General features: G+C 40.5%; 12 protein-coding genes across 22 annotated transcripts in view; 4 read left to right on the top strand and 8 right to left on the bottom strand.

Annotated features, from left to right (window-relative positions):
- Positions 1 to 91,606, top strand: part of anks1b (ankyrin repeat and sterile alpha motif domain containing 1B) — a 212,451-nt gene extending 120,845 nt beyond the window's left edge. For 2 of the 5 annotated variants that reach the window (XM_079654793.1, XM_079654795.1), the window contains 17 exons: positions 4,776 to 4,912; positions 18,777 to 18,963; positions 37,125 to 37,768; positions 38,428 to 38,550; positions 40,904 to 40,988; positions 42,827 to 42,933; positions 50,761 to 50,859; positions 52,313 to 52,465; positions 74,862 to 74,969; positions 75,941 to 76,144; positions 78,035 to 78,160; positions 80,383 to 80,454; positions 82,911 to 82,997; positions 84,471 to 84,608; positions 84,701 to 84,868; positions 89,255 to 89,346; positions 90,345 to 91,606. In XM_079654793.1, coding sequence (XP_079510919.1) covers positions 4,776 to 4,912; positions 18,777 to 18,963; positions 37,125 to 37,768; positions 38,428 to 38,550; positions 40,904 to 40,988; positions 42,827 to 42,933; positions 50,761 to 50,859; positions 52,313 to 52,465; positions 74,862 to 74,969; positions 75,941 to 76,144; positions 78,035 to 78,160; positions 80,383 to 80,454; positions 82,911 to 82,997; positions 84,471 to 84,608; positions 84,701 to 84,868; positions 89,255 to 89,346; positions 90,345 to 90,393 — 2,579 coding nt within the window. In that variant the 3' untranslated portion in view covers positions 90,394 to 91,606. Of the gene's footprint in view, positions 1 to 4,775; positions 4,913 to 18,776; positions 18,964 to 37,124; positions 37,769 to 38,427; positions 38,551 to 40,903; positions 40,989 to 42,826; positions 42,934 to 50,760; positions 50,860 to 52,312; positions 52,466 to 65,482; positions 65,757 to 74,861; positions 74,970 to 75,940; positions 76,145 to 78,034; positions 78,161 to 80,382; positions 80,455 to 82,910; positions 82,998 to 84,470; positions 84,609 to 84,700; positions 84,869 to 87,434; positions 87,558 to 89,254; positions 89,347 to 90,344 lie in introns of those variants that run through there. The other 3 variants (XM_079654797.1, XM_079654794.1, XM_079654796.1) reach the window with 3 other exon arrangements.
- Positions 91,607 to 110,826: 19,220 nt separating this feature from the next.
- On the bottom strand, positions 110,827 to 166,517 carry apaf1 (apoptotic peptidase activating factor 1). Of its 4 annotated transcripts, none has more exons than XM_079654955.1 (28): positions 166,360 to 166,517; positions 165,185 to 165,358; positions 164,003 to 164,192; positions 163,640 to 163,837; positions 162,597 to 162,786; positions 161,868 to 161,980; positions 161,606 to 161,737; positions 159,795 to 160,033; positions 158,625 to 158,792; positions 158,409 to 158,540; positions 157,787 to 157,900; positions 157,299 to 157,483; positions 156,522 to 156,648; positions 155,692 to 155,817; positions 155,451 to 155,591; positions 154,363 to 154,488; positions 153,701 to 153,847; positions 152,140 to 152,268; positions 151,300 to 151,425; positions 149,886 to 150,005; positions 149,051 to 149,176; positions 146,616 to 146,732; positions 142,886 to 143,011; positions 137,897 to 138,028; positions 137,684 to 137,809; positions 134,754 to 134,879; positions 132,913 to 133,059; positions 110,827 to 112,486 (listed from the first exon to the last, which is right to left on the bottom strand). In XM_079654955.1, exons 2-28 carry the CDS (start codon positions 165,326 to 165,328, stop codon positions 112,340 to 112,342), a joined length of 3,894 nt encoding a protein of 1,297 aa, XP_079511081.1. In that variant the 5' UTR covers positions 165,329 to 165,358; positions 166,360 to 166,517; the 3' UTR covers positions 110,827 to 112,339. The 4 variants fall into 4 exon arrangements, with proteins under 4 accessions (XP_079511081.1, XP_079511080.1, XP_079511082.1 ...); XM_079654954.1 differs by having other exon boundaries at positions 165,185 to 165,367; positions 166,361 to 166,517; XM_079654956.1 differs by lacking the exon at positions 166,360 to 166,517 and adding an exon at positions 166,095 to 166,109.
- Positions 166,518 to 167,575: 1,058 nt separating this feature from the next.
- On the bottom strand, positions 167,576 to 177,925 carry tcp11l2 (t-complex 11, testis-specific-like 2). The gene is made up of 10 exons (XM_079656362.1): positions 177,766 to 177,925; positions 175,019 to 175,181; positions 174,242 to 174,374; positions 173,239 to 173,359; positions 172,788 to 173,011; positions 172,523 to 172,659; positions 172,118 to 172,299; positions 169,175 to 169,356; positions 168,913 to 169,085; positions 167,576 to 168,195 (listed from the first exon to the last, which is right to left on the bottom strand). The coding sequence occupies exons 2-10, from the start codon at positions 175,167 to 175,169 to the stop codon at positions 167,933 to 167,935; spliced, it is 1,566 nt and encodes a 521-aa protein (XP_079512488.1). The 5' UTR covers positions 175,170 to 175,181; positions 177,766 to 177,925; the 3' UTR covers positions 167,576 to 167,932.
- A 5,657-nt stretch (positions 177,926 to 183,582) lies between these two features.
- On the top strand, positions 183,583 to 189,359 carry depdc4 (DEP domain containing 4). The gene is made up of 9 exons (XM_079654514.1): positions 183,583 to 183,714; positions 184,596 to 185,019; positions 185,607 to 185,761; positions 185,875 to 186,070; positions 186,505 to 186,752; positions 186,892 to 187,034; positions 187,169 to 187,294; positions 187,422 to 187,500; positions 187,629 to 189,359. Exons 1-9 carry the CDS (start codon positions 183,639 to 183,641, stop codon positions 187,826 to 187,828), a joined length of 1,647 nt encoding a protein of 548 aa, XP_079510640.1. The 5' UTR covers positions 183,583 to 183,638; the 3' UTR covers positions 187,829 to 189,359.
- A 194-nt stretch (positions 189,360 to 189,553) lies between these two features.
- On the top strand, positions 189,554 to 201,689 carry scyl2 (SCY1 like pseudokinase 2). Its single transcript, XM_079654513.1, has 18 exons — positions 189,554 to 189,713; positions 191,475 to 191,671; positions 191,811 to 191,968; positions 192,346 to 192,490; positions 193,224 to 193,373; positions 193,470 to 193,691; positions 193,846 to 193,962; positions 194,097 to 194,222; positions 194,689 to 194,865; positions 195,269 to 195,391; positions 195,615 to 195,728; positions 195,936 to 196,068; positions 197,548 to 197,666; positions 197,751 to 197,851; positions 198,110 to 198,179; positions 198,313 to 198,390; positions 198,487 to 198,609; positions 199,108 to 201,689. The coding sequence occupies exons 2-18, from the start codon at positions 191,495 to 191,497 to the stop codon at positions 199,729 to 199,731; spliced, it is 2,757 nt and encodes a 918-aa protein (XP_079510639.1). The 5' UTR covers positions 189,554 to 189,713; positions 191,475 to 191,494; the 3' UTR covers positions 199,732 to 201,689.
- A 55-nt stretch (positions 201,690 to 201,744) lies between these two features.
- On the bottom strand, positions 201,745 to 208,018 carry LOC307021961 (uncharacterized protein). Its single transcript, XM_079654515.1, has 11 exons — positions 207,806 to 208,018; positions 207,683 to 207,722; positions 207,216 to 207,345; positions 206,420 to 206,564; positions 205,852 to 205,972; positions 205,684 to 205,762; positions 205,456 to 205,555; positions 204,325 to 204,430; positions 204,122 to 204,203; positions 203,501 to 203,673; positions 201,745 to 203,384 (listed from the first exon to the last, which is right to left on the bottom strand). Exons 1-11 carry the CDS (start codon positions 207,806 to 207,808, stop codon positions 203,323 to 203,325), a joined length of 1,041 nt encoding a protein of 346 aa, XP_079510641.1. The 5' UTR covers positions 207,809 to 208,018; the 3' UTR covers positions 201,745 to 203,322.
- Positions 208,019 to 209,282: 1,264 nt separating this feature from the next.
- On the bottom strand, positions 209,283 to 213,640 carry LOC307021638 (uncharacterized protein). Of its 2 annotated transcripts, none has more exons than XM_079653953.1 (10): positions 213,515 to 213,640; positions 212,490 to 212,602; positions 211,951 to 212,158; positions 211,667 to 211,811; positions 211,453 to 211,585; positions 211,216 to 211,336; positions 210,667 to 210,745; positions 210,484 to 210,586; positions 210,274 to 210,397; positions 209,283 to 210,035 (listed from the first exon to the last, which is right to left on the bottom strand). In XM_079653953.1, exons 1-10 carry the CDS (start codon positions 213,528 to 213,530, stop codon positions 209,974 to 209,976), a joined length of 1,104 nt encoding a protein of 367 aa, XP_079510079.1. In that variant the 5' UTR covers positions 213,531 to 213,640; the 3' UTR covers positions 209,283 to 209,973. The 2 variants fall into 2 exon arrangements, with proteins under 2 accessions (XP_079510079.1, XP_079510080.1); XM_079653954.1 differs by having other exon boundaries at positions 210,274 to 210,394.
- A 216-nt stretch (positions 213,641 to 213,856) lies between these two features.
- On the top strand, positions 213,857 to 216,383 carry LOC307021639 (uncharacterized protein). The gene is made up of 4 exons (XM_079653955.1): positions 213,857 to 214,058; positions 214,588 to 214,681; positions 214,869 to 214,956; positions 215,035 to 216,383. The coding sequence occupies exons 1-4, from the start codon at positions 213,986 to 213,988 to the stop codon at positions 215,704 to 215,706; spliced, it is 927 nt and encodes a 308-aa protein (XP_079510081.1). The 5' UTR covers positions 213,857 to 213,985; the 3' UTR covers positions 215,707 to 216,383.
- epyc (epiphycan) lies at positions 215,760 to 230,186 on the bottom strand. Of its 2 annotated transcripts, XM_079653951.1 has the most exons (10): positions 230,015 to 230,186; positions 226,797 to 227,000; positions 221,847 to 222,012; positions 221,050 to 221,520; positions 220,552 to 220,746; positions 219,496 to 219,612; positions 219,145 to 219,303; positions 218,857 to 219,059; positions 218,187 to 218,282; positions 215,760 to 216,961 (listed from the first exon to the last, which is right to left on the bottom strand). In XM_079653951.1, exons 2-10 carry the CDS (start codon positions 226,986 to 226,988, stop codon positions 216,791 to 216,793), a joined length of 1,770 nt encoding a protein of 589 aa, XP_079510077.1. In that variant the 5' UTR covers positions 226,989 to 227,000; positions 230,015 to 230,186; the 3' UTR covers positions 215,760 to 216,790. The 2 variants fall into 2 exon arrangements, with proteins under 2 accessions (XP_079510077.1, XP_079510078.1); XM_079653952.1 differs by lacking the exons at positions 226,797 to 227,000; positions 230,015 to 230,186 and adding an exon at positions 224,764 to 224,874.
- An 827-nt stretch (positions 230,187 to 231,013) lies between these two features.
- Positions 231,014 to 238,154, bottom strand: kera (keratocan). 2 transcript variants are annotated; one of them, XM_079655758.1, is made up of 3 exons: positions 237,956 to 238,154; positions 232,770 to 233,644; positions 231,014 to 232,617 (listed from the first exon to the last, which is right to left on the bottom strand). In XM_079655758.1, the coding sequence occupies exons 1-3, from the start codon at positions 237,985 to 237,987 to the stop codon at positions 232,448 to 232,450; spliced, it is 1,077 nt and encodes a 358-aa protein (XP_079511884.1). In that variant the 5' UTR covers positions 237,988 to 238,154; the 3' UTR covers positions 231,014 to 232,447. The 2 variants fall into 2 exon arrangements, with proteins under 2 accessions (XP_079511884.1, XP_079511885.1); XM_079655759.1 differs by lacking the exon at positions 237,956 to 238,154 and adding an exon at positions 234,710 to 234,793.
- A 3,071-nt stretch (positions 238,155 to 241,225) lies between these two features.
- On the bottom strand, positions 241,226 to 244,934 carry lum (lumican). Its single transcript, XM_079655456.1, has 3 exons — positions 244,851 to 244,934; positions 243,043 to 243,921; positions 241,226 to 242,692 (listed from the first exon to the last, which is right to left on the bottom strand). The coding sequence occupies exons 2-3, from the start codon at positions 243,914 to 243,916 to the stop codon at positions 242,538 to 242,540; spliced, it is 1,029 nt and encodes a 342-aa protein (XP_079511582.1). The 5' UTR covers positions 243,917 to 243,921; positions 244,851 to 244,934; the 3' UTR covers positions 241,226 to 242,537.
- Positions 244,935 to 260,484: 15,550 nt separating this feature from the next.
- Positions 260,485 to 279,318, bottom strand: dcn (decorin). Its single transcript, XM_079654343.1, has 8 exons — positions 279,185 to 279,318; positions 271,870 to 272,114; positions 268,280 to 268,392; positions 266,958 to 267,171; positions 265,844 to 265,957; positions 265,390 to 265,483; positions 262,655 to 262,793; positions 260,485 to 261,324 (listed from the first exon to the last, which is right to left on the bottom strand). Exons 2-8 carry the CDS (start codon positions 272,093 to 272,095, stop codon positions 261,124 to 261,126), a joined length of 1,101 nt encoding a protein of 366 aa, XP_079510469.1. The 5' UTR covers positions 272,096 to 272,114; positions 279,185 to 279,318; the 3' UTR covers positions 260,485 to 261,123.
- Positions 279,319 to 288,358: the final 9,040 nt, after the last annotated feature.

Below are 288,358 nucleotides of genomic sequence, written 5' to 3'. Positions count from 1 at the left end.
GCGTTTTAGGGTGAGGAACACCGCTAAAAGCTCCAGATAATTTATGTGTGACCGTTGGAGGTCTCTGCTCCAGAGACCCCTCACAGGTCGACCTTCGTATATACCCCCCCAGCCCGTCAGACATGCGTCTGTGGTGACCACCTTCCGCGATAGGACAGCACCCATAGGCACGTCCCGTACTAGAAAAGTCGGGTGTAGCCAGTGGCACAGTGCCATTACGCATTTCATAGTGACTATCACTCTCCGCGCGCCATGACGCGCGGGGTCCAGTCTGAGGGCAGCTACCCAGCGCTGAACTCCCTCATGTGTAAGCGTCCCAGTCGTACCACCAGGATGGCTGACGCCATGAGCCCCAGTAACCATGGACATGATCTGAAGAGAACATATTTGCGTAGCCGGAAATGAGCGAGTCAAGCTCTGAAGGCTTTCACTCTTTCTGCTGACAGGCAGGCTGTAAAGGGCACCGAATTCAGGTGTAGGCCCAGGAAGAGTACAGTCTGGGCTGGGGACAACATGCTCTTTTCTGTGTTTATTACGAAACCCAGGTCGAGTAGGTGTTTTACGAGGACATTCGTCTGCGTAATAACCTCTTGCTCCGACTGTGCGAGAAGCAGCCAGTCGTCCAGATAAGTTGCCAGGCGAATACCCTGTTGTCTTAACGGGGCTATTGCGGCTTCCGTACACCGTACAAACACTCGCGGGCTGAGAGACAGACCGAAGGGAAGGACTCTGTACTCGTAACAGACACCCTGAAAGGCGAACCTCAGATATTTCCTGTGTGGGTAATATACTGGGATGTGGAAATACGCATCTTTCAGGTCGACTGATGTGAACCAGTCGTTTTGGCGCACGAGACGCAACAGAGATGTGTGAGTGAGCATTCTGAATTTGTATCTTTTGAGATATTTGTTCAGAGCTCTCAAATCTAGGCCGAATTACGTTCCCTCCCCGTTTGGGAACGAGGAAATACTTAAAAGCCGCTCTGACTATCGATATAGCCTTCTTTTCTAGTAGCGAGAAAATCTCTTGCTCTAGAATATGGGCCGACTCTCCCCGAGCTTGTGAATACAGAATGCCCGAGAAGCGAGAGGGGGTGACAGCGAATTGGAGCCTGTATCCCCGTGTTACTGTCTTGAAAACCCAAGCAGAATCTGTGAGCATCTTCCATTTTTCACTTCTCAAAGCGAGCGGAGATGTCACATCTCTGTCGTCTGCCCTCTGTGTCTTTATTTGTTGTGTTATGGGGCCCTCTAGTGTCTGAACACGGTGGTACCCCAGGTTGACAACCCCGGCCGACACTGCGCATGCGCGTGGCGGTGGTTCCTTCACAATCCCGTCTAATGTCCGCCTTTTGAGAGAGGCCGTAGCCGCTCTCAAAAGAGGGGTAGACAACAGACTGTTTATTGTTTTTATTGTTTTACTTTTCATTTTTATTGACTGCGCCCTTGGTTTCAAGCCTGGAAACGACAGTGGAAAATGATTTATTAGGAAACAATAATGATGACATGTGTTTGTGTGACTTAAACAGGCAGTGGAACTTGTTGTCTTTGATGTTAAGTCCAATTCCCTTATAGCACGAACTTGAGGATGACGTTCTGGCATCACTCGAGGCGGCGGGAAGATGGGGGCATGGTGGCACCCCGAAAACACATGAGCATCTAACACTGGAACGTGTTCTGGAGCTGGGGAACAGGGAACTTCCAGCTCCAGGAGAGGAGAGGAGAGGAGGCTGTCAGGCTGCCCGCTTCTTCTTCCTCGCCTGGTGGCTGAAAACCTGGGTCGGCTGTGCCTGAGCGGCAGCTACCGGAACCGGAGATTTTCGTGGCCAGCTCATCCTCGCCTCGTGCCTGGGCTTGGGACCCGGGACGGGCTGTGGTCTCTGCTGCTTCGGTATCTTGAACCGGGCAGGACGTGAGGCAGCTTGAGTGAAGGCCTGCCGCGGGACCGTTGAAGGTGGCGGCTGTACCCTTCGGGGGAGACAGAGGTGGAGAGCCTCGTCTTCCTTTTTTTTGATTCGCATCTCAGCTGCATCGAAGCTAGATATTGAGCCCCAGCCTGACACAGCGTGGGACTCAATCTCTGCGGCGGACGCCACCATGTCTTGATTGCCGGCTGGCGAATCAGCGGACATGAGGGGGTCCTGTCCCGACAAGCTAGCTTGGCGTACTAGCCGTCAGCGGAGGCTCTTAATGGTGAAGCGGGCACAATGCCCGCACGAGCCGGGGTTATCGATAGCCTCCTGGGCGTGTTCCAGCCCGAGGCAGGACGAGCAGACCTGGTGTGAGTCTGTGCCTGAGATCTTAAACCCGCAGCTGCATAGCCGAGCCTCCAAGTCCCTGACTCCTCTGGTGTGAGGGAGAGAAGGGTCATTCTTCATTCGCCGGGGTGTCGGCGTGGAGTGGACACGCTAGTAACAGGTACGTTACTGAGAAAAAAATCCAACGATGTCGTTAATCCGAAAGGAAAAAGCGACGGTGCAGATTTGATTCTTTAAAGAATATTAACTGGTGTGTTAATACCTTTTTTGATCTCCGTCTCCTCTGGTGTGAGAGAGAAAAGAGAATGCCTCGCTACCGTGGTGTCGGTGTGGAGGGAAGAAAAGCTAGCAACAGGTATGTTACTAGCTTGAAGAAAAAATCAAACCTTACCGTAATTTCGACAGAAAGAAACGGCGAGGCAGATTACAATATTAACTGGTGTGTTAATATTGTTCAGTCTTCTTGCAAAGCAAAAAAGTGACCGGCTAGCGCCCGTCGACCGAATGTTAGCTTTGGGTTCAGTCTGTGGACCGTTAAGCTAGCCCGGCTACTGATCATTCGAGATGTGCTCTGAAGCGAGAAGAGGTGTTTGAATGACGCTGTGTCGTAGCGCAAGCTACTTATAGGGTGGGTGGATTCCCTGAGGTAGTCGTCAAGATCACCAGCCAATCAGGATTGGCGTAATGAGATTGATGCTTCTGTTTGCATACGCGTTGAGACGCATCCCATAGTGAGACATCGAACGGAGTGTTATGAATGAGAACTGGGATAATGTGGCTTAAGTTGTGCTTTTTTTGGAACTCATAAATAGTTTTCCAGCTTCATTACTTTTTTAGTTTTGTTAAAATGCCTGAAAATAAACTAGAGGCCATCCAACGTCTATCTGATTTGTCCCTCTGCTGTTGTGGAATCCACTTCAAGACACTGGTACTTGCGTACCATGCTGTGAATGGATCTGGCCCTTCCTACATCCAGCACATGGTTAAACTGTACACCCCAACGCGTGCACTCCGCTCTGCATCAGCCAAACAGCTCGCTGCACCCGCACTGCGAAGGGGACCCAAGTTCCCATCAGCAAAAACACATGGATTTGCTATCCTGGCTCCTAAATGGTGGAATGAGCTCCCCATTGACATCAGGACAGCAGAAAGCTTACACATCTTCCGGCGCAGACTGAAAACTCATCTCTTTCGACTCCACTTCGAGCGATAGAATTACTAACAAAGCACTTATATACTAACAATTTTTGAAGCCAGTACTGTCGTAAGCAAGCTAAGTTGACCTCATAGCTGTAGTTACTTTACAGATGTATGTTAATGTTAATAGAAAAATATAAATAACAAGTTAATGATGATGTATTTTTCTTATTTAAGCATATAAAGTTATTTAAATTTGCTCAGCTTTTCTCAGCTTCAACAATTTAGCAGTGAGATGTTTATTTTGAAATGACTCATTACTATACTATGCAGGACTATGATCACCAAATTAAGTGCAATTTTGATGTACTTTTACTTTGCTACTTCGTACTTCTATATCCTATTAAATTTCAGAGGTAAATAGAATCAGAATCAGAAACGGGTTTATTGCCAGGTAGGTTCACCCATACGAATTTGACTTGATGTCATGGTGCATACATAAAATATAAAACAATCTCCATACAAAACAAAAAATCTTTAAGGACACTGTAATAAAATATAGTTAAATAGCAATAAAATTAAGCAGTAATTTACAACGAAATGGAATGCAATGAGTTATAGAATATAGAATATGAAATAAGAATATGTGCAGTAAGCAGTTATTTTACTCCTACATTTTACAGATTTGGATTAATGATGTAAAATATAATCAACACTTAAAGGTAGGTAATTCACTTCAGAAACACTTTTTGTTGTATACCATGGAATGCTCTTAACATCCCGATAGCAATGAATAATCTGAATGCTTTGACAAAAAATATACACAAATATTTCATCTGTGGAAGCCGCAGCGCTGTAAAAAGCAAGACCAATTATCTGCCCCGGCCCGCGGCAGATGATTGGATGGCCTACCTGCCTGTCACACAAACTTATCTCGTGCCCTCATTGGTCATGTGCACGTTCGTGTGTGTTGGAGGAGGGGCCCTGCAAGGAAGTCTAAAGGAAGGGGCAGATTTTTTTCAGTTGTTTACTTTCAAATTCTAGCGCACTGAATCTGGTTTCTCCATTCTTACCTACCCTACCTTTAAGTCAGACTTTAGTTACACCTGGAGTAAATTCACAAGCTACCCTGCAGTATACAAAGTCAATACTTTTGTACTTTTACTTGAATAACATTTTGAATGCAGGACTTTTACTTTTAACAGAGTTAATTCCTACACTCTGGTACTTCTGATTCTGACTTAAGTACTAGATCTGAGTACTTCTCCCACCTCTGCAAATAATACACAATAAAGTGATGACAAAAAGAAAACACATCTCCTCTTCCTCTGTCAACCTGTCCCTCACTCTCTGTTTCTCTCTCTCTCTCTCTCTCTCCAAGGTCACTTGTCCCATGTAACGGTGAGTGAGGGGGAGCACAGTAACCATGGCAACTGCTCGACAGGCCCCACTCCAGACTGCTCCCCCCCCTCCCCCGACACAGCCCTGAAGAACATAGAGAGAGTCATCCGCCCACAGGTGAGTGGAGAGACACACACGCACGCACGCACACACACATCAATAATGGTAAACATCTCAGTCTGTTTCCTTTCATCTGCACTCCTCTCTGTCCATCTGTCACTCACTCTCATGGTAGATTGTAAGTAAACATATACTGTTGACACACAGGTGATCCACTATTTAGAGCCTTACTGTGGAGTGTGTTGCTGCAGATGTAAACAGAAACACTTCCTCATCAATGTCAGGAACACAATTGTTTATCAACTGCACGAACAACCATCCTCAAAAGTGGCGTCGAACCATCTTGGTGTGCACCTGCCACAGCTGTACCCTTATTAAAATATTAAGTTGTTGGGCTATGTAACCACCATGGACTGTATACCACCAAAAGATTCAAGATGAAAGTGTCACGATTCTTGTGTTATGTCACGTTTTTAGTTTTGTATGTCTTGTATTGGGTTTATTTTGCTGTTTGGTTCTCCCTGTCATGTTTTCCTCCTTGTGTATTGTCTGGTCCTTTTCCCTGTGTTTTTCCTCCTTGTCGTTAGTTTCCCTGGTGTGTCTAATTGTCTGATTGTGTTCACCTGTTGCCCTTGTGTTTCTCCTCCCCTGCCCGGCTGTTTCTCGTCTCGTGATTACCCCTCCCTGTATTTAGTCTTGTCTCTTCCTGTGTTCAGTGTTGGTTTGTCTTTTGTTGGTGACTGAGTTCACCGGGGAGTGTTCTGTTTGTCCGAGTATCATTATTATCCTTGAAATAAAGGTAATATCAGTGTTATCTGCATTTGGGTCCTGCTTGCTTCACTCACCGTAACAGAAAGGCTTTATTGTCATGTGCATAGTAGCTACAGCGTAGATATTGCAATGAAAAACTTAAGTAACAGGCCTCTCCAACAGTGCAACATGAATATATACAGGACATAGAAAAAATAAATCAGATAAAATAGTGCAAGAGAACGTTTGGAAAAGCATGTGTTCCTATTCCATCCACCGCAAATTCAGCACTAACCAGAATGCTAAATAATTTAGAGGAAAGTAGAGTAAAAGAAAAAGTGAAATGTAGCCAAGATCTAACAAAGAGACAACCTTTTTCCACTTTGGATGTCTTTCACTTGTTTGTGCGCTGTACATTTGTACAGTAGTTTTAGAGCAAGTGCAACTGATAAAAGGACAGAGTATGATGGCCATTATCTTGACTTTATGCTTGTTTGTAAATATTATTTTAAGTTCATATGGGCTGATTCGCCTAACTGTTAGCAGCCAGTTTTATCTTGCATCATGGTGGATTAAAATACACTGCTCTAAGGTGTAGCATATTAAGGAGACTGAATACAGTTATTGTATTTGGTGGTGTGATTCAGGATCCTATAAGCTAACAGTCTTGGTTCTAACATGAATATAGTCTTCCTCCCAACCCGACCACCATCTGAACTCTACTCTATATATTATCTAAGTGGATCCAATTTGAGAAGCCAGATCCAGCAGTCTGTTGAAATTCACTGTCCAGTTAGCTGAAGCTAAGGTGGGTTTATCATCTGCTGCTGAAAGGAGGATGCAGATATGACTCATACATATTTGTTTGAATTCTCATAAAAATGCTGCATTAGGATTATTTCAGGGGAAGGACCTCCCGGGCAACTAGCGCAATGAATATGGAATAATATACTACAGCATCATCATATAGGAAGGAGGAATTCTGAAGCCTGTTGTAATGAGAATATAAATATTTATTTTATCCTGGGGGAATTGGGTTTGGTGATACCTGCTCCATTTTAAAATAATAATAAAAAATATATAAAAAGTTAAAGTAAGGATGTGCATTAACAAGATCATATCAAATAAACATATCGATATAAAACTGCTGAGGGGGGCTACTGCACCCCCATCTGCGAGGCTCCACTAGTGCTCTCCCTTCTGTCCCAGTGATGACAGTGTCAGACAGAACGTCTTGCACCTTAATGATTAGAGTTTGTTTCTCATTCTGATGCCTGACACAACACAGAGGAAATACATCTCTATGAACTGCATGTTTATCCTAGTGATGAATCATAAAATATAGGTTTAACCAAAGAATAAGCAAATGGTCTGACAGAGCAGCTAGATGATGATGGTGTTAAACGATACTTTTTTAAGGATGTGTGTAATAGCCTCCATTGGACTCTTTTATTTACTTCTGCTACATAGTGACCTCTCTATGTAACACTTGCGCTTCTATTGGCTAGCGTTCCAACACATTGTACGTGATAGGCTAAGGGTCGGGACATCTCTAAGCGGTTGACCAATCACAACAGAGCTGGCCAGCTAACCAATCAGAGCACACTGGGCTCTGTTTTCAGACAGAGGGTGAACAGAGGTGCTGCAGCAAAGGCAGTATGAGAAAAATAAAGAGCCTTTTGAACATTAAAGCATGGACACATGTCACAGTAGAGGAACGGAATACAAATATTCACTTTAAAATAACCTTTAGCTATCTGAATGTCCCTCCTGTGTCTTTCCTTCCTTGTTTCCTTACCTCTCCTCCTCTCCCGTCATCCCCCCTCATCATGTGTCTATCTTTGGCATGTTAACTAATCTGCGTAGCGGGATGACGTTCAATTTTAAAAGCGCCTAATTAATTTTCTATAATTCATTTCAATTTATTTTAGTGCTCCCCCTGGCTATTTCATTCACTGTGCGCGGGCACTCAGGCTAACATGCACACATGACTGCTGCGGCATGTATAGAGGAGTCTGGTCTCCACTTTATCACTATGGGAACATTAATGTGAGGCTCTCTGGTTTTCCGACGGGCTATTGAATTTCTCTGTTGTTCAACACTGTGAAACAGTGTAAAGCTGATTCGATCCAATGGTTTACTGACATCTCACAAACAACTATATTAAATTATATCTGGAAATAGAATTATTCCTCAGATAAGTAGATGTGGACCTTACATCTGATGTGGATCTTTTAAGGCGCTGTGGTATTAAAATGTGTGGTATTTATAAAAAATTTAAAAAAGAACTACAGTCAGGGTTCACCACATACAAATGTAATAACTACATTTTACTCTTTTATTTGTATTTTATATTATCCCCTTATCCACAATACACAGAGGTAACAGTGAATTATGTAACATAATCAATGTCACAGCACCTTTAGTTTGTGCTGATCTTATCATCTATATCAGGGGTTCCCAAAGTGTAAGACGGTGTGTAAAACTACACTGCCCAGCCAAAAAAAAGTAACCACTTTGATTTAAATAGGCCAGTAGGTAAGGGTATTCCACTGGATAAAAATACCCCTGCATTATAGTAACAACAACAATAATAATAATAATAATAATAATAATAATAATAGCAATAATAATTGGGAGCGGGGGGGCGCGGCTGTTCTTATGTTCTCTGAGGGGAGGCTCACCTTCCCACACTTTGAAAACCCCTGCTCTAGGGAATACACTTTTTAGTTTCGGGGTGTGTGAGTCTGATAGTGAACATGTGATTGTCTGAGATACCAGCCTTTGTGGGTGCAAACACAGGTTGTATCATGTGTTGACTCCTTTCTAAGAATCTATCGTAAGCAAGAAATTGTTATAACACACACACACACACACACACACACACACACACACACACACACACGCACACACACACACACACACACACACACACACACACACACACACACACACACACACACACACACACACACACACACACACACACACACACACACACACACACACACACACACACACACACACACACACACACACACACACACACACACACAGCAAAGTAGGAGACTGAGCCAGTGGGTATGAAACTGATAACCCATGATGCCCTGCGCCTCTCTGTCCTTCATGCTTTCCGTCTTTCTACTCCTTTTATATTTTATATTATTCTCCTCATTCTTCCTGTGTTTCACATCCCATCTGCACACGAGTGTGATTTGGAGCTTGTGGAGATCTAATATGTCTGGTTTGGACAAGAAGCAAGCGGTGAATAAATAAAAGGCAACCCAATCGTTAAGCCCATGGATTACAGTCAGCATAGCCTGTGTGATCTTGTCACGCTTTCTCAAAGTGATGGCATTCAGGGTTTTTTCAGCGACTGACTTATGGTCGATGCTGCAGCAGCATTAGCAAGCTGAATCACTTCGTTTAAAAGCTGATCTAAAGCACAAAATTACTCAAAAAATATTTTTATTTCCAGCAACAGCTTCTGTGATCCCTTTAAAGGGGAGAGGGAGGTTTACAAAATTGCAAAGTAGGAAGTCACTGCGCCTAGACACCAGTCTTCAAATGATATTTTCAAAGAGAATGATACCATGAGGGCATATACATCTACTTTTCAGTTGTGTTGGGTGTTAAAATCAAGGGTTTAAGGAAGTAAGTTCTACATGCTAATATTTTCACCAAAAACACATCCATAAGTTCCCTGCTTCTCTAGACCTATTGTTTGCTTAGTACATCAGGTCATTTTTCAAAAGTAAGTTAGAAAAAAGCAACAAAAAAAGTGTGAAGTGTAAATTTGACGTTATATAGATCAGGGGTTCCCAAACTTTTCAGCCCGCGACCCCCAAAATAACAGTGACAGAGACTGGCGACCCCCCACTATCACCTGGTGACTGAAACATTTTTAAAAAACGTCTTATTTGACTTTCTCAGGACTTAAAACAGTTTTTTGGGGGCAGACACCGACAAAGAAAAAAAAATATTTACACACGTAAGGTCATCATCTTAACAGTTTTTTATGCTCATCGAGTCATCCGTGAGCAGAGCATCAAGTTGGCATGCCTATAACAGCTGAATGCTGCGATTACCATCTTGTTCAGCAAAACGCCTCACAAACTTATTAAGATCTACAGCTTTAGTGCGTTTTGATTCAATGCCGAGTACAGCCAAACTTGACACAGTCTCTTCTCTGTCATTGTAGACCGCAAATACCTCATTCCTTCCGTCTACTTGGGTCCGAATGCGCCGTCCTATTCAAATGAAATCGCCGCCAATCACATTTCCTCACTCGCGCCAGGGCCGGGGCAGGGGTCACAAGGCTTGCGTCTTGTGCTGCATTCACTTGCACTCAGAAATTAGGGATTTTCTCTCATAAATGTCAGATGAGCCACAACTTTTACTTCAAAACAAAGATGCCAATGGGGTGGCAGCTGGGGAGGCAAGGCTATTTTTAGGGTGGCAGTTGTCACCCCATGCCACCCCGGTAGATCCGCCCCTACTTGACCGGTACTTGCTTTTGATCAAAGTCAATGCGGAAAACCCGCACTCACACAGGTAGGCGGAGGTGAAGGGAATGAGCACTTTTACAGCCTTTTTGGCGAGGTGGGGGAACTCTGTCTCCACAGACAGCCAAAAGTGTGCAAGTGACGTTTTCTGCCAGACGCTGTCTCCTCTTTAACTTTAGGTAACTTCACAAAAAATCGATCTATGTTTCCGCTCACATAAAGTTAGCTGAAGTTAACTAGCTAGATTTCACTGTTTCTCGTAATTTTTTCTCACACTGCGCCTCCCCTGAAGCTCTCTGGCACCCCCCAGGGGAGGCGTGCCTCACACTTTGAAAACTGCTGCAATAGAACATAGAGCTTATCACTAGACTAGTGGTAGAATATAAAATAGCACATTTACTCATAATGAATGAATTAATAATGAAAAACTTAACCAACAGTATCGATGTTAGATCGACATAATTACATTAGTATTTTGATGTGTTTCCATGAGACGAATATATAAAAAACCTGCTTTCCTGACGCCAGAATTCCAGGTTTCGTAATAAAGCACACGTACACAGACACATCACTAATTATGTTGGCAGTTCAAGCTCATTAATCAGGTCACTGTTGGGGTTGTGTTTGTGCTGAATACACACACCGTCTCCTGATGATCCCTTGCTGACAGTGTTGCTTCAGTCACATAATCTCCCAGCAAATACCCATGTAATTACACACGAGTGCACTGTACGGTCCTTAAAATACGACTGCAGAGGTGTGATTTGGAAATATGACCTGATGTACTAAGCCAGCACTAGATCTGGACTTGAGAAGAAGGGAACTTGTATATGTGTTTGGGGTACAAAATAGTTGCATTCAGACTAATTTGAAAGATTCCCTTTATACTCTTTAATCTATTGCAAAATAAGAAAAAACCCTTGATTTCATTACCCAACGAAACTGAAAAGTAGAAGTACTGTATGCCCTCATCGTATCATTCTCTTTAAAGATATATACAAAATATAATTTGAAGACAGCTAAATATGAAGCAAAAATAGGCTGCCGAAATGTGTACAAATACAGACAAGCACATAATAAACATTTTAGTAGTCATTGCAGCTGTTTAAAGAGGGATGGCTAGAATGGAGAAAAATATGCTTTCCACTCTTGGCCATTTAGGGTAATCCACATCAAGGTTGCTGTGACAACTAGAAGACCTTTTTGTGTGTGAGTGTGCTTGCTTCCCAATCTGGCAGGTTGCCCTAGAGGAGAGAGGCGGGTCATTCACAGCTAATTGAATGGACTCGTGCTAATGCTAAAAGCTCTCCAGCGGGAGTTGCACATCTGAGCTGTTTCCTGGTATTTGCCACCTGTATTAAAAGGGATTAGTATGTAGCATTTTGATGATCTCCATAGCTCATGCAGTTCATTCACCTCATTAGTTGTGAGCTGAGGAGACGGCCAGCTCGTATTGCCCTCTGCGCTCCGTTGTAAATTGTGTCTCACTATAGATTTGCTGCATCCCTACTTTACATCACATAACAGACAGATAGTAAATTACCTGGAGTTCATTTTGTGCTACAGTAGGGCTTCTAGCATTTTTTTGTGCATGGACAAATGGGAAGACTGTTTCATCGGACTGATATGAGAAGAAAAACCTGAGTGCAGTGATCGAAGATACCCAGAGGGAAGACAAGTACAGTAGTAGAAATATTTATGTGTGATCGTAATAGCCAAAAACAACAAAATCTTCAACGATATTGAATTGAATTTAGCACAGCACACAGAAGCCAGTCCTTAATCAGGGTGTCCGCGGGGTCTTAAAAAGTATTAAAAGTTGATAAATCAATTTAGCGAAAATTAAGGCTTTTAAAAAGTATTAAAAAGTATTAAACTGCATTTTCCAAGGTATTAAGAAGTCCCACAGCAACGACAACATGAAACACCCTTTAATTTACTGAAACGAAATGTCGGGAAACCCCCTCAAGGCGGCCCCCATAGCGCGCCGTAAAATGCTGCTTCTTATTTTAAGTTTCGTTGCCTTGCTCCGCTCTGTGGGGGGGGGGGTCCCAAGGTGGGTAGACCGGCATACGCAACGCTCTGGGGGTCCAACGGCTCCGTGTGTAAGCCCTACTGTATATATGATCATTTTCTGATTACGATGAAATAGCCCGCCTCCCTCTCCCAACGTCTCCTGCTGCTGCTGGGCTGTCAGAAGAGGGGGAGGAAAAGAGAGGCAGGCGCCGTTTATTAAATATTCTTATATTATTATACAGAGAACAGAGTAGTTATCAATTTGTTTTAAAGCTCAATAAATAACAAAGAAGACCTCTGATCGGCACTTTTCTAATTTTGTACGGAAGATTTAAACTTTAACGGACATGTTGACCGGCGGAACAATTTTTTTTACGGAAACTCTGCCGCACGGTTCCCTCGTCCCTTGGAAGAGGCGGAGAGGTGGGTGTTTTTCATCTGCTGGTGGACTACCTGAGAGATATACAGCAGGAGAACACGTCGTCCACCGCGGAGAATAAACAGAAGGGCAACCATGCTCCGGGGTCTTCTTCGCTGCTTTTGGTGTATTTTGTGGCGGCAGCAGCGCCACTTACAGGCCTGGCATATGTATTACAGCGTTTCCAGCATTTGCAGTGGTCTAGTGTGAACGGACACGTTAATGAATCGAATGCGTGTGAACGGAAGCCTTTTTTGCGCTTGCGTATGCGTTTTACCGTATGCGTCCTTGTGGGGCTGGGGTCTAAGCCAAACTATATCCGGTCACAGAGATCTGCTATTTTAAAGTAAAGTCAACACATATAGACCCTAAATATAGTCTATATTAAGAACGAGAAAAGTCTTAACATATATATCTTTTTTTGTAAACATATGACAAATGTGTGAGGGTGATGAAGTCAGAGCATCGTCCTCTGTGCCAGGGCTTAGCCCCGGACAGCCCCAGCCCAATTTAACCCCTGGGTATTTGTGAGGGAGCTCCTATGGCATTACCCCGCTGAAGCTCACCAAAGTTTTATATAATTCATAGTTCAAAGTTTTGTCAATTGTTTTGTTTATTGGTCAAATACTGGTTTCTAATGGTTTCTGAGGAGTTCTACTGGAATGAAAGAGCACAGAGTACAGAAGCAACAAAGCAGCATACTGCATTAAACCTGACCTTCACAGAGAGGTTGAAGTTCATGTGGAGAGAAGGCTTCAGTAGTCTGTCTGCACTCTGTTTAGTTTTGCTATCTTACAATCAATATAGTAAATGTGAGGTAAAGTGTGTCGCCAATGTAACCGGTTAGAACTCAAAGTTGCGATGAGGTCTTAAAATGTATGGAAAGGGTCTTAAAAAAGGTCTTAAAAGGTATTAAATTTGACCCCAGGATTTCTGCATATACCCTGTTAATGTGTGTAAAGTCTAAATCTACCAAACCTCATAATTCCCACGTTTAGTTTTTTAAATAGTGCTGGATTTCTGCTACGTAACAGTCTATTTCTCATCAAAATTCGGTGCAGAAATGGATTTGTATGGGTTCATTTTCCGTGTACACTCACTGTCACTGAAAACTCTATTATATTATTGTAAACGTCTACAAAGACAACTGACATCCCAATACATGGCAAACTCGTTCATCAAACACATATTAAAGCCATGCAGAGCAGATACAGTATTTGACTAAAGCACCATTTGACTTCTACTGTATAACTCCATTCCTAAAGAAAAGGCCACTTGAGCCTTTATGATAATCTTTGCAAAGTGAAGAAAAGTCAGTGTTATTGATTTAGAAAGCTACCTGACCCCTTAATAGATATTAATACAGTATTCCAACAGTAAACTCACTGTTACATGAAACATTCATTAGCCCCAGACTGAGGTAAAGAGACTGAAACCGCTCTAAAAAGACGGTCTTTAAACCGGAATGTCAGCCTTCCGGATGAAAGGAGAGAGATAAGAGAGTAGAAAGTTACTTTGCAGTACTTCAGTGTGTTTGGAAAGGCACACACACTACTGCATGAACCCTGCTTGAGCCTTGAGGGGGGGCACTATATATGTAAATGCCACAAAATTGTCTCAAAATGTGTCAGTACTTGAGAGGCTCTCCAGAGTGAACAGTTCTAAAAATGTTCCTGAGGAGAATATAAAAAAAGAAGATTGATAGTCAAAATAAAGGAGAAAATGTATCAAGAAGAATACAGAATCAAAGGCTAGAATTAGATCTTTTAGATATGCACTTAAAAGTTTGTTTTGGTTAGGTGGTAAAAAGGGGCTTCAATGTGTATTACTTTTATTTGATATTCTTTTGTTCTGCTCTCTACTGCTGTTGTGTCATGTTGTGTCGTTTCACTGTGTTTCAGTGAATGTGTGAAGCTACCAAAGTGAAGACAGAGAGAAGAAAAGGGAAGAATAGAAAATAGATAAAAGCAGTGGCCGTGAAAAGACATTGTTCCGAACCCAGCATTATGAACTCTGCTCACAGAAGTTTCTCCAACAACAGAAAGTAAATATTTAGACCAATTCAATAATTACCTTTTAGTCCCCTGTTCATGGTAAATTCTCAATGAGTCATTCACTGAAGAGATTTAATGGAAATAGTGACATTTTGGAAATAATAACCCTTCACTTCTTTTTTTCAATCAACATACATTATGTTTTTTTAGCATTGCTTTTACACAGAAGATTGTATTAAATAGTGGACACCCCCATATCCCAAACTTGCTTCATCTTATCTATTAATTAATTGTGATCATTTTATGATAATTGATCATCCTGTTATTCATAGTTTAGCACACATTTCCTCAGTAATAAGTAGAAATGAGCACTTTAAAAATGCATGCAAGCGTAGAAACTGCAAAGCAAGTCTCACCTCGCTTTAGGTGAGAAATTACACTCTTTAGCTAATGGGTCTCTCATTTATTAACACCCAAGCACAAACACACACACACACACACACACACACACACACACACACACACACACACACACACACACACACACACACACACACACACACACACACACACACACACACACACACACACACACACACACACACACACACACACAAAAGCACACACTGCTACACATACACATTAGTGAAGTGTGGAATGGCATGTTTGTTCCCCAGGGATACAGTTACAGCGGGAAAAATGTCTCTCGCTGTCATTTAGTCAGGCATGAAAGACCTGCCTGTGTGTGTGTGTGTGTGTGTGTGTGTGTGTGTGTGTGTGTGTGTGTGTGTGTGTGTGTGTGTGTGTGTGTGTGTGTGTGTGTGTGTGTGTGTGTGTGTGTGTGTGTGTGTGTGTGTGTGTGTGTGTGTGTGTGTGTGTGTGTGTGTGTGTGTGTGTGTGTGTGTGTGTGTGTGTGTGTGTGTGTGTGTGTGTGTGTGTGTGTGTGTGTGTGTGTGTGTGTGTGTGTGTGTGTGTGTGTGTGTGTGTGTGTATGCTCATTAATCCTCTTTCAATCGGCCCTGACATGTTCATTAGCTTGCTGCCCATTTGCATTGTTAACGCTAAGCCTCAGCCAGAGCTCCATATGTGTGTATGTTTTGTCACGTGTGTTTGTGTGTATGTCTCTGTGTGTCATGTGTGAGCTCTTAATAAGCACTACTCCAGAGAGCAGAGGCCTTTAGTCGTTAGAAAGAAGCTGAATACACAGTCGATTAGTGCTGAAATAAAGAGATGCTTGAAGAGTGAAGAGAAGTTGAAGATGCCATTAAAGTCATTAGACATTAGCTGGCTCACTAAAGCAGATACACAAACAAACACAGCCTGAACCTCCCGCTCTGAAGCTCCACTGAGCCACATTAGAGCAGCTCCATCATTCTGGGCTGATTGCTGTTTCATCTCATTGATTTTTGGTCCTTTTTTTAACCTTAAGCCTGAAGCAAAGTAAACCCTACAGGTTCTGTTTCCAAGTGTATTACGCAGAGTGGGTTCATATAATGCTAGAATGACTTTGTTTCTTAACTTTTCTATAAAAGTGAGAAAATACATGTTTTTGACAGCAAGCTTATGTAACATTCCCTCTCTTTGTCAAGTCAGGGTGACTTCCTGTTGGGCTCGTTCATCATGGTCTTTTCCCCTGATGCCCGTCTGGGGCTGTTGTGATATTGTTTGCTTGATGCATTGGTCCTTTAAACATCCCTGGTCTCTGCGGAACCATGCTACTATGGTGTTATTCCCCAAAGGCCAACTCTTCATATTAGAAGAACAAAGTGGATCTTTGTGCTGAATTCTGGTCTGTTGAAGCGGCTCTGCTCAGTGCCTCTATACTAGATTTCTCCATATTGGATTTAATACTGCAGAGTCTAGAAACCCTCCCTCTCTCTCTATCTCTCTTTGATTCACTGATACTTAGCTGTTTTAGTGCATCAATGCATTTAGAGGATAAAGTATAGCAGAACCAAGCAGCCTTAGAAGTGATGTACAGTAGCTATAGGCTTAACATTTTCACAGGATTATTTTGTCCAAATGTAGCAAAAATGTACCTAAAGCTCGCTAAGCTAAGCTAGCGATTTCCGTTCTTTGTACTAAGCTAAGGTTGATAATTAATCAGCAGAGAACAGTATAGTATCAATCTTGTCTTCTTACTCTTAACAATACATGTTAATGTACCATTTACATTACCAAATGTAGCAAAAATATACCTAAAGCTCGCTATTATAGGCTAGGTTAGCAGTTTCCGTTCTTTGTGCTAAGCTAAGTTAGCCGTAAAGCGGGATAATAACCGAGGAGCGACTAGTCAATCTTGTCTTCTAAGTCTTTGCAATAACGAAAAAAATATTTTACATTTCTTCCCAAATTGTAATGTATTCCATTACGATCAGCACCATGTCTTGTTGGTGAAGAGTTAAGTAACTTCTATTGCAATGTTTTCACATTTGAAATTGTGCGGTGTTAGCGTCTGTTATTCCTTCCTTCCTTGGATCCTCCTTCCACCCTAAACTCTGCTTCCCCTCTTACTTTCTCCCATTTCTTTCATATAACCATTTCTTTCGTCTGTTCTTTCGTGTTTTTTCTTCCATTTGTTTCTTTCAAGCTTCCCACTCACATTTATTTGATTTCATCCCTGTCCAATTCTGTTATGTCATTCATGACCTTCTCTTGCTCCTTCTATCTCCCTTCCCTAGTTTTGCTTTTGTTTTTCATCACAGTTCAGTCGATCTGAAGACCCTTCATTGCACAATTTGAGTGCAGTGTGTACGGAAAAGAGTGCTCTGTCCTCTCTCTCAAGGTTTGGTTGTTGTGCCTTGAGTGGCATAGAAAACAGAGAAGGTCTCCTGAAGGTTGTCCTGTCATGTGTCTGTCTTTTTTTCTTGTTATTTTGCCTTTAAGGTTAGCTGCTTTTATTCACTTTGCCCGCATCCTCCAAATTGTTCACACACACACACACACACACACACACACACACACACACACACACACACACACACACACACACACACACACACACACACACACACACACACACACACACACACACACAGGCAGAGTTTTGACATGTCTGAGCAGTTGTGAAGCAAAGCAGCAGGTTGTTTGGAGCTGCAAATGCCTCATTATGTAAGATGTGTTTACCAGATGCCAGTCTACAGTTGCGGATGTCCTCTGCCTCGCTTTCTCTCACACTCCTTCACTCACTGTAAGCAAGGAAATAGTTATGGATCTCTAGCTCTCTCTCTCTCTCTCTCTCTCTCTCTCTCTCTCTCTCTCTCTCTCTCTCTCTCTCTCTCTCTCTCTCTCTCTCGTTTTTATAGCCTGCAATCTAATTGATGTAAATTCACTTTAATTGTGATGACGTCACCATATCTAATTACGTCGCTCACACGTTCAGTTGTCAGAATGAAACAGGCTGAATGTCCATCAGAATCAGTTTTTGGTTTACGCCTACAAGATGCTTTGGTGTAAATGATGCATACAAAGACATAGAAAGACGAATACATAAACAAATAATTATATATACAATTTAAAAAATATTGTAACAAAATAAATATAAAAACAGTATTCACACACAACATTTTAAAGTAAAAATAAAATGAAATTTTATATTTTATTCTAAATTCAAAGTGGAGAGCAGTGCAGATTTAAAAAGAAGTAGTTTGGAGCAGAAATGTGCAACATGTTCAAAGAGTCGTGCAGATTACATTTTAGAACTTAATTTATTGAACAAAGGAAATCATTTATCATGACAAAAATGGCATTTAAAAAAAATCAAGAAGGATGAGAACTTTTTTTAAATTTTATTACATTACATGTCACTTCTTTTATCCAAAGCGACTTACATACTCGATACTGTGGGCAATCCCCACAGGAGCAATTTGGGGTGAAGTGTCTCAGGGACACAACGACATGCTGACTGCAGTGGGGTTTGAACCTGTGACCACCTGATCCCAACACCAATGCACTAATCCACTGTGCCAAAGCCTCCCTATCAGGATCAGTAATATAGCTTTTAAGTGGCACCAAGCATGGAGTAGATAGTAACAGCTGGTACCATCAATTCACACAGGAAGACTTAATGGCAGGCGAGAAAACAATTACTTTTAATATGCTGAAATTAGAGTTAGTCACATAAAAGGAAAGCAAAGAAAAAAATGAATAACGCCACAACACAGTTAGTTAGATAATACAGAATATGAGTGTGGTCCTTCTCTCCATAATGTCCCTCTCTTCTTCTGTCTTGTGTCCAGCCCAAGCAGCGCACCTCTTTGTCTTCGTCCTTGGACGTGCAGAGGCCGGTCACCCACAGCTGCGAGCCCAGCGAGGTGAGCTCCTCTCTGGGATACGCCAGCTTCAGCACCAGCCCCCCTGCCAGCCCCCCGCTCAGCCCCAACCAGGAGGACTCGGCCGGCTCCAACGACGACTGCCAGCTCACAGGTCAGACTCATGAAACAGGGAGGATGCTGGGAGAGGGATTTACTGTTTAAGGCTGTCTTTCAGCCACAAGTGAGAGTGAGAGTCAGCACTCAGACACACTCTACTCTGACCCCCCAACTCCCTGTGGAGGAGGATCAGAAGATACACAAATACCTCCTGAAAGGGAATATAAAAATGCCTGTTATCTGGTCTCTTCACATGCAAAGAAATGAAATGAAAGTTGTATTTTCTAGACCAAGGGTCTCCAACACATCGATCGCGAGCTACCGGTAGCTCGCAAGCCCTCAATAAGTAGGTCGCCAAGCAAATCCAAAATATAAAAAATACACAAAATAAAAAATGAAATGTAACTAAAAGAATCTACCCTATGCATAAACGAAACCTCAATCATAGCGAACTCTATCTACTTACTACAAATCTATATCTATCTAACACCCTTCCTCCCCCACCCCCCACAATGAATATCGACCAATCACGTTCTTGCTTTATTTGCGGGACCAGCGTTGCACTCGGGAAGAAAAGCAATGTGGAGCGGCACTTCACCGCTTCATAAGGAGTTTGAGCTTTTCCTTCTGGCATCTACTCAACACATCAGCCCCATTGAACAGCCTAGTCGTGCCAGCCTATACAGCACATGAGGGGCAGAGTTTTACTGTGTGTGTGTGTGTGTTGCAACTAGCATATATATTTATTGCACTTGACACACACATACGCATGGCGTAATTTACACTTTGCAGACATGTCCCCTCCACTTTTCGAAATCCCGTTTGTGTCCCCCCACTTTACAAATATGTTTTTTTTTTTTTTTTTAACGCAAGCCGTCATCGCCACGGAGGAGCACACAGTCTCTGTGAGCGAGCAGGACAGAGACAGAGACAGAGACAGAGACAGAGACAGAGACAGAGAGAGCTAGAGAGCAGGAGAGAGCACACCTTTATCTATTTAATATAGTTGTAAAAAAATCTAAAATCATTCCAATGTGTACTATAGAACAGTAAAAAAAAAAAAAAACAGTTTAAAAGGGGAGTGATTAGTAAAATATGCATAAATAAAAAAAAGGATGCTAACTAGGTAACATAAGATATTGGTTGTGATCATATTCTAAAGATGTTTGGATTATTGAAAAGTATACATCTCCCTTTCATATGAGTGTTGAGAGCTGTATCCATAAATTCCTTTTGTGCTCAGAGTGCACTAGATTGAGGCATTTCACTTCAACATTTAAAAAAAAATCTTCCCGGGGGGTGCGAGGAGTAAAAAAGAGGAGTAAAAGTAGCTCACGACTTGTTTTATTTTTTGAAAGTAGCTCTCATCCTAAAAAGGATTGGAGACCCCTGTTCTAGGTCTTTTGAATATGGTAGGTGTATTGTGTGGTTCAAATGGCCTTTCTCCTTTTGGACTACAGTATGTAAGGGCAGGGAGTAAAATGTAAACATAGAACATCTTTGTAGAATATGTAAAACATCTTAGTTATTATTTATATCAGCCAATTGTAGTGATTGGTTTGGTTATGTATAAGCCCTATTCAGGTATCTCATCAATAATGCACACATTCACTCTGAAGGTCAACATAACGCGAATGCCTTTTTATAATAGCGATTTTTAACCATGCTGCTCAGGTTTCCATTTAATTCCTCCTGTCTTTCTTTCTGTCTTTGTTGCTTCAGTGTTGTTTAAACTCGTTCTGCCTGAAAACCCAATGAAACTCTAACCCTTTTGGCTTGGGTCCCTGGAAATTGAAATCATATTTGTACTCCTGTCATACTTGAGCCAAGAAGCAAACACCTTAGAGGCAGATAACAGATGTTAGAAGAAAAGTCAGTCTGATTATGAAGAAGTAGAGGGGACACGATGAAAGCTGGGACATTTCTGCCCAAGGGGAATGGACGATATGATTCAGATTATGACCAAAAATATACTAGTTACAGAAATAATTAGGATTTACGGTATGTGTCAATTTAGCATACTTCTTTGTGATTTGAGCCTATGCTAGCAACCAATACTTCCACCCAGAGTTTTGACCTTTAGATTAAATCATGTGGTATGCCGCATAACATGACTTATTAATCATATACCTACTGGGGTGTTTGCTAGGTTGTCAGGATGTGAAGATAATTTCAGTGTTGAGTAACGGCCTTGCAACGGACTTGCAAAAATTCCAAAGTTTATATAAATAATGGGGAAGTACATAATGACATATGGTAGTGACTACTTGTTCAGGCTAGTTGTGTTAAATGTTAAATACTACTTTTCTTAATTTGTTTATCGGATGCATTTTAAGGAAGAAATGTGTTTATTCTCAAACATAGGCAAGGCAAGTTTATTTATAAAGCACCTTTCAACACAAGGCAATTCAAAGTGCTTTACAAAAATGAAAGACATTAAGAAAATGGCATTTCAAAACATTCATTAAAGAATAGGCTCCAATTCATCACAACAATGTTGTTCTGTCCATCCTGCTAAAAGGTCCGATGTACATTCAGACTAGATGAAACATTGTTAGCTTTGTCTAATGAAAAATGTGCAATTTTTATTGTAATTGTACACATTTGTTCTCTCTATTGAACATCTAGCCACGGTAAACAATCAATTCTATTGGCTAAATAGAGTGAAGTAATGCTTTTATTGACTCGATTAGAGGCGAGTGACTGTTGGAAAAATAATATCACACCAAGATTAATATAACTTTCATTAGGTCTGGTTCCGCTTCACCAAATTGTTATCCCTGTTATTATTGTTTGCTAAAATTTGATTTCATTTGAAATACATTCCTACTAATATAGTACTGAAAAAAATTGTGTTTATATTTTGCTAAAATTTAGCAGTTTTACACTTCACTGGGATACCGTTGAAGCATTTAAAGGTCCCCTCGAGATTCCAATTCCAGATTTAACAGCAGTTTTTTTCGAACCTTCCTTTATCTTTCTGCAATGTTCTAATCTCTTGCTTCATTCGTTACCATAGTGATGAGATTAGCTGGTGATGTGGTCGAAAGTACTTGCTTCTCTCACCTGGATTTCAGTCCAACGGTCCCTCCCACCTGCTGCTATCAGGCACCGTTAGAGGAGGCAGAGCAGGGGAAGTCGACCAGGGGGGAGGCACTCTCTCTCTCTCTGTGTGTGTGTGTGTGTGTGTGTGTGTGTGTGTGTGTGTGTGTGTGTGTGTGTGTGTGTGTGTGTGTGTGTGTGTGTGTGTGTGTGTGTGTGTGTGTGTGTGTGTGTGTGTGTGTGTGTGTGTGTGTGTGTGTGTGTGTGTGTGTGTGTGTGTGTGTGTGTGTGTGTGTGTGTGTGTGTGTGTGTGTGTGTGTGTGTGTGTGTGTGTGTGTGTGTGTGTGTGTGTGTGTGTGTGTGTGTGTGTGTGCATCTGCGTCATGTGTTTCATCCAGGAGCAAAGCTAGACTTTGATCTGTGTAGGGCTTCCAAAGAAAACACACATTTCACGAATCCACAGGTGCATACACACACACACACACACACACACACACACACACACACACACACACACACACACACACACACAACTGAATGACACATCTTCATCTAGTATTCTCATTGAAGCATTGCGATGGAATTTATGTAAGACGAGTGTGTTATTTCTCTTTGGGCCTGGCACTGATGTCTTCTGAGGGCAAAGATTCAGGAACAGTTATTGATCATAGTGTTTAAAGCGCTCGTTTTTACTTTCAACATGTTTCTGTGTATGAAAGTACGTTTTGGGACTTCTAAAGTTTGCAAACATCAGGATTTCTCGACATAGAAGAAGATTCTGAGAATGGGCATCAGAGCCCATGCCTGAGGGGGGAGAGAGGCTGCACTGACAGAGGCACAGCATGTGATCTGCTCAAAAAATACAAAGCACTTTACAGGACAATTTACCTTATATTGGCTTATTATTACCAGTACTCTACACACGGCAACTGTCAATCACAGGCAATTGTGATCATTTCCTTCTTTGTTTTACAGTTAGTTGGGATACTGGTTAGAGTATTTTAACCTGTGTGCCATTACAATTTAGTAATACAACTCTTATAGGCAAGACATTCTTTAGCCGCTAACATGGATAGCAGGGGCCCAATTAAAATGATATGCCTTGAAATAATGGACTTTAAATATATTTATACAATAAACGTCCTTTAAAAAAAAAATATCACTCTAATTTGTGTTGTTGCCCATAGATCCCATTCTTGCGAACGCTACATCTCAGGAACATCTTGTGGAAATTTCTTAAAATTTGTCTCAAGTGATTATATTTGGTGGTCAAAGGTCAAGGGGACCTCACAGAAACGTTTTGGATTAGATTGTGACATTTTGGGCGGACCTCGATGCAAACTAAATCCTGACAAATTATTGGAGGAAAACAACCGCAAGGTGCTGATTTCAGTCTGGGTTTGGTTTCATTTCAATTCTGCTGTCGTCTTATTTGCAACATTTGAAAAGTGATTGTAATATTGGCTTGAGGAAAATATGACGGTTGACGCAAACCTCCTGCAACTTGAGACATTGGGGGAATATTGTCTCTTCATCTCTCTCTTGGGTTTGAATCTCTGCTGTCGAATAGTTAACAGCAAAAACTGGTAGGAGGTGCATTTACATCAAGAAATTGTAAAGCACTAATAATGATATTTGTACATTTATTTATTTCTCTCTGACTTTCTCTCTGTGTGTGTTTCCTGAAGCTCAAACACCAGGAATATATTGGCACCCGTTTAAGTTTCAATTTAATCATTTCTGTATCCCCCCCTCTTCTTCTTATTCTTCTTCTGCCACTCTGCTCATCACTCCTGCTCTCGCTACTTATTAGCTTTATAAGGCCCATTGTAGGGGGTTGCCATGGTAACATTAGACTTACAGAAAGAAAGAGAGATAGAGACAGAGTATGAAAAAAAAAAGGGAGTATATATATGCATGTGGGTACAGAAGGCAAAGAGTCACAGAATAAAAAGGATGCCAGTGAAGAAGAGAGTGGGAGAGGGAATGAGAGTCTAACGTTGCAGGGGGGAGGGGAGGAGGAGGTTTGTGATGAACGAAAATCAGGAAGAGATTTCAGGGGATTGGATGGAGAAATGAGGACAATAAAGCGAAGGAAACTCGTTTTTATGCCTACACACCATAAAAGGTCTTCCCTGCCTTTTCAACATTTGTCTCCCTTTTTTTTCCATTTTCTTTCTAAAAATCCCGAACCGCTCTCCGAAACAGCTCAACATCACCGCAGTAAATCTTCGGCCCTCCAGCAGAATATGCAGGTGTCAGCCACCCGCGTGGGAAGTTGGATAAAACCAGGCCTATTTATAACCCGGTCCATCACTGCTGCTGCTGTCGATGCTACAGAACTACTGTTTTGCGTAATGTTGGACATTTGCTTGAGAAGATATTCCCTGAGTGCCCTGGGTGCAGAGTGCAGTGCAGTTTTATGCAAAAGCAGGGCAAGTGTAGACGCAGTTTTCCTCCATGAATTATGCAGAGCCCCCTGTGACAAGTCAGAAACAAACAGGCACAAATCTGCAGCTCTGTATTTATTCAACAGGGAGCTTTTAAGTGGCTGGAACACCTCGCCGCTTCTTATTCAAAACATTGAAACACAACACCGGGACTGTTTTTTTCTATCATGCTTTTTGTTCAAGATAACATTCAAAGCTGCCCGAGCCATTAAGCAGTGGGTCAGATGACTGTAATGTGACAGCAGTTGCTTGTAGTGAATAATTATTAACATTACTTTCAAACCTTTTAGGCACTTTGTTGTTGTTTCACAGATTCAAACTCAACTGTTTTGGTTTGTTCTATTTGTATGCCACCTGCTCAGTAGCAAACAGAAAACAAACAAAGTTAGGGATTAGCTAGTAAACAAAGTTTGCATAGATGTGAGGTAATCATAAACACAACTCCAAATACATGCTAATGTGTCTCTGCGTCTGCTCGATGTGTAACTAGCAACTGTGTGCTAATATGCTAGCGACAACTCTAGTTTATTCTCGTGCTACCTGCTGTTTCTCACGCAAAAGCTTCTGTTTAGGTCTGTTGCGACCTTGCTCAGAAGGCCACAACAAAAAGGAGACACAACACATTAACGGGTATACAAAGATGTTTATTTGCACCAACAAGTCACATAAACACTGGGTATGCTCATCAGAGCCGGGTGCTTGCAGGAGAAAAGCAGAGAGCCCACAGATAGGAGCAGAGAGGCTTTAAATAGCTCCAGGACACCAGACCCAGGTGCCCTGAATCACCGCAATCAAGGCAATCACTGGATCCAAGTCAGCACAGACGGAACAGCCACACCCTCTCTACTGATGGACCCACAGGGGCATCACAAGGTCGTACCAAGAACATTCAATGACACATTTCCGAAACCTCTTCATCAGACAAGGTGCGGAATGTTTTATCTGCAGTGTGTATCTCAAGCATGAAACCCCCTCTTTCTCTCTAAAACACTTAATGCCACATAAGCCAATTTCCATACTCCAGACGGTGATTCTGTAGAGTTGTCTTGGTCTTTGTGAATAATGGGCACCTGAAACAACAAGTCTTCATTCTCTCTTCATAATGCAAAGTGCCAAAAATGAGATGAGTGATCGATGATCTCGCACAGTTAATGAGCTGTAAATGCCAAACGGTGTGTGTTTGTGTCAGTGTGTGTTCACTTGAGAGAGTTAAGTTCTTTAAACGTCCAGCCGCTTGATTCAGTCCTTTGTTCCCAAATATCACACGCTCCACTTTGACTTTGACATCAACTCACAACTGCAGGCAAACTTTTCTGCACACATGCACAGTGACAACCTGCTGTGCTTGATCATGAAGTTATACTGAAAGTCAGCAGGGCTTTTGTTTGAAGCATTCATTTGATCCTAATACACACACCTGATTGTCTGGATTTTCTATCTGAGACCTTAGGTCGGTCCTTAACCCTTTGTTATACATCATCATATTTAAAGCTATTTCCTTTGTATGTGTCAGTGCCATCACAGAAGGGAGCTTATTGGAGTAAACCTGCTGTTAGTGGTCACTGATACCCCTCGTTGACATTCACAGAAAACAGGCATGCACATATCCTACAGATTAATTCGCCACATTTAGCTTGGAGCACAAAAGCAGCAGTGCTATTTGTAGATTTGCTCTCCTCTTCCATACAATGAGAGTAATTTCCCCTGCTGTTCTACCCAGGTTGAATGTGTTGAATGTGTGCCCCCCCTCTTGTGTGGCAGAAGGCAAATGTAATGAAATGATAGCACTTCGCTTTGCACTTTGCCCCTCGAGGGCAGAAGGAGTCAAGAAATCAAGTGTCAAATCTAGAAGTGGCATAAAGAGCAAGATAGAAAACTTTAAGCCATTTCTCATATGTGACTTACATTTTCTGTGAGAGAGAGATATGCACTGCCCGTTTAAGCCGCACACCCTAATATCTAGTTGGACCACCTTTAGCTTTGAGTACGGCACACAGTCGCCGTGGCATTGTTTCAGTAATCTTCTGCTGTGTCACAAAATGCATTTCTGTCCAGAGTTGCATTCAATATAATGAGTTTTCTTTGCTTGATGCACCCAAATGATTTGACATCAACATCACTGACAAAGTCTAATATGTTGCATTTCATAAAAGAAAGCGATAAGTTGTTATAAAATAACCCCGACAGAAACAAAATTATTCATCATGCTGCATGCTTCATTTTTTTTTACACATGCAGAATACTCACACATGACATGTCATTTGAGCTGAATCAGGGCTGCGATACTACAAAAACATATGATTGTGCAACACACACACACACACACACACACACACACACACACACACACACACACACACACACACACACACACACACACACACACGCACACACGCAGTTAATCAGTTGCGTCCTCATCACATTTAACTCTCACTACCACTCTCTGTCTCACACACACACACACACACACACACACACACACACACACACACACACACACACACACACACACACACACATAATTTCACTGACGCTAGTGAGAGACTGCCGTCACTCCAGAATTCAGGAGACTTGAAAATAGGTTACTGCTGCAGACGAGCCAGTTGCTGTGGCAATATTCTCTGCATCAGGAATGGCAGTGTGAATTCAATATGTACAGACTGCATGGCCCCCTGCGCCTTAAGGCTGGTTTGGATACATACAGGCTATCAGACATGAAGTAATGCTCTCAGCAGGGGTCCCACCGCTCTCCCAATCCCAAGGGGGGGGGGGAGTTAACACTGACCTGTAAGTGTGCCAGAGCAGCACATTTAGTGTAATGCCAAGTTTTAGCATGAAATCACTCACAAATTGAAAATTACATAAAGATATGGTAATCTGTTTCATCATTTTAATCCTTGAACTTTATCGGCCGGGGACATTTTAAGTCAGCATTACAATAATTAAAATCTTTAATTTATTGTAATGTCAAGTGAAATATCCCTGAGGAGCAGATTCAGGATTATATTTTCACATACTGTAGTAAATGATGAAGAACATGCTACTACTGCAATTGCGTGCCTCTGAAAGCTTTAAATATCTACTAAATGTAAATATGAAATACTGGGGATGATCAGTAATGTTTGCAAGTGCAGGAGTATTGATGTGAACAGCCAATGGGACTGAAAAGGGTTAAACATCACATTTTCAGCACACTTGAAACTCTTATTCCCCAGTGCTTCTTAATGGTGCTTTTATGCCTTCAAATAATGATTGTGACATTTCCAACAGACTTTAAAGGCAGCACTTTTACAGCTTTCAGCTGTAACTCTTTAACTCTTTCTCAAACCAACCTAAAATCATTTGCTCATCATAAATCCAAGCAGCAGCCCATTATAGTCCTTTCAGAACCATCTATGTGTGTTTGTGAGCAAAGCCCTGCACTAACCTAGCTCTAGCTATAAGCGCCTGAGGCTCAGGGAGCTGATAATGATTTATCTGCCACTAAGGAAATAGGTTTCAGCCCTAAATCTGCAGGATGACTGACAGCTCAGATATTACTCTGTAGTTTTTAATAACAGTCAGGGCGGTCTCACGAGAGACGGAGCGATGAACACGGGGCTATCACATGTTTGGATCATCTCCCACTAAAACACACAAAACACACACATAGGAAAGACTCCTATATATGAGAGAAACTGTCAAGTATTTCTGTAGATAATAATAATCCTTATATTTATTATAGCGCTTTATCAATGACTCAAAGCGCTTTACAAATACACATTACATATACAGATCATACATACATGTAATGGTCATCTACTGTGGACAATACCCACAGGAGCAAGTTCAGGTGAAGTGTCCCAAGGACACAACGGCTTTACAGACGCAGCGGCGGCAGGTTTCACCCCCTTGATCAATGCACTGCGCCACACCGCCCATCTTCACACCTCAAAGTCATTGAGGCGCTTTTACAAGTACACATTGATATTATACATGTACTGTGGACAATACCCACAGGAGCAAATTCGGGTGAAGTGTCTTGCCCAAGGACACAACAGCCTGACGCAGTGGGGCGGGAGCGGGTTTCGAACTGGAGTTCCCCAACACCCCCTTGATCTGATGATCAAACGCACAGACCACTGCGCCACCCGTCCCAATAGATGTGTGCGTCTATCTGCATTCACAGGCTCTTTTTTTTACAAAGATATTTATTACAACAAATTAACGATACGAGTTTATGTGTACAACTAGTCAATTTAAATTCCATTAGATCAGACAGACAGTCATTAACAAACTATAAACAAGAAACAGAAGAAATAGGAAACGACAAAAGTAGGATTTAAAAGTTTCAAACACAATAAATAACGAATATAAGCTGAAATAGAATCAAACCAATCAAAACTGGATTAGAAAGTAGTGTGGCTACTGTGAAGTGAAAGATAAGAATAATATGAAGTTTAATTTAAATAAAATCCAGTGGCAAACAGAAACGATTTTGTGCATTCATTTAATGCACAAAACTGCTGTATGCGGCATTTAAGATGAATGTGTTTTGGCCTTAAACCAATCAGCGCGTTATAACCAGCATTAGTAATATTAATTGTAGTAGTAGTATAATTCATTATTTGACACCCTGTGTGGCGTGATCTATGTTTAGTCTTTGGCACATCCAATCATTGATTATTTATGACGGGCAGATTTACCGGTAGTAAATTTTGACTTGAATGGCAGTGACTTGATATAAAGCGGTGTAATCCAGCTCCTTAATCTGTCATTTCTGTATTTTAGATTCTGGAGAGTTAAGAGATTGGAATTTAATTAATTCCACGACCTGAAAACCAATAATGAATGAGGTTTTATCAGATATAACTCTTCAATATAACTAAGGCCTCACTTGTAGGGGACTGCTGCTCTACTGTGTGTATTGAATGTGTTTACTACAACAAATCCAACCCTTTTGACATATAACCTGTAGATCAATATACCCTCTCTTTAATTTATCTCCCTCCTGCCCCCTCTGTCATTTACGTCTCCTGTCTGTTACTCTCTTACTTCTCTAGCCACTTTCCTTCAATCTCTTTCTGCCAGTCCCCTGATATGCTCCCTGCCCGCCCCCCTCACTCTTCCTCTGCCTCGCTGCGTTCCTCAAGTCTTCTTCAGCTTTTCAGTTATGCTGTATGGCTACATTTTGCCTCTCATAACTCCATCACCTCTCAATCTGTGCCTTTCCTCCCATGCTCTGTTGCCCACTCCCTACCTTTTCCCCCATGTTACTCTCCTTCCTCCATCCCTCTATCGTCTTCCTCTTTTTTTTCTGTCCATCCTGAATGCTGCAGCAAGCACATAATTTGCACGCAATTACATCCATTTTAGATTCTCGCAGTGTGAAAGAAGGTAAAGGAAGAGTGGATTCACCTGTGGCCTATCAAGGATATAAATATATAATTTCTCTGCAGATGCTTCCCCCCTCAGCACTGTCTGACTTCAGTTTTCACATCTTCTTCAGCCTTCTTATTACTTCCTTTTTTGGATTTAGACACTGTATGAAGGGCTTCTTTTGGAATTGGGATGACTTATTTGAAATTAAATCTTGCTTCTGCAAAATGGGGGAACTTTTGAGGCCTGTTTACCTTAAAGGCCAATTCCAGCTGTTAGAGACCAAAGCTGTGTCTCAATACAATATAACACTCTAATTCAAAGCCTATTTTACGAATGTATGTGTTCACTGTGGAAAACTGACAAATAAAGTGCTCTCAAAATAGGCAGTATTTGCACAAAAAAGCACTTACAATGCACAATGAAATGGAGCTCCTCGCAGCTGCAAAGCATTAATAACCAAATGATGCAGATGGTGTTGAGATAGCTGGAGGATGAAAACAAACATTAAGAAAGGTATTGAAACTAGGGAACAACATTTCGCTTTTTCTTTGAGAAGTTGAACAGCAGTCCTGTTTGCGTTTCATTTTCTATGTTCAGTATACACATTTGCCATGAAAGTCTGACATGTAGCACAGGTGTGACTAATAACGTGAATTGGGCTGCGTTCCATTTGTGTTATCCTGCTACAAGTTCAAATATCTGCTGAGAAAAAGGTTCATGACATCTTCCCTATTCCTATACACAAAGGTAAAGTACTTTGATTTCTTCTTTATGACTACAAAAACACAATATATATTAGTTCATATTTACAATATGCTAACATATAAAAAGTAATTAATTTAATATATATTTTTAAAAGGAGAGCTTTAAAAAAGGGTGAGATGTGCTTTGTTCTAATGCTATTGTACATAAAAACATGTTGAATTATGCACTATATAACATTTGCCTGTCCTCTAGAACAACACATTCAAGTATTTCTTTTGCCTGTGTCTTTCAAAACTGTTGCAAAGCTATGTTTTTATGTTTGGACAAAGCAATGGTTAGAATTAGTCTAGTTTTTGGCACAGGAAATAATTCTTCCTTTGCTCTTGTCATACTTGGTACAGTCAGCCACTAGAGGCTTTTTTGTCACATGATCGTACACCTTTGCTATTTTGTGGCTGCATCTCACTTCGGTTAAATGGAATCCTTGCGTCCCTCACTTGCGTCGTTTTCTTGCGTCTTAGTCCCTCCCACCAGGGAAGCATGGAGAGACGCAAGGAAACCACGAGAAGGGAGAAGAAGCAGGGAAATGAGTTTTAAGAGCAATGGGACGTCCTTTCCTCCGGAGCGTCACGTGAAGCGACGTCCGTTTGTGATGACGCCACACAGCTGTTCGTCTGACAGCAGCCAGCTCTGTCCCTGTTTTTTTCACAAACATCCCCGCCTCTGTTAGTACACGTTTACTGACATAAACATTTGTATCGTCTGTTCTAGACCCAAATAAATAAAATAAAATAACAACTCATTCTCAAAAAAGATAAACGCCATTCTTAAAATGTATAAACGAAAAAAGCGATCATGAAAATGTTTCCAATAAATGAATACAATTATTGTTGACCACTTTGTTGTTCAGATATATCACATACTGGGACACTACTCAAGATGGCGCAGACAAATCAACTTCCTGTGATACAGAGGAGCCAGGAAATGAAAAATAAGAGAAGTGAGACGCAGCCTGTGTCACATAAACGGCAGATGCTCTTTCTTTTTGGAAAGACAGCGTGGCATCTTCCTAGTGTACTTTCGAATTAGTTAACATTTATTATAAAACAGAAACTTGTGCTGACCTGTGCAAATTGGTTTGAGGTTGAAATTACCACTGCCAATCAAAGAGAGAGGGAGATGTACTTTCAGATGCAATTGTAGGTAATCCTATTTAAGTGCTGAATGTTTGTTCAAAAACTAATATTTTAAACTGTAAATAGTCTCAAATATTCCTGCAGCTTTGTCCAAAGCGGACTGTCTTATACTTTGCAGCTGTGGGCAGCTTATCCATTTTTCTTTGTGCATACATTGTACCATTGCAACAGAACGAGCACAACATCATGCAGATCTGGTTATTATACTGTCTATACTCGCTTTCCCAGTATATACACTATGTAATTGTTAAACCTGCTTAGAATTCATATGTATTGAGGAATTAAGACTCAGCTACTGTATGCATATCAGACCACTTGACAACCCAACAGAGATGCATTTCAAGTACTCCTTTTCTATCAATAGATCAAATGTTTAGATACATTGAATATAAGCTCAAGTCAGATCTCTTTCTCTCCCACTCACTCTGATGGGGGGGTGGTGGGAGGAGGGTTCTTCCTCTCAGTGTTCAACTTGAGGAAGTGATGACGTAACACATACATGCTCCAGTCAGTCAATCAATACTCTGAATAGATTAATCAGTTATCATTTATAATTCAGTAATGATAATGACATAGTTGGATACTGATTGATCCTTTAGAGTAAAATGTGTCATGTGGGTGATATTGAGCCACACTTGTCTTCATTGGTTACACAACAATCCCATACATTATGGTGGCTGGTGCACACTATATCTAAATACCAAGTTTCTGGGCTGAGCTACTGCATGCCACTACTCGTGTGTGTGTGTTTGAATACTACTTACGCAATAAAGGTATGCAGAGTGATGCGGCAGCTGTTTCACAATCGGATTGTTAGACGTTCTTAGATAGGACGGTGATGAGTTACTGTAGACAATATTAAGAGTACTTTCACAATGATTTTACTTAGAGCTTAAAGTTAGTTTGTTTAGTTTGCTTTGGATGCCCAGGTAAGAAATACACACACACACACACACACACACACACACACACACACACACACACACACACACACACACACACACACACACACACACACACACACACACACACACACACACACACACACACACACACATGGAGGACAGTCAGTAGGCAGAGCTGCAGAGTGAGCTACTGTATAGGCTGAGGAATGGAATATACTGTGTAGTAGATGAATGTGAGTAAGGTTATGACAACATAAGGGGACTTGAATCGCGTCATTCATGCCAGGTCATTCACTTTCACTCATTCATAATGGCTTTTCTCTTTGATAAAAAACAAGGTGTTTTGGCCGTTTACAGCACTAAAATTGTGCTGCTGTCACACTTTGTTGTGTTGGAGTACAGAAAGTATCTTCACATTGCGTCCGGTGTGAACGCACCATGATGATTGTTTGGAGGGATGGACAGGGGAATGAGAGCGTTCTGCCTCAGTTGAGCAAAATTCTTCTTCTGCATTGTGATCCTTCAGCATGTCGATATTCACATCAGTTTAATTAATGTTATATTTTCCAGTCTATTCCTGAAATAAGTTGTTTTCAGAAAATCTGGCTTGACACTCTGTTTCCCTAAACCTCTACTTTATCATTTTCCGATATATCATCCCTGCACCTGTAATTTGTTTCTGTCTAGACAAACACACACCTGCCGATTTGATTGCTGTGTTTATCAGCCGCTGCACTTTTCCCTCCTGAAGGCCAAAGACACAAAGGCCTCCCAAAAACACTCCAAGAGATGCTGGCGCTAGGGCTCTCTGTTGCCATAGAGACCAACTAGATCACCTGTTGCCATTTGTCCACCTCTTTTAAAAAGAGGGGAAGCATACAGGATTGCAAAACAAATGCACAGCAGGGTAAAGATAGCACATAAGGGAAATTTATTGAATTTGAAAAATAATGTTGTTGAATTTTGATGCCTTCAGGTGCAGTCAAAATGCAGGAACTGTTTTTGTTAATCCCACCTACCGAATACTACCTTGCTTTGATCATCTTCTCAACTCATGCATAATGATCTCACCCATAAATAAGTGTGTTTTTGATCATGGTTTTCAACAATGCAACTTGCAATATACTTGAGACATAATTATGAAATAAAAATAGTGCAGGTTAATGGAAGTCAAACGCAGAAATAAGTCAACTATATATACATGTAAAACAGAGTTAGATGAAAATGAAAACTAAATGTAAAATTAAATGTTGTACACTGTAATAAATTACACTTATTGTATTATAAAGTATTTAATTCCAATGTACTGTATTTAATTGAACTTTTAGACCATCATTAGCACTGAAGCCAATGATGGTCAAACTGAACCAATCACCAATATTAAAATACAGGAAAAAAGGTTACTACATTTGAGTTTTCACTCCGGTTTATCCTGTAAAATGCTCAGTATTAGTCATAACTACAAAGCTTTTAGCTTTTGTAGGAATGAATAATACATTTCATGTAATGCTGGAAAATGGCCAAAGTCTTTTTAACACAACAGCAGTATAGTGAAGATGCATCAGTAAAATGGAACGTTCCGTATGATATAAAATGACTCGCCACTCGTGGACTCATGTTAATATCGTTCCACTTTATCCCACTTTTATTCCCCCATGAGCGGAGCTCGAGTATGTCCTGTTATTATCATGAATGATTCCAGTTACTCACTTTTGTGGAGTTCTCAGAAAAAGCAGCCGAGTGACTTTTTTGTGAACTCATACTTTCTGTCTAAGCTCACATTATGTAATTGTTTCTTATGGAAATGTGGCTGAATGTGCCGAGGACAGTCATGGAGTGCTAGCTAAAACTGGCTCTGTGTGTGTGTGTGTGTGTGTGTGTGTGTGTGTGTGTGTGTGTGTGTGTGTGTGTGTGTGTGTGTGTGTGTGTGTGTGTGTGTGTGTGTGTGTGTGTGTGTGTGTGTGTGTGTGTGTGTGTGTGTGTGTGTGTGTGTGTGTGTGTGTGTGTGTGTGTGTGTGTGTGTGTGTGTGTGTGTGTGTGTGTGTGTGTGTGTGTGTGTGTGTGTGTGTGTGTGTGGCTGTGTGTGTGGCGAGAGGCGAGAGGCGAGAAGGTGGCATTCGGCAGGACTTTGTGATGAAATGACAAAATTATAAATGAAGTATGTGTGGAGGGCAGTGGGGGTACGTGCAATTATTCAAGTGCCAGTTTTGATTACACATAAAAACGACAGGCACTCTTTTCATTCGTGTGTGTGATATTTATCAGTGTTGATATTGTTTACATGGCCTGGTACACAACAGTAACACACAGTGACAGGGAACAGAGAAAGAGCAGGCTGGACACACACAAAGATTTAGATTTATGAAGAATGCTAAGCGACAGAGTGGAAAATGATGTTGTATAATGGCTTCATAAGCAGATGTCTGGAAAACAAAATCAGATCCTGAAAATCCTTTTGTAGGTTTCAGACGTGTGTTTGTGTTTAAGCAAATCAAGGACATCATTATTACCTGCTGATGGATCACCATGACATTCATTAGCAGCTGTTCTAGCCAATAACAGTAACAGTACTTATTCTATATAATAAGTGCTTTTATTTGTGGTAACCGTGTTTATTTGTTTTATGTATAATAAATAGCTATTATAGTATTCCGTGCATTAATTTGTTTCCATACATTGTTGTTCAGGATGCAAATCTGAGCAGAATTTTGAAAGTAGCTCAAGTTGTGTAGTCCATACAGAGTAACTGTGTATTCATTTGTTGTCAGTTACTCTATATAATAAGAGGTAATTCAGTGCAGACAGCGTTACAATCTCCTTCTTTTTTTCATTACCATGCAATAGAAGAAACAATATCAAATATTTTTGCTAATAATTTACATAAAATGGAAATAGATGGAAAACACTAACTGACTTTAACAGTATACGTGATTTTACATACAATTTGCATTTGTTTATTACGGTTACTCTCTGGACCCCTCTGGGTGCAGTGCAACAATCATACTGAAATCCAGTTAGCAACATTAGCCCCGATTGTAAGTCGTGTTTCTATCCATTTGTTTAGTATAACTCTAATATTTTCCAGCTTAGTCTTTCAGCTCTGTTTTGGTCTCAATAGATACCTTACTCTTTGGCAGCTAGATGCTCCACCATGTTAGCTAAGTAGTTGCTAACGTTGGTATTTTGTAAATGAGTGCTGGAAAGATGCTGATGAGAGCTGTGAGGCTAAAACGGTACCGTACCATAACGGTACGCTGAAAGAGGCTTAAAAGTTTTTTTAATTAAGGGATCCTTTTCTGTGGATTAATACACATAATACCAATATCCCCTATTGGTAATATCAAAAGATGATTAGAGCAGCCATCTATCCTTCAATCCTTCACACTCATTTCATTGCTCTTTGTCTGATTTATCCCGTACAATTTATTCTACTTGCCTACCGGACTTCCATTCACTCATACTAACACCTCTACTAACCATTGTTACTCCTAAAATATGGTGATTTATAGTCTGTTTTAGTCACAGTGTGTTACAGCTTTTATTTGTAATACTATAAATAAATAAGAACAGGGCTGCTCCCTGAGGGGCTAAGTAACAACCTGAATATCACTGAAACATTATGCTATCTCTGTGCCACAGAGTAGTATTGAGCTGGAGATTTATCATTATGAGTTTGAGCGTAGTGGCTTTGCTCTAGTGATGTGTAACAAATGATCAAGGAGGAATAAGAAAAAAATAATTCACCTCTTATGTTGCATCTTGTATCATGAGGAGTTCATCTTTTAAGCATGCATGACAAGGAGTGGGACCTCAGGTGTGATTTGTTTGGGATCTTAAGCAAACATAAAGTGACAACCAGGAAGTCAAGCAGACACACACACACACACACACACACACACACACACACACACACACACACACACACACACACACACACACACACACACACACACACACACACACACACACACACACACACACACACACAGGCATTTTAGTTCACACTAACAATTATACACAGAGAGTCAAAAGAAGCTTTCAGCAGCTTCTCTTTCACCCCACTGCACAAAGACAGCCTCTAAAAGCATCGCCTCAAAAAATAAAACCCATTCAATGATGCATGAACATCCGACCTGTGAGTTCATGCATACATGCACAGGTTCAGACACACAACGTTTTCACCCAGACAGTGAAGGGGCAGAGGTGTAAAATCTAAGTCAGGAGTTCTTTGATTTTTCCTTAAGGGAACAACAGTTGAAGCACAAGATGTATAACACCAATCTTATCTTGCTATTCACAGCTTTGGTTGTTTTGCAGTATTTGTTTTTGTTTTATTTACTGGTAACCACATTGCTTTCCTCTCTTTGTTCTGTTGTGTTCTGAGCATTGTTTTCTGTGGTTTGTTTGTGCAAGGTGTGTAAATGTCTTAATTCTGTCTTCTTTTCTCCAGGAGTAAATGCTATAGTGATCATCATTGTTGTTACAGGACCATTTCATGCAAATCTTGAGGATTTAATCCTTATCAGTCAATGTTTTTGTGTCTTATCCTGTGTGCAGACGACGGGCCGTACCAGCGAGACCCCCCTCCTCCTCCTCTCTGCTCTTCTTCCACACCCAGCGCCCTGTTGGAGGATCGCAGGAAGAGCCACATCCCAGAGGAGTTTGCAGGCCTCCTTCATGGATCCTCCCCGGCATGTGAAACCCCCGAAACGCCTTACCACCTTTACAGCCCCAAACCTCGAAAACATGCCTCCACAGACGTCCAGAGCAACCTGCTGCAGACCCCAGAAATCAACATTGTGATCGAAGGAGGACCCTCACAGATCGTCTCCAGAACGGGGGGCGAATCATCACCTCAGAGTACTGCCGACGACCCCCAGAAGCCTCAGGTGGTGTATCGGACTATCTTCCACACACGGGTCAACCAGGACCAGCCCAGTAACCACGAGCAGGGGAGCCCCTCCTGTGGCTGGTCTACGCTGGGCCACCCACCCTCCTGCTCCTCCGGTCAGAACGGGGACGTTCCAGAGTTACGGGGGACAGGCGCTGCGTCGAAGGGGGGTCCATCGGGTGCTGGATACGAGGAAAGGGCTTGCACCCTGGGGAGAATGAGGTCCATGCCCCGCAGCGTGTTGGACCTGCAGCTCTCCAAGTCTCTGTCCAAGTCTGACTCCAACCTTGTAGCTGTGTCTCCCATACAGGTCAGTGGTCGCTAACAATTCTACTTTTAAATCTTCTTTTGTATTTCTAATCCAGAATTGCAAACCAAGAATTAATGAGAGCTTTATTCATCATATAGAGCCCAGCCTTTATATTGCATTATGAAGCAGAGATTCATTCGTGATGTGCTCTGTGACACATTATGCTATTAGTATAACATACAAGTATCCTTTATTACAAGTTTTAAATATCTCTCTTATCATAAAAGTTTAGTTCATCATTGAGTTTGCAATGAGTGCAAATGAATGTATTGTAAATATTCAGTTGTATAAATTATTTAAATTAAAATCAGCCATGAAGATAGTTTGCATCTTGCTGTATCATGCAGAGTGAGGCTGCACAGAAACCAATGCAACCAATTAGATAACTAATCTGGGCCACAGTCCCCCCTGCTGTGCGGCACATTTTATGAGACTGCTGCTTTAATTCTTTGTAAATAAATGATAAATAAATAGTCTGTTTGATGAAAAATACGTTATTATAGATGAAACTTCGATGAGCACGGAGAGGACTCAGGTCTGTTATCTAACAGCGTTATTGCTCAGCTAGTCAAAATGTTAAGAATATGTGGCCCCCCTGATACTGACTGTGTGTAGTTTGATAATGGTTCAATCGAATGACTGGTTGTTGCCTTGTCTAGGAGGAGCACGGCTGGGGGTCTGGGTCTCGAGGCCAGGGGCCCGGGAGTCCCAGCCCAGGAGAGGGGGCCAGCCCAGGGGGAAGACTGGAGAGGACACCCTCCTTCACGGCTGAGTGGGAAGAGGTAAGATGAGGTTTGATCTTAAACTTGAGATATTTTTATTTTAATCTTATCCCCACTCAAGTGAATCACTTCCTCTCACTGTGGAACTACATGTACTTCTGATGAAAAATGTATGCTTTTTTAAGTGCAGCATCTCTCCAGGGGGCCGTCCAAATCTCTCCAGCCAATTAGGCGCTTTCACACCGGATTACTTTTCCCAGTTTAGTTCTGATAGTCCTTGAAATGTTGCGTTCACACCAAAAAAATCCGGAACTAGAACTTAGTTCATGAGAACCTTTTCACTCCCTTTTCAGTCTCTGCTAGAGAGCAGGTACTTTCATGGGAGAAAAAGGTTCCCATTTCTGATTGGCTGGAAGAATTGCAAACCACACCCCTTAAAACTCAGAAAAGTTGAAGTTGTTTGCAGCCTGCCAGTAAACCCAAAGCAGAAGAAGAAGTGATGTCAGCAGCTTCATTAGACTAATCCTCCCTCAGGGACTTATTCCAGTGTGAACGCGATCTGCTCTTTAGTTCATCAGAACTAAAGAGTTCTGATGAACTAAGTACTGGGAACTAAGTACGGCAAAGTACTTGGTGTGAAAGCGCCTAATGAGCTGTTTCTCTCTTTCCTCTCTTTGAAATCCATTAATGGGTGTCGGACACAGATATGGTCCATTGACACCACTTACTGAATCTCATTGCTTTTGTCAACACTTCGGGTCACAGACACATTACATTCTGCTCACTGGTCCTCATTCACACACACACAATTTTGCAAACTGATGGTTGTTTACACTGAACATAAGAATGTCTTACTATTTTATTGTATAATAATGAGAATGACTTAATCAGTATTCCTGTTTTTAAAATAATGCTAAGTGAGAGAGTGAAAGTACATGTGTGCGCCCCTGCACACATTTGCATTAGCTTTCTCAACATACAGTAACTCACAACTTGCTGATGGGGATGTATTACCATATGGAATTTCCCATAATCCTCAGCAATTAAGGTGACCTTTCTTGTTTAATTGCGTGGTATAGGAGCATGAGATAAGATAGCTTCAGGGAAATTGTGAAGTGATGTATGTAAATTTAACAGGCAAAGTTGCTCTATTTGCGGCACATGCTACTGAAAGAGTTGCCTTATTAGCAGGAGACAAGTCATGAGGGATGTCCATGATCTCAAGATACACATACTCATTAGGGCTACTAGCACATGCTACAAATGAGTGCTACAATCTGGCTTTACCTTGAAATGTGCTGATGGATTGTTTGTGGTGATTTGGATTGTAATTAAAGCCCTTTCTTGAGTTTAATCAAGAAAACCACAGCGGTGGTAAGTCTGTTGAGCTTAACTCCAGTGGATTACTATAATTAACTTATATTTGCGTTTTGCTCACTGGGAACTATTGCTGTACTTGCTTGGTGAGTGCTGTTTGTCTCCTCCGAAACACCACACCATATGTCAGCAAAACGCAAGAGACTCACACCCTGTTTTGAATTTAAATATGTTCTTATGGATTAGATAAATAAACAGTCTCTTACTCTGTTTTCTTTTGGTTAATGGCGTAAGCTGTGTTGAATACTGGTTTATGAGATCGGAGGAAATCTGTGGTACCACCTTGAAAGATGCAGACAGAATAATTGAAATGAAGGTCGAGTTCAAAGGTCGGTCTGTGGACAGATTTCTTCTAACCGTGTAAGATGCAGTCATACAACTTAACAGATCAAAATCAAGGACCACTTTGAAGTTTGGTTTGGTTCAAGCAAGGGTGGAGAAGGGGCCGCTGGACACCAGAATTTACGCCATTGGTCAGATTTGCTTAGTGTGCAGCAACATGAAGAAATTGCTACCTGTATGTCCGGCTGCTAAGATATGGCCACTGTCAGGGTCTGCCAGTGTGTGAAAACAGTTTGAATCTGTCCAAACTGACCCTTAAACACTGGTGTGGGGCCGGTCGCGGCAGGCCAGTTCCTCGGCCCTGTGGTGGGCCGGGGGGGCTGACAGGTGGATGTACAGATAGCACAGTTCAGTGGGTAGCAGCGGGTCCAGGGTCGGGATGACTGGTGGACAGACAGCCAGCAGCCAGACACTAATGAAGCTCCCTCCAATCATTCCTCCTCTTCCTTCATCTCCACTCTGTCTTTATGTTTCCTGCTAACACATCTCACCCCCCGACTCTGCTCCTCCTTTCTTTTCCAATTCACCAGGGGAACGACTGACATTCAATAAGCTGGCTGGCATAATGATCATGTTATGTGACACTTGAATCCAGAAATAGGGGTTAGCCTTATTACTGGGAAGTGACTTTCCTTTGAACATGCCGTACATCTCTCTAACTATGGCTCTCTTTCTCTCTCTCACATTTGTTCAGATCGACAAGATTATGAGCTCTATTGGTGCAGGCATAGGCAGCGGATTGGACATCAAGGAGGACGCCTCAGGTAAAATACACACAAGTATGTCTTTGTGACTCAATCTGAATAGGAGGATAATTCAGATTTATTACAAATAAGATCTTATTACCTCCGCAAAACACGTTATGTATTTGGCCCAGTTTTCAACAATAAAACCTGAAGTATTTAAAATATTAACAGGATAGAAAAGCTGGAAAAAACAAGCTGCATAAAGTTACAATTATTTTGGTCAATCTTCTAATCTTTTGCCTTTAAGAATGACCTGTTCAGGCCTCTGATCATATATTTAACTTTTTTGTATAGCTATTTCTTCCCCCATTAACAGTTGGTAATGGCACGTTGGTAGAATTTGCTTTATTTTAAGGGCTCAAAACATTTTTTTAAACTGTCCCAGTAATCAGTTAGCACTGGTAGCTCTGGGATCTGGAGAAGTGCTATAGATTACATCAGTAATAGATGAACCTGCAAACAGATGGTGTTGAGGTAACTCACTAATAACCAGTGGTGAGGTGGAGCCACGGAGAAATGATGAATGATAATGTCTCCCTACTTAGCATGCACTAAAGTGTTCTTCATTTAAACCAAGAAGAATGGTGGCCAAAACCACAAAACTAAGACCTGAATCGAGATGAATCCGAGTTATCCTTCTTGTCTATATGAGCGTATGGATTATTCTGCCTTGTGACTTTATTGTGCACATCAAATCCCCGTATTTTATTTTCTTACCTTCAATCCTCCAGTCCTCATCTCTATTTACTGCGTTCATCCCCCTCTGCCTGTTTGAACTCCCCCATCCTCCACCTTCTGATCCCCTCCCCTCTTCTTCTCTCTTTTCATCTATGAAAGCAAAGCCTCTTCTAACCATGGTTACCAGCAGGAGGAATCCTGTTTGTGCTAAACAAGACCCCACCACAACAACACACACATAACTGAACCACAACTCAGTGAACGCACACATATAGATGTGGCTGCATACATACACCCAGCATGGTGTGTGTGTGTGTGTGTGTGGGAGGGGGCTCCTTGCAGACAAAGAAGCCGGAGCTGTTGTGATGGCTATTATCAGCAGAGCAAGCCGGATATATGGAGAGCAGCAGGGTGACGATCGACACCGTGAGAGAAGATAGACACAGGAGGTAGACAGAGCAAAAGTGAGGGAGAGAAAGGGAGAGGGAGAGTGTGAGGGAAGGAGGGAGTAAAGCAGTGCTCAGAGAGAGGGAGAGAGAGGAGGCTGCAGAAGCATACAGATGAGAGTGGGAGTACTTGATAAAGAGAAATCTACAGCGCAGGCAGCTCTCGCTCTTTTTCTCTCTCTCTCTGCCTGACACACACACTCGCGTTCACACACACACACACACGCCCGCGCTGAAGGGAGCAGCCAAGCGAGCGCAACAGCTGAAAAAGAAAGCGGTTCTTGCTTTAGGATCTATACCTCCAGTTTTATCCAACACCCATCTCCGGCAGGATTTAACCCCTGGACAGAAGCTTGTTTTCTGGATATAACTTCAGCCTCCCCCCTCTCCTCCCCCCTCGGGCTGGACTCAGAGAAAGCAGCATCTGGACGCCTACCCTTTACCCTCTTGCATCCTTGCATGCTGACCCCCTTCCATCCTCACCATGCCTCTAGCGTAGCCTCCCCCACCTCCTTATCCTCCTCCTTCTTTCTTCACCTTTCCCCACCCCTCTACCTGCCTCCCCTTCACTCTCCCCTTCCTCCTGCTGCCTTGCTGAAAGACTGTAAAGCATGGCGGGCTCCTTCGACAGCCACGTTGCCCGCCATAACATGATGTGGCAGTGCCAGCTGTCTCAGCCGGACTGCCGCTGCTACCGCGTGGACGGCTACTCCTTACTGAAGCGTTTGCCCCTCCACCCTCTCATAGGTCCCCGCTGCCCCATGCAGTCTGTGGGTCAGTGGCTGGACTCCATCGGCCTGGTCCAGTACGAGAACCACCTGCTGGCAAATGGATTCGACAACGTGCAGTTCATGGTGAGTGTGGGCACGAGTGTTTTTGGGGGAGACAACAGAGACCTTTGCTGGGAGTTTAGGATTGGATGTTTATCTTCAACTATTCTCTTCCATTGTTGTTCTCTTCTTCTCTCAGTGATTGCTCTTTTTTGTGCTTTAAAATAAATTTCTACCGGTGTGTCCCACCTCCCTCTGAGCTCTCTGTGTTCCCTGAGGTGTTGCTGCTCATCTCTCATCCTTTTCTTTGCAGCTTGACTAGCCTTTTTTCCTCTTCACACTGATCTCTTTCATGTATTGGATTTCCTCCTCTTTCTAACATCCTCTCTCTCAATCATTGCTGCCTCTCCCCACCGATGCCATGTGAGGTCCTCCTACGCACAGAAGTCCCACGCCTGCATCAAGCTGAAGAAATACATGCACACACCACACTGAAGATGCATGTTAAAAACCGTGTTTGTTTCATGGTTTTTGCACACACACACACACACACACACACACACACACACACACACACACACACACACACACACACACACACACACACACACACACACACACACACACACACACACACACACACACACACACACACACACACACACACACACACACACACACACACACACACACACACACACACACACACACACACACACACACCTGTAGCCTGCAGATCAGGATGCAGCCTGCTTTTATCTGATGGTCCCTTCAGTGACGCAAAAGAGAAGCTTGCTGGGTCATTTCGCATTCCGATATTCTTTTGATGTTGGCGTGTGTCGGTGTGTGTCTTTAAGACTTAAATCCACTGGTAGAGAGGGTAAGAATACAATGAATGTGGAAAAGAGGATTAAGAGGGAAGGCAAAGAGTAGGGATAAAGACGTGTAGAGAGAAATTGCAGCAGAGGCGCAGAGAGGGGTGCTGACTGCAGGACTTTATCTGGAGTTGCAGATTGTCGCTGTTGGGGAAAAGTGGCAACGTTTCAGTAGCAGAGAAATACATGTTTTGGGGTTAATTCCCAGGGTTTTAAAAGCATAGCGCTAATACTATAAGAATGTTTTAGCAACCAGGAGAGAAGAATGTTTTCTTTTTAGATAACGCTGCAAGTGCAATAATGCCACTTCAACCTGTTCTTGTTCTTTCCTTACACGAGCTGAACTATCAAGACATTTGTATGTGTTTATCTGTGTGTGTTCGTTCTGGTCCTCCTCTCGGTGTGACCTGCATCTCTTTTATTTGGTTACCCTGGTAACAGGAAGAAGTCATTAAACCTCTGTGTCTCTCCCTCACGTGGTAACTGTGCATCTTTATTCATTTGGCCTTTGCAAGCATCATGAAGAATTTTATACTGATAGTCACTTTAGGGGTTACACACTCTTGCCCCTTGTTTTTTACTGCTCATCTGCATTTAAAAATGTCAGGGGTCTGCGGTTATAATTTGATATATTATTATTTTGTTTAACTATAAAAGCTTATGTGGGCTAATAACACACACACATAAGACTTCTTCAGCACATTTTTTCAATATTGTATATATATTCAATTAAGCTGTATTGACATAATGTTTCCAGAGTTTATACATAAACAAAGTAAAAGATGAACGAATTCAAAATTGGTAATATTAACAGCAAGTGAAGTCAAACAACTAGATGTTGCAACATGAGTGAAAATAAAAATACAATCTGGAACTAATTGGGAATTCCAAGAAGCTATAAGACCAATAAGCATTTTTGCATTACTGTATAGGGTTTTTCTCAAACCTCCCATCACGCCACATTTAATATAAGTCAAATATTCACTCTCTTTTTTCATCAAACCCGCAAACATATTTTATTCATTAGCTCCTAGTTTGTAATCGCTAAGGGTTTTTGGCAGTACTTCTATGAGACCAACATATTTTCTGCTCTTCTGGCCTCACTCCTCTTGTCTTAAAATGTTTCTCTCAGTCATCTCCTCTGAAATGCCTTTGGACACAATTAATAATAAAAAGAGCTGAAGATGAAACAGTCTTACAAACATCACAGTGACTTTAAAGTTGTCTTTTGTGATTGGGCCTCTCTCAGGGCATGTCTTTGGTGAAGTTTTTCCCGGGCTCCCGATTGGTGTTTTGAACCTCTCTTTGTTGTGTTTGATCAAACAGTAAGGCAGCTAATGTTATCCGACCTTGGGAGAACTTCCACAAATTGATATTAATGCAGTTCAGGCCCGAGCTTCAGGGTTTACATTGGTATTTGCAGCGCTCCTTTTATCGTTGGCTGTGGATTCTCCCGAGGAGAGGTTTGTGTCAAATTCATTTCAGTATCGAAAATTGAAGTAAATGGCAGATTCAAACCGCAACTACTCAAAGTGCATCAGAAATGTAAAGCTTTATTTTTCATTCCAGGGCCATTTCAAGTTCATCCGTAGAATTGATTGGTTTAAAAATGAATTTGACCTAAATTCTGATCAGATTCAGTATATACCTGTAGGATTAAGAAGGCACCATGTACTGTATGGTAATGTAGGAGGACATGCATACATACACTTAAACATGGGCCATTCCAATCTACCTTTACCGTTCACTACTAATGGGGGTCATTAGAGTGGGCGTGTCTGGTCACCTTAACCATCCAGTAGAGGACAAATGCTGCTCCACTGTTATATCAAATGGGTTGAGTGGTTGTTATGGAGACTTTGATAGGAAGGACACTCGATGGACACACTAATCAGACCCTTTTGAAAATGACTGTACATATGTGTAGGGGGATGGGGACACATTAGGCAGTGGAGCTTAACATAAAAAGTGGACTGACTATTGTGTGTATACCAACCAAGGAGACACTGTCTAACAGCAGAATCTAAGCACCAATACAGACACACACTTTGAGCCTCTGCCCACATAAGCTGTTGCTAATGTCAGTCAAGATACACATAAGTGCCTTGTCTTGCATTGTGGTTTGCTTAAAAGGCAAGCAGGGAAAAGTGCAGCTTAATGTCATTTTGCTAGCATGGACAGCTACTTGGGTTAGCTGCAACAAAGAATTTGAGTTGGATAATTTCTGGAGAACAGGTTCATATACATTGACTTATTGACATTGCGCACATGAAGGATACATCAGCATTTGTGTCAGAGGTGTTTCACTTTCTGAAAATACATTTTTTTTATTTAGCTGTTTTGGTCTCAACCGAGTCTTAAGGGTAAAGTATTCGCTTTTTTCTCAAGCTACATGTAACAAAGCCTTTCTGTTTATTAAAGAAAACAGCTGCCCACAGGGTCTTTAATCAAACCTATTGAGAGCAGCGAATTAAACCAAAGTGGTGTAGAGATGACTAATTCTTATTTCACTTGGATTTGTCATTATCAAATCAAATTTTCATTCCAAGGTCTGGCATTATGTGTCCTCCAATGAAATCAAGGGTATCATTTGATTGAAAGCAGCGTGTTCAGTTCATGCATGTTCAGAGCCACTTTACGGTGGATCTTTGGCATCTCTTTGAGACGAGTCATCAGCGAAGACTCAGTTCACCTTGCTCAGTCTTCTGACTGCAGTCACACTGTCCCTGTTAACACTCATCATTACCATCAAACATACACCTCACTAAACAGCGCATGGCAGCGTAGACAGACACTAAGATATGTGACCAGAATATAGAAGTGGAAGGCTGAGGGGGAACGATAGTGGAAATTCAAAGATTTAGCAGGCTTTGTTATCGCTCACTTGAGAGAGATATACTACAGAAAGTCACATAAACTGAGGGTGAGTTTATTGCGGAGGCACTAAGATAAACAAATACTGACATCATTTCATGTAAAGCTCCTTTATCAGGATGCTATGCTTTCAGGCAGAACGATGATTCAAAAACAAACAAAATAGAAGCCAGCTGATGAAGACAAAGGTAGAGAGCGGTTAGCTTAAATATGGAAATACAAAGATAAATAGGCGCAGTACTAGATACATGTCAGAAATGAAGCGATAACACATGAGGTTGTGCTGTGTTTACTAAAGAAACTGCGGCTGATAAAAGCAACTTCATGGCTGGGGAAATTCATTTGACCCAATGTTCCTTAGAGGGAGGAAACGACAATAATATATAAAATGAAATATTGTCAATATCCATGTTTCGTTAGGTGGCAACTCTAATTATCCTTATTACAGAATATATTATTCTGAAAGATACATTTGTATGAATTTCAAACTGGCACCAAGTTAGAGAGACTTAAGTAGCTGTTTCATTAATATAAAGCAAGTATGTAAACAAACTAAATGAATTTGGGTAATGGACTAAAAGTGAAGTGAGGGCAGAGGACAGATGGTGTGAATAGTAAGTAAGAGACTGGAAGCAAAATAATGAGGGAAAGACAAGTTCTTTGTCAGCAGAGCATTTGAGAATAGCAAATGAATTAGAGATGAAAGAGCAAAAGATACAGTAGGCCGAGCATAATTTGTAGTACTCTGCAAAGCCTGTTGGCGCGGATAATGGCCTCCACTACCATGTCTGAATATCAATTTTTACTCCATCTTTAGTCTTGCCTCAACCCCCTGCCTCTGTGCATGCATTTGAATTCCTGCCATCAGAGTGTTTGTGACCCACTGCTGCGATGCGTTTAAGTACTGTGGGATAACCTGCTCACCACAGGCCGTGTCATCTGCCCATCAACACTGAGGAGGATCAACACCTTTCACCAACAATAAAACAGATTGTATCAGATCTGCAAACAAAGTGTTTAGAAATGTCATTATACATTGAATGTTAGATAGAATGAAAGTGTTTGCTTCTAAAATAGAATGAAAAATTAAGGATTTTAATCACAACCACATTCAACCGTCACACAGTCAAATTAGATACAGTAGTTAGATAGATGGATGGATAATACACAATATAAAGAAAATACTGAATACATTTGAATACTAAATCACATTGGTTTCTCATACAGCATCTCTGTATAGTATGTGTATTCACTCTCTGTCCTACACGGCTTGTTGGAGCTCCTGCCTCCCCCTCCCTGTGAGCCCACTGTGCTCTGATTGGTCAGCTCGCCCACTCTGTTCTGACGAGTCCACCACCGTTACAGCGGAACATCAGCGATTATGTGTTACAATGGCGTTACTTAGCAACCAGAAAATGACACCAGTAATGACAAACAGATGAGAATGCTGCGTGGGGTCTGGGTGCCGTGTTGGCGGGACGTTGCGAGGAGCGGACAGTGTGAGCTGGGTTCATTTACTGCTTGCTGCGTGGGGTCTGCGAGACAGCGAGACATCGCGGGAAGGGGGGGTGCTGAGGGGGCTGCAGCACCCCCATCTGCGAGGCTCCACTTGCAGCCTGGATAGCACTGTGGTAATCCAGTGCCCAGGATGTAAACTGGTACCACTCAAAGCACCATTCGACACTGCGAAACACAAACTACGTTAGCAAAAATATATATTTTTTATTTTTCTCGATTAATATGAATGCGTCTGTTTGACTTGTTTCCCCTCATCCAGTAAGTGCACTTGTAAATGGCAGATATGGGACAAACATAAAGTGGAAACAGAACGTGAAAAACGGCAGCGTTGATAAGAAGACAAAAAGAACAGACATTAAAGAATTCTCTCTCTTTCCATCAGCATCCCAACAGGGAGCAATTATTCCAGCCTTTGAGTCTACGCAGTCATTAGTCCGTTGTGAAGTTGTAGCATGGTAACTCCAACGCCGCCTTTGCTCCGGGCTGTATTAATCAGCCTGGGATCTCCTCTATGCACTGCTCTCTTCTCACAGAGGCCCAGGTGTAGGTGAGGAAGGAATAAGGTTACTCAGGATGAGCCCAATAAGAGGCTGCTGCTGCCTGATGTTTGATAGTGCAGACTGGTGGAGCCCTCGGGACAACTAAGTTAAACTGAAATAGCTCAATTTAAGGGCCATTTCTGTCCAAAGTGTTTGGACTTTTTAAACTTTTAAAAGGTAAAGTTTAGAGAACCTCCTGAAATGAAACAAAAACACACATGGCAATAGAATAAGGGCAGGGAATCCTAAACCATGTGTTTGGGTTAGCATTCTGTGCATAAGGATCAATAAAGGTGAGGAAATAATTGTCTTTACTAATTACAGAATAAGTTGGTGGTTAGTTTTAAGGTTCAAATAGTTAGGTATTTAAAGTTTCTTCCCACTAAAAAAACACTGATGAATTTGAACGATGCAATATGCCAGTATGGTGAACATACTACATAACATACATACATAATACTTTAGCCACCTACTGTACATATTTGAACATCAGTTATTGTCATTATGCAACAAAGGGTTGCAAGAAGAAAATGCAGTTCTATCTTATTATTGTACACAGAAACATGACAAAAGGTTCAGTAGTAGCAGTGCAATTCCTTAAGTTTTCTTGAATATGCTGCAGCTGTCTTCATATCCACGCATCTCTTCCCTCCATGCATCAAGCTTTTCCTCTAATGATGTGCCTGCATGAAGACCCTCTCCTTCTCTCCGGGGGGGTGGGGAATGACAATGACTGATAGGTCTCAATGTCTCCCATTAGATTAATTAAAGGTGAAACTGTGGATGCTACCCTGTGTGTGTGTGTGTGTGTGTGTGTGTGTGTGTGTGTGTGTGTGTGTGTGTGTGTGTGTGTGTGTGTGTGTGTGTGTGTGTGTGTGTGTGTGTGTGTGTGTGTGTGTGTGTGTGTGTGTGTGTGTGTGTGTGTGTGTGTGTGTGTGTGTGTGTGTGTGTGTGTGTGTGTGTGTGTGTGTGTAAATGTTTATTTTTAAGCGCGTTAATTCTATTATATTAACTCCTACGAAATCAAATGAGGATTTAGTGTGGACATTTGCCTCTGCAGCACAGGTGTTTTTACCTGTGGGGGTGTTCGTGATATTCAGGCGATCATCAGGAGGGAAACACTTATTTTGAAATGGTTTCTGGGTGCCACACAAAAAGATTAAAACCACACATTTCATTCACTTTAATTTGTATATTCTCCATGAACACATTTCACCAACTTGGTGGTCATGTTTTTTTGTCTTTTTATTCATATTTGAATCACTATGTTCAAGTCTAAGACTAATGCCTACTCATTTCCTGCTGTGGCAGTGAAGTCATTAACCAATGCCATACTTCGAAAACTTGGATAAGACAGGTGAACTTCATTGGTGAAACAAATGCAATAAAGCCAGGACAGCTTTTATGATACAACATATAAGACAGTCCTCTTCTAAAATGTAACAATAATTACAATCTTAAATGTGTGGTTATTTCAATTGAGATGGTACCAGTGTTTAATCACGTTTCTTCTAATACAATACCACAAACACTCACACAAACCAGAACCCTTATAGCCATATTTTTTTGTTTTCATTTCTGTACAAATGTGCATATGTGGTGTAGTTCATCACACATTTTAATCAGTGACATTATTGCAATGAGGTACTGCAGTGCACACTCTCCAAATCAATCTGCATATAAAGTGGATTACCATTGTATGATGATTGAACTTTAAAAAAAAAACATAATGCATGATGGAATTCAGAGTGAGCTTTAAGATGTTGTTCAACTCATATGGAAATACATGGAAAAGAATGACCACTTGAACAATCTGCATTGGTGTGGTTCTTTAGGATGATTAGTTTTTATTAATAAGCCAAATGATTTGCTGATTTCACAAACCATTATAATAAAAATAAAGACTTTAAACATTGAGATGCTACCGGCTGCTGTTGGCATTGTATTCAAGTTAACGGCAAGTACTGCTATTGTATTGTGTTGTTTTTTTTTTGCCTCATCCTATGTGGAGCGATGCTTAACACACAGACAGTGTTTCGTTGTTAACTATGGGTGTAATAATGCTACATGAATCCTATCTTAGCTTCTCTCTTGTTACCCTGCAGGGTAGCAACGTGGTGGAGGACCAGGACCTGCTGGAGATCGGGATCCTCAACTCGGCCCACAGACAGCGCCTCCTGCAGGCCATCCGGCTGCTGCCCAGGGTCAGTGCTGCAGATAATGAAACATGTTGAACAATAACAGTCAGCCAATCTCCTGCTCCATCTGTGTTTTCATGTGATATCACTCTCTGGAGGTGGCTCTGCATGTTCTGAGAAATACTTTCAAAAGAGTTGGGTGATTCAGGAAAAGATGCACTGTATTTTACTGGAGATCACAGGATGCAAACTACATCAGAAACACAACAAATACTTACAGATGTATGGGGAAGCTAGCTGCTGTATGTTAGCAAAGTCAGACACTATGTGTGTGTGTGAGAGAGAGAGATAGTGAGATCAAAGCTGTGGAACCGCAGTGAGAGCAAGGAAAAGTAGTCTTCTTCAGTTTCATACTAACACCCAGAAATCTTTGATCCCCAGTCAGCACTTTCCTCCTCTCATCCCCCCTAAACTTTCCAAAACACGTTGAACTGAAAACCTTTCAACCTTTAACTTTTGTCTACCCTCACACACGGATGGGGGGTGTTTTTTTGGGGCACCATAAACTCACTGAAGCTGTTGTGGCTGTCAAAGGGAAATAAAATGAGCAATAACCCTCTGCTGCTGCAGCTATTTTCTTTTGAATAAACATGGGTCATATAGTTTTGCTCTATGTTGAAAAATGCACTTTAAAGTTCAGTGTGAGTTGCTCCCGCCTCTACGCTTCTGTACTTGGGAAGGTCTTTATAGAGTAAATATTTAATGATCCCCATGTAGAAATGAAGCTGCTGCAGCAGAATGAAGACAGAATACAAAAAAAGTTAAGTCAAGCACAGTCAAAAGTAGTGTAAATATAATTCTAACAGCTGTAAGGTTATATAAGAAATAAGTATGTAGGCTGGAATGTAGATTTCCTTTTGTACAGAGCATACAAGCTGTTCAAGGCTTCAAAGCTCCAGGTCATAGATACCAGATGGGCAGAAAGATAGCAAAACAGTTCTAACATTTCATCACAGTGTCTCCTATATTTCTATGAGAACATGGAAGAAAACACATTTTATGTCCCTAAAGAAGTGAGACTTGAGAGATATCAAGACCTATGCTCAGTTAGGGCTGCTCAATTAATCGTATTTTAATCGCATTTACGATCATGGCTTGCAACGCTTACGAAAACAACGTAATCGAAATAAAACGATTATTTTTTTATAATTATTATTAATTAAAAAAAAAAAATGTTTTAATTGGTTTTTCAGTTGAATTATACTTAACTTTCAGGGTAATCAACTGTTAAAAACATACTGTTCAAAAAAAATGTTCTCCAATAAATTGATGTTTTCAAAGTAAATGGATAATCGTTTTTAATCATCGTGATATCAATTATTGACCCAAATAATCGAGATTATGATTTTTGCCATAATCGAGCAGCCCTATGCTCAGTTATCTGTGCAGTCCTTAAAAGAACTGCTGAAAAGTAATGAAAAGGTTACCTTCAAAGATCCCTTTTCTGTCTGTCCTGAAGGTGCGACCTGTCGGCTACGATGGCAACAACCCCACGTCTGTGGCCGAGTGGCTGGAGTCTCTGGAGCTCGGCGACTACACCAAGTCCTTCCTCATCAACGGCTACACCTCCATGGAGCTGGTGAAGAAGATCTGGGAGATCGAGCTCATCAATGTAAGTCACATGATCACTCTCACATCCTGCTGCTGTGTGTCCTCCTGAAAGGGTTGATTATAAAAGAATGTCAAGTTAAAGGATGGTTATTTTCTTCTTATTGACAACAAATCCCATGTGAAGACCAAAGTCTTGTCTATTTATCCACATCCTGACTGATCTTTTTTGAAAATCAAAAACTCTATCACTTTAACATCTTCATTAGAGAGTGATACGTTTGAAGTTGAGTGCTACAGACAGGGAAGGGAAGGAGTGAGAGACGGACTGACACATTGTTAGTTTTTGCCTTTTCATTGGCTTTGTTCCTGATGACCGTAACACCATCGTCTTCCTTTAAAAGACACATTCTTCCCAACAGAAGGTTTACACTCACGTATTCTATCTTGACACAAGTAATTCCTCTCACTTAAAATAAATCTGTGTGTGTGAAATGTCTCCCTAGTAGACATATGTTAACTCCACCTTTAAACAGTGCACAACATGTCTCAGCTGAAATAATGTGTGCTGATAGAGATCAGGCAGCAGCTGGATGCTTGCTGCTCCTCTGTCCTAATCTCTCACCTAAGTGACAGATTCCATTTGTTTCCCCTGCTCAATCAATTGCTCTGGAGCCCCATATATCATCAGAAGCTCAGGCTTTGTCCTTTGGCTTTTTATCTAAAACAAGTATGGAGTGAATGTGAGAGTTCCTTCTGAGGGAAAGGCTGCAGAGCCGTACTGAGTGTGCAGAATACCCATTTCTCCTCGTTACGGTGCAATGCGTGTTCCGATTGCAAACAGGAAGGAGGTGCATTGTTACTGTTATATCTTCACATTCATTCAAAACGTTCCCTATTTGACCTCTTGTCCTAACAGCTCTTCGTCTTGTAGAAGTTTAACGTTTGCATTAATAAAGAGCAGGCAGAGAGTGTGCTGCAGTTCTCCCTTGATTTCATTCTCTTTTTCTGTTAGTATGAGGTACGTTGGCTGATAATAAGATTTTACGTCTGAGCTCCGATGTTGTCACAAGTAGTGCAGGTTTAATGATTCAATTTTTAGCAACATAAAATCTTCAGAAGAGATGGGATTTGCTTCAGATCTCATCTCTTCTTTGATGCTCTGAGTGTAACGAAATCATACTCGATTGCAGAGGACGCCTGCCTGGCTGATTTCAATAAGAGAGCGAGGGGGGGGGGGGGGGGGTTCTTTCCCAGCGGAGGATAAAGTGATAAAGTGATGAGTGATCAGCTGGAGGAGGTGGAGAGGGAGTTATATAAGCATGTGGGATGCAAGATGTTACCCAGTGCTGGGGTTACCGCCCACATGCTGGTGTGTGTGTGTGTGTGTGTGTGTGTGTGTGTGTGTGTGTGTGTGTGTGTGTGTGTGTGTGTGTGTGTGTGTGTGTGTGTGTGTGTGTGTGTGTGTGTGTGTGTGTGTGTGTGTGTGTGTGTGTGTGTGTGTGTGTGTGTGTGTGTGTGTGTGTGTGTGTGTGTGTGTGTGTGTGTGTGTGTGTGTGTGTGTGTGTGTGTGTGTGTGTTTCTGGATGCATATGTGAGAAAGAGAAAGTGTTAATACATGCTTTTGTTTATGCTTCTGTTTTTAAAATGACCATTATTGATACAAAAGCCAGACTATATATCAATCTTCTTTCTTTTATGGAAAAGCGTGAGTCTCGACAATGTCAAATGAAACATATTTACACTACATACTGCTCAATGTACTTTTATTTAGACCTGTGTGAGCATGTTTGGAAAAACATTGTATAACATAAGATTTCAGTTTATATAAAGAATGCACAGGTTAGTGAAGCTGCAGTACTGAGTGCAGCCACAAGAGGCTGCACAAGTACACATAACGCTCACACACTTACCTGTGGGCAACACATTGGATTTATCTCCACCAACACACAGTTTTAATGCGTCACATTTATTCAGAAGGCTTATTTACATCAGCAGTTCCTGGGCAGTTTAATGTTTAAAAAAAAACATTGAAGATATTCAAAACACGGTCAAAGAATCAGAGTGTGTGTAGTGTATTCACTCAAGTGGATCTTTATCTGTCGTGTGCGTGCGTGCGTGCGTGTGTGTGTGTGTGTGTGTGTGTGTGTGTGTGTGTGTGTGTGTGTGTGTGTGTGTGTGTGTGTGTGTGTGTGTGTGTGTGTGTGTGTGTGTGTGTGTGTGTGTGTGTGTGTGTGTGTGTGTGTGTGTGTGTGTGTGTGTGTGTGTGTGTGTGTGTGTGTGCGTGTGTTCTGCTGCGCCTCTGCAGCGCCTCTGCAGCAGTCACTGAAACAGGCTCTGGGGAACTGGAGAGGTCACTGCTGTACCTGAGCGAGGTGTGTTTGCGTGTGTGAACAGATATATTGTTGCAGGAGAATACAATAGAGTTATGTAAGGATGGACATATAGATGTAAGAGAAATTATGGGATGAAAAGAGGGACAGAAAATAGGTTGATGTGTCTTTTTAAGTAGACATTTATTACATGGAGCGTTTTATTATATAGGGATACAGTGCAGATACAGGCGTGGTTGTGCCCTTTTACTGGGACTTATATCCACACCTTTTAATCCTGCCCGTTGGACAGAGACTTTACACTTTATTCAAATGTGTTGTACACTGCATTCCTTCATGTTTGTGTGATAACTTTATTGCTGGCTTTTGTTTTAACCTCATAATAAGTTTGGCCTTCCTGTAGGTTTGTTTAATACCTGAACCACGGTCCCCAGATCTCAGGACTTGAGTCGCATTGCACAGATTTAATATCAGTGATAGAAATGATGGCTAAAACTTTAATACACTTTTTAATATATCCAAATGATCATTTCACATCTGTTTTATTGCAAAAGGAACTATGCCAACAATAGTTCAATATCCTAGAATAATGTGTACATAATTACATTTAGTCTAAACTTTTACTGATGGGACAGTTTTGACATTTCAGTAAAACGTTTATTTTTGTATTTTAGAGTTGGAATTAAAAGTCTTAAGATCTGAAATGAAAACACATCAAATGAAACATTCTATCTTTAAATTATTCAACTAACATTAAAAAGATTTAAGAAGTCATTATTAGAAATGAATGAGTACTGTAATGTTCACATACTGCTGTAATTGGATTTTTTTAAATGATGCTAACATTAAAACTAATGACAGTCTGCTGGATGTACTTAGCCAAATTGCATTCACCTATATTGCTACCTTTGACAGTGGCAATGGCAATTAATAGTTAGTTAATTTATGCAGTTAACTATGAGAAATGTAGTGGTTACTATTGTACAAATGAGAATCTTCTTGCTTTCCCTCAAATCCGACGACACTAACGAAGTTCTGTTCATGGCAGCAGTTTTGAACGTCTCTGTCTTCAGGGAGCTGCTGTTTGAGCTGCTTTGTGCCCTTAATTTCCCCCTGAACCCAAACCAATTTAGAGGGCTGTGTCAAACTTGAGAATGTATTATTAATAAGACATTAAAAGTCTGTCAAGCTGCTTTTAATATCACGAGTCTCTTGGTAGAATCTGTCAGCTGTCGCAACAATAATGTCCTGCCATAATCTCTACTTCATAAAGCTTCAGGCCTCAAACTCGGCTGAGAGGAGGCTTGTTTGGGAACCTAGCTGGATCTGAATGACTTAAATTACTTTTTGAAATGTCATTGATTGACATGAACATTTAACTCCATTCACACTGGCTCCATTTATACTTTATACAGGCTGCACAGTTAATGAGAACAGTTTACAAAAATGTAATTAAGATTTCCATAAAATTCCTAAAATAAGTTTTCATTAACTTTCCTTTTTCACTAGTAATTTAAAGTCTTTAAAATGATAACAGTTTTAGCCAGACAAAGAACAGAAATCCTTTTATTTGTTCCACAGCAAGGAAATAATTGTTAAAGCAAAGTGAACTAACATATTTAATAAAGAGGTTGGCAAAAATCAAGTAGACATCCAAGGTATACAAATGTGCTGGTTATCCAAAATATTAATAAAACTAGAAAGAAAGTGAAGTAGCAGCCACTATTAAGATGAATGATTTAGAAAAAGTATTGTTATTTGACAACAGTTGTAAGAGCCATTTAGGCACAATTATGGTTTGGTGAGCCAATTGAATATTCTTTAATTTAACTTAAATACGCTGAATAACTATGAATTATTATTATACTGTTTTTGTAATGTTTTATCTTGCTTATGAACAGCTCTAGTTTTATGTTTTGTTATTATTTATAGAAAGCAAACTGTAGTAGCGTGCTCAGGTATAAAGGACGCTACCAGCGTGACACAGCAGGAAGTCTATAGAGAAAGTTGGAAAAAGTTTTTGACCACACATATCCGTACGACTGGGATTTGGTTTGTTTATATGTTTAAATGCCGTGCAAAGGTTGCATGTCGGCATTGGGCCACCAGCTGATCCATTGAACCTCCTAATGAAGCACTTGAATGGAACGAGCAAGGTATTTGGATTTCTTGAACATACGCGAGTCAATACTCCTCCTAGACTAAGTGGCCTTTGAACATTCCTTTGTTGGACAATTGGCCACTAATAACAGTGTTGTTACACTGTTAAGTTGTGAGGGTTGTGAGGGTATATTCAGCAGTAAAGACATGTGCTGCATATTAATGACATTGACATTTACAACAAGGATAGTGAAAGTATACTTAAGTAAATATTATACAGTGGGGCAAAAAAGTATTTAGTCATCCACCAATTGTGCAAGTTCTCCCACTTAAAAAGATGAGAGGCTTGTAATGTTAATCCTAGGAATACCTCAACTATGAGAGACAAAATGAGAAGAAAGAAAATCCAGAAAATCACATTGTCTGATTTTTAAAGAATTTATTTGCAAATTATGGTGGAAAATAAGTATTTGGTCACCTACAAACAAACAATATTTCTGGCTCTCACAGACTTGTAACTTCTTCTTTAAGAGCCTCCTCTGTCCTCCACTTGTTAACTGTATTAATGGCACCTGTTTGAACTCGTTATCAGTATAAAAGACACCTGTCCACAACCTCAAACAGTCACACTCCAAACTCCACTATGGCCAAGACCAAAGAGCTGTCAAAGGACACCAGAAACAACATTGTAGACCTGCACCAGGCTGAGAAGACTGAATCTGCAATAGGTAAGCAGCTTGGTGTGAAGAAATCAACTGTTGGAGCAATTATTAGAAAATGGAAGACATACAAGACCACTGATAATCTCCCTCGATCTGGGGCTCCACGCAAGATCTCACCCCGTGGGGTCAAAATGATCACAAGAACGGTGAGCAAAAATCCCAGAATCACACGGTGGGACCTAGTCAATGACCTGCAGAGAGCTGGGACCAAAGTAACAAAGGCTACCATCAGTAACACACTACGCCGCCAGGGACTCAAATCCTGCAGTGCCAGACGTGTCCCCCTGCTTAAGCCAGTACATGTCCTGGCCCGTCGGAAGTTTGCTAGAGAGCATTTAGATGATCCAGAAGAGGATTGGGAGAATGTCATATGGTCAGATGAAACCAAAATATAACTTTTTGGTAAAAACTCAACTAGACGTGTTTGGAGGAGAAAGAATGCTGAGTTGCATCCAAAGAACACCATACCTACTGTGAAACATGGGGGTGAAAACATCATGCTTTGGGACTGTTTATCTGCAAAGGGACCAGGACGACTGATCCGTGTAAAGGAAGAATGAATGGGGCCATGTATCGTGAGATTTTGAGTGACAACCTCCTTCCATCAGCAAGGGCATTGAAGATGAAACGTGGCTGGGTCTTTCAGCATGACAATGATCCCAAACACACCGCCCGGGCAACGAAGGAGTGGCTTCGTAAGAAACATTTCAAGGTCCTGGAGTGGCCTAGCCAGTCTCCAGATCTCAACCCCATAGAAAATCTTTGGAGGGAGTTGAAAGTCCGTGTTGCCCAGCGACAGCCCCAAAACATAACTGCTCTAGAGGAGATCTGCATGGAGGAATGGGCCAAAATACCAGCAACAGTGTGTGAAAACCTTGTAAAGACTTACAGAAAACATTTGACCTCTGTCATTGCCAACAAAGGGTATAAAACAAAGTATTGAGATGAACTTTTGTTATTGACCAAATACTTATTTTCCACCATAATTTGCAAATAAATTCTTTAAAAATCAGACAATGAGATTTTCTGGATTTTTTTTTTCTCATTTTGTTTCTCATAGCTGAGGTATACATAGGATGAAAATTACAGGCTTCTCTCATCTTTTTAAGTGGGAGAACTTGCACAATTGGGGGCTGACTAAATACTTTTTTGCCCCACTGTAAATAGAAAAAGTAAATACATTAAAGAGGAACATTAAAGGTGGGGTAGGTAATTTTGGAGAAACCAGCTCCAGTGCGCTAGAATTTGAAAATACACAACCGGAAAAAATCTGCCACTTCCTTACAGAGCCCCTCCTCCAACACACACGAACGCACACATGACCGATGAGGGCACGAGATAAGTTTGTGCACAGATGGAAGGCTGACAGGCAGGTAGGCCATCCAGTTACTTTAGCCGGGCCGGCTCAGATGATTGGTCGTGCTTTTTACAGTACCACGGCTTCCACAGATGACATGTTTTTATGGATTTCTTAAGATATTCATTGCTATCGGGATGTGAAGAGCATTCCATGGAATATAACAAAAAGTGTATCTCGAGCCGGTTTCTCAAACTTACCTACCCCACCTTTAACCACCTGATAAGGCTTGTTTTGCCAAAAATACGCTTTTTACATTTGTATTTGTAATAGTTTAGTGGTCTGTTTCTTTAACCAACAGGAGGTAAATGAACTCCTCATATACATATTCCTCCCCCTGCAGTGCGGTGAGCTGCTCACATCACGTATCAGTCCACACGGTGGAGCTGCTGCCTCTCTCTGCAGCCAGACCTCGTTCTGAGGAGCAAAAAGTACAAAACAACTGCGTCAAAGCTGTAAATTGCTCTCATTTCAAGTGAGTCCTCAGAGAGCGCAGAGTGAAGCAATTAGAAATGGATTTCGTTTTGGAAAGCCACGTTGACGGCGGTGGAGTGCAGATCGTTTCTGGTCCTCTAGGATCAATTCCCCTAATGTTCTCCAGATGAGTGGACCCTCATATCACAGAAGAGGGGCCTTCAAATGTGTGTGTGTGTGTGTGTGTGTGTGTGTGTGTGTGTGTGTGTGTGTGTGTGTGTGTGTGTGTGTGTGTGTGTGTGTGTGTGTGTGTGTGTGTGTGTGTGTGTGTGTGTGTGTGTGTGTGTGTGTGTGTGTGTGTGTGTGTGTGTGTGTGTGTGTGTGTGTGTGTGAGAAAATCGTCCTGTGACACTCTTGATTTTGCCATAGTGATTTATGTCAAAGTTAAGATGGTTAATATATAAATGAACCAGATGATTTGGGCTTATAGGGGTCATATCACACAATGTAATGTTCATCGTGTTAAATCCTGCCAGTACAGCGCTGCTGTGAAAAAGTTCTGATAATTCATTTGAAACATTGCCGGCAATAGTCTTATTCAATACTTCACAACCTTATTGTCTAATATCGTGTAAATCACTTTTTACTTGAAACACCTTAACACTTAAACTTTTTATACATAAAAAAGTTTAAGTATTTAAATATCAAATTATTAATAGTTATAATTCATTTAATTTGAATCATCACATTATTAGACCATAATTAAGGACACTTCTATAGCAGTAATATTTATTTACTCATAGTCGGAAGAAGTATTTTGATTATGCTTAAGTGAAAACTCAAGGTCAAGGTTTTACATACCTAGGTAAACTGCAACAAATAGAGTATGACAATTACAGGTATATGTAGTCAAATCTAAAGTGTGTCACCCTGAAATGTAGTGAACTTGGAGTATGAATTATCAAAAATAGAAATACTCAAAGTACAAGGGCCTAAATATTGTACTAGCGTAGTACTTAGTTACTTTTCACCACTGTATTTCCTGTCTTTTCGATCCTTGCGTAACCTTTTCTTTGCTTCTTCATATGTTGCATGTGAAGGCCTGTCAGTGTGTGTGTGTGTGTGTGTGTGTGTGTGTGTGTGTGTGTGTGTGTGTGTGTGTGTGTGTGTGTGTGTGTGTGTGTGTGTGTGTGTGTGTGTGTGTGTGTGTGTGTGTGTGTACGTGTGTGTGATTCACCTGCACGACCTGACTTGTCCTTGCATTCCCCACTATTATAACAACATGTCGGTTTAGGAGGTATTCACACTCAATTCTGGGAATGTGTTCTGAAAACCCAAAAATGACTAACACTGCGTGTGTGTGTGTGTGTGTGTGTGTGTGTGTGTGTGTGTGTGTGTGTGTGTCTGTGCGCGGGTCCAAAATAAATTGAGGACAGTCATGAGAGTTCAGCCTCTCAGCTACTGCTTGTACTCCGTTGCCATGACGGCTACTAGTTACCATAGAGACTAGAGATATGTGCACTTGGTATAAATGAAATGTGTTTATGTGTGTGTACTGGATTGCCTTTTCCAAATACCTTTATTTGTGTGTGGGTGCGTGCATGTGTGTTTTTGTGTGTGTTCCTGTGCTTATCACCTTCTTTGTCACCTCTCCAAATGCACAGATTGTCTCACATCCCAGCACCAGATGGTTCCTGCCTTCGTTAGACACTGCAGGATTAAACTCTATACATCATACCATCAGACCTACACACACACTCATACACACACTTCCCTTAGTTAGTCTACTTGATGCACTGATTAATGTGTTTTCTCACCAAATTAGGCGTTAACATGTGAGAGGTATGCAGGTATCGCAGCTGTAACACAATCCTGTGCTGCACATTTTCAGAGTGTTTCACTGTGCAGAATAGATACAGTACTCGTACAGTACGTGTTAGAAGCAGTGAGTAGTAGTTTTGGTGTGGGAGTATTCGCCTCAGGACTGCAGTGTACTTCACCGTCCTTGCCTGCTGATATCGCTCTACTGAAGCCTTATTTGGCGATTGTACTTCCTGTTGTAGCTCTCTCCGTGCTGGAGATAGTGTGGGAGGTATCGGGAGATAATGTGTGTGACCCCGGAGCACACCTTGAACCTGTGGCCCGGTACTGCTGCACATCATCAAGATCTGTTTCCTGAAGATGGACTGATAATGTTTTGTATTTAAATGTATATGAAATTAGGAGTTTGGCTCATGGTTTACATCAAATATCAGCTTCCTTCTTCGTTTCAGTAATACCGGAACATAATACTTACAGTCACTTAAGCAATAACCTTTACAGATATTATGCAATAGTGGCTTTTGAGGAGGTTAATTAAGATTAACTGGCCTTTAAAAACAAATGTTATGAGTTCAATATATATTGGCTGCCAACGCTCAAGACATTTGAGTGGTTTTCCTTTAAATGTCCCATGTCATGCTTTTCCGGTTATTACCCGTCGCCTTGTGTGTTATGTAGCTTTTATGCATGTAAACGGTCTGCAGAGTCACAAACCCTCATAGTACACCCTGTAGCGAGTAAAACTCTAACACAGAAAAGACCTGTCTATGCTGCCCCAGAACGCCTCGTTGGAGATTTCTTTTTCCATTTTCTTTCCCCTGAGTATAGTGACGTGACCATACCCAGGTCCAAATGGACCAATCCGTGGAGCTCCTCACACACACACACTCACTCAGCCTTATCTTTTCTCAGCCGCGGCTCCATGGATCTCCACTCGCAGTTCGCCAGACACTCACGTGTGTGTGCTCAGGCTGAGTTCCGCGGTGTCTCGCTGACCCCACACAGCAACCAGGAAACGACATCAGTAATACATCTCACACTGTCCGCTCCTCGAGCCTCAAAGGGCGGGGCAGCGAGCCCCGCAGCGTCCCGCCAACAGGGCACCCAGGCCCCACGCAGCATTCTCATCTGTTTGTCATTACTGGTGTCCTTTTCTGGTTGCTAACAAACGTCATTGTAACACATAGCACACATCAGAGCACAGTGGGCTCATAGGGAGGGAGGGCGGGGGGCAAGAGCTCCAACAAGCCGTGTAGGACAGAGAGTGAATACACATACGATACAGAGATGCTGCATGAGAAACCAATGTGAGTTTGGAACATTGAACAATGTAAATCTATTCTAGTAGACCTCAACAATGGAACTATGATCAGTAGAAATGGCAATGGGACCTTTAAATGTTTAAAACGCTGTTTTTAAGGTCAACAATACATTTTGAAGCCTATTCATGACGCCAGCTACTACAATTTCCTGGCAACTGGCTGAAAGTGTGATGTAAATCTTTTGATGTGATCAAACCCTCCTAAAGCAGCTACTAAACAGGCTTTGAGATGTAGAAATTTGAGTGCATTTGTGAATTATTACAAATACCAAAGGTATGAATTAATATCTACATAGTGGTTGAATGCTGTTTCTAGGAGAGGAGGCAGTAAGCATGAGTCATGCACTATCTTTAGGTTTTTTTCTGGATCACATAAGTAGACTTGTAAAAGACAGAAATAGGCAGAATGACGTTGAGTGTTGTGGGTTGGATTTCACGGATGCAAATATATACTCTCATACATAAACATATACACAGTGTGGTCCCATTTGTGTCCTGTTTTCACTTCAATGATCTTTCAACAGCGGCCGTGAGTTGGTCAGGTTTCAAATACGTTTAATTTCTTCCCCTGATTAGGGTGGTTTTGGGGCGAGAATATCCTGCACGTCAGGGCTCGAGCTTAAGGACGTCCCGTCGTCCCGGGGCCGAAAAAAATAGTGTCAGGGAGGATAAAAAATAATTTTGGGACGAATTTGGGACGAGAGTTCAAATAAAGATATCCTGCTAACTCTACTACAAACGCAGATGAAAATGAAATCGACTGCACGTTGTGTGTAGCACACAGTTATTAAACCTCCTTGTCAACATAAACACACAAAACATTTAGCAACCCGCGAAACACACACACACACACACACACACACACACACACACACACACACACACACACACACACACACACACACACACACACACACACACACACACACACACACACACACACAGTACGTAAACTGTGCCCATGGCTGTCAGCCAGCCGCACAGCTGGCTGTGCCCGCGAATTCCTGGTCCGCAAATTCGCGGGTCTATCTACAGTAGGCTATGTACTGAGTGTGTGTATTTCGCGGGTTGAGTGATGTAAAAATGACAATGGTATCCCGTGGAGGAATTCTGAAATGTTTTACCGTTACATCACAAAAACGCACAGCAGAACCAGACCCTGGAGCGCCGGCCTCTTTATTTACTTACTCCTCTTCATAATAAGGCTGAGATGAGAACCCTCCATCGTATTTAGTCCTTAGCAATATGCTGCGCCTCTCCCCATGTATGGATGGGTACCGAGCCCCGGTATTAAATGGGCTCCGCCCGGGCCGGAATTATTAAAGACAGTGGTAACGTTAAGCTCCGACGTTATCTGACTTTTTATCGGTACTGCAGACATTTAAAAAATATATGTCATATGTAGTCTTGCTACATAAACATTATATCGCAGTTTTAGTTTATCCAACTCCGTTTCTAATATGCAATAAGACTACAACATGCGTCTATGATGTATTTTCGAGCTTTCCAATCCAGACGAGATCTCTCTCTCCCGTCTGTGTGCGAGGGGGCGGGGCAGTTTGTAAAGGTCTCCTGACTGTGTTACAGACTGTCCTCCTAGTGGTTACTCTGGGTTCTGTCTTCAGGACAGAGTGTTGGATTTTTTTGTTAATTGGATGGGACTTGATTTGATTCAATATTAGAGTAATTTTCTCGTTTGTGTGTTTGTTTAAATATATTTGGCCTTTGTTCATGTGATTGACTGATTTACTCAAATAAAAAGGTTGATGAATTATCATCTAATGATTTGTATGATGTTTTATTTATGTTAAAGGTCACTTTGAATGATTTTAACTAATGATAAGTAGTAGAAAAACTAATATTTTAAATTCGAGACGGTCCACATTAATTTCGGGACGGCTTAGATTGTATTTCGGGACGGTTCCGGGAGGATGGTGAAAAAAGTTAGTCGAGAGCCCTGCTGCACGTACTGGTGTTACGCAAGCTGCCCCATTGACGATGTTTTCTGAAGAACATGAAGCCTTGAGGAACATTGCAAAAGAGAAATTAGGATCAGATAAAGGGGACTTCCTCTGCTCTGACCTATGTTCTACCAAAAGTCCAAACTTGTCTGCAGCTGTGGTGAAGACAGATTATCAGACCCTGAAATGAAGGAGTTGTTCTTAACGTCAAAAGGGGTCCTGAAACTAAAAGTCCAATTCATTTTCTACAAACACAATGTAAGGTGACTTTCAGTTGGAGCGTTTCCAGGCTTGGATGGGTTTCAAGCTCCATAACTCTCAGTTTAATCATCAATACAAAGGATGAGCAGCTGCGTCAGACAATATGTGGTTCTTTGATAAGATATTACAGGTACAAGCTTGTGTACATAGAAATGTGAGGAGAGGAATCAGCTCTTCCTGAGATCATTCTGAAAGCTGAATCACATTTGGTGATTTGGTCTATTTTGAATTAATTCAATGACTATGGTGATTTGTTTTGTGCCAAATTGCATTGTTTCTCCATAGCAACATCGGCGAACGATGAAATGTGCTTTTTATTTTTCAAGCATTGCGCATACCAATCTGACTCACACTACAAACCCCGCTGACGATCAGTGATGAGGTATTTAAAGAAATAGTTTGACATAGGAAATATGCTCATTTATTTTTTTGAAGGACGAAGCTTAGATTAAAATAAAGATTGAAATCAGCTAGCTGTAAAAAATGTAAATATCTATTTACATTAATGATAAAAAGCCTGTTAATAGTTTACGTTTGGAACTTAATTGTGACTACTTACTGTTTGAAACGTCTCTACTCAATGCTTTACGCAAACAAACACATTTACTCTCCTTGTGAACCAGCATGAGCTTGTCTCCGTATGGGCCCAGCGTCTCCATAGTGACGAGATGGAGAGGAGGAGGGGGGGAGGGGGTAATGTAAACTGGGTAGAGGGAGAGCAGAGGGAGAGCAGAGAGAGAGAGAGAGAGAGAGAGAGAGCTCAGGCAGAGACATGTAGGAGATGTAGTCTGGATGCCGCAAGCTGAAGAAAGAGGAGGAGTTGTTGAGCGCTGGAAATCTGCAGAGTGCGAGTGAGAGGGGGAGACAAAAGCTGGTGGTGAGGAGGCGAGGAGTAAAGCTAGGAGGAAAAACACAAGAGAAGAAGAAGAGAAGGAAACGCACTTGTTTTGGACGGTAACAAATAGCAACAGCAAGAAGAGAAGCGTGTGAGAAAATAAAACAGAAGGACACAGAGGAGCAAACTGAAGAAGACGTTTCATTTGGAATAAGTCCACCTGAAGAGAGGTAGGTGCTGAAACACAGGACAGGAGTGATGAAGAAACAGTGATATTTGTTTAAACTAGGAAGAGAAATGGATACGATGTTAAGCGGAGATTCTCTTGTTCCTCCCTTGCTGTTTTATTCATACATCTTTCATCCTCGGCGATGCTGAGGTGATTACAGCATCTGAATGGCTTTCACGCTGCACAATCTACACCGCTGACTAAGCACATTCACTGGATGTGTGACTGCGTGCGCTCGGGCTAAATGTTTCTGAGTCCTCGAGCCACCTGAGAGAACGGGCTCTGTGTCGATGCAATAAAGCATCAATCGTGCTTTGGAAAAACTTCAGTTATAACAAGAACGCAAGTCATATCTCTCCTTCTGGTCACTGATGATGAATGCTTATACATTCAAATCATCTTACCTTCCTCAGTAGCGTAAGAGTTAATAGACAGGACTTTATTCAACTAAAAGTAAACTAAATCCCTGCCAAAATTCCACCTTGTTCGCTTATTTGTACGTGTCACAAGACTTTCTAGGAGGATATTTAAATCAAGAATGAGGTTTCATTTGTAGATTAATTGTGTACTTCCAAATTGAGTCAAGTGAAGCAAGGGAAAAAAAGCAAAAGCTATTACTACCACAGTTAAACCCACTTAAATCCAATTACCGCCCCATTTTGTGTCTTATCCTATTTGCATGCACTTACATACTCTTAGACAGTGAGAGAAGTGAAATCTGGGACAAGGAAGTGTATAGTGGCTTTACGGAGGGATGTTGTTAGTTTGTCAGTCTGTGCCGTTAACATAAGGACATTTTTGGGTTTAATTCACAATGTATGAGGGAAAGTGTATTACTGAGCACAGGGAGGGTTATCTGCTGTTATATGACCACTGCTTTCAGGTTTAGACCTACTTTTTGTTTAAAATGATATTCATGTTAATATTACTGAAAGAAACAACAGTGCTTACCAGATGATTTACCCTCCGCCCCAGTTTAAGCTACCTGACTTCATCCTAACTTGCACAAAATTCACTGGAATCCAGGAGCCAAACAGACAATAGAATGAATCAATATGTGATAGCCTGTTCGGACTTGTATTGGAAACAAGGCAACAGCTATAGAGCAAAACTAAAAAGGAAAGTAGGTGAGGAGCTTGTGGGAGGCAAATAGAGGGAGAGAGCAAGACAGGTCCCAGCAGGACGACGGGAGGGAAGTATTTGTCTTCACCCGCTGCTGAAGAACAGCCAGGACACACAAAGATCGAGCTGGAAATCCTGCCAAATCAATCATATTCATGTCTCCTGTCCGTCACATCGTCACACAGCAATAGATTCCCCTTCAGTGACATGTCATGGACAAAGGCTGGAGTATTGACTCTTAAGGGTTTCAATTCTACACATTTGCTGGTTTTCTGCTGAGATTGTTGACGTATTACTCCGGGATGAACCATGTCACAGAACAGGAACACACATGTTTGTTTTACCCCAAACGTTTGTATTCATTGGCAGGTCAAGTGAGGCTGCTGAGGCTTACAAATGGCTGTGTGAATGTGTGCTTCATGTGTGTATAAAAGTGACATCTTGAATAACCTCAAAACAAGAAGGACAAGGCATCTTTCTTTAGTTTTGGTCTATATATAGCAGCACAGCTGTGACCTCACACACTGGTAATAATATGTGGCTACTTTTACTCTGCTGCTTTGATGTGGACTGAATCAGATGTTTTGGGTTACTGATACACATGAGGAGCTCTCTGAAACATATACGTTTTTTACGTTCTCTTTCTCTAGTAATTATTTGCCCAACACAATTACCGGGTGCAACTGATAGATACTGTAAGCTTAATGGGATAATTACGGTTGGCTAGCTAATTAATGACAAGGTTAAAGTAAATAGTAAGAGAGGTGCTCTTGCTTAGCCTACTACTTCTTCTTTATTACCTCACTGGGCATAATGAAGGCATACACAGCATGGTCACGTCCAGAGCGGTCTCTCCGGAGAGAGTCCACAGATGGCTGCTACAAGCATCCTGTTAACCTGAGCGTGTTCCTGTAGTCGCCTTTTTATGAGTACATGTATTGTATGTTCCGCATCTCCCTGACTCTGACCACGATCAGCTGCTTCTGTGAGCCCTACAACGACAACACATAAACATAACTCCCCTGGGCTGTCTCTCTATTGCTAGTTCAACCTTAACCATGTGCAGTCGTTTGGACATCGTACATTCTGCACGTGTCACACACACACACAGCTGTATACACATTATTTGAGCCACAGTAAAAATTAAGAAATGTTGCCTTAGTGATCAACAAATTGTATTTTTCATTTAGCTTATCTTCTGGTTCTTTAAAACTGTTACCATTTTTTAAACATAAATCCATTGTGTTCTTTATTTTCATTGTTGTTCCTTCCATGAAATATAAAACTCTCCATTCTTACACTTGCATATTCGCATTTGAAAGATCCCGGAGGTGGATAAAGTCTTTGAAGAACCCACACCCAGTATATTACTTGTATAAAATAACAGTGATGTAGACACACGTACACACAAACACACACAGATGTTCACAGAACCAGTGCATTAGTGGAGCTTCTCTGCAGTGTGAAAATCGGTTCCCTCTTGGGGCTTTGAAGTATTTATTAACCCAGAAAAATCTCACACACCAGGTCCTCTCATCATATCGGCTATTCAATTCATGAGCTGCTCTGTGTGTGGCAGTGTGTGTTTGTGTGTGCAGGAGAATATATTTGAGAGATCTTGCTTCAACCTTGAACCTGCAGCACTTGGTGATGTTTTCACACACACACACACACACACACACACACACACACACACACACACACACACACACACACACACACACACACACACACACACACACACACTCTCAAAGCACCTCTGCTTCCAGTCATACTTACAGTTCTCTTGCTATTAATGGAGATATATCTGTCTCCATGTAGGCGGGTTTTTTCACAACCTGCTCTGATTGGCTGCTTCTTTTGTCCGCACCGAAACCAGCCTTCCTATTGGCCTCTGATGGATATCATTTTCAACAAATCACCCCTAGCTGCTATTCCCCTCCACTATCTGGTTACTAGGCAACCAGTGGTCTCTGGCTTCCCTCCAACCCCCCCAAAATGGTGTGTGTGTGTGTGTGTGTGTGTGTGTGTGTGTGTGTGTGTGTGTGTGTGTGTGTGTGTGTGTGTGTGTGTGTGTGTGTGTGTGTGTGTGTGTGTGTGTGTGTGTGTGTGTGTGTGTGTGTGTGTGTGTGTGTGTGTGTGTGTGTGTGTGTGTGTACTTATATTGTCAGTAACAGTATATGGCTGTATGAAGGCGTGGCTGTGGACGGATGGATGAAGTTGAAACCTGGACTTGATCAAAACCCGGCTCTCAGTCGATGCTTTCTGAGGGTGTGTGTGTGTGTGTGTGTATGTGTGTGTGTGTGTGTAGTCTATTGAGAGACGAGGCACATTGATTCTCATCATCTCTTCTGAAATGCTCCACCTCCAAACAACGCACACACACATTAAGTGAGGGATGGAGCGATGAAGAAGGAGGCTGGCTGTAATAAAGTATTCAGGGTTAGAGAAACTTCAATAACCGGGGTGGAAAGTGAGTCAAGCATTGATGCTGAAAATGTCTGAGCTTTCACTCTCAGCGTGAGCTCTGTGCACATTATCCATCTCATCAATGCTTTTTCAGAACAAACTCTGTTTAATTTGCATAGTGGAAGCTAGTCTCTTTCATGTCCCATCAGCATCAGATTTAGGACCAAAGCCTAGGCATGATTATTGGCTAATGTTTATTCTTACATTTACATTTAAAAAAAAAAACCTCCTGTGACTGTTGCTAATATGCTTCTTAATGCACTTATTAACACACCTTAGACATTTTGACAAGCCAGCCACTAAATGCAGTTCAATTGCCTGGCAACCTGTTTTATCTGAGTAGTGAAGGTGTGGGAGGCAGATTGTGTTACCTTTAGACAGTATTACCAGTCTGTATGTAAGCTGAGTTTTCAGCGTATTATCAGTGTGGTATCAATCTTCTCATCTACCTATGATCAACAAGAGAATAATTCTGCCTTCACATGGAGTCATGCAGACGGCAGACAGCAAACTGGATATCATTTTAGTAGATGAGAGCAGGAAAGTAAAACTCTGTAATGCCGGCAGAGAACGGGCAACAGTACTGGTAAATGGAATCGTCAAAGTACTTACGATCTTTCTCATCCACCGTGAAGGAACTTACAACAGGATATGGCATAGCTCCCTCAAAAGGGAAAAAACATTGGTGTCCTGAGTGTGAAGCTAATATTCTGGAATAATCGGTTAGAGTATTTCTTACTATTGGTCATTCTTTAAGTGTAATTTAATTTTGGTCCTTTTTAGCCTTACCTAATAATGAGAAATATTCCATTGGACCCGACCTTGATGTTCTCGATGTCCGCCACAGCTCTATATACTGGGCCTCTAAGATAGCACTGACACAGGCTATTTGCTGATCAATATCACCATTCAGTTAGCCTGTAATGTATTCTGACCCTGGCAATTTAAGAAACCTTACGCCATTGATTCTTTGATCTGGAACAATTGATGAAGGATTCTTCCAAGGGTTAAACGCCAACCACGCCATTATCAGACCACACCTGAGGGGCTTTCAGGAGTCTGCTGATATCCCAGAGGTCAGGGGGATCGGTCACATGGACATGAGCCTGGAGGAGGTAGATACACAGCCAGAGCTAACAAACAAAGATCGACCAATCACATGCAGTTGCCAAGACAGAGGAGAAGAAGCTCTTAATGTGCGGCTGCAAAGCCTCGTCTTTTATTAGGCCCAATCATTGAAACACTATTTATTCTTTTCAGCCTCTCCTCATCTGGATAGTGAGAGGGGAGGGGAAGTAAGGACAGAGTGGGAGAGGCAAGCAGATGAGATGAGAGGTAATTTGAGTTCAAGGGAATCAGAATATGAACAGAAAGTGAAAAAGGATAGGAGGGCAGTGAAAGGGATATTTAGGCGAGTCAATGTAAATGAAACAGCAGCAGTGAGACTGATGAGAGTGTTTTCAGTCCCCTCTTTCTCTATCATTACAACTATTTGCTAGCTGGATCACAGACACTGGTTGGACTGTCGGCCCCTCGCTGGGTTTCTGCTCCAGTGAGCCCACCAGCTTCACCTCCCCTCCAGTAGCACACAGAGAAAAGGCTTTTTGTGTCCAGTGTCCTGAATGAGAGAGTGATCCATGTCCCCAATCTCTGACGCTTCCCCTCCTTTGTCCCACTGGTTTGTTTGCAGAATATGTCTTTTAGTCAGCATTATTCCGACATCACTCTTGTGTTTAACAAGGTCAGTTTGTTCTTGGGCTTTTCCCTGGAAGTTTATACATAGTTTGTTAAGCCCGGCCGCTCAATCAAGGATTGGATTTGTGAAAAAATCTAAATTCTACTGGGAGATGTTTTGGTTTTGCATATTCTATGGCTTCTTAATAAATGAAAGGTAGAACCGTTCACGTGCATACACAGATATTTAGTTTGCAAGTAATCAGATTATTATTCAGATTATTGTAGTAAAGTGTCAGAAGGCAATAGAGAGGAGATGGCTGCGAGAAAAACTCCGTCGTCCGTATGTGTGGCGGCTAATCCGTTAATCAAGCCCGTTCAATCTGGGCTAAAGGGACTTTTAACAGGATTAGGGCATTGATGGACACACACATAACTCACAAAAGCAGCAGCCCACGAACCAAATCACTTCATACTACGTTAATAAAATCAAGAACAGAGGGTAAGTAAGCCTCCTCTAGCCACTCAGCTCAATACTGTTGAACACAAAGAGAGGAAGAGAGACACGCGCTCTGTGAGGTGATTTGAATGTAGTTGAGTTTAAATGAATGTGTGGTTAGTGTGATGGGAATGGATAGGAAGAGAGGAAGAGGGCTGCAGGTATCTCAACACTTCTCCTGTTAGTGAATGCAGCTGCTGTGAATATCATTTAAATGCAAATGTGCCGATACTGCAGTGAAGCATAACAGAGCGAGTCTGTGTTTTAACAATAATAATGTTGGGTTGCATTCAGGGATAACAATATCATCTTCTTCCCCACGCAGAGAAATGTGTGTGTGTGTGTGTGTGTGTGTGTGTGTGTGTGTGTGTGTGTGTGTGTGTGTGTGTGTGTGTGTGTGTGTGTGTGTGTGTGTGTGTGTGTGTGTGTGTGTGTGTGTGTGTGTGTGTGTGTGTGTGTGTGTGTGTGTGTGTGTGTGTGTGTGTGTGTGTGTGTGTGTGTGTGTGTGTGTGTGTGTGACACACGTGCATGACACACGTGCATGTGTATATATTTTTTTTGGGATGAGTGTGTGTGTGGGTGACTGCTTTTGCGGCTCTGTGTTGCCATGGTGAAGGTTGAACTTCAGGCTGAGGTTGAGGCAGCTACTGTAGTTGAAGTAGATGCTGTTGCATAAGAACAAGACACACACACACACACACACACACACACACACACACACACACAGACAGGCGATGAGCAGCTTAGCGAGGCCTTCACTGTCCATGCTGAGTGTGTGTGCGTGGATCTGTGTGTGAAGAAACAGCAGCGTGAGGACTGTTGTCACGCCACATCCCCTCCGGAGGAAAGAGAAAGAGAAGGAATATTTCATAACCTTTACTACTAAAGAAACTGAATTACTCAGCTCGGTTTGTGCTTTGTAGTTTAGTCCAGAGTCATGACCACTGCTTAGAACGGGTGGAATGAACTGATTTCAGCTGATGTGTAATCTAATATATACTATCTTAAGCATTTTTTGGGACAAATAACTTCATATTGTTATTGGGGCTGCATCTTGTTTTTGATATGGATTTATCTGCTGATGAATCTTTCTAATTTGTCACTATTGAGAAGCTGGACCTCACGTTAGCCTTCTGTTCTTTCAACAGCTTTATGGATAATCAGACAGAACATTCATGTAAAGCCCGACAACTCATCAATGGACACAATCAATTCAAATTATTGAAAAAACAACTCTTGAAACCAAAGAAGAATAAGACAAAGCCACTTGATCTTATATCTCCAAATTCATCTAATGTCATCTTCAGTCCAAAGACAGACAAATGGATGCAGTATTATGACTGACACTGTGTCCATAAAGAAGTGTAGGAGAGGAAGAGAAGATGACCAGAGAGGAGAGGGAGAGGAGGGGAAAGATGAGTGAATAGAAATGGTTGGAGGGAGCACAGGGCGTCCATAATCACCAATTAGTTCCACTAGCCGCTAGTCCCAGCTCTCCTCTCTGTTTCCCTTTGATCCGTCTAATTTTAACAATTAAATTACATTGTTTCCATGCAGGGAGGAACAGCGTAGGCTGTAGGTTAACCCGTTAGTATCTGCTATGTTATTATTTTACATCCCATAACTCAAACTGTCCTTTTTCCTTATTTACTATATGGCATACATTCAAATGTATGAATCCTACTAAGTAAAGTAAACAACACAAAGAAGTGCATTTTAGTGCGAGCTTGATACATTATATATCAGTTGTTTGCACGCCATTTGCATACATGCACTATTCATGAAGCTTTGGATTGGTTTATTTATGGTTTGTTCGTGTGTTTAAGGGTCATCCAACACCACTGCTCTCATTGTTAGTTTGTTACGTTTCTCCAGCAGATGTAGAGCAGTAATTGGTGCGGGAGATGTGTGTGTGTGTGTGTGTGTGTGTGTGTGTGTGTGTGTGTGTGTGTGTGTGTGTGTGTGTGTGTGTGTGTGTGTGTGTGTGTGTGTGTGTGTGTGTGTGTGTGTGTGTGTGTGTGTGTGTGTGTGTGTGTGTGTGTGTGTGTGTGTGTGTGTGTGTGTGTGTGTGTGTGTGTGTGTGTACGTGCGTAAGACTGTTGGGAGAATCATTAGACTTGCAGCAAAACCTCGCGTTGAGGCTAATTACCACCTTTTGCCCAAGAAGACACACACACACACACCTTCTCACATATCTCTCATTGGAAGACCTCCAGAGGCGGCCCCATGAAAGCAGGCAGCAGTGTGTTGTGTTCTGAAGTTGTTATGGGTGCCAGAAGGCATACACAATGCAAACAACATCTCTGCAGAAAGCTGCCATGTCCCAGCGCGTCTCTTTAGAAAACGCAGTAACTGGCACAGTCAGCGGGCGCCTGGCGACCACGGAAACAAAGACGCTTTCATTGGAGTCCAAGAGTATATTATGTGAGTTGTGTCTCTGTTTGGTGACTGTGTAATGAGCGCCTGAGGAAAATCATTAGACTACTACAAATCAGCTACAATCTCATATTTTTACATTTGCATTTCATGGTGCAAAAACTCTCAGTAAAATGTCCTCAACAAGTAGTCCTTACTTCACTGAAAGGTACAGTGAATAACTGTAGTCGCAGCAATTAATGAAATCCCTCCACTACTATCATTGTGTATGTGTCTCATACAGAATACTTGAGTCATGTTAGCCTGTGTTTTAAATGAAAGGCATGATACACACTGTGATCGTTCGTGTGTATCGTTCGTGTAACAGCGTGAACACAGCCGTCCGAGCCGTTTGAGTTATGTAATAATAATGACATGATTTACGCTCATGCTCCGGGGCATTTTACATCATTAAATATGCACTCATTAGCACTTCCCTGAGTGCTGTTTTTCTCTGTGAAAATTTTTTTCATAATAGCCGTAATATCCTCCATTTGAGGCTCGTGATCGCGATAATCTGCTACATTTTATGCAGTTTTTTTGCAAATGCTGATATAATCTTGTTATTATCCAGTCTGAAAACCTTTGGACTTTTTTCTTTCTATAAAAGCTGTTTTAAATTATGCAAATGTCAGTCAGAGTCATCATTTTCCCCCCAGCGCAGTGCCATAAGACGCAGCATTTCTCATGTTTGCAAGGAACACAAAAAACGGACATCCTAACTCCTTCTGAGTCAGAAATAGTGAAAAAAGTTCCCAAAGCCTTAGGTGATATCTTCAAAAAGCTTGTTTGTCCAACAAACTGTCCAAAGCCCCACGATCATAAGACAACAATGATATGACACTGAAAATATCCCAATAGTTTTTGTTCGCACTACACCCAAACTACACAATCATCATGTCTAATATCTTTGTTTTTTTTATTCAGGTATTGAAGATCAGTCTTATTGGACACAGAAAACGGATTCTTGCCTCATTGGGGGACCGGCTACACGAAGAGACCCCACAGAAACCTCCGCGGGCCGTCTCCCTCAGGGTGAGTGAGTCTCAGTGTGTGAGAGGAAGTATAAAACCCTCCGCAATATCCTAACCAATGTGGATTCCATTGATTATGAAACATCAGACAAAAGAAGGAATCAAAGGTCCAGAGGTTCTCAAAGCGTTGATGATTGAGCCTTCCCTGCAGATATTAACACCCAACTGGTTCCCAAAATCTCGGGCACAAAATGGCCGACTCACTGCAGTTTCCTCCCTGCCGGCTTCTCCTGGATTCTAACCACAAAGAAGCGGCTTCCCCTCTCCCATTGGAGCTACACTCTAACGTCCTTATAATAGAAAGTGCCCTTTGTGATGAGGAGCCAACGAGGCCCTCTGCTCCTCAGTGTTGGCCCCTCTATCCGGCTCCTCTCTGGACTCTGAATCAGCCCAAAACCGTCCACCTATTCTCATGTTCAACTGGGAACCGCAGTTATCTACTGAGACTAAAACGTGTGGCAAAATGAGCCACTGTTGTAATGATTGATCAATCTGCTAGTTGTTTAATACCTAATCTCACTTCATAGAAACACAATGACATACTATAGGAGAAATTAGCAAAAAGGATGGAGACTCAGGATGAGAACTGGATTGTAACTTCAGCTTCCACTGCCCATAACTAAATAAGGAAAAGGACCAGAAAAAGGTCTGTTCTAAAGAGACTCTTCTCATGTGTAATCAACTGAGAGTCAATCCCCTCTCTGTAGAAGTAGCTGACTTTATAATAACCTAAAACCGTCAAAAACATACAAGTTGTAATTCTTCTGGGAATTGAAGTCTCCTCTCAGGATGGAAACCCTCTTAAATGAACCTCATTTCCATAAAGCAGAGAGTGCTGAGCAGCATGGCAACACTGAGCTGGGAGGTCAAATGTGACACGGTGAATACAGTCGCCCTACTTATTGTACTTGCAGCAGTGACACACCACATTATGAAATGACGAATGAACCCTGTCTCGCCCTCTTCTCCCAGGAGCCCGGTGGGAACCACACTCCTCCCCAGCTCAGCCCGGCGGTGGGCCAGGCAGCGTACACAGCGGGGGTCCCGGGGGGGTCTCTGGACGTGCAGCACCTCATCATGCAGGCGGACGCGCGGCGCAGGCAGCGCAGCAACGACAACTACTTTGAGGATGTGCCGCGATCCAAGCTGGAGCGACAGATGGCCCAAGTCAGCATGGTGAGGAAGGGAGGAGGGAGGGAGAGGGGTGAAGGAAGGCAAGGGGAGAGTAATGGGGACTCGGGGAGAGTATTATGAATGGATGCAGCCAGAGATACAGGTCATCAGAGCCAGTTCTGTGCCCGGAGCTCCAAATTATTAAAATCAGCAGGGTTGCATGTTCCCTAATTGCCATAAACAGTGAAAATGTATTTCATTTTTTAAGCAATCCCGCAAACACCACTACAGTATGTTGCCAAAATGTGTATTCATCCACAGCTAAAAATAGTCCCAAACAAGTTTGCTGAAAACTGAAAAAGAAATAATATTATAATCTTCAAGATTTATGATTTCCTGATATTCTTTAAAATGTTGTCCTTGCTGGAGTCAAATCATAGAGATCAGAAAGTAAACCAAAATGTGATCAGTAATACTTCAAAGCAATTCAAAACTAATGAGCTTCCACTCAGTATCACATTTCTAATCAGGACGCTGGAATATATCTTAATCATAAATGAGGTGGCTCAGTAATTAAATGCAGGTCCTAATAGCTACAAGATGTGAGCCAAAGTGTTTTATTTGCCTGTTCTAAAGACAACATTAATACTCTAAAGCAGGCGGACCATCTGACACCAGCAGCTCAGAGCTCATTTGAAATGAAGGAAACATGAAAATTATGCCTGAAACTTACTTAACGCTATAAAATGATCAAATATGCAAAGCACAATACAGGGGCCAAAGAGCAGCAGTTTTTTTGGCACACTTAAAAACGCAATCAGACATAATCTACTATTTTATGAAATAAATAATTATCTCCAGGAGATTTGATAGATTTCAGAATAACCGTCTCAATTTTGCAGCCAATTTTATTATCATTCAAATGCGAAGATCTAACCAATCAGCAACAATTACTGTGACACACACACACACACACACACACACACACACACACACACACACACACACACACACACACACACACACACACACACACACAAGGCAGCAGCTGTGTTTTGATTCAGTATGATTGGGGTCTTTTAATGTCTCCGTGTGAATTATAGAGCATATCAATGCAGGATAACACACACTAATGTTTACTCCGCTGAATCCCTCAAGTGTATCCCCCTTTCTCGTAACAACACTCTGAGGAGCCACAGATGAGTATGTTTGAATAGAAAGATAACTGTTATAGAGAATAAGAAATATACCCCTGACATGTCTAGGATTGCCCTCTGGATCTTCCCTCTCTCCCTTACCATGGTCCTTAAGGTAGCACGTTAAACACTTAGAGGAACTGGAGATATCCAGCTGAGTCTGTGAGCTTTCCCTGTGTGAGAAAATCATGTTGTATGTTAACACTGGTGAGGTTTAGTACAGATTTGGTCAATGCCAGTTTCATAAGCTGTATCCTCGAGCTGTTTATCCAACATCTCCACATCTGATTACACGATGTCACCTCAACATCTTTCTGACGGGGATTACACACAAAAGCAAGCAGATAAAGAGAGACACATAAACACGCTCTGGCACAGGATATGTGCATACCTCCTCATCTAGATTCATTTACCAAGGAATGAAAGCCCTTAACACCTCGCTGTTATCCACTGACATTTGAGAAGTATGCAGATAGGATTAAGGTATTTCCTCTGGTTAAAAGGTGAGCTCTCAGTGGGAGAAAAAGCGCTGAGCAGGAGCAAAGAGTCTTAAACTGAGTTAAAGCATGAAAACAAGTCGAGCATAATTCTTCCAACTTGAATTTCCTCTTGGATGTTCTCTGAAGCATGTTCCTGTTCGTCAGGAAAGCTGTTACATTAAACACGTTCACCGGGCCAGAAAGAGATGTCAACAGTGGACCCAGTAATCTTCTGTGATCCTGTGTGTGTGCTGACATGCTGTTGGTTCTCGTTGCAGGCAGGTGAATGGTGCGAGCCAATCACGTTGCGCCCTCCTAACGAGGCCACCTCGTCCACCCCGGTGCAGTACTGGCAGCATCACCCCGAGAAGCTCATCTTCCAGTCCTGCGACTACGAAGCCTACGTGAGTCCTTCACTTCCATTCACTCCAGTGTGAATATTCAGTTCAGTAGATGCACTGCATTTTCAGTTCCTATTTATTTACAGATAATTTCTGGATTAAGTGATTGATTGGTCTTTAAAAATACAGACAATCTTCCCAAATACAAGTTGATTTATTAAAATCAAAACAAGCCAAAATATAAAAGAGTATTGTTTACCGCAGACAATTTTAGGCGTTTTTGTAATATAATAAATGTAATCATCATCCTAATAGTTGACATTTTGTTGTGATAGACCTACTGTATATCAGTTCACTTCTAAAGTTATATAATGATAACAGTGACCAATGACCCTCAACTTCACCTTTCAGTCAATACGGCACTTAGTTATTCTCAGCACTTTGGTAAATGTAGACCTTTGCCGGTTACATAAGGTTGTTATATATCCACGTCACCAAGTAACAGCCTTGCGTCTCTGATTAGTTATATGCTCAGCACCCAGACTGAGATGATTACTTACTTGGAGCAGTGCAGAAATGCAATTTTGGGAGCCATTGGCTCTGCGAAACATCCAGAGGGAATGTAATCTCAGACACTCGATCTGATTGGTTCGGAGGCACTGTGGAGAAGGCAGGGAGATGTGAGCCAGACGATTAAGTAAGAGAGAGCAGAAGAAGGAGAAGAAAAAAAGATGGATAGAAAGAAATCGGGAAGAAAACGACACATTATAGTATGTCGAAAAGAAAGTCATAGTATGTCAGAAATAACAGAAAAAAAGTAATAGTATAGTATGCCGAAGAAAAGTCATAGTATAGTAAGTCATAATACAGTATGTCGGAAAAAAAAAGTCACAGTTTAGTATGTCAGGAATATCAGAAAAAAAAGTCATAGTATGCTGAATACTCCTTTATTTGTCTCACCTCAGAAGATTGATACAACAGCGTGATCCCATTGAGTGTTTTGGACGGGTGATGGAGAAGGCATGACGGGTGGGCCACCAGGGGAAAATATAGAGGGGCTTTCATGAGGCTATTTATGACAAGATTTTTAACACTGGCTGTCCCCGGCAACAGGCCCCAGAAAGTGAGATGAATGAGCGGGAGACACACCAGAGGGGGAGGAGGAGTGCTCACTGGGAATATTGGCAAGATGGAGGGAGATAGAGTAAAAAAGAATACAATACATGTATAAGACAATAATGAGAGGGAAAGAGAGAATAGGGGAGTGTATTTCTGTTTTAGTGTATAGAGAAAGAGATGGTTAAACCCAGAAGAACAGAATAAAGCATCAGCACTGTTCACATTTAATCCCAGGCTCTAAATAATCAAAACCCAACCCCCCCTCCCAGCACCTCCTCAGATGGCATGATAACTTTGTTATGTTCGCTTCACAACCACAACCTGAAAGCATTATCTGAAGTTAATACAAATCAGTTTCCAGTAAGACCCTGCAGACATTCAAACTGAATGACCACATCATGAGCAGCGCATGTTAGAGCAACATTGAATTTACAGTACACAAAAATGGGAAATGAAAATCCCAAAAGAATAGGTTGTAGCTTTGTTTATGACACATTCACAGTTGTAGAAGTAAACCAAGAAGACGAACATTGTACCAGCTGTGTATAAGATTGGTTGTTTAAGAATGTATTCCTTATCACATGACAGATCAATCCCCTGAGGTAGATATACATTTTGTTCCTTGATTTTGGAGTGATTTCCTGCAGGGTCACAGATGGAGCTGTAAATATTCCTCTTGTAATCCACTAAAAGCCTTGTTAGGATCACACTCTCAGGAATAAGGTCTCTTGCTTAAGTGTGAAGGGCACTGAGGTGGTGGATGTCTCGCACATTAAGTGCTCTAATGTCGCCATAAACATTGTCCTGTAAAACACCGCCACCATTAGCTGCCTCTTTATTAAATCAGATGCTACAGTACGTGTTCAGCATTTCTGACCGCAGTGTGGAGCCTAACTAAAGGCTGTAAACATGGAACTAATAAATGACTCAACACATAACAAATAACAGTTTATTTGGCAAAGAGAAGTACTATAAACTAAATCAATTTACATTTATTGGAAAGATGTGTACATTTATTCAATTAAAACAAGAAAAACAAAAGTACAGACAACCAGTTTGACGTCTTAAAAAATGCCTTTATTGTGTAACAATGTTGTTTTGAAGGTATTGAGACCCCAAGATCGTAACACTCTATATTCCCTGTGTGTGTTGGTGTGTGTCCACAGTACCTGGGCTCCATGCTGGTGAAGGAGCTGAGAGGGACGGAGTCCACACAGGACGCTTGTGCCAAGATGAGGGTAAGACACGGCCTGACAGACACTGCTCCTACTGTTGCTAGGGAAGATCCTACTACTACTGAGATCTGGAAACACAGCCACATAGCTTAAAAGCTGTCTGAATGATATGCCAAAACTAAAACACAAGTTGTACTACATTAAACCTAAATGCATGTGGCCGTATTATAAACAAACACTTGTTCTTAAATCTGGGACAGGCTCAAATAAGGAGTGCCCTCACACTAGAATAAACGTACCTATCATGAAAGTGGATTAGGTGTATTGAGGGATTTCTTTTTAATATCCTTGCCCCTCACCTTATCTCCTTCTCATTCTGCTGCCCCTCTTCATCCTCTCCTGAACGTCTGTCTCCTCCTCATCACATCTTTTCTTCCTGCTTCCTCACTCTTCCCGTGTCTAACTGTAACACCGTCTCCCTCTCTCCCTCTCTCTCTCTCTCTCTCTCTCTCTCTCGCTGCTGCAGTGTGAAGAATGATTTTAATATTCATGAGCAAAGCTTTCTGTTCCTCTCCCCTCCTTCATTCTGTCTCTATATTTATGTTGCCACATTGGAGGGAATCTTCTTTTCTTCTACTCCTCTCCATCCCCAGTGACACACATCTGCTGAAGCCCAGGCAGTAATTAAGAGCAGTGAGATGCACATCATATCACTCCGTTATTTTCCTCCGTGCAAAAACCTCTTCTTTACTTGCTCTCTGGATCCCAGCGTTCCTCCTTTCATCTGTACCTGCATCTTTTAGCTGTGAAGGTAGATGTGGATGTTGAAAACTCTCGCTGGGTTTCTGCCAGCGCTCAGCCTTGATCCTGACGAGGCCGAGCCAAGGAAGGAAGGAAGGAAGGAGCGCAACAATGGAAAGAAGCAGATAAAGAAAGGAGAGCAGTAGATTTGACAAAGAGGAGAAATCAGGGACGGAGTGTGACAGTCACATGGATACTGAGGAGATAACAAGTGATTCTGAAGAGTCTCATCGCACGTTGATGTCTTTGAATGTATGAAATCTGTTGGCAGGTAGAATGACAGCTTGCAGGGTGACACAGACGTTTCTGTAAATCACACCATTCTCCGCAGCACCTCACTGAATCATGAACTGAAATATGGCTAATGAGACACGTTGAAGAGCCAATATGTAATTAAAAAGGAGGAGGAGGGATATACAGTAGGAGTCCAATGTGTCTGAAAAGCTAATAGACTTATTGTATTTGCAGCGCTAATGTCGATGTTGTTTAGAAATGTAATTTGGAGTGTCTGACAACCTCTGGAGATTATTTGAATGGACTCTGAAAATAAATGAGAAATCATCAATGCACTGTTTGATTAGCTCATCTATTAAAAACATTGATCACATTGAATCTGAAAGGTTATTAAATTAAGAGGAGATCAAACTTAACTCATTAATTTGGAACTAATTACACATTTCCAATATGGTTAAAGGTCCCATGTCATGCTTTTCCGGTTATTACCCGTCCCCTTGTGTGTTATGAAGCTTGTTCTGCATGTAAACGGTCTGCAGGGTCCCAAACCCCCAAAGTACACCCTGTAGCGAGTACAACTCTAACACAGAAAATACCTCCTGCCCCAAAACGCCTCGTTGGAGATTTCTCTTTTTCCGTTGTTTTCTCCCTGGGTCGTGGTGACGTAAGGGTCAAAGTGACGTAACGGCTACGTGGATTGGTCCATTGATTTGATTTGGACCAATCCGTGGACTTCCTCACACACACACACACACACACACACACACACACACACACGCACACGCACACGCACACGCACACACACAGATCTTTTCTCAACCTGAACGGAGCCTGAGACAGTGAGACACGGCGAAACCCAGCCCAAACTCAGCCTGAGCACACACAAACCCACAGCCAGGCTACGAGTGTGTGTGTGTGTGTGTGTGCTCAGGCTGAGTCCAGGCTGAGCTTCGCCGTGTCCCGCAGACCCCACGCAGCAACCAGGAAACGACCCCAGTGATCCAGCTCACACTGCCTGCAGCAGCGAGCCCTGCAACACGGCACCCAGACCCCACGCAGCATTCTCATCTGTTTGTCATTACTGGTGTCATTTTCTGGTTGCTAACACCATTGTAACACATAAACACTGATGTTCCGCTGTAACGGTGGTGGACTCATCAGAACAGAGTGGGCGAGCTGACCAATCGGAGCACACTGGGCTCATAGGAGGCAGGAGCTCCAACAAGCCGTGTAGGACAGAGAGTGAATACACATACTATACAGAGATGCTGTATGAGAAACCAATGTGATTTTGGAGAATTGTACAATGTAAATGTATTTTAGTAGACCTCAACAATGGAATTATGATCAGTAGAAATGGCCAAGACATGGGACCTTTAAAAGTGTAATACTCCAACTGATGCCTGTGTAATCTTTTGTCTATTGAAAGCTTCAAATGTCATCTCTGATGTTTTTTGTCTTCTTTGCTTCTTATGAACTCGAAGAAGTCCACAGAGCAGATGAAGAAGGTGCCGACCATCGTCCTCTCCGTGTCCTACAAAGGAGTGAAGTTCATCGACGCCACAAATAAGGTAACACTTCCTTGCTGCGCCGCCTCCTGTAAATAACACGTGAAAGGTCAGGCTTTCCGGCACGAGCATGACTGACATTCAGAGGTGTCAGAAAGCACTGCAGGCCTGAGGTCTGCTTCTGGTGCAGCCTGACTGACATATATGGTGTAAAACATCTATAAGCTGTAAAAGAGGGCAAAACACAACAGGCAATAATCAGTTTGGAATGGACGAGCAGGAAATCAATCACAACCTACTCACTTCTTAAATCCTTTATGAAATGATTAGAAACAGGGGTGATATGGCACTTTATAAATTACAATGGACTTTACTAGATCAACTCTCAAGGTAATTCATTCCACTGTTCATCATCACCTCTTTTTTCTATCCATAGTTACATTTGATCGTTTTTCAGCATCAGCGCTAGTTCCTGTCAAAAGAGAAATGAAAGTTAGTAAACCGGTTTCTCAGTAAAAAACTACATTTCAATACTGTTTACTTTAACCAAAAAGCAATGTGTTCAAATTAACAAATTTCATTAAAGTGTTTTTGTGCCCCTCGTAAGCCTGTGGAAGTGAAATACCATCGGGATGATTATTTACAATCAGCCTAATTGAATAACAACACAGCAAAGTACACACAAAATAAGAGTAACAAGTCTTTCTGAACAGTCATGTGATTACCAACATTGGTCAGCATGTCTAACTTTAAACACTAAAACAGTTTCTAATATGTGAGTGTGTAATGAGTGTGGGTTGTTCTCTTAGTTTTAGTATTATGTGAAAGCAGTTTACGGCATTTAGACCTGGCTAATCATTTCACTCTTAAGGAGTCAATTATTCCTATCATTTAGTGATTCTCTGCACAAGTCTAACCCCCCCCCCCCCCCCCCCCCCCCCAGGTGGGTAATAACGGCACAGTGAGGAACAGATTTAAGATATTATAAGGAGCTTGTATTTATTTAAGCCTCAGCTTTCCAAAATCACAGACCCAGCAGAAAATGAGTCCAATTTGCATATAATCAGTACATTTTACTACTCAGGCAACACTGCACAGAGCACAGACTAGAGTAGGTTGGTTATAATACAAAAGGAACAGTGGCATTAGCTGGAATCACCTCTCTGGGTCATTTTGTTAGAAGTAAATCTTCCATATTCATTCTCCTTATCTGATCTGCTGTCCCTGTGTAAACAAACGTAAACAACCAATAGGCTGGTCTTTTTAAAGGTAAATATAATACGATCCAGTATAACAAAGAACTTGTGTTTTTCTTGCTTTGATGTTGTTTGATTTACAGCACTGAGAATTAACGCAGCACAAAGACAGCAGTGTGACATTACCAGAGAGCAAATTCAAACTCAACGTCTCCAGAAAACAGTCAAACCAACATGTAGCTTTTGGTTTTGGGATGTGTGAAATGGGATCTGTTTTTCCATGAAGTGTCTCACAGGAGATAATAAAAACCTTTCCCGGCCCCTCCTTCCTTTCCTGCAGAACATCATCGCAGAACATGAGATCCGTAACATCTCGTGTGCGGCTCAGGATCCAGAGGACCTGTCTACATTTGCCTACATCACCAAAGACCTCAAGTCCAGTCACCACTACTGCCACGTCTTCACTGCTTTTGATGTGGTTAGTACTGACACTGTCAAGAATCACATGCACGGTGCCTGCACTTCACACTGCGTTCTCACACTGTGCTTTTGTCTTTATCGTCTGGTCAGAACTTGGCGTATGAGATCATCCTGACCCTGGGCCAGGCCTTCGAGGTGGCCTACCAGCTGGCCCTGCAGGCGAGGAAGAGCGGCCACGGCTCCTCCACGCTGCCCGAGAGCTTCGATACCAAGCCCAGTAAACCTGTCCCCAAACCTCGAATCAACATCCGCAAATCTGTAAGCACCGCCGTCGCACAGCCGCACTGTGTGAAGGGAGAATCCATCCTAAACACCTGCAACATTGTAAAGTGGTTGAGATTTGAAACTAGATGTTGTGCCTTTTTTTAAGTTCCCAGCAGAGAACTTGGTAACATCTCTATGAACTGGATCCTCTATATCTTAAAGCTGTTATATAATTAACTTTAAGATCTACTTGATTGTTTATGAAAGAAGAATTGTGTTATAGGATGGATTTCCACTTCTAATAACACCTTAACCCTGCCTTCAATCAAATCTAACCATCATCCCATCAACTCTGTCCCTTTACACTGCAATCTGTCCATAACTCTCCCCCTGTACTCTGATTGGTTCATGTCTGTCATCCCCGCTCACCGCCGTGTGTTTGGTTGGATTATCCTGGACTGCTTGTGTTTTGTTTGTGAGTGTCGGCCCAGCAGACACTGTGGCAGAGGTTTAGGTGGATATTTGATCTGTTAAGCGTCCGCTCGGTCTCCTCGTCCCTGCAGTCTCTTCCACACGGCGCTGATTGATGAGGCCAGTTTTCATAGCGCTCTGGGGAGGCTTGCTTGGCTCGCCTCGCTGTGTGTGTGTGTGTGTGTGTGTGTGTGTGTGTGTGTGTGTGTGTGTGTGTGTGTGTGTGTGTGTGTGTGTGTGTGTGTGTGTGTGTGTGTGTGTGTGTGTGTGTGTGTGTGTGTGTGTGTGTGTGTGTGTGTGTGTGTGTGTGTGTGTGTGTGTGTGTGTGTGTGTGTGTGTGTGTGTGTGTGTGTGTGTGTGTGTGTGTGTGTGTGTGAGAAGATAAAGGATCCTCATGTGGAAGATTCCCACATACTGCAGCCTTGCATCGAGGATTAAATATTGACATTTCAGTCCATCAGAATCTCATAAAAAAAGCTGGGGTCTCTGATAGTGTGTTTTATGTTATCTCATTGGCAGTCCTGCAAAGCTGCAATGCACATTTCCCAGTTCAGTTTGATTTAAAAAAGGTGACTGTGGGCTGAGGTCATTCATCTATATTTTGGCATTAACTTCCTTGTTTTTAGAAAAAAACTGTCTGGTATTTCTTTATTTAACAACAAAAAGAGGACCCATGTACAAGAACCTAGCTATCTCACGGTTTGAGTGGTACAAAAATGCACAGGGTTCCTTTAACGGTGATTTAATCTTCGCCCTAGATTTATGATACTTGTGTTCCTCATCATCATTCCTCTGTGTGTGCAAACGTGTTTGGCCTTTCTTCATGCCTCCACCAACCGCAGCGTCACAAAGTCTATCTGAAAACCTGTCAACCTCCCATTAACCCCGACACAGCATTAAAATAGCCCGCTAACACACTTCCACAGCAGCAGACACGCATCAGCTGGCACAGCAGCACATGTGTGTCTAAAGCGCCCGTATAGAGTTACTGCTATATCAGTGTGCTGCAGACCAAACGTAAGTACTTACATACTGTGAGTCATGGAAGAGATGGTGATGGAGCTTCGGAGGCTTGGTCTCACTTTCTAAAGTTAGAGTGAGACGCTGAGGAAAGACAAGAGGAGGAGAAAAGATTAAAAAAAGACATGTGTGTGTTTGCGGTCCTCCTGTGATTTGTTGCAGGGCTTGTGTGTGGTCTTGTGCTTACAGAGATGATAAACAATGGCATGTATGCACACAACCTGCTGAGTCGGCAACCGTTACATTAACCATTAATTTCATTTCCTTTCTCTGTATGTGGTGTGTAGTTAATGGCTTGTGGTGTGCAGCAGAGATGCTGCAGGATTCACTTAATATTCCTGCCACCTGCGAGCTATAATCTCCATCCTGCCCCCCCCCCCCAGTGTGCTATAAAATACCGTGTCTATGTTTTTCTGCCCACAAGTATCTTTTTCTCCACACCCTCCCTTTTCATTTGTCGTTGTTAGTTGTCTGAGCGTATCTGCTTGTAGATCTCCCACAACATCCACTTAACTTGCCCTCATGAGTGTGACCGCGTCTGATGTGACTATTGTCTGTGATCAGCATTGGCATGTTACTGTAATCGGAGTGTAGCTTCAAAACAAGACTGAAATACACGACCCTAACCCTGTATGAGTGAGATTTGCAATATTAAGTATCCCAGTGAAGTGAAAATAGCTTGTTTCCATGCAGACAGTTCATTTTGTTAGTGGTCTTGGAATCATACATTACACTTCCTGAAAATGAAATCCAACCACAAGCTATCTCGCCTCATCTGCAGAATTGTTCATGACTTTGGAGAAAAACGTTTTGAATATGCGCCTGGCTTGTGTATATGTTTTTGCCGAGTGATGTTTTATTCGTCTTGCTGGGAGTGTTTTTGTCCTGCAGGAGTTGCTTTTTTAATGTGGCCTAGTCTGCTCCTGCTTTAGTTTTACTGTATTGCAGTAATGCTGCTGTCCCACGCTGTTGCCAGGACGATGACTTTGCTGCCATGTTGTTGCCATGGTTTTGGAGTGTTGTTGCCATGCAGATGCCCTGTGCCTTTGACGTGCTGCTTTGTTGTTTTTCGGTGTTGGTGTTGCTGAGCAGGCCCACTTTGACTTGTATATGACCTCTGCCCCTGTAGGTCATCATGTCCCCCGTCAGCCGCTGGTCACTGGGTCACATTTACACCCCTCACCGGCCTCCTCTCCACCCTCCTCTTCCTCCCCCTCGACTCTTCCATCTTCCTCACAAAGCTCAGTCACAGGTCCTCCACGCTTTTCCTTCTCTTATTCTTTATTCCCACATGATTTTTTTTTTAAGTCAAGGAGAAAGCGCCTTCTGTAAGTGCTTCCATTTTCTTCTATCGCTTTGAGTCGACTCACTCTGCATCCTTGTGTGGTCTGTTTGCATTGAGTGTTGTCCGTCGCATTATTTATTTACTACCTCCCCCTCTTTATCAGCAGCAGAACTCGAATAGGGCCTCAGTCAGTTTCTATATTCCCCAAGCACCAAGTCAACCCCTTCATGGGAAAACACTGCCTTCCTAAAGATGGTCAATGTTTAAATAAGTGTTTAAAAATATACTTATTAACAGACTCCATTCAAACCTCCATTAAATGGGCTGGGAATGAGCTGTTTTAATATGAGTGTTTTCCTAGTGATCTGCTGATGTTGCTTGCTCATCCACATCTCCTTGCACACAAGGCAGTTTCCTTTTTAAAGGCTCATTCGAAGAAGACTGCAGTACCAGAGCGTACAGTGTGTTAAGAACTGAGTCAAAGGAGCTAAGTGCAGTAGACTCCAATTAAAATATGGCTTGTTTTTGCATCAGCTTGATAATTGAAGTTGATGTCCTTTGAAGGTTTGCAGAGTCAAATCCCAAAGTGTGATTTCCCTGCTGCATTCCTACCAGTACTTACATTCCAACCCTCAGCAGAAAACCCAGGGCGGTTGATGAATTTGAGACTAATCCTGGCGATGCTATGAACGATTCTACACTAAGCGTGGTGGTGTTGAGTTGCAGTGAGATCAAAGGTGTGTTTGTTCCTTAATCCTGTAACCCCAATAACAAGATGGGGTCTTTCTGTGGTTGTCCGAGTCTCTGTGAGTGAGGGAGAGAATAGCAACTCGATCAATACTATAGTTAGTGCCCGTTTTGTATCCGTAGCAGTGTGTTGAGACAAGATAAGAGACACATGGCTCTGTTAGTGCTATGCAGAACTCTGAGATTAACCCTGTTTGCTCCAGAAGTAGATCTTTAATGCTCATTTATAACATATCAACGTTATATACATTAAATATATTGCTTAAAGACACATTTAGTCTTCCTCTATCAAAAGTGCCGCTCTCACATACGAGTCTGCCCTCTCCCCAAATCAGCTGAAGACGTACAAAAAGATTGGAAGAAAAACACCCTCAGCAACAAAACCTAGCCTGGACGCTTGATTGGTTGCTGAGGGTTATTTTTGAAAGCAATGTACATTGTTTGGTTGGTTTCCTAGCGCTGAAGCCACAATAGCTTCACTGTGGCAGCGGCAGGCAACTGCTAGGATGTACGTAAAGCACATGGTAATTCAATTATTATTATTATTATTATTAAGAATTTCTCTTTTGAGACTGTGAGCTTTCTGTCTATGATCTTTGTTCTGCTTTCTCATTTGTAATCTGTATCTCAGCTCCCTCTCACATTTCAGTGTTTTTCCTCCATTACACAACTTTGTAAGCAGCACATCCTCCATTTCATCCCTTCTATCGTTCCCAATCTGAATTCGGTGACAATTAGCATTAAATTGTCTCGTTATATGGTCTCTTCAGTTTGCAAAATCTCAAACAGTAACAGCTGTTTGCATTGAAAATGTGTCCGTATCCAAACAGTAATGTGGAGTATTTAGAATATGCAGGTTGTTGCAAAGACTGGCACTTTTTCCAACTTCTCTCCTTTTCCTTCTCTATGTGCATCAGATGGAGCAGCCGTCCATGGACCAGAAGGGCCACGCCAACGTGCCGTGGATTGTGGAGCCGGGTCAGGAGGCCAAGAGAGGAGTCAACACCAAGTACGAGACCACTATTTTCTAACATACACCCGCCTTGTCCACTCCTGTGTGTGTGTGCCTTTCAGAGGTTGCCCTGTACTGGGGCCCCGCCCCGGAGTTGGGCACGAGCGACGCACGCCGCCGCGTCACCTCACCGGCTGAAACATTTAAAAACGAAACATCCTGCCCCGCCCCCGTTAGCCAAGCCTGTCCACTGCATGATGACGTTTGGCGCTGCGCTGTCTCTTCTTCTTTCTTTTGTTTCTGCTCTCCCCCTCTGTGGCCCCAGCCTCTTCCTCCTGCCTGCAGGGCTGGCGCATGACCTTTGAACCCAGGGCTGTGGTGCACTTCTCTGTCTCCACCTGTAGGGTGAATGGTCAGTTCAGTTTTTCCACTTCTTGTTTGTGAATCAGTCAGCGTCCAACCAGTGGGTTGTTCTGCTTTCAGCTTCTTGTTTTTCTTACTTCCTGTTGATGGGTGCAACCGTTTGGCTTCGTCTCTCCACTTTTTTCTCTTTTGACTGCCTCCATCCCTCGCTTTTCTCTGCATTTCAGCCCCTTTGTCCAACTGCCCCTGACAACTTGAATGAGATTTGTTACCAGAATACTGCTAAGAGCTGTGACAGTGTTGTAGCTGACATGAGGAGGGTTGACACTTTTAAACATTGTTTAATCAAAGAGGAGAGGTGATGTAGCACAGTCTAGCTTTGACTCAAACTGGTTCATCCAGCAGGCTACTAGAATGTATTACAACTTTTTGATTCTTTATATCAGATTATTTTTGAAAATACTAACAACCAACTTTAGACTTCTCCTTTGGCTTTTATAGCACATGTGTGTGTGTTTGTTCAGAATTATTTTAACTATATTTTATGTGGGGGGAGGGGATCTTGTATGTAAAAGGTTTAGCATGAGGCTTGTGAGACACATGGTGGCCATTTTGGATTTGCTGAGCAGGGGGGCCGGTGGAGAGGCGGGGTGTGAGAGCTTTCTCGATAAGTGATGTCATCTCATTTGCAGGGCAATGCCGGACGCTCATGTCTATTACAGTGGAATGCAAAGAATGTAGCCAGCCCTAAACACGGACCTTGTCACACATACAATGCAAAATTGACTACAAAGGACTACAAACATGGATGCTACTCCACAGTGTTTAAGGTTGACTACAACATTCCTCCACATGATGCTTGACACAGTAAACATAAGACAGACATTTACACACTAACAGACGACGGTCTGCTCTGAATGTACACTTATTTGAACGCCGCCTCAACTTTCTTCAGCGGGATGTTTAATGCGCTCGCCTTTGAGGCGTGACCTGTGAACTTTTTGGCGGTCACAGCGTCTCCATGGAAACTAAGTATGTTTACAGGGCAACTGTTGCTAACAGACAATGGACTCGCTAAAGGCACCACTGGGCATGTGTCAGTGTAAGAATGGGCATGGGTTTGAGGACGTCTGGCTGGCTCTTTTGGTCTTTTTATTTTCTTTAAAGTCAGAAAATAATACAGAGATATATGCACAATTGTGTAAATGTGATTGGACTAGCTGCAACACGCTAGAGATGCAACAGGTTTGTCCTATAACGGATATTTAACCTATGTGAACAAAACAGCATCTAGCGTTTAAAAAAAAAAAAAAGTATTCTATTTGTATTGCCCGACATTTTAATGTTTAATATGAGAGTATTATATTACCATGATGATTATGATTATTCTTGTGCAATTCTTGTCTACTGTTGTCTTAATGTTACATTATTTTTCTATGATATGATGAGATGAAACATTGGGCTTGAGAATGATGGCCATCCTTTAAAAATCTGAAACTATATGATCATATTGTACACAGAGAGTGAATGTTGCAGGTGGCTAGCTAACTTGTCAGGTCAACCCTCATTTCTCATGGGGCTCTACTTATCTAGCAGATGTACTATTTTAAACGCAGTATTACTGTTTTATTTGGATGAGACATCATCCAATTATAAGATGTACATAGATATTTTGCCAACTCATTGTTCATACATGTAATGTAAAAGAGAAATGAATAAAGAATGGGCAGTACATGGCACTGGAAACAAGGTACCACAATAAAGGTTGGGAACTAGAATATAAGAAGAGGAGGTAAAGTGTATTTTGAGCGCAAATGGGTTATTTGGTTACATCACTGCTGACCAACTTATGTACATATGCTTGGGCTTCCAGCACAATGATTTTTGTAATTTTGGCCATTATTTATATCCTTGTAAAGCACATGGAATAAAATATGACTTGTAACAACCATAACTCATCCTTGCATAAGGTGTCATAAGTTATTGCTTTCACTACATGAAGATATTCTACAGTTTCACTTCCATTGTTAAGGTATTTGAGCACATTTAATGACTACAACTACTAAAAGATAACTACAGTGTAATACTTCTTGTCCTGTTTTTGTTCGTTTGGCAATTATAAAAAAGGTAAATGCAGAAAATCTGGGAACAACATTTAGAGATGCAACAACACTGACAAATATATGTTTCCCCAGATTATTGGCAGTACACAGCCCTAATTAATTTAAATAGTTAAACATTGTTATATGTAGGGGAAAGTTGGATCAGTGCATACTTCTTAATTAGCATTTGAAATCTAGGTACTAATCCTTTATTGAACACACAATCTGGGTTCAACTACAGAAGGTCAAGGTTGGACCAGGATGTTTACAACATGTTTGATTAAAGTGTTTCTGTTAACCTTCAACCTGAGTATGTTTTGAACCTGCCTGATTGCTTGTCTTTTGCATTGTTTCCTTGGAATATTGTTTTATCTTATTATAAATGGCTGATATTATGTAACTAACTTAATCGAAGCCAGTTCAAATCAAACTAACTTACAGAGAATAGGGATGTGAGTGTCATTTACCTCATGCTGAATGTAGTAGCAGGCTGTGATGGATGACACTTCCCCCCCCCCCCCCCCCCCGTCATTAGTGACGTATAAAGAGTGTTAATTGTTGTAAAACACCTATAGTCCAGCAGCAAGTCCTCACAAAAGGCTTTAGTTTTCGAGATACCCCTACCCGAGGTAGAACAAATGACAACAATTATTTTTCTTATCTTTAGGGTCTCCCATTAATGAAATTGATTGTTATCAAATGTTATTTTGGGGGAAAAAACATTTTTTGGGTTGTTCTTTAGAACTACCCCAATCCCTGAAAAAGAGCCAAATTAGACCAGGCCGAATGTGGGAAAGGTGACAAAAAAGCCCATAACTTGAGAATGAAAACTCTTTTCCTCTTCAGTTTTACTGAGGTATGAACCAGGTGGCTGTCCTACATCACTAAATAGTCAGACAATTATTTAACAAAAGAAATACTGAATTATAGTCCTGTAAACTTAGCTTTAGTTTAGACGGAAATTGTACTTTTGGTGATAGGAACATAGGACTCAATCACTTTTCTCTCATTTATCAGAAAAACAGAAATCCCAAAAAAATATACCATTACTGAATTGTCTAGGGTGCTATTGAACACTAACCAGTAGTTGTATGGAAATATCTGGTACAGTTCTATTGTAAATGAGATTTCTTTAGACATAGGCCTACCTCTTCTCTGAGACAGTCAAATTCCGAATGGGGGATAAGTGGCATAATAGCCTATAAGTTAAGAATGCTCACTCTGATGGTCATTATATTTGGAGAGGGAAATACCAGGTGGCTGAACTACATCACCAAATAGTCAGAATAAGAGTAACCCAATACAATAAAGTGTATTAGTTCTAAATTGCAAGCCTCTAAAACATAGGTGTAAATAGTACAGGTTTTATTGAAACTGGAACCTTAATTCAAAGTACAGTATACAATTCATCAAATAATTCAGTGAGAGGTCAGGTATATAGATACTAGAATATAATGTTAAATGTCAGGTTCCTCAGAAACGTTAGGGGAAACATTTTGACATTCTGCACAGCAGGTGCAGAACCCTGTACAGGGAAGGCCAAAAGAGAGGCACTGGCACTTTTCACTCTCTCCACACTTTGCATCTTTGCAATGCAAGTGAGGAATGTCTCTCACTTCTGTAGGTGCTGGGGGTTTGTAAATAGCACTGGTTGAATGTCCCCATCTCTGACAATCCACCCCTTGCCAACAGGACTCCATGGACAGGAGTTTTGGGGAACAGGAGCACTGGACTACTAGGGTATAAATTGCATTGTAAGTGGCACTCTGTTTAGATAATGTTGCTCGAGTTTAATTGTACTCTTCGTAATGTTGCTTGATCCAAAATGCGAACATGCTCTTGGTTTTCAAAGTGATTTAGTGTTGAATATTCATACAACTCTGTGATACATCAGCCACAAAAGGAATTACAATTGAAACTAAATATCCCTCCCTGTAATCATTTCCAATAGTTTTTGTCAAAAAATCAATAATCCGCCAAAGACCTTAGAACTGATTATTGGTGATGACCAGATAATTAGTAAAGCTTTTTTGATACTCACAGCTATTGTTGTGTGACTAAATACAGCAACACATCACATATAGACAGCTCAGAGATACATCGACTCTGAAAGAGGTCTTAACCCACTTAATCAACCGATTGACATTAATACATGCAGTAAAGATGGAGCAGTTGCTATGTTACCATGGTGACCTAAATCCATCAAAGCAGCCCACATAATCATCTATGTAATGTTAAAATAACAAAATACACATTTACACTGCAACAATAGATAGGCAGCAAGCCAATGCCAGCAGCCATCTGATGATTGAAAGACTTATGCTAATGTGTCAACAAACTTAATGCAATGGTACATGTTATTTTACTGGACTTGGGGGGGAAATAAATTATGAAAATGTGGGTAAGACCCCAGGCCACATTGAGGTTTTAATTTCAGACAAATTCAGCAAAAATATAATATTATTCTAACTAAAAATGCCACACTTGACACTCTTAGCATGTTAGCTATTGCTTTCCCATAAAGCTCAGTAATGAGATATTTCTCTGAACAAACACAAAGAGTCTGGCAGGGTTTGGATCTGGAGCCCCTCTGGCTGGCCCACCACACGGCCCGCCTGGATTTCACTGACAGAACTCACAGCCAGAAAATAAACACAGTTCACTGTCACTACTCTGAAAGGATCTACAGGAGAAAAGGCAAAGGTAAGTGTCTCTCTGGTGGAGCTGTTTGTATGATGTAGCTGCAACCAGTTATATCAAATCATTTCATAAGCATAAGTTCAATCTTTAAATAAAAAATATATTATTGCAACCTAAATTGTATTACAGTTATATTTGATGTGCGCTTAGAAAATTAAAGGCAGTTTTGACATTCAATTAATTATTAACCACAAATGCCAAACATTTGCTTGCTGTAGATTCTTAATTGTGACTATTTGTATTTGTTGCTTTTCTCTCTTTTATATATTTGTAAACTGAATATATTTAAGGTTTGGAATGTTTGTCAGACAAATAAGGACATTTTAAAGACGTCACTTTGAACTCTGGTAACTCGTGATAATGAATAATTGATCATCACTTTCTGCCCGACAGTCAGGTAGTGATTTCAGGTTTATTGTTAACCATTATCGTTGAAAGTTAAAATGAGAAACATCAGTGGCAGCAGATCATAAGAACAGCCTAACTATGTCAAATACATACTTATCAGAAAGTCATATCACAGCCGCAGGCTCTGAACCTGAATTAGCCTTCCACATACTGGCCACAGTATTTCTGGGTGTAAAATCTGAATCTTTGAGTTTAGGTCCTTAAATTGCAAGCTAAACCTAAATATTTGGTAAGAAAAGGAATGACATAAGATAAGTTGATAACTGTTAAGGTTAATGCTGTCAGAAATACAGCAGCAAGTACATTCAAGTATTTTCCACATATCTGAACTGCAGAGTTTACTGTATAACACTCTCAGATTATCACCAAAGGTCATTTGATTACAAACCAACCATTCACTGTCCAAAACAAATGTGTGAAGGTAAGGATGAGAGACTGTGGCTGAGGGTCTATTCAAACACAGTGGGCTGACATTTCCACTGAAAGGCTGAACAAGCATTTGTCCTGAGCGATAAACCTCTGGATGAAAAGGCTCACAATCTACAGTTAAAATCTGAAGCAACAGGAGCCGGCTGTTTTCTGAGATTAGAGCAGAAAACACTGCCGCTGCGGCACATCGGCCTTCTGAAGGTTTACTGCCAATCGGCTATTTGGTGCATCCTGGTAAAGACTAACAAAACATGTTGTTGTTTGTAAAGAGCAGACCACTGCGGGACGTGAGTGGGAGGTATTATAAGACATTCTTTCTGGAAGATTAGACTAGGAGTGGAGAGATGCTGTATTTAGGCTCCACAAAGCTCCAGCATCTACTGCTGGCAGAGATGGAGGTGAAGGACTTAACCGAGAACAAAACAGGACAATGAGGAAAGAATAGTGAAGGATGAGGAACACGTGGAGAAGAACACTGGATTTCTGACTGAAAATGACGGTTATCCAAAAATCCTTCATTATCAGACAGTCATGTGTAAAACAGGAAGAGTACTAGCTTTGTTTTTCGGTCTCCGTGAGACTGTGGGAGTGGGCCAAGGTTCCAGATGGTGTGTACTGCCCACGGCTAACAGATAAATGAGACGACTATGTAAAAGTGCTCATGTAACAAGCACAATATTATCTGGCATTCATTCAATATGGCCGGCTTCAACCAGAGAACTAATGACCCCATGGGGGGGAAATGCAGGTCTGTGATCACATTAAGATTCAAATCCTCACAGTTGACCTTTTATAGACACTCAAATCCACATTTATATGTCTATAACACTCAAACAAGGCAAAGGAAGAGGGTGAAAAAGATCTGTGTGAAAGTATTTGACATAAAGACAGTTTGCTGCATTTGCTGACTGGCAGAACACAAAACACATTTTCTGCACCTGCTGGCAGATGTGGTGCAACAGCTCCCACATTATCATAACATACTGAAACTCTCCCATATGGAAGTGACTTGCCAGAAAGTGGGCGATAGAGGAATAAACTGCCTCTGCAAAATACTTGAACAAAAGGAGAGCACACACAGATACAAACCGTGCTGTGCTCTGCTTGGCTGATGAAGCTGGACACGGGGAGGAGAGCTGGCCAAACTCTATCTCTTGAATACACCAGGGGGAGAGCACACACACTCATTTCACAGGAGGAGACTCTGGCAGACTTTATCTCTGTAGAGTACAAAGAAACAAGTTGGACAAATCAACTCTGCACTATCCTCCAAAAGTAACATTCACAAACACCCCAAAAGTGTTTCTGCCTGTTTTCCTAAGAGAGGCTGGGTGAGTCTGGAAAACATGATGCATTGCATTAGTGCTGCACGATTTGGAAGAAATAACTAATAGAGATGATTTTGACTGATATTGCCATTGCGATATCACAGTATTGATCCTTTCTGTGTACTGTACTGAAAGCTAAACTCATCAAAGATACAATTCTATTTTTCTGACCAGCTATTTATTAGTGGATGGACGCTGAACTTACAAACAGCTTGGTTGAGTTGGCTAAACACACATCATTAGATTAGTCTGGTATTAAGTCTCGTAGATAGAATTTTAAGATGACGTCTTCAAATGCAACAGTCCAAAACTAAAGTATTTTCATATGCTTCAAAACATGTAAAGTGTGTATACTATTCATATTTGAAACGCTGCAACCTGGGAATGTCAATGAATCAAAAAAGTAGCCGATACATATTCTGCTGGTCAACTAATGTATGTATTTGTTTAGATGACATCATTATGGGAATAAATCATTTAGTTGTGTTTATTACTCAATAACATATATCCGATAATGTTACAAATAAATAAAATAAAGGTAGCCCTTAAGTTAAAGAGCAACTTCCAGGTGAGAGAGCAGCGAAGGGGGGGAGGGAGATGTAATACGGTTTCCTGAAAAACGTTACCTAATGCAACTCCACACTACCTTCGGAGCTGTACCGGAGGGGAGAGAGAGAGCAGGGAAGGGGCAGTTATCTTGGTGAGTGATCGGCGTTAGCTACAGAATGTTAGCTAACGTCACATCACAACATTGTAAAGTTAGCTATCATATATCAGGCTATAACTAAAGTAGCATTGATAATATAAACACAATACTGCACCATGATTACAAATGGTGAAATCCAATGTAAAACTTCCGAAAAATACCAGCTCACTAAAACACAACCGCTCAACTCAACGCAACTACTAACTATACCCGCGGTCAGAGAGCAGAGATGTTTACCCTTCGTGATGTAATATGACGCGTTGACGTATGACCTTAAAAAAAGCCCTTTAAGAGCAGAGCTCAAAATTGCTCCTTTCCCTCTGAATTCCTGCCCTTATGTCTCGTAAAACATATCAAATCCTGCATTCACTTTTTTAATTTTAATTTTCAAGCAAGTTTAAACATAAATGTAGAAAATAGCAATGAATATCTGAAGTGCTTTGACAGAAAATCCATAAAAAAATGTCATCTGTGGAACCCGTAATACTGTAAAAACTACAAATGTATCTCGTGCCCTCATTGGGCGTGCCGTCATTGGGCGTGCATTGCAGCAGTATGACTCGCCAGCAACAGTCGGCCACTTTCACCATGGCAGTTAGGTTCAACATCGTCTACTGGTCGCAAAAGAAAAAATGTAACGGAGCAAATTAAGAACAATAAGAAAGTGGAAACTAGGAGAAGTCAAACCAGAGTCAATATCAGAGTTGCTTTGGCTGTGTAGTATTGCTAACCTAGATGTGTTTAGCTTTGCCTGATATACGTTACTGCAGCCTGCTCTCGCGGAGGAGGTGCTCTGTAAGGAAGTCTGAAGGAAGGGGCGGATTCTTTTTGGCTGTGTACTTTCACATTTTAGTGCACTCGAGCCGGTTTCTGAAACTTACCTACCCCAGCTTTAAGCATAAATGTGGAAAAAAAAACCTGCAAGTTGCTCTTTAATGCTCAACCTGGGAGGAAAGATAAATAAAATGTTGTATAAAAGTCTCAGAGCGTCTTCAGAGAAAATCTGTTCACAGCCCAGCCCCATGACTCTAGACTTTCCATAACAGCAACCGGCACTCAGGGATGATTGGAAACAACAGCAGATCGCATCAAGTTTGTATTCACTGAATTTGGACAGTTGCATAGGGAATCAGCATCTAACGGAATTTAAATCTATGTTTGTTTGCTTGAGTCGGCTGAAAGTGCCAAATAGGCAGAGGATCAGCACGTAGGTTAAGTGCTACAGCAAAACGAGATTTGACAGCACAGCAGAAAGGCCCAGAGCAAGTCTTTTATATAACGAAAATGTGCCACATTTTGTGCAGCTGAATGCAGAGAGAGCAGAAAGGTAGGTGACGTTAAACTGTGTCAGAGATGCATGTTGCTCTACCCTGAAAAACACAACTGGCACGACTGCGATAAGAGCTGACGAGCTCTCGCTAACGTCCTGGCCGGCACATCTGAGCCGAGGTTGACGTCTCTTCCTTGAACAACATAAAGCGGAGATGACGCTGCTGGCTCTTAGCAAGCCGTCCCCCAGCAGTCTAAGCAACACGACAAGCAGGCACATAAAGCTGCTTATGTCCTTTCCAGTACACGAGAATCAGCATAGCAGAGATCACAAAATCATCGTTTACGCAATGAGGAATTAAGAAAAACACGAGCCGAGGGAAGATGAGAGGAATATCGAGCTTCACTAAGATGTTTATATAAAGAAACATTTTGACATTTAATCACAAAGTGGAGTTGGGCGGCCTTCTGCGACATCTATCCATTTATTTGCTTGCTTAACCATTTGTTAATTATGTTGTTTTTACCCCAAATTACAGAGCCTCAAACAGATACAGATATGGGGGCACAGTGTCTGTTTTTTCTACGCATGAACTGTATTATATTTTCCCCTTGTGTAAACCAAAAAGTTGCTTCCTCTAAAAAGCATAATTAAATGTTCATGTGTTACCGTCCAGGTTGGTAAACATCAGCATAGCGTGCCATCAAACCATGAAAGGGTTTTATAAATCCAAAACAAAATGTTACATATTTCGGTACTATAACTCAATTATCCTAGCTGGTCCACTGTTTTAGAATAACATGTCAAACATTCACAGCAATGTTACTCCACAAACACTTTGCCATACATACTAAGTTGTCCTTAAGGGGAATCGTTTTTAAGTTTAGGGAAATGTGTACTTTCTTACCAAGAGTTAGATAACATATAATAACCACCTGCCCTTTACTGTATATAGACCACCCTCGGAAGCCAGCCTCTTCGACTTAGGACCAGAGATGCGGGCATGGCTACACGACACCGAGTTGAACCTCTGACGTTCCACGAAAGAAAAAGAACATATTAGCATGCTAAGTAAGGAGTTTGAGTCGGATGTTATGAGCTTAGCTTAGCTTAAAGACAGGAAGCAGGAACAAAGGTTGCCTCGCACTCCCTGAAGGTCAAAAATACACCTACCAACACCTCACAAAATGTGTTTAATCTGTAAACAAAGAGAACAAAGCAGTTTGTAGTTTCAGACCCACATGTTTACATTGTGGTTCAGGTTGAAACAAACCAAATACAATGTGTTCATTATTAGAGCATGACATGGATCATCTGATTTAACATAACATAATCATACTCCCTGAAACTGTTGTTCTAAGATAAACTCAAATCAAGGCTAAGAGAGACCCTTATTTGCTGCTAAAAAACAAAAGGATGCTTTCATGGGTTGCTGAAACGTAGGTTTTTACACTAACCAGAACAATCTATCTTTACATCACTGAAGTTCCTACTGTATATCCAAACTCAGTGACACGTGAAGACGCTCTTTTAATTGAGCATCCTTTTGGGACAGGTTTCCTTGAACAGGCAGAGAGGAGCTTCTCCGAATGGAGACATGAATGCTTACATGTCATGACGAGAATAGAGAATCGAAGCTTTCATCCTACCTCTACTCTCCGAGGCAAAAACAGCATGAAGTGAAGTGTAGTTGCTGTGTGCATGCTGCTGCTTTTAGCAGCGCCACAAATGACTGAACAAATGTTTTAAAAAGATAACCAGATAGGTAGGTGCGTGCGTGCGTGCACACAAACACACTCCAACACTAAAGCCTTAGAACAAAAACATCCGACACCATCATTCATTTCATTAACGTCATATTTTATTCAGAAGGAAGAGGGAACATATTGGTATGAAGTTAACATGTGTATTGTCAAAGTTGAATGTACACACACACACACACACACACACACACACACACACACACACACACACACACACACACACACACACACACACACACACACACACACACACACACACACACACACACACACACACACACACACTTCCTGAGGCTGAATAGACTACAGCTCATCACTGTCTGTCTGCCTTCATGTCAGCACTAATTGTTGAAGACAACCCATGTTTAAAGCTCAATGATGCGAGAGAGCTGGCACAAGTAAACACAATAATGGCTTCCTAGCAAACACATGATGATACAGCGATCTGTTTGTAGCTGGGTCAAACTGAGACAACTACAAAGGTTTATAAAGGTTATCTTGGGACTATGATAAACTACGAGCATTCCGATGGTTATCACTCCCTGTGAATCATGTTCTGATTGACGGTTTTTCTTTCCTTTATTTTGTTTTGAATGTTGGATATCCTATCTGATGTGAGTACAGTAGGGCTGTGCATCATCCGAGACAATACTTGTATTGTTACCACGTCTTGTGTCTAATACTGAGATGTTTGATGATATCCATAATCTTGTTGATGACATTCTTTGGTCAAGCTGTTCCTGATTGAATTAAAATGTTGGCTATTTTGTTAAGGTAAACATTTCTTGGTTGAGGTTAGACATAAGGCTTAAAAAAAATAAAGATAATGAATTGATTATCCAAATCATAAAATAAAACACTCCAATTTATTTTCTAATTGTTGCAGCTCTTTTTTAGACAAGAATACCCAATTTAATATCTTCTCCTCTGGTTGAATTAAATAAATACTAGTAAAATCTATTATTGCTTGCTATTGATCCTCATGCCCACCATATTAGGGATTTAGTCATATCATTCAATAAGAATATTTGTATCTAAAGGGCATTACAAAATAATTGATATATTTTTGGGTGGTGTGGTACAGTCACTAGTATGAGCCTTTGATGAGTAATTATACCCAATAGCTTTATTCCAAAGTAACAATCCCTCACTGATGTAAACTCCTATGTAACACAATAGACCATTCAAAAGGTCACTTAATAAATATAGCCGACACAGCAGATCAAAGCAGCGTCGACACCCGATACCATGAAAACAAGACGGTGTGCAGAGACTCTTTAGGTTCACAATACTTGGTAATAATTAAAGACACAAGTACAAATCTGCCCCACAACAAAACAGCTGCTCCCCCAAAGCTGTAGATCAAATAAGCCCACCACCAAGACTCAAAACAAGCTCCATTGAAAATGTAGAAGACACAAACAGAAGCTTGGCTACATTGATTCAAGCTTTCTAAATACCTAAATGTCCCATGACAATAAGCGCACCATGAGGTTCATCAGTTTTACAGGCCAACTATATGTAATCATGAGATATTTAACAAAAATAAAATCATTTTAAGCACAAAACACAGGTTTAGACATATAACTGTATAACACACTGTCATATTTATATATTTTATAAGGCTGAATCTACAATCCCTGTGTGGTCCGTTAACTATTGTTTTACAAATTCTCCGTTGTCAATTGTTTTGAAAATCAGTGGTATTCAACTAGTTTTCCTCCACAACATTTAGGGTTTACTTTGTTTCATAAAAAGGGGGGAGCATTATATAATACGAAGTTCTGAAAGGATTATGATTTTAGTAAGAAGCTCAAACTGTGTTATACAAGTAATAGTTCTTAAAAGATCTGAAGAAGGAATATTTGGTTTAATATGCACCGAGGGGTCATGTGCATTTTTTAGGTTTACTGTATGTGATGATGTGATTTTCTTTTTGAAATGCATGATAAAGATTTTGGAATAACACATTTTTTCTGACTGTATTTGACTAATCTTTTGATATGTTATGATAATAACTAACAGCGGCCTGTAGAGACTTGAAGATCATCTGCTTTTAGATTTACAGTGTTTTGATCCACCCCACGAAAGCTTTTTATATAACAACTATGATGGAGAAGTTAAAGAGCTCACATTTGATATTAAAGGCTCTTCAGCTCTTCCTAACAAGAGACATGCCTTATAGTTGCATCTTGGGACTTTTTAATCTGATAAGTACAGTATGCATGTACTACCCATAATACTTCTAAAATATAACTCGCTCCACTCAGCCTTAAGAGGCTTTCAAACTGCAGCTGAACTTTAGGTGGTCTACACTTCTTCCCCTGTCAATAATCTTGTTCACGGATGGAAGACAAGATTAAAGCAGTAGTGTGTGTGTGTGTGTGTGTGTGTGTGTGTGTGTGTGTGTGTGTGTGTGTGTGTGTGTGTGTGTGTGTGTGTGTGTGTGTGTGTGTGTGTGTGTGTGTGTGTGTGTGTGTGTGTGTGTGTGTGTGTGTGTGTGTGTGTGTGTGTGTGTGTGTGTGTGTGTGTGTGTGTGTGTGTGTGTACCTTACTCCATCCTAATAACTGCTGCTGTGAAGATTTGGATGACTCCAGCCTCATTACTCTTGATCATTTCTGAGCTGTGGTACTGAGTGACAGACCCTGTGTGATTGAAGAGGCAGCAGCTAAACAATGGAGACAAATTGGTTGTCAAGCAAGACAGTTTGATTGTCCTTCCAAAGGGTATTGTATAATGTGAGATTGTAGGCTTAAGTAGGAGTGTTAGTTAGTGTCACTATTATTAGGCTTTTTGTGTTTTCCCCTTTCCTGCAGTGTGTTATAGGTTTTAGTGCATGTTACTGATCTGCAAAGGCTAACATCCCAAAGTTCTCCCCAGAGGGAGTTCGTCTCTCAAAAAAGACCCCTCTAATATTGGGAATGATTTCGCAATTAGAGTATCAGTCAAAATAATCGCAATAATAGTTTATTTTTCCCAATAAAAAAGACCCCTTTATTACACATTTGACTTTAATTCTTGTAGCCTCTTTTTTTCATTCATTCATGCCTTCCAGCTGGACAGATGAAGGAGAAGTAAGCCATCTCCTCCCCCTCTCCCCTCCTGTAGTGTGTTAGTGGTCGAAGTGAGACACAGGTGACCACAGCATCTGCTCTTCCTGGACCCTGTTCCACTCCAATCCCAATCCTCTATCTGGCATCCTGACCGGTTTACATTGCAATAACTACAATCTACATTTTTGATATTCCTCCATGCCTCCTGCCTGTGTGATGTAGCCATGGCTGTGTTCCCTACATCAGCCCAAACCATCTGTGCAGATGGGTGAGGGAAGGTGAAGCAGCTCAGGAAAAGTGGGATGCTGCCCAACGTGGAACAACTTCTGGCTCTCAGCCCTCTGGCTCCACAAGGGGAAGCAATAAAGGTGGAGCCCAGCCGAGCAACAGCTGACAGGAAAAAGACCCGATGTTTGGCCAAGGTCAGTAGAAAACACACACCCGTACACTACACACACACACACACATCCACGTGGGGTGAGGATGTAACAGCATAACAGGGTCAAAAGACACAGGGGAATGATAGTGTGGTGACCCAATACTCGAGGGGTGTCAGAGAGCAGACGGATAACACTGAGCAGTGTAATAAGGCAGCAGCAGGCTGTTACCAGGTGGAGATCACACTCACACATAAACACACACATGTTCAAACACACACACACATATACCCACACACACACGCACGCACACACACACACGATAATGTATTTTTCACTGTGCCTGCTTCATTCAGTTTTCTCTCTTGCTAAACGTTGCAAAACCTCTAGTGTCAGCTGATATTAGCTTATTGCAGATATAGTATCTACATTGGGCAACACGTACAAATAAATGCAAATGCCAAAGATATGTATGCAGTATTTTTTAGTTTTGTTTAGTTTTACTTAGAGTATTTCCCTTAAAGCATTTTCAAAGGGCTGTTTCCTTGAGCTGTTTTATAAATGTATAATTATTTATAATATTATTTTGTTGCTATTTTGGACTTTTCACAGACAAAACCATTCATCAATTTATTGGGATGGGATATTTAAACAGTGATACAAAATCAATGTAAAAACAGCCTAATCATTTATAGCCTTTTATTTCATTTCTTAAAAAACATCGAGCTTGTTGATACCACAAACAGTCACACAATACTTCCATCGAGCACAAACTAACAACTCACACCTCTCTCTCCTGAAGACATACATGTGCGATTGTATTAAGCTCACCTTATCTAACTTTAAAAGAAAGTGTGCATTTGTGTGTTGGCGTTTTTGGCTGGCTACCTGAAAATCTGCAAGCAAGATTTGCTTCGCAGAGCTGCCTGCAAGCTTGAGAAATAGTGACTTTTGAAAGATTAATGAGAGGAAGAGAAAAACAAAAACAAAATGAAAGTCTTAGATGGCAGACGGAGAGCCGGAGGGGAGTTTAGTTCTTTTGAAAGACAGAAACCTTTTTAAATCTCCTGGGAGTCCACGTGAAGTGCAGACCTCTCACTGGGAAACTAGAAAGGTTTAAATATCAGCCTCCCATTAGCCTACCGATAAATCAGGCTAATTAGCCTATTAGGCCTCTGAACTTTACATTCTAAATTACTTTTCTAAGCACATGCTGTTATCCAATCTGCAATCTGAATGTCCAAAACAATCTCCTGATGGTATCTTTCTCCATGACTTTATTTTCAGTTTTTGCTTTAATCACCAACACAATTACATATTATTGAATCCACCAGGGCTTACCGTCCTTCCTCTGCCATCACTCATACAGGACAAAAGTCATTAAAATCCTCATTAATCTGAAACCAAAGAACACAGTGTAACCCTCTTGAGGGATTGAAAACATGTAGCTGGCACTCAGCAGTGCAGCAGGATAATGTTTCTTTAATAACGCAGACAATATTCAGGAGTTCAAAGGACAAAGCTTCCACTCACTTTTACTCCTGGTCATGCCAGTGTGAATTAGTGCTTCCAGTGTTACAGACATCAGAGACTGCAAGAGGGAGGTCCCGGCCGCGCTGCAGCAGAGCGGGGAAGCTGGAGTCAGGAGTGTGTAGACACATAGACAGCCAGATAGCTGTAATTACTTCAGCAGCAGACAAAGATTAATTAAACAGGAGAGTACAGAATTAATGAGGTTAGCGTGCACCTCAACCACATTTAAAAAAGTTCACACCATTCCCGTGGAGACTGCAGGCTGTGTGGAGATGCACACAAAGAAGACCAAACAACTCGTGGAATTCAATATTTCCCCATTTTCCATTTTGAAAAAGCCACAAGAGACAGAGATGTTTTTATACAAACATGCAGTCTGGGGAGTAAGGTGTTTCTGAAGCATACAAATCCAGGTGAATTTGCTGTTTAGAACCAGATGCTTTAAACTAATCCTCCTCTTAAAGCTAAGTTAATTACACATGAAAGCAAAGGGATCATAGGTGTTTATCTGAAATAGGCAAAGAAGTGTACACGGGTGTAATTGCAAAAAAGATGAGATCAGCATGAGCTCATTCTATCCTCACTAAGGCCCATGGTTAACTGCATACTAAAATCAGACAGCTAAGCTTTCTTACCTCTTATGCAAATGTGAGTAATCATAGCTGAAAATGACTAAAACTTCCACTAAATAAATCACGTTTCATGCATTATCCATTCCACCACATACGAAAGACATCACTCAAATGTGGAATAATGTTTTCATTCATCTTTTAAACACACTTTACAATCATGGAAACATCAAGGTGTCCCTGAGAATACATAGGATTGAGCAGCAGAAATACTGGTTGCCTTTTACATCACCCAAAAACGTACAGTATAGAAATAGAAATCTCTGAAGTCTAACTGACAGCTGGCCAACGTAGCATTAACATGTCATATGCTTGCTCCAAGTCCTGCACCACAATTGGAATACTTCCCAAATCTGATTGGCAGCCATGATGCTCTGCAGCGCCCAGAATGTCTTTAGACCCCGAGACAAATGGTTTCAAGTTTTCTGTCAGAGGATAAGGAGGTGACGTTGTCCTGTTTTGGCCAGATAAAAAGGCCTCCCTTTGTGTGGAGGGGCTGTCGTTATTCTAAATCTATATAAAGGACAGATTTACCACAAGTATTCAGAGCTGGTCCTTAACGAAAAAACAGCGGGTGAGATCATGACAGCCATAGTTTATTTTACCCAGGGAAAGGGATTGGTACAATGTGGGTTCATTGTGTTTCTGTGGCTTGTTTTTCAAATGTTTCCCGACAGTGTTTCATGTCCTACTCCTAGGTTTACAATTACCCAATGTGTCAGTATTTATTTTACAGATCTATAATTTCCCATGGGTTGAGTTCACAGAAACATTTTAGCTGCATTAGTTATAGTTAAAAAAATGTTAATCCATGTCCACGGTAATTTGTTTAAATGTGTTGTTTTGTATAACAAAAATATAAGATATTGAGTTTAGTATGGTATCAAAACGAGGGACGCAGGAAACCTCCATATTAGTAATAAACTCTACTGATACTATACTTAATGAGGTAACTTCGACGGTCACCTTCCACGGTAACCCTCTACACACATCTGTCATCACAAATAAATCTAATTCATTAGGCACTGCACTGATGGGTCACACTGGAGCTTTATCGATCACTCCTGTAAAACACCACTCAGCTGAGAATTGGATCACAACCTTCACGCAGCGATAGGAGTTTACACAAAGTCAACTGATGGATGAGGTGACAGCGAGGTGTTGAAAACATACATCGGCTAAATTGCCTCAGAAAATGTGAACAACTCATGTCGTCATGGAGCCCGTGTGTAAATCAGTAGAGTGATGTCAGTATGTGGAAGAAAAACTGCACCTGTTGTGTCTAATTTTCTCAAAGGGGAAGTTATATATTCAGCCACCATTTAGATGTCATCACCAGAAGCAGCTCAAGGATATTTAGTCTACTGTGGTTAGTTATTTGGAGAGGGCAAAATGTGTACTGCAATAACATCTATTCATTAAGTTGCTTGGAGATCAGGTTAAACATATATATGTTATTTTGGAAATTGCATGTTTCCCACCTAAGAGGCAATATTTCAAATGATAATTTAAGCTTGATAAAGAGGCGACTTGTCTGCAGCAACTCCCTAAATCAAGCTTGTTTTAATTTATAATTAAGGTAATGTTAACTTTTCAATGTTTCAGAAAACACACCAGTGGTCACAGCTCCTCTGGATTAATAACACTAATTCATATATTGAGAGGAAGACCTACTTGACCTGTTAGCACAAGTTCTGTAACTACAGATTTGCAAAGAAAACAGGTCCACCCAACAATACAATCCACTTCACTTCTGCAATATCTCCGGCTGAGGACATAACGTCTTCAACAACCACAGATTAACACAAAGGAGACCTAACCATCAATACAGGCAGCCAATAAAGAATTTGCCCACACTATCACACATGAAATGCCCAGTGCAAACACACATCACACAAATAGATTGTTGCACAGTAATCATTACAAAGGACAACGTACTGTATTAAGCACCTATAAGAACCATTATGCTTAAATTGTTTTTTTTAGTAAGATAACACACTTGATACAGAATCATAACACATACCTCTTTTCCATGAAAATCTATTATTGGTTTGCTACATGTCCCATGTCATGCTTTTCCGGTTATTACCCGTCCCCTTGTGTGTTATGAAGGTTTTTCTGCATGTAAACGGTGTGCAGAGTCAAAACCCTTAAAGAGCAACTTCCAGGTTAAAGACACCAGTGAATAAATGTGTAGGAAAATGATGAATACACTAGATTTTCAAAAAAATATACAGAAATATAGACTACAGTGACATCTGGCGTCGTTTTAGTAAAACATTTTCACTTCCGCATAAAAAAGCTTCGGCACGTGACCTCCAGCATGTGACGTAACATGGGGGAAACAAGAGGGAGAGCGGCCGGTGTAACGTATTAATAAACATGGATCCCAATGCTAGTTTCGACACAGAAGACACAGAAGAAGTTGAACATGAATATTCAAATGCATATGACGGACCACAACCTTATAATTATGAGCCTGCTAGGCGTCCAAGAGACCAGGAGCAGCCAAGGATTAGAAGAAATAACGGCCATCGGAGAGAAATTGAGCTGTGGTGTGAGGAGAACCAGTGGAGAACTGGGCAGCTATCTTGGTGAGTGACCGGCGTTAGCTACAGAATGTTAGCTAAAGTCACATCACAACATTGTGAAGTTAGCTATCATATATCAGGCTATAACTAACGTAGCATTAATAATATAGTAACGTTACTGGCAGGACTGTTGATACTGATCCATAACAGAAACTAATGCGCAAGTATCAGCCGTATCTCGCGTTACCTAATGCAACTCCACACTACGGTGCTGTGTACCGGAGGAGAGACGCGAGATACGGCTGATACTTTGACGATCTGGCGGAGAAAGGTTGTGGAGCCTCCGTTGATATGCCGTTGTAAATGGCTTGATGGAAAGCAGGTGTGTAGTCGGGGAGAGTGCACAGCTGATTGCAGCAGGTGAGTGGAGGTTGAGCCGGGAGCCAGCAGTGACAGCCACCACTAGCTCCGGTCCTTTTTACGGTGGACTCGATGTCCTGACAGGCTGGTATTTGTGCAACCTGCACAAACATAATACTGCACCATGATTACAAAGTGTGAAATACAATGTAAAACTACCGAAAAATACTAGCTCACTAAAACACAACCTCTCAACTCAACGCAACTACTAACTATACCCGCGGTCAGAGAGCGGAGATGTTTATCCTTTGTGATGTGATATGACGCGTTTGATGTATGACCTTTAAAAAAAGCAGTTTTTAAGAGCAGAGCTCAAAATTGCTCCTTTCCCTCTGAATTCCTGCACTTATGTCTCGTAAAACATATCAAATCCTACATTCACTTTTTTAATTTTAATTTTCAAGCAAGTTTAAGCATAAATGTAGAAAGAAAAAAAACCTGCAAGATGCTCTTTAAAGTACACCCTGTAGCGAGTACAACTCTAACACAGAAAATATGAAAAAGAAAACGTCATCATCCATTTGATTCTTCCGGGTACGTGCTTACAAAAGCACGTATCCGGAACTAAATGGGCCAATCCGTGGAGCCTTTACGTTACGTCAGCGGGGCCGTTACGTTATGTCCGCGGAGCCGTTACGTTAAACCCCCGCTGATTGGTCCAAATTGACCAATACACACACACACTCAGTGCATGCAGCTCTGATGATCTCTCCTCCCTTGCTGCAGGCTGATAACAGACAGTTGGGATCGCGGTGAAAGTCTCTCTGCAGACCCATTCTCACAGCGTTTATCAACCTATAAACCTTTTTCTTACTCAATATCAAGCCACACTTATTGTTTTTATTTCGGCTGTGACTTTGTGTGTGTTCAGGTTGAGTTTGGCTGTGTTTGGCTGTGTATCCTAAACAAGGAAATCACACCTCCACGGAGCTCAGCGCGATTCGTACCGACAAATCAGAGCACACTGGGCTCACAGGGAGGGGGGGGAGAAGCTGCCGTTTAATGGAGAAAGTGAATACTGCTGAGTACACATACTTTACAGAGATGCTGTATGCGAAACCAATGTGAGTTTGGAAAATTGCATAGTATTTTTCTATTTTAGTATACCTCAACAATGGAATTATGATCAGTGGAAATGGCCATGACATGGGTCCTTTAAAACTCATTCACTGTAACGTTACATTATTTGATACCTCCAAGTCCCGAAGAATAGCATTAACTTTGTACTTAAATAACATAACAGAGCAACAGGTCTTACCTTAAACCGAGTGTTGGTTCTGGTCTTCCTCTGTGCAGAAGCCCCATCACATAAGGAAACACACCGAGTTATAGTTCATCTTATTCTTATGATAGTTCATTTTTCTGGCCACAAATGCAAACTTGGAGACGGGGCGCTCACAGGTGAACTCGCGGGACTTGATCGAAACTAGCATAAAAACAAACTTTAAATATCAGTTGCCGTTGTCCTTAACATTGGTGCTTTCGTCATTTTTTTTGCTGTAGTTTTCGTTTTTCTTTTTCTTATGTATTTGTTCAAGAAGAATTGAAAATGGTTAGCCCATGCCGTTTCTTCCAAAAAATGTTGGTTAAACCACCATCAGTACACAACCGGAAGTAGTGTTTTGTTCATAACGCAGTGTTTGTGCAGAAACGCCCCCTGGTGGTGGGGAATGAAATACAGAATAGCACAATAACTCAATATTATTCTTATTTCATGCAGTTTCTGCAAAAACCAGGGCATAAATAAATACCGTAACCTTACATTCATATACAATTTTTAGGGAGCTAAATGCGAGTAATTGAAGATGTCAGTTGAGAATATGTATGGTAGATACAACAAGAATGACTTTTCACCAGTTTCAAGATCAGCAGTTAAAATACCGGAGATTGACAGGTAAGACAATCAAGAGATAAACATATAATCTTCATCATTATAGCTTGTATAGTTTAATCTTTAACACATTACACTCAACAGTATCAATGAATCCTGAGCAGACATCAATTTTTTGGCCATTCAGTTAGAGACCTCAGCACTGTAAGGTTACTGATTGAGTTTATGCCGACTTTAAAGCACCAATCAGGAAGAGCACAACGTGAAAATGACATGAGCAATGTTCAGACATGTTTAAATGCATCCTGTCTTTTATAATTGTCTTGTCTTTATATGCTTACAACTCCTATTGGACCTCCAGTCTGTATCATCCATACAGAAATGAATACGTTTGATAGTTTACAGCATGTCAATGGACACTTTCCTCTGTCACACACTCATCCTTATTGTCAAATCAAAGTAAGGATTCATTTTTGATTTGCCTGAACAAAGCCACATGAGTAAAAGCCTCATTTAAGATTGTAACTCTTGCTTCAAAGTGCTCACAACAGGAAAGGCTCAGTAGTTGGACAAAATGCAGATAAAGATGTGTGAAGAAAGTGGTATAGAGTTACAAATCACCAGTATAAAACTAAACATTCAGCAATTGATAAAGCACAAAATGCGGCTTTTAACATCAGTGTGAAAATTGATTATAAATAATAAATCACATGCTGCATTTTTCTGATTTAAGTTTAAAAGTAAAAAAAAGTTCTGATGTACAAATGGACTTACAGACTTCAGTGGAAAATGCCTGATCATTAAAACTTTATCTAACTATAAATGTTTAATGCTTATCAAAGTGCACCGGAAGTTTTATTGATGCTGGTGGATTGAGAAGGCAAAACCCATGTACACAAAACGCACATACCCAACAGTACCTACACTTTTCAATTCAGACTAAGGCAAGTAGATAAAATGCCCAAAACGGTGTATAGTAAAGTGAAAAGGTCAAAAACATCACAGCGTTAACGACTCAAATGAACTTAATGACATAGCTTATAACGATCACATACAGCGAAGCATAAAAATCTCTCAAATGACATGAAGTTATGTTCAGCCTTAAAGCACTATGGATTTAAATGTATTATTCACATTGATGCAAGAATCACGTATCTTCAACTCTTGATTATCATTAGACATAGATGATATAAAAGATTGTTCGAAAAGACCTGATCGTCACAAATGCTACATGCTGCTTTTCAATGCACTTTTCCTTGTGCTCATTTTTTTTGTATTTGTACCCACTGTATTTGTGTAGAGTAGGAATCTGAAGACTGTCTGAGCTTTCATGGTGCACCTACGCTCCCAACAATGTATTTTCGCTGAAGCAGTTTGATTCTAAGCTGTTGTAAATTGGTAAAGTCAAGGTAGCAGAGGCAGATGTAAACCTGTATTGCTCCATTGAAATGCCGAAGAAATAATGCAGTGGGAAAATGTAAACGTAGCATCTGAGAAGTGTGTGGTTCTAGCCCCCTCAGTTTAGCCCCCTGAAAGTGTATAGGCATGGTAAATGTGGTGTTTGTAGTGTTATGTTCCTTTCTTTTTTTGGTCCATTGAAGCAGTGTCACACCACCCTTTGAAGGATGTAGAGGATGCCGATGCTGTCGATGGTGACGAAGGTGGAGAAGTCGGAGGAGACGTGGATCCTCTTCAGCGCTGTTCCCCTCGGAAAGAAGGTCTGCAGAGCCTTGCCTTTCTCCACATCCCACCACTGGACAAAAAGAGAGAAAGAAAGACGGTTGAAATGCTTTGGACTTCAAACAGACCTCACAGTTGCAGACAATCTTGGACTGAAAAATAATCAAGAACCGTGTTAATTAGTGAGCTTTAGAGGTGTTGATAGGTGGATTTTGTTACTGTTTCCAGTATTTATGCTAAGCTAACGGCACCCAGCTGCAGCTTCATAGTAACCTTCATGTGTAAATGTGTCTCAGTTTTCAGCATTTCTCTCAGAACTCTTTAATAATCTTTGATCCAAACACCATGACAACCTCCTAACCTATTAGGCTCTCTTCTCCTCCTTCTCTGCTTCGATCTCTCTGGCAAAAAGCACTTTCTTTCAAGATAAGATACAATCTTCCTATTCCAATCCCAAAAAACGATTTTCCATCTTTTCCACCCTCTTGGACCTCCCCAAAGCCCCTTCCCCCTCCTCCCTTCTGTCAAGCGACTTTGTTAACCACTTTGAAAAAAAGGTTGATGATATTCGCTCTTCTTTTTCTGACTCACCTTTACTCACTGCTGGGTCACCAGACCCACCGTTCACCCACACACTAACCTCCTTCTCCCCTCTCTCTCCAAGTGAGGTTCTTACCCTCATTACCTCTGCCCGTCCTACCACCTGTCCTCTGGACCCTATCCCTTCAAACCTCCTTCAGACTATCGCTCCTGATATTCTACAGTTTCTCACCCATTTCATCAACACTTCTCTAACTTCTGTTCACTTTCCAAACAGTCTCAAGGTGGCAAGAGTAAACCCTCTCCTAAAGAAACCCACTCTCAACCCGTCTGATGTTATAAACTACAGGCCTGTCTCTCTCCTCCCGTTCCTGTCTAAAACACTTGAACTTGCTGTCTTTAAACAATTCTCCTGTTATCTCCATCAGAACAACCTTCTGGATCCGCACCAGTCTGGTTTCAAGGCAGGTCACTCCACAGAAACTGCTCTCCTTGCTGTCTCTGAGGAACTGCACACGGCTAAAGCAGCCTCCCTCCATCAGATCCTCCTTCGCACTCTCCAAACATTTTGAGTTTCAGGCACTGCACTTTCCCTCCTCACCTCATACATCAAAGACCGTACCTACAGGGTAACTTGGAGAGGGTCCGAGTCCGACCCTTGTCAATTAACCACAGGGGTCCATCAGGGCTCTGTTCTTGGTCCCCTCCTCTTCTCCTTGTACACAAACTCGCTCGGATCAGTCATTAGCCCGCATGGTTTTTCATACCACTGCTACGCTGACAACACCCAATTAATTCTGTCCTTTCCCCACTCAGAGACCCAGGTCGTCGCACGCATCTCTGCTTGTCTAGCTGACATCTCTCAGTGGATGTCTGCTCATCACCTCAAGCTCAACCTTGACAAGACTGAACTGCTTTTCCTTCCGGGAAAAGATTGTCCCACTCTTGACCTAACAATCAATATCGGCACCTCTATTGTTTCCCCGACTCAGACTGCAAGGAATCTGGGTGTGACCCTAGATAACAAACTGTCCTTCACTGCAAACATTGCTGTAACAACCCGCTGCTGCAGATACACTCTTTACAACATCAGGAGGATACGTTCCTTCCTGACCCAGAAAGCAACGCAGGTTCTGGTCCAGGCTCTCGTCATCTTACGCCTAGACTACTGCAACTCCCTCCTGGCTGGTCTACCTGCATGTGCCATCCGACCTCTGCAGCTCATCCAGAATGCAGCGGCTCGTCTGGTCTTCGACCTTCCAAAATGTTCCGACACCACTCCGCTCCTCCGCTCCCTTCACTGGCTTCCAGTAATTGCTAGAATCCACTTCAAAACAATGGTACTTGCGTACCATGCTGCGAATGGATCTGGCCCTTCCTACATCCAGGACATGGTTAAACCGTACACCCTAGCACGTGCACTCCGCTCTGCATTTTCCAAACAGCTCGCTGCGAGGGGGGCCCAAGTTCCCATCAGCAAAAACACGTGGGTTTGCTATCCTGGCTCCAAAATGGTGGAATGAGCTCCTCATTGAAATCAGGACAGCAGATAGCTTGCACATCTTCCGGTGCAGACTGAAAACTCATACTCTTTGAGCGATAGAATTACAAACAAAGAACTGCTAACAAAGCACTTGTATAATAATAAAGGACTGGCTTATCTAAAGCCAGTTGAGTAGCACTTGAAATGTTTGGCTCTATGAAACCTAATGTACTTATATGATTCTGTTTTCTTCAAGGTTGTATTTTCCTGGTTGAATGTACTTATTGTAAGTCGCTTTGGATGAAAGCGTCAGCTAAATGCAATGTACTGTAATAGTAATAATAATAATCTATGAAGGTGTGTTGTTGGCAATAGGCTTTTTTCGTAATCAGAACTTTGAGACATTTTTGCTGCCAAAGAAACCATAATGAATTTAATGGTATTATATTACCAGACTGAAACTCACACAAACACTCTTCCTCGGGCTCCTTCAACACACACACACACACACACACACACACACACACACACACACACACACACACACACACACACACACACACACACACACACACACACACACACACACACACACACACACACACACACACACCAGCTTTTCTGAGTGATTCCGTTTAATCTCGGTTTAAAGTTGACATTTACCATTGAAGCTCCATCTCACTGGGATGAGTCATGAAAGGCACATCAACTCCCATCATGTATACTCTGCCACGTGTGTGTGTGTGTGTGTGTGTGTGTGTGTGTGTGTGTGTGTGTGTGTACATTCAACTTTGACAATAGACATGTTAACTTCATACCAATATGTTTCCTCTTCCTTCTGAATAAAATATGACGTTAATGAAATCAATAGGTTGAAGCTTATGATGGTGTCGGATGTTTTTGTCCTAAGGCTTTAGTGTTGGAGTGTGTGTGTGTGTGTTTGTGTGTGTGCAAAATAAACCAGGCCAACTCTGCAGGCTCTCGACAGACAGGCGGACAGACACAAGAGGTGGTGGCAACAGATGTCTAGTTTAAAGAACAATCCGCGCGCACGCACGCGCGCACACACGCACACACACACACACAGAAAATGGCTCAGTTTATTTCTGTTGCTGGCTGCAGGCAGTTGGCCATACTTCTGCTGATTGGACTTTCTCCACAGCAAGCCACACACACACACACACACACACACACACACACACACACACACACACACACACACACACACACACACACACACACACACACACACACACACACACACACACACACACACACACACACACACACACACACACACACACACACACACACATTTACAGACATCGCACACACATGCTCACACAAATAAATACACCTAAATGAAGCTGGTAACTAATAATGGAAAGGCTTCACACTGACTTTGCCATCTTTGAATTTTGTAATAAGAAGGTAGACATCTTAAATGATAGGAGTACAAAAATGAACCTGGAATAAAGGCTACCGTAACATATTATGTGCAAAATGTTGGACTCCAAGAAAAACAATGCTGCTCCAGCTGGGAAAAGTAATAAAGGAAAACCAATAGATCTCTGAAATGACACTCAGTATGTCATAGTTTGCTGTGCAATATCAAACCCATTTACTCATGAGGCAAACATAAAATGTGTTCCTACATAATGATATCTAATTGGTGGTTGAATATTAAGTGGTTCTAATTTAAAAGTCTCTTGGATAAACGTGTTTCTATAGTATTTACCATTTGTAAAAATTATTAACACTGTTTTCCTTTTCGCTAACTCCTTGTAATCAACATTACGCTTGCATCAATCTTCATCAATGCCAGAGAAATGTGAGATGTTTTCAGGTATCGGACCAGCTGTATAATGAACAAATAAAAGGTCAAGTCTGACTAAATATAAAAATACCCCATTATCTGTGACAGACTTTGGCTTTTCGTTGATTTGACTTCCGCACACAGGTCAACAATAAACCCGTATAAATGTTATGTTTAAGAAAGAGAGCTGTAAGAGTCAGACAGTCTGACCCATAGCTATAAATAATTCACTGTGCAAAGAGTACTCTCCTCATATCTCTGGCATTTCATCTAGGATCAATGAGGAACATTTTAAAGCTTAAAAAAAAATACTATAATTTGGAAAGAAGATTAAATTAACAGTAGGATGCTGAATCTGTGTTGTGTTTAATGTAACATCAGAGGGGTGCTGTGTAATTTCCTGCTGTCTTCGAGGCTAAACGTGACCTTTAGTCGAACCAATTAATCTCAACATGGTTCATAAATAAGAAACATTAAGACTGAATCACATGGCTTAACACTGTTATGATTAATCATTGCTTTGTGTGCTAACAATCCTCTGAAGATTACTGGACCACATGAGGTCTTTGATGGTGAGAAACAGAAGGAAAACAACTGCAGTCTTCATTTAAGTAAACAGTTACAGCTTCTTGTATTTTGTCTCAGGCTTTAACACAGATTTACAGACACACCTGATCGGGGGGGTTTGTTCCTTTTTTCCTATATATTTGAAAACTCTTCTTGTTTCCCTGACATTGTAACGTGTTTCTGATCCACCAACTGCTGGACTGAAATAAAGAAATCCTGACAAATCTCAGTGGTTTCATTCATACAAGTTTTAAACACTTGTTAAATACACATGGTCTTTGTGAGTGTGTGGTTGATGTGCGAAACGTTTAAAGAAAAGCGCTTTTTTCCCCGGCGCCTAAACTATCAACTGTTGGAATCCCTATTTATGGACAACTATAACGTCCAAGAGCGTCCACTTCTGAAATGACTGTGAAAATATGGACATTTTCCAGTTGACTTGTGTGAGAAGGTCAAGTTCAATCTGATTATTACACATAATCAGTTCAGGATGATTGTTCCACCATTGATGATTGACCATTTGGAGAAAAAAAAGTATTATGTTTTATGTTAAATCGTGCGGAAACCCCTCACAGCTGACACCGACAACAACAACAATGGCCGATTGTGCTCCAGCTTCCTCAGTGCCTCTTCAGAAGACCAGATTCCCAGTAGGTAGCTGGTCTCTTCAGTGGACCACTGCTGCTTGTTAAGTTTCTCCATCGTTGTGTACAAACTGGATAAAACGCGGGCTTTGTGTTGTTGTTCAAGAGTTGATCCCGCCTCTGCCCGTGCCCCCGCCTCGACGTAAGCGTGACGTATGTGGTGCTTTTGCTCTGGCCGGACAATTTTTTGGTGCTCGAAATGAACCGGATTCCGGAGCTAAGAGGCTGCTCCGCTGCGGTGTGAACAGGAAAACCCGGTGCTTTTCAAGCTCCAGCTCCGAACCGGCCCTGAAACACCATTGGTGTGAATGAGGTATCAGACTCACGGAGGCCTTAGGGGAGGGAGTTCCAGAGCTTCGGGGCTGCCACAGAGAAGGCTCTATCCCCGAAACTCCGGAGTTTGGCCTTGGGGATGGAAATGTATGGTTCTTTTGGTCTTTGTAAAAGACAAATGAATGTCCTGTCCTGATGTGGTTGATGACACAGGTTGCAACATGTACTTTGTTTTTGTACCGATTATTCAATATACTGTAGATTACATTTGGATTGTTTTGAGAAAGGGGGAGATGTGTGGCTGGATGAAGAAAGAGAGACAGATACAGATGATATGGATAGAGAGGTAAAACAAGGATAGAAAGGAGGCAAAGAGACACTTGGTTAAAGTGTCATTTGATCTAAATAGAAGAAAAGATGGCTGCTGGCTGCTGAAACACTGACAGCTCAGACAAAGAAATAATATTAGAGGCTTGCACACACACACGCCTATGTATAAAAACAGAAACAGACAGACTGAGAGGAGGGAGAGAACAAGTGGAGTCGAAGAACAACACCCAATCCAAAGACAAACAAAAGCAACAGACGAATGATGAAACGCCGAGACGAAACTGAAAAGAAAAAAGGGGACAAAACACTCAATTTCTCCAACTGGCTATATAAAAAGGATTAGGAGAAGAATACATGTTTTAACGCTTCAGCTGGCTCGATGGAGGGACAGAAAGTGTGAAGATGCTGCTGCCTGAGACGGAAAAAAGGCCGAAAAATCACTATGTTGAATCTTTTACAGCAGGGAAGACTATACTCGTACAAGCGTGATATGAAGGAGTGGAGTGAATAGTGCAATTTCTTTGATTTAAGATAAAGAAAAGCGAGAGGTAAAAGATACATGCACACAAAGGAGCACTAAACAAAGCGGCAAATTGAGATTAAAGATGGTGTAAACACAAAAACACATTCATCATAACGATGGTGACACAGAAGATAGGTCTGTTTCCAGAAGGTTTCCTGCTCTCTTATGGGAAATGGCAGCAGTGTTTTGTGCGTGACACAGAGTGCTCATATTGTCAGAGCAGATGGCTGAAGTGCTGATATCAACACCATCATCATTGATTTATGGGGAAGCTAGTGTTGCGCATGGATGCTAAAATGACTTTACAGTAAGTGTGTTTCTGCGTTATGGTTGCCATTGAGAGGAGAATACCCCTGGGCGTGTTTACTGTGTGGTGTTGTGTGGTTGTCCTCTTCACAGTGGGTTGAAAACGTTTCTAAACATTCAGCACATCGTCCTCGCTTCCTCCCGGGCAGAGGCAGCTGAAATTAACTTAAAGAAGGTTTGGAAAATGGGTTTACGGCAATTTTGGGCTCTACGTTACGTGAATACTGATGCAAGGCACGCGCAGGCTGCAGTTAGGGTGAAAATATGTTGCATTTTCATTAGTGTATATTGTAAAATGAATCAGGCGAATGCAGGTGATGTTATAATTCAACGGACATTTGAACAAAAATAACTTTTACTGGCTGAATTCACAATCACACTATGAGTAAGGGGGGAAGATTTTAGGGTTGGATTTCACAATTTATTTGACAGTGAAAACTGACAGAATTAGAAAAAAAGTATTAATAGAGTTTAAATCGCTATAATCTAAAAATGTGCAATAATAAATAAATTGGGCACAATAACAGCCAAAGCTAAAAATATATATATATATAATAAATTAGAAAAAGTACATGAAAAAACGATCAGCAAAGGATTTCTAAATATAGTTCAACACCAGCGGACAAAAACAAGATGAAAGAGATAGAAGATAATACTAAAATAGCATCAAATATGTCATGACAGAGATGTATCATTTAAACATACATCTATTGTTCAGTTTTGGAAGTAGTGTGCGGCGGTGCTGTTGATTTGTCTTATTTTATACTGACAACTGTTTCTAATATTTAGTACCCTCAACATAATACAATATTAGCAGTACAACAGCACCACAAACCGCATTTGAAAAAACTATTTTTTGAAAAGCTTTTGATTCAAAGATGTTGATTCGGCTTAAGGGTCTGAAACTCAATCGTACATTGTATTAAAGAATATTGATTATGTGACATAGAAGGGAAACTAATAAAGAGGCCAGAAGTAGGAGGTGGAGAGTACACTGAACAATTTGAAACGTTGACTTTGAGTGTAACGAGTGATCAGATTTGTTGGAAAACGTGATCCTAGACAACAAGAGGTGATTCTGTGTTCGTACCTAGCCACGCTGTTCTGATTATCTTCCTCTCATGCACACGGAGAGTGAGAATAACCCTGATTCACTGCAGCTTCCAGCACTAAATCTGCTCCGACCGGCGCTCTCCGTTAGCGCTCCTGAAGCTAAATAGGTCCGCTCATCATGGCTTGCTGAGGGAGAGTCGGCAGCCATTACATAACGGAGATACCTGTCCGTGTGTGCTCTCGTGGAACGCTGAGGTGTGAGCGAGTGCACAGAAGCGTCTTTCAAAAAAGGGGTGGAGGAGGAGTAATTTATCTTCCTCCGACATAAATAGCACAGATACAGAGTCTAGGGGGAATAGGAGCAGCTTCTACACTTTATGAAACATCATAAAGGCTCTACAGCTAGCAGCAGGAGCACAATGGATGGAGATGAAGGTGGGGGGAGGGGGGTTAAAGACAGAGGGGGACCAGCTGGGGTAGATACAGACCTTTTTGCAAGGCCACCTCCGTTTCAGACAGAAAACTAGGGATTAAGTGTGTGTGTGTGTGTGTGTGTGTGTGTGTGTGTGTGTGTGTGTGTGTGTGTGTGTGTGTGTGTGTGTGTGTGTGTGTGTGTGTGTGTGTGTGTGTGTGTGTGTGTGTGTGTGTGTGTGTGTGTGTGTGTGTGTGTGTGTGTGTGTGTGTGTGTGTGTGACCAGGCCAAGAGTCTCGCAGAGAGGGAAACAGTACGACACCGAGGTTGAATTATTAATTCAAGGTTCTTCCAATGAAATATTGATGCTCAGGCAATCCTCTACACATCTCTCCTCACACACCTGCTTTCTTTCTGCACTTTCCTACATGCTTGTTTCCACCGGCAACACTCTTGCATTACAGATGTGAAAGGAAAAAAGATGCATCGAAGGGAGCAGGAAAGAAGATTTTACATCCTTGGATTAAACAGGCTGTTACTATTTCCATGTATTTTTCTTTCTCTCACACTTGAGGGCACACAGAGGAAGGGAGAGGCAGATCCATGAAAAGAAAACATGATAGAAGGAAAATAAGAGGCACCAAAAGAGAAATGCTGGAGGGGGAAAATGGAGCTGGAATAAAGAGATATCTAAATATATAGATGATGTGAGTGTGAAACAGACTAAGGTGATGCAGAGAGAGAAGAACAGAGTAGAGCTTTTCTCACCAGCAATTTCCCCTGAACCATGGACAGGTTCATCACTGTATAGAATATAGTCATAATATCACTTGGCTATCAAACGATGATGCAAAGTGCTCTCAGACCATGGGAAGTGGTCTAAAAGCAGTTTAAGGCAACCTAGTGATTTAGTTTGCAGTCGATTGTACCATGAAAGGTATAATGCACAGCGAGCAGCTCACTATGTGAAATGAACCCCATCTGGATACCGCAGATCTTGAATCACACTAAACATGGTTATTTACTAAAGAAATCAATCATTTGACTTTTTATTTTGTATTGATTTTTAAATAAATTGTATTGCTTCCTTTAAAAATATCAGCTTCCATAGAAGCGCTCTGTTATTGCAAAATAACACACTTTAGTTATTAATGAACTAATCAGAGCCGTATTCAACATAGCTGTGGAATAAAATGCATTTGATTAGTTTGTTTTAAGAGAGACTTTTCCCCATAGATATTCAAAATGAATGCAGAATGCCGCTACTTCCAGATTTTGGATTTCCATATACACATTTGTAACTCTTGTTTTATTTGTGGATGATAACACTTTTGTTTCTCACCAGTTTCGAGACCTATCACTTCTCATACAAACTATTTTCTGGCAACAGCTGCAAATTCATTTCTGATGAGAACAGCTGTAAGCAAGGCGAGGACAAAGGTTGAGATTGAAATCCATGAATGCAGGGTGGAAACAGCAGAAAAAGACTGTGAATAAAGTTAAGAAAACAAGACAAAAGGACAAGGAGTTTAAGGTAAAAAAAAGTAAAGTAGGAAAGGCGACTCAAAGAAATATAGTTGGATGAAGTCATGAAGCGTGTGCGCATCTATAGTTTACAGAGCATTCATCCTCTACTGTATCTCTGATCCTCCATCTCCTCTCTGCCCCAGTTCGCCTCGCTGTGATTCGCTCACGCAAAGGCCTTATTCTCCAGCCAGAGACACAACTAACCCCGGCTTAATGAGCAACGCAGGGGAAACAACTGCCTCCTGGAGACACATAAATATTTCACCAGCTTGTGTTTAAACCCCAAGCCTGACAACAAGAGCACGGAAACCAGGCCACGTTCCAAACTTAACTCTTTCAAAGTTCTTCACTTTGTCTCGTGTGGAAGAGAATCACCGTCACACGGAAAATATATCTAGTCCGGATGCATTTTGACCACATGAGCAAGAAAAATCGAACAATGAGGGGAAAGATTAATGCACTTTCAGGAAGTGTTTTGCATTCGATGTGTGTGTAGGTATTTTTAGAGGCAGGTCTACGCTGGAGCAGCACTGCAGGGAGCTTACTTCTGAAACAGCGTGACGGATGAAAAGCGTTGAATGGAATCAAAAGTGGGAAAACTGCCTGAACCAACGCGGTGGCCTGTTCCTCTTCCTCATTTGCATACACGTCCCCTTAGAAACAGCTGTCATCAAAATGAGTTATTTCCATCTACGGAGCCATTCCAAAGGAGGCGGGGGCGCAAATTCCAAGGTAGAAAGCCAAGGACTGCAACTAGCCCTGTTAACTAACATACAGCAGCATTATCTCCCAAGAGGAGGGTCTTTATGCTGCAAATGCAAAGGCTGCTGGGAGATCAGATGGGAGGTTAATGAACCCCGGGAGGGAAATCAGTCATTTATGTGTCCAGGAAGTCTTCTTCAAAGCAGCGCGGAAACTTGAAAAGACAACAAAACAAGAAATTCAGTTGTTGAAGAACAGCTATTAATAAAGAATATCAGAAGACTATTTATAAAGCGTCATGTGTTCACAAAGACAAGCTCTGCAGGAATCATTCATCGCTACAGGACTGGACGTTTCAAAAACTCTCCTGCAGGCAATTTGTGGACAGCACATTAGCTTTGAAGGGATAAACAAATATATATAAAAACACTCACAGTCAGCCATACTGTAAATCTGAGACACAGCAATGAAAGGTGAGGCGTGCTGTGAGTCCATTTCAGTCAGAAGATGGGACAGTTTTACAGTGTAGCTGAATTAAAAACCTGCTGCACCATTTCCCACAGAGCGTTCAGGTCCGAATGTGCGAGTGTTGAAGTAAACGCTTGTTTAACAGTTTGACATACAGTTGGAGCAGTAGAAGTGAAAGATTGATGGTAACTATGAAGTCTAAAAGTGGCTTTCCTCTATGTGGAGACTGACTTTGTAAGTTATTACCAACTTAATTGTACATTAAGATGAATGTACTGCATGGTAGGTGTTTAAGTGTTAGAAGGTTTTCTTTTGCCATATCTCTTTCAACATACAGTAGTGGGAGTAAATACAACTCTGATTGAATTCTGCAAAGAAGTTGGGGTCCTACATTTCTAAGATGCAATGTCATCTAAAAACCATTTAGGGATGTTAACTTTTCAAATGTTGTTCTCTCCCAGGTTATTATTTCTTTTGTTGTTTCTAATTTCAGCCTTTTCCACACTTCAGAAATCTGCTATTTGAAACATAAAACTCAATGCAGATTCTCGATCCATGTTCTGGCGCTATCATAAAACTGGGATATTTTCTAAAATAAAAAAAGGCTGTGTGACCTGAACATCTTGTACTTCTAGGCACTCCAGGTCGGTTGGAATATGACAGCAGTGGAAGATAATGGCTTCCTGGCGGCTTCACGTTTGATTCTTCTCAAATCTTTGTCCCTTAATTTGAGTATTTTTTCTCAATATGTTTCTAGCAGCCCTGTTGATAATTTGCAACAAAACGTTTGAAGGTTCTGTGATCACGCCACAATATCTTAGCAATTTCGAGAGTGTTGCATCCCCCTGAAAGACACTTCACAGTTCTTGACTTTTCAGAGTCAGTGAAATCTCTTTTTTAGCCTATTTTGCATGAGACAAAAGAGCTGCCTAATAATTATGCTCACCTTGATAGAGGGTGTTGATGTCCTTAGGCCAGACCCTCTCTCATTACACATACTCATCACCTGATATGCTTCAATCCAATACACATTCAAGTTTATACAGCTTGGAGTTGGAAAATATGCGTACAAATTATGATCTGGTCACAATACTCACTAATAATTGTGCACACAGTGTATTTGTGACTTTGTACGGGGGAAAGTGGGGGAAAGATAACTACCCGGAGAAAGACGAATGAACTCTTGGACTGACTGATGTTCAGCCTCGAGAGAAAAGCATCAAGGTCTTTGACAGTGAGTGAGAATGGAGACACATTTGCTTATGGCTAAGTCCATCTTATTATACAATAATCTAGACTGCTAGATACCACATCCATCCCTCAGAGAGTCCTTTTCGCTCATTTTCCAACTGCTCGCTGATACGCAACTGTTTCTCAATCTTTGACACATTCCCGATCCATCACATGTCTCTTTAGGGAAGGTCAGCGCAACCTTCGCTCCATCATTTCATCACATCTCCCTGCCCTTCTCCCCCCCCCACCCGCTTCGCTTTGAGCCATGCTGAGAGTAACGACCGGCTGTAACACTTCATTAGGCGCGGAGGCCTCGTAAAGATGCGCGTAACGATGAAGGCTGAGGAAGCAGTAGAAACTGACACTCTATGGGTGAAAGGAGCAGTCCAAAATGACTTTACTCTGACCTACTGTACAAAGTAAGCTTCATTTTGGTGTGAAAATCGGAAAAGATTGTGAGTGAGGGGAGGGAGGGCAGATTTAAACAGAAGGTCACAGACAAAGAAATTGACAGCAAATAAATAACAAATGAAGGTGTGAAACAGGGAGATAAGTCGAGGGGAGAACAGAGGAAGAGCAGGTCTGATGGGAAGTCGGAGATGGAATAATAGAGAATGAAAGCGAGGGGAGATAAGGTGAAATTGTGTTTCTCCCATTCTCCTCCCTAACCGGCTCGGCTGATAAGTGATGTCTGACAACACTAGTGGCAGGGGAGAACTGTCACCTTAAACACTCCCATCCATCTGGGGAGACTGTGTGTGGAAGAGAGTGTGTACTACAAATGTCAGTATGTGACATGCAAGTGAATAAGAGTAGAAGCTGTGTGTGGCTTCAGACCTGTGTCAGTGAAGAGTGGACCATTTACATGCACTCAAATCTTTATAACACCCTACAAAGGGCCTTTTTCGTTCAAGTCTTGGAAGCAGAAGCACAACAACAGATCTGATTTGCTACATGAATATCTTTCATCCCGTCTGTGAATGCTACTGCACATCGGCAGAAATATGAGATCAACAGCAGCTTTGTTCATATGATAAAGATGCTATGCTGTATATCCACATTAAGTGGACAACTATCGATCTACGGTTTCAACGTTGTATCCCTTTGCTTTTTAAGAAATCTACCATGCTAAGTTTTTAAAGAAAATATGTCTTTAGGGTGACTTGCAAAATCTGTCCAGGGACTACAGATGAAAAATAGCCTCTTGGCTAACTCTGGGACATTTACAGAAATGTTGATTAATGTGCACTGTCCCTGTTAAAATAAAGGAATACATAAATAAAATAACCATTATTGGCGTTGAGCAAAAAATACTAGCATGCTGCTGCAAACTACAAAAGGGCATTGATATAAATGTAGCCTGCAAGCTCTATATAATCAATTGAACTCTGTAAAAGCCAGTTTACGATTGATGAGAGAAATCCATCTGAGATTCACAGGAGAGAGTTGCATTGATTTACTGATGTCCACGGAAGATTCCTTGATATTGCCACAAAATCGTACCATTTCCCGTCTTACTTTTGACAGTTAATGGCAGCTTTTCGCCAATAAACATGCAGTAAAAGAAAGTGACACTACAAATCACATTTAATGTTAACGACACACACGACTGTGTTTAAAGGCTGCAACGTTTTTGCGGTAAAATGTCCCCTCATGATTCCTCTCCTAAATTTGAGAGCTTTTACATTTTTCTTTTTTTTAAATCAATAAAGGCGTAATGGTTGCATCAGGGAGTCCAAACAAACTGGAATAGGAGGATTAAGAGGAGAGAACGGACACTGATGAGAAGGCTTCAGACAGCTGGCTTAGTGAAATGGACAAAGCTCGAGAGTACCAAGATATCGATGTATGCTAAACAAGGACAAGCCACTTCTCTGTCCACTCAGTTAATACACTTTCAAAATCCAAACTGTTTAAAGAAAAAGGTACAGATGGAAAGATCTGTGTCAATATCTGTAGTGTTTTTTGTTTCATCACAACTTGGTGTGAATTACTCTGGGCTTCAGGGCGTGTGTCAGGGTGAGCCTCTTCACACCCTCTTGGATCGTGACACTGACAGATTGCCTCCTTGCTGTTGGGAGAGTGTGTGTGTGTGTGTGTGTGTGTGTGTGTGTGTGTGTGTGTGTGTGTGTGTGTGTGTGTGTGTGTGTGTGTGTGTGTGTGTGTGTGTGTGTGTGTGTGTGTGTGTGTGTGTGTGTGTGTGTGTGTGTGTGTGTCAAGGCCAGGTGTGAGACAGGTACAGCATTTCCTGGCAGGAGGAGGAGCAGAAGGGAGGAGGACTGATGGGAGTAAGTGTAGGAAGTATGTAACAGCCTCGCACCACACCACTTCATCGGACACACACACACACACACACACACACACACACACCTGCTTGCAGGCATGTCAGCTTACAATTTTGCAACCAAATGCTCCAATAAAAGCCCACATGTTGTGTTTTGTTTGGTATTTGAAGTGAAGACCGTGTGATAGGAAGCATAAGAAATGTTAAACACTCAGGTACACACAACAGGGGATTGGACAAGCACATATACCCGTCACACAACCCGCTGCTTTTAATTACACACACACACCATTCACACAGACATACAGTGATAAAACATATCGAGAGGCAAAGACAGAAAAAGGATCTTGAGAGATGATTAAGGCAGGAGTACTGACAAAGACGTGTGAACAACCACAGGGAAAAATAGGAGAACATCGCGTCTACACGGGGACCCGCAGATAGAAAGAGGCAAACAATAAGGACTGCTCAAGTTGCATCATATCAACGCATCAACGTAGAGAGAACCATGGGAGACATCACCCGCTGTCACTTCTCCTGCTTCTTACGCCACCGATAACAACATCATCCTGTTTAGCAGCCACACACTGACTCATTCGGAAGAAAGGCTTCAGATGTTCAGAGCTGCGAGAGAGCATCTGATCGCTGAAACTCAATCACATCACGTTGACAATAACATGCCTCCTCTGCTCTCTTCTGTTTTGTTTTTTCCCCCAAGCTGATTATTTAGAGAACACAGTCACAGCTGTGAAGATTTGTGGGTACTTCAAATATACTATTGCAAGGAAAGATGTAGACGCCTTTTCTGAATGGTGTATTCCAAGGAAATGGAGGCATTTAAATGGATCTAGATGGCAATCAATACAATAATGAATGCAGTAATTACACAAACAATGCTTAAGGGGTGTTTTAATGTTAACATATAATCCAGATTATTTTAATTTAGCAGGTAATTGCAAATAAACAGATTACCACAATTGTCTTTATTCTTATTTATTTTTCTTATGTTTATGCAAAACAATCCATTGGCACTTAGAGCTATATGCTGTTCTGCTATCTAATGTGGGAATCCTCCATCTCACGTCACCAGAACATATTTACAGTTTTTCTCGATTGCTAACAAACAAAAATTATCCATAAAGCAAAATTATTTTAACTGACACTCAAAGAGCAAAACCTCGGCTCAAATCTCCAAAACTCTAAACACGTTTTCAGCTTTTCACACAATTTGCAAATCAACATGGCACTTTTTGCAAACCACTGAACACGTTTCTCCACGTAAAACACAGGGATCTGACATAAAGTCACGTGTTAGCAGTTTTAAAACACTGATATTCAAAAGGCCTCACACATGGACCAATGATCAAGAAACACGTTCCACCTGACCAAACACCTGATAGCATAATTGTTGGCTCATCAATCAGGATGTTAGCACTATAAAAAGACCACAGGTGAGTACTTTCTTACAGCAACAATGGAAGCGACCATGGAAGCAAGAGGAAGAGGAGGAGGAAGAGCTGGGCTGAGAGTGAGAGTGAGAGGAGGAGAGAGGTGGGGTGAGAGTGAGAGGAGGAAGAATGAGAGGTAGATGTAAAAATAATAATTATGCATTTTATTTATATAGCGCTTTTCACAACTCAAAGATGCTTTACAATATGAGGGAGGGTAGACAAACAAGGACAGGCAAACAAGTAAGTATAGTAAAATAAAAAAATAAAAAGGCAGTCAAGAGGAAGTTGATTGAGAGGGGGGGGGGCTTATGGTTAGACAGAGTTGAAAAGATGTGTTTTGAGGCGGGACTGAAAGTCTGTGAGGGACTCAGAGTCACGGAGATCTTGGGGGAGGGAATTCCAGAGCCTAGGAGCTGCCACTGAGAAGGCTCTGGCCCCAATGCTGCAGAGTGTGGATGTGGGAATGGATAGGAGTCCGGCTGCGGTGGATCTGAGGGACCGTGGGGGTTGATAAGGAGTGAGAAGGTTTGTGAGATAAGGGGGGGCCAAATGGTAGAGTGCTTTGTAGGTGAAGACCAGAATTTTGTAGTTGATGCGATGCGAGACAGGAAGACAGTGGAGGTCTTTTTGTAGATGTACAAAAACACCAATGTAGAGCTGGAGGGAGAGGATGTTCAGAGGGTTCAGCCTAATCTAAGCCGATTTACTGTAATCCGGACACTTAGACTTGAAAACAGGTTAGTTACCAGTTTGTAGCTCTGCATAATTCATGATATATCAGTGCTTATATCTGTTGTGTGAAACGTATTTACTTCATTACTTTAATTGAATTGTTGGCATACTATAACTGTACAAACATTCTGCACATTAGACTGTGGTAGACTTACTTTTATGCAACACAGACACTGAATATCAACATTTTAGAATATTTTTCAAGCTTTGAATTTTGTATTTGATATGACACTGAGATGTCTCCTTTATATGTTGTTATGGATAAGAACTTTTCAATATTCATAATATTTTGACACATTGTAAATCTAAATGTACTGATAAGTGGAAAACAAGGGAAAACCAAAAGATTAGACGTCCCTAAAACAGATTGCCAGGATTTGTTTAATACTTATTGCTTTTTCTTCTGTATGCAAAACAATCCATTGGAGCTTTGGAAAACCAAAAGATTTGACGTGATCTTATGTGAGAAACTCCCAGTGTGGTGAACGTTGGGATTTTAGCCTTTTCAGACCATTTACATGCACTCAAATCTATATAACACACTACAAAGGTCCACTTTAGTTCAAGTCTTGGAAGCAGAAGCACAACAATAGATCTGATTTGCTACATCAATATCTTTCATCCCGTCTGTGAATGCTACTGCACATCGGCAGAAATATGAGATCAACAGCAGCTTTGTTTATAGGATAAAGATGCTATGCTGTATATCCACATTAAGTATAATTGATCAGATTATGTAGTGGAAATGCATTCCTAAACACTAGTTTCTACTTCCCAAGAAGAAGAAAAAGTGTGTAGCGCTCAGCAAAGCCATTGTTCAGAGCTTTCATGGAAATTCAAGCCAAACGTCAATAGCAATCAGTCTATGATCCAAATGCACATTTAATACAATCCAACTAATCCTCCTATCCTCCTATTATCCTAGTCTCTCTCTTACACCAGCTGAGGATAAACACAAACCAAATGCCCCTGTGAGGAAGTCCAGATGATTGCTGAGCCTTTCTCCAAGAAGAAATAATTGGAACGGTTCGATAAAGACCTCAGTACATATTTGATTTGATCACACTGCTTCATGAACACCATTTCCTTTGTATTGTCAACCCAAAAACTCAGACACAAGGAACAGCTATGGGATGAGCAGGGATTTTTTATATTAACTTACTAATCAACACGTCTGTTTAAAGTTCTGTGCCCGAGTCTAATTGCCAAGATTTAGTTTCGAGACATTTGCTGTATATTGTCCCAGGCGATAATCATTAAAAGCAGATAGACAGTAAGATTATTATCCCCCTCCCTCACTCTGCAGGCTGTAATATCTGTCATGAGAGGTTGTCATTGTAGTTACAGTGACGGACAGAACGGCCTCTCATGGTTGTCCGGCCGACACGCGGTACGATTCATTAATCAAAGCTCGCGGCTCTGGGGGGGATCACCCTTTATGACAGGCAGCCATAATAATCCATCTCTGCTCCTCACACCCCCACGCTGATCCATCAAGTCAACACGCCTCGCTGGAGATAAGAGAGCGAGCAAAAACGTTGTGAAAGAGAGTAATGGAGTGATCTCTTAGCCGATTCCCAGAGTAATTATGACTGTCATGGTGATGTGAGAGGCTGATGAGCAGCCCCGTCTGTGAAGTATACTGATAAACAAATCATTTGGTCTGAGTGGAGTTTCATGTTAAGAGCAGCTTGGTTTGAAGTCTGTTAAAGTAAAAAAAAAGAAGGGTAAAACAGTTACCATTCTGTAATATAACTGCATAGACTTACTCCAACCGGTCAAGTTGCCCTTTGCATCCATTTCTGTCCAAAATGTCATCACCTCATTATTTAGACTGAAGTGTGAATTCTTGAGTTATTGCCAGAAACTCATTTTGTGAGTGACATTGACCGAATTCTTATCAGTTCTTCCTTGACTCACACTTGAACTATTTGCCCCAAATGTGAAAAATGCCCTAAAGCCGTTCCTGGGATATTGCATTCACGGAAAAAATAAAAGCTGTGATAAAAAGCAAAACAGAGGGGAAACACCACATGTAATCATTGGTCTCAATTTCTAAATACTATCTAATCAATTCACTTTGGAAAAATAAGATAAGGTCTCCCTTGTAGATGTTACATTAACTAACTAACTAACTAACTTAAGAGTCTAAATGTATATTTAGGGTGCACCTAACTCAACAAAAAGCAACCATTTCCTCAAATGTTATTCCTTGAGGTTTCATGAAATATTTGAGCTCAAAATACTTTTTTACTGCAATTACTTCCACATCTTTGCAGTAAATCTTTGTATATCCAATTTAAAACATTGTTGCCAGTCCTTTAAGTAGACAATCAGGAATTCAGCCAAACACGCTCCCTGCTACTTCTAAATCCGTTTGCTTTGCATTGATTCAAGTTCCACCTAACACTCCTCTCTGTAATAAAAGCAGTACATTCTAACCTTTAACTCTCTTTTCTCACATATGATGTCATGTCACCTCATCTTTCTTTTTAAGAACCTACAGGGGGCGTTTTCTCTGCATGTGTAACTCTAGCTAAGTATAATTTTGCTTTATCCTATAAAATATATTTTTTAAAAACAGAATAAAGTTAACAAGCTACTCTCATTATGTTCCAGCTTGTTTCCAGGCTTTATGTTCATGATAACATGAATCTGGTGTATTGTTGGCTATCCGTCTATAAAAAGCTGAACCACTGCCTTCAACATCTCTGTCGACCCACACAGGCAGGTACACACAAAGGCGCGCACACACACACACACACACACACACACACACACACACACACACACACACACACACACACACACACACACACACACACACACACACACACACACACACACACACACACACACACACACACACACACACACACACACACACACACACACACACACACACACACACACACACACACACACACACACACACACACACACACACACACACACACACACACACAGCATCAGGAGTAATCTGAGATATAAAGCCTCATCGATCAAACTGCTCTCCCTCGAGGATTACATCATTGCCCAGCAAATAGCCAATCAGAGCCCAGCTGAGACTGTCCGCTCTGTGACCCCATATCCTGTCAAAGTAAAGGCAGAAAGAAAGAGAGACACACACACAAACAAACAAACACACACACACACACACACGTCACAAAGAGGCATCGATATGACTCCCTCAGGTATTGAGTGTTTTTATGTGAACCTGCACCACTGCATTGCTTCTCTATATAAAGTAACAATGGTTCATGTTGGGGGAATTTTTCTGTTGTTTCTACAATAAATCACAATGACTAATTCTCCTTACTAATTCTCCCTCTCACATACACAAGGATATATTGTTGAAAAAGCAGAGGTGGCTTTATGTGTACAGTATATACTCAAGTTTAAGCGGGGCAGGAAGAGGCACACGGAGCGTTTAGGTGCCAACTTCCAGTCCGTTTCATAATGCAGTGCTAACATTCTGGTGAAGTAGATACAATACAGTCGTAAACTGAGAGGTCGTTGTTGAATAGTACTTTTAGTTTTGCCATTTAATACCAGATGTTGGTGAATAGTGAAAAAACTTTTTAAATGCTGTTAAAAAGATGATATATTTGTTTGCAGGCTGCTTGTCTAGGGGTCATCTAAACTGGATGGGAGCCATTTCCGAAAAAATCTCGAGAAAGAGTTTCACAAACAAAAATTAAAAAAGCAATTGTAACCAAAATGTAAATTGTATTTGCAATAATCAAAATGTCCAGGCTTCATATTATCTCCTATCACTCTTACCATTTTATTTTCTTTCATCTGCTTGTTGCTATTCTAATGAAGGCATAACATCGCAAATGACCTACATTTACAAAAAATGTAATACATATTGTTTTGCCCATTTGTATGTTTTTGATGTTGTTTGTGAGCATTGGATGACGCAATTGGGCACAGGGTATTTAGCTGACCTCACCGGCACAGGTGCGGGTGATTGAGTCTGTGTGAGCAAACCGTTTTCGACCGTGTTGCAAACACACGCTGTTGTAACAAGAGTGTCGTGGTCGTAAATTGGAGAGCGCACATGTATATCACAGTATCGATCCATGGTGATATCTGCCTACAAACTCCACCTCCACTTCCCAAAAGAAGTGTCTGAATGCAGAGTCCACGTACCTTGATGTATCCGCCAGTGGAGACCAGTAGAGAGTTGTCAGGGGAGAAGTGCAGGTCGGTCACCCAGCCTCCGTGCAGAGAGTCCATGGCGTCCTTACCGTCCCGGGAACAGATCCTCAGCAGAGAGCCGTCTTTGACACTCCAGAGCTGTGGTGGACATTATACACCAAGCATCAAATAAATATCACTTATAAATAACAAAGATGCCATACTCCGGTATCATTCAAATTGACTACCCTAATTAGTCATTTTGGGACAAAAATGTCCACTGCTAAAAACATTATCTTAAAATATTTTTTCCACCGCTTTTTTTGGTTCAATCTTTAAAGCAACTTCAGTCCTAATCAAAAATATCAAATATTGAATCATTTTCAGGATTTTAACCCTTTAAATTCCCTTTTGAAACATGAAATCACTGTTTGTTTTTAACAAAAAAACTGAGAAAATTAGTTATTTTCCATATAATACATTTATAGTCAGATTTAAAATGTACTACCCTGATTAGCCATTCAGGACAAAAATGTCCAGAGTGATACCGGAGGGTCAAAACACACAAGACGGCACCTACATCAATTTCATTGTAAGGGATAATTACATTTCTTTGGATTTATGCTAGCTTATGTCTATGTCTGTCAGGTCCCGTGATAACAAGTACAAGCCATATTTTATGAAGATCTAAAACATTTTTTGACAAAGCTCCGTCTCTAAAGGTCAAGACGAAGCTTCAAACTCAATAAAGCGGGAAATGAAGAGTGTTATACAGTGTTAATCTACCCGTGACGCCCTACATAATAATGAAACGATGGTTTGATCACTGCAGCGTCACATCATGTCGATTGCAGCTGTTATGCAACTGGTCACATGCCATGTCCATTTGACAATGACACATCACACGTACAGCTATATTTAACACTTGGCATGCTTTTTGTGCTGAATGACTCACATTTGTTTCCATAGAAACAGGGGTGAGATTTCAGTGTGCTTTATGTAATTGGATATGATGGAGTCGTCCATTCCTGGATAATGGGGCAGAGCAGCGAAGGCCACCACAGGGCGTTAACCCCTCGTTGGCTGCAGGATGAAGAATCTTCCTCTCACACAGCCACACTTTTCATTGACTGTAGATTTCCGAAGCCTCTTGGGTCCATGTTTGGCAGCCGGAGTCCTCTCTCCTTCACCTCCCACTGTCAGACATCTCCTCCTCTTCCAGCTCTCTTCATCCAGACTTCCTCACACAACCTGCACCTCCTCAATCTCTCGCTCCCCAGGCGGAGGAGGAGGAGCCCTGCCTCCATCCTTTCATCTCGCCCTCTTCTGTGCACACTGCAGCGATCATGATGCATTAGTAAGCACTTTCTCTAAATGAGTGATGAGTTGTAATTACGGGCTGATCTCTGGAAGACATGTCGACTGCTCTAATTGAATTTTTGTATGTTGCACGGCAAATTGGATGTTTTGCAACAGGCAACGTGTGTTTGAACTCACGTATGTATCCCGGGGCACACGGAAAAAACGTTGACTTTAGTTTAAATATATAACGTCAACAGATTTCACATAACTGTGTATTGAAAGCAATAAAAAGCACTTAATATTATTACTTTCAAAAAGCTTAAATGTGAAATCTGTTGACGTAATACATTTATTTAAAGTCAACCTTTCCGTTTTTTCAGTGCAAATGACCTTACTCTCCTCTAAAAGGTTCTGCTGCCCATTTTCTACACTTTCTTTTACTTAGACACTGACAGCAGAATCAGCTCGCTAATGGACCTGAATTCCTCGATCAGCAACCCTTAGTGGGAAATGCAAAGGTTAAGGAAATAATGAACCGTCGGAACACGCACCCGAATCTCTCCGTTGTCATCTCCCGTGGCGAGGCGCTGGCTGTCCCAGGAGAACCGGCAGCTCCGGACACAGTCCTGGTGGCCGCTCAGCATGTGGACGCACTGCCACGACTCACAGTGCCACAACTGGGAGGATAAAATAAAGCATTATGGAGACTGAAAAGAAGAAATAAATGACTATGTATACATTATGACTTGGGTTAGTGTAGAAATCTGCCTTTTTCACATTGCAATAGTTCAATATTAGCCTAAACATTTCTTATTTAAGAGGAAGGCATTTAGAAGCCGACTCAAATAACTGTTTCTGTTGTCTTTGAGTTATTTATACTGTTGGTTAAGTCTGATTATATAAATGAAGACAGCATTGTTGACCGGGGAATAACTGCCTTCACGACTTCATACCATTCACCTGTTTGCATCTCACATATTTACATATTATTACAATTAGCTGTATTTTATTTAAGTGTACAGTATTTTATTTTAAATTATATTTTTAGCTCATATTATTCTATTTTACATGCATATAATATGCTTCTCTTGCAATACTTTCACATTATTCTTAGTCAATCTTTTTTTTCCTTATTTTTTATTTTGTTTAATTATTTGATGTCTAATATACATATATATATGTTGTTGTTGGAGGATTTCCATTGCCATACTGTATGACAGTAACGCCTTTGAATCTTGATGATAATATGTTGTATTTCTTTAATCACCAGTCATCACTAATTAAAAAATCTAATGAAAGACAAATATTTGTGCGAAATTGGAGTTACTGTTGCTAGAACGCTGCATCACAATAATGAAACTGTTAATGAGTGCTTTCTCACTCTGTTGTTTTCTGTCTCTCACTTTCTTTTGAATTCCCTTCTTAGTGTTCTGTGTCTCTCTATATTCCTCCATTCTTCCTCTTCCACTCTCTCTCTGCCTTCCTTCCTGACCCTGGTCACATTCTGTGCCGCACAGAAAATAACACAGCTCATAATTAGACACTTCATTTGGCAGCGGGCTAACTGTCTGCACACAAAGTCCCATTCATGTGAAGGTCAGTAGGAAAAGAAAGGAGAAGAGGAAGCAGAGAAATAGAGGTTGAGGGAAAGGAACGGAGAAGCCTCCATCTTTTTTGTAGTGCTCAACAAAGACACCCGGTTTAGGTTTGACCTCTGGATCAATAGAGAGCAGGGACTCTCCACACACACACACACACACACACACACACACACACACACACACACACACACACACACACACACACACACACACACACACACACACACACACACACACACACACACACACACACACACACACACACACACACACACACACACACACACACACACACACACACACACACACACACACACACACACACACACACACACACACACACACTCCCGTGTGAAACTCGGTGACAGTGGCTCTGCATCTATGGGCTCAGAACAGTCTCATAATACACACATGCACACAGAAGGATTCACAATTGTATTTCCGGATCCACACTTGTGTTTTTCAATGCACACACAAATGTGTTCCGTTTCATATACGTGTAAATAAAATCCAAACACAGGAAAAAGTTTTACATGTATTTTTGATCCACACATATTTGTTTTCCGTTTAAAACCCCTGAACCTGCAAACACAAACTGCTCTCTGTGCACGGATCGCTGTGCATTCGTGTGTGGGTTTTTTGAGACTCCCCTGACGCTCACCCGATTCGTACTTGTAATTTATCTCATCTATAGCCAATCAGATGTCTCCTCCAGTCTAAGCCAATCCGGAAATACAAGTGTGAATCCTTTTGCGGATCATGAAATACAAGTGTGAATCCTTCTGTGTGCATGTGTGTATTATGAGACTGTTCTGAACCCATATACATCAAGCGCTCTGACAAATGAAAGGGAGCGACTTTGGATTGTTTTGAATACTGGACGTTCAGGAAGGGAAAGTAGTTACGTGTGGTTGAATATTGGACGGATGAGCTTAAATCTAGCTGTTAGCATGATCCAAGAAAAGGAAAAAAGAGAGAAAAAGAGAGTTTCAGTACAGTTCAACATTTACTGTGCTATCATTCCAGTTCTGAGGTCTTTACACTGGCTTCTTGTCAAAATACATAATGGTTTATAAAGCGCTGAATGGCTTAGGGCGGAAATATATTCCTGATCTCCTGCTACTTTACTAAACATGGAGAAGCATCGTTCAGTAATTATGCTCCCAATATCGGGGAAAATCTCCCAGAATCCTGCAGGTTTTAATTGCACTGTAACTGTTATTTGCGTATTTAAGACCTGTTTTATTCTATATTAGCTTGTTTCATGTTCATTTTATTCCCTTTGCTTTTTATTGACTGTTTCTAAATTACATTTTATAATGTGATTCCGCTGATTTCCTAATGCTCTTAATGTTTTTCATTTTTGTAAAGCCCTTTAATTGCCTTGTGTTGAAAGGTGCTTTTTAAATAAACTTGCCTTGCCTTGCCTAGTGTGAGAGTAGCTTGGGGAAAGTTTAAAAAAGACATCTCTAGCCCACTGAGTCATTCAAAGTCAGAGCAAAGTCAAGCACAGCAGTGTTGCTAAACTGGCAAAGAAATACATCCAGACATGGAAGTGGGTCTGATGCAGGCCAGACTAAACGATCACTGAACGTGGGTGTAGTTAGCCTACACCCACGTTCAGTGATCGTTTAGTCTGCCGCTAACTCACCAAGCCGCGGGCCATCTGGTGCTCGCTACTATCTAAGGACCCCCCCCTCCGTGGAGAGGAACGCAACCTCAGATATGGCCCGCAGTAGCGCGTCCCTGTACATGTGCTGTAAGTAATGAGTTGGGAAGGGGGGCTTCAGGGGGAGACGCCGATGTGTAATAGGTCACGTTGTTGGCGTCGGCGCAAACAAATATGTCTCATCCCATGGGTGTGTGTTTGAGTGTTGGACCTTAGCAGTCTTGTCAGCTGAAGTGGTGGCGAAGAGGCTGCCGTCTGGAGAGGCGTGGCAGGACAGGATGGCTCCCCGGTGGGCCTCGATGTCCTGCAGCTTCTCCCCCCCCTCTGTGTCCCACATCTTACAGTGAGCAGGAGAAAGAGAGGGGTTATTTTGGATTTTATTTTTCTGCAACTGTAAAATAATACGTGTGTGTATGAGCTTTACCTTCACAGTGCCGTCGTAGGACCAGGACAGCAGTCTGGTGTCGGAGGGAGAGGTGGAGAGCAGAGAGAAACATCTCACCTGCTCCTTGTGACCCTGCAGGACTTTGCACTCTCCAGACTGCCACCTCCACACCTGCAGGAGGAAAAATATACTTTAAAGAATACTTCTAACACATGGTGCTATTAACTTAAACACATTTTCCCCACTAACTGACTTTTTTGGGTAAATGACCCACAATCCATAGAATTCTAACAGGAGACTCACACGGTCACACTTCTGTCTACCAACTTTTTCCAGATAAGAAAGTCTGTGCTGTCCAGTTCCTCACAGCATTGGTTGTTACCTTTGAATTTTTTCCCTAGGCAACTTCCTCTGATGATGTATGACATGCATTTACCTCTGTGAGGGCTAAGTTTGAAAATTCACGTTAAAAGTCTCTGTATTGGATAGAACTTTTACAGAATCTAAGTTAGTTATTTTAAGATTAAACTTGTTGTTTTAAATTTTCATTCGAAGGTGAGAGGTCTGACGACTATTGATTTTAAAAGCTTGGGCTACTGAGGGAACATTTTGGTATTTTGTACAAACCCTCGTCTCATAATTATCTCCATTGGGACTAGTTTCACATTTTGACCTTGGTAATATTTTTATTTCCCAAAACTTGACTGTGGAGGTCCAAATAAACACAGTTAGAGAATAAATGTTACTTTAAAGCAGCCGCGGAGCCACGGAGCCACGGAGCCGCGGGGGGAACAGCCGCGGAGCCGCGGGGAGAGCAACTGCGCGGCTGAACTGCGCGGAAAACGCGGAGAGCTGAGGCCCTCTGGGCGGGGCCCCCTCGGCAAGGCGGGGCCCCATGCAGCCTGCGTGATTGGCCTCTAGGGAGGGGCGGCCCTGTCTGTCTGCCCTGCTTAGGTGTGCTCCGTGTGCTAATGCATCTCTGAAGTACCTTCACATCTCTGATTTTATGGCAGGCAGGTAAATAAGCAAAAAAAACGGAGCTCAGAACACTTCGAATCGCCCTCATCATCTTATCAATCACGACCTTGTGTGCAATTCTGCCTCTTTCCTCCTTCTGAATAGAACCTGTCACCGGCCCAAAGGTTAGAATCCATCACCGGCTGACATCACTGTCACCTGGATCTCTTTACATTCACTCTGCGTCTGCATTAACATCTAAATACACACTCCCGTTTCCTAGCTGATGTCAAACAGCATGAATCTGGATAGCTTCTGAATAAGAGGTGGACGGAGCGAGAATAGAGATGGCAAAGGCATGAATACGGAACAAGTGCTGCAGTGGACAGGTCTGTCAGCAAAAAGGAAAGATGAAGAAGAAGAAGGAGGAGGAGGAGGAGGAGGAGGAGGAGGGGAAATGGGCAACAGAGCATGAACAGTGGGGGTTGACAGACCATAACGGCCAGAAACACACACATATGCTCACACACAAACACTGATAGAAGCCGTTGAGAGAGAGGGAGGAAGGAAGAAAGGAGAGGAGACCAAAGAGAGGAAGAGGCAGACAGAGCAGTGTAACAGGTAGAGGAAGTGAAGGCACCACAGAGCACTGAGGGGAGTGATTCAGCAGAGTAGGCAGTTTTACTCAAGGTGAGGAATGGGGATGGACAGGGAGAACAATCGATAGAAGAGAAGAAAAATGGATGTACGTCGAGGGAGGAGGTGAAAGAACATGCCATGAATTAGGGAAGGAAAGAGGGTGAGGGTGATGGATGGGAGGAAACGGAAAAACCAAGAAGGAAGCGAGAGGAAGGAGCAACTGGTGGAGGAGAGGAGTTTAGATTTGATTAGATGTACTCTATTGATCCCAGTTTTTATTTATATTGCCAATTCTGCACAACCCTCTGAATATGTTGCACACAAGCTACCCTTCTAAATATCTGCACTGCTTTCAACTTTTCATAACAATACTACATATGAGTATGTTCTCATAATATACTGTACGTTGTTTTTTGGTATCTACTGTATATATTAAATGTAAATAATTGTAATGTTATAATAGTTTTACTTTTTTTTGTATAACTTTTTTTATTTGTGGTGTTTTTCTTACAATGTATCTTCTTTAACTGTGTGTATGTGTACCGGACTGTAAAATATGAGGCAGGTAATGCTTAAGTTACACAAAAACAGACACCCTACTATTTAATCTAGTTATTTACATTTATTTACAATTTCATGTTCACCAAGCTTCGTAACAAGTATCTACTGATATTTAGTTTGTGTGCTGTTATAGAGTTTAACCTGTAGATGTTGTTCTACACTTACATTGTCTGACGTTCTGGTTTGGGATAAGAGCGAAGAAGTCAAGGGATTGCCAGAACATTCCATACGTCGCTAACGTGTGTGACTTCTTGTCATTGTTCTCAGATGGGTAAACTCATGGGTAAACTGTCTAGAAATGCATAAATAATCAGTAAATGTTATAAAATGTTAACGGATCAACTCAGTAACAGTTTGGGAAAACTCGACACGGTTAATGAGCAATTAAATGCAATTTGAGTTATTTATGATAAGAATTGCCAACTCCGGTTAGCATGTTAGCATGTAGCTTAGCTCGCGATGCTAGCGCGAGTTAGCCGTTAGCTTGGTATTCTTTCCTATTGTAGCTGGTTAGCGATACACGGTCGTGACGCAATTATATAATGCCTTTCGTTGTAATTTAATGTGGGCTTCAGAGAAATGTTGGTAGATGAATAGAAGAGTTATCCAATGTTAATAGAGAAGTTTATTACCACATGAATTCATTACAAAAGTGGCCTAGCCATGCAGTAGTGTGTTGTATTCATGTAAAATGCTATTGTGGTTAACGAAGCACCTTGCTAAGGCTCATTGTAAATGTTTCATAAGTTATGAAGAACACTTATTGTGTTCTTGTTAATATGTGTAGCTTTATAAGGAATGAGTTTGTAATAGTTAACATGTGAATGACACACTCAGAGTATATGTAGTAACATGTAAGGTATATATGCACAATATACAGATAATTCACTTATTGTGTAAAGAAAAGGGAATATTACACATGTATTTAAGTTGATTTATTTCAATTCAGAGTTTATTGTTTTAATTAATTCTATATGTGCTTGAGAAACATAAAGAACTATGTTATTTTGAGAGATATAAATATATTTTAAGATTTCGAGTAAAGCAGAACATTCCATACGCTAATGTGTGTGACTTCTTGTCATTGTTCTCAGCCGTCTCAGATCCCAATCCTGAGACCGGTAACATTTTGGGGACTCGTCCGGTAACATTTTGGGGGCTCGTCCGGGATTGTGTAACGTTTAATTCTGCAAACACCTCCAATATTAACTGTTGTAATTGAAATGCAGCATGAGGCCATGGGGCATAAAGATAATGCCATTTTCCTTCATTGATAAAACCTGCAAACAGTTTACAGTGACACAAAGGGCAATGCAATTTGTAGTGAGAGTCTAGAAATCAAATGTCATTTACAATAGTAGTAGGAGCACGGATCCTTTCCAGATGTGACATTATCTACTTTGTATCCGGCTGTGTAGAGCAGAGCTCCATGATCAACCGTGCTCTCAGCCCCCAGTGCCAGCTTGCCCTGGTTTCTCACAGTGACCAGCCCGGGGACAGTCTCACATGCTGAGGTCACAAATTCCTCCACAATCCCATAGTGCATCACATCCCTCTGCTCCATCACCTTCCACAGGCCTGCAGACACCAGGCGCACAGGTGGGGCCAGGAGCTGGAGTGCAGCTTGTGCTTCCTCAAACTGTTCCAGTAGGCTGGTGAGATCGGGCGCTTTGATTCCAGTGAGTTCTCCCTGCGCTCTGGGTGGGTGAGGAGCTTGGTGTCTGGCAGGGTGTCGAAGGGAGACAGAGTTACATCGTCATCCTCCACACTGTCCAACATCTCCATCAGGGCCGACAGCAGGGTCTCTCTCTCCTCCTCCGCTCCACTCTTATCCTCTGATGCGACGGTGGAGTCTTCAAAAATGGCCAGGATTGAGTGATCCACGCAGGACTGAGCGTCCATCTCCACGGCTTCCATGTCACGTCTACTCAAGAGCAACTCATTGGGGTTGTTGCTGGTCAGAAAGTCGCTGTTCTCGGTGTTGTGCCGCATGTGGAACAAGCCCCTGCAGGAAGTGCGCCGGACTCCAACCAGCGTACAGACCGAGACATGTCAGTCCAGTTCAGATACTGCCTGGAAACCCAGTAACTTACCCTGATGTTCATTCACTCGTGATGTTAGCATTTAGCTTAGCTCGCGATGCTAGCGCGAGTTAGCCGTTAGCTTGGTATTCTTTCATATTTTAGCTGGTTAGCGATACACGGTCGTGACGCAATGATATAATGCCTTTCGTTGTAACTTAATGTGGGCTTCAGAGAAATGTTGGTAGATGAATAGAAGAGTTATCCAATGTTAATAGAGAAGTTTATTACCACATGAATTCATTACAGAAGTGGCCTAGCCATGCTAGTAGTGTGTTGTATTCATGTAAAATGCTATTGTGGTTAACGAAGCACCTTGCTAAGGCTCATTGTAAATGTTTCATAAGTTATGAAGAACACTTGTTAATATGTGTAGCTTTATAAGGAATGAGTTTGTAATAGTAAACATGTGAATGACACACTCAGAGTATGTGTAGTAACATGTAAGGTAAATATGCACAATATATAGATAATTCACTTAAGTTGATTTATTTCAATTCAGAGTTTATTGTTTTAATTAATTCTATATGTGCTTGAGAAACATAAAGAACTATGTTATTTTTGAGAGCTATAAATATATTTTAAGATTTCGAGTAAAGCAGAACATTCCATACGCTAACGTATGTGACTTCTTGTCATTGTTCTCAGCCGTCTCAGATCCCAATCCTGAGACCGGTAACATATGCACCACATACACCAAGGCAAATGACTTGTTTGTGAAAACATACTTGGCAATAAAGCTGTTTCTGATGCTGATTTGGGAATAAGAAAAATACATTTCCCAGCTCACCCTGATGGTGGTGTCCTCGGAGGATGTGATGAGGGTCTGGCCGTCTGGGCTGAAGCGGCAGTGCAGCACCGTCTTGGTGTGTCCCAGCAGAGTGGCCAGGAGCCTCCCAGAGGGCACCTCCAACACCTGGAGGAAGGAACAAGAGGTAACAGTCATCTGTGAGGCTTTGATTAAAATGTTAAAATCAGCATGCTAACACGCTGATATCATGTTTGACATGTTCACCAACTGAATTCAGTGTGGTAGATACAGGTGCAGTTACATTCCCCTGATCAGAGATTAACTTGTGTTATTTGTTATTTCTAATCACACTGTTCCTACATGTTTTTCTCTTATTTTATTTACCTATTATTTGTTATTATTAGGGATGTAACGATATACCGAATATCGCGGTATCGCGGTAAATAAATTTCCCAATACCGTCGTGAGACTGACAAAATCTACCGCGATTTTTAAAAAATAATAATTTTTAAAAAATATATATTTTTTTTTAAACACTTTTTTTTTTTTAAACCTTTATTTAACCAGGTGGTCCCATTGAGATCATCGATCTCTTTTTCAAGAGAGACCTGTCCAACATGGCAGCAAGTAGGTTACAACATGAAAATAAAACAACAGATAACACAAAAGGACATCGTATTTACAGGGCTACATTTACACACCTAGAGACATTGACAAGTACCAACCATATAGTTATATCTCGCCATGTCAATAAGCCTGGCGTTAGACTTTTTCGCTGTCCGTCATTTTGACAGACAGGATCGTAAAATATCCGTCATAATCCCTTATTACCCGTCGGGTCTGAACAGTTCACGATAGAGCATGCTCGTGAACTGTCAACGGGGGGTGGGGGGGGGGGGGGGGGTGTTATGCCGTGTGTGCATGCACCTCGCGGGACGCGCACAGCGTGAAGCAAAACCTCCCAGACATGTATTGATCTGTACGGCAAAGTACGGTTTGGGAACTATATCATTTCCTTTTGGAGGGCATGCATAACACGGCATAACACCAGAGCCTCGCTGCGGGGAAACGTTGGCGCTGTTCCGAGTTTGTTCTAATCTGTCAAAATGACAGACTGCTTTCAGATTTTTCCGTCATTGTTAAATAAAATATTCGGTTAACGCGACCACTGGTGTCCCAGCAACATCAGTACCAAGCGAGAGAGTTGTTTCCAGAGCAGGGGATATTGTAAATGCCCAAACACCCCAGCTTATAAATACCTGGAAATGTGGACATTCTCATATTCCTAAAAACCTGTCTGATGATGCTGAGTGAGTGACTAGTGAGTTTGAGTTGAGTTACTTGAAAAACTAAAGTGAAACTTGATTTATTTTATTGCAGGGTCTGATTATTAAATGTCCTTGTTTATTTGTGAGATGCAGTGGCATAAAGAAAATGCTTACTTTGTTGGGTAGTACCAGTAGGTACAAAAACACTGGTTTTCTTGTTCCAGTCTGTTACTGTCACTTTGTTTTTGACACTTTAAAATACTGCTATCCTACAAAAAGGCTGTAAAAATCAGATTTATTATGTAATAAAGAAATATTTTCCGAATAAAAAAATGTTTTATTGAAAAAAAAAAATTTATGATTTTTTTTTTCTTCCCTTTATTATTCAATATCGCGATAAATACCGTACCGTGGACTTGTTATCGCGATATTATCGTACCGTGAGTTTTTGGTATCGTTACATCCCTAGTTATTATTGTTCTTATTATCTTTATGTGTATTCTCATGTGTACTCTGTGTTTGCCTCTTATATTGTTGCTGCTATAACACCTGAATTTAACTTTGGGATTAATATCTTATCTTATTTTATCTTGATAACATGCTAACATCTGCTAATTAACAAGCTATGGTTGATCACTAAGTCATTTGTTTGGCAAATACTTTGGTCTGAAAAAAAAATTCTAAAATGAAATTTTTACCAAATAATGGCGTGAGATCTGTGTACCCAATTAATTTGCCATCAGCTGATTCATTTTTAGGGATACTTTACCAAAGAGAAAATATGTGAATTTCATGAAGGCATAAAAGTAAGGAGATAAAGAAAATATGTGGGTTTCATCTTTTTGGGAGCATCAACATTTATACAAAATATCATAGCAAAATAAATCTTTATAGATAGTATATATTGCATAGATATTTGTAGTGTTGTGTTGACCCCTGTGTGGCTACATAGCACTTTATAGTATAGGTATGCTTGTGTGTAAAGATACCTCTTGGCCCAACACATTTAAATACCATACACTGAAATATTATTTACTGTACCAAGAAGTCACACAAAGTTCACAGTCTCTAGAATATCTATGTTTGCCAAAAGAGACTCAGGGAGGAAAGAAATCCTGAAACGTTACCAAATATATCGACAAACATTTTGCAGTATTGAGAGCTGAAGTGCTGCTGCTGGCCTGATGGCGATAAGCACATCAAAAACAAAGTAGAGTTTAGGGGAAGGTTTGAGCTCTCAGCATGATCCTAAGTCCTGTCAAAACAGCTTTGATGATCAAAAGAAGAAAAATCTTGGGATAGCTGCAAGAAAAAAGTTGGTTTTCTACCCAACTCACTAACAGCAAAACATAACCGTTGGAGAAGCTGAATCGCAATATTTACCACTGGAATGAACCTATCAATGACTAGCACAAAGAAGGCTAATTAAGGTATAATGAGGTGAAACATGGGTATAGATTATACAATATTTTTCAGCACTTCCATTTTTCTAATTAACCTAAATATAAATCCATCATTTGATAAAAAAAAAAAATTAAGAACGCACAACATTGTGTTCAGCACGGCACCTGTAGTTTTGAAAGTACAACAGAGAAGTAATGCTTGGGATTTTGCCAGCCACTAAAATATTAACATCTCAGAGGAGAAGGATGTAATGTCTGAGCGGAACAAGCCTGGGGGCACGGCGGCCATGTTTGTCAAGCTCCATGTACTGAGAGACGTTTCAAAGCCGGAGAGATTCACACATACTGCTCCAGATGTCCTGTGATGGTGCAGGATAATGTAAAGATATAAAGAACGAAAGATGGGGATTAGTTGTTTTCGATTACTACTACCAAATGTGTTAAAGGTCCCCTATTATACTGTTTTTCATCAATATATTATAGGTCTCAGATATATACAAAACATGTCTCTGAAACACCAAACAGATCATGCATTGCAGCATCCCGTAATCCCCTCTGTTTCAGCCCTGTTTCAAAAGTGCTGATTCTCTGTCTGTTACTTTATATGAAAATAAGGAGACACTCCCCACGCCCTCTGAGAGATATTTGGTTAAAAAGAACACAATGGTGCTCTAGGAGGAGATTCAGGTGATAAGGTGGGGGGGGGGGGTTACCTTGGTTGGTGATTGGTTAATGATTACACAAGCAAAAATTGTTATGACATCATAAAGTTGCCAAAATCTGATCAGCTCATTTTCAGACAGGTTTTTATATAAATGGATCAGAACAAAAAGAGAGAATCTTTTCTCCTGAAATTTTCAGAATCCCTTTACACAGAGGGGGGACACGTTTATGTATAGAAGATGTGAAAAAGTGGATTTTGCACAATAGGTGACCTTTAAAAAGTGGCAGAACTTGTGAAAAATGGATAAAAGAGGTCAGTGTTGAGGCTTGATCTGTAGGATTGGACAATATCAGTTATTAGGAACATTTTTGAAAAGGAATACACACTATACATGTTATTTTACATATACAGATATGACTCTTTCCCTACCATACCTGCACGCTGCCTGAGCTCAGCCCTACAGCCAGCATCACTCCTCTGAAGGAGGTCAGAAGTCGGAGGATCCTGCAGCAAACTGTCTTCAGTACCTCACTAGCTGTCAGTCTAGCTCCCTGGCACAGAACACACACACACAGGCGCACACACACACTCACAGTTGCACCTTTTCCATGGCAAAGAAACTCACTGTCCTGTAACTTTCTGTCCTTGCCTGCACACCTTAGAAGTCAGAAATTCTTCCCATTAGCAGAGCAAAGATGGTAAGTCTCACTGACATTGAAGATGATAAATTATTTCTCCTCCAGTTAACTGGTTGTAAATAACTCCAGATAAGGGGAAAGGGGATGAGTGCCTTCTCCTGCAGTGGTCACAGGCAGCAGAGAGCCTCCAGCTGACACCAGGCTCTCTCTGGTGGCTGTTTACAGGACTACAACAGTGTGGATTCCATGGAGATTAATAACACTTTAATGTATATAAATCTGTTAAAGGTAACTTATAAAGTATGAAACACAAACTATAATGTTCAATGGGCTTAAATTGAATATTCAAACCAGAAAGAAAAATCATTTGGAAGAATTTAAAAAGGACTTAATCCATAACAGTGGAAACAAATAATGTTAGATTCATTAAAACTAATGATCTTTTGATGCTTTCCCTACAATTAATGAAGTTTCTAGTTTTTTATATTCCTCACGTAAAAAAAGAAGCCTCTCAAATTCAAATATTGTCAGCAACTGTAAAGGGACTTTACCTTATTAAAAATTAAAAAATTAAAACTGGCAAAGTTTTGACTACCGGTAATATCATCAGATAAAATCTGACCGCTTTCAGTATTTGACCGTTTTTGGTAACCTGTACACATTTTGGTAATTTTTTTGACTTTCTTAACAACACTACATGTTTCAAAATTGCAACGAAGTACAGTAGTAGGTTTAAATCATAGGATGAACAGCTTCAATTTATGTTAAAATGAAATGCTTATCACAGAAAATTCTGATAGGATCTTGAAATACATGTTGTCATCAACTAAAAGCATGTCATTCTCCTTTAGTGCTATTTTCCAGCCTCTCCTACTTTAAAGACCTCAGATTAGTAATCATCTGTTCTTCTTTAAGTCCTTATCTCCACTAATCCTTTCCTCTTATATCTCTAGGGTCAGGAGTAATTAAAAATCATTAACACCTATGTTCAATAAGCCTGCAAAACCTTTTAATGAATTAGTGTTGCTCTGTAGTAGGACACTGGCCTGGTCATATCTCAGGGGACCGTGTGTATTATTAATATGGGACAGGAACTTTCACTGATGACATTCACTGGTGCAATATGTCCATAAAAAGCAACACACTAAAGAACTCACACCTGCCACAACGCAGACTATGAACTCATTCTCAGCCTGCAAACACATCAATGTATCACCAAAAGGAGGGGAGCCGAGGGACAGGCGGAACAAAAGGAGGAGGAGACATAAACAAAACAAAAGAGGGAATAAAAAAAGTGATGTGACAGAGATGGTAAAGTGTGTGGGAGCAGGAGTGGAGAGAATACAAATCGCAGGTGAAAGGAAAGGCAGAGAAGAGAGAGGAGGAGGGAGAGGGAGATGAAAGAGGGGGGGTGAGCTGACCTGACGTACAGCTGACAGGACGGATAAGAAGGGTGACAGTGCTAATGTCAGATCTCATGACTCAACATGGTCTGAAAAACACCTCCGGCAGCCACAAGGAATCGAGACACACACACACACACATGAGGACTCTTGCACAAACTAACATACATTTAAGTGAAATTGTGATTAATTCATTTTAACTAACAGCATGCAAAATGTTTCATGAAAATAAAGCAGATTAATCGCAGCCCTACACACAATAGTGAACATTTAATTTTTCCAGTTCAAGGTTAAGTTTTACAATTATTTTTTTTTCCTGATCAACACTCTATAATCCAAACATAATAATAATATATATATATTATGTAATATATGAATAAGAATTCATTCATCTTTCACACCCCCTGTTCAATGTTTGACACATTCCTGCAGAAACTGTACAACTCTTTTAACCTAAAAACAGATACATATTTTTGATGTATTTATCTTTTCTACTGCAAATGGTCCTATTTTATAATTATGTCTCTTGACTTTTGCACAGTTTTTTTGTTATGCTCCTTATCACCAAGACAAATTCCTTATATGGGCAAACCATTTCTGATTCGGATCAAAGAAGAGCACAACATCCATATATTTGATCATGTAGAATTAAAACCACTTATTGATTATGGTTCATTTTTGCTTGATAAAGATTGTTGTTGTTAATTTTACTGTGTGTGTGAATCGACTTGTCATTTCAGCATCAGAAATGAAATGTCTATAATTAAAGTCACTTTTTACCACTGTGTAACTCATTCAGGATGTACTGTAGGTGTAAGTGTGTTTTACCTGTACAGTGCCATCCTGCTGACCCAGAGCCACAGCAGAGGGCTGTCTGCACATGCAGGTGCAGCGGATCCTCGACGACATCTCCTCCGACTGGAACAGAACCGACCCTGTGCGGCCATCACGCACCTTACACACACACACACACACACACACACACACACACACACACACACACACACACACACACACACACACACACACACACACACACACACACACACACACACACACACACACACACACACACACACACACACACACACACACACACACACACACACACACACACACACACACACACACACACACACACACACACACACACACACACACACACACACACACACACACACACACACACACACACACACACACACACACACACACACACACATTCTATGACAACAGGAGCACACATTGTCCCCAGGCCAGGGTCAGAGCCAAATTCATCCACACCTGTGGTCTGCCCCAACCCTGGGTTATTTAAATCACTTTAATTCTGCTTTTACAGAGATAATATAACTATGCTTTGTCATCGCACTTCAGTACTTTTTGCTGCATTATCTGTATTATCTATTTTTTTAAACTATTCCTTTATAATTTATGAAAAAACATTTAGTTTTTAATTATGATGTGTTAGTGCCAATGTAAAGCACTTTGATTTGCCTTTGTGTCTGAAGTGTGGTATATAAATAAACTAACCTAACCTAATCCTGATGAAAGCACATCGTAGTACCGTAAATCTTGTCTTCACTTAAAACCAAAGAAAACAAAATGTCGGCTCCAACCATTATTCATTGCTTCAGTGTCTCTTTGTATTTTCCCTCCGGCTCACCTGCAGTCTGTTGCAGTTGTCTGCAGCTGACACGATGATTTCTTCATCGTTGAAGAGAACGTCAGAGTCTCTTTTCAGGCAGACAGCTGAAGAGGTGTGCACCTTCTTCGTCTCCCATAACTACAATAAACACAAGACAGGAAACAGGCTTAATATTAACTTACACTGGAAGAGATAACGCCAGCATTCACTGTTGGTGTGGTTGTTTTCCTGAATCACTACTTTGTAAGCTGTTTTTATGCAGAGGAAAACATCTTGGGGGCGAACATCTTGGCACGAAAATGTGTTTTCATAGACAGGGACGTTGCCTATTGATATTTGGTCTTTTTCTGTGGAGACAAACTGGGAATAACCTGTCTGTGGCAATACATAAATCATCAGTATACGGCCCGTAAAACTGAATTTCCTCATTGGGTTTGACAGGATTAGATGGGGGCTATTATCCCAATTTTTTTATTATATTGGTTCTCCTCACCTGTCTATGATTGCTGGCTTTTCACCTCTTAGTAGTCTAGCTATTTGGAACAACTTTTAAAAACTGACCCTGAGAAGAACTTTAGTTCTGCAATCCAGTCTAAAGTTGCTTTGCAGTTACTGATACTTCCTGGTCTTGATTTATTCTTACTTTTTTAACAATTATTACTTGTCTTTTAATCAATTATTTATACGTTTTTTTAGAAGACTCATTTATAACACTGATTCGGAACGTACAGCTTACGGTAGAATACTTTCACCAAAATAAAATCTTAAGATTTGGGTAAAATAGAGAGTCTTAAGTTGTATATTCTGACATCTTAAGTTTGTCATTTAAATTGATAAAGCATGTATTGACAGCTTTCATTTACATCAAAATACTTTTTATCTCATTTTGTTCAACCGCCTTCAAACAACAATATGTGTTACAGCCAGTCATAACGGTTAATCTGCAAATAAAGATTTAATATAAGACTTAATTGTACAGCTTGTTTATGGCCAATACTGCATGTTCAAGGGAGCAACGAGTCAGCATAAATCAGCTAACAGTTTACATAACCTCAATAACAGAGACAAAAGCCTGAAGCCAGTCAAGAGAACAGCTGCATAGAACTCCAGTTTCTTTTATAACACATCCTTTTATATTCGTTATTTATATTCTGACCTAAAACAGTTCCTAATACAATGCTTTCGTTCATAGAAAATAAAGTTAGATTTTTGAACACATAACTCCTGAGCTGAAACCTAACAGCAGGCGGAGGGGGATTACTGAACATTTCATGTTCTGTGTTGGCATTGTTTTAATTTCACAAGCAGTAATTAGAAGAATACTGACAGTATCAGAGCAAGCAGACACTCTGATGCAGACACACACTCTGATACAGACACACACACTGATGCAGACACACACAAAGCAACACACACGCTGAGTCAGCCTCACCCTGACAGTCTGGTCGTCAGAGCAGGAGAGCAGCTGGGAGCCGTCAGGAGAAAACTCCACGCGCTGCACCCAGCTCAGGTGACCGCTGCAGTCTGCTACCTTATTATTGCTCTCCAGATCCCACAGCTGGAAGACACACTTAGGAAATAAGGTACAGCTATTCACTGGTAAAATATTAGCTTTAGACACATCAGTGCAGTAACAATGCAGAAACAGATGCAGACACATTTGACATAGAGGAAATAATGCTTTAAAGACAATTCATATATGTATTTTTCAACATAATAAAAGTACAAATCTGCCGTGGCACACCATGGTGCTTTAAAAGATCGCCAGGTGTGCCGTGAGAATTGTCTAATTTCACTCAGTCGGTCCAAAAAAATATGATTTAGTTGCTGCAAATACAATCCAACAGTGCCATGGTCCCAAGCAAGGGTACACTTCATCTCCAATTGAAACAACTGTCACTTCAAAACAAAAACAGAGACTATTTTGTTCGCCTGCGTTAAACTGAGAAACGGTTAACGATGAGAAAAACCACCAAGAGAGCTGAACTCGTAGCCAGATTGAGAGACTTGTCATTTAATCACCATTTTATATATGTGCTGTATTAGGCTCAAATGTGTCATTTAGTAACTTTTTTGGTTGTTGTTGTGCTGCGGGATTTTTTTTATGTATAAAATGTAACGTGGCTCAACAAATGTTGAAAAACACTGCTCTAAAACAGGATCTATTCATGTTTTTGACATATTAGATCATAAATAAGACTATAATATACAGTTTATTTGTTTGTTTGTTTGTTTGTTTGTGTGTAATCTGCAGTGTGTGTGTGTGTTATACCTCCACAGCGTAGTTGGAGAAGGCGATAGCCAGCAGGTTACTGGTAGGACAGGCGTGACAGAACTGCACCGTGCTTAGACGATTAGTTTTGATCTCCAACAACATGTCTGATGTCTCCACGTCAAACACCTGAAACTCAGCCACAAAAAAACATCAGATTCTACTTGGCAGGGGCTACCTTCACAACTTAAGGCGTATTAAAAAAAGCAACAATTTTATTCTTTTGGATAATACATTTCCATACATATCTGCCATTGTTGGAAAGACTTTTCCTAATAACCTCAAACATGTTTGCATTTTTTTTTTTGACAATATATCTATCTATGGATGTGATATTATGTTGGATTTTCTGTCGCTTTGAGTACCACAACTCGAGTACCAATATAATCTCAGTATAATTGAAAGGAATCAGAAATCTAAAGGGCCAATATTTCCAACACTCACATAAACTCTAACCTTAATCTGTATTGATAAATAACACTACAGATAAGAGGTCAAATGCGTATTTTTGATTTTGCAGTGATCTTCCATATAAAGTCTTGTGTTCCTCTCCTGAAAGTCAGAGGGTCAAACTCAGACATCTCTGCTGGGATGTTTCCCAGAATACTAACAAATGTAGACGTAGAGGACACAGACAGTCTGATTGCAGGACAAGACTGACTGATTTTGGAAAGCTCGGCAGGGGGGTGGGGGCTGCAGGGGAGGGGCTTCTCGCATTTAAAACCAGGACACACACACCTTAGACTCTCTGGAAGACAAAGTGACAAACAGCCTCTCTTCCCTGTCTCCCTCAATAAAAAGACACACCGAGATAAAGGGCAGGGAGGACAAAGAGAACACCTTCCATGTTGCATTTTCATCTTTAAAGCTGAGACCAAACTGATGAGGCTGTCCTCTACGTCTACATTTGTTAGAGAGGATAGTGGATGTTTATAAATCTGTTTAAAGCTCACACATTTATATATCATTACACTGGACAGAATTCATCTTCACATTTGAATTGCACTGTGTCACTTTCACCATTTCCTGGACTATTTTAATTCTATTCCTGTTTCTTCTTGCACTATTTTTATTGTGTCATGTCTGAGGTATATTATTGTTGGAGGAGCCTTAAGATTTCCATTGCAAAAACTACGCTGTAGCTGTTGTGCATGTGGCAATAAAGTTTTTGAATCTTGAATGTACGACAAGATGGATCATCGTCCAAATCATTTACAACATCACTGTTCAAAACCGTTCTTCATCCATCTGTATAAAGTATCTTCACACTTTGACATTCATATTTAATTTAAGATGCCATTCTTTGCAGACTTAATATAAATAATATGTTACTTTAAAATGTTGTTAGCCATAATTTCGCCTATTATAGTGTTTATTTGACAGATAGTCTACAGATTTATATCTTACACGGTCAATATATTGTATATATATTTTACTTTTTAATAATGTATTTAATATGTACTTATCTTATCTTTCAAATACCCCATACACATCAAACAGCAGCATCTAGTCCACTCATTCAAATATAACGATATTAATGCAAATGTTCACAATAGCTCACCAGAGCAGCGTTCCTGGCTGCACATATGATGCGTTTGCCGTCAGCCGTCCAGGTGCTGCACTTGACGAACACCTCTTCATCGCTCTCTTCAAACATGTCGCTCACTTTGATCGTCTTCCACTCGTTGGCAGAAGAGGCCTTAAACAGCTGCATGCACGCAGGAACACACACACATTCAGTTACGTTGCATAGAACACGCATGGATCAAATACAGTTTGATGTGCATTTTTTTTTTTATTTCGATGAGTATTGGGAGTGTACTAAGTATGTTGTCTTATTCTCTACAAGAAAGTATATGAACGGGTGTATGTGAGCGAGTATGTATGTAAATATGTGAAATCATCCCTCTATTGTGTTCGACCTAATATGAAAAATGAACTGTAGAAGCCATTGCTTTGTCATCAGCTTTAATCTAACTTTAAATATATTACTGCTTAGATTGCATTTTTTCTTTTCTTTAGTTTATTAATGAATCTTTTTGTATTTCAGTTGAAATTGTGTATTTCTTTTATAGTTTTTCTGTTGTGATTTGCCTATAATGTATGTAAATATATGAGTTTATTTTCTGAACAAAAGGCATCTGTTTAATGAAATAAGCCGGTAAATAAAAAGTCGAAAAGAAAAGAAAAGACAGCGACAGTGTGAGGCTTTGTGGCAGTCACCTTAACGGTACCGTCGTTGGAGGAAGTGGACACGTAGGCGTCATCGGGGGAGAAACAGCAGTGGTTGACCGGCTCAAAGTGACCAAACATGGTGTTCTGGGAGGAGGGCTTGTTGAGGTTCCACAGCTGCAAGCAGAGAGAAATACAGTAAGAAGTAGATAAAGAAGTACAAGAGATACAGGAAGAGAGAAACAAGAAAGAGGAAGATGCACAACAGTTGGTGGTTGTAATAAAATGAGTAAAGTAACTTCCCTAAAGTCGTTACTTTTACAATGGCAAAAAGAGTGAAACCAAGGACAGACACAATGCAAGTGGCATAAACACATTTTGTTGTGATTTCCTAATTTACAAAATGTATTTCTGTAACATTTATTTTGTCATAAATGTCATTTTGTTTTGACATGTTGATAAATTGACGATAAAGGTTGCTTGTGTTTTGCAAACTATGCAGAAGAGGGAGGAAAAGACATTACATTTTTCTAAGTCTGATCCAAATGTTCTTCTCCCCCACTTGGAAAAAGGATAACAAGTAGTCTTTTTTTCTCTCTCTCCTCTCAGGGTTACTGTATATTTGACTTGTTTTACTTGTTTAAAGGAGACCTATCATGCTATATTTGAATAATATATTGTAGGGCCATTGTCTTTATACGTTTTTTTTTTAAAATACCAAACAGATCATGCATTTTAGCCATGCCTCATTTTGCTCTATTTTGCTCTCCTCCACCCTGTCTTTGCATGCGCTGCAGCTGACCACGCCCACCTGCAAAGGGGGGGGCCGAGTTACGAGCGTCATGTTACCATGCTGTTACCATGCCACGGCAACCTCTCATTCCCCTGATTGGTCGAGAGTTGGCCATATAGGCGGAGCTCCTCGTCACTGACGTCACACTATTTTCAAATCTGTATCAGTCTGTATCAGATCTGTTGTAGCCCCGTTTTTACAGATTTGGGTATGGAGGAAAAGAGAGACGGTTGTGTTTTCGGACACTTGGTGAGTTCCCTGACACACCGGGGACACATATTCATGTATAAAAGACGTACAAAAGTGCATTTTGCATGATAGGTCCCCTTTAAGTAAACTTGCACACCTTGACGTTCAGGAACTTGTCGTTGGAGCAGGTGGCCAGCAGGAGGCGCTTTGTGGTGTTGGTGAACTGACAGTGGTTGACCTGCTCTGAATGCTCCTCCTCAAAGACCCTCAGCAGCATGGCTCGCTCCACGTTCCACACCTACACAGAGACACACATTTTCAAAAATCATATGATAACATCTGATAATCCTAGATTTTGTGTGTTTGCTGTCTGTGGCTGTAATCAGGTTTCTGCTTACCTTGACTTTCCTGTCGCTGGAGCAGGTTGCTAGGAGACGGTCGTCAGGGGAGAAGGCACAGCAGAGCACCTCGTCGTCATGGGCCTGGATCTCTGTGAGCTTCTCACCTGAGGTGCTCCTAAACACCTGAGCATACAGAAAGGTAGGATGACAGCAGTTACACAGCAATATGTTGAGTACATTTAGATAGAAATATCGTATCACACATCAGGAACACGCACTGTTTTCCTGTGGAAACTTTACAACAAAAGATCAAGAAGTCTTCTTCGTAAGTGGAATTATAAACCTCATGATTTTAGAGGGAATAAACCTATTGCCTCAAAGTAATTCTTTGTTTACTTCAGTAACATATTGACATCACTAAGTATGCAACACTTGCTCTTCTATTGGCTAGCGCTCCAACACATTGTACGTGATAGGTGGTGGTACATCTCTAAGTGGTTGACCAATCTCAACAGAGCTGGCCAGATAACCAATCAGAGCAGACTGGACTCTGAATAAAGATCTTTTTTTACATTAAAGCATGGAGACATGTCCGTGTAGAGACACTAAATACTAACATTCACCTGTAATTGAGAATAATTCATAAATAATACTAGAGATAACATATGATACAGTGTATTTACCACACATTTACATTTACATATGCTTACACAAGATACACTTAGACATTGTGTATTTCAAGTGGATGCATTTTATTATTTATTTTATAACATCATCTAGCAATAAAAGTGGATCGTCCTTCATATTTTCCAGTATTATGTCTCCATGGAAACGGTTTGCTCCGTACACAGACACACTCAAAAGAAACAAACAATGTGCTGTGATACCTTAAGTGTCTTGCTGGCTCCACAGGAGGCGATCCTGGTTCCATCGTGGGAGAAGCAGGCGGAGTAGATGGAGCCCTGCTGGGGGTGGAGCACCAGCCGGGACAGATTCTCCACACTGTTCTTATTCCTGCACAAAAAAAACAAAAAACAACACAAATATTAGTTCAACCCTGGAAAACAGCCTTTCATCACCATTTTTGTATTGTATTTTGTACAATAGGGTTCATTTTGTGCAGAAAAGGAGTGATTTTTTACTAAATCACGTTTTACTTTCAAAACTAGTGTTGGTAAATTCATTTTTAGAATTGTTTTTATCTATGGTTGCAATATTACATGTATAATGTAGCTGAATATAACATTATTTTGCATTGGACGAATCCGGCTTAATGCCCAATTAAATGTATTCATTTCACTTAATAATTGAATGAGATAATAGTTGGCCATTGCATCAATACATTTTAGTTTCATTGAATTGTCATGAATGTTTCACAAAGTAACTGTGCAGGTTTCAAGGAAAATGTAAATTTTTGCCAATTTTCCTTACGGTTAGCAATGAAATATTCGCTATAAATCATGACAAAAAACAAGTGAGTGAAAATGTATAAAAGCTGCATTTAAGTAGCTTTTATCTCACTTTAGCTGCACATATTATGTATAACAGTTTGCTGCATTTTAAATATATCTGACCGGAGTTGCATATGAAGGTCAATGCAGCCCTTAATTTAACTTCATTATTACAACACACACATCAAGACAGTAATATATGAGCTTGCGTACAGCCAGTCAAAGTAGAGCCTCCCTGTGCGGGCCCCCCCCTGCGCCTGCAGCAGAGCCTGGCGGTACACCTCGGAGCTGTGGGGCTGCGACAGAGCCAGCTGCACCACGTCAGGGAACGGACGCTGCTCCAGGTGGTGGCCGTTCAGAGAGAGGAACTCCTGGAAGTGACTGCGCACGTCACTGTTCTGGAGGGACAGACAATATGAACACAATTAAGCCTACACAGACAAACATTAGACTAATGATTCTAAGTTATGACGTTTTCTGGTGGTTCATACATATTGTATTTATACTATACCTGATTAAACTACTGGACCTCTAAACCCGCAATTTCCCCAAACAGGAACTCATATTTTGGCATGATTCATATTTCACCAAATAAAAATGATGTCATACTCACTTCCTGTCTTGTTTTGGGACAGTGAACCAACTAACACACCATGTAACTTGTAACTTTCACACATTGTAAAGTTTTATTTTCTGCTAACCTCTTTGTCCAGAACGGGTCCATACTCCACATAGTCGTTGATGAGGTGAGCTGGACCCATGATCCGGGCCTTGATGCTGACCCAGTCCAGAGAAAACATGAGCGAGTACAGCTCCTACACATGGAGAGAGGGCGAGCAACACAGGAGGAGACAGAGAGAGACACGGTGAGCAGGAAAAGTCACATTTTTCGAAAAGTCTGACTGGGTCGTTTCCAAATTTCTAACAAAGAACTTTAATTGACAGCATAAATCCCATTTTTGGCAACTATTCTTTATTTGATCATTATTATTATTACATATTATTCTATACTGCATTTATGGCCTGTTATAGAGAAGCAAATATGTATTATCTAAAGTCCACAAGGTCACTACCTAAGCATTTATCTATTTTTTAGATAATATGTAATTAATCATATTTGTTGTGTGTGTGACCTAAAACTACATGTGTGTAAAATTGACTGGTATACAATTGTGTGTGTGTGTGTGTGTGTGTGTGTGTGTGTGTGTGTGTGTGTGTGTGTGTGTGTGTGTGTGTGTGTGTGTGTGTGTGTGTGTGTGTGTGTGTGTGTGTGTGTGTGTGTGTGTGTGTGTGTGTGTGTGTGTGTGTGTGTGTGTGTGTTACCTTGAAGAGGTTGGCTTTGGCCATGTGGTGTGTGAGGAATCTGATCCAGTACAGACACTCCTCATCTCCTGAGGTGGGGGGCCCGTCTCTGTAGTGCTGCTGGTACTGATGCACCACCTTATTGTGGAGGCTCTGAAAAACACAAAGTAATACACATCAGCCAACTTAAAAAGATTTGAAATCCAACAGTTTGTGTTAGGTTGCATCTGAGCTCACCTCCAGCTGGGTTCGGTTCTGCTCCACCAGGAAGTCCAGCTGCAGGTCATGGAGGTAGTACAGGTAGGGCTTGTTGTGATTGTCCACAAAAAGCAGAGACTTGTTGACAAACTCCTCCAGGATGTCCTCCACCTCCTCCGGCTCCAGGTCCCACAGAACAGACAGCACCTGGGAGAAGGAATAACTAAGTAACTAAGTACATTTACTCAAGTTATTAGTTGACGTATTTGTCCTTTACTTGAGTATTTCCATTGAATGCTACTTTATACTTCTACTCTGCTACATTTCAGAGGCCAATATTGATCTTTGAATTCCGCTACCTTTGTTTTAACACTCACAGTTACTTATGCTCATATGGAATAATGCAGTAGTGTAGTACTACACAATATTTCAAGTATTTAAATTGGGTCCACATTGACAAACTACAATACTAAAATGATCTTACATGTATAAAAACGGGATTTAAAAAAAAAGGTAATAATATAATAGTGTGAAAAGATCCATCCTGCTTAACGAGTACTTGAAGTACATTCAGCTGATCATTCTTCTGTACTTTATATTATTCTGATACAGGTCATTGTCCAGAATGAGTACTTTTACTTTTATACATTAAGTATATTTTATTGCTTATTATTTATTGTGTTTTTATTTAAGTAACATTTTGAAATCCGGACATTTACTTAGTTTTCTTAAGACCATAGTATTTGTAATTTTACTTAAAGGTGACTGATCCAGATTTGAACACTTCTCTGACGTCACAGAAGTGGCGCTACGGCTATTGGGCCAACTCCACCAATCAGGAGGAGACAGCCACGGACATTGCAGTTCTAAAGCGCTGGAGAAGCTGTAGTACATATGCCAGGCCTGTAGATGGTGCTGTTCTCACAGAATCAGCCCATGCAAAGACAGTGTTAAATTGAGCGAAATGAGGAATGGCTAAAATGCATGATCTGTTTGGTATTTTGAAAAATAAAAAGTATAAATATGCCTTATATAGGTATGGTCCTACACTATATTATTCAAATATAGCATGATAGGTCTACTTTAAGTAATGGATCTGTCAATGTTTCATGTACATCTTCGAATAATGTAAGCCAGATTTGCAATGACGCAAACAGAAAGGTTTTGTAAATGAACAAAATGAAGAGGGTAATGTGAGAGCAGCCGAACCTTTGCAGGGACCTTGATGTCGTTCTCCAGCACGGTGAGGTCCTTGTAGAACTCCCGGTGCTCGTCAGGCAGGACCTCGATGCTGGCAGACATGGCTTGGTCGAGGGCGTCGTAGTCGTAAGACGAGGACTTCCTGATGCGCTTGAACTGCTTCTGCTGCAACTGGCGGAGGTAGTAATGCCAGCGGTTGGGTTTGTCTTTGAGAAGAGCTCCGATCAGGGAGACCACCAAGGGGGAACCTGCAAGAGGAACCCATATATTCTGATGATGTGAAATAGAAGCTGAAATCGCCAATTTGAATAAATACAGAATAAAATCAGGTCTTTTGTAGTCCTTTGAGATTGATTCAAATATGTTAGATCTCTCTATATGCAATTGCATATGTAAAACAATTATGGATTACATAGAGTGTCCGTCTATTGTTATTGTAAAAGAGGCCAAATATTGTCACCTAATCGAGACCTCTGTAGTCGAGACTATAAAAGACTACATCTCCCCACATCCTGTGCAAAAGACGCCGTTGAAACACAAAGATAGAAAGACGATCTAGATTGTTTATTACTTTATTTGAGTTTTTCCTTTTCTGTTTTAATTTGTTTGACTATTGTAAAGGTCTATTTTCTTTGTTCAAAATGTTATTTTGATTAAACGCGAGTCTTACAACATCAACACATCAACGGTAGAAAAAAAAACAATCACAACTTAAAAACAAATAAACAAAAGATAACGCGTTAGAACTGTCTGTTAAGGGCAGGGGGGTCAAACTCAATTTCATCGCGGGCCTCATCAGCATTATTGTTGCACTCAAAGGTCCGGTTGTAACTTTAAGACTATATAAATATACATATATAAATATATAATATAATGTATTATATTACATTTTTGCCTCTGCATTGGATTATTATCAGTTAGGGTAATAACTTCATAATTAACTACGTCTGAAAGCAGAAGTCTTGGGCAAATAATTGTACGTCTCTTCAGTGCGCATGTCACAAAGTGAGATGCATTGTGGGACATATAGTTTATGGGCAACATGTTTCTGTAAAGCAGCATGTAACCGTATAATAAACGTATTATATTCTTTCAGAGCTCTTCAAATGAAGTTGCGGGACGGATTTGGCCCCCGGGCCTCGAGTTGTACACCCCTGGTTTAGGGCGTCTCGGGGCTCCAGGATACTCTACAACTTCTACAGGTGCACCATAGAGAGCATCCTGACCCGTTGCATCACGGCCTGGTACGGCAGCTGCACCGCCCTCAACCGTGAGACTCTACAGAGGGTGGTGAAAACTGCACAGAACATCACCAGGACGGAGCAGCCATCCATGGAGGACCTCTACTCCCAGCGGCTCAGGAAGAAACCCCTCAGGATTATAAAAGACCCCATCAGCCCAGCCTCAAACTGTTCTGTCTGCTGCCGTCTGGCAGGCGATACCGCAGCATCCGGAATAAAACCACCAGACCCAGGGACAGTTTCATCCCACAGGCAATAAGACTTTTAAACACCTGAACTTTGAAACAACATCCATAACATTCATCTGGCTGCTACTTAGAAATTATTTATCTAATACATCATATTCCAATCACTTGCATATAGACTCTTATTGCACTATTCCACTTTTTTTTACTATTTTGCTTTTTGTATTACTTGCATTATTGTTTACTGTTTTTCTGTTTTATTGTGTTGCACTGTTGGAGGAGCCTTTGACCTAAGATTTTCATCGTCATAACTACACTATGTTCGTATGAACAATAAAAGCCTTGAACCTTGAACCTGATGGAAACAAAGGAAGCAATGTTTATGTTTACAGACCTTTGCATTCTCTGACAATGCTGCGCGCGTCCTCAGGAAGCGCACAGACTTCAGTTTTAGTGTACAGAGCGAGGATCTCCATTCCCTTGTTTTCATCCAGACCGCTCTCCACTTCCACCTGGTACTTGACTCCTACAAAATAAAAGCACAGCACATACATTTTGTAGGCACAGAAGTCTTTGCCAGTGTAAATTAAAATGAATAACAGGAGGTTTAAATCATTGAAGTGTGCATGTGTAAAGCAGAAAAAGAGGACACGTACCACTAACAGAGTCAGCAAGGGCTCTGTTTCTGGTGGTCAGAAGAACCCGACTGTGGATATCAAAGGCCTTCAGCACTGTAGTGTCCCAGACGTCATCTAGAATGAGCAGGGATCTGAAGACCAATCAGAAACAGACAGGCGATGAGAGACAAGAAAACCAGAACATTTTAGATTAAAGAAAGCTGATTGGATAAGAAAAAAAGAAAAAATTATTTAATCCGATAACTTTATTCATTAAAGATGTAAGGCAATCTTTTGGTGGGGCAACAATAAGAAGTTTAACTTGAAAAACTTTAATTGAAGCTTTGAATGTTGAAATAAATGTAGAACATGGGGTTACTTGTCTTCATCAAATAACGGGTTGGTATCAATTTGTTGTTGCCGTTTAATGTTCTACATATTAGTTAGACAATTCAACTTCTGTAATAAATCTGTAAATAACGGTTCAATATATACTATCACCAGGCTGCTACTGTGTCACACTATTTTATACATGCTACCCTTATTTTTTAAAATACTGATACTGGTACTGGATGTGTGTTTTGTCAATTGTAATTTCAATTGTTATCTTTAATATCTTGTGCATGCTTCTTAATTAATATTAGGCTATTTTTTGGCCCTTTACTTTTGCCGTAACAATGTACATTTCCCCTGAATAAAGGTATTCTGATTCTGATATTACTCCTTTTGCCTTGCCTTGCTGTCAAATGTAAATATTGATCTAAAAACCTTGGATATCTGCGCAGCATGAGGAAGCGCAGGCGCTCTTTGGCCTCATCCAGAGAGTTGGGGGTTCTGTGGAGGGACTGCGAGTCCATGCTCTGCTCCAGACGGAAACACAACGACTGGATCTTGGCCAGCAGGTCGGGTTTGTCCAGCTGGCCGATGGACAGCCAGTGGACCCCTCCCGGAAAGCACTCTGCAGATGGAGGAAGAGGAGAGGGGAGAAAGGGAACATCTCAGAGGCAAGAGGTGGAAGCTCCCGAGGACTGACAATCCGGAAAATATGTTTGTGACCATTATTGAGAGGGAACATATGTTACGGATTTCTACAATTATGAATGCTTCTTTTCCCGTAGTTGTTAAAACAAGGCTTGCCAAAAGTTGGTGTAGGAGCCAAAACGGTTAAAAGATAAGATAAGAGGTGCTTTATTGATCCCAATTTGGGAGATGTTTGCATTGCGGCAGCATTAAAGAAAATAAAGAGTAGAAATAAACAATACTAGAATTTAAAGATCTCAAAATGGAATTAAAGCAGCATTAAAAAGTAGAAAATATACAGCAGGCCGTGAAGATAACAAATCTATAAACTCAATAAACAATAAAACACTATTGAAGGGCTTTAGACACAATATAAAGCAGGATATTATTTACATTAAGAGTGTAGTGAATGGAATATTAAATAAAAATAAATGTTGAGAGTGTCCAGTTATCCAAAGAGAAACTATGGAGCATTTGGTAATTGTTGATTTTTTGTTTAATAATTTGTTTACACCACTAAATATCACTTCCGTCAATTTTCCCCTGGGTGTGGATTAAGGTGTTTAGTCCACCTGTTGGGGTGTGTGGAAACAGAAAGATTTGGTTCGGATACATTTTGCTGACTGAATGGTTCTACTTTGGTTATTGTTTCTTTATTTTATTTTTTCTATAGCACGGACTGCGTATTGTGAAAGAGTCAAAATGATGAGCCAAGGTTGGCCTCTTAAGCTACATCATTTATTGGAGGTTTTGTTGCGGCAGTTTGTGTAAGCCAGTGAAAAAGTATTCACCTTCGATGATTCCTTGGTGCCGGACAGCCTCAGCAGCCAGGACGGATTTTCCCGAGCCGGCCATGCCGAACACGGTGACCCAGCCGGGAGCCTTCTCCACCAGGAAGAGTTTCTCCCTGACCCGGTTCACAAGCTCCAGTCTGCTGACAAACACCACGGGCCTCTGTGGTACACCGCCTTGACTCAGCACGGCCTGGACTGATAGACAAACAGGGGAGGGATTAACCGACAAGATGTGAGGCTGTCAATCACCATACTTTCTATCTCATGATGTATTGAGCTACTGTAGTAGTGCAACATGCTCCATCAAAATAGCACCTACAGTACAACCAATATTCACTGCACACCACTTCCCTTTCTCACCAGTAGGGGTGCAGCCATCAGAGGAGCCTTTAAGTGCACTCTGTGATATTTGGGGTAAATCCCCATGAAGCAGATTGGCCAGGTCTTCGTATGCCTCAGTGATCAGGGCGTTGTAAAAAGAGATGTAGGCTCGGTTGTCCTTCCTCAGCAGCAGCTCCAGCAGCGCCGCGGCCTGATCCTTCCTGGTGGGCTGGAGAGAGAGAGAGAGAGAGAGAGAGAGATAACAGAGGTGAGATGTAAACTTTAAAATGTGCTTTTTACATGCTGATATTTTGAAGATTCTCATATGAGCTGGTAAAAACATCCATGATTTGAAAAATGACACTGAACAAGGTGTTAAATATGTGAATGTCAATATCTAAAACTCACTGTAAATTGGAATACCCCTGATGTGCAATAAATAACACTGCCTGTAAACATAAAGCGATGTGCAATATACCCTCCTGAAATTGAGGCTTTATTTTTCTTTCAATTTATTTTTCAATCTGTAAACAGTACCAGCGACTCTATATTCTGTATATATTTTTATTTTGTATTTGTATTAACTGCTTCTTAGTTTTTTTCACCATGGTAACCGTATCTGTTACTTGTTTGTTTTTTTACTTATTTTGTTTTTATTATTAATAACATGTGGCTACTTTTTTATATAAAATGTAAGTCTACTCTTTCTAAATAATCTGCACTAAACTCTTGCTGTTGTAATACCGGAAATGTCCCAGTTGCGTGACAAATAAAGGTTTTCTGATTTCATTCTGTAATAGCATAAAAGCATGAAATTCCCTTATAGTCAAAAGTCCTATACGCCATCGATACATTAGAAATAGACAATAAATACATGCAGTTTCATTGAGGACTACGACTGGAAAAGATCAGAGCTATTTAAAAATGACAAGACTGTCACAACCACAGCAAGAGAGAAGAAAGGTGAAGAGATTTTTGTCAACAACATCTTGAATTTCTGGACATAAAAAGGGAGATCAATTGGGAAAACATTAAAACAGAGTAAATCATTAGGAGAGTGATTCACTACATAAACAATGAAAATGTCTTAGTGGAGGAAAGCAGGGACAAATCTGAAACAAAAGTTGTTTCCTGCTATAATTTGGTGGCGAGTTAAAAGAATCAGCAACACGATTGATAAATAATGACTCCTCCCCCTCCCCACCTTGAGCAGAGGCTTACCTGGGTCTTGATCCTCTCCTCCTCGTCCACAGTGAGCACGCCGTCACTTATCAGGTGATCCATCAGGTAGGAGGGTTTGATGTCCTGCTCCAGTCTGTGGCGGAAGCGCAGCAGAGAGCTCCGAGCCCCTTCATCCAGAGCCATCTCGGCACGACACGGCAACCATGCAGGACCCTGTGTCAATGAAAATGCATTTGAAAGGGAAAAATATACAGTCAAAAGTATATGGATACTTAACATTAAAGCCATATGTTTTTAAATCTTATTCCAAATCCATTCTACAGCCTTTTCCCAAGATGTCGTGCAGCAGGGACTTTCTCCCATTCAGCCAGAAGAACAGTAATAACTTCCACTCATGATGGTTTGAACAGCAAACATATCTTAGCCTTTTTTGAGACAGGTTCTTACACTCTAAACCTTGGAATATCATTGCTTGAGTGACAGACAACTAATCTGAAAGAGTTTTGATATGAGTCATCTATTTTTTTAAACTGAAAGTAGATTTTCTTAAAAAATATATATATATTACAGCAATACTAGACTGAAACTAATTGAAAATGAAACCAAATGTTAATTGCAGACCCAAAAATACACGGAAGTATACTGACAACTGGATTTATGAAGTTTTACTTCTACGAATATACAAATACAAAAAGAGGAACCGCAAGAAATAACTATACAAGCTCTGATTGACACATGAATGCATCAATAATCATAATCAAAACATATATTCTTAAATGGGTCAATATGCGATTAGTACTTTTCCTCATGGCACAGTATATTTTAATGCCAATACTTGTTCTACTTTTAGAAGTACAACATCTGAGTACTTCTCCGACCTCTGCATTTCAGAGCGTTTAGTTTATTTCATTCTAAAGTAATACATTCAACGTTCAAATAGCACACCTACCAGGTTAATAATGTCTCCTCCACAACAACAAAGTGAGAGAGCCCAGCCACTTTTACACAGCTCTTCAGTGTCTGTCACTAAATGCGAAAGGGAATATACTGTCGAAACTGCACGTCATGGCTCTAACTGCCTATATTATCGCAACCCTTCTCCTTATCTCTCACCTGCGTTTCTCTGACACACAGTGTTCATTTCAGTACTTGCCTAGACAAGTTTATTCCCTGCTGCTGGAAAATGAAACAAAGAAAGTAACTACAATACTTACAAATATCTTATTTTCTTTCCAATGAGGGTCTGTGTTGAACTGAATATGGTGTACGTCACGTTTTGAAAAATTCAGTGAGTAAAAGGGCTATTAGTTCCTCTTGTTAACGTTTTACTACACGCCCTGCTAGGAAATAAGACAGCTTCCTGATTCACAACAAAAACAACTACCCCCGTGGGAAGCAGCCAATGGAATGGCGACATTATGCCATGTGACTGATGAGGTCATGCATTTCACTAAACTGTAACTGGGCAAACTGATGCTGCCTTAAAGGACCACTACTTTGCTCGGAAATAATGGTTTCCTTTCTTTTGTGTGTTGTCTCCGGTATTCCCCGCGATACTTTAGCCATTCATTGTATCTATACATAGTTTAACCATCTGTTGTTTACAGAACCTTTTTTCTGAAATTGTGAAACAGTCTAAATGGTGTTCGGCATGTTCATTTTACAACGCTTGGTAATCCAAAAAGTGTTTATTTAATTTACAACCCCATGAATTGCAAGATTTTTGAACGGCATGTAAAGGTAGCATTGCTGCCTAGTGACAGCAGGAGATGAGAGCATGTTGTTTATTCCACAGAAAAGGGATGAACTGATAATGCAACCTGAAAGATTTACTGTATAATGCTTAAAATAAATAGGCTTGTTTTCAGACCTGCAAAGCTCGACTAATTTATTATAAAAGATCTGGGAGCAAAATTCCACCACTGTAGTTACATTTTTTAACCAAAATTAGCAGCTACTTGAAATGAATTTGGTCTAAATTCTATTAAAACGTTGTAAATCTAAAATAATCTGTAAAAAAATGTCTGTTGATCATAACTTCCCATCTTACCTCAACAGTCTAGTCAGCAATTGTTATTGTAAAAATCTAATTTGTATTCATTATCCGATGTAACATCATTAATATTATTTATTATGGTTGAATGTAACTTTTGTCAATTTTAATTTATGAATCTATGTAATAATTGAACAGCATTAAAGCTAAAACACAATCACACAAGGTCAATGTTTTTACGAGATTAAATATTATGCAATAATACAATGTACGACTTTCAAGATAACATGGAACCATATTTCCATTTTATATATATTGTGTGATACCCATCTACACATATTTTCCTCAAATAAATGAAGAACTGGTGAAATTTTTTCTTTTTATATAATCATTTATTATATTAATTGGGGGCAGAAAAAAAGAAAAACAATTTCCGATATATTCACGTTAAATCTTTATAAAAGTACACATCTGCTTTAGCATCTCTCCTGTCCCGATGGGTTCTAACAACCAACACTGCAATACTGTAACAACTACAGTACGTCAATATGTAACAAACATAGCAACTAAAAACATATAACAAGTATTTCCATGGTACATAAGTCAAAGTAGTAAATAAAACATATGAGAAATTATCAACCAAAACTCAAGTCAAAACTAAAATATATAAGTCAAACACAAAGATACTCATGCAGACAAACTCTTTATTTTGCAAAATCCTGGACACTTATTTCGCTCTCGAGCACAAGCAGAAGAAACACTAAGACAGCATAATTCAAAATTAGGATTTATTTTTATTTAGAGGTGACTGAGTCCTGAGCGGTGTCCTGAGGAGGGTTTGCTGGTGGTGGGCTGCTGTTGAACATCAGCTTCCGTAAGATACCCCCATAGGTAGGTCCATAAACTGTTATATTGTAGTTAACCAGAGAGATGAACCTTGCTCCCAAACATGCTAGTTCAGGCTTGATAGCAGTCAAGCCAACTGGTACTTGTTCAAGTTTGCTCTGAGGTTTAGGATCACAGATGAGTACCATGAAGTACTGCTGCACACGGTCCTCTGCACGGAAACAAAAAGAACAAGCAGTTAGGAAATGCAAAGAAGAAATCCATGTTTGGTAAAGCTAATAAAAAATATCTTCTTGAGGATGCATTCAAGATTCATTGTCATAACATATACACAACCAGGTGTAGTTATGTAATGTATGAATTTAGATCGCAGGTTCCTCAACAGGGCAATTACAAGACATAACATTTTTTATATAAAAAACAACAATACAAATAAAAATAGTGCAAACTCAGGTGTTTAATAGTCTTATTGCCTGTGGGATGAAACTGATCCTGAGTCTGGTGTTTTTTTTCCTGATGCTGTGGTACCGCCTGCTAGACGGCATGCATGTTTAATTGTTAATGTGTTAAAGGTAGGGTAGGTAAGAATGGAGAAACCAGCTCGTGTGCGCTAGAATTTGACAGTACGCAGTCGAAAAAAATCTGCCCCTTCCTTCAGACTTCCTTACAGAGCCCCTCCTCCAACACACACAAACGCGCACATGACCAATGAGGGCACGAGATAAGTTTGTGCACGAGATGGAAGGCTGACAGGCAGGTAGGCCATCCAGTTATCTGCCGCGGGCCGAGGCAGGAATGGTGAGTTTTAATGAGTATAAAAAAGTATGTATCAAACTGTCTGTTGCATGACATAATATAAATATACTATTCATTTTTGACATTGATGCATAATCCTCTTTAATTTGGATCACTCAGCATCCTCTCTTACCAACGAGAGTGCGGATGGGGTTGTCCTTCTGAGTGATGCTGAGAATCTGGCCTGTCAGGGTGGCCTGCAGTGCGGGGGACAGCGGGGGGTAGCTCCTCTCTGTCAAAGACTTGTTGAGCTCGCTGCAGATCTGAGCACTGACGCCCTCTAGTGCCTCCTCCTGGTTAAAGTCCCTGCAGAGAATATGAGGAAGGTTCTGGTTAGAGATCTTTTTTCATGTAAAATAATCTTAGATCATGGTTATACAAAAAAGACAACTGACGGGCTGTGCATCCCCTCCAGCAGCACACCGGTCATCCTCTTCAGGCGGCCGGACAGGAGGGGCAGACCCTGGATTGCCCCCCCGACGGTGCTGAAGATGATGAGCAGCACCTCGTTCACCGCCTGAATCAGCTGCAGCTGCTGCTGGATCTTTTGCAAACGTATCTCGTCATTCATCAAGGTCTAGAAAGGAAAACAATTCAAGTTCATATTAGTTTGACATTTTTTTTTTTTTTTTTAAATACACTTATTTGTTAATTTGCTGAGATTAGATGAGAAGAAAAACTTAGCTAAGCATAAAGACCGGAATCAGGGGGAATCATAGTTGTTGTCATAATTGAGGATTGACAAAAAAGCTTTGTATGATTGTTCTAAAAAAGCCTTATGAATATTTATGAGTTTATTCCATTTACAATTATACAGTGTTTTAAGAAGATTATAATAACACATTACGGACTGTTGCAACCTTGTGCAATAAACCTGAATTGTGCACAGTGGCGACTCGTCATTAGGGGCAGGCACAGCCCAACCTAGTGTCAGCAGAAAGTCATTCAAATAATAATTCCAAAAATATGCAAAAAATATATTTCTTAAAATATATTTTAAGATCATGTTTAGTCATCTGATTGGTCTGTACATTGCTGTTTTAGTCTGCATTCTACTAATTAGTGTCTACAGTGTGCCTATTGAGCCGTGTTGAGCCAGCCCCGATCAAGCCCCGATCAAGCCCCTCTCTCTGCTGTCAAAATGAATGGGTGCTGTAAAAACTACACGGCAAAGAAATTATCACCAGTGGGGAAAAGTGCTGGCAACCCCACCAAAACGTCATCTCATAATTAAGAACTGATTGGATGTAAGTATGTGTGCTGCGAAAAGTGTAGTTGTGAAGAGGAGACGAGAGGGCGCAGCTTATAGCGATTAAAATCTGTAAAAGGAAAGAAAATGAATGAAGTGAACCTCTACTGCAGCTTTGGTAAGTTCATTTGATGTCATATCTTTTGTTGATTTTCTGTGCTTTGCCTATAGCCTATTGCTCTGCTGGATCGATTGATATTGTGACCTTGGTGATGAGTGTCTGTGTTTTCCTTATAAGTATTGCTTTGTGATGGTGCCCTTTACTGCATGTATTAAGGTGCATTACAATACGACATCCCCACGCTGTGTACATAAATGTATGCGCTCACAGTGTTGCTCCGTGCTCTTTATTCAAGGCTTCCGACAGTATGCAAAAAATACCCCCCACCCCCTCTCTCTCTCTCTCTTTATCTATCGGAAACATGGATAGCCTACAGCTATTTGTTTACGTGCTTAAAAAAGCAGTATAAGCTTATATATAAACATCTAAGTTGTTTGTGTCCCCACCACTTTTGTACACTGATTGTGCAATACAATCACATTCTCAAATGTCTCAACACAATATGATACTTATGTAACTTCGTGTTTTTAAATTGCTGCTACTCATTTTTAGCCATGGATGTGTACTAATTTCAATTTTACTACAAATGTGTTTTTCTACCTATATTCATAAGTGAGCTCAGTCTTTATTATTGCATGCCTCTTTTACCTGCTATGCCATTTAGACCCTCCAGAAAAACGCGATTCTGCGATCGCAGAATTTAAGATTTTTAAAAGGCCGCATATTTATCAAAAGGCCGCATAATCCCCGCATTTTTCCACACAAAGTTGAGAAAAAAAAAAGTTAACTCGTCTTGCCGTGAAGTAGTGATGATGATGACGCGACGTCATCAGCTCGCGCATCACAGAAGGTAAACAACACCGTAGAGTGAACGTGTGGAACTCACACGATAGAGAAAACACCAAGATGAAAAATCTGATCCATTTCATTTACCGACGAACATTTCTGCTAAAGACCGGGCAAAGCAGTACCCCGATGTCTTTCACGAACGTGGGGGGAAACTATTCTGCACCCCGTCCAACTGTGTGTTGGAGCCGTCTATGGTTGGAGCATAAGAGAAAATCGACGCTTACGACCCACTTTGATTCATTCAAACATTCGAAAATGCTTTCTGCTGCTGCAGACAAGAAAGCCAAACAACTCACGTTCACCGAGGCATCAACCTCCAAAACCCTTTCGAGGGCTACAAGAAACGAAGTGAGTAGCCTACAAGATTGAAGCTGGTCAGATAACGAACGAGTAAATGAAAACAGAATGAGGCACATTAAAGACACATGTGAGAAATCTTCCAAGACTTTGAAGTGTGCAGTGGACAACAATATATTGGCCTTTTACTCTTTTTATCTCTGGCTTCTCTTTAAAATGGAAGAGAGACAAACATTCTGCATGTGTGTTTCTGTATAATTGCACACACAAGGTTAAAGGTAGGAGGCATAGTGTGTGTGTGTGTGTGTGTGTGTGTGTGTGTGTGTGTGTGTGTGTGTGTGTGTGTGTGTGTGTGTGTGTGTGTGTGTGTGTGTGTGTGTGTGTGTGTGTGTGTGTGTGTGTGTGTGTGTGTGTGTGTGTGTGTGTGTGTGTGTGTGTGTGTGTGTGTGTGTGATTAAAATAGCCCAATTGCTTTTACAATAAATAAACATTGAATGTGTTTAATTGAATAGGAAAGGGGTTTAACGTTAGTGGCAGGTTGTGTGTGAGAGAGAATAAATAAGACAGCCCAATATTTAAAAAATAAAATATATTCTTTTTCGCAACTTCCCGCAATTTCACCGCATAAAATCACATAAAAACCCTGAATGTTTAATCGCATAATCAAGGATTTTTGCCCGCGTTTTTCTGGAGGGTCTAGCCATTTTTGCTGTAACACTGTACATTTCCACACTGCAGGACTAACAAAGGAATTCTGATTCTGGTTATAAGCATGTTTATATTAAGACAAAAACTACTCACAACATGCAACAACCCACAAAACAGAAATTGTATTGTATCTTCAAAACACAAGATACATAAACAACTTCAGATCACTCTCACCTCAGGCAGCGGGTTCTTATCGTTCTCCCATGTTAGGATGTGGAGGAATGCAATGTTGAGGGCCTGGAAGGGCCCGGGGACCAGCTGGCCCTTCCCCTGACTGTGAGTCTGTTCTTCTCGGATGTTGTTCGTCAGCTCCTCCAGGGCGGACTTGAGCCACGAGGTGGTGTGATTCAAAGCACCTAAAGTAGTCAAAAAAATCATGCAGATTTAGGAGATGGTTCTTCTGTCAATAATAAGAAAGTCTTGTGTTTATTCCACTTATATAATATCCAACTTTATGTTTCTCACATTAAAATCTGATATTTTCTAAAACGTGATGAATTGTGTTGCAACAGAAATGATAAAACAGACTTTACAGACAGTATTTAAAGCTGTAGAAAAAGTCGTCCCTTGTTCACTCACTGGGGGTTTTGTCCAGAACGCTCTGAAACATTTCCCTCTCACATTCCGCACCGTGCCTCTGCAGCAAAAGCCTCAGAGAATCGACTTCATAGTTGATTAAATCAGTCTTCATCAGGTCCAGCAGTCTGAAGATCTCCCTGATGTGTCAAAAATAAGAGCCTCTGTGATGGACTTGCTTTTAAAAATAGCAACATAGGTAAAACATGCATTACAGAAAAATCTATCTTTGGTCACAATGTCTCTAAAAGCTTTAATGTGTGCTTACCTGAACATTGTCACCATGTTATCTGAGTTTTGGCTGAGCTTCTTGATCTCCTCATCCCTAATGGGACAACACAACTTGCCCATGGTGGAGATAATGTAGGAGGCGAGCCCCTGGATGTCTACAGCATTATTGTCAGCCTGCTGACGAATCAGGTCCATGTCCAGCACCTCCATGATCTGTGTCCGCATCCGATTGGCCCCCGGATTAAGAAAGGACAATACAATCTGTCCAGAGGCAAAAATCATAATAAGTCTTACATCTGATCAGTAATGTTACTCGATTGGTGACTGTTTTTCTACATATAGTAGCCACAAAGGAGGTGATAGAGATGAAGAGAAGCAGATACAAAACTATCTTCAACATGGGAGAGGGCGCTGTGGATAAATGTCGGGAAACTCGGCGAGAATCAATCTTACAGTGAAGCTGTAAACATCTCATTGTGTGTGCTGACCTCTCTGATCTCCGCCAATAATCTGATGGCCTGCCCATACTCAGGAGGGTCGTCGGTCAGCTCGGACGCCAGGATGTCCCAGAAGGCCTTGTGGAGAGTATCTCTAACTAGCTTAGTAAGACTTGAAAAAAGAAACGGAGGATTTAGTTTGGCTGAGAATGTAATCTGTCATGAAAAAATGGCCATTCATGAAATGGGCATTGAAGGAGAAAAGGTCAGTGTTGTTATCAGGGTGGGGATTGTGCCAAAATACTGAATAACTGGTTTAGGTCATTTTTTTTAAAATAAAAAAACCCTCCTTTATTAAGTATCGAAAGTATTTCTTAACTTCTGCCTTATTATTGATATTATCATAACTTCCGCTGTCCCTTTCTTTGCACTTCCACTAAATAAATGATTCTCTTTTCCTCTCGTCTCCTCCCCTTCCCCCCTCTGAATGTCTCTGTCCACTTCACTGTTCTGTTTATTTCAGTGCTGTGTTAAAGATTAACATAAACACAGATGGGCAGATGTTGGTGAATACAGTAGAAATGGTAACACAAGGTGTACGGGTCAATGGGCTCTTTACTATAAAATGCCATCCAATTCTTATTATATTGAATATGTTTGATCAAAAGTTAGTGTCTCTATATCATTTCTACAATATTGTTTATTTAGACAAATAAAAAAGGTACTTTAATTCATTAAACATGCAGATTAAACAATTAAGATAATTTATTTTGAGTAATTCCACCTCTTGTCTTTAACTGAAACTGAACACATTAATATGTTTTTAATTTTGAAGTAGCTGATTAACATTTTAAGGTGGTTTTACAGTTGCTAGTCATTCTAGTTATGAGCAGATAAGCTATTATATTGTAAAAATGACATCAAGCCTAATGTAATTAGTGATCTAGTTCATGTGAATTGTTTTTGTAAAGCTTAACCGATTGGTTAACAGATTGGTATTTAGGTTCATTAATAATCCACAAAAGATGATCAAGATCCAAACAACGTTTCATACCTGCCCTCAGGGAGGCTTTGTGGTTCCACGTGGAAGTCTTGGTTCACGGCGATCTCATGAGCGAGGCGGAGACTGGACAGGTCTCTGGCAGACTCCATCACTTCATCCAGAGTTAAGGTTTTGGGTGGGCTTGCTGTGATAAACAAATATTGAACAACCTTACTAAATAGACAATTAAGAGCTGAAACAGAAAAGTGGGAACATCAAATGTACCGTTGTGTTCGAAGAAAAAAAGAAAAAAACTAAAATACTTCTGCTTTAAATTGCTTTTGTCACCTTCATTGGAAGCCATTGGAAGAGTACTACATTTCACTGTGCCGTATCTAACTTTTCATTCTGTTCTTGTTTATCTTAATCTATTTACATGTACTTGTTACTAACAACATTTAGCTATTTGTATTTATTTAGTTTACTTCATCTGCATTAATTGCACATTGGTCTTGCACATTTTTATTCTACTCCGTTTCTTCTTGCACTATTTTTATAGTTTTTCTAATTTGTTTTATTGTTTATGTCATATATATTTATGTTGCATTGTAAGGGGAGCCTGGGACTTAAGATTTCCATTGCCATATCTACACTTTAGCTACTGTGCATGTGACAATAAAGCCTTTGAATCTTGAATCTTTGAAGTCTTGAAATATTGTCAGCAGAATCAATAATACTCAGTCTCAAAGTTTAGCCTGACACCAAACAAACCAGAGTGCCTTTCCTGAGAAAAAGATGACTGCACCCAGGAATGAAATCAGTACGTCAGAGTCTGAGGGGTGAACTCACAGGAGGGAGTGCAGTGTTTGCTGGAGCCGTCGCTGGTGAAGCTCTCCCGGGAGCTGGCTGAGGTCACGCTGTCGCTGCGCTCTGATGACGACTCCACGTCCTGCTGCTCTCCGTCGGATGTGGAAGCAGGTCGCTCATCATTGAGAGGCATCTTGGGTTACAGCTGCACATGAGAAATCAGTAACATGACCTAGCTTGTTGACTACAACTGTGATTTCTGAACGCTTCTTCTAATTGAACTGGTTCAGCAAGTCACAAGTTAATGAGTAGAATTTTCACAGCAGCACAGGAACAGGTTAATCATTCCCCCTTTGCTTGGAAACTACTATTGGTATTTATACAATAGTAAAATATCACTGACAGTTGATGTCTGCTGATATTTATTTTCTTATTAGCAACACATCCCATGAAAAGACCAAACCGCACAATAAATTAAACATTCTAAAAAGTATTTACAGAGCGGCCAAAAGCAGATTATTTCTTCTGTTGTTGTCCAAAAACAGGTAAATGTGCCAAACTGTTGCACAGTGTGAGATGTTTCTGTAAGAAGACATTGATTTTGACACAAAGCCAATTTAAAGTAAAAATATATTGGAAAACTAAAGTGCATTCAATAGATTAAATGGTCACTAACATGTGTTATTAACTCCTGTTTGGGTAAGAACTGCTACAACTGTGCTGGGTAGCTTTAGGGAATAACTAAAAACATCTTCCATAGCAAAACAGACAATAACAAAACGTCTAAATGTCTAAATAATAAGTCCACGGAGTAGAAAACAACAGACTAAGCCTTTACCTAACTGCCAGAGCAGTTAACAGATTGCAACAAAAACCGGGCAAACAAACAAAAAAACTGCCGGTGGGCTAGTCTCTATGGAAACAGAGATAGCTGCCTTGTTGCACAATTTAACATCTTGTTAAAATCACTGATGATGACGCAGGGAGTCGTTGTGTTTACTGCCACAGAGTGAGACAACACTACCCAAGGTCAGGACACAAACAGGATCCACTTTCATACCTAGGTTTAAATGAGCGCAACAAGTGAGACTTTGTCTCGGCCGATCTTGTTCCTCCAGGGGCAATACAGGACAACAGAGGGCTCCTCAACCTACAACACGATCCTGTTACACCTGTCCCACCTCTCTGTCCCACGCTAAATATACATACATTAACAAAACAAAGAAAGCAACTTTTTTTCAGACCAATATGAGCTAAAACCCATCTGTATCCTGGAAGTTATGTACATGTTTGTACCATTATAACACAAATTGTATGAATTCACCTTGATTACTGTCACACCTTTACTGAAGAAGGCCTGTTCATGTTCTAATCTGCTAGCACTGTTTAGGACATCCACTGCTGGCAGAGTGACCATTGGGTGTTCCTGTCCCTGGTCTCAGTTATCTGCTGCCAAAAATGAACACACACTCCCTCGCTGCTCTTTTAGTTTAAAGATAGCTCAAGGGGTGAGGGGTGTGTGACTTCCTTCGTTACATCATCTGCTAGACTCGACAGCTAGGTCACGGCAACAAAGAAGGCTAATTTTCAGAGATTATAGGAGAGAGATGGGAGCAGTACAGTTCTGGAAACTGATTACAGATTAGATCTACTCAGTCATCTGCTGCTTCATCACAAGAACTCCTCTTAATGAAGTCTGAATGTTAGGTCAAATGTTGCAGTATGCAAAAAACAAGATAACAAGATCCGACATGTGACATGTATTGACATAACAAAAAACAAATAATGATTTAAAATAGGTCTTTACAGTTTATTGTAGAGTGGGGCTGCAACTAATGATGTTTTTGATCATTAAAATCAACTAGCCGCTTGTCTATAAAATGTTTGACAATGATGACAAATTTGACAAAGATTAAACAATCGATATATTGCTCCAAAAGACAAAGAAATTCAGTTTACTGTCATGGTGAAGTAAAGAAACCAGAAAATATTCACATTTAAGAAGCTGGAATCGTGTCCCCTGAAAAAAATTGCAAAAATAAGTCCAATAGTTTAATTTCTTAACTATCTGATATGACAATCAATACCTTTATTGTAGATTGTAAGATACAGCACTGGAATGCAATGAGCTATTCACAATACATAATGTCAATATCCTATAGCCTCAGGTTTTTAGAAGAATGCAATGTGAGGTCCATATAAAGGGTACATATTGTTACAGTAAGTGCTGCAGAGACAAAGAGTGTTCTTGGATCAGATTCGACCGCAGTGTAATGTAAACAAAGCACAGGAGCAGGGGGACGGGGCTAACCACACGGGGACTCTCGTTATTGGCTGCAGCTCCCTGTCTCTCACCATTCGGAGAAAAAAAACATCCAAACACGCCTGAGCAGTGGGTACACGTGATCTGAGCAGCAGACCAAAACAAGAACTTCATGCACATTTCACATCGAAAATGTTATTTATATGTCCACGCATGAACCCTAACAAAAACTGTCGAAATAAAGACATTATGCTGTTGACATTTAGGCAGTGTTCACCGTATTTGTTATTTGACCAACCACTGTGTCTATAACAGACAAATAAGTCATGAAATTGGTCCTTTCGCATGGCAGCCATTCTTTGACATTAGCGTTCGTGCCAATTGGAAGCTTCGACAACTGTACCAAAGTTTCCGACCCACAACAAACCCAAACGTAAAGTAAAAATGGACGTAAAAGTTGTCAACAACACCAGCCGAGTGATTCTCGGTTTAAAATACAGTAACATTTTAAAAAAGCGACTTTTACCTCATTCAAGTCTCCAGAAAGAGAGACTGGTACCTAAAATAGCTCAACTCTGAAGGGAAGATTCGTCGACCTCGTACTGTAATGCTCGTCTCTTCGTTTAAAGGGCTGTAGTTTCCCCAGCTGGCCCTAAGGACAAATAGGCGAATCTATTACTCACACAGGGGTGATCAACCGCCAAATAATGGCAATAAACGGATTTTGAGTACACATTGGAGTATGTGAAATAAAACAGAAGTATTTTAAAAATGAAATATACATATTTTAGCCCAGTAAAGGCAATATAATACAATATTATACTCTATCGCCCTTGGTATAAATGGTACGCTCCGCTCTGTTTCAGGAGAGGACGTCTTGTTTACGGATGTGACCTCAGTGACAGAGGGAAGTTTGTTTTTGAAAGATGAACAACCAATTGAACCGAACTAAACATTATTTTGAAGGCTTCTTTTTGCGGCATCTAAAGTATTGAAATGTATTTTAAACGTTTCCGACACCGATGATAAAATTAAAAAAAGTTTGGGTAGGCCTATTGTAATTACTAAGTATATTTTTACAAGATGTGTTTCTACATTGTTGTCTTTTGGACTCGCCCCACATTTGAAAGTAAATATACCTCAAGGGAAGTCATTACATTTTGGTTAAGAATTGTTATAACATTAATAAAACTATTTGATGTGGCTGGTATATGGTAGAGATGGAGTGAACAGTTGTATTGCTGGAAGCCACTAGAGAGAAGTAGTGAAGCAACAGGATGTGTTTTTATATAAATATTTATATGCATTCAAATGACTGTCCTTCTTCATACTGAGTGAGTGGTATGTTTAAGTTGATGATGTCTGATTGTAAAATTATTATGATGTTTTATTCTCTTTTTTCTTTATTTGTCAAAACTTGCAGACCTTGCAGAGCCTCTCTGGAGGTAATTGTAATTGTTCAATGTTGCCCACTCAGATGCCACATGACAACAAGCAGATTAAATGCTGGTAAAATCTTTCCGTTCAATGCTTCTCATAAACAAAACATTTTTGATGATAACATATCTATGGTAGCTATAAATCACAGTTTATTGGTTGCTTCCTGTGAATACATTCCTGGTTTTAAACAGGGAGAGAACCAACACATTCTCAACATAGGCCGAGTTGGGAGTGAGCATGTGTTGTGTTGCTGAGAGAACAAGTCTGTCATCATTGAGAAACATGTAGCTGCCTTTACAGAGAAAAATGTACCTCAATTGACAACTACACATTTGTACGTGACTTAAATATAGGTAAACATGCTTAAAAATGACCTATTTCTTAATAGAGACACATTTCAGACTCAGATTCAGAATATTATATTGTCCATTATATATATAATGGAAATGTGTCTTTGGAACTGGCAAATAAGATAACATAACACACACACATTACATCATACAATTCATGCACACACACCATTAGAGGATATGTTTAAGTTAAGTTCAAAATCCAAAGGGCTTTTTTTATTCGACGGTGGTAACAATGGAGTTATCAGATAATGCAAACATTAATGACACCTTGTGGCATGTTTAACAAGGTTTCTGTAGAGTCGTTGTTAATTCAATTTGTACAATTATTATGAAGGAAATTAGATCACACCAGGCACAATATGATAACATAAAAATCCAGTCATTATACAGGACTGTCTCAGAAAATTAGAATATTGTGATAAAGTTCTTTATTTTCTGTAATGCAATTAAAAAAACAAAAATGTCATACATTCTGGATTCATTACAAATCAACTGAAATATTGCAAGCCTTTTATTATTTTAATATTGCTGATTATGGCATACAGCTTAAGAAAACTCAAAAATCCTATCTCAAAAAATTAGAATAGTTCCTCAGACCAAGTAAAAAAAAAAGATTTATAACAGCAAAACACAATCAAACATTTGAAAATGTCCATTAATGCACTCAGTACTTGGTTGGGAATCCTTTTGCACGGATTACTGCATCAATGCGGCGTGGCATGGAGGCAATCAGCCTGTGGCATTGCTGAGGTGTTATGGATGCCCAGGATGCTTCAATAGCGGCCTTTAGCTCATTAGCATTGTTGGGTCTGGTGTCTTTCAGCTTCTTCTTCACAATACCCCACATATTCTCTATGGGGTTCAGGTCAGGGGAATTTGCAGGCCAATTGAGGACAGTAATGCCATGGTCAGTACACCAGTTACTGGTGGTTTTGGCACTGTGGGCAGGTGCCAGATCATGCTGGAAAATGAATTCCTCATCTCCATAGAGCTTTTCAGCAGACGGAAGCATGTAGTGCTCTAAAATCTCTTGGTACACAGCTGCATTTACTCTGGGCTTGATGAAACACAGTGGACCAACACCAGCAGCTGACATGGCTCCCCAAACCATCGCTGACTGTGGGAACTTCACACTGGATTTCAAGCAACTTGGATTTTGCTCCTCTCCAGCCTTTCTCCAGACTCTGGCGCCTTGACTTCCAAATGAAATACAAAACTTGCTTTCGTCTGAAAAGAGGACTTTGGACCACTGTGCAACTGTCCAGTGCTTCTTTTCCTTAGCCCAAGTCAGACGCCTCTTCCGTTGTCTTGAGTTCAGAAGTGGCTTGACCATGGGAATACGGCTATTGTAGCCCATTTCCCGGACACGTCTGTGAACAGTGACTTTTGATACCTGGACTCCAGCTTCAGTCCACTGTCTTTGAAGCTCCCCCAAATTCTGGAAGCGACTCTTCTTCACAATGCTGTTAAGGCTGCGGTCATCTCTCTTGGTTGTGCAGCGTTTCCTGCCACATTTCCCCCTTCCAACAGACTTTTTGTGGATGTGCTTTGAAACTGCACTCTGTGAACAGCTTGCTCTTTGAGAAATTTCTTTTTGTGTCTTACCCTCCTGATGGAGGGTGTCAATGACGGTCCTCTGGACAGCAGTCAGATCAGCAGTCTTCCCCATACTTGTGATTTAGTTTACTGAACCAAGCTGAGTGTTTTTCAAGGCTCAGGAAACCCTTGCAGGTGTTTCGAGTTAATTAGACGATTCAAGTGATTCGTTGAACACCCTACTAGTATACTTTTTCATGATATTCTAATATTTAGAGATAGGATATTTGAGTTTTCTTAAGCTGTATGCCATAATCAGCAATATTAAAATAATAAAAGGCTTGCAATATTTCAGTTGATTTGTAATGAATCCAGAATGTATGACATTTTTGTTTTTTTAATTGCATTACAGAAAATAAAGAACTTTATCACAATATTCTAATTTTCTGAGACAGTCCTGTATATTACAAGAAAGAATTTCTACTGTGTGCATATTGGATTCTTAGGGTTTACGGGGAAATGTTAGGCTGGATAAGGCAAACAATCGTTGAAAGAACAGAAGGTTTTTTGTTAAATTGTATCTGATTCTATAATTTAGGGTACATTTCAAATCAACAAAACAGTACAAAAAAGTGTTCTTTCTCAATAGAACAATCAGTGGTTCAAGTTAGTATATTCTTTAGTGTAACATATCCACTAGTTGCAAAGTTTAAACATTTTTTTATTTTATTTTAAGGGAAAGGATGTTTTCACTACTCAGTTTGTATATGTTACGGACAAACTTAATGTCATTACAATCATTTGATTAAGTCCTGCACTTCAAGTAAAATCCAATTTGAAAGGCTCTTAAGTCTATTCTACCATATATCCAATGATTTAAAAAAGTTAAAAAAATAATTGTATTAAAGTTTTGTTTTTTCATGTGATATGTTCAGCACTATTATTAAGGATAGGGATATTTTTTATTATAAAACTACCATACAGGTCATTTTGATTTTTAAAGAGATGTCATGTGAAACTCCAACCTGTGTAGATGTACATTATACTATGGGATATCAGAAGCACTATTTTAGATATTTAAAATTTGAAAAAATGAGGTGCTACATCGTTGACAATGAGTCAAACATTTTACGCAAATAACATAGTTGACTGGACACATTATTAACCATCAGCACTATGTTCATTTCAAGGCAGAAGTGCAAACATCAATTGATAATGATGTGTAATGATGTCTACGTCATACAAACACTAGGTTACCTGTCAACTAAGTTACTACAGTTACTACAGTGGGTAACTTAGTTGACAGGTAACCTAGTTGACAATTTCTCTATTTTGACCCATCATTTCAATGGTAGGCCTTGCCCTTGCCTGGATGACCATGTCATTATCTTGAATGTCAAGTACTTGAATTTAAGTATTTTATCAAATATTTGATATATGTTCTATAACTTAAGATAGCTTATGTTTGATCAAATAGGTTATGTATTTTTAATAATGTAAAGTATGGTATGGGAGCGGCAGCAATAGTGGCAAACCACGTGACACAGAAACAAGAAACGTGCGCCGTCGTTTTCAACGCTGTCCGTAGCTATTTGGATGAGGGGAAGAAATGCCGCATACGTAATGGAGAATATAGCTTGCTAGAGCAATTAAAAAAGTGGAGAGGTGGTAATATAACTGGGGATTCAAGATGTCAGAAAGCAAGTCATGCTATGCTACATGGTATTTACAAATAAACGCAAGATTGATGGCCAACAGCTAACACTATATGATCGTCCAATGACAAAGGTGAATGAGTTCAAATACCTACTGTGGTTTGATAGCAAATACACATGGAAAATGCATATTAATCAAGTGGAAACAAAATGCAAAAAAGTATTACATTTATTGCGAGCAGTAGCTGGATGCAAGTGGGGCGCAGACAAACAAGCATTAATAGACATTTACAGATTAATTATGAGGTCCACAATAGACTGTATAGTGTATGGAGCAGCAGCAAAAAAATCTCTTTTAAAAATTGATAGAATACAATATAAAGCATTGCGGCTGTGTATTGGAGCGATAAAGTCATCCCCAATTAATGCAGTTCTGATAGAAGCAGGAGAGACACCTCTGGAGATCAGAAGAGAGAAACTTGCTCTATCATACTGGGTCAGACTACAAGGAAGTGGAGAGGAAAATATTACAAACAGAATACTGCAGGATTGCTGGCAATATGCAAAGTTCCAGGGTGGGTTTGGCTGGACGAGTAAGGAGAGAACGAGGACATAATGGAGTGAAGACCATCACGTTTGCCAAAGCAAGCCCATTTAGCAGTGTTCCCCCATGGCTTTTCCCAGAAGCTAATATGAGTATCATAGAAAGGAAAAAAGAGTGGCAAATAAATGAAGTGGGAATTAAAACGAGTATGTACCTGAAGGAGTACTACAATTACCTCAACATTTACACAGATGGTTCTAAGAACAAGGAAGAGAGTATTGGATGTTGGAGTTAATATTTATAAACAAAGAAAAAGAAGGGAGGAAATCATAATAGCTAGACTCAGAATAAATCACACAGCATTGAATGGTACGCTGTATAGCATGGGGAAAAGTGACAGTGACAAGTGGGAACTGTGGAGTTAAAGAAAAATGTAGAACGTATCTTGTTACATTGTGACATCTATAAAGCTGAAAGAGAAAAACTAAAGGATAACGTTTTAAAGGCAGAGAGGGAGTGGAATGTGGTTGGTATTCTGAGAACAAAAGGAGAGGGAGGGAGTAAGAGCTACAAGGCACTGTTTACTGTTTGCTGAGTGAAACTGGGGTAGGAAAAATAATTTAACATTAGGTTAGAATATATCATAGATTGTTGTTTTGTTTAGTTTATTTTACGTTTTTTGTTTATTTTTTCATTTTTGATTAGATCATAGATATACGTCCATGAGATGGAATGATATGATGATTGACACTCATGTACAGTAGGTGGCGGTATGCACCTTAAAGTTGTTTGTAATCCGCCAAAAACCGACGAAGAAGAAGAACGTGCCCCGTCGTCTTTCTCAAACGTATTACGTCACGCATTTCTGGTGATGGCGGTCGATTTGACTCCTCGTTTCAGAAGGTTGAACAGCCAAACAAGAAGCTTTCGTGAAAATATACAGCATGGTAAGATTTTAGCACTTACGCTTAATACGTTTGCATATAGCTATAACTCTACCTTTATATTAATACAACCACACAAACCAGCACAGCCGTGTATAAGAAATGCAAAGTCGCTGTGCAGTATTGACATAATAACCCAACGGTCGTGTTGTCAGCCTTCCATTATGTACAAATAGATTTGGTAAATTGTATAATGGATAATAGTTCAGGGACATTGCATAAGGTGTCAGCATATGGTGCACAGAAGTTTTTGTCCTGTTTTTAAAAGTAGCTTTAGCGAAGTGTAGCAAGATGGTTGTTCGAAAAAGTGTGACTGCTTTACGTACTTTAAAAAAAGTAGGTAAACATATTACCATGTTATGATATTGTTATTACGGTAAGTAACTGTTGTAATTCTTAAATCTAAAACAAAAGTATCTGCTTTTATTAGCTCATTATATATTTTGAAAACATTAAATTGTAATTTGTAAATGAAATATTTGTAGCTGTCAGATTAATGTCGAGACAATTAAAAGATTTCCCTCTAGAAATACTTTAGTAAAGTAAAAGCGCCTAAACTTTGCACATAGAGTACTTGAGTAAATCTTCTACTACACTATTGTAACACTACTGTTTACCAATAAAACAACAATGAATATGCCAGTACAAACTACTGTTAATGTTACAGCATTTACTGGTCTACCTTCATTTTTAAAGTAAGCAAACTTTGAGTAATGGTCATTATTTCTTATGTCATTACCTTGTTACATATCTTATTTCCCCCAATCCAGTGTTTGCTCTTCATGTTCACCTTTAGTTTGACACAGAACATGGTTATGAGTAAATTGTAATTGTTTTTCAAGCTGTTTTGTCCCCTTTTCCTCTAACCCTCTGTCTGCTAACAGGCTTCTCAGGGCCTTTCGGGGCCACCCAGCTGTGGCACAACATCATCCGGGCCCTGCAGACTCAGGTGGAGGTGCGCCGCTGTAGAAGGCATCTGCGCGTTCATGCCGAATGTTTCACGGGCTCAGACGCTGTGGATGCCGTCCTCAGCTATCTGATGCAGAATGTGGTGTTTTGCACGAGTGAAGTGTCTCGCCTCAAAGCTGCTCGACTGTGCCAGGCTCTGATGGAGGCCAAGGTGTTCGAACCAGTGGGAACCAAGCTGTTTCGCAGGGACAAAGAAGTGACCTTTGAGGACAGCAGCTGCAGCCTTTACCGTTTTCTGGAATATAAAGTGTCACCCAATTCTGCCATGAAGGAGTGCAATAGTGACACAGAAAACATGCCTCCAGAGGAACAGGGGCTAAAGAGGAAGAAGAGTTACAGGTAGGCTTTACTTTCAATTCCCTGTCCTGTAGTGTAGAAGCCATTTTTGCTATTGATATTGATATATTGGCAGCATTGACAGCTTCTTTGATTTTATTATATGTTTTATGATGTATTTGCCAGGTTCTTTCCTAAAAATGAAGCATTGAAGGCGAGTAAATAATCCCTTTAGAAGTTAAACAACTTCATAATTAACTATTCAATTCAATAGTGTTTGACATTATTGACAGACATACCCAAAAGATCCTTACTTTTTATATCAAGGTTCAGCTTCTCTAAATAGACCTAAGTGAGTGGTTAAAAATAGGGTTCCCACCATCATGAAAAAGCTAGAAATTAGAATTTCAAACCTGTGGAAATATTAGTTCTCCTTAGAGATCAAAAAAATTGTCTAAATGTTTTAATAGAATAATAAACATTGTAAGTGCAATATGCAATTCTCTTTGTATATGTGTACTCATACGCTGTGAATTGTCGTGAAAGTTGTATTATTGGTCCTTGAGAAGTCATAACAAATGTTAAACCTGTGACCATTCAAATGTGTGGGAACCCTGTATTTAGCTCCATCATGCTTTTTGTTGTTGCAGAAGGCTGAATGAGGTGCGGACGATCTGTAATCCCCTCGCTGTGGGACCATTAGATCGGAGGGTGGAGAGGCTGCTGAGGAACATCAACCTGCGACCAGCCTCATCTCCATCTTTAAAAACAACTTGCACTGCTGCTGCTTTTCTGTCCAAAGCTGGTAAGATAGAGTTCTCTTTCTTCAGTAGTATGGAGAACAACAGCCTATGACAGTTTATGGATGACCAATATTCTTTTTTTCCTTATATTTGTACCTCTTTCCTTCTTCCGTAGTGGTGGATGAGGTCTGGAAGCAGCAGACTCTGCTGCAGCTGCTGCAGATCGTAGAGCTGCCCATGCTGGACTGCATCCTGACCTCTCCTGCCAGAGGTCAGCTGAAGGCCTGCAGAGCTCCTCTGGCTTCACAGGACCTGGTCATCTCCAACACTTTCCTGGACCGAGAGCTGCCTGACAGCCTGCACCTGCCCCAGTCAGTGCTCCCATCAATACTGCAGGATTATTTTGCAAAGTAGACATACAAAAATAAATCTACTGAGATTTTTACTTTTTCAATCTCTTTCAAATAATTAACGGAACAATTATACAAATGAAATCAACAAGAAATTCTCATAAACAATATAAAAAAAACTAAATATTACATAATCAAACAGGAGTAGAAAGACGTATACCTTTCTCCATTACTTAAATATTTTACTACACCATTGCTTTTATGTACAACCCAAAGTCAATCAAAGATAAATCCAACAATTACCACATGTTTATTGTACCAACCCTAACTCTTAAAAAATATATGATTTTGTACAGCTTCTTGAATTGATTTGTGTTTGAACTTCAAACCAGTCTAGAAATGTCTCCATACATTGAATTCCACAGTAAAAACCTCTTCTCTTTCATGGCTGACAGGTTGGATGGTTGGCTGTCGGCAGCAGCAGACTGCTTAGAGCTGTTTCCAGATCAGCTGATTGTGGTTGCTGGGGAACAGCTCAGCCAACAAGGTGGCACCTTCTCAGAAGACGACCAGGCGGAGCACGTGGCCAGCCAAAAGAAACTGCTCTTTGACACCATTGCCAAGTACTACAGTGGACAGGAAAAATATCCACTCCTCTCAGGACGCTACCTGGACATACATGCTGCAATTCTGAAACTGCTGGGTGAGACTTTACACTGATTTAATGGTTTATGGGATTGTGAACTGATTTTTTTTTTGTGTCCGTCCATTAAGATGAATCCGTCGTAGAGATAATTGATATTTGACGTCCCCTGTCCTCACCATGTCTTGTGTCTCTCCAGATGAGGGGAAGGTGCAGGATGCCATCCAAGCATCTCAGCTGTGTTTTCGGCTGCTAGAGACGAGCGTCAGAGACGAGCTCCGGAGACTACTCACCTTTATGGCCACAGCAGCGCACCCAGATGCCTGCCGTCTGCAGAAACAGGTCATTTTTTATACATTGATCAACTGCTTTTTTTTGTTTTAATCCAAACTTTATTTTGTAGTATTATATCCACCATTGAATCAGTGGAAAATGTGTTTGAATCACCGTTTCCTTTGTAATATGTTTCCTTTAAGATCGATAACAGGGCCTTGGTGTGCCGCACCTTTCAGAGAGCAATCGTCCAGAATCTTGAACTGACTCGATGCCAAAGCGAAACCCTGGTGCTGTTCCTCATGGACAATTGCACTGAGCTCATCAGGGTACACGTTCATGTTTTGATCAGTTATCACTAACATGCTTTTCTGATGTAATTGAATAAAGTTGAAAAACTACTCACATTTGTTTCAACATCATTTTAATGATCCTTTCTCCCCTTAATGAATACAGACTCCTAAGTCCCTTGTTGAATCTGTGAGGAGAACACTGAGGACGATGCAGCAGGGCCAAGATCCTGACTCAATTGCCAGTAAGTCAAATACAACTTTAAATAAATGTGCACACTCTTGCTAACAATACACCTTCTAACATCACATGAAATAACCCAAATACATTTTCTAATTGTACGTGGAAAACAACCCCCTCTGTGTGTTGCAGCGTTCACATTCTGCCAGCAGGTGACGCCAGAGGAGTACGAGGATCAGCGAGAGGCTACCACTCTGCACAGCCTAAAACAACTTCTTCATGATATTGCCTCGAGCAAAACCATTCCCGTCAAAGAGAGGAGGAGGCTGCTCAAAGAGTTTGAAAAACATCACCCCGTGGTCTTCCTCCAGCATCTTTCCAGCACCTTCTAAAAAGCACAGCTGGAGGGTTATTGGTTTGAATTCCCAGGTGCACTTCACAACCCTAGTTTGTAGTGGGACAGCGCTTACACTGAAGAATGATAATAATTTTATAATGTGTACCAAAACCAATCAAAAGCTTCCATACATTCCTTAAATTCTCAAGAGGCCTACAATATTGGTTTTATTTGCAAATATTGCATCACGTTTTTTTATCCCACATTGGCTACATTTTTGTAGCAATAGATGCATTATCTATCTGATGAAAATCGCATTTTAAGTCAAAAGCTTAATTATAGTTGTGAATAGTTTGCACGAGTCCATACATAATCCATTATCAGCCCATCTTTATCATCAGAGGCCTTAACATGGGTAGTAATCTGTTGCACTTGCCATTATGTGTCAAATGAAATGAGTAACCATTTTTGAACTGTAGAATCATGATGCTGATTTAATGTTGTAAGTTGAATAATGTTTACTGAGGGCATTTGCTTCTCTTTGCTGGATTGTCCTGGTATTACTGTAGAATGTAGTGTGTGCAAACGGAAGGGATTACTGAAGAAAATGACCCTTAGGCGCGATCAGACACCAGATGTAGCCAGCTGTTTGCAGGCTGCAAGTGTTGGACTGCTTTTGAAATAATTGATGTGCTTCTTGGTCCTGCTGTGGAGACTGTATTTGAATAGGTTATTGGAATAGCTTTGGAAATGGAGCTGTGGTTTGCAGAATTAATGCTGAGTACTTTAATCAAGAATAACCATATTATGGGAGGCTCTTTTGTCTCCCTGTGTTGCTGTAGCAGACTGTGTGGTTAGTGGAAATACTGGAAATGCAACACTAATGTAGCTGAATGAGGTTGAACGCTAAATTGTTTTTGTTACAGATGAAGACAGACCTTTATTTAAAGATTTTAATAATGAAAACTAATATGAATTGCTAGGGTGCAATATTGTACCAGGCTAATCAGGTTAATACATGTTATTTTCAGGGGTTTTAAGAATACTTTAGTGCCATTATCATGGAATTGCCTTTTAATTGTAACTTTTTAGAATTGTACTTGAAAGCTGGACAATGATCCTTTTTATGGAAGATGTTTAATTAATAATGACTTAATGTTATTTTAAGAAACCTATTTAATCTTTGGTAATGCATCAATTTGATTGCATTCTTTTAATAAATGAAGCCATGGTCTTGCATAAGTGATGTAAAAATGTTATCTCAGTCAGTATCTTTTGTTCTTTACATACACTGAAATCATGTTGGATTGCACTTTATGATGCTGAAACAAGCTTTATTTTCTGTTTGAATAACACGTCTAATAAAAGTTTAATTGAATTTCTCTCAAACAACTCTAATGTATTATTTATTTGTTTAGCCCATGTGTCAAGTTACATTGCATATACAATTAAACACAATATCAGAAACAGTCAGTTTTGTCATATCAGTCTTTTTCTCAGTGTTGGTTCATATTTAGTATCTTTCCAAATATAATGCTTTGTGCATTTTCTTGCAGTGTGTGGAAAGTATAATTGTTACTGCTATTAATACAACTAATAGGTTTTTCTGGGGCTTTAATATACCATAACTATGTGCATCATAACTTATTTGTACACAAATCTGTGATTTCTTTTGGAACGTTTGTGAAAACTGAGAATCACGATATTCTATGCAAAGTATATTTGTTTATGGAGTGCCTGAAAAATAGATAATAAAAAAACTGATGACGTTGATGAGCCTGACAACCCGGAAGTAGGGTTGTTCGTTCACTACTAGCGCACTAAAGCTACTTCATTTCGTATGCCAGTGAAGTCATGGGGGCTGTGTTTCTCAGCCTTTACTGACAGCTGAGAGTCTTCTTTTAACAAGACATTAAACGGAGAGCCCTGTTCATCATAAGGTATGTTTCTGGAGACTGTCGGAGGGACAGTGAGGACTGAAGCCATCTCTCTTGTAATGACAGAATCGTCACTGTGTACTTGCGCATTGTTGGCTTGTTAGCAGGTAGCTACTGCGATGGTTTGCTGTAAAGTCTTTCACGGTATCCAACATATTGCAACGATGATGTCATCCTTATAAAGCCACATATGTTTAGGACATGAACCTAATAACTGCTTAGTTAGTGTCACAGTGCTGTGCTTGTTATGATGCGTTGGTCACAGGCTAAACAAGGCGATTAATTTAGCTAACACAGCTATTTCCCAATCAAACGTGACAGTCCTGACAAGCGACATATAAACCATTGAAATGCTTCAACCGGTCGCTGAAATTGTTGTTTAACCTAATGAATACCCTGTCAAATCATAACTATGTTAGTAAGCTCGTAATAATAAACTGCCTGGTATCTTGGTGGCTAGCTAGCTAGCTAGCTACTGGGCTAGTTAGGCTCTGTGCAGGTGTTTGTCTAGAAACGCTGCTCAGTCTACCTCAGTTTGTCTGGGCAGATTATAATGTACGTGTAATTTGACATCAAAATGACAATAATAATAATAACACACACAAACCTGTTGCAGATTACATCTTTAAATCTAGCCTAATGCTAGGGGAAATATTTGACCAAATATGGTTCATTTATTGGGCTTAATACCCATAGATCTGCATTTAGAACATCTTGTTTCCTTTGGTTTGTCTTTTTTGGTTGCAGACCACCCACTATCCACCATCACACAGTAAACCAGGAGCGATGACACAGTTATGGCAGTGTTATTGTGATTTATTTTACAATTGAGTATATCAGACCTGAAATCTTGCATCCCTCTCAGCACAGCTCTACTTCTTTGCAGTATATTGTTTTGTGTTAGGTTTAAATACATCTGGCTGTTATAAGAAATGTACAAAAGGACGAAGACTAAGAACACACTGACTTTTTGATAGATTTCATATTTCTGTGAACCCTCCATTTTGCTGTTCATGTAGTGTTACAGTAGTTGGCAATGGCTGAGGATACATAGATGTCCGAGATGTAGGGAAGTGCAGGGTAACACTGTATATCAGCATTATATACATTGTTAAAAGTACAGTAAAACTAGTGATTCTATTAACAGAATTGGCTGGGGTAGCTTTTGGCAAGGGTCCTCAATTTCTGATAAAGAGTTTGTTGATCCGTTTAATACGGATGCTCAATATCATTATTAATGCATGAATCTGTAAGGAATATATAATGCATACAGCACTGTGTGCATCTCAATGTATAGTCAGTAGCTTACTCAGCCTTGTTGCAGTGCAGTGAAATAAACATCAAAGTCCTAGAAAACCCTGAAGAAATAGTTCATGATGAAATTATTTGGCTACATTTCTCTCAGCCGTGTTCTTCTGTCTGGCTTCCTGTTGCCTAACATGCTTTTCAAGTCACTCTGAAGTATTTTTGAAAGAGGGACTTAACGTGGGGTGTGTTGCTTAGTTTGCCCTGAGTCACTTTATATTTCAGAGGGCAGCTTGGGCTGATTCAGTGTTTATTCTCCTCAGCCAATGGGCACTGTGCAAATTCAAGCAGGTGCCTTAAAGTGTGTGTCAAACTGAATGTTAAAGGGTTATGCTGAGCTAGGAAGGTTTATTATGAAGCTGCCTCTTTCATTGATTGAAAAGACTTTTGCTGACATTTGACTGACTGTTCTGTACCTCTTTTATTTTTCTGTCACTGTTTTCAACACTCTCACTTTAGCTGCCAGGTCAGGCCTGAACATGGAGTCTATGCTTAATAAGTTAAAAAGCACCGTCACCAAGGTGACGGCAGATGTCACCAGCGCTGTTATGGGAAACCCGGTGACACGGGAGTTTGAGGTTGGACGACATATTGCCAGCGGGGGTCCTGGCTTGTGCTGGAGGATCTATAACGGCACCAAGAAGTCCACCAAACAGGTTTGTGTGTTGATATCCTCCCCCTGCCCACTCCCCATTCATAAAGGCTTGATTTTAAATGTGAACACTGACTAAGCATGTGCTGTGTGCCTTGTTGAAGCTCATTTCAGTGCCTTGTTGATCTTCTTTATCCCTTCAGGAAGTCGCAGTGTTTGTGTTTGATAAGAAGACGGTTGATAAGTATCAGAAATTTGAGAAGGACCAAATTGTGGATTCGCTGAAAAAAGGGGTGCAACAGCTGACCAGACTGCGTCACCCGCGTCTCCTGACTGTGCAGCATCCTCTCGAAGAGTCACGGTGATTAACACACACACTGACACAAACACACATACCAAGGAAAGAGTCAGACCTCAAAGAGGGGCTTGACAAAGTTGCATAACAAATGTATTTGCCTGCCTCTGTTTGTGCATGTGAGCAGGAGCCTGTCATGATCAAAGACTCTGCAGACTGAATAATTTATGCCCCTGAGGGCCAGAAAAGGTTGAAGCTGTCTTTAAGTTACTTTCTTTTTGCCTTTTTTTCTTTTGAACTTACAACTGGGGAAACTCAAAATTCTAAATGTTTCTGTTTTGCCTTTCCTCATGTTGCTCTAAGTGTCTGTTGAGGAATAACTCAACATTTACAAAGCGGTTGTTTCAAATGATAATAATGTAGATGTTCTGTGTGGCCCTCAGAGACTGCTTGGCGTTCTGCACGGAGCCTGTGTTTGCCAGTCTGGCCAACGTGCTGGGCCAGAGGGAGAACCTGCCCACCCCCCTGCCCACCGACATCAAGGAGTACAAACTGTACGACGTGGAGACAAAGTTTGGACTGCTGCAGGTGAGAGTGCAGACAGGTTAGCTGGCTTAAACTGCAACACATGATTATCTTCATATGTTGCCAATTGGATGACTTGTTGCTAATGATTTGCTTTGTATATAATAAGGTCTCGGTAATCATCAACATCTGTAATTCCTGCGCCATACATGATGTGTACACTGTTGCTCATTGGCAAATAACAGTTTAGTTCTAGTTTTTGGTTTAGTGTCCATTTGTCAGATGTATACTGAAACGTTGTTAAATGAGAACACGCTTGCACGAACAAGTCTTAAGTTAGTGGGTTTTTGGTTAGAGGCCGGAAGGATGCTCTGTGGTGAAAACAAGCCTGAGAGTTTTCACTTTTGTTTTATGAACTAAAATATGTCTGTTCAAACCCAACTTGTGAATTTCTAAGCTTTTACATCTCTATCAAACGGTGATTCCTAAGAAGTGACTAAATTAAATGACTAACTACACAAATGTCTGCATTGGAAAGTCTAATATGAATTAATATGCTTGTACAGTTGTACCAGCTCCATTTCACGCCTCTCCTTGAAGTATATCAGACCTCATTATGTTCTCACGTGTGTTCCCATATGATCTTAATTACAGATTTCTTGCCTTTTCCACAGCTTATATAAGATAAGGAAGTGATGACTGCCATAGAAACCATGTACTAATCCTGTAGTTATAACAGAAACTGTTTCACCCTTTAACACCAAACCCTGACATCTTCATTCCTCCTTCCCCTCAGATCTCCGAGGGATTGTCTTTTCTCCACAGCGGGGTGAAAATGGTCCACGGCAACCTGTGTCCAGAGAACATCATCCTGAACAAGAGTGGAGCCTGGAAGATCATGGGCTTTGACTTCAGCATCTCCTCCAACAATCCCTCAGACGCTGAGGTGTGTTGGATCACTTAGATTTGTAATGCTCTACCAAATTAACATCTTGGAGTATTGTCACATCTTTATCTCCTCATGTTCTCTCGTCTTCCTCAGCCTAAGTACACATGTAAAGAGTGGGAGCCCAACCTCCCCCCACTCTCCCTCCCTAACCCCGAGTACCTGGCCCCCGAGTACATCCTGTCCGTCAGCTGTGACTCCGCCTCCGACATGTACTCGCTGGGCGTGGTCATGCATGCCGTCTTCAACGAGGGCAAGCCTGTTTTCCAAGTCAACAAGCACGACATATTCAAGAGCTTCAGCAGGCAACTGGACCAGGTGGGTGGAGCTAAGATAAAATGGACACACGTCAGGACAAGCTACTGAGGACTTGATTTTTAAGAATATCTCAAGAGTTTTTTTTACTTTTGCCACTAAAACACTGGTTCTCATCTCTGCTGTGATCCATTCCGTCTATGTTTTTCAATTCTAGCTGAGCAGCATAAGTCCAGCAGTGCTGAACAAGCTCCCAGAGGAGGTTCGGGAACATGTCAAGATGCTGCTCAGCGTCACACCCAACGTGCGACCGGATGCTGATCAGATGACCAAGGTTTGCATTGTTGGCACTACATGTCTGGAGATACAAAGAAAGTGTGTGTGCTTATGTAGGTGATATCTAATTTGATCTGCATCTTTTCTTTAAGGACACATTTTTCTCGTTCTGTTTTTGTATGTTTTGTTCAGATTCCATTTTTTGACGACGTGGGTGCTGTGACCCTGCAGTACTTTGACTCCCTCTTCCAGAGAGACAATCTACAGAAGTCCCAGTTCTACAAAGGCCTCCCTAAAGTCCTGCCCAAACTCCCCAAGGTAACTGCTTGTACATTTTGTACAGGGAATACAACCTTTATCAGGTCAAAAGTGTTTTTTTCGGAATTTAATAAAAACAGCCAAAAGGACTACTGATTTCAGACCTATCATTCCCTGTTGTATCAGAACTTTTAAAAGAACATCTAGTGTTAGCTAAACTGCAATATGTTCTAAATGTGTTTACTGAAGGGGTACTGCATGTTTAGATCCATTTGAGGTCCAACTTTTTGAATAACTGATGTTACTGTAATGATGCTTTCAGTGCTTCTATTTCTGTTTATATATGTGTTAACTGGCACAGAACAAAAACATGCACTTGTGAGTCAATTTCCTGCATAGTTTCTTGAAATGTTTAGTTCCTGTTTTGTCTTCCCTTAATGTGGTCCCTTGAGAACTCATCATGAACATGCAGTATTACAGTCTGAGTATTCGTTCATGGCTTCTGTGACCCACTCCTGTCTCTCAGAGAGTGGTGGTGTATCGGATCCTTCCGGCTCTGACCTCAGAGTTTGTGAACCCGGACATGGTTCCCTTCGTGCTGCCCAACGTGCTGCTGATCGCAGAGCAGTGCACCAAGGAGGAGTACGTCCGGCTCATCATGCCCGACCTCACGCCTGTTTTCAAGCAGCAGGAGCCCATTCAGGTACACCCTCACAGAAACAAGCGTTAAAAACGACTATTGTTTGTAAGCTTTGGCTAGAATGTGCTTTCCCTCTTTAAATCTTTGCATGATCATTTCGCCTCTTTGGCATTTGTTTTGGGGATTTGATTAAATATATCTAAAGAGCATGCTTTGTTTGGCTTTGGTCTGTCACTTTATCAAAACTTGTCTCTCTCTGTATTTCTCTTCCCATGCATCTTCAGGCTAGTAACATGGTGAGTGGTCTTTGCTGTGAATATGCTCCAGTCACTAGTTTGTGTTGTATGTCTAAATTAATGCTCATCATCAGCCACCTATAGCCCCGCCTCTTCCATTTACTACTTCAGTCATATGTAGAGAACAACATGAGCTTTTGTTTTCCTAACTGAGTCCCTGTGCTGCGCAGATCCTGCTGATATTCCTTCAGAAGATGGACCTGCTATTGACCAAGACCCCCTCAGAGGAGATTAAGAACAGCGTGCTGCCGATGGTCTACAGAGCCCTGGAAGCGCCTTCTGTACAGATCCAGGTATGGGGGGGTAGGGCTGCTTAGTATTTGACGTTTTTCTGAGTTTCAGGTAAACTCAGGCAGTTGGAGACCCTTTAAAGCAGAGAAGTCAACACTAAATCAATTACTGAACATGGCATACTTGTGTTTTCAGTGCTGCTTTTCAGAGCATAGTTAGATTTGATGCATTGGCATCATATAAATGTCAGATTTCCTAACTTATGCTTTGTCCATGGCTGAGCAGGAGCTGTGCCTGAACATCATCCCAACGTTTGCCAACCTGATCGACTACCCGTCCATGAAGAACGCTCTCATCCCTCGAATCAAATCTGCATGCCTACAGACCTCTTCACTTGCTGTGAGTCTCCAATATCAACATTTTCTGCTCTCAGCTTGTACTGTTTCCCAGGCAACAATAGTGTTTCTATAGTGATTCCTTTTAGGTGTCTATACTGTTGACCTTGTCCCTTTGTAACACCTTTATTCTACTCTTCTACCAACTACTGAAATGATTGAGTTTCAAATGTATTTAGATGTTTTAAGTATCTTTCCATGTTCTTGGTAGGTACGAGTGAACTCCCTGGTGTGTCTGGGGAAGATTTTGGAATATCTCGACAAGTGGTACGTCATCGATGAGATCCTGCCCTTCCTACAACAGATCCCCTCCAGAGAACCAGCAGTACTCATGGGGATTCTGGGTAAAGAAAAAGGACAAGCCACACTCCACTCAACTTCTACTAGAGATAAACTGATCTATCAGCCATTGCTCAGATACCTGTTAAAAAAATTAAATAAAAAAACAGCCACACACAGATCATGATGTCAAACTGAAGTGAAGAAGACATCTACAAGTCCTTAAGCAGTTGTAACAGTTTGTTATAAAAAATATGTTGGACTAGCTTCCTTTCGTTAAGTAAAAAACGTTAGATAAAGTATGATTTACTGCATTTCTTTCTTTTACGTAGCTGAATTTGAATGATCTAGAAAATTGAGATATTTGTAATTTTTGTATTTGTTGGAGGAAAAGTAAGAGGATGTCTTGATGCAGTTTTGGAGGAAAATGCAAATGTCTAAAGAGACGTTTTGTTATTAACATGCGATTTAATTAAAACGTACTAGAAAGTAGTAGTGTAAAGTAATTAAGTACATTTACTCAAGCACTGCTCTTAAGTCAATTGTTTGGCTATTTTGTAGTTCTACCCACTACATTTATTTAATACCTTTAGTTACTTTTCAACATTTTATTAATGATTTGAATTATAATCAACTCTTAAATCAGACTTTAGTTCCACCTGGAGTAAATCCACAAGCTACCCTGCAGTATATACAAAGTCATTAACACTAGCTGCACCTTTACCAGCTTTGAGAACACTTTCATGATCAATAATTATAAAACATATCATATATATTATTCTGAAATGGACCAATCTGCATAATGACTACTTTTACTTTTGGTACTTTAAAGTGGACCTATCATGCTATATTTTAATAATATAGTGTAGGACCATACCTATATAAGGCATATTTATACTTTTTATTTTTCAAAATACCAAACAGATCATGCATTTTAGCCATTCCTCATTTCGCTCAATTTAACACTGTCTTTGCATGGGCTGATTCTGTGAGAACAGCACCATCTACAGGCCTGGCATATGTACTACATCGTCTCCAGCGCTTTCGAACGGCAATGTCCGTGGCTGTCTCCTCCTGATTGGTGGAGTTGGCCCAATAGCCGTAGCGCCACTTCTGTGACATCATAGAAGTGTTCAAATCTGGATCAGTCTGTATCAGATCCGTTGCAGCCCCTTTTTAAGAGATTTGGGTATGGAGGAAAATAGAGAGGGTTGTGTTTTCTGACACTTGGTGAGTTCCCTGGAACACCGGGGACACATATTCATGTATAAAAGACGTACAAAAGTGCATTTTGCATCACAGGTCACCTTTAAGTATATTTCTATGCTAATACTTTTGTACTTTAACTCAGGTAACATTTTGAATGCACGAATTTGTACAAGTTGTAACAGAGTATCCCTACACTCTGGTACTTCTACTTTTACTTAACTACAAGATCTCTTCTCCCACCTCTGCTAAATAACAAATACAAAGTCACATATATGTCCCTGTGTGCATCACTACTTACTGGCATATTTGGTTATTTGACTTCTGAATTCTTGTAGGAATCTATAAGTGCACCTTCAGCCACAAGAAGCTGGGCATCCCCAAAGAACACCTTGCCACCAAGAGCCTGCCCCACCTGGTCTCTCTGAGTATAGACAACAACCTCAACCTTAGCCAGGTACAACACACATGCGACATATTTTGATAATCTGCAGAATTGCTTTTGTTCCCTTTTTATGTAATATTGTCCAATTCATCCCAGTTTAACTCGTTCATGGCGGTCATTCGGGAAATGCTGAATCGGATGGAGGCTGAACACAAGACCAAGTTGGAGCAGCTGCACAGCATGCAGGAGCAGCAGAGGTGCGTGTCACATTTAATTAATCACCCCCCACTATATCCTCCTTTGGAATCTCTCTGACTAAATCTGAAATGGTTATACATATTAATGTGGATTTTATCCAAACTATTATCTGGGATAATGGATCTGTCTCAGAAAGCAATTAGCATTTGATCCTGGCCACATGAATATGATAATGGCACGACTAACCATGCTCTTATGAATGCCTCCGTTCAAATCCTTTCGCTCCCTGATTCAGTTCATTGTGTCTCTTCTAACAGGAGTATAAACATCCCAAACCCAGGGAACCAGACAGAGATGAACAAGAGCTCTCCTAACAGCAGCAACCAGGTGAGAGGGTGTTTCTATGACAACATGAGATTATATTTAAAGTACTGTGTGAACACCATTTTTTTTACAATGAAGTTCTTGTTTTATACCTTTCTGTGGTGCAAAAATTCAATTGAAATGTGTCTTTTCTCAGATTGATGATATCTTCGGCTCCTCAGGGGTTAATGGGAAAGAGAATGGACCTGCAGCAGCCGCCCCACAGCCTAATAGAGTATGAAAACAATGTCATACCTAATATCCAGAAATGTCCACCTTTAGGTACCAGTCTAATTTCTCCATGGTGTCTCTTGTTTTGCACCCCCCATAGATGTCTCTGACTCTGGAGGAGAAGCAGCGATTGGCTAAGGAGCAGGAGCAGGCCGCCAAGCTGAGGAACCAGCAGCCGTTAGCGCCTCAGAGCATCAAACCAGCCAACACTTCCAACACCAAGGTAACGCCTCAAAACATCTGTGTGCACAAAGAACAGAAAACTAACTACGGAGAGGCAACCGAGGGAAAGACGAATGTGGAAATCCATTTTTCTAAGACTGATCTAAATAGTTTTCCCTCCTCTAATTATGACTTGAGTACAGGTCATAAGGTTTGCCTACATGATATTTCTAAAGCCCTTAATTAAATTGGTATGGGGAACATTTTTAATTGTTCTAGTTGATAAGTGTTTGCTACTACCCCATGTCATAAATAGGACTTAAATCTCTCATGGTTTATTTCCAGGTGATTTCTCCATGCCGGGGTTAGTGTTCACAAAATATATGTACAAAATCATGCAGGCGAAACTCTTCTTTCTCCATCCGTTCCTAAGCCACAAACATAATGAAATCTGACTCCAAAACAATATATCACCAACATTTCTCATACTCTGTTGCCTCTCAGGGTCTCCTTATAAAACATTTGATGAGTTTAAACCCGCATCTTGTTTTTCTTGCAGACTAAAGATCTGACCAGCAGCCTGCTCAACAACATGACCTCGCTAAACAGCCTCTCATTGGCCAACACGGCTCGCCCCTCCCCAATGCAGGGCTCCACCATCGCTGCCTTCCCCTCCCCCGGCCCCATGGTGGGCTCCATGGGCGCCCCGGTCTCCAACGGCTTCAACCCGTCGATGGGCTTCCAGGCAGGGGGCATGGGGATGGGCATGCGTCCTGCGGGCCCCGGCCTCTACAGCGGCATGGCAACCACCACCAGCACCCCCAACTTCGGAGCTCTGACGCAGAGTCAAGGACCCATCGGGCAGACCAATAAAGATCTGTCAGCGTTGGACAGTCTTTTTAAACCCAGCCAGCCCAAAGTCACCCTCAACCAAATGGCCCCGCCCAGCACCAACGCCCCGTGGCTCAATCAGTTTGGTTCGGCCCAGAACTCTCAGACTCAGATGCAAGCTGCTCCTGTTGCTATGGGAGGGGTGCCCAGCAGCTTCGGGATGCAAGCAAACCCTTTTTTCAGCCCGCAGAACTTTGCTCCACCCTCCGCTGCTGCCCCCAGCCCCCTGAACCAAAGTGGAATTAAACATAGCGCATCTGTCAACAACGATCTGAAAGACTTGTTCGGCTAGATTGCCAGGTTAAACATATTATTTTAGTAACTTTGGATAAAAGAACCTTGAACAAGACACTGATTGAATGTGAAGATTTCAAATCCGATCAAGGGCGTTGCTATGTGTATTTTTAAACATGATCTAGTATAAATTCTGCTCACATTCGGCTGGCAAATTAACCTGCGCCTGATTCAATTTCTACTTGACCACAAGGACAAAAGGCTGGGGTGGGTACTAATTCTTCTAAGCTGTGTTTCTTTACATGCTGCGGTTTCCTACTGATTTTCTACTTGACATTCTCGGGCGTCCCAACGTCGTGAGTTGAGATGAATCCCAACTCAGTTAATTCAGGAGAGTTTTGTGTTCATATCATGAGTGGCTGAATCACCCCTCAAAATTGGCAGAAAAAGAAGGAAAAAAGTGGCTTCTGCTCAGTTTCATGCTGCTGTATCTTTATTGCTTCTCCGGACTATTTTAGGATTGGCTGCATGTCTAAAGGGATCAGAGAGTTGGCTTAAAAAAAATGTCAGAGCCCAGTGGGAGGGTAGCACTGATCTGCATCCAGGAAGCTCCTCCAGAGACAATCTGAAATGAGGAAAATAGAAAGCCCAACAGTCGCAGTTTAGATGAGAGAGGTAGCCCCACTGCAGTCCGTCTCCATGGTAACTGTGTCTCTGCAGCACCTCAGAGTGGACTGATGATCCAGTTTGCTCTTTTTTTTTTTTTTAGCCTTTTGTCTTATTCTTTCAACATCAGGTTTAAAAGCTGCAAAACATGCTCTTATTTGCTTATTTCGACTTCCAAGCAAGCATGTTGAAAAGGGAAGGGTTACTGTTCTCTGGTTGGTGACGAACCTTTCACCTCCTCTGGTAACTAAAACATCTGTAAATGCAGTATGGACAATTTATGTGTCTAGTGGAATGGGATGTGTGGAGTAGCTATTACAGCGGCGTCCTTTAAAAAGATGCTAATGCTAAAGGCAAACGTGAAGGACCACATGCACTGCTTAGGCTGTTGTGCCTTAAATGGGTACATGTGTAGGATTAGACAGACAGCGCTCATCTGTTACTCAAGTATTAATAATTTCAGTTTTTAACCCGCTGTCTTTGCTTCTCAAATGCCTTGCTTTCTCGCATGCTACCGATTAAGATTCCAGTGAAAAACTATTTGGAAGTTTATAAGCGTCTCCAAATCCTCCTTCCTGTTGACCAGTTTATACAATGATGAAGATGATCGCTATATATTTTCAGCACTTTTCAGCTGTCTGAGGACCAGTGCTGGTTATGAAGAAGTGTATATATGATATAGTTATTTAAAGATGGGTTGCTCTGTGAGGGCCTTGGCATTTTTACATCCCTATGATAATGGTTGAGAGGCCTTAGATGAGTTGGTGCAATAATCCTCTTTGGTTGTTAAGCGTGAACATGGAATGGCTCCTTACATTAATCTCCACCCGACAGAAAGAAAACTACATAGGATTGTGAGATTTCTAAAAATGTGTACTCATTCTAAATATTACATTTTGGAAGATAACTACACCACTTTAGGGTTTTTAGATGAACCTCGGTCACAGTGTGTTCACAGTGATTGTTAAGACGCCGTTTGTTACTGGATTCCGTTTTTGTTTCTGTGTACTAATGCCTCTTTAACAAGGTGAGCTCCTTCAATCCGCATGGCCGTGTGAATTTGACTCTACATTCCCCAATCTTTGTCATACAAGACTACAAATGTTTCAGTGATTCGGCGTAAATTGTGTGGTGGTTTTGATTTCATCTCAAGTGGATGTGATCTGTGAAGCGTGCGTCACGTTATCCTAGCAGAACTCCAAAGCAGAAAGCTTATTCTTCTATGAGATTGTTTGTATACCACTGCTGTCGATATGTGTGTAGTGTTGCCCTTCTATTACGTGTTGAGGTGCTGGTCTCTGAGGTGGTTCACTGAAAACCTGTACATATAAAGGAAAGTACACAATCGAACCTCTCAAAGGCTGCTGGTTATTTGTGTGATGGCTTGAATCACTGCATCAGACCGTGGAGTTTAAATCACTTTAATGTAGAAATTAAGTGCAGAAATGGCAGTATTTTTGAAATGTTTATGCACATTAGCAGACAGCTTTAAATATACATCTAAGTCAACTTTTTGGTTCAAGGTAAAAAACGTAAACTATATATATATATATATATATATATATATATATATATATATATATATATATATATATATATATATATATATATATATATATTTAAAGAACCCTGATTAAAAGACAGTATTCATGAATCATGAACAGGTTAGGATGCTAAAAATAGGTATTTTTCTTTCATTAATAGTACTTCCATGATTCAGTATGTCTGTGCTATAATATTGCCGGACAGTTTTAAACAAAATAAATCCTAGTCGATGCAGCAGAACACAAGGTATTTCTTTTTTATTTCATGCACTTGTGATTATATTACCCACAATGCAACTTGGCGGTTGACATTCTGGTCAAAGGTTTGGCAGTGTTATGCGACTTGCTGCTATTGTAGCCTCAAGCTGAAGCCTCAAACAAAGATAAGTTCTCCACACCCCAAGATGTTTTAAATTGTCTTTAGCGCCAACTGACTCTATTTTTTGATTTAAGTGACATCGCTCGAGTCAATTTTGATCAGATTTAACTTATATTTGGAGTCCCAATAGCTTTATACAACATTATCCACATAAGCAAGAGTGCTCCCCAATACCTGTAAACAGACAGAGCAATGTCATATCAGTGGAGTTCCCCTTTTATCTGAACGCAACCTGATTAAAACCCCAAAAACGTATCTTTATGATGTCTTAAAGTAACCTAACCAAAGCTTCTAAATCTAATCATAGAAAGCAATGCCAATATAAGGCACTAGAGGGGATAAGTTCAAGTGGACCTATCATGCTATATTTGAATAATATGTTGTAGGGCCATACCTATATAAAACATGGCTGTGAGGTTTTTTTTCAAAATACCAAACAGATCATGCATTTTAGCCAATCCTCATTTCACTCTATTTGCTCTTTTCCAGCCCTGTTTTTGCAAGGGCTGATTCTGTTGCAAATGAGCTGCAGCTGACCACGCCCCCTGCAAAGGAGGGGGGCGAGGCACGAGCGTCATGTTACCATGCTGTTGCCATGCTGTTGCCATGCCATGGCAACCCCCCATTCCTCTGGTAGGTGGAGAGTTGCCCATATAGGCGGAGCTCCTTGTTTTTGACGTCAGAGGTATTTCAAATCTGTATCAGTCTGTATCAGATCCGTGAAAGCCCCGCTTTTAGAGATTTGGGTATGGAGGAAAATAGAGAGGGTTGTGTTTTCTGACACTTGGTGAGTTCCCTGACACACCGGGGACACAGATTCATGTATAAAAGACATACAAAAGTGCATTGTGCATGATAGGTCCCCTTTAAATTAGTCAATTTGAAAAATCCCTGACAACTTCATGTTTAAAGTAATCCTATTGTGTCATTCAATAAGCAAAATGAAAGACAGTTTGAAAATCAGTGCAGAATAATTCTATTAAGAGACAACCTGAGGCAGGAAGTGAGGTCAGTGTGAGGATCAACATTAAGACGACTTCGATCTGTTGACGTCACACAATCACTGGGTGAGCCTCCTCACTGATCGGGTGGTGGTTGTGGACATGTTCTTCTGAGTCATGGCTGCGAAAAGAGAAAACAATGCAAAATTAGACTCCTGATAAACAGAATGATTCATTTCTGTGAAATTACCATCTTATTTTGAAAGGGGGACATTACAAAACAGAACTTTAGCACACCTGAGAAGTTTAGCTCATAGCTAAACCTGTTGGCGGTAAACTTCATGGAGCCTGACGGGGTCTGTTGGTACTGCCGCTCAATGTCCTGACTGGAAATGCTGCTTTTGGAATTTGAATATTCTTTCCATATTCCACCAATATCCTGAAACTGCCATCGTGGTGAAGTGCCCAAACTGCAGAATAGAATAATATAAGTGGAACATATTCACAGGAGCATACACTGTTCACATATTACTGCCACATTAAATGAGATGGTGTTGCCAGGCAGATTTGGCACATAAGAGACAGAGACATGAGTCTAGCAGAAAATGTATTTACAAATGAGAAGGGAATAAGGAACATTTCACTTCTTAATAATGTTTTTTCATTTTAAAGTGTAATTGGGTTTCAGTGTTTGTCTTTTGACCCCTTTCTACTTAATAACACAAACCAAATGAATTATTGGGAAGGTGAAGTGTAGTATTAATTAAGACGCACCCCTGAAATTGTAATATACTTTCTAGTATAGTATCTTTTCAATGAGGGGACTTTGGTTAATTCAAATAAGAAGTATGGTATGTGTTTAAAGGTCATTAATGATTATTATGGTGGTGGGTTTAAGGGTGAAATGTATCTCCTGACCCGCTGTCCTGTTGACTCCCAGAGTCAGCAGTCCTCCTCACTGCTCTCCTGGTCCCAATCGTGTCATTGACTTGACTCATGCCTACGACAGACAAGCGTACAGGGTTTAAATGGCAATTCAAACGGCTCTCCTCTACTAAAGCAAAACGATTGATTGTTTTGTTTAGCAGGAGTGGCTGTGTAGCTGTATGTGTGTTCCTTACTAGAGAAGTTGAGCGTGTAGGAAAATCTTCTGATCTTGAAGGGAAGTTGGCCCTGAGGATTCAGCTGGTATTGTCTCTCAAGGGCAGCGCTATCAAATGAACATACCTACACACAAATAGAAAACATAGGTCCATTTAATAGAGGGAAGCAGAGTCCAAGCATTTGTAATTTGACCACCAGATGCCGCTGTAACTGTTATATTATTCACCAGACAAGTTAAAGGTCCCATGTCATGGCCATTTCTACTGTTCATAATTCCATTGTTGAGGTCTACTAGAATAGATTTATATTGTGCAATTCTCCAAACTCACATTGGTTTCTCATACAGCATCTCTGTATAGTATGTGTATTCACTCCTAATCGGCTTGTTGGAGTTCCTGCCTCCCCCCCCCCCTCCCTGTGAGCCCAGTGGACTCTGATTGGTCAGCTCGCCCACTCTGTTCTGATGAGTCCACCACCGTTACAGCGGAACATCAGTGGTTATGTGTTACAATGGCGTTAGCAACCAGAAAATGAGACCAGTAATGACAAACAGATGAGAATACTGCGTGGGGTCTGGTTCGCTGCTGCGAGGAGCGGACAGTGTGAGCTGGCTTACTGGTGTGGTTTCCTGGTTGGTGCGTGGGGTCGGCGAGACAGCGAGACCCAGCGAAACCCAGCCCGAAACCAGCCAGAGCACACACACACACCCGCAGCCTGGCTTTGAGTCTTTGTGTATGCTCACACACAGACTGACAGCCTCGCCGCGTCCCGCTGTCTCAGGCTGAGAAATGGACCAATCCGCGAACGTAACGGCTACGCGGATTGGTCCATTCGGACCAATTGGTCCATTTGGGTATTACGTCACCATACCCAAAATGGAAATGGAAAAAGAAAAATCTCCAACGAGGCGTTCTGGGGCAGCCTAGACAGGTATTTTCTGCATTAGAGTTTTACTCGCTGCAGGGTGTACTTTGAGGGGTTGTGACTCTGCAGACCGTTTACATGCAGTAAAAGCTACATAACACACAAGGGGATGGGTAATAACCGGAAAAGCATGATATGGGACCTTTCATTATATTCAACTAATCATAACTAATAAAGTTAGTGTTTCGGGCAGAAAGTAAAAAATGGTTAGAAGCCTTACTTACATGTGCATTGTACTCAGTCCATATACCCTCTTCTCCCATGAACTCCCACCTGTAGCCTCCATCTGTGAGCTGGGAGGAGGAAGCTGAAGTGGAGGAACGGCTGCAGAGAAAAACACATTTTATTCAGGGTTTAACTACTGAAATTCCCTCTCTAGTCATATTTAGTGTATATTTAAACATGTAAACAAGTAAAATATTAGTTTATGATTCCTTCAGATAAAGTCTCACCTCTCTGCGTTGAAAGTGAATTTTGGACGCCTTCGCAGATTTCTGCGCAGGCCTGTGACGCAGTTTGTTTGTGTCATGGCTGCCGAATAAAATCGGTTAGATCAATAAAGACACATATATTTAATTTATTGAGCTCACAAGAGTAAAAAGATAAAAAATATCCCATACTTGAGAAGTCGAGTGAGTAGCTTGAGGAGCCCACTGTGAAGTTGAAAGACCCTCGAGGGTTAAGAGTGAACTGACGCTCCACATCTCCACTGCTGATGGACGAGGACTGCATGTTGGAGATCTTGGGGAGGAAAGCGTGTTACTAAAAACTGTTCTTAAGTAAACCTTTGAGGTACTTGGACTTTACTGGAATTTTGTTGTGTTGCTACCTTATTTACGTCATAGTCAGGGCCACATTTGATTTAATGAGTTCCACTTATGTGATTCTTTTTCTTTTTCAATGCATGTTCAAATAATTGTATTAAATAATGAGATTTTATCTCAATGCTTTTATCTGGTTAAATAAAAAATAAAAAAATCTCACCAAAATGTAAGGACAGGATAGAAAGTCCAAAACCTTAAAACAGATTTGTGTATGACTACATGTCGTTGTTTTGTTGTGTCCTTTTACTTAAGGCTTGCAAAGAGTATTTCTACATTGCTGCATTGTTACTTTAAAGGATCTGAATACTTCTTCCACAGCTAGAATAAATGTACAGTAATGGTTGTTGCCTGGGACTTCCCTCACCTGGGATCCAAATTCACTCCACAGCTGGTCATCTCTGACATACCAGCCTACGTCCTCCGTCTGGCCCTGAGGGAGGAAACTCAGTCTCTGCACCTTCAGATCTACATTCTGAGTCAGCAGTTTATCAAAGTCTATGACCACCTTCCTGTGGAGACACATGGGATTACGTTTGAGATATTTCTTGGATTGTAAAAAGATGTTCTACGGCATGTTATAACACCACATACTTCTGAGTAATCTATCATTTGTCACCATCCTCATGACCAATGTAGTTGTATTCCCTTAAGAATCTAAATACAATAAGAGAAATGTTTTAGGCATTTCTCTAAACAAGAACTAACTTACCAGAGAACAGAGGAAAAACAAAGATTCCTACTTATTTTCGTAATAAGAATAGCAGGTATTGAACAAATTACAAGGAATTGGTTAAAAGGTCATAAGTTAATCAACTCACAATGGAAAAATCTAGTAGATTACATTTAAGGAATGGAAAAAATAACCATGAGAATCATGTCTTTGATGACCGATGGCAAAAATGGTTGAGTTATAGAACACAAAACACATGCAATGACCATTTCATGATTTTTTTTGAATGTTTCCTGATTTCTGGATTGTTATGTAGTTATGTTATGTACGAGTTGTAATCAAATAATTTCTTAAAATGCAAATAAAATAAAAAAAGTATCTAAATACTGTATGACAGGCTGCAACAATTGTTCAAACGTATAATATATATAATAATTATGACTTTAAAAAATGCTGAAAACTGTAAATCTTAGATGAGTAAAACACTAACATATCTTTGAAGTTGATGGTGATTCCTTTAGCTCCAGGTTGGCAGTAGTGGGTCTCGATCACATTGTCATTGTCGATTGGCATCCATAGATGTCCATTTGACAGCTGCCACTCATAATGTTTCCCATTGACTGTAAAACAACAACATATGGGATCTCATTATCTATCTGCTCTATTGATGACAAAGAGCTTTGACAACTCAGATTAATGTTTGACACTAGTGTGCTAATAAAGTTAGTCGAAAGGTTAAAAAAGTACCCAAGTTATATCTGACTTCATCGAAATATGTCACATTATTGCCATGTACTCTATCACTCTTTCATACTTTTTAATCATGTTATACTCCAATTTGAAGTATTTGTTTCTTGGAAACGTCGACAGTCCTGATAGGAAGCAGTTAGCTGAAAGGCTAAGATGCACACTTCAGGTACTAAGAAGTCACTCAGGAATTCTAAATATCATACAAACCTGCAGTCTCCTGCCAATGGTTCATCTCGTCAGCATTTTCCTGTGAGAAACAAATATAAATATGTTCATCTCAAATCACAAAGACACTTTTAGAGTCTAAGTGATTCCGTGACGAAGACTCACCATGATGTTAGGAAATATTGTCCTAATAACAACAAGGCTGTTTCAAAAACGGAAATAAAAAGAAAAAAAAGGTACTGAAACGATATCCTTTATAGTTCTATTAAATCCACTTCAATATCTCTTACTCAGAAACCGATGTGAAGGTTTACTTTTTAAAGAAGCTTTTCTTTCACTTTCGTTTCAGGGCAGGTCACAGATTGCACGTGAATTGCTGACGCAACAAAACCAGGAATGAAAATAACAACATGATCTTTTCATTAAGGTCACACTCAGAAGTGGAGAAGTACTCAGATCGTGTAGCCTACTTGAGTAAAAGCAGAAGTACCAGAGTTTAGGAATACTCTGTTACAACACGCACAAGTCTTCCAATAAAAAGGTTACTGAAGCAAAAGTATAAAAGTATTCGCATCAAACTAAACTTAAAGTACCAAAAGTAAAAGTAGACATTTTGCAGATTGGTCCATTTCAGGATAATATATACGATATTTTTTAATGATTGATCATTAAAGTGTTCTCAAAGCTGGTAAAGGTGCAGCTAGTTTGAATGACTTTGTATACTGCAGGGTAGCTTGTGAATTTACTCCAGGTGGAAAGTAAAGTCTGATTTAACACTTGATTATATTTCACATCATTAATCCAAATGTGCAAAGAAGCTAAGGATATTAAATAAATGTAGTGGAGTAAAAGTACCCAATTTGACTCTGAATTGTAGTGGAGTAAAAGTATAAAGTAGCATAACATGGACATACTCAAGTAAAGTACAAGTATCTCAAAATCGTATTTTAGTACAGTACTTGAATTAATGAATTTAGTGACTTCCCACATCTGGTTACACTTTAATCTCACTTGAGGAAGCTGCATCTTTCATGTCTAAGAAACTTATAGTGAAAGTTTATTCTTTATGTTAGTTTCGTCATGTCCCTTTGTCCTGTGCTTTATGTTTATTCCCTTAATTAATTCTCCCTCTCATTTCAGGCCTCCACACTCCCCGCCCCCTTCTGTCTCCTGCGTCCTTGATTATTTCCCCCGCCCTGATTGTTTCCACCTGTGTCCCCTTTACCTGTGTATATATTGTGTTAGCGCCCTCCTGTTCATTGTCAGTTCGTTGTCTCTCTATGACATACGTTCCTGCTTACCTCACGGACTTCTCACGGATCTACGTTATTGATTGATCACTGCTCTAGTCTTCCTCGAAAGAGTGTTTTTGTTTTCCTTGTTTTCATTACTGTGCAAATCCCAGTAAAGTCATTATTTTGAAACACTATCCGAGTCTGAGTTTGAGTCGTGCAATTGAGTTCATGCCTCAGAGTTCACTCCTTGACAGCATCTGTATTTTGTATGCACACATATATATACATATATTATTAAAAGGGAAGTTTTTATGTCTTGTGTTCTTTGTCTACAGGGATTTATTTAGATTAACACAGCTGTTGATATACTATAGTGGATTTTCAAAATATTAAAACAACAAACAATATTACATTAGATCCCTTTTTATTGAAGGAAAATGCATATATATGAAGTAGAGTAAACCTTAAGATCCAATAGTTTGAATCTTGAGCAGAAATAATGACATGTTTATATTGCATTATGCAGCCCCCTGACTTTTATAAAACACTTAAAAAAGGTAATTATTATTTACCTTGAATTTGCATTAGACATATATCCAAACCAATCAATTATATTGTAACATAACAGGCAGTGTGTATATGTAACATGAAATATATGTCTGATAATTCCAGGAGTGTTTTTCCCTATTAAGCTAATATTTGTAATGTCATCTTATAGTATGGTAGTATGTATTTGTACGGTGTGTGTGCAAAATTCTGCAAAAGGTACGTGTGTAGAGTATCCATAATCTGAGGTAAAACTTGCCAGGCAGCATTTAGGTGAGCTGGTAAACTTCAAAGCTTTTTTTGTACAAAATCCAAATAAAAAAAGAACAGTCTTTGGAATCATTCCATCTTATCCTGAATCATGTATTTCTTCTGTAAAGACGCCAATGTACTGCCACGTCAATTCATAACAATGATTATTATTATTATTATATTATTGCTCCAAATACCCCAAATAAACACATCTCAGATTGAATTGATTGTATAAATATGGTATTGCACAATTGTTTTTATAGATTTTCTTCTTGAGCTCTTCCAAATCTCCTTTAATTCTCACACCAGCACACGTCGGATCCTGCGTGAACGCTTGGTGTTCAGGTTGGTTTGGATCATCGCTGCAGAGGGAAAATAAAACAAATAAATGCTCTACTGTATGTTTTGTTTCAGGATTACTATTCAAGCAACTTACAGTTCATTATAGCAGGGAGAGGTTTTTTTTCACGCTTTATTTAGCAGGAACATGTATTTTATAGGATTTCCTAGTAACAAACCACAATTTATAAATGAACTTATTAGTAAATAGTTAACCAGTAAAACAAATGTGTCCTCTTGCAGTTTTTGAAAAATAACTACCTGCAAAATCTATTTTGTAGGTCTGTCCCTTCACGTCGAAGGTCATGCTGCTCTGGGGGTTTTGCTGGTACTTCCTCTCGATCTCATCACTGATTACTGAGCATTCAGTTGACGTTCCTCTCTGCTGAAACCATTAGAAACATCATGTTTTTTGCACCTCGTAACAAAGACAGATACAATTTCTTAGTTTAATGTAACCAGATAACTTACCCTGTGTTTGAACACATGCCACGCTCCACTGTTCCCCTCAAACTGCCACTGTGGTTTGGAGCCCACAGAAAGATTCTGGAAAGCTAATGGTGCTTGAGAAGCTCTGTAAATATACAATTCTGGATTAATTTGAAGAAATGGTTTGACTTTGGGAAATGGTTTATTCACACAATCCAGACTCACTGTGCTCCTGCGGGCTGTTGTCGGAACAGTGGTCGACGAGTTACTTTTCTCTTTTTCTTTTTGGACACCTGTCGCATTTCTGCCAAAAAAAAGAATAAAAATAAAGCTGCTTTCTAAGTAGAAACTAACATTAGGCCAATTTACAATCCAGTTCACACATAGATTGGAATTTGATTTTAAATAATCTACGCACATTCAAGAGCACACTTCTGCACATTTGAATGCTGATATGTTTGAATGACATTATTCAATTCTACAGTTGTATTTACATTTCAATGACTGCTATTGGGTTTTTACTCCCTCGGAAGTATTTCACTTCAGAAATAGTTTTCTATTTAGGTTTGCAGTCCGGTCCTCCACTAAATGTTTAGATTCTTGTTGGGATATTCTTGACTTCATTATCACAACTTTTGCTTTTAATGTGTGCACACGACCCTGATTTCTCATGGGGTGTGTACTTCCCAATGGCAGAATGTTCTACATTTGGATTTAGTGGGACAGGATTAGTCAACATGTGTATTTGGTGAAGGTTTTTTGAGTATACTTCACCGCTGAATTTAATCTCAGAGGTTTTAGCACCGACGTTTAACGTGAAAGAGCTTGTTGGGTTACTCTGGAACTTCTTCTCTATGTCAGAGCTCTTCACAGGACTGGGGTGGCCCTTTGAGTCCTGTCCAGAAAAAAAAGTATTCATTGTCAAATTGACCAAGAAGATCAAATGTTAAACTAGGGACTTGCTGTATTTTTGCACACAAAAGTAAGGTCCAATCGTTTAATTCTATCTACCTTGTCTCCATACTTGATCCACTTTCGACCCAGTGTGCAGTACCAGATCCACACAGTGTTTCCATCATCTAAACGTCTCGCTCTCAGACTCTTTCCATCCACTCTCATCCGGTTAAAATCTATACTCACTGCCCTATAGACAGAGACAGAGAGATCAGTCATTAAACCGTTTTTGATGTAGAAAATGTTATGGCACTGCATTGTTATCTCTTACCCGTATAGTGTGTTGTAGATTTTAATGCCTTTGCAGTGAGGCAGCGAATACTGGGCCTCGAGGATGTGATCATTATCAACATCCATCCAACCATTTTCCGCATTTAGCTGCCACTGGTAGCATCTACCATCAGTGAGCTTTTCGTCTGGTTAAAAAGACAACATTTAGAAGTACATTTTTTGAAAAATGACATTGTGCAGAGTAAAAAGTTACGTTTGTAGTGACTCAACACCACTAATTGATGAGTCGATAAGATAATTCCAGTCAACAAAATCGGGACTAACCTTCCTCACTACTAGATGTAGATCGGCCTGAATCCCAGTTGCTGGCCCCCGAGGGCTCCCCCCCGCCTGTGGGGTGGTTCAGCTTACACTTGGACCCGTAGCGACAGCTTTCTGTCAGGGCAAACTGGCAGACGTGCTGGAAAGAGCACCTCTCACCATCCCGACACCGGCCTTTGTTGTAATACTTGCAGGGCCCGTTCCCATCCAACTGAAAATGGAAAGATTTTGAATCACTCAATTGATAAATAAAGTAAAGTTCTACATCAGTGTGAAAAATAGAGGGTTTCAAACATGGCAATAAATTCACTTTAGCATAACATCCATGATATTCCAACAATGTAACTATTTAAAAAAAAGTATTTATTACATTTTAACAGTACACCCAGGGTGTAAATAGCCAATGTAGCTATACTAGCATGTTCCACTAAAGTCACCTGGGTGCAAATAAAATCTGCCTTAAAAGATAAGGCCTTAAATGGATCCACCTCTTGTGGCTTTATGTGCAATAAATAGATGCTGACTCAAACATCTTCTCCAACCTGAAAACCATCTCCTTCATCTGAATCACTGTCACTGTCAGACTTTTCACTGGCGTCTGATTCCGCCTCAGAGGAGGATTCAGGGTCACTAGAGGGCTTTTCCTCGTCAGCAACTGGGAACAATTGCACAAAACAATATTTGAGAATGAAAAACACACATCAAAATTTGTTTACATATTTGGTGAACACTTGAACAAAATTCCCATTGATAATGACTGAACATGATCATTATCCTTTAAGGGTGAAAAGTGGGGACACTTTTAGTTGTTATGTTGCAATTGTTTTCTGTACTGATATTTGTTCAATGAGAAATGGTAAACAATTAATCTAAGTTTACTTTTTAATTATTAGTTTTTTTAAATAAAGGGCCATAAGATATTCTTTCAAGTACATTTTAAAACACAGTTTAAAAGAAAGTGCAAGTTAATATTGAAAAAAAATTACTTATTATCTTTATTTGCTGCCCCCTGCTGGATCATTAGATCACATCCAGTAGGTCTATGCTGTATGGCCATGATCTGCACGTTGCAAAAATAATGTATATTCTATAGATTAATGAAGGAAAGATAATAACCCTGAATTTAATTTAACTCAGAGTAAAGGAGAAATTAAAGTAAACCATGAGTATTACTATACATGTTTGGGCTTCAGTAGAACAGAGAGCTCATCAAGAAACGAAACTGAAACTTTATATGTCATGTTTTCAAACAATCATCGCCACTTCTTATAAATCTGTGTCTGACTGTCCGATTGCGAGGTAATACTTTCATCGTGTTTCCCCTATAACGTGGCATATAGCCTTCAATTCATGTTTTTTGATTTTGCCTCATATCAACACCTACAACACTACAACTCAACATTTCTCATTTCGCATATAATAACATACAGTGGCCAGAGTGGCCACTCTTTTTATGAGGGCAAAAGTGTGCCTAAGCATGTCGATAAAACAAAAACACATAAGTAACTCATTATATTATATTATTATAGGATGACTATTATTATAATGATGTTAAAAAAGTACTCACGATAGGCAGACGCCATTCTCTATCTAACACTTTCGTTTCCCTGACTTGGCCTACAGCCACTCCCACACGCTGTTTGACGAGAGGCTGGTAATGCAGATCGTGAAATCATAGCAAGATCGACTGCTGATTTGAACTACAAATGCATGATAAAGTGGGTGATAACTTAAAGGAATACACATTCAAACAGTTAAACAATATGCAATGTCAATTTAACTTTCAAAGTGTTATTGAAAACTGTACAGGTTCACAAATATTGCGTGGTAGAGCAAAGACAGCTGGACTGTATGTAATATTACTATTTTATTTTGCAGTATACTAAACCTCCACACCGCTAGATGGCAATGTTGAGCTGACACAGCCCTAAACGCGCTCTATAAGAAGAAGAAGAAGATAAGGTCCCTCTAAAGGCGGAAGTACCTTCCCGTCTTTTCCTACGAAGGGCACTAAACGAAGAACGTAAACGAGGGAAACATGGAAAACGAAGATCACGACTACACGAGCACCACTTATGATAAAGTGTGCCCCGTGGAGTACACATATAAAAGTAAGTATAGGCAGCAGGAAAATATATTTTTTATTCAAACTAACTCACAGATAACGAGAGTTAGCTTGGGCACCTAGCATCCTAGCAAGTGGGCTCCACGCTGAAGTGCCCGCGAAGTAAGAATTAATTCAACAATAACAAGTTAATATGGTTAATACACGCAGGGTATTTATTGTGTTTGTTATGTCATATTAGTGTAAGTGAGCATAGACCTACCATGAGGCCAGATTGATGTATGGTCTGCTAACTTCATTTTAAATGAGTTTTTTTTTTACAGTTTGAGATGGTGTTATGTTTTAATTGAATTAAAAAGGAAATGGACTCCAGTATTCGGTACACGTTCTGTAATTAAGGGTGACACTGCTCATAATCAGCTGAAATGCAGTCTGCACACTGCATTAAAATAACAGATTTTTAATACATTTCTATGCTTGATTTGAGTTGAGGGTTTCAGTTTGTATCTCTATATTTTACAAAAGCCCTCATTAAGTAATTTCTAACAAATTTCTTCCCCCTCTCTCTCCCTCAGTGAGTGTCAAGGAAATTGAAGACTTTGTGAAGCTGAGGGTCAAGAATAATAACCTCTTCTCTGGAAAGAGAAATACGTCCATGTGGGCATGGAGGTAGGACATCAAGTTTAAACGTTTTTGTTGACATTCATATTTAAAAGAAAAGCTAAAACCAGTGACATTTGGGCATTTATATATTTAAAACAATAATAGTACAACTTATTGATTTATCGACTCAATAAATATTGAATAGATCAACTCATTGTGTTAGCTCTAATGTTTTTGTGTGTTGTTTCTTCAGGGCAATCCTACAACATATGCGCTTGCATTACCAGATGAGCCATATTCAAGCATCCAAAAAATGGGAAAACCTGAAGAAGAGATACAAGGTACAGGAACAAAGAACCCATAGATTTATCAAGCACTTTTACAAATGTCGTTTTTGATTTTTAACTCTTCTTCTTCAGGGGCTAAAGAACCCTCCAGCTGGAGTGAAAGTGTACCCTGAAGGCTGGCCTTTCTTCAACGTGATGGACGACGCTATGGAAGGTCGGCTGGATGGCGACACCCCCCTCCTCGAGGCCTTACCCCGCAGCGCTAATTTTCCCTCAATGTCCAAACGCAAGAGGAGGAAAATACCCATGGTAACTAGCTCCTCTATGGCCTCCATCGCAGGAGGGCCTGAGATTGAGGTCACCCTGAACGGAGACGAGGATGAGGAGGCCACGGAGGACGGAAGCATGATGCAAGAGATGGAGCATGAGAGGGACTTGATGAAAAGCGAGAAACGGGTGATGGAGAGGGAGCAGCAGGTGCTACAGAGGGAGAGGGCGGTGCTGGACAGGGAGATCGCCGCTCTGGACCGAGAGCGAGCCTCCCTGGAAAGAGAGAGGGCGATCATAGAGAGAGAAAAGGCCCTTTTGGAGAGGGAGAAGGTGATGTTGGACAGGGACAAGGAGGCTGTGAGACAGGACCGGCTGGCTCTGGAGAGAGAGAAAGGCAGGCTGGAGAGACGTTCTTCACCCAGAGAAAGGACTGAGGACGGTACAGAAGACAGCAACAAGCGGAAACACTCAGATGTCACAGACAGGAAGGAGCAGTTCCTCAACTTGTTTGAAAAACTTATTGAAAACTTTTGATTCATGAGGCTTCTCTGCACAACACATCCATAGAGAAAGGTATTTTTGAGCAGTTTTCTAAATTAGTTAAGTCCATACAAATCAAAATGTACATTCACCGTCAATGAAAACGTTGAGCCACTCCTAGTTTGGAGAGGTCTTCAAAACAACTTTATTCACTTGTGGTTATTCCATACAGAGCACACAAAAGCAAGCTATTAGCATTATTCTTAACCCCATCCACAATAAAAATCAACAACCCCCCCTCCCAAATCAAACAATATTCTTTATTTGATCCACTCTAGACATTAGAGTCTTTGGTATTGGCTATTGTGCATGGTTTAAACATCACTCTGAAATGAATTATACCAAATATTGCAGTTCATGTAAAAAATCTTTTTTTCAGAATATATATTTTTATATTACAGTACAGACTTTACAACAAATGATTGTGTTTAAATGCGTCTTTTATTGCATTAGATACTCAATGTACCTTCCATTAAGCTCCAGCTTCAATAAGTTTATGCTAGTATACATTTCCAAAGGTGTTAGATTTGTCATTAATATTAATATTATTTTTTTACAAAACAAAACATTAAAAAATATTACTGGTTGTATTTTTTTGCCAGTCATGAACAAACACTAAAACAGACACATACATGACATTTGAGGGTTTTTAATAAACTGATTTCTCCAAATGTTGCCTATTGTTTTCTATAAATCAAGTTGGGGAACAGTTTGGCTTATGAAAAAGTTCTTATGTGTGTGAACATGCATTTTGTGAGGGAATGTGAGAGTGACAAATTCATTACGTTGTGTTATAAAAATCTAAAACAACAGAAAGATAGAGCAGTATGTATGTGCTTGATCACCAGAATCTGTTCGTTGTTTATGGAACATACATTTCCACAAAAATGTTTACCAATCCATAATATATGTCAGCAGCATGTATGAGTTTGTAATTGTAATTAATTTAATTTTGAGTATTGATAAATAGTTAGCATGTCTGCATGTGTGGCTTTGGTGTGTCAATATGTACAAAGATGTGTGCATGTGGTTGTATTTGTGTGAGTCCGTGTGCAACAGTGTAGGTTTGTGTCTGTGGTTAGATGAGATCCCCGATGGGGATGCGGGGCAGGCAGATGTAGGCCTGCGGGGTCCTGCTGAGGTTGATGGGGTTGCCGTCCAGACGGATGTCCTCCAGTGCGTTTCTGATGTAGTTGAAGTCTTTCAGGTTGCAGAACGTGTCCTCGTGCATCGTCTGAATATTGTTACGCTGTGTAGAAGATAGGAAGATACATAATGAGATACATCTCAATGCGTATGTAACTCTTGATAAATCATATTATCATGGAGAAATGTAATAATTATAGATTAGAATAAAGCAGGGTTTATCGCCTTATATTGCCGTTTGACATAAGTCCATGACTTTTAGCCCCTTATATAGGCAAGATTTTTTTTTCTCTCTCAGACAAAGTAGTTTGTTAGTCTGGAAAAATAGGAAAAATTGTAAAATGACCCAATTATTATAATAAATTCCAATAGTTATTATGCAAAAAAGGCAGTTTCATTCCCTCTAATGTGGATAATTTCTGCTTATTTCCTCTGGTATATCATACAGTCATTCAGCTAGATATCAAATGTGTGTGGTAAAAGGTTAAGTTCTTTGATCATCAACCTTCACAGCTTTGTAAATTCAGGAAAGTCATGTGTAATATATATTAATATTTTCATATTTATTCCTTTTAAATCAGAGAAGTTTTTTCCAACACAACTTTACATACTCTGTAAAAGATCGAGGTAAAAAGTATAAGGAGGTGAAACTCCACCAACACTTTAATATAAACATCTATTTGAATGGTTAATGACTACTTTGGCCTGTGGCCTCTATCAGGGTCAATTTGTTTTGTTTGTTGAAAGCAGAACCTGAACAGATTAAACAAGCTTTTTGGAAAGGATTCAGTAGGATACCAGTGTCAAAAACGTTCAGTGTTTTCCTTTTAGGGGGGCATTAATACGTCTGGTTTCTCGGGCTGTTCAGGAAGTGCTTGCAGCTTATGTGCAGAGAAACTGCATGGAAGGATTTCTTTCATTTGAGTTAGCATCTTAAAGGCTATCCCATGACCCCCCCCCCCCCCCCCCCACACACAGGTGTTTTCAATCTGCCTAATGAGACCACTTGTTTGTGAGTGCTTGACATCCCTCTGACCAGCTTGATTGTGTTGCACCTGTTAGGGCAAAACCCATTCTTATTGGTTTGTGAAGTTTAGTGACATCATGTCATTTCATTATAGCTCCAACCACTTCGACAAGAGAAGAGGTGTAATCAGACCAAAGTGAAAACACCTTTGTGGGTGAAGATAGCCTGTGATTTATTATTCCAGATTGCTTTCTCATTTCCCTTATTTTCATATAAAATTCAAACATGTAAAAAAAAAAGAAGTATTTTAGTGTTGGCCATTGATTGGAATTGATGATCCATGGGGCCAAAGCTGATGTACCTGTAAGTGTAGAGATCGCAGGCTGTCTGGTAGAGGCACAGGGATGTAATCAATGTTGTTGTCTGTGAGGTACAGGTACAACAGACCGGTCATATCCTGGATAGAAAGATAAATTATACAAAATTCAGTGGTGCAAAATTAAACAACCATTTACTCAGGCACTGTACAATTTTGAGATGCTAGCACTTTACTTGAGTATTTATATTTTCTGCTACTTTGTACTTCCACTTCAATTCAGAGGTCAAAACTAGCTTCACCTTTACCAACACTTTAATGCATCAATAATTATAATAAAAACAAGGATTTTACATAACAGAGTATTCCTACACTCTACTATACTTTGACGTAAGTACATGATCTGGGTACTTCTCCCACCTCTGATAACAATTATGTCTTGTAAAGAACACCAAAATATCAAATACTCTCAAATTATATAACGTATATAGATGTTGGAGAATCAATCAAATCAAATGATGTTATATAAGCTAAATATGACAAACATTTTTATATGAATATGTTTGTAATTACATTTGTTTTTTTTAAACCAAGACTAGCACCTCAAGACATAATAATAAACTTGGAAGTGCAAATACAGTAGCGTTAACATATAAACAACCTTATAACTACTGACACATTGGCCTTTATTGACTGGGGCTGGAGTTGTACGTACTTTGAACGCCTCTTGGTGAATACCCTTGGTGCCAATGTTATTTTGGCTGGCATCGATCAAGCTCATGGTCTCTGGGAAAGCAGGCAGCTGAGAGATATGATTTTCTCGAATCAACACCTCATCCAGCTCGGGAAGACCCAAAAATGCTCTCTCATCGATGGACGTTATCTCGTTGGCGGTTAGGTCGATTTTCTTCAGCTTGTCTGAAAGGATGTGAAAAAACATCATCTTAATACTAGGTTCTGAAAATCTCTTGTCTTACATTTCTACATTTTCTTTCAAACGTACTCATCGAGGCGAAGTCAGACTTGTTGATCTTGGTGATTCTGTTGTAGCGGGCGTAGAAGTGAGTGGTGTCTTTAGGAAGAGGTGGAACACTATCCAGCTTCAAGTCATCGCAGTAGACCGAACCGCCGAGGCACGTGCACAGCAGGCAAGTGGGCATACCTGGAGCACATTAATGAGAAGGATCAAAGAAGAGGGAGGTAATACAATAAGAAAAAGTAAGAGATATAATCAGAGGACAGTAATCCAAAGGGCAAGTCAATCAAATGAGGATTCAGGATATCATGGTGTTGACAAGTTCCAAAGTGAACGGACATTTTTGTATCATTCTTCTCTGTGTATCTAAATACTGACCTTTCCTGTCAATCTCAGGCTCATCAGGCTCGTCAGGTTCACCCGAGCTCACTGACCCTTCTACACCACCAGTACCCTCCTGAGGGGTTTCTGTTGTGGTCGGAAGCAGCCCCTCCTCTTGTTAGAGACAAGATTAGGTGTTAAAGAAACAGGTTAGATCCGCATGGACATGACTGGCAATCAGTAGCCCACTGGTTGCCACGGTGGTAAGTTACACACAGTTTATTTGCAGTGTGAACCAAGCGGTTATGGCATTTAACTGACGAATGGAAGTTAAATGAAAACGTTTTGTCTGAGTTAATGATATGAGAGGTGATGGGCACAAAATGCTCAAGAAAGCGAGTCCAGATGCGGTTTCATCTCTAGGGTGTAAGTTGCCCCAATGTCAATTGGCTAGATAACAACATTGGACTTGGTATAAACAATTATGTTAAAAAAAGTACATAAATAAAATCATTGCTTAAGTTTGAATATACCATTCTAAGCATTTATATTTCTAAAAAACATTTGAAAGGTGCCCTGTGGAGTTTCTGATAATCATACAAAATGCATGTAGTGTATTCTTCAGGTTTGACTAATAAGTGATATGTTAGTGACCGTTCTCATAAAACATTTGCAAAAAGCGTTCGAGGGGGATTTTTTTTCTCCCATTGCCCCCAAGGCGGACTGGAGATTTACATACATGTTAAATGGCTAGCAGTCTTCTTCCTCACTGATTTCCCTGAAGGAACATAATGCTTCCTCTTTATCGCCACTATTCAGAACAATAGTGTGAAAAAAGCTTCAGAAATATGTAACGCATGCATGTTCTTCCTTGGGTATACTCGTAAAACACGTTCTCTATAGCACTACTGTTGGTCAGAAACTCCATAGGGTACCTTTGTAGCTGCTGATCTCAAAAAGCAAAGCCAGTTCATAAGAAGATACATTGCCTCAGCAATGGCATTGGCACCTTGTTCATGGTAAGTATTGACTTTTTGAAATACCGATTTGAGTGTCAGGTATGGACTTTAGTTTTAACCTTGCCTTAAACATATGTCTAGATCTGATACTGACCTTTATCAATATCAGGAACCAGAGTTACCTCAGGGACCACTGTGTCTCCAGAGCCAGAAGCACCAGAAGCCCCAGAGGATCCAGAGATCCCCAGATCCCCAGAGGCCCCTGAGGTTCCTGAAGCTCCCGAGAACTCCCCTGAAGCACCTGATGCCTCGCTAGGGATAGTCTCGGGAATGAGAGGCAGCTCCTCCTCTTGTTAGAGCCAAGGGTTGGGGTTAGGAGACATGAGATTAGGAAGGTGGAGGGATCAGATGACAATCATTCAACCCATTAATCAATCACACCCACATGTTTTATTACACATGAGGTTAGGAGCACCATGATTTTGAAAACGTACAAAGAGAAACAATAAAGTAAGAATTCAGGCAAACAAATCAACATTTAACTACATTTAAAAAGGAAGTTAAATGGAATTCAAGACAATCAGTATGACAGGTGATTTTAGACACATCAAGAAATAGAGTTGCCAAAAGCCTTTCTGGCAGGCATACTAACCTCCAGATATCAATGTTATCCCTGAGGAACCGGACTCACCGTCCCCAGAAACCCCAGAGCCTCCTGAGGCCCCTGAAATCAGGAGATCTCCAGAGAACCCAGAACCAGACTGGTCTCCAGAGGCCCCAGAGCCCAGGGGGAATTCAATAGAAATCCCAGAGCCAAGATCTCCAGAGGCTCCAGAAATATCCCCAGAGCCTGAGAGATCCCCGGAGCCCGAGAGATCCCCAGATATCAAGATATCCCCTGATGCCAAGAATTCCCCTGACCCCCCAGAGCTGTGGAGCTCCTCAGAGGCTCCGGAGATAAAGACAATATCACCGGAACTCCCTGAGCCACCAGAGACCAGAAGGTCTCCTGAGCCTCCAGACCCAGAAGCCCCAGAAGCTCCCGAGGCCCCGGACCCTACCGAGCCTCCAAAATCCCCGGACACATGAAGGATGTCAATGGGCGTCAGACGCAGCTCCACCTCTTGTTAGAGACAAGATTAGGTATTAATAAACAGACAGGTGAAACAGAACATTAATCAGGCATGGAGCTAACAGTGATGATTGGGTTAAGTGGTTGGTGACAAATGGACAAAGTCATTGAAAAGGACACATTTAACCATAACAGCTAGTTAAATGGAAGACATGCACATGGAAAAGATGATTGTTGAAGAAGAGTTTAGAGAATAGATTAGAGTATTGTTGTTAGGAGCTTTGGCTGCTGTCCTTTTTCAACTCCATATAGACCGGAGCAAGGCCCTCTCTGTCACCCACTGAACTCTATGTTTACGAGTGTGTGCTTTTTCAGACCTTTCTGTGTGTTTGGGCCCATGAGAACCCCAGAGCCCCCTGAACCCTGAGGAACGAGCTGGCGTGTCAGGGGCAACTCTTCCCCGTCCTCCTCTTCTTCTAGTTGTTCTTCTGAGGCCTCGGTTACAGGGTAGTTGTAGTCAGGTGCGAGTGTTCCAATCTCTATCTGAGGGAAAGAGAGCAGCTTTGAGTCCAAAATGTATGAGTGATATTAACTTTTTTTTTTTTTTAACGTTTTTATTTTTCTGTACATCAAATAATAACCCCAAAACTAGTCAAGGAAGCACATGACTGTGTGCTTGTTCCATGTTAGCTGATTCTGGTCAATATTCTTTAAAGATGCAAATATTATCCTCTTTTTATTGCACACAATATACTGGGTTTCAGTATGTTGCATGTTGTATGTTGTGCCTACAGAGCAGATCTAACCTAGACATTTCAATGTTTGGTCAAGTATAAAATGCTATCTTAATTAAGAAATGAAATACACTGGAAATACACTGAACATTGGTAGCCAATGACATAAAGGTGATAGCTCTGCTGTATGATAAATTATAAATGTAATCCATTAAAAGTGATTTCAAGAGATGAAAACAGTCTCCCCCTTATTAAATAGAATGTATGCACTGCATAGTGTTACTAACTGTTTACTATTACTTAGTATAGGGAAACTGAATCCTAGCAGGCAGACAATTGATTCATAAAACTCAATAATAACTTGAATTTATATAGCGCCTTTCATAACCTCAAGGTCGCTCAAATCAAACAACATGAGAAGCTTTCAGAAATAAAAATCTAGGATCTTGTGTGACACAGTCCAACTTGCCACATCAATGTTATCAAGGACCAAAAAAAAGAACCATGAGACCATTAGCATCTTTACCACAAGATGGCAGCCAAGTGCGCAGATTTATCCAGAGTCTAGAAAGTAATGACCACTCAGATACAACCTCCATGAAAAAACATTTGTGTAGTAAAAGAACACCTGCTGGGTACCAACGGGATAAAAGTGAAGGACCTTTTTACTTATTGACCATTAGCAGTGCATTCATAGCACACACATACGTAATATATTATTGTACATTAATGTTATTTTCCATAACAACAGGTATAAAAATCATTGAAAGATATGTTGTCTTCTTGCCATGAATGCCACAACAAAGAAACTTTCTTTGTATTGAGTTTGGAGCTCTTGTTAATTCTCACATGGTTAAGAACTGTGAGAGGAATGTATAGGAATCACTTTGTCAATGAGGACCTTTTCAGAAAGGTTTTTATCAGCATATTATGTGAACCAAAATGCTTAATTTTACAGTAACTGGTTATATTTATTTTAAGGTGCTTTTAGATAAACTTAAGGACTATACAACCTGCCGTCATGTTAATGTTTTCTCCCTCAAAATATCTAATTACTTTATAAACAAAGGCTTTGCAGCATTTATGTTTTATATTGGGCAATAAATGAAAAGACACCTCTGCCTAACCAACCAAGCTGGATGAATCACCGTTCTTTGTGGTTTATTCATTAAAAGCTTCAGGTTTATCCATCTGGTATTATAATTGCATTCAGTCGTTCAGATAAAACCTGCAGTTCTATCCCTCTCCAGACGAGGGCGCTGAACCCCCACACACCGCCACAGGTAATACCTGACACTCTCAGCCCAACAAGGCTGACTCAACCCTCCAAAAAGGGAATGGTCCTTGTGGAACCAAGACACACATGGTAGCTGCACAAATCCATATTTTAGTTCCCTCAGCTGCTTTCAACCGCAGTAATCAGATGTAGGTAAGAGGTATCAAAAATAAATGTATATCAAGACATATAGTAAATAATCCCTTACAAAATAGGCTACAACCTTCAAGTGCTAGGTTGTAACAAATATAACTTGGTAAATGTATGCAAAGACTTTAAATGCAGCAATGAAAAGATGTCCAGTCATATTTTAAAGCTTGGCAGAGACACAGTTTGGGATACAACAAGGTAGGCCTTTGAAAAGTCTTGCACACAGTTTGCTCGCTGCAGCTCTCCCCTTCATTTCCCCCTTTCCCCAAAGCAAACATCTACACCCGAGGGGAAAGAAGACGCTGGCAACCAAAAATATTGAAAAAACCCTCTGGAAACAGCATGGGAATACAGAATGCACAGGGAAAGACGTTGAATGTGAGCATCAAACTGACGCCAAATGTCACTGCTGTACTATAGCGTACCAATCAGTAGGTGCATTCAGCACGAAAAGTGAAGTTTCCATAAAATCCTCACACTACACCAGCTGTTTCCTTATCAATAAACAAAATGACCGAACGGATTGCTTCAGTATGGATTATCACAGAAAAATGTGATGTGAAATGAGCGTATAAACATCAACCATTTCATGGTTCTTCACCCTGATATTGCACAGCATGTACAAAATGAAATTATGCACATGAAGTCTTGAGAAAATGAAAGGCACATTTTCATCCATATTTATTAACTTCTCCAGCCCAAAGCCAATGCCAATATCTGCACAGGAAATATGCTTCCTCTCTTTATTGGCGAGTAGAAGATTGATGACAGACACAATCCAGGCTGTTAAAAATGTAAAGTTGTTTTTACACTTTCGTACGGATTAAACAAATACTTAATATTGTGATAATGAGTCAGGTTTTGATACCTTTTTTTTTTACCATCGAACAGCTTGCTATTTACCTCCTCTTTCCAGTCATTATGCTAGGCTAAGCTAACGGAATGTAGCTTCATATTTAACCCAGCGAGAGGGGTATCAATCCTCTCATATAACTCTCGAGGAGACAAATCCTGGAAACAATTAAGAATGACTTCACTTCATTAAACCACAGTTAATTATGGATAATGTTGTAACATTGTATTTATGTAGTTATTTTCCAAGTGGAGCATGAAGAAATTTAGGCGGCGTCTTACTATACAGTACTTTGCAATCCAAAACAACAGCAGCAGAAACCTCAGCTTCAGACCATTGTATGCAGCAGACTGAAGACGATTTGCTTGGCTAACACTGTAGATGAGCCTTAACCTTTCTGAAAAGAGACAAGCTCTGAGGAGAAAGACGAGAAATACCACCAGAGAACTGGATGTGGAAAGTAAAGAGTCAACATTCCAGAGGCATGGAGCTCATCACTGCTTCATTTCTCCCCTGACATCTGATGTGTGTGTGTGAATAAAATCCAGTTAATCCTCGCTCTTTTTAAGCAACCAGTATATCTCAAGCTGAAACAAAATGTCCTTGCAACACGCTTTTTCTCAACACGCAAGGCTGCAATTATGAGTCCAAACTTTGTTATTTCAATGGGGACAACAACATGGGAAGATTGTTATAACTCTAATGGTATTGTTTTCCCCTTTCCTGCTCCCAAAGACCCTGAATTATTGTGGCAATGTGCTGTGTCACTGCAGGCTTGTTAAACAAAGGGACATTATCAGAACCATTTCCCAGCACATTATAACTTTTCCTGAACACTCCCATGTGTGGCACGCAGCTGTAAAACTCTACACAACATATTTTTATCATTTTGAAAATAAGGCAAACGTTTTTATATTTTGCAACAGTGGATTGAAATAATTCACTGCTTTATGTTTTTTGCTTTTCAAGATCTTGTCATATTTGCTAAATCGGCATTGGATTGTAGGATTGGTCTGAGATAACAGCACTGGTGTGAGTGCTATCCACATCAAGTTAAATCCCTGACTAAGAGAAAGCCTCTTGAAAATCCAACGTCTTGACATTGCCTTGGACTAATTTCCGTGTTACAAAGAGGTATAAACGGCAACATGAAATGTGGCTAAAGCTTGCATTCCCAGCATGCCCTGCAGTATTGCCACATCAAACCCATCCATCAAACTCAACTTGAACTGATTTAAAGGGCACTTTTGGAATCCTTCTGCCTCTCTTCTGCACTCATCTTTTAAAAAGCTGTTGTGCTTTACAGAGCTTGAACCAAAAGGAGAAAAGTAAGTCCCAGAGAGCACAGGAGTCCTTGAGTTCAAGCACATGCAAAATAATCCATCTGTGTTTCCTGTGTTTCTTGTAAAAGCAGACCAACAACAAAGAACAAACATACATACAAATCAAAATGTTTCTTACATTTTGCAGCCAAATATATCCCTCATTGGGGCATAAATACGGTTTCCTTCCAGGGATGAAAACTACTCCAGATGCAAAATAATTCAGCCTGTGGATACTCTGTTGCGTATAACTTAAATGGTGGCTGGCCAAGGTATAAAAGTGAAATATTTTGGCCATAATAGTGCACAAAGCTGGACAGCATTTTGTCCATTTTCCAAATGGCAACAGCAGGATGCCTTTCTGCTTTATGGTTCATAAAGCAGAAAGGCATCCTGCTGTTGCCATTTGGAAAATGGACAAAATGCTGTCCAGCTTTGTGCACTATACTCAGTTCAAAATCAACCAAATTATTGCCAATATTACAGAGTTGTGTAATTAGATGGAATCCTTAAAGGATGGGAGTTAGAGGAGCCTGCAACATATAATGTTGTTGTGAAACAATTATATTTTTAGTCTGTCTTCACAAGTTTTCCAGTGATTATTCAACTTTGCATTGGTGACGAGAACAACTAGGGTTAGGGTTATGGTTAGAGGGTTAGGGTTAACTAGTGTCCTTCAGCTATGCATCATTGACTGAACAGCATAAAACAGACTCACCAGTAACTTTACAATGAATAGATTGTTTTGCATACATCTGTTGTCAATCCAAATTAGCATGGCTAAAGCCAAAACGCATCTCATTACTTGAACTGCCGAGTGACCAAAAACAAACCGTAGACTAATGTGTATGCCGATTTCTAAATCAGTGGAGGAATATGAATATTAGATAATGTGAACGTTGAATGCACAATGGTTGCCTTTGTACAATGGATGGCCATGGTAATTGAATATTTCGCCTATACATTTTTTTTCAATCGATACAGTTTCTTACCTGAGGATCATCAATTGTCAGCTCTTCTTCATAGTCATAGTTATCTTGGTTCTCCAAATTTGAATTGTCTAGATCCACATCGTAGTTGGCACTATCGTATGTGTCTAAGTCCGCTTGTCGGGAAATTCTGGGGCTGGCCACCACCGCTTTGAGGACGAAGAGTCCCCAAACGAGCCGCACAAGCATCCTCATACTGTCGTCCACCTTGACACAGACAGAAATACTTCAAGTCAAACATGGAACGTCCATTTACAGATGTACAGTTGAAACATTTCTTCAATGTATTTGTCTTATGTGTCTTAATGCTTTAGTAAAAAAGGAACAAACATGCAGAAATTCAAGATATATAAACATTACTTGTACAGTACAAAAATATAGTCTGTAATAATTGAATAAGGTATTAAAACATTGTTCCGCCCCCGTTAGAAGCGCTTCAACAAGGCATGTCTTCATGATATTGGATGTACAACCAGCCTATGCTACCAGCTTGACATTGATTCACAACACTAAGGTCAGTGATTTCATTACTGAGGTGAAGACAGCTGGAGGGATTGAAATATGAGGGCCTCTTGCTTCACTGTAGCCAGAGGCTCACGGTTCCAGGGAGCAGCCATCTTGGCTCAAATCAGTGCCTGTCTGTGACGTGTCAAAGGTCAAAAGTCAGAGTTGATCTGATAAGAAACCATGGGACCATTAATGAGTCTTCAGGAAATATAATTTCAGTGTAGGATCTTTTGGTGATGGCGTTAAATGTATTTAAAAGAAAAAAGATGTTGGGTTTCTTTGTTTCCAATAAAACAAAGTTCAGTCAGACAACTCACATGTTTATTTAACATGTTTATTAGAAGCAGCATATAGTTGAGTTTGGCGACTAGGCTCGGGTATCATCACTCCATAGATATACATAGCACGATGATTGATGATTAAATAACTAACCCCCGAGCCTACAGGTGGAAGCTGGGGTGGAAGCTGGGGTGGTGGTGGGGCAGGCAAGCAGCAACAATGTAGAAGTAGCTGCAGCAAAGCAGCAGCAAGCAATGCATGGAGAGATATCTGTCAGGTTAAATAGAGCGGCACATTAAGGACACTCTGTTTGGTTGCTTGTAGAATGGCAAGGGGCGTTATGTATGAATGCAGCATAGCTCGAGTTGAGTGCCTGAACTAGCTCGCAGGCTTCGCCCCATAAGTATCTTTTTTACTAATAACACCATAAAGGTTTTGGCAGATTCAACAAAATTCTTGAGGTGTGCAGACAAGAAGGTCTTTCAACTAGCATCTAAAATTAGCATGTAGGATTTTCACTGGGTGCTGATCTACTGCACGGCCCTGACCCAGATAGCTGCTGTTCATAATCTTGTTAATTTCCTCAGCAGCACAGATCTACCAAGCTTAGTGAGGTTGGATGAGTTCAAAGATCCCTAATGGAACGTGCTTACACGATTAGCACAAGTTAATTAATGCCTAATGAGATGGCACCACAAACATGGTGCGTAGGAATTCAATCATCTGTCAGTGGAGGAACTTGATAGCACACTGATAGCAGGTGTAGCTACACGACTGCAAGCCTAGGATAGATGACTTCAAATCCAAGCAAAAAAGTTTAAAGAGAGTCCTCTAGGCCGGGGCAGAGAAACGGAGAGCGAGGGAAGAAGAGAAGAGATGTGGACAAGGTGTTGGCCCTCAGGGTTAGACGGAGAGAGTGAGAAAAAGATTCACGAGTGGGAGAGAGCAAGGGAGAGCAAGGGAGAGCAAGAGAGAGAGAGAGAGAGAGAGAGAGAGAGAGAGAGAGAGAGAGAGAGAGAGAGAGAGAGAGAGAGAGAGAGAGAGAGAGAGACAGGTTTCTATGCTAACTCGACCCCTCTCCCTTTACAGAGGGCCTTTATGAGGCCCGGTGGCTGCCTGTCTCAGCACTCAAACTCCAAATTCCACCGAGGTTTGTGAACAGGATGGCAGTGAGTTACGGCTGCAAGGAAAAGCTTCATTCAGGAGTGAGGGTGCTACAACGCACACACATTCACACGCATACTTTAAAAGACACATCCTTGCACAGATGCACACTCTGTCTTAACACACCTATCTTTCAGAGACAGAATATTGAGAAACCTCTGCTGCTATTTTTGGGATGAGGACAGATTATAAAAAAACTGACCAGCGCAGGTTATTTAAGTCATGAATCAAATCTTTGTTGATATCAGATGGATTGACTAATGATGCACACACTCTTGTCATTATCTCTTGGAAATCACCAACATGAACTGAGTGCACCCTATTGAGAAAAGGTGTGCTTACTGGTCAGCATCCTCACTGAAATAGAATTTCTGTCATGAGGCTATGAAATCCAGCATGGCTACACTGAAAGAGGGACTATACTGGAGACAGAGGTGTGCTTATACAGGCCATCACAGTGTGCTGTGTGTGCAAACTGTGTATGTGTGTGTATCAGTGTAGCCCCCGGACTACCTCCGTGTTATGCTTGGCTCCGTGTTGGGCATTCCTGATATCCACTCATTCTAGCTTTTTTACCTTTAAACACATTTCGCACACATCCTGTTGCTACAGGTTGAACAACAAACTGCCAACACGTTTATTTGTATTCCAAAAAGGACTAAAATAACTTAAAAACTGTGATAAAGTGACACAAACAAATAAATCATAATTTTTTTAAATATGAACTACAAATAAGATTATCAGCACAATTTCTGGAATTAGTGGGAGCTAATTAAATATATATATATATATATATATATATATATATATATATATACAATTTTTTTAAAGCAGAAATTGAGGGAAAAGTTTGTAGAATCTCTTGAGGCAAAATTCATGCATGATAAGATATTATGTCAAAACAATGCAGCGGCTGTCAAAACTGCAAAATAGTTCAGTATCACTTTTGTTGTTAACAACCAGGAAAAAAGACACCTGTCGGGCACGCACACCTGAATCACATCTACTGAAACTTACATTTAATTTTTACCATCGAACATATTTCAACCACTGCTATTGCCAAAGGACAACAAAGTTCCACATTTAAGTCACCAAAGCGAATCCCTGAGTGAAAATATATTTGCTGCACCAACAACCAATTAGCCAAGAAGCTCCACTGCAAATCCTGAATAGCTGTCTTTTTGGAGGGGCTGTGTTTTTTCTCTTGCCTGCCTAATCCCCTGCACCAAAGATCCATTGAGCCAGCATGAAGATACACCAAGAACGCTTACCTCTGTCTCCTGCTTTCCCGAATGGTCCCTTCAGCCGTGATGGAGATGCTGAGGGCTCCGGGATTTGGCCAATGGTGAGAGGTCGAGCAGGGTGCCCTGACGAGAGGAGGGTGTGTGCGTGAAGTGTGTGAAACGTGTGTGTGTGTTAATGTGACAAGTGTGTGTGTGTGTGTAGGTGTGTGTAGGTGTAGGTCTGTGCGCTAGGCAGACTTGAGTGCCCTGCTGCTTATGTGTGAAGGTAGGCACTGAGACCGATTGGACCAGAGCAGATTGCTTTTGGTCAGTCAGAGTGCACCCACCCCATACCGTACACCCACGTGCACGACCCCCTTAAACACTACGCACACACACACGCACACACACACACATACACACACACACACACACACACACAAACAAACACACACACACACACACACACACACACACACACACACACACACACACACACACACACACACACACACACACACACACACGCACGCACGCACGCACGCACACACATACACACACACACACACTTATATATACAGACACCAGACACAGAAAGAAAAAGAGAGCAAAGGCCTCCCTTACAAGTGTATCCTTTATTTTTCTAAGAGCTCAATCAGACTGAAATATTTGTCCGCCTTTTCCTGAAGTGAAACTCTGGCATGTGTTGCTTTCATGTATGGGGGGGATCCACGGGCCCTAGCACACAATGGGAGCTCTGTGAGGAGCCCCTGTTTAGCATGGTGCTGAGAGGAAGTCCCCTCTTGGAGAAAGGCCTCTGCCCTCCCTCTCCATTGAAGCTGCTTTTCTCTTTGCCCCATCGCTTGCTTAAGGTTGTGGCTTACCTACAGAATTGAGTTCAGTCGTGGGATACTATACCATGACATGACAGAGAATGAACTTCTTCGGGGTGAGGGAGGAAGATCCCCTCGGGAAGTACTTATTTTCCAGTTTTGTACCAATGTGGGTGTGTTCAAGGATATGCTAAATAGACTGTCTTCAGTGGGCATTAATAAAACAAAACAAAAAAGAAACACACAGTACTGCCCAGATTTGCACTGTCAGCTTTATTTGGCAATGATTTTTGTCTCAACCTGCCCACTCCTCTCTTTCCCTCCCATGGTAACTCTAGACCTTTTGATGAGTGAGGGGAAAAGGACGTAGCGAGAAAGCCAGAAATCCTTCTGCACCTGCCATATAGGCTGGGATTCATATTCATGGAGTTTTCTTCTGCCAAGCATTGAATAAAATATCCATACAGAGAGCATTGTTAAAGACATGAGAAGTCTGTAGAGTTAATCCCCTATGTAGAAGCTTATTAATTAACTTTGAGATATATCAAATGTTAAAAGATGTATTTAGAATGTATTTTCTTTGCACAATGGAAATGCAAAATGATAATGGAGTTTTTACAAGGTACAAAGGCAGTTCTCTGACTACATCCTAAATGTGGCGAATATTTTCATATATTTTCAACCCCCATAACCCCCAGAGAGGGGGAATTTCTTACAAGCTTGAAAAGTCATTTAAGACAGACACAGTACAAATATAATAGGAGTTTGCTGTTACTGGTGTACAGGTTTGAGATGTTATGTAGATGATGATATACTGTATGTTCATTTCCTAATGATGTTTTAAGATAATTTTATATCTCAAGTAGAATTTGGTTATAATACCACCAATAGTATTATTTTTCTTATATTTAAGGTTGATTTTAAGGTAATTTAAACGAGGGCATTTTCTCATTTTTTTTCCCAGATGTTTTATTCAAATGAAGACAATAAAATACAATCTCTTGCTCGGTTCATTCAGACAAATAATTACCTAAATTAAAAATACGTTTTGACATTAAAAAACATAAACATGTATTGCTTTTGTTTAAAAAACATTATGGATTTTGGCCACGAATATTCACAGGTTTCTACATATTTTCTTAAAATATGAAATCTACTTATTATCTATGGTAAATATGCATATCTGCAAAAGAGAGCATTGTCCGAAGTAAATAAGACAACAAACCTAGAACAAAATACATTCATTTGGCTTCAAGTCTACAATAAAGCTAAGGTTTTCCTGAAATATTATAAAAAAGAATAATACGATAATGAGTCCTTAACTTGCTATTAACGCATTTTGTTCTCCTATCCATCTTAATCACTACATACTACATTACAATCAGATTGTAATTCTGAATTGTATGTAAAGATGTTACGCCAACATAAGGCACAAGTAGTGGTCAACAAAGTGCCAATCGTTTTTAAATCTTTTGTTCCTTGTAAATGTTGTACTTTCTTTTTAGTTAGAATTTTTCTGAAAAATGTAAATAGTATCTGGAACTGAAGAAACTTTCATAGGTGCAAATATTACTCATGCCATATTCACAGATAATCAACATTTTTGAGAAAAGTTGAATTTTCTTAGAACATGCTGATTTTTTAAATCTTAGATGACAATGGACGTCAGGAGACGGAAGCACAGAATGACATCTCTGGGAATTGGTGGCTTAATGTCATTGCCGTCCAGTCTGAGGTAGCGCAGGCGAGGAATACTTTCGTTGGCGGAGTCTTCCATAGTCTCAACGTCGACAGGACAGATGTTTGCGCCACTTACACCTGTAAAAACAAAGGCAATAAATGACTTACAAAAGCATTTCAGGATACCTCTCTGATGCACAATCATATTTAATGAACACATAGAACGAACCCACACAATACATGCATCAAAACAAGTAGCAGTATGTGCTTTTGGTTAATGTCAGACTTACTTTTTATATTGTTGTGGTCGAGGTGAAGATGTTCAAGGCCAGCGGGAATGAGGGGAACCTCAGTCAGCTGGTTGTGGGAAAGCTGCAAATCCAAAATGCTGGAGACATTAAACACATCTCTGGGAACTCCACTGCTGCCAAGCTTGTTGTAGTTGAGCCTCAGAAAGGCCACTTTCGGTAAACCTTTGAAGTAGCCAGCGGGGATCTTCTCAATGTTGTTGCCATCAAGGAAAAGCTGGGTAGTGGTGGGAGGTAAGCCAATAGGCATGCTATTCAGCTGGTTCTTGGCCAGGTTGATCTGCACCAAGTTGTTTAGACCTTTCAGGCTCACCTCGGTCACAGCATCATCCATCAGCTTGTTCGCCTGGAGGTCCAAGAGGTTAAGTTTATCCAGACCAATGAAGACACCAGGAGGGATCTTGGAGATGCGATTGCGGGACAGACGTAGAGACTCCAGGCTGGCTGGAAGGGCAGATGGCACAGAGGACAAGAGGTTGTCATCCATGTAGAGGTGCGCAAGGTTAGGCTTTGTACTTAGGACACCTTCTTCCACTCCTTCACTAGTGATTTTGTTGCGGTTCAGGTTCAGCCAGCGCAGCTGTGTGGCGTTACGAAGGGCATCTGCTGAAAGCACTTCGATTAAATTGTTCTGCAGGTAAAGATACCATGTGTGTGGAGGAATTTTGGGAATACTCTTCATGCCCTTATTGTCACAGTAGACAGCACGAGGGAAGTTGGGGGGACAGCTACACTCCCGAGGGCAGGCTTGGATCTGGGCCAAATATTCCTCATGAGTTATGTCCTGGCCAAGAACTTGCCCAACCAGGCACAAGGTGCAGAGAAGGCCCAGGAGAAGTGACATTTTTTCTCCAAATCTATGACGAAAAGAGAGCAAATATTATAGGCAAATAGACATCTGAATGCGCTAGACATCCAAGGTAAAGAGGATCAGATAAGATTCTAAGAAATCATAACCCCATTGTAACTGATGACCCATTGTTTGCATTTGAAAACATGTTTCGTGATCCTAGATTAGCCTTTCTCACTCTAGAAATATGAAAAACAGTCACTTTAAATGCTGTTAATCATACGGCTAGCACACATACAAAATTAGTTAAACTCTGGCCCAAATTAGCAACATTTCACATGCTCTACCACTAATGTCATTATAGTTAAATTCCAATGGCAGCTGCCAACAGAGCGAGGTAACACGTTTTTTTTTAGATCATTTCCTTGCCTGCCAATGACAAACTGAGCTAAAAGACAGGATGCAGAGCCAGGTCAACTTTAATTGCATTAGGACAATCTTGAAGCTCAGGTTTTGCATGTCAGTTGTAAGATGCACAATATTCAATAGATGTTCATCGCAACATGTATTGCTAAGTTTACAATGGGTCTGGAAGTCCACTTGCTTTGTTTTGTACAGCTGATACAACAATGCTATTGATGCTACAAATATAAACAGGGGTACAAAAAGTTCTAAGAGTGCAATACAATCAATGCTATGTAACAGAGAAGGGTAAAACAAAAAAGAGTGGTGAAATGAACATAATCTGAAGTCAGCTATCACCTTCGTTTCAACCATCTATAAGCATGTTCTTGATTCATCTCAGCTGCCATCTGGTGCTTGTTTAAATTCTTGATGCACACAACGTTTGTCTGGAACTCATTTCGGGGTAGGCACACTTTTCCAAGGATGGACGCACTTCAAAGTCAAAGTCGGCACACCTGCTTTTAAAGATTTGTTCTCTCACTGTACAGCAGTCAAAGCTTCTTAACACAGCTTTGGGATACGAAATGTGGCGCAAATAATAAAAGCCTGATCCATGCTTCCACAAAGGTAAAATCCAATCAGTTGTCGAAAGACAAACTTCTACTAAACTACTAACAATGTCAACCAGATGTTTCATTGTCCATTGCTTTCCAGAAACCCATCTTACCTTGATCTTGGTAAAATCCCTTTTGCCTGAGTTGCTGTTCCTCAGCAAGTTTTTTGGCGTAGTCCAAAAAGACGAGGCTGTACCTCTCTCCTCTCTGTATTTGTACCACACGTTTTTCATTCAACCTGTGACTCATGATGACACCAAAGCTTCCCTTGGCCAATGAGATTCTCTCAGGATCAAAGGTCATAATCCCATGTTAGTATATAATGTGCTAAACCAAGACCTGGCCCAGTTACAAACAGGCTAATACAAGCCTAAGTGTACTTTGTTTGTTGGCTTCACAACCCGTCCTCTTTTTATTGGCCCTTGGTGTCCTTCGTCAATCTTTTGTCCAGGGTCAAAGGTGCGATCGGATTCAGGATTCATTAATCTGCAAATCTATGCAAGATGTAAAGTCTGACCTTGTTTGCAGTCAACAGAGATTTTAGAATGTACATAAAGTCAACAAATAGAGCTCATTATAATTGTGGTGCAGAGAGGATTGTCTCCGAATGCCAGCGAGATGCCAATTAGACCAAGACTCTAAGCACATGATCACCATCATTCACCTGGAAGGATGTGGCTTTACTTTGATACATTTTGGGCCAGATTTGGTGTAAATGTTTAAATGGACTCCACTTGTGTCAAAAGATGGATCCTTTTATACTGAATATCATTTGAATGCAACAGCATTTTGAATTGTCATGGGGTTCAATTGAGTCAAACCTACTTTTTTCGATAACAAGTGGGGCATCATACATATATTTGGCTGTTAGTGTTAGGGGTAAATTATTTAGATGAATACCTTAGTTTACATTGAAAGAGAGAGAATCCATACTGCTAAAACATTAAGATGAAAGACTGCTTCAGTACAAAACATTGTCTTCAGACATGTAAGGTGATGGTTTAATAGGAGGGAGGTCAGGCATAATCTTGGGGATTTCACTGCACACTGACCTGGCAAATTGTTTATGTAGAAACTAGCCAGTGTAAGGATTTGTGACCTTTAAACATACTTGCATGAGATCGTGCTGATTCCAAGGGATGACGCCGGTAAAGGCTTGAATGTAGTAGGATAATCCCAGTTGAGTTGTGTGAGGATAGGGGCAACACTTATCCATGATCAGCCATGCAATCCCATCAGAGCTCCTCCTCTGTTTGCCAAGGTGCGTCTATGAACGGTGATTGCCCTCCGCACATTGACGGCCCGTCCACACAGCAGCGTTAAAGAAATCCTGAAAATCTTGGAGGTGGGCGTGTCTGAAAGCTTGGGGATTTTTTGCGAGTAACGCGACCAACAAACAATCATATGAATCTCCCGCCCCCGACATACAAAGCAAAAAACCCCGGGGATTTTATGCGAGCAATATATACACTGAACAAAAATATAAACGCAACATTTTTGTTTTTGCTCCCATTTTTCATGAGATGAACTCAAAGATCTAAAACATTTTCTATATACACAAAATAACCATTTCTCTCAAATATTGTTCACAAATCTGAAAAAATCTGTGATAGTGAGCACTTCTCCTTTGCCGAGATAATCCATCCCACCTCACAGGTGTGGCATATCAAGATGCTGATTAGACAGCATGATTATTGCACAGGTGTGCCTTAGGCTGGCCACAATAAAAGGCCACTCTGAAACGTGCATTTTTGGTTTATTGGGGGGGTCTGGGGGGGTCCGAAAACCAGTCAGTATCTGGTGTGAGGGTTTGGATTAGGGTTAGGGTTAGGGTTAGGGTAATGTTGTGAATCGAGTGGCCTGTGTTCATCGTCCATAACATACGCCTGCCCATACCATAACCCCACCACCACCATGGGCCACTCGATTCACAACATTACCCTAACCCTAACCCTAACCCTAATCCTAACCCTAACCCTAACGGGATTGCTCAACTTTTGAATCCTGAAAATCCTGAAAATCCTGGAAATCTTTGCTTTGCTTCCCCACAATGCAGTTCGGCGAAAAGCGAGGCAACGTGACGTCACCCCATTCAAAGTGAATGGGCAGAAGCGTTGGAAGATTTTTTAACGCTGCTGTGTAGACGGGCCGTAGAAACTGTACTTTGAAGACGCTTTTAAGATGAATGGAAACTTTACTGTACTAAATATCTTGGCTGTTTAGGACAGTAAACCTCACTTCCTTGCATGCCATTCTCTATTTCTTTATCTTTTAATCACAGCATGTGTATTTATTTAGAAATATCCATAATAATTTTTTCTGAAAGTAAAAAGTGTATCATTGCTTTTTGAACGCATGGAAATTAAAGAAGATTATGTTCTCTCAAACCAGTTTACAGACAGGTAGCAGAAGCTACTAATAGTCTCAGTCTAAAAGCAACAGGACAGCCTGAAGCCTCTATTACCAATAACTCAGCCACTCTACTACTATGGCCAACCAGCAGCCTTAATAACATTTTTGAATTCAATCATGAATTAGTCAGCAATTACACCAAAAGGAGACATATCTGTTTTTTACAGGGAACTAAATAGTAAGTAACCAAATACTTACTCCAGTCTTACAACAAACAACTCTTTAATAATGCGTATGAAGATTTAAAATTGAACATCCCAACCATTGAAAATTGTCATTCAGGGCTTTATGTATCTCATCTTAAATAAATATATATTACTATGAATAAATCTTGACAACAATCTGCCTGGTAGACTGAGAAGTAACACATGCAGAGGAATATGATAATGCTGATTTCCTGCAAGGGGCTTTGTGTCCGAGCCAGCTATGTTAATTATTATTAACTGCATACGTTTTGCAGGATCCGTTTCATTTGAAGGCTCTACTTAAATCCACATGACTTTGAAACATTTGGAAAAGTTCACATGGCTTTCTGCCTATAAAGCTGATTATGGATAATTATAATGTGGAAAACAACTGGTTTGGCTGGGAAAGTTACTTTCCAATATATGTGTTATTTATACACTTGAGCCATAGTTTAAAAAAATTGTGTCTATGAATCTATCTATGTCCGGACATTAAGCATTGTAATTCATAAACTAGACCAAATTAAAGAAAAACGGCATGTAACAACGTGCCCATAAACACTTTCAAATACTTTTTTAATTTCCAAGGTTCCTTCACCCCTTTTACATTTAAACTGCAAGTACTGGAACAGATGCTAACAAGGTGCAGAACATCAAAAGATGAAGATAATTCAGATAAAAAACATTTGAAAACTGCACTGCCCAAGCCTGTGCTCCTCCTCTCTTAAACAGATGTATTACTAAAGAAAGATGCAAGTTTACCTGCTCCCCAAACAGGTGTGAGAGGTCTGCATTCAGTCAGGTGCTGTTTGGTTCTTGTTGTTTTTCCAATGAACTCTGATGAGTGTCCCCTGTTACACTTGTATTGTTGTAAGTTGAATTTCCCAAAGGCTGCACCTTGGACACCAGTTGAACCAAGAGGATGGAGCATGTGTTGTCTGTGGGAGGACAATTGTGGGAGAGTTGGGATGTCCTTTCAGAAATTGTGTTGTCTACTTTTCTGCCAGCCCAGCAGTTTTTTCCGCCTCTTTTTGTTTTGTCACCTTGTTTTTTGTAAAATGTGAATTCATCAGTGTGGCGTGGCGTTAAGTGTGAAACTGCTGTCACTCCACCCAACTTAACCATTTGGTCTATAAAGGAAGGAGGACTTGCAGGGGGGGATGGGTGCACGACCATTTCATTGCTCATTTCAGCTCACAGGCCATTCGGTGTGTTTTGTAGGCTGTCAGGTGAAGTTACAGAGGGGTTTAGGGGGGTTTTCATTCAGACATTCACACCAGACTTTTTACAGGGGGATTAATTTTTTTCTTTATTTCTTTTTCAAACACATGTCTTCTTTTTGCAGTTTTTTTCAGAGCCCCAGATCACTATCAAAGATAGACAATACTAAAGTTCTACTTTATTCGTTTTGTATTGGCTCATCCATAAAATATCATGGACATGTGTATTTCCAGTAAACGTGGAGCCTTTAACCTATTTCGATAATTCAGCTCCTTGTGGGTTAGGGTTAGGGTTTGGAATATGGGTTAGAATACAAAAAAACTACCTCCCCAACGGTGAATGCAAGAGTCATGAAATGTGGCGTCTCTGTTGGTCTCCTCCTTCCCGTCATGTGTACCCAGTTTGCCGCCTCTAGCTTTTTCCTTTGATGTAGCCGTCATTGAAACCCATTCTTGCTAAAAGTTATGATCCTCATATAACAGCGGAACGGTAAGTGGTACGATCAACACATTTGATTTGCGTGCATGTGTCTCCCCCCTGCTTGTGTGTACCAAGTTTGGAGTTTCTAGCTCTTTCTTTTTATGTAGCGGTCATTGACCCTCCAGGGTTAGGGTTAGGGTTGCTTTAATCTTTTGCTTCGCTGCTGACTCCCCTCCTTTTATCTGTCACTGTTCTCCAGCAGTGTGTATACACATCTGTCTAAACTTTAAGGGAAAAGGATGAGAATGTACAAGAGATAGGGGGAAAGCAAACAGCAATTCTGAAACGTCTGACTTGAGACTCTAAAGACAAGTTAGAGACAAGGAATAATAATAACAATAGCGGTAAAAAGCTGGAACAGCTGGAGGTGGTCTGGACTAAAGGAGGATCTTTGGAATTTGGCTGCCAGTCTTCAACAGCTGATTATACTTTCACTTATCGTCAAGCAGGAGGATGTGAGGTTTAAGGTTTTATAAAAGGACTTTATTGTCTAGACACAGGCAGGAGCTGCACTCATGATTTAAATAAGGGTAACACAGGAGGAAGAGGAGGAAATGGTCCGAGATTGGGGATCGGTACGAATGACCATATTAAAACAGAGGAAATGTGAAAGCTGCTAAAACAAACATGTAGCATGTTGTAATGCTAGTGGTTGTGAGTAGACTGATAATGTTTACATCCCAAGATGTATTAAATGACATAAGGGAGTGTTGGGTATTTAAATGACCACTCGGCACCCTAAAGACAGACGACTTTCATTTACACAAGCGAGTCAAAATAAAATTAAACTCAACCCTACAGCTGGATCTAATTACAAACACCTAGCAGTAGCCTAAATCAAATGGGACATCTGGAAGCCGTTTACATAATTTGTATAAATGCCAGGAATCTAATCAACTAACCATCTTAGTGTCTGCTCTCGTAAGGAACTCTTGACTAAGACTTTTGGAAGAAACTAGTGTCAGCACATGTGGTGCACATCAACATCAATTAGTGGTAATTGTTACAGTTGGTGCACAGTTTTGGAAGGGCCCAATCTATACTTTAAATGAAGTGACAAGTTTATGTCAAAAAATACATCCTAAGAAATTGACTATGAAATAGTCAGTTTAACGTCTTGTCTTTCAATACTGTGGAATAAAAACGTTATTTAAATCTTACGATTATAGAAGTACAAAACTAGGAGAATAGACTGCAGTTGCTCCCAGACTTTTTGGACACTGAAACTGTTTGGAAGACATCAACTAAAAATGAATAGCAGACATTTTAGGCTTTGACATAATTCAGAGTCTTTTTCTGATGAAAAATTCTGCTCCAGTTTAGTGTCCATTATTACTAAGTAACACAATGCCACATGCACAATAGCTTGTTTTAAACCACAGCTAAATCTAACAGTAACAATCCACAGCAAGAGTTGACAACTTTATGAAGTTATAAATATTCAAAATACAGACCACCTCATTTGTTAATGTGCTCCTAATTTTTTTTTTGATTTGTGCCAAAGAATAATCCAAGATTCATTTCATTGAAATAACAAAGCTTATAACTGCGGTTATGTGCTAAACCCTGCATCCCCTGCATCCCTCCAGGACCAGATGTTTTTTATTTCATTCGTCAGCTTTGAAATGGGGAAAGATCATAGGTTCTCTCTGTAACTACAGTAAATGAATGACTTGAGAAATACAAAGTAAAATATGGGCAAACAGGGGAAAACTACAAGGTATGACTCCTTGAAAACAGTTGGGCCCTGAATTTAAACTGTATACCTGAAAAATAAACAACAGACCTTATAGAGAATAAATACATATTCCATCCATTTAAAAACCCTTTTCCTTTTGTAAATCCCAGGAAACATTCTTACTTCATCTCAAAGGTTAAGGCCAGAAAGGAAGATGGTAGCTGCCAAAAAAAGCACACTTTACAGGATAAGAAGTAATGTGGAAATAATCATGCCCAGTAGTAATGGACGTATTCTCCATTAACTTGTTGTTTTGTTTGTTGGCTGCTTTCACTTGGCTTCAGCTTGTTCCTAAAATTCTGACAACTTTTAATAAAACATACCTTATAAAGCCTTAATAACTAATAGTTTTATTAAATTAGCTAAATATATGTTTCTTTTATAATCTAGTCACACCTAAATAGTGGCTATTTTGGATGTATATAGAATTAATGTTTGCTTTACCAACAATTAATAAACCATGATTAAAAAAACATGAACTATTGTTAGAAGTATATTTTGAGTAAATTTAGATAAGCAAATAAATTAAATATGCAAGGCAATCCTTAATGTTAATTATGTTTATGCTCAATCAAATGAGACGACTTCACAAATTTGTTTCCATACATGCTCAACATTTATTCATCATACAAATATGTTGGAAACATAGTTTATTGAACTCTGTTTGGTAACAGCAAATCCAAGAGCGGTTACCAAGTCAAAGGCCACAAAAAAAATCACGTTAAAAAAAACATTATTCTAATAACATCAACCCAAATGACACTGCTGTCAAGTTGTATTGATAAGAAGCAGTTTTTAAACATGGTGAACAACAACATAACAATGAGAGCGCCTTAACTGCAAAAGCTGTAGTTTATTATAAAAGAATGGTACCATTGGTTGCATGCAGGTAATGCAAATGTATACAAATCAGCAATGCACATAAAAGTAGACAGCTAGAAATGAGTTCACGTTAAGAAACATTTGACTTATGATTTCCAGAAAAACCTCCTACAGTATCACCTCAAGGTTTAACTAAGCAGAGTAAGTAGTTTCAAGGTTAGTACCAATGTTTTTTAAGCATGTCTCCTTCATTCTTCTCTTCTTCTCTTGGGCATTAAGGATTGGTTGTGTTTGATTATCGATTTGTTTTATTTTATAGCTCAAAGAAGTCAATCATTCAGAAAACATGGTATTTCAGCCAATGCACCATTTGTGAAGAAGGCAGACACGACTAACAAACACTGGCATTTTTCTTAAAACCAATTTGATCAATGAAAGTTGTTTACAAATGATACGTCTATGTAACTACTCTTTACATTTGCTCATAATTTCTTACATCAGGCATTATACATTGGAATCTGAGAACGCAGTCCTTTATTTACTGGTCCTTTGCACAGCAATGGATTCATTATTGTACCCACATTGTATTATACATGCTAAACATTGGAACGCACAAGACAGACAACAAAATCACGATTGACGACTGAATTGAGACATTGGAGCCATTTTTCACTCCATTCGGTCTGTATTCAATATCACCAAATTCAAGTTTGGAATGTGTAAAGTGTGTGTTTATTATCAAAGTAAATGAATACATTTGTATTCATAAAACTTTTGGTCCTTACATTTTTCCATTTGTTTTTATTTTTTATACCTTCATGTTCATTAGAACATTAGATGTTTGATGAATCCAAACGTTTTATTACATGTTTGGTGAGATATGTTGCGAAATTATTGATAGCTTGTATTTCCATATATTGTATTTAAAATGTGCCCAGCTCTTGATTAATTCCAGATATTAATTAATATGATGAAGATGACATTACAGATATTACATCATTTGAATCCAGAAGCCTTTGGACTGATCTGTGTCATCGTAGTGGAGAGGGGGTCATGGAGAGGGCATATATTTGAGGGAGGTCCTTATTCAAATATGACATCTGAGGCCACGCGCAGGCAGTTGGAGGATTCAGGGGGCATGCTGCTGTGAGTGACCATGTTACCGTCCAGACGCAGATGCTTCAGGTGGGAAAAGCTTGTAGTCGAAACATACTTGCAAAGACTTGTCAGCTCAAATTCTGCAAAAAATGGAGAGAAGGTTGTGGAAGTTGGCAGAAAAACAAATGACTCAAAAGTTATTATATACCATCAAAACCTCTTATACGAGGCTTCAAAAAGGTACACTTTGGCAATAACGCCCAAAGAATCATAGCAATATGCCTGCAAAGAAAGCAAATAGGACGACCATACTCTAGCATACAGGGTTTTAAACAGTTCACAATTTCAAATATTCCAAATAGTAGACTTTACACATTTTATGATGAGGAAACCTTTTGTGAGGCATACTAAATGTAGACAAAACATGAAGAGAGATCCACAAAGCACTTTTAGAAAAATAGTCAAACAAGAGTAAAGAGTTTCCACTCACTTTCAATCTTGTTGGCCTGGAGGTAGAGTTGCTCCAGATTCTCGTTGATCTCAGGGATGGACTTCAGTTCGTTGAAGGACAGGTCCAGCTCCACCAGTGAAGTCACGTTGAACACTCCTGCAGGGATTCCGGAGTCCACCAGCTTGTTGTGCGAGATCCTCAGGGACTGCAGCAAGGGAAGCTTGCCAAGGTACCCTGCTCCAACAATGTCAATTTCGTTATAGTCAGCGTAGAGGATTTCCAGTGAACCGGGCACTCCAGCTGGCAGTTTCTTCAACTTGTTGTGGCTCACATCCAGGGACAGCATTTTCTTCGGCCCTTTAAATGCCCCCCCAATGGCATCAGAGGTTAGCTGATTGTTTTGAACATTGACGGAGGTCAGGTTCTCCTTGTCACTCAACAGTCCAGAAGGGAACTTGGACAACTGGTTGTGCATAATCTTCAGCTCGTCAAGGGACTTTGAGGGAGGGATGACTGGCTCTGTCAGGTTGTTGTTGCTGAAGAATAACTTCTCCAGGGCACTGAGTTTGTCGATTGTGCCCTTTTCTATTTTAGCATTGGTAATCTGGTTGTTGTCAAGTATCAGCCAGCGAAGGGTATCGGTAACATTATCGAACACTCCTGCCTTGATCTCTTCTATCAGGTTGTTCTGAAGGTACAGGTACTTGATTCCTGTAGGGACTACTGGAACAAACTTGAGCTTGCGGCTGTCACAATACATGGCCGTCGGGAAGTTGAATGGGCAGTCGCACTCTTGATGACAGTTAGGCCCTGAGGGCCCATGCCGGGAAGCAGGTTGGTAGTCATAATCATCATACTGGCACAGGGCCACACTGACCAATAGGAACAACAGGGGTAGACGAAGAAGTAACATGACTTCTGGAGATCCAACAGACAGAAGGAAAGTGAAAGCAGAAGATATGTTAGAATGATAAGAGGGGTCAAAAGCAACAAAAGTTATCTTATAACAGCATTGAATCCTAACCCTAATTAATGGATATGTTTTATAAAAGCCTCATAGTAAAAGCCAAAGTAGGATGTATTAATGCATCAAATAAAAAGGTGAAGGATAAAATAAAACTATAACACAAAAGATTCCAGATTTCTTGATTCAATTATCTGTGTCGCGCCACATCCTTGCAGCTGCAGCTTCAACCTAACTGCATTACTTCATCTGCAGCACTTCATCTATCAACTTGGTACATTTCTACACAAACAAGCTATTGAGCAATAATGCAAAACAGATGTTTGAGTAGTACATGATAAAGATATACGTACACCAATGCACTCATGTTAAACATATGTTGATGGTATGAAGCACTAAATACAGGGATGTTAATCCTTTCGTTTTATAAACAACAAAGAAAACCAGTAGAATGAACAACTTAAATCAGACATATAACTAGTTTAGGATCATGACTATACAACATCAACCCTGCAGACAATGCAGAACAAGTTTGATTAGTTCCAGACACATAAAAAAATGCAGAAATTGGATCCAAGTGCAGAACAGATCCTTCCCCAAAGTCACAGAAAACTATTAAACAGTTTAAATAGCCACTGAAGATCTGTATAAACATGCAAGATCTAGCTAAATACATATTTTTCTGAAACATTATGCAAATCCTCAAACTTCTAAAATGTTTTTTTCTTTTTTTTCCATACACTGGGATTTTTGCCTTCTCTGTTTCTGCACTAGCCACTACCCAAAAGCCTGACAGTGACAGCTGATCTCACCCGGAAAACAGAAATACAGAGAAACAATCAAACAGGAAATCATAAATCCATGCAACCACATGCAAGCTTACCTGTGGTTCTCTATCTTTGTGTGCGTGGGGTGGAAGGGCAGTAGGTAAGACAGTGTGGTGTTCAAAAGCTGGAGGTCTCTGGAGAAAAATACAGAGGGAAAGAAGGAGGGAGGGGGAGGAGAGACAGTGAGGGGTAGATGGAGAGAAGGAGAGGGAGGAGGGGAGGCTTCAACTTTAGTCAGGTCGTCACATAAATTGAAGGAGTCATCGGTGTGGATTTCTGAGCAAGCAACATCCAAAAACGACTGTTAACTAGCCAAAATGCAACAAAGAACACAACTATTACACAAAACAAGTAAGATGCTCAAAATAACACCGTCACCTTTTACAATGTGTATCACCTTTACAGAGACACTTCTTCTTCTGGTACTTGTCCTCCAAACAACCACCTTGGAGTGTGTGCAAGCAGAAACTCGGGTTCAGTTGGGGAGACTGTTTGTGGAACAATTTAAAGAGTTGGAGAAGCTTTGCATGGAAAAATGTGAAAACGATCTCTGGCAGCCATTTAACCCATAAGCGGTTTTGAAGAGAAATACATTCAGCTTTACCTCTCGACTCGTCAATAAAGCATTGGAAAATATGACAAAAGGTTGTAAGACAGCCAGACAAGACGTTCATAACATTTGAAGGAAAACATTGCCTCTCCTCTGTTTTTGCCAAATAAATGGCACTGTAAGGTCGGAAATGTAAGTTAAAGCCAATCAAAAATAGTTACTTTCTGTTAAGTACCGTAAACCCTCTTTATTATCTATACAAATAGAGATACACAAGACCAAAATTCACGTGGGTGTTGTTCTACTCATCAGATAGGCACAGTTAAGAAAGGGGGTGGAGGAGATAAATTACCAAATGTTTCGCCCATTTGTTGGTGGACATCCATCACACCAGCACAGCATGCCCTGAATTGACGTCTGGATTGCATTGGTCGCAGTGCGGTCTGTTACTCTACTCACATACCATTCTTGGATGCCATCTTGGACGCATTTCTCTTGTATGGAAAACGTTCATTCGTCACATTCTAACTCAATATATTCGGTTTCCCAAGATAGTTCTATGACATTTCACGTTGATTTATTGACATTTAACACATTTGATCTATAACTTCCTTGTAAATGGTGTAGGGAGGATAATCCATCACGTCACTGTAAGTCATTTTGTGAGTCACTTTTTGTTGTGCCCCTTCACACTTAAAAAATAATGCTGTTTGAGGACCAGAACAAACTGTTTGTCATTGAAGTACAGAGCCTCTAAAAACCTCCACAATATGAAAGCAAGTTAATGCTTCTCAGATTGTTGTTGTCAGAAGTATAACAATGGCCTGCTTCTCCACTAACATTCAGTGATAGGTGGACTTAGAGTCAATGTGCCACAGGCCATGTGGCAAAGTAATTGATATTGTTGGGTTAATAGTTTAAAACCCCTCAAAGGTGACCTAAGACATCCACCAAAAACATGCAAGTTATCTAATTACGGAGGTTTTGAGATGGTTTGTTATCTTACTTATCTTACTCATATATTACATTTCAACAATATATATGTCAAATTGCTTGATATTACATTTATTCATAGGTTTTATTTCTTCAGTGAATATCCAAATCATGCATTGTTTTTGAATTCATATGTATATTTGTGCTACCTGCCCATGTGAAATAGTAAAGGGCAGAATTGAATGTGGCTTGTCTTTAATTCAAGTTAATGAGCCACATTAAAGGTGTCCCTATTATACTGTTTTTCATCAATAAATGATAGGTCTCAGATATATACGAAACATGTCTCTGAAGTGTTTTGCTCGAAATACCTAACAGATCACCCATTGTAGCATCCCATAAACCCCTCTGTTTCAGCCCTGTTCCAAAAGTTCTGATTCTCTGTCTGTTACTTTAGATGAAAATAAGGAGCCACTCCCCACGCCCTCTGAGAGATATTTGGTTATAAAGAACACAATGGTGCTCTAGGAGGAGATTCAGGTGATAAGGTGGGGGGGGGGGGGGGGGGGGGGGGGGGGTGTTACCTTGGTTGGTTATTGGCTAATGGTTACATAAGCCAAAAAAATCGTTATGACATCATAAAGTGGCCAAAATCTGATCAGCTCATTTTCAGACAGGTTTTTATATAAATGGATCAGGACATAATTTTTCCTGAAACTTGTGAGGGGACACATGTTTATGTATAAAATACATGAAAAAGTGGATGTTGCACAATAGGTGACCTTTAAGGTCAATTGAGTCCAGGTGGCTCGTTAAGGTTCCTAACAATTATTTTTTTCTTCTCTCCACATGCACTGCAATCTGATTTGGCCACTCTATAGGCAACGCCTTACCCTTGGTTTGATTTAATTCATTTGTAATATAATAACTTCTCCAAATAAACAACCCTATGTCCATGCTTTCCTGATCATTTTGGGCCAAATAAGTGTCAAACCCTTCAAATTGAATGAAAACAGCTCTCATTGGTCCAGACACACTTCACATTTGTGCTTTTAAATAAAAAAAAACTGCCTAAAATATATATATTTTTTAGGTTGGGTGTTTTTAACTCTGTTACTGGAAGTGTTTTTGTGTGAAGCCAGACTTAAATTGTGCAGAGTGCAGTCTGGGAAACAGACATTTTGTCATTTGCTTATTCACTTTTCCTTCAATTTGTTGATGTCTGCCTTATGCTCTTATTCCATTAGTCGAGACGCAGACATTGGCTTGTGTCACTGTTTTCCTAATACTTTTGTGTGTACTCAACTTTGACTTGTTTAATTTACTCATAGTAATGCCAAGTTATGAGTTATATTAGGACATAAATCCATGGATTAACAAAACATGGAAACAGCTATTTCCCACGCTTGGCAAATACTTGATGGGCGACCTAGATAGATTTAGACCTTTTTTTCCTCCATTTTATTTTGTTTTCTGATGGTCAAAGTAGGCCTTTATAATAAAAGCAGTGTTCAACAGAAATGTGCAACCTTCCCCTTACAGTTACTTCGGATCTCAGAGTCTTTATTGGTTGTAAGTTGTTGTAAAAATGTAAAAAAAATAAAAACGACCGGCAATGTTATTGAAGCAATTAGGCAATATACTTCCAAATCAATCGAATCACTTCCTATAATGGGAAGTGGCCATGCTGCTGATTTGAGAATCAACATCTCTGTAAATCTGTGCATTTTTAGAAAAAAATCCATAGCTTTTTCAGGTGGCGCCTGGTTTGAAAAAAACCTGTTATCTGAGTTATTTTACTTAATTTTTTTCTGCAAAATAAAGCAAAAATGCATGAAATTCATTTGACAGTTGGTGGATTACTTGTTATGATATTGTGGTGTTTAGGTTTATTATTGATGTATAATTCCACTTTTATGACAGTTACCAATAATACAGAAGGTACTGTTTCCTAATGATTTCACTATTGATTTATACATGCGATGGTTGGAAAATTAGACGAGACCCTGGGATAAACGTAAGAAGAGATTGCACATTTATTGCACATTCAACATTGTGCCATTCATCTGTAACTTGCAGAGTAGGTTTTTTTCTTTGAGGGTTGGTGGCCTTTGACTTTGTTGAGGCTGGGAACCACACATCAGACATTAGTCATCCTGTTTTTCTCGCCATATTCAGACTGACTTTTATCATTGTTCGTAATTGATTTGTCCTTTTACAGTCATTTTGCTGAGTTCCTTGTAAAAATGTGAAATGATGGATGACACCCTCGAACAAATTGGCGATGGATACTTATAAACCCACTCATGTATCATTTCTGATTACTTCCATGCTTTCTGAACGGATACAAAATAATGCTTCAACCGAGACGCTTCCCATTCACTTTGAATGGGGTGACGTCACGCTTTGCCGAACTGAATTGTGGTTCCGTTGCTTCGCTTTGCCTCCATTGCTCGTGGTGAAAGTTGAGAAAAGTTCAACTTTTCAAGCGTCGACGGAAGTGCCAGCCAATCAAATCATATGCCAGTACAAGCACTAGCCGATCAAACCGCGTGCTTGTGTGTCGGGGCGGGAGATTCATTTGATTGGTTGTGGTCGTGCGCCAGACACGCCCACCGGCAAGCTTCAACGTGACGGAACCGCGTGTAGGATACGTCAGTGTCAAAGTTGACATGGCTAACGTTACCAGGTCTGTTAAACTCTTGGACGTATGGATATTAAAGCTCACCTATTATGCTATATTTGAACAGGGTCATATCTATACATATACAGATCACCCATTGTAGCATGCCTCATACCCCTCTATTTCAGCCCTGTTACAAAAGTGCTGATTCTGGGTCCGTAGCGTTACGGCCCGTCCACACAGCGGCGTGCGTTGAAGCTTCAACCATTCTGCCCATTCACTTTGAATGGGGTGACGTCACGCTTTGCCGAACTGCATTGTGGGGAGCGTTGCTCGCGTTGCTTCGACGGAAGCGTCAGCCAATCAAATCCCGTTTATGAAAATCTGCCAGTACAACTGCTAGCCAATCAAACTGCGTGTATGCTGCGAGTAGTGAATCACCCGGTGCTGTATGATCAGTCTCTGTTCATCTCATTTCATTTCATTTCAAACCTTTATTTAGACAGATTAGTCCCTTGAGATCATCGATCTCATTTACAAGGGAGACCTGCATCATTTAGTTCCACATGAAACATAAAAACAACATACAAACAACAGAGGATATCATATTTACATATTCAACATTTACAAATACCCAGAGTGTCAGAAAGCATTTCATTTAGACATGCCTTAAATACATTCAAAGAAATAAAAATGCTCAATTTCAATTTTGCCTGTAGACTGTTCCAAGCAAGTGGAGCTGCGCACATAAAAGCTGTCTTACCTAAGACAGTCCTTACTCTTGGCACATCTAACAAGACTATATCCTGTGATCGCAGACAATAGCTGCTTGCAACTTTCTGCTTTATCAATGAACAGATATAATACGGGAGTTTGCCCAACATAGCTTTACCGGGATCTACCGGGATACAAACCGGAGGAGCCAGGCATGGAGGGAGGTGGCAGAGATAGTGGGTGAAACTGGTAGGTTTTCGCCTGTTTGGGGAGTTTATATCCAGTGTACCTCGTTTAAACATTTAATGGACAGCTAGCAGGCATAGACAGTATATATAGCTAGCATGGAATGCTAGCATTTTGCTTTGTATGTCGGGGGCGGGAGATTCATGTGATTGGTTGTTGGTTGCGTTGCTCGCGTTGACTCCCCAAGCTTGAGACACGCCCACCGCCAAGCGTCAACGCACGTTGCTGTGTGGGCGCTCCGTTAAATGTAACCCGAGCTGCTGCTGGCCACGCCCCTTTTGAGCCTCTGCATACAAGCGGTGAGCTCTGTGAAGAGAAGGCTGTCTACCAGCAGAAACTCAGCTAAATGCTGCCGTGATTAAACACCATATTATGTTCCAAACCACATCAAGCATTATTTCTGAAACAGTATGTAGCTCAAAAGCTTTCTCTCGCGCGAGTATACCACAGGGTGAGTACCTTTTTTTGCATCCGGCTTCTTTACACATATTCTCTCCAGTATAGCGTTTGCTCTGAGTGTTAGCAATGCTTAGCAAAGTAAACAAAGATCATATTACTTCCAAAACACGTTGCACATTGTTTCTGATACAGCACATAGCTTGACATGTTCTTTATTCAGTGTTTACCGCTAGAACAGTGCCATTGTATGTATTATATATATAACAGCTTTACTCCAAGTCCCTCCCGTAGACATCCTGCTGAATACACAGACACAGCTCTGCAGAAGGGGATTCAGCTTGCCGACTGTACATGGGGCAACCCAGTCTCATGGCATTTCGTGTTCACCAACACGATTTTTAATCTATTGATTCGTGTTCACCAACACGATTTTCCCCTTTTTTTCGTGTTTCACAGCACGACCTTAAAAGCAATGTATTTCTACTGGTAATGTGTTTCGTGCCTGCAGAACGTCTTTTTCTCCGGTCGGGTCGCGCTGTGTGGTTCATAAAAACATGTTCTTACCCAATATCAAGCCACAATTATTGCTTTTATTTTAAATCGTATAATTTCGGACTTTTGTTTCCATCTGTGAGGAAAATAAATGGGGCTCAGGGCCTCAGAACACTGAAATCTGTATCTTTTTTTTTTCTTCTTCTAATTTGTTATTCTTTTCAAAATAACACACTGTTATTTACTCACCAATAACACACAATTATCCTTGCTTTTATTTATTGGTTTAATTCCATAATCTCGGGCTTTTTTGGCGTCCTTCAGGAACTGAATTTCAAAATAGAAATAACCGGAATCAGACGTAGGCATTTCTAGCGATTACCCAAGATCCTCAGCTATGGTTTAAGCTCGCCGATTGGATGGTTGAGCCGCAATGCATGCTGGGATTTGGTGTTTATATGATATGAAATCCAGAAAACATTTTAAAAGAATAAAATAATACTTAATTCCGAGTGTTCTTGCTTTTCTCTTTGAAAGTCATCACATAACAGCATTGTAATACACGGTTCGGCTGCATTACATATTACAGATCTGCCGTAGTTCTTTATTTATAGAGCCCTGAGGAGAAGACCTTTGGAAAAACTGGAAGAAATGCTGCCGAAACTGAATACTTAACGTGGATCATAAATATATCAACAATTAAACAACATCTTCAATTTCTCTTCACACAATACGTCTCCTTGCAGTATCAACCTTAATTCGGCTGACTTTTATATTTGATCTAATTCGTAGATAGGTTATATTTACACCATAACGGTGCACAGCTGATATAAAAGGACTTTGATTTTCTTTGAATATAAGAATGTAAATACTGAGTCTGAAATAGTATAGCAATATGCTATAAAATTATGTGAAAACATGAATAAAACTACACATCTTCAGATGTTGTACATACATAAGTGTCCTACACTAATAATACAAAGTTATTATAGCTGTGTGTACCTTGTGTGCACCGCCTAGTGGTTAAAGCACGTTATTTAATTATTGTTTTTATGTGTTATATTTGATTAAAAAAATATTAAGAGTACATGCTTTCATAGGGGGAAAGTAGAAGGTCTGTGATAGAAATATAGAATATAAAAAATCAAGAAGATACTGTAAGTGATCTCTACAATAAAACAGTTTAGAGCAGGATGTACAAAGATATTAATAGGAGGAGGTGCAAAACAGAAAAAAGAATTAACCTTTATTTAAACATTAAATAATACTTTAGATTAAGGTCCTCTTTTAAATAAGAAAACAACTTTGGGGGTATCTACAGATAAATATTAAGCCTGACAAAGTACTTAACGTCTAATATATTGCTTTCCTGCCATTTTAACTATGTTGAAGCACTTATTTTATCTGATATTATACATATAAATTATACTCTTATGTATGTAGATAGTATATGTGCAGAATATGACAGTTTAATGGTGGAGTTACAAACACAAATTGATAGATGTCTTGTAATGTGCTGTTGAGGAACCTGTGACCCAAGATTTTCATTCATTGCATACACCGTAGTTGTGTATATGATAAGTCAATAACCTTTGAAAATCTTGAAATCTTGAAAGGGATGTGCAAAATAGCCATTATACAGTCTTTAATTAACTATTAGTAGAGAATAACGAGTAATGAATATACTTTATTACTCGTTTCCATTCATGTCAATTGCAGATAAATGTTTAGTCTTCTCAAGCACCAACTATCAAATATCTCTCCTGATTGTTGGCACTTGGCAATCAGGTTAACCTCTGTAGTGTGGAGTAGAATTACAAAGTAACAATGAGCTGTCACGTGGGTATATATTAATGCTGCGCATTATGGACACAAGCGATTTTCACCCATTTATTAATTATATGTTTTACATTTGATAACACCAATGTGTTTAATACTGGCAACTTCTAATTGTGGGAAAAACGAAAACGTTCAATAGAAACGTCCCATGGAACATTTTGTGAAACACAATAGCCAGCATGTGTAGTTCTGGGGGGGGGCGTTCGATTCCAGTTTTGGATAGTCTGGCGTGGTTTTGTTCCATTTCAAACAGCTGTTTGACGCTCGGCGTAACCTTGGCGCACTGCCACTCCAACATCCAATCCCAGCGCTTGAAGATTAATCACGGGGACTGTAGTCCTAAACGATAGCTGGGGATTATGGGTAGTGTAGTGTCTTCGGCCATCCTAAACTCCTAGAGGCCTACGTCTGTTTCCGGTTATTTTTATTTTGAAATTCAGTTCCTGACGGACGCCAAAAAAGCCAGAGATTATGGAATTAAATCAATAAATAAAAGCAAGGATAATTGTGTGTTATTGGTGAGTAAATAACAGTGTGTTATTTTGAAAAGAATAACAAATTAGAAGGAAAGATTTAAAAATACAGATTTCAGTATTCTGAGGCTCTGAGCCCCATTTATTTTCCTCACAGACGGAAACAAAAGTCCAAAATTATACGATTTAAAATAAAAGCAATAATTGTGGCTTGATATTGAGTAAGAACATGTTTTTATGAACCACACAGCTTCCGGTCTTCCACGACCCGACCGGAGAAAAAGACGTGCTGCAGTCACGAAACACATTACCAGTATAAATACATTGCTTTTAAAATCGTGCTGTGCAACACGAAAAAAAGGAGAAAATCGTGTTGGTGAACACGAATCAATAGATTAAAAATCGTGTTGGTGAACACGAAATGCCATGAGACTGGGTTGACACGGGGACGAAAGGTTGGACGGTGGGTGGAACATTGCCAGGAGTTCAATGTTAAGCCAGCCAACATTTTAGTAACGACGTCATGACCGCAGCAAATCTGGATCAGCTCCATTGTACCCCCGTTTTTAGAGATGTGGGTGCAGAGGAAAAGAGAGAGGGTTGTATTTTCTGACACTTTGTGAGTCTCCTTACACACCGGGGACCAGTGGCGAGCCTTGACTTTTATACCTAGGCCCTCTGACACCCACCCCTTCCCTCGAAAAAAAGAAAGGAAAAAAAAAAGAGTTATTACGTCACTGCACATACTCTGGGTGCAAAACGCATCAATGAAAGCAACCCTCTACCACACAAAACAACACCTGTAAATAACCCAATTCGTGTTCTTTGAAATTGAAAAGGATATTGCATTGTGTTTGTTACTTTCGTTGCAGTTATATGTCTTAAGTGTAATTTGGCATGCTTTTATTTTGAAGGCGAGTTTATGCTGTTGACCGGAAGTTGTTGTTGCTATGGAAACAAGAAAAGCTTCACAGCTGGCGGAACTTGTCATAAAGTCTGCGATAATAAAACCCACCCATTTAGAGGGAAGATATGATTGGTCAATTGTACTGTCATTTGACATTACTCTCTCGTTCAGTTACTATAGCGGGCCCTCTGTGAATTTACAGCAGGACCACCAATCAGCTCCTATCTTCACCTCGCAGAGACAAGCTTCTTTCATTTAAGCTCCTGTCACACTGTCCCGAAATTGACACCCGATGGACACACGATTAAGGAAATGTTCAAATTTGGCTCTGATCGTAACAACATCGGGCCATTCGTGAGGGCATCTTAAGCCATCGTATGACCGCCGGTGGAGTTTCTCAGGCTCCGGCAGCAACTTCGGGAGCGGTGGCAACATCTTTGTTATGCCAAAGATGACTTAAGATGCCCTCACGAATGGCCCGATGTTGCTACGATCAGAGCCGAATTTGAACATTTCCTTTATCGTGTGTCGATCTGGTTGTTTTATTGCACAACAAAATCATATAAACATATTATATAAATAACCCAATTTGTGTTCTGTGAAACTAAAAAGGATATAATATATTATTTTGAAGGCGAGGAAGTTGTTGTTGCTATGGAAACAACATGACGGAGAAAACGTAATATCTTCTACATAAAGAAAGTAAAGAACAAAGTCAGAAAATATCAGTACAGTATCATAATACTTTAACATAATTGTTTGTGTTACTTTCGTTGCAGTTGTATGTCTTAAATGTAATGTAAATGTTGCCTTCGTGTGTGGTTCGGGGCCATCTTCGTGCGAAATTCACAATCCCATATTCATGTTTCCATCGGGTGTCAATTTCGGGACAGTGTGACAGGGGCTTTAACCCTTCACATTCAAACAGAGACTGAATAGGCAGATTTGAAGGATTTATTTATTTGGAAATGTTATTTTAAATACAATTTAATCAAGTTATTTCGGTAAAACTAATGAAAGATATTACTAAAAATATATATTTTTTAAATATATATATATAAAAAAAAATGTGTTTATGTTATGTTTTTAAATATTATGTATTTTGTAGAATATCTTAGGCCCTCAGAGAGGGCCTAGAGGGCCCTGGCGGCTCGCCAATGCCGGAGACACATATTTATGCATAAAAGACATAAAAAAGTGCATTTTGCATAATTGGTGACCTTTAATACTCAAAAAACATCAACCAAGACAGCATCATGTTTGCTAATCACATTTGAATAGTCCTCATCGTTAAAACCATCTCTCTTGTGATGAAGTGAACTTAAATAGTTTGAAATCATATAAAGAAGCCAAAGAGGGTTATGTTTGCTCTACATAGGACTTAAGCCACAGTCTAATGTGCCATTTTTACTCTAACGTTCATACCACTTTAAGATTAACTAGATCAACACAATGACAATGCTGTGTTTAAAAAAAAAAGTGTGTGTTCCCGTACGCTATTACAGTTATCCGTGTTCTTGTTCAATATGAGTCATATAGTATAGGAGCCAGTCAGAGGCAGCAATTCCAACCACCTTAAAGGGCTAACGTTAGCTTAATTACTAGCTTGCGCGATAATAGCTAATTGTAATTTTGGCGGTTGCTGGTTAGATTTGAAAAGCTGCTTTTGTCTTTCTCTGTCTGCAATCAAGAAACCATTAGTAAACATTGTGTGCGGAAAACATTCAATGCATATTATGCTAAGAGATTATTGACATAAAAATTAGTGTTTAGGCTAACTGGATGCAATAATGTTATACTCTATCTCATGTCTATGTTTGCATTAGTTTTATAATCAGTTGTTAGAATAAACGTTAATCTTTGCATTAGTGCAGTTTATTTTAACAAAACATTACCATTTGGTGATTTTAAAGTTAAAAACATGCACGTTCCTGCACGGCTGATTAGCTGAACTAGTAAATCAACTGAGAATATATATAGTAGTCTATATAACATAGATAAAACATAAAGAGAAACAGGGTCAGGCCGATTGTTGAACCTCAGATTGAGGAGGAACAATGTGGATTCCGTCCTGGTCGTGGAACGACGGATCAGCTTTTTACTCTCGCAAGGATCCTGGAGGGGGCCTGGGAGTACGCTTATCCAGTCTACATGTGTTTTGTAGACTTGGAGAAGACGTATGACCGATTTCCCATGGAGTTACTGTGGGAAATGCTGCAGGAGTATGGGGTGAGGGGGTCTCTACTCAGGGCCATCCAATCTCCAGTCGCTTTCCCGCACCGTTGTGACGAAAAGGGAGCTGAGCCAGAAGGCAAAGCTCTCTGTCTACCGGGCCATTTTCGTTCCTACCCTCACCTATGGTCATGAAGGATGGGTCATGACCGAAAGAACGAGATCGCGGATACAAGCGGCCGAGATGGGTTTTCTCCGCAGGGTGGCTGGCGTCTCCCTTAGGGATAAGGGGAGAAGTTTAGTCATCCGGGAGGGACTCGGAGTTGTAACGCTCCTCCTTCGCGTCGAAAGGAGCCAGGGAGGTGTTCCAGGCACGTCCAAGAGACCAATGGGTAGACCTAGGACCAGGTGGAGGGATTATATCTCTTCACTGGCCTGGGAGCGCCTTGGGATCCCCCACTCAGAGCTGGTTGATGTGGCCAGGGAAAAGAAAGTTTGGGGCTCTCTGCTGGAACTGCTACCCCTGCGACCCGACCACGGATAAGCGGGAGAAGATGGATGGATGGAGAAACACTGAAATGTCAAACAATCTGTCACTAAGAGTGCAGTGTAAACTATCCTCTCTGAATTTAACTTCCATGTCAACGATACACACAGACACATTTAAAGACACATACATACGAGCGCACGAGCAGACAAATTAAGTACACATAGGGCTACACATGCTCTGACAGAGGTACACAGATGGAGATCCGAAGTAAGCATATTTGCAAACAGGGATATTCTTGGACCTCTTGGCACGGACACAGAGAGGCCTCTAATAAAATCTCAGACAGCAGCCAGACATCACCTTCTGTCCTTCCATGTGGCACGTGGTAAGCACTGCACTTATAAACTTAAAGGCTCATCTCGATGCAGGCCAAGTGATTCTCTCACCTTGTCTCTCATGGGCACACACGTGCTGACACTAAAATCACACGAGAAGATCTGCTTCACACAATTATTCCTTTGTGTTTAAACTACCTGTATCTCTATCCTGGATCTTCTTACAATCTCTAAATTAAGGGATAATCATAACGTTTTTTCTTTTCTTCAAATGCAACAGTAAAACACAGTAATAAAAGGGCTTAACACATTTTGAGGTGTTGATAGGAGAATTTGATTGCATAATTCAATATATATAGACAGGTAAGCCCAGGCTTTTGTGTGTAGGCTGCATAAGATAGTTTGGATTTGCAGATTTAAATAACCTTCTGCATGAATGTGTATCACATATGCTCTCTGGCAGGATCACCAGTTTTTGCTTTCAACACGGTGAAGCTGCCCAGCTTTCTTTGGTTTCCTAAATGCCACAAGGCAGGCTCTTCAAACACACACACACACACACACACACACACACACACACACACACACACACACACACACACACACACACACACACACACACACACACACACACACACACACGTATCATGCGCATGTGAAAATGCACTAAGCAATGAGTGTACAGCATGTGCAAATATGCTACGAATTAAGTTGATGGACACATGTTTGCACACAACTGAATTTTTTTTCAAAGTACTTCTCCTCGCAGTAACCTCAATCTACATGCACCAACACACACAAATACTGGCAATGGGCCTAAAGTAATAAGTGTAAGTACCCATGGTCTATAAAAGATAGACGTCTGGTGAGATACATGAAGTTGCAACGGCTTTTGCAAGTGTGTGTTTAAGGGGGAGAGAGACAAAGAATATTAAGTGCTATACTAATAGCCACCACATGGGGGCAACAGATTGAAGTACATTTACGCTGCTTTTCAAAGTGAGGTGTTGGGATGAGAGCCAGAGCTCAAACACTGATGCTTTTCACTGTGTCGTGGTCTGAACCCCCCCCCCCCCCCCCCCCCCCTCAAGACATATCAGAGGGGGGAAATGTTGAGCCAATAACAACTCATTAAATCTCTATACGGTTTATTCCTTTTGTTTATACGTAATTTAACGCCACGCACCAATAATGTTTAGTAAGGAAAGCAGCTCTATATTTAAAAGTGCCAACGTTCACTGTTTCTTTTTATCTGTTAAGTTGAAGAATAAATACAAAATCTGTTATAATGTCTTCATTTATGACACACATTAAATAATTTACGACTTCTACCCAACCATTTATTAATACATTTTCCAGATTTTCTTGCTATCATTTACTCTTAAACTCAAATGTTATTTTAGTTTTGGTTTCTTTCATGATAATGTGTTTGGTTGATCTATGTGTGTGTGTCTAACAATAGTGACAAATGATAAATTAAGAAACAGAAAGGAATGTGTTCAGAATAAACAGTTGGTGGCAGTAATGTACTAATTGTTTTGGTATCAACTGCTCCATTAAGAAGAATAAATATTTAATAATACATTGTGTCCGATGCCATATTATTGACATTTGTCACTTCTAAGCCATGCAATGCAATATAATAAAACAATCGCTAAACCATAAAACCTGTTTCCAGAGGCAGGAGTCTCGACCACCACACGTCTAAAGCGAGCTCCATTCCTTCTTCTCTAACCTAAATATTCCCATTACAGTCTTTTAAATGACTGAAGGATTATAAATCTCTGGTGGCTCAGAGGCCAGGAATGGTCTGTGTGCAAATATTTTTTTAACCTCAGACCACACAACCCATCAAAAATGAATAAGATCCTGCAGAGGTAGCTGGAAGCAAAAATAATCTACCATAAATTAGAACTCTTTTTAGACCTTCCACCCAACCATTTCACTTCCCGTTTTACATGATGAATCCCTGAGTGGCTCATTAATTCACCTTGTCCAGTGACAGCAAGATTGTGTATTTTAGAAGCTGTGTGAAGCAACATGTCCTCCCTGTGTCAGTTTTATTTCCCAAACCATAGACATGGTGGACTAAAGACTTTAAATTGAACACGTTGTTGGGCTTTTGTATATATAGATCCATATGTGTCCTATAAATGTGTACAGTACATCCTGTGATGTACCTTGACTCTTGGCCAATGCATGCTGGAAATGGCTCCACCCTCCTGAGCCCTACACAGGATAAGGGAATACAGAAAAGAAATGGGAGGATGCACTTGGAATAAGTACTGTATGTTGTTAACCATTTGTTATATCATTTCATATTTTATTTTTTTTCAGTGTAATTTACACATATTTAATTAATGTATTGTTTAATGCTGATTTAATTAAAGCAGCAAAGGTAGCTAAGTCTCAGTTAAATTGATAAAATGAGCAGATCAAATTGAGCAATGGCCCCATTGTACGTACATAGAATGTAGAATCAGACTTATAGTACAGTCTCAATCTTGCAATACCTTTAATTGTGACGTATTTTTAACAGAAGAACTAGTGCTTTAGTTAAAAGACATAATTTTAATATAAGTATAAATGATTGATAATTGGTTGTAAAAAGTGTCCATGGTGCCTAATTGTTACAAGCCATATTTCGGCAATAAAAAAACACATTTTCTAAACATTTTTGATTGGTCATACATGGCGACCTTATTGGACATTTCAACTTGAAAAGCTTTTTATCATAGTTATGTGTCTGAAGCACCTTCACCTAATGAATATGTTTGTTATTTATCGTCAAGATGCCTCACCTTTTCCTCAGTATATTTTACCTGTGCCTCCTCTTGACCTCGTTTGCCAGGAAGCCGCAGCCATCTTTCTTTGAGCGCTGTAGCTACTGTGGCACCATCCAGTGACCAGGTGCAAAAATCATCATTCACATCATCCACAATTAAATGTGATCATTACATCCATCAAAAACGGCTACTTTTTCCATTAGTATTTTTATTTTGTTCAGGACACCTTAGCTGGAGCCCCTGCTCCGGAAAGAAAGAGGAACACCGTTGTTGCTGATATATTAAGTCTGAGCTATGGTAAGTGCTTGTGCCTTTTAAGTAAAACGAGAGGTTTTTTATACAGCATTTATATACAGCGTCTATACATACAACATTCACACCAACATTTTTGCAGTGGGCATGCCGGTCCACATACACCATCCAATTATTCTTGAAAAAGGAAAAAATAAATGACAGGGAAACTAGCGTGAGATACAGACAAGCATCAACAAGGGATTCCACAAAGCATCAGGTTCAAGTTGCAAGAAAAAAAACAAGAGCATGCATATAAATCTTTGGGAATGGCTTCTGTTTAAAACATATATGGTTTATTCTACATTTTTATAAGCTATTTTCACCTTGTTTTTTGTATGAAACAACATACACTAGGAGGAGGAACAAGATAGGAGGTGTGATGAAGAGAAAATGTAAAAACACCCAAAACTAAATCAGCACAAGAAATCACAATGTGATAGAAGACACGGTTGATTTTATCCCTACTTGAATTGAGAACAATACAAATAGAAACTCAAAGTTCTTTCAAGGTAATAATACACTCTGAATGCTATTCCTAGTACACAGGTAATATCTAGTACATTCTAGTATACCAGTTATTAAAGGTATTTTAAAACACAAGTTAACCCCTTGCTGCCTGCTCTACAGGCCAGGTTTCTTAAAATTCATACAATGGCTCAAGGTCAAGAAAGCTGACTTAAAGTAGGTTTTTAAACATTTCCCATTTGGTTAAAAATTACTTTTGTATTTCAATGTATCCGTTAAATGAAAATAAGATGTATGCAAGAACATATTTGCAATGTTAGTGCTTGCCTAGCTGTTTCTATGAATGATGTGCTGTGTGTGAGCGCATCACCATTGTATGCTGGTGTTTGCTGTAAGCCGTGTACTGTTGATCCAACCTTTAAGCTACAATAAAAATGATATGTTGCGTTTAAGTCCACTAAAGTTTTGTGAATTATGGCATTGTCATTTGTTGGGGAGGCAGTGTTGCCGGGGGTCAGTGTTGTGGGGCTCTAGTCAAACATGCATACTTAGAAAACTTTCACACAATCATTTACAAACACACACTTCCTTGCCGAGGTGCGCGGGACGCTCTACTTCTTCCTGTAGTTTCCGAGCTGGATGGCGGAGCGGTCGAAGACGCAGCGGAAGGTGATGGGCTGGACTTCCCAGTAAGGAACGGGGTTGCCGAACAGGCTGATGCCAGAGTACATGGCCTTCTTGTGGTTGAGGCCAGGAGGACAGAAGTCTCCTGTTCCCACAGCTGAAATCTTGTTGGTATGGAGGTAGACCACCTAGAGAAGGGATTTAAATAATGACATCCTTTGGTCACTGAGTAGGAAGTGCATAAAGAAGATAATCACATGTCACCACTGAATAATATAGCTCTATAATGTTTAACTTAAAACTGTGGGAAAACTTCACAATGACTACGATTGATGCTGCTTCACATTGAGAACAAGCAAGCCTACATGTTTTTAAAAATAGAATCACATAAAAAACATATATAAACATGGCTAAAAACAACCAAGCAGCTGTGCATTGTGTTTGCAGCACAGTAGCCTTAATCATGCCGCACTAAAGGGGGGTGAGAAGGATCCTAGAAATAAGAACAAAAGGAGGGAAGTGCCACAAACTCACTGGGGCTGACAATATAATGCTAATTACAGATTCCAAAGGCGTCAGAAGTCCAAAAACAGACAACAATACGATTGAAAAAAGTTATAGCAAAGTAAAATCGCCATCTTAAACAACAGAAATTGTTTAATGTATGCAGAAGATCACAAAAACTTGAAAAACAGTTCCATGTCTAAGAACGCTTAGTCTATTGGCATGTCCTGATATTACAATGTGATATTATAGTTTGGTTTAACATCCTACTTTTAAAAAATGCTGGTTTCGAGTTTCAAGTATTCAGACATTCATATATGAACCCTTTGTCTTTTAGTATTACCTGATATGACTACTTCATTGTCCCAATTGGTAAGGGGGGAATCCAGTTCAGCACAACTTTGTTAGGCCCTACTGTATTTCTCCAAACTATTGTTTTTGACCATAGTTTGGTTAGTTATGTCTGCTGAGAACAATGCAATTAAAACCTCACAAAATAACCACAAAAGATCGTTGACAGGTGTGCAGTATTAGTTCAGCAGTAGTGAATATATTTTCAGAGTCAAAAACAGGAGATTTCCCTTTAAAAGGTTTTATGGGATGGCCATACTAAAGGGCATTGAACCAAGTCTGTTTACACTCCCCCCTACTGTCAAAATCTGTAACAATTTAGTATGATTGGCTACCAACAATTTACCCAAAAAACAAACTAAATGAATCCATGTGACTTTGATTATGAAAGCCTTAGTTGACTTGTAATCGGGCAGTGTGAACCTAAACAAATCAAATGCAAAAAAGCAACAAAGTAAACTCTTCCAGTGTAGTTGAGAGGGGAGAAAATGAGCTGACTGTTTTTATACTGTAATATAATGACACATGTAACTATAGTGCTCGAGCAGAGGTAATTTGCTTGAACTAAATGGTTGTGATACCAATCTTCCTGTGACGCTGTTGTTATTCAAACCATGATTAATAGCAGATATACAAGTACAGTAATTAAAATGCAGTACACACCTGGATGTACTTGTGGTCGGAGAGGCCAGCAGGAACAGTGGTGAGAGCGTTGTTGTCGAGGTGCAGCTCTCGCAGGTGGGGGACGTTAGCAAGAGTGCCATTTTCCACAGAGCTGATCTCATTGTAGCTCAGACCCAGCCTGCGGAAAAAATACGAAAGATGAGACATGGAAAAGTGCTATGTGTAAAAGATCAAGGAACAAAAGGGCGAGTTGAGAAACCAGGAACTTGAAGACTTGAAGGTTTATCATTACTTTGAGAAAAAGATTATTAATTTTCCCCTTTTAGAAGTGTAGTTATGGTCGTTTGTTCTGGAAATGTCATTTTCGAGTCTGAGACCTGAAAAACAGGCTTGGTGCTTAACAGGTTAATGACATGTCTCTGGCTGCCAAAATGATCCCCAAACGGAGGAAATGAAGATAAGGAATTACAGCTGTCATTAAGGCCATTACTTTCCCAGTGTATTTTTTATTATGAGAGAGGGGAAATAAAAACTATCCTCCGCTCATATCCTCTCCAACATCCACACATGCATCAAAGCCCTCATTGTTCAAGAACGGTATACTATCTTTGGCACAATGAGCAGTAATCTTATAAACACAGTGAGTCTACATTTATCTAAGCAAACCAATTATTTTGATTATCCAAAAACTGTGTTTAGCCCTTAAACGTCCCATATCATGGCCATTTCTACTGATAATAATTCCATTGTTGAGGTCTACTAGAATACATTTATATTGTGCAATTTTCCAAACTCACATTGGTGTGTGTATTCACTCTCTGTCCTACACGGCTTTTTGGAGCTCCTGCCCCCACCTCCCTATGAGCCCAGTGGCCGTCTGCGAGACAGCGAGACACAGCAAAACCCAGCCCAAACACACACACACACACGCAGCCTGGCTGGGAGTTTGTGTGTGTGTGCTCACACACAAGCTCCCTGCCTCGCCGCGTCCCGCCGTCTCAGGGAGGAGAAATCGGCGGAGCTGCAGCTGAGAAAAGATTGAGTGTGTGTGTGACCTTAACCTAACGGCTCCGCGGACGTAACGTAGCGGCTCCACGGATTGGTCCATTGGTCCATTTGGACCAATGGGTCCATTTGGGTATGGGCACGTTACTGTACCCAGGAAGAAAACAATGGAAAAAGAGAAATCTCCAACGAGGCGTTCTGGGGCAGCATAGACAGTTGTTTGTTGTTAGAGTTTTACTCCCTTGAGAGGGTTTGTGACTTTGCAGACCGTTTACATGCAGAAAAACCTTCATAACACACAAGGGGACAGGTAATAACCGGAAAAGCATGACATGGGACCTTTACGTTTTTAACAGTAAATCCCTTAAACGGTTATACGAGAACTATTGTTCCATGTGAAGTTCATCTATGACAAGCCCGAGTATGAAAGGATGAGAAAACGAAAAACTGATACCATAAACAGAATAATGGTGCGTTCACACCGGACGCGATGCGAATATTCGCTTCGCTCTAATCGCTCCTATCGCATCGCTCTAGTCTAATGGTGCGTTCACACCGGACGCGATGCGAATATTCGCTTTGCTCTAAATGCTAGAGTTTCACCGCGGCTGCCAGCTGTGTTTACGCCCCCTACACATGGCGGCGTGCGTTGTCGCTTGCCGGCGGGGGCGGCTGAAACTCGACCAACAACCAATCACATGAATCTCCCGCCCCAGACACACAAGCACGCAGTTTGATTGGCTAGAGCTTCTACTGGCATATGATTCGATTGGCTGACGCCTCCGTCGAGGCGTCAAAAGTAGAACATTGCTCTACTTTTGCAGTGAGCACCGCGAGAGAAGCTACGCTTTGCTCCCACAATGCAGTTCGGCGAATCATGACGTCACCCTATTCAAAGTGAATGGGCAGAAGCGTTGAAGCGGCAACGCACGCCGCCGTGTGTAGGGGCCGTTACTCGCATCATTCAAACAAGACGCGCTGGCTCGGGAGCTACAACTACAACAAAATGAACATATTTTACTGTGATTAAATTCTAATACACGTTTCTAAATGATGCCGAAGTAACAACATACTGATAGTGGTTAGTAAAAAACATGGATTAATGCTTGACAAGTCTGCAGACAGACGGCAGGCGAAAAATCTTTTAAAATGCTTGTTTTCTGAATGGAGATTGCGTCGACCAGGCTAAGCTAACGTTGTATATGCTCATCCACACTCATAACAACGGCCTACTCAGACATAAATAAACCAGCGACTGTATTCGCCATGACACAGTCAGTCTGTGGTTTGTACTTGTTTAACTTTTGTCCAGTTTCTGAACAGATATGAGGAGCTGTGATCTCTGTGTGCTAACTGCTAAGAGCTAACGGCTGATGTTTTCCGGTTGAACGTCAGTGACGGCAGGCTGAGATCCTCACCGCTGATTGGCTTCCGCGAGAACGCTAAATACTAAATAGTAACTTTTTTCGGCTACAACCACTTGGTCCTTGACAAGTACTGTATGGTGGATAATGTTGTCAAATTTTAACTCTTAACTTTAAATAGATCTATATCTACTTTTTATGTAATAAAAAGTTTATATAAAAAAGTCAAACAACATGTTAACACAGTATACGTCAGCAGGAGAATATTTGAAAATTAAGGAAAAAAATAAAAGTTGATGAACAATGACATTGGCACTACAGTGACAGCTGTAGTAGTTAAATAATCACATTTTTATAATGAATTAATAATGCTATATATTAAGAGAGAATCATAATTGTTATTACTTGGCCAGGTTCTTCAGGCCCTTGAGGTTGCCAGCGGTCACCTTGGAGATCTTGTTTCCATCCAGGTGGAGCTCAGAGAGAGAGTTGGGCAGACCTGGCAACCCACAAGACAAAGATTAACAAGACAAACAGAGAGATGACTTACAGTAAGTTACATTATGTAGTGACTTTGATGTATAAACAGGAAGTTGGAATTACATTTCAGCTCCAAGGGTTAGGGTTGGGGTTGGGGTTTCAGGTATAATTCAAGCAAACACACCAGATATGTTCCCTCCCCAAGACAGGCTAGTTTTGAATGACCATGCAGTTTTGTTTTGTTTACGTTGAGCCTCTAGTTTTGCTGTGGACTTAAATCCACCATGCATTCTGTTGATATAAGGCTTTTAGTCGACCCTATATGGATACAATTTGTATTACACCAAACTAATTGTGGAAATAAAATTGAACGCTTTACCTTTGGGGATCTCTGTGATTTCGGTGTCTGCAATGCGAATGTAAGAGACCCTCTTCAGGTCAGAAAAAGCATTGGCCTCGATTCCTGCACTCTTCAGAGGATTGGACCCGAGCTCTAAAACAAATGAATAGAAGAAAAACAATTGTGAGCAAAAAGAAGAGAAACAAGAGAGAACAGCTGGAACAGATCACGTCTATGAAGTTTATCCCTCTCCGGGTGTGTTACGGAAACAAAAAGTTGACTCATGAGTAAACAACGTCTTGGGCAACAGAATAGCTTGTCTTTGCAACGCAGCCTTTCTCCACGCCAGATTTCCTGATTGGTCAGGGATTAAAGTTATCTTATCATTGCATTTAATATGATTGAATCCACACTTTAGTTGAGCATTAACAAAATGAAACTGGTAATTTGTGAAACAAAAAGTTAGAGATGAGTTATCAAAGTGACAAGCGTAAAAAAAGAATTGAGGAGGAACACATTTTCTTACAAATCAACACATTAACAGGCTGCCGTGTCATCACTTCCAGACTGCTAGGTGTAAATCTTGTCTCAACATTGAAATGCCATGAGGCAAAATTCTCTTCTGGTCTCTTTCTTTCCAAAACAAAATCAATCAAATGTACTATTCACATGCAAGGATGCACTTGAACAATATACACAAAAAGCACTGTCTAAAATGACTGTTTTTATCCTTCACAGCTTTTAAAGGGCCCAGTGTGCCACCCGAGGGAGATTTTTCACCATTTGACAGGGTACATTGTTTGCCCTGAAATATCTAAAGCACTGTCAAGTATATGTAGAGATGTAATACATTTGAGAATAATCCAAAAACAAATGTTCTGTAGCACGCTGAACAACCCTTAACTTAGGCTAAAAGGGAATCTTGTTTTGATGAAACTACTAGAAACTTGGCAGGGGAGTTTCCTTTTAAATTTAAACACTTGGTTCTATCTATGTAAATATTTCCACCACTTTCACTGAAGTGTATACGTGCTTAAAATCACAGACATACATCTGGGAATGTGACCAGCTGCTGAAGAATAACACTCTCACCTCTTGAAACGGTTTGCTATCCAAATAAATATCTGCAAAAATAATATTGTTTTTCTCATACCCATCACGATGACATGGGACATGCCCTGGAAGGTAGCCTTTTTGATCTTGGAGATCTCGTTCTCGTGGATGCGCAGCTCCTGCAGGCTCTTGGGCATGTTGGCGGGCATTTCCTTCAGGATGTTCTTAGACAGGTAGAGACGCTGCAGCTTGTGCAGAGGACTGAAAGCCTTGGGGTGGATGGTGCTGATTTTGTTGTTCACCAGGATCAGAGCCTTTAGGGAAGAAAACCAGGGCGATTAGATTCTAGTATATCTTTTTATTCTTGCTGCTTGGGGTTGTTGAGTTTTACCACTATCTCCAAAACTCTCCAGGGGAGTACAAACACTCTGGAATTTAAAAGGATGTTTTCAGTCTGTTCCTTGTTTGAATTCACAATGTTTACTGTTCCATTGTTATGGAATGTGAACTGCATTTCGAAACGTTACACTTAAACGGCTTTTGATGTTTTGTCTTTTACTCAGAAACATTTCCTACTGCAAATGCACCGTGGGTCTGTAAAATATTCTGCAAAAAATGACATTTTGAGCTAAGCTGCTGTCCTAAGATTGAGGGTCGAGTTCAAGTCGACTCCAGAGTTATCCCTAAAGCATTTTCAGAGGACTCTCACTCCTGCTGAAAAGCAGACACGAGGAAATGTGAAGTATGTGGTCCCTTCCCTTGAGAGGCCAGTTACATTACAGAGGAAACAGCCCTGGCCGTCAGACGGAGGTATTTATTGCAAGCAGGAAATCTCCTGAAGTTTGGAGGCGTTATGGTGTAAGGCCAACGGGTGAATAGTTTCCATGCACCTGGTGACTGGGGGAGTGGAGGATATATGGAGGAGACGGAAAATAATTTGGGATGGGATTGGGAGGTTAAGTGCAGTCCATGTTTGTGAAATGAGCAATTGTTCCGGAAATATTTGACGACACGGTACACAAAACTGTTATTATGTAGTAAGAAATAAGTGGTGCCAGGCATTTCGAGAATAAAGTTGAAATGCAGAGAATAAAGTTAAACTGTTCAGTAAATGTATAATAAATGAATCTTGTGTAAAAGTTGGATGTTTGACATTTGACTCTACTCCCACATTTCAACTTTTTTCTCATGATGACAAAATCGGACATCATCAATCTGTTTTATTTCCCATTAGGCTTTGCCCTTTTACTCTTCCGTTAAGAACAACCTAATAAATTAATAATGACACATGTTTCCTCATGGGGATCATGAAGGTTAATATTGATAAAGGGTTGCAGTTTGGTTCAAGGTTACATACAAAAACCATTACATAACATTTGGACTGATACACAGACAGGAAGCTCTGCATGACAGTTCTCTTACATGTAGTCCTTTGAGGTTCTTGAAGTCATTCTCCTTGATCTCAGTGATCTTGTTGTTCTGAAGGTCCAGCATGGTGGTGTCAGCTGGGATGTCCTCAGGGATGGCCTTCAGACCTGATGGTGAATATATTTACAGACATCAGAATGATTGAGAATGGAAAACTAAACTTGAGGTTTGTTGGTGACTTCACTCTGATTTCAACATAAAATGGATACTAAACAGCTACCTACTCATCTTTATGATCATGATTAGAGTATTTAGTGCTCCGTTTCATCAGTTGTAGAGTATTACCGAAATACTAGGGACGTATAGATCTGTAAATCATGTCCATTGTATATTAAAGGGTCTATGTATATTTCATTTTCAATGTTTTAATTTGAGAATTGACACAATGTTCTGCCAAAGTTGGACCAGTTTCAGAGATTCATTTGAGAGATAGCTCTTATAGATTTTCACATTAGTTTGAAATGAAAAGTTGTTGATTTTAAATATTTCGTGCACAAATAAATAACACAAATACCATTCAAGAAAAAATCTGATGAAATTCTTTGAGTGAGAGATTAGTTTTTGGCCTAAATCTGAGCAAAAACTAACTACCAAAGTTTCTTTCTGAACTTTACCTTAATTGTTGCTAATTAAATTATACATATTTAATGCTTTGTTTAAGTACTTTCTTACTTTTCTGGAACTTAACGCCCTTAGAGAATAAGAAACCTGGATGAGCAGAAAAATAGTTACTGAGTTCACAGTAGCGACACTTTGAAATAAGAAAGTCTGCTTTGTCAACGTAGCGTGCTCCATAAAATCTCGGGAGTCTAGGAAAGAATGGGTTTTATAATGACATTCCAAAGGGACCAAATAAGTATTTGATGTGCTCTAAGGCACAGATGGTGGAAATGGACCTTAAAACACATTTCCTTTGGAGTAAGTACGCGACTGCATACCTGGACACTGAGGTCACGTCGAATCGTTTAGCTTGGACTTTATCGCGTAACGTCATGGCTAATGTGATGCAGAAAATGGCATCTGTAGTGAAGCCTGTTTGGTTGAGTGGATCGCTTTTAGAAAACATTGAAAGAAGACAGCTGGGAGTCACGGTGAATGGTCGTCTGCATCCGTGGTAACCCAAAAAATACACAGAGATTCATAATGGGCAGTTTACATTTCAGAGGAATAGGCGTAGAATAAACTGTTTAACAAAGAAGCTTACTTGTTCATCTCCAGTCCACATACGTACGTCTGGAGTCATTTTGTCTTAAAAGCTTGTGAAGACTTCTGCTCAGTCACCCAAACAGTACCTTCAGCTACGTTTGCTTTTCTGTCAGCCTTTCCAACTCGGCAGTAGATGACCCACAAACCATCACAGCTGTTTGTGGTCACCGCCATTATTGTAGCACCACACTGCCTACCTCTATACTTGCACACACTTTGTTTTCTATTGTTCCTCTCAAAGTAAGACTCAGCTTTTGATGCTCACATTTTCTTTGACTTTTCACCCGTTCTTTATCTGTATCTTGCGAACACCAAAAAGAATACAATTATTTTCGAAATGACATTCCAACATCAACTAACCCTAACCCTAACCCTAGCCCTGACCTACTCCCACCTACAGTTGTACTTCTAATACAAACCCTTGGTTATATAACACATACACAAATAACACTCTAACAACAATGAAATGAGCTGACTAGTGCAAATACATATTGTTGAGTGTCATGTCTCGGTCAGCATCTCACTTTTCAGCTGATAGCCACTTGGCTCGTGACCTTAAGTCTGGCACTAATTACTATAGTCACTATGAATCACTCTATTTGAAAAAAGGTGATTAGGAAATCAAGTGATGATTGCTTTGGGCTGTACTTATTTAGCCATCTTGGAAACTTTTCTAGCCTTAACGACAATGTTTATATAATGTCCTCTTCTTGTCTGGCGCTGTGTCCGGGAAAGACGAGTTAATGGCTGCATCACCAATGGCCTGCTTGCCTCATGGGATACGAGTACGTTTTGATTTATTACTACACATCTTCCATTATCACTCTTAAATCATGAGGCTGTTGATTGTGCCATTTGGTAAGTTTAAGACAACTGACATTAAGCAGTTGTGCCTGTCTGTGTATAATTAAAACGTCTTTCTAACAGAGTTGGCAAATATAAGCAAATCGGAACCTGAGACTACATTTTCTACCCTGAATGTTTTAGCTGTCATACTGCCAGATGCAAACTAACTAACTAAAATCTACAAAGGCGAGAGGGTGCGTTGGGATGGTGAGCAGACGCTTCTGTCTTGCCCAGGCCTGTGTGTGTGTGCCCTAATATATACATATAACTTTGAATCCTGTGCGAGTGTGTGTGTTTGCGTGCGGGCCAGCAGGTCTGGGGAACAGATGCAGGCACGAAGCCAACAACGACGATGCATGAGTTGAGAATAAAGCTCTGTGGAGAAAGTGCTGCTGCTGACAGGGGCCCGCTGGAGGACTGATGTAATGGAACCGGCCTTTTCCTTAACATCACTCTCTCCAACTGTCTGTCGCTCTGACTGTTGCGCCACCTGCCTAACTGAGTTTAACAGTCTCAACCCCGGCCCTTTTAGGCCTATTAATCCAGAAGGTTATGAGCTGGTTATGTCTGTCTACTCCTCTTTTTAGTTTGTTCATTTATCCATCTGTGTCACTCCCTCTTGTCCTTCATCTGCCTCCTTAAAGTCTGTGGCCCATCCTTTCCAAATTAAAGCAGAGCCAAAAGACACAACTGCAAAGCGAAGCACTTTTATACAATAATAAATGAGGTAAGGGACTTTTCTATGACAAAGTGTATAAGATGACTCAAGCTGAAGACAAACAGAGTGTATAAGCCCCAAACAACAAAGATGACATTGAAGTAAATTGTTGTGATTGCGCTGAATTAAAAAGCCAACAAAGTCATTGTAGAGTTTCAACCTTGGTGAGCAAGTTTTACATTGGGAAATAAGCTTGTTAAAATTGGGGACTGTTCGGGACTTTCCAAATCCCCAATCTAACCTTCAATCACCAACAATGTTTAAAAAACTGTTTGGGCAAAAATGGGCAAATAATGTAATTGTTACAGGAAGTGAAATGTCTCACACCATCTGTTAGCATTTAAGTTGTCAACATCGGAGTCATGTTCTCTGGAGGACTTTGCAATTATGCGTGACATAACATACCTCCGGAATGATCCTGTGGCTTTGGGTGGACGGTGGAGCGATTTGCTATTTTTAAAACATTAATGTCACTCTGAATTATAAAAGTAAAACACAACTACTGCAGACACTGGTCTGACCTCATCCCATCCCATCCATTTAAGAGAGCTCATTGAAATCTTAATTGGAAATGGATGTGAAAAAGAAGGTTGTTGCATTTCTCAACCATTATTTAAATAAAGTCACATAAGCTGTGTTTCCATTCAATTGTCAAGCTAAATCTAGGCCTGCTTTAGACAAGAAACTGGAAGAAGGAGTGTTGAGAAAATAGACTTGGCTGAAGGGCTATAAGGGGCTACGATTGATCAAGATGACTGATGTTTTGGAAAACACACAACCGTATGAACCTTCAGTTGGGGGTCCCGTTTCTTACCGAGGTCAGAGCACTGGATCACTCGCAGATGGCACTGGCATCTGAAGGGGCACTTTGGTCCTTCTGGCGAGGCACGGACTGAAGGACCCTCATTAGAGACATCTGTTATCTCAGGCAGACCTGATCCCGCCTCGTCCTCCATCATGAAGTCTAAAAAGCCGGACTGGCGGAAGGGCAGGGCCCAGCAGGCGGTGACCAGGAGCAGAGAGAGACAGGCCGACCTCATGGCGCTGCGTGCAGGGAGCCTGAGAACGAGAGCACAAAGTTCAAAGGTCTGGGTGGATACACTTTCAATCTAGTCTGTCTATGGTTAGTTTGGAAAATACGATACTCTTCTTAACTGTTTGTTTCTCATTTATTGTTAAAGAAGAGGTTATCATTTTACTGGGCAGAGAGAAGGAGGACATTTATTGAAGTCCATAGAAGCAAAGGGCAGAGGTGAGAGGTGGAGGGCTGAGGTCTGGAAGGTTAAGCACTTGGGTGCAACAATTTTGTGAGGGTGGTCAAATAAGCGATTTAACTGGTCCTCTTAAGGCAAAGCAGATTAAGCGTGGGTTAGCGCAAACCAAAATGAGATAATTACACAATATTACTCTGTCCACAGGGACAAGCCCTAGAAGCACCAAATGAAAGTTAGTAAGAAATAGAAAGCAAACCAAAAAGATCTGTTTCACAAAGTAATATGGTCTGGGTTAAATTCTGGTCATGCCCATACCTATGGATAATGCCAATTGTTTTGAACTGTTATGTTATATTTCTGTATTCATCCCTCACTTTAAACTCTTTCAATCTTTTATAAAATTCATTGTATTTAATAGCTACCAACTTATCTTGACACCATAATACAATTTGTGAATGTCACTTCCTTTGGCAAAGGACATAGAAACCACACTGACTGATACATAACATCTGCATTGGCTGCCACTGTACACCACTGTGCTCCATTTTCTATCCAAAAGCAATGAATCACAGTAGTCATTTATTTTCCATTAAAGTCCTTAGCTTCTATTCTGCTAGTGGAGCCACTGGGAGAGTCCTGCTTCCTTTACATGTATGCTGTCTCCTATTTCTTAACAAAGCCACAGACCAGTTGATACATCCACACACCCTCTGAAACTCAGTGTAGAGATCCACAAAACTCCCTGACCTTACACACACACACACACACACACACACACACACACACACACACACACACACACACACACACATACACACACACACACACACACACACACACACACACACACACACACACACACACACACACACACACACACACACACACACACACACACACACACACACACACACACACACACACACACACACACACACACACACACACACACACACACACACACACACACACACACACACACACAGAGACACAAGCGCAGCGTCTTAAAGACCCAGCAATCTGCTTGTCATACGTTTAGCCAAATTTGATTTCCCTCTTGGTGCCACAATAATTGAAGGGCGGACTTTACCCGCAGCTGCTAACAAATGATTTGGGAGAATCCGGTCTGCAACAGGCCTTGACCTGAAAATCATAACCAAGATGATGAAACTGATCCAAAACCGTTAGTTGGCCAGAGCTGAAAGAGACTCTGGGCATGTTTATAAGGACTGTGTGCATGGGTGAAAAGCTTGTGCTATTTTTGTATCCCTTTCTGTCATTTGAGCTAATATCTGCATATTTATCGGTGTGATTAAAGCAAACATATTTGGTTTTTAAGTGCATGAAATCAAGTGCACAAGTTCTGTGTGCATCTTTATATGTGTAAACTGTAGGAATGAGTAAAACTAATACATGTTAAGGGTTAAATATTTTTAAAAGTGTTCCAAAGTGTGTGTCTTTCGGGGGGAAAGCAAGAGAAAGAGATGTGCTGATGCAGTATATATTCAGGTTAGGGTCACATAGGGTCATGGGATCATGGCTCAGAGGGACTCTCTACACAGGCTGTAATAATAGTTCCTTTCCACAAAACAGCCACCACGTTGACACACTGTACAGCTCAGTCTAGTGGTTACAGTGCTTGCATACAGTATGACAAAGCCTGGAATCACTTCCATTCAGAGGGGAGTTGTGTTGGATGGGATATCTCTGCCTCTTAATGTTTCTTTTTTCTACTCTTGTTCTGTTGCTATGAAGCGGAAAAAATAAAAAATCATTCAAAAAGGTGATTTCACAAGTCGGCACTAAGAGCCCAGAGTTGTGTCAGACAGTGTTTGAAGTGTAGATACAGTTTTCCATGCAAGCTTTAGCCAATTTATCCCATTTGGGAACATGAAGTACTTAGGGGGCGTTGAAACAAAGCTCCGGTCTGAACATACTGTAGACCCAGAGTACACGTTGTTCCAGTCTTCAGCAGACTGAGTAATCTTGGCTGTGTCAGGCTCTCTTATCGAAGCGCAGCCGAAAGCTCAATCAAACAAAAACCTTGTCTGCAGACTTGGCAGTCAACGTTATGGATTAAGGAATGCAAAACAATCCTGGGTAAAAAAGTGACTGTATATCCCTTTGATGGGTTGTTGTATCCTGCTTGGTTGCCAGATTAGTTTATTTTATAGTATAATACATTAATTGCCAATTCTGGAAAGTATTTGAAATCAGTGTATCTCTTCTGATAAAAGTTACTAATATGAACTCTTCACATCTGGCACATCTTGCAGGTTGGAACATTCAGAATTATCTTCAAAGACGGGGTACCAGCTCTGCTTAAAGGAAGAGTAATGCACATAATATACCAGAGGTCTCACCCCTGGGTACTGAACCTTATCTCCCTGCTTTGACCAATGGCCAAAAGCACATAAATATGTACACGCACATGTGCATTTTCAAATGACCCTCCATGTGTGCTGCCATCAATCCATCAACCTCTGTCCATAAATGCTTCAGCCACTTTTAATGTGACCCAGACAGGCAAAAGGATAACCGAACGAGAGTGATCTCAAGCTAAGCTCTATGGGCATTTAATGACTGCAGAATTACTGCAAAAACAAGAATTACTGCTACTCTGTGAGTCATAATCAGGACCAGGCCTTGTTCGTGATGAGATTAAAGCCAGACTCAGGGAAAGGGAGTATATGGGAAAAAAATGTTGGACAATATCTAACAATTTGTGAACACATCTTCAGAATAAACTATAGATGGTATTCATATAATTGAGTTAAGGGATTTAGAATTTGGGGATTGAGGGAATTGCTATGTATGAACATAAGAGTTGTGAATGAATTGGTACACGGTCAACCAAGGCGTGCCTGTAAACATGAAGGTCACTCTAATTCCAAACAGAGAACAAGGAGTTATGGTCAAATTAAATTTTCTTTTCAAAACCTGAATTTCAAGGCCTTTAGCAGCTTTCACCTCTATGCATGAGACAACCTGCTGTGCCTAGGGCGTTGGATCTTTCATTTCACACACACCACACCTGGCCCTGCGGGACGGCCTGCTTTAAAATGATGCCCCCCTACCCCAGAAACACACATATATACACACCTAAAGAATCTACTGAGCACAAGACTCCTCACACCTGTGTCTGTGTGTGAGCATGCTAAAGCGAGGGCTGCCAACTCAGCATGCTGGGACATGACTTGACCTTGCTACACACTTCATCTCTCCAGGATCAGCACTTATAATCCCCTTGAAGAAGATGTCTTTGAAATCGATAAGGGGAATACCTTTTATCCCATAACAGAGCAATCCTTATGCAAAGCTGGAAGTCTAACATTGATGTTACAATTGTTGTGCCCTGCAGCCTAGAATAAACATGATCTGACTTTTTGTTACCATTTCCTACATTTTACATATTGAGATGAAACTTTAATATATTTGTATTTATGTTCACCCTGTAAAGATTTAAAATGTGGTTTTACTATTTGGGTATAGGGTATTACAAGTCTATCATTCTAAAGTCTCCAAAGTTCTTTATGAAATGAGCATCACATTAAGGTACGACCATATGACACCTTACAAGATGGAAATGGGACAGGCTTTATTCAAAAGAACTGGGCTGACAACAATCAGTGCACATGTAGCAGGAACACTGCATTCCCACTAATGACTAAATAAACATGCAGAAGAATACATCTTCATCTTTTATTTTAGTCTAATTCTGAATAAGGCTGTGGTGACTTGAAACAGGATTTGTAGTATTTTGAAAGGTCTTCAAATGGTCAGCCGATGCCTGTTGAAGCACTGCACGTGGAACTATGGTGGATATAGAAAATATGTATCAAAAAGTTAAAAGCACTAGCAGCCGTGAGAAGGTTTAGTCTGTATTTTCAAAAGATTTACAATCTACCACATCCCAGAAAAGGATGTGTGGTAAATGCAACACGAACCATCTCTATCTTCTTCTCTCGCGTCACTGAAACCTGCCATTCATCATCCCAAGTCGGACCAAGAACAAAAATGGGCGGAGGTTGACATTTCCTGTGGTGTCGGCGACCTTGTCAATTCTCCCGTGTCTCTCTTTTGTCTCATCCCTTCTCTCCACTTTCCCCCATGTCTGGCCCCAGCATTACTAATGATTTCCAGACAGGAAGCAGGGCTCGCATGAGGGAGTAAAGTAATTTTCCCTCCATTGCTTTGTCACTTCTCCTCTGTCACTGCCTTCCATTGAAACTATCGAGCTTAGAAAATGAATGAGATATCCGCACAACGTTTACCATATCAACACTCAAACTTCTGAAGCATGAAAGAAAGAGACTTGAGCATGGGATGTTTTGATTTTAACAACTAGAAGAAAAATAAAGCAGGCACCAACTCCATCCTGGACTCCCTTCTCCACTTCATCCCTTCCTCTCCAACTCTGGCCTGAGTCTGCTTCTGCTCAGTGTCTTTCAGCAATGAATCACTGAAAGGTATTTACAAGGCCACAGGACGTTTAAAACACGTTTGGCCCTGTTAACCCATCAGCACATAAATATGAGTTCTCCTCCCACACAGTTACACACCAACGCCTGATCAATATTCATGTAGAAATGTAAAAAAGGGAGTTCACGAGCCCTTCTTTTGGCAGTGGTGTGAGGAGTCAGTGGTCTTTCTTCTTAAACGAATGTCTGATATATCAGGGGATTTTATAAGCGAGAACATGTGTATCTGAAAATATGCAAAGACACGGCCAACAAACAATTTCAGAGCCAAAGCATTTTTGTAATCGGAGTGAGAGGCCAAATTAATCTTGTCTGGAAAATAGCCATCCAAGCTCCCATGTATGTTTGCATTGGATGTTCTTGGCTTCAACAATGCCCAAGACACTACCATCAGTAACATTTCTTCATGCAGAACAAATAGTGTCAGAGCCATAACTACTATTGAAGGATCATTTAAGGGTCTCTAAAGCATTCTTGTTTTTTGGAGCCATGGCATGAGAAAGCCAGTGAGTGGTTTAACCACATTTCATCTGTTCCATGAGAAGAGCTGTCGGCCTGCCATCAACCTCAGTCCCATTATCAACAGTCTGCGCTGCACAGACGTGGACCAACTGCCCAACCTTTCTTCTCTTTCCATCTCCTACTCCCTTTCTGTGCTCTTTTCCTTCCTTCCCCGAGCTTATGGTATTTTCTTTCCCTGTCTGACCTTTAAACCTTTGGCCAGAAAGATTGACATGTGGAACTTTCTGTTATTCCAGTGAGCAATGGGGGGGAAAGCCTTCATGGCTGATGTCCATTCAATTCCATTGTTCTTCTTGACCCAGAGAGTTGAAATCCAGATGGAAAAAAATGCAGCCTTGAGAGCAAATCTGGGCCTTGTCTCCTTCCAACCTTCTTTTCACTCATTTCTGGTTTAAATGTTAAACATCAGTTCAGCTTAGAAGTATAAACTACTGAAGTACTTTCATTGTTCTGAGTTTATTTCAGAACTGTGTTTATGCCTTCATGTAGTCTGTATTTTATTATAAATCCCACTTTTGAATTCTAGTTTGTTTGTCTCACTTTTTCCCTTGTTCAGTTTCACTCCACTCAATTCAGAGCAGCTGAGCCTTATTAGGTTTTTTCCCTTCTGGCAAAGAGGATGTAATGAGTTAGCTAAGAGTTGTGTGGTGGCTTGCCGGGAAACCTTCAGTCCTCCCTTTGATAGAGGAAGCTGTACCATTATGGGATTAATGGAACCGTGCGTTGCCAGGTACAGCTTTTTTTCTTTTGCCTCTTCAAAGCCTCTCACTTTATGTTGCCCCTAGCAATTTAGTTCCTGTTCTGCTCCTGTGAAAAACCCAGCAGCCGACACCACGGTGGGCAGCTTGACTTTGAGAACAAACAGGGCCGCAGAGCAGACAGATAAGAGATTAGGGTTAGAACCGTCTGGTTGCATTCTCAAGTGAACTGCTGAAACGGAAAGTGTGAGAAGCAGGAAAAACTACTTTTTCCAAATCAATGTCCTGACAAGCAATTATGAGCTGAATAAACACAAATAAATCCTCATTGTTGTTTTAGTTTCTTTCCCCCTCATTTGTTTGTAGACTGCACGACTGCCAGAGGGAAAGAAAAAAAGGGAGGAAAAGAACGAAAGAAAGCTAAACAAAGAGAAAGGGAACAAATAAATGCAACAAAAGTATTTTCCAAACTTCCAACTAAAGTCTTCTCTTTAGAATCTTAATTGTATGCATTCCTCTCATTCAAACCCTTGTCTTTATGTCAGCAATACAAATCAGAGTGCCATGTTTAAAACAGCACACAAAACTATGCACTTCCATATGGGTTGCATCCAAACAATCAACCAACACTGTGTCCAAATGCTTTTAATAAAAAGCAACAAAGTTAGAAATGCTATGTGAATAAATGCTAAACACACCATATGGCACTTAATGTTGAATGCCTTGCAGGTTAACGACGGGCCAGGATAATACGTTTTTTGGCAGAGAAGTGAGGTACCAGCATCAACTGCACTACCACACCCCCTTCCCTATAGCCACTGCTCTTTTCACTGAGCTGTATGCAGATTGGACTGGAAATGATTAAAGGTCTCTCATCTCAAAGCCAAGAGAGCTGTGGGAACAAGACCTGGCAACATATACGTAATATACATACATGAGTTTATGAAGAGGTGGAACAAACATACTCAATCCCAGTTTAACAAACTACACAAATAGAAAAAGGCGGATTCTTATCTACACAAACATAAATCATAAAACATATCATCAGCAAACAGTCTGACTTTTGAATCAGGAATACTAGACTTTGTCATCAAAAAGGTCACCTTACAGCACAATTATCTTAAGACTATTCTAAATCTCTTTTTAAAAAAAACTAATTTCACCCACTTGTACTCATACTTTCTTCTTATGTCAGAGATAAAGCAGTTACATACCTGTTCTCAGTTGAAGTAAGGCAAAGATAGTTTAAGTGCGAGATGAGCCTGACTCCCAAAAATCCAGTCGAGTGGGGGGATGAGACTGTGAAGTGGCTGCGAGGGCCTATGGGGTAATTGGACTCAGTGCGCGTGCAGCCAAGATCAAGCAGGTGTGCTCTGTCACAACAAGGGGAGGAGAGAGAGGGGGAGAGAGACAGAGGAGTGAGAGGGGAGAGAGATAGAAGGAGGGAGGGTCCGACCGCCAAGCTCCTCTGAGGACAGAAACAATTGGTGGAGAACTTCCCTGGTTCTTGCTGTGTGCTCCAAAAACAGCTGGAAATGGAGAACGAGGGAGAAAAAGAGAGAGAGAGAGAGAGAGGGCAGGAGAAGGGAGACAGGGCGAGGGAAAAAGAAGAAAGAAGGAAGGAGCCGAAGAGAAAGAGGCAGAGAGACGGAGTTTAAAGCAATAAGCAGTGATTCGCCTGGCAGCCACCCTCACTGTGACATCTGGTAATGATAGGTCCTGTGTGGAGCTTAGCAGAGAACGCTGCACACAAACTCTTTCTTTCACACTCTGTCATTCATCCTCATTCAACCTCTTTACTGACTACCCCCGGGGGAAAAAACAAAGACAACACACAAACACAAACTTTTTTCAAATCTATTGAGAGTGGCGCTTCCTTCCAGGAAGCCTCAATCTCAGTTTTAACCCCTTTCCCCAAATCCTGATTAGGTGTTCTCTTGGAATGTATTGCCCAAAACAGACAATTAGGCACTTTTGGGGACTTTGTGGGAGGTAGAAGGCTTCATTCTCAGTCCTCTTTTCTTCAACACTATCAACAGAACATTGCTATTGGAAAATGTGCATGGCAACTATTATGTTTAATGTTAGGGAAAGATTGTTGTTTTGGTTAATGAGTCTACAACCAAACTAGCGGCTCTGTGAGGCTGCTCAGTGTTGCTAATGTCAGTATGCTAACATGCTCACAATGACAATGCTAACATGCTGATGTTAACTATTTTAGTTTGTTCATTTCTAAATACCATGAACAAAGCACATCTGTTGTTGATGAGATTGTCATCAGTTCTGCAGCTATTTAATCAGAAACCAAAGTACTGGACAATTAAACATTGTAATGATAGCCCTAAATGAAAAGTCAGGTAGTATTAAAAGTTATTCAAATTCAGTTGGCCAGGAAATTATGTACCTATTTTCTTTGGAATCCATCCAATAAATGTACAGACATTTAACTCAAAACCACTAATGCTGATAGTGACAGTAAAAGCATTGTAAGGGGGTTCTAAAAGTATTAGAAATACATCATCTGGGCACCATGGACGTCTGTATCAACTTTTCAAGTCAACTCAGTAGAAGTTGGTATTGAACATAAATCCCAAGGTGCGAAAGAAAACAATATGGATGTAATTCATGGGGATATTGCTTTTTAATTATTTTCACTCTTGAATAAGCAGAGTTGCTGGACATTGCACTTGCTGGACTGGTCCTGTCAAGGATGGATATCATCAGAGAAGGTATAGTTTTTGGGGCTTAGTGGGGTCTGTTTTAAGCCCCAATTGAACCGTCATCCTGTGGAAACTGGAGGAAGTTAAGTGTTAAGAGAGACTGGGTGTTTCTCAATCGCGAGTACGCTTGCTTGGTAGCACATGTCTTCCGAGTCACTTCCTTCATAAGCTAGGCAAGAATTCTTCCTGGCATTTGGAAAACGAAGACTGGAACAGGCTAGCAAGTGTGCAGGTGTGCGTCATATGAGAGGCCCGCCTTACATTTTCCGCCACAGATTTGGGGAAATTGGTCTGTGCGCAAAGCATTGTGGGGATTTTAAGGACGCAAGGTCTACCCATGTGCAGTCTCGACATTTCCCCCAAACCAAGGACGCGGCCTCGGTGGAATTCCAAGTATGCTGGAAATTGGAACGGTCCTGCTGCGCAACTTGATGCCGTAGCATCCTTGAAATATTAGTTTCCTCGAGATTGAGAAACGGCCTGTGTCGTGTTGTTGGAGGCAGGTCACAAGTTTAACTTCGGCATTAGGCAATACCTCCATCAGCAGCCATGTGTTCAGTTGGCGAGCAAGTCTCTGCCTCTATCTGCTTACTTTGTTTTCATTTCTTCTTGGTCATAAAACTTTGAATGGAAATGATGATACTTGGTTATAGCTTTCAAATCACTAATCTTTATTCTTGTGTTAATCCAGATTTAGTTCCGCATTGATAACTCTAACAAAGTCGGATGCAGCCCTGTCAAGTCATGTTGAGTTAACAATTTCCTATCATATTTGATCCCAAAAGGTGTTTTTATAGCAACAAAAACACAATACCAATTGTTATCTTACAGCAGGGCTCTGTTTGCTGTTGTTCCAGTCTAATAGAGTTATTTTTAAATGAGTGAAAGCAGTACAAGGAGGTTATCTAACCATGAAGAGCAGCAGTAATTGAAGCGGCTGCATCCTTTCAGATTGTTTACTTCGATCAAATCCGTGTCTCAGCACTTCTATTCTTGTACTTGACTTTGATCCCTGGATTTTGATAACACTGATCAAAAACACAATAACCGGATGAGTTTTTAGCATGAAAGAAATACTCTACTTCCTTCAGATGCTCAATTAATCCGCTTTTTCTCTGCTTTTTGCTCTCACTCTGAAGACTTAAGAGGATCAGATAGAAGAAGAGCAGGTTTCATCCTGTTTTGCTTTTCCTCCCTCAACTTGACAGTTTTTCCCGGCAGAAGGCAAAGAGGGGACCACACAAGTGGTGGCCCCAAGTGTGTCGAAACTCTCCAGTTCTGTCTCAAAAAGACTACTCTCTTTTGGGTAGAAAAGCACTTTGCTTTTAACGGTTTTTTGTACAAAATAATGACTTTAACTAGAGTGCATTTGTCGAGGGCTCAAGGAAACCTTAACAGAGAAGTTGTGATTTGGGTCAACAGATGGATGGAACGAGAGGAGGAAAATACAGGAATGGAAAAAGGTCAGAGTCCAGGAGGATTACAGCATGATATGAAGTATTGGATAAAGCCAGGTGTCCAACTAAAATTATGAGATCATGCCTGGCATATTTTACCAAAAAGATGATTCAGAGGGAAAAAGGTCTGGATCCTGCACTATCTGGCAGTTGATGGAAAGCAGGCCTATTATAATAGAGGGAGGAGGCAGTTTTGCCATGAGACGTGGCTGCTGTGGAGACACAGAGGTAAAATGGAAATCTAACCTGTGACCTCCTGGTAACCGGGGGACCTTGAACAAGAGTCTTTGTTGTTGAAACTGATGTTTGACCTCCCTCAGGCAGACACAAGCAAAATACATTTAAAAGTGTTCTTAAAGCTAAAACCTTTCTTCTCATTATATCCCACTGCAGAAACAAAAATATTTGAATAGAGCTTTTAAGAGAAATAGAAACCTGTTTAGTCCGAGAGCCCCCGGTCTTCACAAAACTGTGTCTCAGTCAGGGGCGGCGGGTAGGCTAGGGAAGGCTAAGCCTTCCCAAATATTTGTGTCACTGCAGTTCATCCTGGTAAAATAAAAATATAGCCTAGCCTAATGTTTGTGTCTTTGACATTAGCGCTGCTGTGCAGCCACCAGTAAACTGTACTACGAAGCCAGTTCAACAGACCCTGGAATGTTTTAGTTATCTTAACTAACCCTAATAAACGAGATCTCGCTAAGCGGTCCTTCGACGCTGGTTATCAACTCCGTAAATCAAGCCAGGGTTTCTCTCTCCAGCTGAGAGCGCGTTCACGTGAAAGGGGCGGGGTTAGCAAAATTTGACCAGGGACAAGTGTACTGACAACGCAGCGTCATACTTCATTAATGAAAAGTAAACTAATATTAGACAAATATGAACTTTAAACATCCATGACTTAAACATATAATCCAGGATACAAGCCACATAGTTGCACCTGCAAGGTGAATACATAACTGGTTTAAAAATAAATAAGCTACAGAGTGTTTGAATGCGCACAACAGTTTTATGATACTGCCCCATCTAAGACACAAATGGATCTGACTTTAATTACATTTGAGTTGAGTGTTTCGTCAACTTAATGTATTGCTTAAAATAATACGTCTGCATACAGTATGTGACAATGTAAGTGTCGCACGGCCAGATACGGCTCGAGAAGCTGACTCAGATAAGGAAATATTGTGATATTATATGATCGATGATCTGATTGATGATGTGATATCAGTGTGATATGAATGATAAGTGCGACACCTCGGCGTCTTCTCTGCATACAGCAGTTTAAACTGTATTTCCTTTATCCTGTAATATGGCTTGATAGATTTAAACTCTGCACACTGAGCTCTGATCGGACAGCAGGCGGTGCTTTCACTGAGTTGATCTCTTTTCTATAGACGCCGGAGGCGGGCAGTGTCAGGTAAAAAAAGTAGCCTTCCCAAACCTGAGCCTCACGCGCCGCCTATGGTCTCAGGGCTTCTTAATATTTAAAAACCTATTAATGTGTCATACCAGATTAACGGGAAGAAACTCAGCTAACTGACAGTATGAACCATTTTTACCAAAAAAAAACACAAGTCTCATAAGAAGCGTCTAAATGACTGCTCAGCGAAAAAATGCTGACACACTTGGCACAGAACTCAAGGTAAAAATACCCTTATTACTTATCGTAACTGCACATACAATATATCCGATTAAAGCTGAGATTCTACAGATTACATAGGTATTAGTATCATCACTGAGCGATCATAACTCGTGACAGGGGAAGCAAACACAGACGTCACAACACGTAGCATTACGGAGCAAACACGGAGCTGTTACTTTAGCTGTTATTCTGATCGAAAGTCGTGTTCAATGGCATTAAAATGATAAAAACGCTGCTGAAGGTTAATCCATAGGTTAATCCAATGTGTTTGTCACTTTGAAAAAATTATTGATAGTCCATAATTCAATTTTTATGTAAGAATCGGAGATTTAAAATTAGCTTCTAATGGTAGCCACCAGACTGTATCGCAGCTTCCGGTTCCTTGGCATTCTAGCTGCGCAGTAGTGATGTGTCGGTCGCGAACGAGCCGGCTCAAAAAAGAGCTCTTTTTTTTTTTCTTAAGTGAACGACGGGGAGCCGGCTCGCGCCCGCGAATGAGCCGTTTTTTGTTCAGTAATACAAGACAGAATGATATGATGATCTCCGCGCTACAGCTGCTCCGTGCATGCATGCAGTGACATGGATTAGAGACTGTTGGATGCTGCTGTTTTGGGCATTGCAATACAGTTATTTTTATTATGTTTTTTTATGATTAGAGACTGTTGGATGCTGCTCTACTGAGCATTGCAATATATTTATTTTCACTAAGTTATTTATTTATGATTGTCCTTAGGCTCAGCAAAGATTTGATGTCAGCTGTTGCTGTCTTTTCTTCTATAGTTAATACTGAAATAGAGCCCTGCTGTTTTGTCAGGGCCTTTTCTTTAAATATAATTTAAAAATGTCGATACAGTAGCCCCTTTTTTAAAATGTCTATGCTTAAGTTTTTATAGGTGTTGTTGCTATCTGCTTTGTGTAGCATGGTTCCACAAGCAAGTCAGTGCATTCATTGGGTGGTATCAGAGAGTTAAGGGTCTGTAAATGCAATGAAAACATTTGGCCACAGCAAATCATTTATATTAAACATGTAATTTTTTATTTGTAATACTTCAGTACAAAGGATGTATTGAATAATTTAAGTGATATATGTGTACACATATAAATCATTAATCAAAACAGGGCTACATTTGATTTCATTATAAAAGGTATAATATGAGGTAAACTGAAGAGCTGTTTGGGAGCCGAAAGAGCCGGCTCTTCTTGGTGAGCCGAGCCAAATGATCCGGCTCACCAAGAAGAGCCGGAATTCCCATCACTACTGCGCAGCACTCATTCACCAATGGGTAATGTTTAGATGGATTTGAGGGACTTCCCCTTGATTCTATTGGCTCTAACGGTTCAAAAGAGATGTCAATCGTCAAAATCGAACAAGAGGGGCCAGAGATATGGAAAATGCACCCAAATGACCCCAGAAGTGGGTTTTTTTTCTAAATATCTCTTAAAAGGTCAAATTTAACTTGTTTTGCATCAATCTTGATACAGGGTACTTATTATATGTTATAGTTTGTATTCCAAAAGCTTTTAGTCTACTATCCCATCATTCAAGGGTGGTTTTTACTATAAGTATGTTTTATTTTTGGACGGACACTATCATTTAATTTGTTTTACTATGATCAATCTGAATTTACTTTAAAATAAAAACATCTATATTGATTCTGACAAAACTCACAGATGTAACCTTGTTTGAGAACAAAGATTATTAATTTGTTCTGGGAATGTCATTTTCGAGCCTGAGACCTGAAAAACAGGCTCAGGGTTTAACAAGTTAATCCAGCACAGAAAAATGCCTATAAGGGATGGAGTAAAAAAAAGTTATTTTTTTGAAAGTGGGATTTCAGGTGGCCTTAAGTTTAGTTTGGAGAGATGAGCTGGGGTTCCCAGGCATTATTACCTGCGCTTAGAATAAAAGTGGTTTCAGAGGGAGGTCATTGGGTCCCTTCAAGTTTTGACCCCAGCATCTTTTTGTTTTGCTGTATACCTCAGAGGATTTGCCAAAAGTGAAAAATCATTGCAGTGATCTTATTGTAGACAGTTGTGTTGACATATAGAGACATATGGGGACGTCTGTAGGTTTGTTTGCCTGTGCCGACATGCTTGTAAAGGAGACTTACATTCAACTCATCGCCCCTATCACTCAACAGGCCCACACACACATACACACAATTTAATGAAAAGAGCTAGAGGCTATACCTACGCACCTATACATCCACTGTATATCTAATATTTGGCCGTCTGCCCACCATTTATACAACTTATTTTATGTATAAGGAGAATGTATTTTATTTTCTCTTACTTAAACCTCAAACTTTCTAAAATCAACCTATAATGAAGGACCATTCAAAACACCACTTCCTATCGTTCTCATGCAAGCTCCATCTCTACCAGTGCTTTACAATAGATGGGCAGAAATCCATAGGGTTATTAAAGTCATCCATTGAAGCCCTATGAAGTGATATGATTTATGAGAATGTTAATGACTAAACATTTATAGTGATGTAAAAAATGAATTACTGGTTGTGTTTGGAGATCTGGACAGGTTTGATCAATGGAAGTTGGGTAACGGGTGTGGTTCATATAAAAGAAGTAGCCCCGGGGGGTGTCTCAATAAACAACTTGTTTAAACACCTCACCCATTTTTAGAGTTCCAGTTGTGTCAGCAGTTCTAATGCTGTAAGTGGAAAAATTGTGTTTCATATAGATTTGTGCACCTTGATAAAATCTTGTTAAATCCTGTGGAGATAACCAAGTATATTCCAACTGCAATGACTTTTGTGAGGAGTTGTGAGTGAAAACCATAGTGTTGGAGCTCCATGGATAAAGGGAAGGCATTTGTTTGTTTTTTCATCTATGTTATATCAATTGTATGTGAACATACTGGCTGCAAAACCATCTAAAGCCCTTTTTTCTAAATTGCTCAGTCACTAACTGTGGGAGGAAAAAAAATCCTTGTCATGTTCTCATATACCCAGAATGACCCAGCTATTTGTGGTCAGCTGACTTGACTTCACCATTACGAGCTAAAATTATGTTTCATTTAGAGAGTCAGTGCAAGGAGAGCCTTGAAGTGGTTGATTTACCAGTGAAGGGGGATGTGATGGACTCTGCATTGCTGCATTTGTGAAACCATAAAGCCAGATGGTTCATAATGGAGTCCCCAGTTACCAAGTAAGGTTCAATTAGTTGCATAATTTTCTGCCAAATACCACAATTTGCATTTATCATGCTTTTTCTACAATTCTGAAAAATTGGCAAATACTCTTTGTACCTTTTTCCTGCATTATAACTTTTATAGTAAACCTGCACATGTGTAGCATTCCACAAAAAAAAGTTGTATTTGTAATAGCCCATATGTCTTTCTAAATGACAAACCAACGGAAGCCTTTAAAGTTGAGTGCAGTCTGAATACACAAATCCCATCCCAGACTCTCTAAGTAATTTACCAGCAGGGAGGCAGAGGAGCTCTGTCATTCTCATCTCTGACTGTCTCAGCCGCGATGGACTAAACAGACCTTGCACACAGACATTCATGCTCACACACACATATACTGCTCAAACACACATACAGAGTAGAGGCACCAGTGATGGCAGTGACAGGCCAACAATTGGGATCTGGGCTAGTGTACTGTGGGAAATGACCTATTGGATACATCTGAGTGAGACTGTGTGTTACTTGTGTGTGTGATACTTATTCATATGATAATCACACTTAAGGAATCCTGTCAGTTTGGTTCACTTGAAAGACTTTCCTTACAGAGAAGAGGGGACACAAAGACACAAAAAAGCACACCCACATATATTCTTGTGTTTGTGGTATTGTGGGGGCACCAGAACAGAACATTCATTTTGGGGACCTCCCTTTTGGAAGGTTGTACAGCACTGAAAAAAATCAAACAGTAATCCTGGAGTGGGCATAAACAGAAAAGTCATCTCAAATGATCAATCAGACAAAGTAGAGGTCCATGGTCCAACTAGGAACAGCTTCCTGTGGACAGGAACCAAGTTATAGGTGGATTCCATACCCCGCCTATAACTTGGTATATACACTTTCTGGTTTTACATAACCACACTGATGTCAGTCTGATAATCCATTATTGCAGAATAAAAAGCCAATCTCTCTTCTCTTGTGAAATAGTGACATTTTCTTTGATAGGTGAAAAGAAGTATCAAAGCATACATTTCTTTAAAAGTGGACACTGGCATGGAGCCTGAAAACACAATGAATGCAATAGTACAGGTCTGACACTTTGTTCCATGCACTTTTCTTTAAGATGGCTCCCCGGATAAGCCCCACTGAATGTGTGAGAATCATGATGACAACACAGCTGAATAGCATCTCTTTAAACCCAAGAAAACATTCATCACCTATTGTCATAATAATGTACACCCACACAAAGAAAAGCCTTTTCATGGAGGCTACTCTGTCATTCGTTATCCCTACTCACTCACCCCTGAGCCCCACATGGCTCTGAAAAAGGCACACAGGCGACGGAAACACTCTCAAGTGGTGTTTTGGTTTAAACGTGGCCATTCAGGGCCGACAGGACTTTTTGTCTCCATGGTTACAGACTCTTTCTC

Source organism: Notothenia rossii, assembly GCF_949606895.1.
Source record: "Notothenia rossii genome assembly, chromosome: 10".
Classification (NCBI taxonomy): Eukaryota; Metazoa; Chordata; class Actinopteri; order Perciformes; family Nototheniidae; genus Notothenia; species Notothenia rossii.
Note: the sequence above shows the minus strand (reverse complement) of the source record. Positions and strands in the feature narration are given on the sequence as shown.

Bases quoted from the DNA above. Each gene is read 5' to 3' on its own strand.
- apaf1 (XM_079654955.1), bottom strand. From the start codon at position 165,328: ATGGCTCTGGATGAAGGGGCTCGGAGCTCTCTGCTGCGCTTCCGCCAC. The intron at 163,838-164,002 runs GTGAGAAAGGGA...TTTGTCTATCAG, and splicing joins TGATGGCTGCACCCCTACTG to TCCAGGCCGTGCTGAGTCAA. The intron at 149,177-149,885 runs GTGAGCCGGAGG...TGTGTGTGTAAG, and splicing joins ACAACTGCAACAGACTGCAG to GTGCGTGATGGCCGCACAGG.
- tcp11l2 (XM_079656362.1), bottom strand. From the start codon at position 175,169: ATGCCTCTCAATGATGAGCGACCTGCTTCCACATCCGACGGAGAGCAG. The intron at 173,012-173,238 runs GTCAGCACACAC...GCCTCTGGACAG, and splicing joins TATTGGCGGAGATCAGAGAG to ATTGTATTGTCCTTTCTTAA. The intron at 168,196-168,912 runs GTAAGAGAGGAT...GTTTCCGTGCAG, and splicing joins CCCCATCCGCACTCTCGTTG to AGGACCGTGTGCAGCAGTAC.
- depdc4 (XM_079654514.1), top strand. From the start codon at position 183,639: ATGGCGGTCGATTTGACTCCTCGTTTCAGAAGGTTGAACAGCCAAACA. The intron at 185,020-185,606 runs GTAGGCTTTACT...TTGTTGTTGCAG, and splicing joins AAGAGGAAGAAGAGTTACAG to AAGGCTGAATGAGGTGCGGA. The intron at 187,295-187,421 runs GTACACGTTCAT...TAATGAATACAG, and splicing joins ATTGCACTGAGCTCATCAGG to ACTCCTAAGTCCCTTGTTGA.
- scyl2 (XM_079654513.1), top strand. From the start codon at position 191,495: ATGGAGTCTATGCTTAATAAGTTAAAAAGCACCGTCACCAAGGTGACG. The intron at 194,866-195,268 runs GTACACCCTCAC...TGTGCTGCGCAG, and splicing joins AGCAGCAGGAGCCCATTCAG to ATCCTGCTGATATTCCTTCA. The intron at 197,852-198,109 runs GTGCGTGTCACA...CTCTTCTAACAG, and splicing joins AGCATGCAGGAGCAGCAGAG to GAGTATAAACATCCCAAACC.
- LOC307021961 (XM_079654515.1), bottom strand. The intron at 205,973-206,419 runs GTGAGGGAAGTC...TTCCTCCCCAAG, and splicing joins GGAGTGAATTTGGATCCCAG to ATCTCCAACATGCAGTCCTC. The intron at 203,674-204,121 runs GTCAGGAGATAC...TCTATTCTGCAG, and splicing joins GGGAGTCAACAGGACAGCGG to TTTGGGCACTTCACCACGAT.
- LOC307021638 (XM_079653953.1), bottom strand. The intron at 212,159-212,489 runs GTTGGAGAAGAT...TTCCATTTTCAG, and splicing joins ATGAAGGAGATGGTTTTCAG to TTGGATGGGAACGGGCCCTG. The intron at 210,746-211,215 runs GTGAAGTATACT...TTTTTTTGGCAG, and splicing joins CTCTGAGATTAAATTCAGCG to AAATGCGACAGGTGTCCAAA.
- LOC307021639 (XM_079653955.1), top strand. From the start codon at position 213,986: ATGGAAAACGAAGATCACGACTACACGAGCACCACTTATGATAAAGTG. The intron at 214,059-214,587 runs GTAAGTATAGGC...TCTCTCCCTCAG, and splicing joins CGTGGAGTACACATATAAAA to TGAGTGTCAAGGAAATTGAA. The intron at 214,957-215,034 runs GTACAGGAACAA...CTTCTTCTTCAG, and splicing joins ACCTGAAGAAGAGATACAAG to GGGCTAAAGAACCCTCCAGC.
- epyc (XM_079653951.1), bottom strand. From the start codon at position 226,988: ATGAGGATGCTTGTGCGGCTCGTTTGGGGACTCTTCGTCCTCAAAGCG. The intron at 222,013-226,796 runs GTAAGAAACTGT...TCTTTCCCTCAG, and splicing joins TGACAATTGATGATCCTCAG to ATAGAGATTGGAACACTCGC. The intron at 218,283-218,856 runs GTACGTACAACT...CTTTCTATCCAG, and splicing joins TTCACCAAGAGGCGTTCAAA to GATATGACCGGTCTGTTGTA.
- kera (XM_079655758.1), bottom strand. From the start codon at position 237,987: ATGCAGACCTCTCACACCTGTTTGGGGAGCAG. The intron at 233,645-237,955 runs GTAAACTTGCAT...TTTTCGTCATAG, and splicing joins CACACCTGTTTGGGGAGCAG to ATTTGGAGAAAAAATGTCAC. The intron at 232,618-232,769 runs GTAAGTCTGACA...TTGTTTTTACAG, and splicing joins CGACCACAACAATATAAAAA to GTGTAAGTGGCGCAAACATC.
- lum (XM_079655456.1), bottom strand. From the start codon at position 243,916: ATGTTACTTCTTCGTCTACCCCTGTTGTTCCTATTGGTCAGTGTGGCC. The intron at 242,693-243,042 runs GTGAGTGGAAAC...CATTTTTTGCAG, and splicing joins CCAGGCCAACAAGATTGAAA to AATTTGAGCTGACAAGTCTT.
- dcn (XM_079654343.1), bottom strand. From the start codon at position 272,095: ATGAGGTCGGCCTGTCTCTCTCTGCTCCTGGTCACCGCCTGCTGGGCC. The intron at 265,958-266,957 runs GTATGAGAAAAA...CATTTGTTTTAG, and splicing joins GTCCCATGTCATCGTGATGG to AGCTCGGGTCCAATCCTCTG. The intron at 261,325-262,654 runs GTGTGTACTGCA...TCCCTTCTCTAG, and splicing joins CCGACCACAAGTACATCCAG to GTGGTCTACCTCCATACCAA.